The sequence below is a fragment of the Vulpes lagopus genome, chromosome 4 (assembly GCF_018345385.1).
Source record: "Vulpes lagopus strain Blue_001 chromosome 4, ASM1834538v1, whole genome shotgun sequence".
In the NCBI taxonomy this organism is placed as follows: Eukaryota; Metazoa; Chordata; class Mammalia; order Carnivora; family Canidae; genus Vulpes; species Vulpes lagopus.
Genome location: NC_054827.1, coordinates 50,861,142 through 51,092,443, shown reverse-complemented (window position 1 = coordinate 51,092,443; position 231,302 = coordinate 50,861,142). Strand labels below are relative to the sequence as shown.

Here is a 231,302-nt window from a genome sequence, read left to right as displayed (position 1 = left end):
GTCTCTGGCTCCCATCCCAAAAGTAGGGTGGCTTCATGGGCGCAGGTGCACAGGACCAGGACAGTGTGCGTGTGCTTGGTTTGATACTCTGCTGTCTTGAAACTCTTCAATTCTGAAGAAGGGGCCCACATTTTCATTTTGTACTGGGCTCTCCAAATTAGGTCGTCAGGCCTGTAGGGCAGAACCATTCATGTGGGCAGCTCCAACGCATGGCCTTGTGTTTTTATTTAATTAAAATGAAGACAAAGCTGAACGTACCTAGAGCACTTTATGTGTGTGAAACGATTTTACGAGCATCGCCTCATCTAAACCACCCGGCCTGCCTTGGGGGTGAGGATGCCGAATTCCAGCAAGAGCTGTGGGTCTTTAGGCATTTCTGAACCGATTGAAAGCATTTTTGGGTTTTCCTTTTAATTTTTTGTTCCTATTGTTTGTTCATCCCCAACTCTTCTTGCTCTGTCACATTTAAAATAATAAGTTGAGCTTAGCCTGAATGTTCACCATACTGGCACGGTTTCCTTGAGCTACTATAACACAGTACCACACACTGAGTGGCTTAAACACCAGAAATTTATTGCCTCGTTGTACTGAAGCCTAGAAGTCTGAAATCAAGGAGCCTGCAGAGCCACGCTCCCTCTGAAACCTGTAGAGGAATGCATCCTTGCACCTTCCTAGCTTCGGGAGGTTCTCTGGCCATCTCTAGCCTTCCTTGGCTTGTAGACACTTCTTGCCAATTCTCTGTCTTCACGTGGCATTCTCCTTGTGTCTCTGTCTTCACAAGCTGTCTTCTTAGATGCTAGTTTTATGGCATTAGTGTCCACTCTACTCCAGCAAGGCTTCACCTTTTTTTTTTTTAAGAAATTATTTATTAGAGAGAGAGAGAGGAAGGGGAGGGTGGAGGAAGAGGGAGACAAGTAGACACCCTACTGAGCATGGAGCCCAACGTGAGACTCAATCCCAGGACCCTGAGATCATGACCTGAGTTGGATGGTTAAATGACTGAGCACCCAAGTATACCTTCATCATAATTTAATGAATTACATCTACAATGGCCCAATTTCCAAATAAAGTTCTTTTGTAGTTTTGGGGGTTAGGATTTCAACATATCTCCTTTTGGGGGGGTGTGCACAATTTAACTCCTAACATCTCCTCCTCCTCCCCGCTCTGATGAGTCATTAAATCCTGCAGATTCCAACTCTGGAATGTGTCAGAAAGACAGTCATTCTCCTAACTGTTGCCATCCCCATGCCCAGGTCTCCGTATCTCCCAGTCTTATGGCCCTCCAGCATATTTCCACTCGGTGGCCAACAGGAGGAGCCTCTAAAACCTTGTGGTTTATACTCCACTTTCTTCAGGATGTCCACCATCCTGTGTGCTCCTCTGTCTGGGCAAAATTAGTGCAAAGGGAGCGTGCACAGCCCTGTCTCCTCTACTGTCTACCAAAGAGAATCCTGAAATAATCAGCCCTACCTGATATTCCTGGCCTACCCCTTGCTTCCACTCCAAAGGAAGTAAGAATTTAAGTCAATCTGCACAATGAAATTCTGGGGTGACTGGGAAAAGGAAATGAAGTCTGGGGTGGAATAAGGGAAGATTTAGTAATGTTTGTCATGTACTATGAACTTGAATTCCATTTCATGTTGTTTCAGAAATGCAAATACCAATGGAATTTGTTTGAAATTAGGTGGAGCTCATGAACTGTCCTTGACTATGGCAGTGCACTATGGCCACATTTCATGGGGTTCGAGATATGAAGAGTTACCCTCTTCTAGCATTTGTCCCTTTGCCCATCAGAGCACTTGTCATACCACTGTGTGTTTCCTCATCTCTCACCCCGTTAGACCACAAGGGCCTAGCACAAAGCCAGGCACATTGTAAGCCCTCTAACAATCAATTGATGAGTGGCCAAATGGTGTAAAAGAACTAAGTCACAGAGAGGTTAAGAGATTTGCCCATGGCTGAACAGAGGCAGACACTGAACTTGGGTTGGTGTAACTCCAAAGGCCATGTTCTTAGCCATTGCCCAGTGGATGATGAGCTCTAGGAGCCTCAAGTCTGGGTCTCTCTTGTCACAATGTATTCTCAGGAAATCCTTGTCAAATCTTGTCAAAATCCTTGTCAAATTTCTTTCTTTCTTTCTTTCTTTCTTCTTTCTTTCTTTCTTTCTTTCTTTCTTTCTTTCTTTCTTTCTTTCTTTCTTTCTTTCTTTCTTCTTTCTATAATTAATTAATTAATTAATTGTGAGGGGAGGGACACAGGAAGAGGGAGAGAGAGAGGATCTCAAGCAGACTCAGTGCTGAGCACAGAGCCTGATGTGGGGGTCAGTCTCACAACTCTGAGATCATGACCTGAACTGAAATCAGGAGTCAGATGCTCGGGGCACCTGGGTGACTCAGTGGTTGAACACCTGCCTTTGGCTCAGGTCGTGATTCCAGAGTCCTGGGATCGAGTCCTACATTATGCTCCTCACAGGGAGCCTGCTTCTCCCTCTGCCTGTGTCTCTGCCTCTCTGTGTGTGTCTCTCATGAATAAATAAAATCTTTAAAAAAAAAAATTAGAGTCAGACGCTTAACTGACCGAGCCACCCAAGTGCCCCTTTGTTGAATGAATTACTTGAATGAGAGAGAAATGGAAAGAAGCTAATAAGAAAGGGAAGGAAAGAGAGATAACACAGGTGAGAGAAAGAGGATGGAAAACAGAGAAGGAAGAGAGGAGAAAGAGAAATGAGAGACAAGAGAACTCTCTGCCACCCTGCCCAGACTCAGAAGTCAGTGCATTCTGGTCTTATTCATTGACCAGAATTGTATGAAGCTTCTGGTAAGTGTTGGGCACTATTTAAATACTTGGGACACATCAGTGAATAAAATAGACAAAGACTTCTGACTTCGTGGAAACTGCATTTTAATAGAATCAGACAATAAAAAGAAACGAACTTAAAGGATAAGTAAATAATATATGATGTTGAAAGATAAAAATACTATGCAAGAATAGCAGAACAGGAAAAGGACAGGGGTTCTATCCTAGAGCCCAAATCCACCAGGGGCCGGTGGATAGAATTGGGGGGGGGGGGGGTTCTGTGAACTTGAGTGGGAAAAAAAAAGACTTTTCTATTCTCATTAACCTTAAACCTTTGAATCTAACTGTAGGCAACCAAGCCACCTGAGGAAATGCGCAGCTATGATTCTGCTACCAGTGAAAGTCACAGGTATTTTTACATTATATTGACAGTCTTTACAGGTACCTTGAACTATTATTTATACTTATCGCTACTCTGTAGCTATTGGACCTGCAGTTACATCTAGTTATTTAATGTATCAATAAAGAAACATATTTGGTAACTGTATCTCCATGTCATTAGTTTCTTTGGTAACTTTTTGTATTTTTTAAATGCATTTAAGAACAGTGTAGCAGGAAGGGGCGTCCTCAGGCTCCCCCAGACTACTGAAGGAGTTTACAAACCAGAAAAGGTTAAGACCACCAGGCGAGGGGAAATGAGGTGCAGTGGAGGGCAGTGGGAGTTGGGGGATAGGTTCCCATACTAAATAGAGTGGGCAGGGTCAGTCTCTTACCTAATGCCCTGCTGAATCTCAGCCGTTCTCAGCGGACTTTGCCCTGAGCTCAGGCTCAGGCACCCAGCGATGCCAGCCTATTCGCTGATGAAAGGACTCTGGGCCTTCCCTGCTGCTCACCACCATCCTCTCTCGGTGGTTATGTCACATAGGATTTAACATTCAGAAGTTTGAAATCAACAAAATAATGTCAAAAGAGCACAAGGAAATTCAAAAATAAATATATTTAAATCTTTGTAGTTCTGCCTTCTATTTAAACATCCAACTCAACCAGACAAACTGGCTCAAATCAGCCAGGCACTATATGTCTCCTACAGAAAAGATAAGCAAATCAGCAGTTTCTGAATGTTGATTAAGTGTATCACCTAGGGCAAATGGAATGCGAGCTAAAGATACTGCCATATTTCTAGAGAAATTCTTTAAAAATTCAAATTCCTCTCACATGTACAGTGAAAATCCTCAGAATTGCATACCCAAGATCTTTTGTTTTGTTTTTTTTTTTTAATTACACTTTGAGGCTGTTAAAATATTTTTAAAAGATCTACACATGGACTATGATAAAACACTATCTGGAAATCACAGAATTAAATCCTTCCTCATATTAATTAAGATGCTGTTAGCTGTAAGTAACAGTCTGCCCAGCTAAAGGTGGCTTAATAAAGATCTTGCTTCTCTGACTTAACGAAAAGCCTGGGAGTCAGTGGCTCATCTCCAAGATGTCAGGATTCTGGGTTGGCACCTTTACCCCAGAGGAAACCACACAGCTCCTAAATGATTGGGTCTTTCTCTTCCAAGTTTTAGCCTTTTGCATCTTAACTTTTCCCACCAGTGGGTGGTCCATACTGGTGGCTGTTGGATACCTCTGTTATAACTGTCTCCCCTAGAGAGTAAATTTCAAATGCAGATTTTCAGGCACCCCTGCCAGAGATTCCTGAGTCAGTAGGACTGGGGTTCTTCTGCCTGAGGAATCCACATCTTTAGAGAGTCCCTTCAGGGTTTTGATGCAGGTGACCCAAAGACCACACTTTGAGAACTGACACCAAGTAACTTCTTCCTGTGTGATCTCCTCACTCCTATGGATTAGCCACCCATGATATACTGATGACTCAAAAACATTTCTCTCTCTTATTAAAAACTCTTGGCTGAGCTCCAGCCTCCCACACTCACTTGGCAAATGAGCATCCCTATGTGAATATCTCATAGGAACCTTAAACTCAACAGGTTCAAAACTGAACTCATTTTCTCCCCACACCTGGTGTATATAGAATAAAGTACAAGTTCCTTGTCTTGGCAACACAAGACTGCCTTTACTTCCAGCCACATTCCTGGTCACTGCCTGGACCTTGTTCTTGGTGGTTAGCAATATGCTGACTTCTTACAGATCCTTAACACACGTGGCTTTCTACACGCTTTCTCCTCACCAGAATTCATGCTCTTGGACACAGGCCAGCTCTTCCCACCCTGTAAACACCTCTTTTCCATTTGTTCCTCTGTGCTAGCTTTTGACTATGAACATCCTTTTACTGCTGCACCCGATATAATATATTATACTCTACCTGGTGGTTTTGAACTTGAGCTCCTTAAAAGCAGGGGCTGTGGCTTACTCCCTTTTATACTCCCAGCTCCTGGGGCACCTGGGTGGCTCAACGGTTGAGCGTCTACCTTTGGCTTAGGTTGTGATCCTGGGGTCCTGGGATCAAGGCCCTCATCAGGCTTCTTGCAGGTAGCCTGCTTCTCCCTCTGCCTATGTGTCTGCCTTTCTGTGTCTCTCATGAATAAATAAAAATAATAAATAAGAAATAATAAATAAAATCTATATCTCTATCTATCTATCTATCTATCTATCTATCTATCTATCTATCATCTATTCCCAGCTCCTGCTCTAGAATCTGACACATAGTAAGCAGTCACTGAACATTTGATGATTTGAATTTCTTGGTGGAAAAAGAGAGAGAGAGAGAAGGAATGGCTAGGGAAATTGAAAAGAAATTTTAAAAGTGCACTATTATGAGAAGTCAAGGGAGAGGATTGATTCTAGAAGGATGAAGGGATTAACAGTGTCTAACTAATGTTTGTTTAGAGATCAAGCAGGGGAGAGGCTGAGAAAGGGCACTGGATTTGGCATGGGAGAGGTCACTGGCAACCTCAGAGCACAGGCAGTCCTAACAGCCCGCTGCCATTATGGCCTTCCCCCCCTCCAGGGGTTGCCACATAGGGGCAGGCTCTTTCATGCCAGTGAGAGGGAACTTCACAATACAAAGTTGACACAGCACAGAAAATGCACGAGTCCACTGATTAATCAGTGAGTTAGGCTTAACTTGGCTTAACAGGATCCTCAGGCTTTTGAAAGAGCTCTCCTGCATCTACCTTCTTTTTTTAAAAAAAGATTTTATTTATTTGAAAGAGACAGAGAGAGTGAGAGTAAGATAGAGCATGAGCTGGGGAAGAAGCAGATGGAGAGAGAGAGGCTGACTCCCTGCTGAGCAGGGAGCCTGACGCAGGGCTCGATCCCAAGACACTGAGATCATGACCTGTGCCAGTCAGATGCTTAACTGACTGAGCCACCCAGGTGCCCCTTCCCTCTTTTCTTTTCTTTTTTAAAAAGACTTTATTTACTTATTCATAAGAGACATAGAGAGAGGCAGAGACACAGGCAGAGGGAGAGGCAGGCTCCATGCAGGGAGCCCAATGTGGGACTCGATCCCAGGACCCCAGGATCATGACCTAAGCCAAAGACAGACGCTCAACCACTGAGCCACCCAGGCGCCCCTCCCCTCTATTCTGTCTCCACTCAAGCTAGAGGCTTCTCTGGTGCCATTCCTGCCTAGTTTGTCCATGTTCAGCCTGGACTTGATATCAGGCAAACCGAGCTATTACACATCTCTCATCATCACGGAAATTTCTCTGCAAGGCGGGATTGCTTCTCTGAACTGCTTCTCAGGTGCAAATCTGTCCTAATCTGCCATTCCTGAGACCTCCAACAGAATCACTCCATCTTCCGTGCTTCTTTTACATTCACAGGCTGATTGCATTTATTCTTCTGGCTGTAACTCCTTTCTGTTGAATGCCATTCGGGCCTCTCCTTGCCTTTCCTTGTATCCGTGATCGGATGTCTGATCATTTTTTCTTCTAGGAGCAGAAGCAGAAAATGAATGATGTTTCTGTATTCCCCTGATTTTGCCAGTGCGATTTCTCCAAGACTGCCATTTCCACAGCTTCCCTTCACCTTGCCAAGCCTTGCTCTATCTACCCTTTGCCCTTAAAGCTGTAGCTCCTATTGTTCCTAATTTGAATGCAAAGTCTACTCTTTCACATCCCCTGTCAGCGTCCCTCCTGCCACTGAAGCCTTTGTTTGGGGAGTCCTGCAGTTATTAAACACCAGTCTCTTACAAAATGTGTCATTTAAGCCTATCAAAGGTTTAAGGCAGAAATATCAAGTAATTGTCTTTGGAATACCTAAAACAAGTGTAGGTTGATATTATGACTCGTTAGGACATGAATCACAAAAGAGAGGGAAGGAGAGAAAGAAGAAATCGTGTGTGGACGAGATAGGAAGATGCGTAGGAAAAGAAAACGAGGCAGATACATTCTCGAGAGAGAGAAAAACGGACACACATAGAGCCAGACACCAGAAGAGACGAGGGTGTCAAAAGCCAGATCCTGAGAAAGTGAACCGCCTCTCCCCAGGCATATCCTCCAAAGAAAAGACCAGAGGCTTCAACACAGAAAGAAGGACCACGCAGGAAAATGAGACCATTGCTCACCAAGTCCGGATAAGATACAACCTGCACAGATATCACTACAAACACCCCTTGGTGACAACAAGACACGAACGCCTGAATATAGATACCCCCCAAACAAATATCTCCGTCTTGTGGTCTTGGAGATATTGGGATGTTGTGCATTTTCACAACTATAGACATAAATAAGAAAAGGTGGTTTCTCATTTGCCCTATAAGCAAAACGAATTTGAAACCAGGTCAAAACTCCCCCACGTTTGGCCACTCCTGAGAAAGCTATTACTCATACCATTTGTAGAAAGAAAATTGAGAAGAGGTAACTGAGACAAATTGAGACGAGGTACCTGACACAGATGGCTACTAAATCCTCTCCAGTTCTCCTGTGTTGATTATATTTCTCAAAAGACACTGAAGTTACATGGTCTTAACGGCAACCTAGAGTCCCACGTAGTGCAAAAAAAATTTTTAAAGGGTTTATTAAATGGGTGAATATTTGCAAACTTGTTAGGACACTAAGTGCTAATGTGTTTATTAAGTAAGTGTAACCTGGTGCACACTAACCTAGCCAAATGAGATGGCCCCTGGAGCCAGCTCCTTGTCTCACCCTGTGACTTCTTTGGTTGCACTGTCTCTACCCAGAATACTCTCTAGTGCCCTCTTCTGGAATCTTGACAACCCTCCTCTTCTGGAGTCTTGTCAACCCTCTTCATCCTCTCATCTCCTATCATAAACCCTGCACGTTCTATTTCAGGCTAAATTTAAGAACCCTACATTTCCCCCATAAGTAGTCTCCCCAGAGTCACCCTGTTGCTAAATCCAGTGGATGCCTCCCCACTTGTGTCTCATGTGACCTCTCATGAGCACACAGCACTGCTGACCACAGCTCCCCTTGCAGTGGTCACTGCCCTGCGATGTCAAGGTACCATTCTCTTCAGGTTGTCCTTCTCCTTCCCTGTCCTCTCCTCCAACAGGGAGTTCTTCTTCCTCTTCCCTTACTTCAAGTACCGGTGCTCCCTGGGCCTGTGTCTCAGATTCTGTCCCCTTCCCGCTCTCATGCTCTCCTTCTGTGGCAGTTCACAGTTAGGTTTATATCCTGCTTCCACATGACTGTAGTCACAGGAGGGAAGGGAGACAAATAGGCGTATCAATCTGCCAATTCATGAGAAAAAAACAATCTGAATTCATTTAAATAACACTTCCCCACCTACATGACACCAAGTGTGCTAGCTCAATCGAATGTTCTTTGCTGCAGTTGGGCATCACATAGGTACCGGTTTAGTCCTAGTGGTCTGAAGAGAAGGTGGGCTTACCTGTCTGGCTCCGTCTTGTTTTCCTTTCATAGGACTCACTTTCCATGCCCAAGGTGGGCACATGGGAAAGGAGACCACCTTCAAGATGTTTTCAGGTGACACAAGTGACCTTTCTTCATTTTAATTCACCTTCCGTGAGGGTATCTTAGTTTCCTAGGGCTGTCATACCAAAGTACCACAGACCGTGTGCCTTTAACAACCAAAATTTATTTTTCTTGCAATCCTGGAGGACAGATGTCTGAGTTTGAAGTGTCAGTGGGATTGGTTTCTTTGAAGGCCTCTGCCCTCGGCTTCCTGATGGCTGCCTTCTCCCCGTGTCTCACATGGTCTTCCCTCTACATGTCTGCATATTGGATTAGGGCCTACCTGAATGATCTCATTTTAACTGCATTGCCTCTTTCAAGACCCTCTCTCTAAATACAGTCAAATTCTGAGGAACCAGGGGTCAGGACTTCAACATATGAATTTTGGGAAAACAGGGGATATTCCAAGGAGTACTACTGCCTAGAATCACTCATAGCTTGACACAACTGGGACAAAGTGAGAGGCAGTTACTAAATATGAATGAGGGACATCCAAACAAGTACGCCATGGACTTTGCCCCAAGATGCTCCCAGCCCAGTTGTGGAGATAGGCGACCTCCACAGGAGAGGGGAGTCAGACATCTAGGGTGGGGTACACCACATGACAGCACAGCGTATGTGAGAGGCACTGTTCTGGAAGCCTGGAAGAAGAGATAAAAACCAGTTAGATTCGGGACCTGGGTGAGTCAGTCGGTTAAGCATCAGGCTCTTGATTTCAGCTCAGGTCATGATCTCAGGCGCCAGGGATCAAGCCCCTCACTGGGCTCTGTGCTGGGCAGGGAGCCTGCTTGGGATCCTCTTTTTCCCTCTCTCTCCGCCTCTCCCCCTCTTCCTCTCTAAAAACAAAACAAAACAAAAAAACAATCAATTACATAGGTCACATGGAGTTTTTCATAGTAATAACAACCACCTTTTACTGAACTTCTACTCTCTGCCAATACTCTATACAAGCTCTATCTCCAATCTAATCCCACCTCAGGGGCCGTGGGGAGCCCCATACAAAATAACTCATACCGTGTTCTTAGTGTTGTGCTTGGTGCACACAATGAGCACACAACAAGTGGTGGCTATCATCACTCCATGGGTATTTGTGCAGTACCTACCCTGTACTCATCGCCGGGGATGTAATGTCAAGCAAGATCAACGTGATTTCTGCCCTTGCTGACCACGCAGCTTAGGGTTGCACCATCCAATATGGTAGCCGCCAACCACATGTGGCTGTGAAAATGAAAAATTCAGCTCCTCAGCCACATTAGTTGCGTTTCATATGCTCAACAGCCACAAATGGTTACATTTCCATCACTGCAGCAAATTCTATTAGGTGGCACTGGAAAGGGGAAGAGAGATAATACCTGTACAGCAAAGGTCATGAGAGACACAGGTACAAGGGAAGAACAGCGTAATCATTGCTACCTCACTGTGATGCAGATGCAGAAACTGAAGCTCAGAGAGGTTAAGCAATTTGATTACGTTCACACAGCTACGAAGTGGAAGAGCTGGGCTCTCAACCCAGGTCTAGCTTAATCTCACACTGCCTCTGGCTGTTTTGCGGAGGAACCAGGTTGGGCCCAGGTAGAAAATCTGGTTAAAGAGAAAAGATAGAGAAGGCACCCTTGGCGGTAAAGTAGCTGCTTGAGCAAAGGCTCAGATGGGCAAGGCTGGCGGAAGTCCACGGGTAAACCAGTCTCCCTGGAGAGGCAGTGACTTGCTGAACTCATGTACTGGGAATGGTAATTCAGGGCCTGCCTGCGTTGATTAAAAGCCAAGGAGAAAAAAAAAAAAAAAAAAAGCCAAGGAGCTAGGTACTTCAGCAGACGCTGGCTCCTTGGAGCTTACCACCGTCAGAACTGTGTGTTATGGAGGTGACGGTGCTTAGGGCTGACTGGACTGAGTCCACTGAAGGACAGCAGGTTAGATAGAAAGGAAGGGGAGAGCGAATGGTGCGAAGCAAAGAACCCCAAAGTGGGAGCCACACACACGAAAAAAAAAATGCAACCTTAAGATTTAATGGTGTGCAATACTGGGCAATCGGCTTCGCTTCCATGGGCCTCACTTTTTCAGTTCTAAAAGGGAAGGTTGGCCCAGATGGCGTCTGAGGCCCTTTTTAGCAAGGGGTGGTCTAGGATTCTGCAAATGTGAATTAACATCAGGCTGGAGTAGGAGTAGGAAGCAGTAGCCCTGGATATAGGGGCGATGAAGATGGCAGAGTCAAAGGTCACTATGGGCCACTAACAAAACCAGGTGTGTTTCGAGAAGGGCTTGTCTTTTTTTAGGGGGCTGTGGCGAGTGGGGGGAGCGTCACGGGGGTATGGAGGTTGTGAAGGATATAAAGTAGTGAGAAAATCGTGACTTTGTTTTCAAGAAAGTTCTACAGTGATCCGTTACTTTACCGCCCCCAAGGTATAGATTCTAAACTTTTTTTTTTGACCTTTGACCCACAGTAGAAAATACAATTTACATCATGGTCCGTACAGTTGTCCAGTGTGTATATATAACTGAAACAAAAGGATTCTGAAACCATAGTCACCCTCGCTGAGGACAATGGATCCTAATATTGTCTATTCCCTGACATTTCTTTCTTTTTTTCTTTTTAAGGTGGTCCCCATCCCCTGAACTAATTCTATGCTCAGTTCACGTGTCGCGACCCGCAGCTTCAAACCACTGCCTGGGGGCGGACTGGAGTCTTCTTACGTAGGAGGGGACGGCGGGGCATGGGGGGGTGGGCCCGGGGGTGGGCCCGGGGGGCTCCGCGCTGGGAGGGGGCGGAAGGAGGGTCGGGAGGCCGTCGGGTGGAGGCCCGGGCGGGGGGCGCGGGGCGCGGGGGGCGGCGGCGGCGCAGGTTCCCGCAGGGCTCCGAGGGCTCCGAGGGCTCCGAGGGCTCCGGCCCCCAGCGGCGCCGCCGCACCTCCGACCTCCAGGGGTCTCCAAAGCTGCTGCGCGGAGGAGGCGGCGAGCGCCCGCCCGGCCCCGGCTCCCCGCACACCTAGCAGCGGGCGAGGCCGCGCCCCCCGCCCCGGCGCCCCGCCCGCCCCGCCCGCCCGCGCGCGCACAAACTTCTGTCCGCCCCCCCGTCCGCGGCCGGGACGGCCCCGCGCGCACCTCGCCCGCGGGCCCCGCCCCCCCCCCCCCCCCCCCCGCCGCGCCTGCCCCGCGCTCGGCCTTCCCCGCCTCGCATCCGTGCCATCGGCGCTCGATTGCGCGCGGACTCCGCGCTCCGCGGCTCGCTCGCTCGCTCGCGCTCGGCCCCCGCCCCCGCCGCGGCCCCCGCCCCCGCCCCCGCCCCCGCCCCTCCTCCCGGCTCCGCCCGCCCCTCCTCCGCCTCCCGTGCAACTTTTGCCGAAGCCCCCGCGCACAGCCATGCTGAGCTGAGCTCCGGCCGGGCACTGGCCGCGCGCTGCCCGCCCCGGCTCCCGCCCCCCCGCGGACCCGCTCGGGGGCCGCGGCCGCCCGGCCCCTCGGCCTCGGCCGCTGCGCCCGCCCGGCCGCCCGGAGCCCCCGCGCAGGGCCCGACCGCGGCGGCGGCGGCGGCGGCGGCGGCGGCGGCGGCGGCGGCGCCCGGCCCCCTCCCCCGGCGCCGGCCAAGTGAGGCGGTGATGCGGGCGCTGGCGGCCCCGGCTGCGCCGAGAGCGGAGACACAGGCTCAAGATGGCAGATTCCGACTGAGGCTGGGGGGGCCGAGCTCGCGCGCCGCGTTCCCTTCTCCGTTGCCATGAATCGCGGACACCCCGGCCCCGATGGCCCCCGTGTACGAAGGTAAGGGGCGCCCGGGCCGCCGACCCCGCTCGCCCAGCGCCGCCCGCCCCGCGGCCCCCGCAGCTTTGTTCTGCCCGCGGCCCCTCGCCGGGCAGCCCCCGGCCCGCAGCCCCCGCGCCCCTCCCCGGGCTGCCCCGGCCGCGGCCCCGGCCCCCGCCCGCCCCTCCCCTCCCCGCCCCGCCCCTCCCCTCCCGCCGCCCCCGCCGCCCCCGCCGCCCCCGCCGCTGCCCACGGCGCGGCCGCGAGCCGGAATCCGGCAGGATCTTATTTCCAGGGTGGAGGGGAGAGGCGGCGGGGGTGCAGGGGTGCGGGCGCCAGGGTGGGCACTGCCCGAAGGAAAGAAACTGGGAGGGGGCGCCGGGGGGGCGCAGACCCGTGACGGTGCTTTTCATTTATTTGGCATAAATAAAGGTGATGCGGTTTAGCTCTCCCCCGGCTCCCCCTCCTCCCCCTCCCCCCTCCCCCCTCCCCCTCCCCTCCCCCCCGAAAATTCACCTTTAGGGTGATCCTTCTACCCTGTCCCCGGCTCCCCTCCGGTCCCTCCCCACACTCCTTTATTCTCCGCGAGCCTCTGATTTTTATTTATTTATTTATTTATTTATTATTTATTTATTTATTTATTTATTTATTTGGGGGGGTTTCTATGGAATCGGAATGTATGGGGCTGGGTGATGCGAGGAGGGTACGGAGGGAAAAGTCCATCTCAGACCCACAGGCAGAACAATGAAATTGGCTAAAATCTCCCCGCATTAGCGTGTGTAAGGGAAAATGTAGTTTAGGTTTTCGGGTCGGGGTTGGGGGGGGGAGGGCGCCGGGGGCGGGGGCTGAGGGGTTCCCCTCGGTGGGCCTGGGCAGGACCTGCGTGTGGCACCTTCACCTGGCCTGGGGTCATTTTTCGGATCTGTCTTTAGGAAGAAAGAAAAAGAAGGGAGGGCAAAAGCCCTATATACACTTCCCCTTGCCCTCCTCTCTCTCTCTCTCTCTCTTTCGTTTCTCTTCAGTCAGTTCTTGTCAGCTTCCAGCCAGAAATCAAACCAGAATCAACTAAGTTTTTTTTTTTTTTTTTTTTTACACTTCGCTGTGTTTTTGTGTGCTTGTAGTAGGAGGAATCTTAAACCAAAGGGTGCCCGAGTTTTTCAGTCATTTCATCGTGGAAATGTTTTTCTTATGAAATCATTGAAAGAGCAGGCTTTACATACTTTTTAGCGTCGGTCCATCTGGCTTTTCTTTCGGTTTTGTTCAGATATTCTGTGGACGAAACAGCAAATGAGAGGGGAAAGGGTTTGTGTGGAGTAGAGAGGAGGGGCGGGGAGAGGAGGGTTTAATCCTCCTATAAATCCCGGGAACAGTGCTGGCGAGTGAGACAGGGAACGCATTAATACTTTTATCTCTGTTACAAGAGGCAGATTAAAAAAAAAAAAAACTTATCTGAAAAGAAAATCTGTTATTAGTTCCAGGGCTCCAAATGAATTTGGTTTCTGGATGGAATAAAGTTACCAGTCAGGCCCTGGATAATGAGGCTGTAAATAACCTATGGACTGTAAATATTTTTTTTTCAGACTCTCTTAGAAACAAAGGGGCTGTTTAGAAGGCAACAGAGCGATGTTATTCCAGGGGCTTTCCTCTTTGATTCTGAAGAACACAAGGTCCATTTAACCATTCGACAAAACAAAACGCAATTTCTGATCACTCCACCACGCAGAATGGAACGAGCCGGTGGCTCCGTGAACCTGCTAGGAGAACCCATGTCGCGCATTCATTGTTCGTCTGTGTCTATGGGAGGGGGCTACAGTCAATGCTCCCACTGTCTATGGAGTGTTAAAATGAAACAATTTTCTCTTTATTAAGTACCTCCTTGAGACTCCCTCTGCTGGACACTCCGGGTGTGCATGAGGGAGGGAACTTGGCATTGAATTCAGAACTATAGTAGACGGCTGCTTTCTCTTTTGCAAGGGGCTGGGTCCGTGGGTTTGGGATGTGTTTTGTCAACTTTGTAGAAAGCCTGTCTCGGGAACTGTGCTGCTCACCTCCCATTCCTTTCGTTCTAAATCTATACGGAAGGTAGCCATACCCTCGAGGCTAAGACTTGGTTGGCACTCTCGTTCTGACTTCAGTGTTCTTTTAGTGCATTACAACAGATAAAGAATTGTGGGTGTGTAAGATGTTAAGGTTTAAGCATAATCGTGGATCTCAAAGGTCTCAGGAGCTCACTTATTTTTATTTGCAGGCTTCACTCCCTGTTCCAGCTGACCTACCTGGTCACCTCTTTCCACCCTGAGTTTCTCTCAGTCTTGTCTGTGCGCTGTCTTAACTGTCCCTACACTTTGTACCCTTTGCCTCTGCTGGAGTTTCTGGGCCTCTTTATCCTTCTTTCCCGAGCACCCCCCCTCCTCTCCCCAGCCTCACTGGGCACAAGCTCAGGCCTAGGTCTTTTTGAAGGAGCCTGTTGGTCATGCTCTAAAACAGACAGGTGACCTCCATAAAGGATTGTACTCCTGGAACCTACATTCACTTAGCTTGATGAGTGCTTCTAAGACTCCGGTGACCTCCTTTTTCCCTTCTTGGTGATATCCACTGGATTCAGTGAGCCGGATTTTTACCACATCCCAGTCAGAATGCATGGGCCCCCTGTGTGTATCCTGAAGGAGCAGGGCTTTTCCTGGGGAATTTGCCAAGAAGATTTCTAATCGTTTCCAAGCTGCTAAAAAATAAAAATAAAAAAAAATAATCGAACATGGGGTTCTTCTCAGGAGCAGTATAATGACAGGTGAGGCATTTCAGCTGGAATTCGGGCGCGCGCTCATTCGTTTAAGTGGGGCGCAGTTGCCCCAGGTTAGGCTGTGGGGTGAAAGGCCTGAATGCAACAGTGAGGCATCTGAACTGCCAGCTGTTTAGAGAGAAATTCAGTCTTTGAAAAAGGGTATGTTTGATAATACAAATTAATGGGTAGCAAAGTGTTGGCAGTCTCCCTCCCGCTACTTGCTTTTAATGTTAGATTTATAAATAGCACATTCGTTTTCAGGAACTTGGTACTGATTAAGTTAAACTTCTTTGAAAGGGTTTATTTTCTTTATAAAGTTAAACATTTGCCTTGCAATTGTGTTTACTCCATCAACTTGCTTAGTAAGGCTATTTTCAATATGTAGTGCAAAGGCCAGCGACATAGGTCTATATTGCCATGGGTTCTGAATTAGAGGGCCCTGAATTCCAAGTTAATTATGTTCCACCATCCCTGAGATGTGTCATGTCAATTAGTATTGGCTTACACAGACTTCCCAAAACTCTAATACTGAAATCTCTCATCAGATGGGTCTGAAGACACCTACCGAAATGCCTACCAAGAAATGGATTCTGAATCATCTTCCATTAAAAGAATTTGATGACACATGTTCTAAAATATCTTTTCCTGTGTTTGTGTTTTATATTTTTAAAATGAGTAAGTATAAATATTGTTTTCATTCTCACCGCTTTTGGGTAGTGAATCAAGGCTCATTAATTTTACCCTTGATTCCGGACAGTGTGGTAGAGTACTGGAATCAGAGAAACCTGGGTTCGACTCTAGCTGTGTGACTTTGGGCATGTTACTTAACTTCTTGGAGCTTTGTTTCATCTTAAGCCTCACTGGACTGTGTGAGGATTCCATTAGAATTGAGTACGTGTACAGTGCCTGGCTGTAGCGGGCATTTTGTTAGTATGTTTTAAATCCCTCTGTTTTGGGGGGCTGCTCACAGGCATGATGACTCCAGGGAAGGAAGAGCCCGCAAATAGTTTAGAAAACCAATAATAGCAACATTTCAATTATTAATCTCCTGCTATTCCTCTTCCAGTTTGGGCACCAGCAACAATAAACCCCCTATGGCCACAGAAGAAAGAGCCTTCTTAACCCCCTCTGTGACCTTTCTAGATGTCTATTCCCACTGAGTTGCTGCTGGTTTCAGGTAGAGTTTCTCATTCTATGCCACTTTAAGAATGAGGAAACAAACCGTTAGAGCCGAGTTTCAGGGGCTGCAGCTGCCTCTGTGAAAGTATCCCAAAGTATGAAAGATAACCTTCACCCCTGACCAGGATGCATCCCTACCCCAGGCAGGCCAGGAAAGGTTGCTGCCAGAGGTGGCTCACCAAGGACCTCCTGGGGGGCGGGGGGGGGACGTGACGCCCGCTTCACCCCTGGCCAGGGTCTGGCTCATCATGCATTCAACATAGTTTTCCTACCAAAAGACATTTGGTGCTTTATGCAAGTTATGGCTGCTTCTAGTCTTCACATTTAATTTTTTTAATGTTTCTTCATTTCTCTTCCTTCCTCCCATAGAGACTAATCTGGGGGAACCACCTTTGAGGTTTATATGAAACAAAGTCATGATGATCAAGAGGGTATGATATGTAACCATTTTTTATTGTTCTCTGAACAATGTAATTTGCCAGTGCTTTCTGGTAGTCTTATGATGACAATTCAGGCACTTCGGGTTGCTATCAAAGACCGGATTCAGAATAATGCCAGCCAACTTCATGGAACCATCGATAGAGTGTGAACTTGAAAGGCCCAAACTCGTAATAGTTCCATTTCATACAGCAATCCTCTGTGGGGGGAGGAAAAAAAGGAAAAATGAACAAAAACTGAAAAGCTGGAGTATAGGGAGGTCTTTATTTTTCCTCTAAAAGAAACGGAGATGCCTGAAGTTCATTGGCGCTAAGCGTGACTTAGGCTCTACTTAGTCTGTGCGGTGCACTCCACTCACATGAAGTCAGTCACTGTCCTTCCAGCCCCACCAGGGGGACGCTGTCACCCCGCTTTACAGACAGGGCACAGCTTTCATGAACTCATTAACAAGATCTAGGTAGGGTCCCTGTCCTCGAGGAGTCCGGGGGTATGGGAAGTGAAAGTCAGAAGTACACGTGGGCTCACTGGACCGTGGCCTGACTCAAGATAGAATGTGTGTGTGTGTGTGTGTGTGTGTGTGTGTGTGCGCGCGCGCGCACACGCATGCACGCGCCCTTGCAGTTTTTTAATTCTTAACTCACTGATCGTTCTCATGGTGTAAAGGGAAGACCCTATTTCCCTACTTTCTCTTGAAATATTTGCTTTTATTTGGATCAAACAAGTATCTCAGAATGTAGGAAATTCCTGTTACAAGTTTCCTTAGAAATTACCATCTCTAATTACCAACTCTTCCTCTTTCATTCCTTCTTTCATTACTTACATTTTGTATCCTTGTAAATGTAAATATGTTTTTAATTTGCACAGGTTGCTGGGAGATGTTCGGTTTTTGTTTTGTTTTGTTTTGTTTTGTTTGGTGTTTAGGGTTCTGGGTTTTGTTGTGAATGGACCCCCTGCATCATAGATGGCTGGAGAATTAACTCCTGGCTTTGCCACCTGCCTGAGCTCTCATATTCCAGGTGGTTTTGTGGTACCTATTCGTGGGGCTGTAGATGGGCTGGTCACTCAGCAGATGACTCCAGGAGTCATAGAAGGAGGAAAACCCAGCTACGTCCCTCAGGGGGCTTGGAACCCAGGGCAGGAGAGGACCTCGGGTGATGTGTAGTTCATCCTCCTGTCTTCAGGAACATGAATGTCCATAACTTGAAATCATCAGTTCATCAAAACAATTTTTTTTTCCAGGAAAAGGCCACACTAGGAACCCCCTCAGTAACCAGTTCCAGGTTACCCGAATGCCAAGAAATTCCTGAGTCCGCCTGAAATCTCACCTGCCTTCGTTCAAACCTGTTTTCTTTTGCTCCGTTCTTTTCTCTAAAACCTTCCATATATTTGAAGATAATAACTGGGTCTCTACAGCTCTTTCCACATAGAGCCTGTTCTGTGTCCTCACCCTCCTCTGAACTCTCTCTAGTTTCTCCACATTAAAAAAAAAAAAAAAAGATTGGTGGTGGTCGAAACCGAATACAGTTCTTTAATAATGGTCTCATTAGTACAGTGTACACAAGAAAAATGACTTCAAGGTTCTTGCATCATTGCGAACCCCTGGAGGGCAAGAACCAAATCTGATTCATCTCTGTATCCCCCACACAATAGCTGGGCAGTTGGTTAAACCTAGTAGGCACTTCATAAACAGTTGTTGAATTGACTCTTCCTTTAATATAGCTAAGTAATAACTTATATCACACCAGCCCTGGATTGGTAACTGATAGTTAGCTTGCTTTCACCTGGGTCCTGAGTCCTTATTTGCCTTCTGTGCACATCGAGCCATCCTTTACCCCAACTGTTCCACCTTCTGCTTGACTCTGAATCTGCTTGATTACTTTGAATTCACCCCTCTACTTCCAGCTCTTTAGAACTTTATCTTCCTACAGATCTGACAGACAGTATGCAGGGACCCAAGTGTATAAAGTTGAACTGCTCTTGAAAGAAGAGAAGAGAAGACACAGAAGAATCTGGATGATTCAGTGTAATATCAGTTCATCCAGGTTTAGAAAGGACAGTTTGTCAAATTCTTTACAGATTCTGAGTCAGCTAAAGCCATACCTGTTTTTCCAGGTTCTCTGTGAGGAGTAAGCTAAGTGTTCATGAGAGTGGCTACCAGTCAGCCTGGCAGCCGGGATTCCTTCCTGTCTTTGGTCTCAAGCCAACAGCAGAAAAGGCAAAAGATACTGATGGACAGGGCCATTCAACCTATGACTTTCTGATGAGCGACTTTACCATTACAAAGTAAGCTAGTAAAATAGTTGCCAGTGAAGAAAGAAAGAAAAAAAAAGAGCAAACCTTGAAAACGGCAAAATAATTTTGTGGTTTTTACAGCCACTTATTTCTACACATGGCATTGAAGAGATTTGTAGTGTTTTGAAAGCGGTCTGTTTTAGCAATTCTTGCCTAACTTCTTTTGCTCTAGTAGGTTCTGATTAATTAAATGCCACTGTGTTTAAGCAGAATTAAGATTGATTGACTCTTGCACGTGCTAATGCTGTAGACTTTATAAAACCTTCACTGTCACAAAAAGAATGCAGCCTAATATGTGAGCAAAAGGAGCGTTTCCTCCCAGGTTGTGCTGCCCGTCCTCAGGGAAAGATCACAGTGGAAGCTGCCATAACATTGGGTAGAAAAGTGCGTTTGGTTCACGCAGTTACAGATTGCATCCTGATGCAATAAGGTTTGTTTCTGTATTTTTACCATTTTCCTTCATATCAGTATTCCCTCATTGAGTTAACCGATGGAGTTGCTATTCACAATATAAGATGATTTTTCCAAGAGCTTATCATAAGCAAAGTGATCCATCATGCCAGTTCTGTGTAGAACTTCTAGTTTCAGAAGGTATTAAAGAAAAAATTTTAATGGTATGTGTGCCTGCAGTCCTGTTAAAAGTCCTATGACAAGGAGATTTGGAAAACCCTGGTTTATTGCTGGTTGTGGAAGTATATGCTCCCCCCCCCCTTTCTCTCTCTCTAATGAAGAATTTATGGAGCACTGACAAAAACCAGCATGTAAGTTCTTGAAATTGTGCAGAAAGGCAGCAAGTTACACTTTCCTGAGTTCTATGTGACTGCACCTACTCCCCAGAATCCAGGCTGATCGCAGCTTCTGCAGAAAACTAAATTTCAGGGGAGCTTGTTACAGTTAAGAGAGAGCAAGCACGCTTGCACATGCATTCAGCGTTACCCCCTGAACCATCTACACTCGCGGCTCCAGCACAGTATGATGACTGTTATTCATTAAGTATGAACTGCCCCATCAGGGAAAGATTAATCGATATTCATTATGTTCCGTTAACTGAGACTGGGAGGTTCTCTAATATATTATAGAAATGTTTCCTTTAGAAAACAGTTAAAATAAAGAAGCTCTCATTTCATTGTACCGTGACTTCAAAAACGGATTTAAGGCTGCCTAAAGGGTTAACTTTCTGGAAGATGGGTAGTTGATTTATGTTGATCAATTTTGTGGATCAGCTGATTTCAAGGATGTCGGATAAATGAGGTATTCCTATATGAAGAGATGACAAAAACAGCCAAAACTCTTGTGCTAGCTTAACAAGGTGAATAAGCAGAGTGCATAATGGAATTCATTTGCAAAGTAATTTTTGCTTGGCTACAGTGGTAAGCACAAAATAGACCAGCAGACGAGAACGGTAAGTGTTTGGGATCAGTTGTTGAAAGGTTTAAAAGGGGTTCTAATTCAAGAGACATTTTATGGTGTGGAGAAGGGGACCAATATAATCAAAATGATACTTGAACAAGGTAATTTTTCCTGGCCTGGATATAATAGTAGAATGAGGCAGCCAGAGGGTGAGCCATACTGGGAGGCCGTGTGCTGCAGGGGAAGGTGTGAGCACCGTGGAGATGGAACTGGGCCTTTTGTTGGGGTCACATAGGAGAATATGTGTAGAGCACTTATCAGCATGCCTGACCCAGGGGTTCAATACGTGTTCCCTTTCGCTTTCCTCCCCACACCTTATGGCCATCAGGAAGGCTTGCAGGGGTTGGCAATACCGTATTTATCCTGATTTTCTGATTTTCTGAAGAATCTCTTCTTTATATGGGCTCTCTCACAGTGAGGTCAGGGTATCTCAGGGATCTTATCGGGCACAGTATAAACCCAGTGGGATCTGCACACAGTAGTATCAACCTTTGACAGGAGGAAACAGGCCAAGAGCAGTGAAGAGGCTGCCCTGGTGTCAACCTAGAGAGAAGGGAGGAGGCAGGGCTAGCGTGTGCACAGAAGGCTCAGAACCCCGAACCCATGAGGCAGGGAGCTTCCCTGGGCTGCGCTAGCAGGTGGAGCTCCAGGGGTAGTGGTTGCAGTAAGGCTCTCAGAGCCACTAACCTCCCCCAGACCCACCTGTAAGGGAGCTGCTGAGGGGTGGTTCTCCTGGGTCCTGGCAGCCCACAGTGCCTCACTGAGCTCATTGGGAGGGAGTATCTCCCCCTTCCCCAAGGAAAGCAAGGTCCCATGCCTTCAGCTCCAGCGCTTAGTCTTCTCCTGGGAAGGTGTTCATCATGTTTCCCTGAGAAAGTTTGCAGCTTGTCATCATGAGCAACTTATTAACAAAAACAGAGAAGTCACAAAAGAGAAACCAGTACAACCATGGTGAGTTTCAGAGTACTGTCTAGCTATTAAGCAGCTTTTTTTAAAATTCTAATTCTCCAGGTACAGTTCAGAGTCTGAGTCGTGTCCCCCCCCCTTCCCCTCCCCCCCCCCTCCCGGCACTGACATAACCAGAACTTGCAGCCAGAGGCCCTGGGGAAGGCCTGGCTGGGACCCTTGGCATAAGGCCTCTCGGTCAGGGATTCCCTGGGTCCCAGGGACCTGGAGGATGGTCAGAAGAGCATGGGGCCCAGCCCATGAGATGAGCACGATGCGTCCCTCCCCCTGTCTGTGGGCAGTGCCGATAAGGGGACTTATTGCTGTAAAATCTGAGGCAACGAAAGCAACCTGAAATGTTTCCTGTTTATACAAGCCAGGGCTGGTGATTGCTTCATGGATATTTGGCTTTCCTTTTTCTCCCTCCTCAGCCTGGATCTTACATGCTGGTTGCTCCATAAAGCATAGTGGGTGAAACTGACCCATTTCCTGTTGCTTGCTAAGGTAGCTCAATAACCAGTATGTCCCTCCCACAGTGAAACTTGACAGAGAGCCTAGTAAATCCTACAGCTTTTCTGTTTCGTCTGTCTGAGCCCTTGAGGTGCACAGGCTCTCCTCTCCTTCCTTGATGTCATCTCACCTCTCTGCTTCCACCTACTTATTACTTCCCACTCATCTATCCACAGCCAGGCTCCTTTACCTACCTACCTGTTTGTTCTTTGTGTACCTTGGCTATGCATTCGCCTTGATATACTTGTTGGTGCGAGGGTCTAAGTGGAGGGACATGTGGAACCTCCTGGTCCACTTGTGTCGGGCACTGTTGGGAGAAGTGGCTCTCCGACTCTGGCATCCTCAGTCACCTGGAGGGCTTGTTAAAACTCATCAGTAGGCCCCACTCTCAGAGTTTCTGTTTCAGTAGGTCTGGGGTAGGGCTCGAGAATTTGCATTTCTAATTGAGAACCCCTGTTTTAGAATGAATGTATTCAGAATGAAAAATCAGGACCTGTTTAAAATAAGATGGTAGTTGTTTTGATGACAACTTCCCTTGAACAAGTGAGAGTCAGAGACCCGACATTAGCATTATTTTCAGTTCTACTGCCCTTTCGTGGCGGTAACTTCCTGAAGCCATAGGACAACATACAGATCCAGCCCCTTGGCCTTCCTGCCTCTGGCTGCAAGAGAAAAGAGGCCCCATTTTAAAACTCCAGGGTGTGACCTACTGTCTCTTGTTCTACAAGAGTTAGCCAGTCTGTAGTTCATCTAGTTTGGCCCTGGGGTCCCAGAGTAGACTGGACAGGCATCATTCTTGGGATGATAATATATTTCCATTCACTAACAGAGCTCTGTGATCTTCTTTGTTTGTACAAGAGGACATTGAGGCTTAGAGATGTTAAATAATGTGTCTCAGGTCTCATAAGCAACTGGTAGAGCCAGGGCTTGCACTCCACCTGATAACTAGAGTATGCTCTTGTCTTGACTGGCAGCCCAGCCTGCGCCTCACAGGTGATTTGAAGTGGCCCGTGCACCACACAATGAGATACACCATGAGGATCCCTGGAGAAGGGGTAGCCACGGTGGAGGCAGATGGTTCTAGAGTGTTAATGTCACACACACCTTCCCGAGACTCTGCTGTCCTATTTGCCTCCTCTTCATCAACCAGGATCATGTTAACATGATGATCTGGTGTTTAGTCTGCTGGTTGGCCTATAGGATGGATATAATAAAAGGCAGCCAAGACATGAACCCCCTTTGAGCAGCAAAACAGATAAAACATCTGAGAACAATCTTACTGAGACCTCTAAGAAAAAAGTGTGATGAAAAGATGAAAACAACAGCTAATGCCTGTCAAGCCCTAGCTGTTGCTGGTTCTGTTGTAAGGTTTCACATGTGTTAACTCGTTGAATCCTTGAAGCAGTGCTGTAGGGTAGGTTCTGCTACCACTGTGATGTTCAGAAGCACAGAAAGCTTCCATGGCTTGAGAATCCCACAGCTGACCCTGACCCCAGGCACTGTGGACCCAGAGCTCACACCCCTCACCACAAGGCAGGAAGTCCTCCCAACCCCTTCCTAGAAGAGGGAGTAAAATTTGGAAATACGGTCTTCTCTGGTTTTTCTCTAAATGTAGATGTTCTTTGTTTCACTCAAAAATCTACATATATGTCTTAAAATTTGAGAAACTGACTTCTGCTGGTCTTGAAGGATGAGGTGGTAGGCACAGAGCAGTCAGGCCTGAAAGAGAAGAGGAGCAAAGGGACTAGCTCTCCCATGTGTTAAAACCATAAAGCATCAAATTTGGCACGAAATTTGACAGACCCATCAGTGGGGCAGAATGCATGAGCCAGATTTAAGGCCCTGTTGTCTGTGAACATTTAATAGATGATGAAGGAGGTGCCACAAAGCAGTGGGCGAAAGGAAACCTGATTTAACAAATGGGAGTGGGACCATATGATAGCAATTTGAAAAATCTCAACGGAGATTCTCACCTCACATCATTATACCAACATAAATTCTATGTGATTAAAATGTTAAATTCAACAAAAATCTGTTGAGCACGTTCAACATGCCAGGTACTGTTCTAGATGCTGCTGGGTGTACTGCAATGCAAAAACAGGCCAAAAACCCCTACCTGAAGCAGTGTGCATTTGAGCAAGTAAGGGGAAGTAATCCTTTGTTTTGTTTTGTTTTTGTTTTTTAAAGCTTGAAAGAACTAGAAGCGGGTACTTATTAAACCTCTGAAGGAGTTGAAATTTCTAAGCTTAGAATGTGTGGAAGAAATTATAGAGGAAAACATCAATAGTTTTATCAGTGTAACATTCCCCAAATGTTAAGGTTATTTCTGGGTTTACTATCACAAGATACTAGAATTAGTAAGTCAAAGGGTATGAACATTTATTGGGCTCTAGATGATGTTCCTCCCAAAGTATTTATATATTAAATAAATCAAACCACCTAAAGCCTTAAGTTTACCTAGACCTTCATTCAGGAAGGAAACGTTCCTCACTGCTCTAGGGACTGGGTCCTCTCTCCTCATTTCCAAGGGCTTCGGTGCCATCTACATGTATCAGTAACTCCCAAACTTCTATCTCTACCTATAGTTATATTTTGAGTTCCAAAGTCGTAGAGCCAACAGTCTATTTGCCATCACTATTTGGATGTCCCACAGGTACCACATTTAACGTGTACAAAGAAAAACTCTTGGTCAACCCTCTGAAATACGTGCCTTTTCCACAATTCTTCATTTCCATAAGTGGCATCATCTTCCACCCAGTAGTTGACATCAGAAACCTGGGAGTCATTCTTGACTTCATTTTACTTCACATTTAATCCATCACCAAGTTTTATTGATTTTTACCTCCCAAATATAGCCATTCTTGTTTCTTGCCAGAGTTATGTTCTGTAAAGCTGCCACAAATACTGAATTAGCAAATACTGAACCAGTGCTCCTAGGTTAGCATCCTGCAAGCCTCTGGTCACTTTCGTCAGCCTATCAATACATAACCTTGTCTATGTGTGCTTCTCTTCAAAGACACCTTCTTTAATATATATTGTTAATTCAATAACATTGAACTCACAGGGTGGAACATTATTTGCTCATGCTTGAACGAAGCTTACCAGCACAAATAGTTTCTCTGTAAGGTACATCACAGCCTTTTTGCATTAAAAAAACCCTAGACAATCCTTTACCACTATGCTTGGGGGCCATTTTTAAATCTCCAATAAAAACCACAAAAAAATGCAAACAACATGGTACTAAAGAGTGAGTGGAAAGTATACTTGCATATAGTACAAGAACAGAACCCAGAAGGCAAGCATGGCCTCGTTTGACCTCAGCTGGGAACACATGCATCATGCATGTCTGGGAAGGACTGTGAGAGCACCCTCTGAGTACTGATTTTGGGATTACAAATAAATTCTAGTGAGTTGGTGAATTTGCAGATACGGAGTCCTTGGATCATGAGGAAGACCCACCTGTATATGGTAAACCTATCCATTTCTCCCTGTACTGTCATCCCCTGGCCCACTGGTCAGCAAACTCATTCTGAATAGGGCCAGATAGTAGGTACAGTTGACCCTCGAGCAACATGAGGTTAGGGACATTAAAACACAGAGTAGAAAATCCATGTATAGCTTTTGACTCCCCCCAAACTGTTAATAGCTTACTATTGACTGGAAGCTTACTTATAAACAGTTGATTAACATATTTTGTATATGTGTTATATGTTGTCTACTTACAATAGATAAGCTAGAGAAGAGAAAATTATTAAGATCATAAGGAAGAGGAAATACATTTTCAGGACGATGTAAAAAAACTCGCATACAAGTAAGTATGCGAGTAGGGTTCAAACCTGTGTTGCTCAAGGGTCAACTGTATCTTAGGCTTTGCCGGCCAGATGGTCTGTGTGACAGCTGCTCAGCTCTGCATTTGTGAAAGCAGCTGTAGACACATAAATGGGTGGGTGGGACTGTGTTCCAATAAAACTTTATTTACAAAACAGACTTTGGCTGGGTTGGCCCCCAGACCCTGCCAGCATCATCTAACCCACCACAGTGCCTTATCTGGACTGTCTTCCTGACCTGCCTATCACCCATGGCCATTCTTGAACCTCTTGCCAATATCCATATTAAGTGTAAGTTGGATCTGATTCCTCTCCCACTTCAGATGTCCAAACACTTCCATCACACTTCAGATAAAATCCAGAATCTTGACTCTCATGGCTATACCAGGGTCCCTTGCTGATTCGCCCAATCTCATTTTATGCCAGGCTTCCCCACTCTGCCCTGTCCGGGCCTCTTCTAGGTCTGTGACTGTTTGCTGCTTGGAATCCTCTCCTGCCTCTTGCCTGACTAACTGCTCCTCACTCTGCAGTCATACCCAAAATGTTGCTTCCTCCTGTGTGAATTAGAAGGGTATCCCTCTTCTGATTTCAAGGCACCCTGTTCTTTTCCTTCACAGAACTTAGAGTTTTCAGGTACCTGTTTATTCAGGTTTGTCTTCCACCTGTTTCCCCCGTTGGACTGCAGTCTTTGTGAGGGTAAGAACACATCTTGGTGTGTCTGTTCTCTGCTCAAGGGATCTTCACACCCATTGCACACACTTCCTAAGACTTGCTAAATCAATGAATGATTGTGTGTATGGCAGAGTTTCTGTTCGCACAGACTTTTGTTGAAGCTACAATATAGAGACCTAAAAAAGTCACCCTTTTTAGAGCATACAGTATATCTTCTAAGGTTGAGTGATGGTTGAAAAGTCACCCTGAGAAGTGGATTTGTAAATGGGTGTGAATGTGTCATTATTGTCCAAGGGTGTGTTCTGCCAACAGGTATATCCAGTCCCGTGTTTTCTCCCTGGGACTTGAGTGCTGTGTAAAGTCCTGCTGGGCTCCCTCTGCTCCTGGAGAGTTTTTTAATTCTGCTGGTAATGTTTTCTCACAGGGAAGTGGGGATCAAGTGTGCTTGAGGAGGCATTTGGCACTTTTTTTTAAAGACTATGTGGTATTAGTCTGGGGAAGAAATCTTTGATTTGTCAGAGAATCATTTTAGCAATGAAATTCCAAATTAAAGATTGTTCCCCAGTCATTCCAGGAATCCTGCATGCTAGAGATGGGCAGACAACATATTTTGGAAAGATAATACATCATTTCTTAGATGGCCTTTTGTAGATTAGCATGGTGAGATTTCAAGTCTATTTAACTTCTTTTTTTGTCTAAGATTTTATTTATTTGAGAGAGAGTGAGAAAGAGAGAACGAGAGAAAGCACAAGCAGGGGGAGGGCAGAGGGAGAAGCAGATTCCCCACTGAAGCAGGGAGCGCGAGGCAGAGCTCGATCCCAGAACCCCAAGATCATGACCTGACCTGAAGAGATGCCCAACTGCCGGAGTGACCCAGGCACCTGTAATTTTTTTTTTCAAATGTATTATAGAAATACTACTTGTGGAAAAAGAAAGCATAGGCAAGTAAAACACACACACTGAGATTACCACTGCTGTATCTTGCAGGTTTTTTCCTATGCATATACATGTATAAATACTTTTTTTAGAAAAGCCAAGGTTAGTTATATTAACTATTTTTTTCAGTGAATAGTTTCCAGCCTTGTATTTCAGTTAAGTTCATTTTATTTAATTCCTTGTCCATATTCAGATGTCCTTAGCTGGCCCCCAAATGTCCTTTGAAGCTGGTTTGTTGAAATCAGTATCTAATTGGGGCCCATGCAGTATGTCTGGTTATAACTTCCTTTTGGTCTCTGAATCTGGCATAGTCTCTCATTGAAGAAATGGGCAGTTACCTTCTTACTTTTCCATCTGTGGGTTGCTGCTTTTTTTTTTTTTTTTTTTTTTTTTTTTAGGATTGATTTATTTGAGATCTCAAGAGAGGGCAGGAGCAGGAGGGCTAGAGGAAGAATCTAAAGCAGACTCCCCACTGAGCATAGAGCCTGACACAGGGCTCGATCCCACCACCCTGAGATCATGACCTCAGCCAAAACCAAGAGTCGGATGCTTAACCGACTGTGCCACCCAGGCACCCCTGTGGACTTGTTTCTTTAGGACAGTGCTGGGCTTGCTTCTCCATCTCCCGTATTTGCTTTATCTAAAGGTTTCATGGGTTCAGGTTCACCATTTTATGCTAGAATCCCTGAAGGTGATTCTGTGCACTTTATTTACCTTCCACTGAACTACTATTAGTGAAGCTAAGATTGGCCCCCAGGGTTAGGTTTGTGATAACCCCAAAACCTTTACTGTCCAGTTCCATTTTTCCTTTTGATGCCAAAAGTGATCTATGTGGTGTAACTTTGGTATAGAGACTATTTATCAAATGGTTGTAGTACTGTATGAGTCTTGCCATCATCATACATTCATTAGGTTTTGTGAAATGATGTCTTTGTAATTCTTTCATTTCTTGTATAGAGCTCTCATCTTTGGGGGCTGTCCGGTTACCCTGAAATAATAGTTCCAATAGGAAAGGCAGGATCTTTGCTAATCTTCTTTCCTTAATTTTCAAGGAAAGGAGTTGTGTAGTAGCTTTTTCAAATGGTGAAGAAATTAGTTTTTTTCTGTCATTATCATTGTACAGGCATGGGTTTTTATTGATTTGGTGTGTTTTAATTGTTAATCTTTTTGTTATATCTTCAAGCAGTGAGGCCCCTTCTGGTAGCTACTATAATGTTTTGACAGGCCCTTCATAAGCCTGAAAAGCTTTCTTACTAAATGCAAGATGCCCCAGGCTCATCTTGGACTTTTCAGTGGTCTCAGACAGTGGTTTTAGAGACCACAGTTCAAGCATTAGGAGTGGTATTGCTATAGAGGTGACTTGTTTTGAAAATTTAGTTTCAGAAACTAGATTTTTTGGTTTCACAGAACTAAAAGATACATATTGTTAAAAGAGTTTCGATGGACATTTGCCTGTGCTTTCACTCAGTTTCCTCAATTTTGTCATTGTAAATCCTTTTTGTTCTACAGAAAAATCTTTATTTCTTGTTTAACTTATAAGAATAAAGTTCGGAATACCAATGCCTATATTATTAGAAACACCAAAAACTACAAAGGAGAATTTAACACATCTTTGTCATTTTTGTTGTCCTTAGAATGTGTCCACCTAAGGATGTGCAATTAAAAACTGTGTTCTAAAGTACCTAAAAATAAATTCTTCCTCGGGGTGATTGTGTCTTCGGTTTGACATATGTTAGATTCATTTCTTCTCATATCTTTTCAGTTTAAGAAATTTTTTAATTTAGCTTTATTGGGATAGGGAATGCATTTATATGACTGAAAGGTCAAAACTAAGTAGATATTAAATCTAGATGAAAGGTATATAGGGATTTATTATTTTCTCTATATTTCTTATGTTTGTAAGTTAAAATAATTAAACTACAGTAGTCTCCCCATATCTGCAGGTGATACGTTCCCAGTCCCCCAGTGGATGCCTGAAACTATAAATAGTGCTAAACCCTATATGTGCTACATTTTATGATATATCCCTATCATAAAGCTTAATTCATAAATTAAGCACAGCAAAAGAGTAACAGCAGTTATGACAGTTATAGCAATGTACTGTAATAAAAGTTATGTGAATGTGGTCTCTCTTTCCCAAAATATCTTATGTACTGTACTCACCTTGTGATGTGAGATGATAAAATGCCTGGGTGATGCGATGAAGGTGAGGTAAGTGACGTAGGCATGGCTACATAGCGTCAGGCTGTTTTTGACCTTCTGACATTACGTCAAAAGGAAGATTATCTGCTGCTTTACTGCAGTTGACCTTGGGTAACTAAAACCAGGGAAAGTGAAATCATGGATGGGGGAAGGAGGGGATAACTGTATATAGAAAGATATGCACAGTGAGCCCTTGCTTTGTTCCCTCATATAACCATCTTTGTCAATGTCTTGTTAATTAAGTCTTTCATTTTGTAGATTCAAACTATGTGTGTGTATACATATTCTTATTCTCCTTTGTTTATGCAAAAGGTGATGTACCTTATATATTCTACATCTTAACTTTTTTCTTTTAATAATGTATTCTAGCTTTCTCTCCCTATTAGTATGCAGAGATTATCTTCAGTCTTTTTTATGGTTACAAAGTACTCCATTTTATTGACATACTGTGGTTTATGGAATATTAACATAATCTTGGATTGTAACCACTCCTCTGCTAATGTAATGGATAAGCTTATATATGTGTCATTTGATATTCCTGTAGGTGTATCTCTGGCATATAATCCTATAAGTGGGATTGGATAGCCAATGGGGGAGTATGTCTTGTAATTCTTTTTAGAGATATTGATAAATACCTCCTGTTAAGATTAGTACTATATTTCACTCAAATAAACAATAAAAGAATGTGCCTGTTTCCCTAGAGTTTTTCCTACAGAATCTGTTGTCAGACTTTTGTGGATTTTTTCTGATAGGTGAGAAATGATATTTTGATGTAGTTTTAATTTACATTTCTTTTATAAGTAAGGTGGAGCATTTTTTCATTTATGTAAATGTCATCATATATATGTTATTTTGAACTGTGTTTTGAACTTTATCCATTTTCCTACTGTGTTGCTCGTCTTCTTTATTTCTAAGAGCTCTTTGTATGTTATATTGCCTGTGATATGAGTTGCAAATATTTTTTTCCAGTTGGCTGTGTGTGTTTTGATTCCTTATGGTGGTGACTTTACCCTTCATAAGTCTGTTTAATTGTAAGAAATGAAATTTATGTTTTTGTTTACAGCTTTTGTATTTTGAGTCAGAATCAGAAAGACATTTCCTATTTTAGGTTGTTAAGTTCCTTCTGGCACTTTTGTCATTTCATCTTTTCCACTTACATCTTGGTTCATGTTCTCTTTAAAAACTAGGGTATGTTCTGAGGTTTGGAGCCAACTTTGTTTTTTAATACTCAGTTATCCCAATACCATTTACTGAAAAGCTTGTATTTTTCCCATAGTACCCATAGTATTAAATTCCTGTAGGCATGGGGTCTGTTTCTAGACTATACTTTTCCATTGGTTGGTCTGTTGTCCATTATTGAGTGTATGCTTTTATTTAATATCTGAAGGATATGGAAGTTCTTCCCCATTACTCTTCCTTTTCAGAATTTTCCTGGCTCTCCTCCCTGATTTCTTTTTTCTTTCTTTTTTTTTTTTTTTCCATATGAATTTGAGAAATCCACAGGTCTTGATTCAGAAAAACCTGTTGGCATTTCTGTATGGGATCACATACAGATTATAAGATCGAGTCTTCTCATCTAAGATCAGGGTTTTCTTTCCATGTGTTCCTTTTGTTTGTACTTTCGTAATTTTTTTTTAAAGATTTTATTTATTCATGAGAGACACACAGAGAGAGAGGTAGAGACATAGCCAGAGGGAGAAGCAGGCTCCATGCAGGGAGCCCGATGTGGGACTCGATCCCAGGACTCCAGGATCCCAGGACTCCAGATGCTTAACTGCTGAGCCACCCAGGCATCCCCACACTATCCAATTTTATAACATTTTCACAACCCAGATGGAAATCCTGCACCCACTGATAATCATTCCCCTGTCCTACCTTCTCTTCATTCCCTGGAAACCACTAATCTCCTTTCTATTCTACAATTTCCTATAAATGGCGTCATGCAACATGGTTATTTACAATTGGCGGCTTTTACTTATTGTAATGTTTTCAAGGTTCAGCCATGTTGTGGCAGGTGTCTGTCTTTCTAATCATAGCCCTTCCTTGTGGATGTGAAGCAGTATCTTGTTGTGGCTCTGATTTGCTGGTTTCTTTATATGTTTAGTTTCCTTTTGCCAACACTACCCTCCCTTCCCCCACCAGTGAGACATCATGAGGACAGGGAGTAGTAGGCTTTCACTACTAAATCCCCAGTGTCTACCATAATGCCTGGCAAATATTTGAAATTTAGTAAAGTCTTATTTAATGAATGATTGGCTCTATTATATTTCTGGGCCACTTCTACTTTTTAAAGTTAAAATGTGATTTAGCACATATAAATTAAATTTTATTTTACCGTGGGCAAAATATAATTAGAGGGTGGTTTTTCCCCCTCTACGAAAGTCATGTGTTAATCCAACAGCCCAGTAAAGACAGTTTTGTATGATACATGGTTTGTGATGATGAGCATTAATTTTTCTTGCTTTAGAATGAATGAGAGTTGCTGGTACATATGTCTAAGAGGCTCATTATCTTTTCAGGAGGATGATTTTAAGCTGTAGATTCTGTTGTTATTGGATACTACTTAGCAACATATAAAAAATGAAGATAAGAACTTAGGTAAAGGTGTTCTGGGCCTGGGAACAGGGTATTTTGAATGAGACCAATCAGCTCACATATATTTGAGAAGTCCTAAGTTTACCAAGAGCTGTGTTTTAGAATTTCCTTTAGAAGGTGGCTACATAGACACAGATCACATTTAACAATAGAAAAAAGTGATATTGATTAAGATTAAGGTCTCAAGCTAGCCTTAGAGAATATTTAGCAGCATAGGGACTCTGGGGTAGCTCAGGCTGTTGTGCATCCATCTGACTCCTGGTTTCAGCTCAGGTCATGATCTCAGGGTTTTGCGATCAAGCTCTGCCTTGGGCGCCTCAGTCAGCAGGGAGTCTGCTGGAGATTCTTTTCCTCTTCATCTGCCCATCCCTCCCCACTCTCAAAATGAATCTTTAAAAAAAAATAAATACTTAACAGCATAGCTGATGAATGTGTAGGATAAGGGGTATAAGGGAAATCTCTGTACCTTCTCATTTTTGCTGTGAACCTAATGTCTATATTAATTTTTTTTAAAAGAGAAGATAACCAAAATAAATATTTTTTTAAAGGAAAAGGGAAATAATTAAATGACAGAAGAATAATCTTGAATAAGAAATGATTATTTTTTTCCTTAATGTCAGTGCATGAAGAAAGATATTTTAATTATAAAAATAGGTGTGAGAGAGAATGTATGTGTATGTGTATGCATATGTGTGTTTGCAGGAGACTTGGGGAGGCTGACAGTCCTGAATTTTTATATCACCATGATTTTGTTCAAAATATGTGACTTTGAGCATGATTGTTACCCTTAAATTAGGCATGTTTGGGTTGGGGGTAAGAGGGAGAGACAGATGGACTAATTCACTGATTCATTCCCTCATTCATTGACTGAGACAGATTGATTTTCCTCAAGTGTCTGGGCCTGAGATGGGGAAGGTAGAACAGGGGTCAGAAGCATGTGCATTTGCTGTAAGGAAACATTTGTCTGAAAGGAACTGAGAATTGAACTGTATGAGACAGAAGCAATATCTGAAGGGCAGATGGATTAAGGAAAAAAAAAAAAAGTAGCTGTGGATCCAACTTGAACCAGTGATTTGAAAGCCACAGGGAGTAGATTTAATCAGACTGTAAAGAACAACGTTATAATGCTGAAATCTCCCCACAAATGGCCAGTACTGGAGAACAGTGATTCCTTGCGAGGAATTCAAGATGAGCATCTCTTGCTGGGCCTGCTGGAGAGTAGGGTCCAGGATAAAATGGATGATTGATGAGATGACCTTTAAAATTCCTTCTGACAGAGAACATGGTTGTCCTGATGGGATAGAATGTGACTGAAGGATGTGGTCCCGGCTCTGTTCCTCGTGACCTCCATGCAAAAGGGTCTGATACACCCAGTTCTGTGTTCTAGCGATGCAAAATGAAGCTTCAGTCCAGGTGTTTCATTTACCCGAAACCAGGTGACGGCATTTCTTGAGCACCTAGAATCTGTGCTCCCTGTATGGTGGGAGAGACTTAGGTAAAAGAACTATTGTTGAAATGGTTCTGAAATTAATAGACCAGGGCCTGATGGGCCCTCTCTTCTCCCAGCCCTTCAGTTGGGGCCTGCCTGAGTGTTGAGCAGCTTTTCCCCCCACTTCCTAAGGGTGCCACCCAGGGAGAGGCCAGTTCAGATGATGGGCCTTGGAGCTCACTTAGGAACAGGTCACAGCCTGAGGCCTGGGCCCATCCTCTCTTCCCATTTCTGCCTCTGGCTCCCGTCTTTGAAGTCAGGTTGCAGCCCAACGGGCAGTGCTGTCGCCCTCCTGCTCCTTGGTTATTCAGCGCAACCTTTAGTCTAGGAAGAGTGCCAATCTTCATTTCCAAGAATCATATCTCCCTAAATGGGGCAATCTGCTTTAAATGCCTTCTCCACTGGCGCCTTCCCCATCTCACGATTGGCATCATTAAAGGAACAGGCTCACCCTTAACTGCTTGTACCTTGCTGGATTGGGGCGGGTGGCCGGGGCCCGTGTTGGGTGTGCGCATGCACACATGCACAAATACCCCGTCCTTTGGTCCTCCAAGTGATCGTTTGCAGAAGCGCTAGGAGTCATAGACAGGAGTGCCTGGCTGGCTCCGTCAGTAAGACACACGACTCTTGATTTCAGGGTTGTGATTTTGAGCCCCACGTTGGTGTAGAGATAACTTAAAAATAAAATCTTAAAACAGACATAAGTTTTACTTTTACAACTTTCCCTGTTGTGCTCAACCAGAAAAAAAAAAGTTTTTTAAAGCAGGCTTGCTACTATATGCACAAGCTTTTGATATCTTGCAGGAACAGATGCATGGTGAGCCAAGAGCTCCTCTCTGTGTGTTGCCCCAAGTCGGAATGTGCTTTAGCACTCACGACATTTGGTATCTTTCTCCACTGATCCTTCCCCTTTTCCTCTCGCACGTCCCAGCCTCAGGTGAGTGCCACGGCTGGGCTCCGAGAACAGTGTGAGATGCAGTGTGAGATGCGGCAAGTCTGCCCGAAATGGAATAGAAAACATGACCATGCCCCTGGGTCACTGTAAAGGCGAGCAGAGGATCCCTGGGACACATACCCCCCTGGGCCCTCCTGTGTGTAGGTAGAGACGCCCCCTTGTGGGACGTGCCCTTGGAGTTAGTTTCCGGGTTGTGAGGACACCCCTGTGCTCCTGTCTGCCTCATCTGTCACCCAGGCCCCCTTCGGGACAGAATCCGAGGTGCCGAAGTGCAGGCTTCAAGGGTGGTGTCAGACTAATTGGAAGCGGGGACGTTTGCAGTCCGGCTGGAGGGCTGGCGAGGGGATCCCCCCCATACGTCAGCAGAGCAGGTGCAGCCGCTCCTCCACGCGCATCGGCACAGTTGGTTGTTTTTGTTTCTGCTGCGAGGACATAGAGGTCAGTGAGAAACAGGCTTTGCTTTATAGGAGGGGACTTTGGAGAATGCTGTCCTCAAAAGCAAAAGAAGCCTACAGATGTGAGGACTGAGGGAATATTGAGTGTAGGGGTCCTAACCTCAAGAAATTAGCTTTGGGCGCTAAATCGGGAATATTTGGGGTTTTCAGCAGTTCAGAAGTGAGGTGGACGTGATCTGGTGCAGAAGGGAGAGAGGTGAGTGTGGAAGCAAGAGAGCACATGTGCAGAGACCCCGAGGAACGAGGGGCGCACCGGGAGGCCATGCAGAGCCAGGCCGTCGAGAGTTACTAGAGGATGAGAGAACATCCTTGTATTTTGCCACGTGCGAGATTTTTCGGAGAGTGGAGGAGAGTTGTGTGAGGGGTTACATTTCAGGTGTCTCCGGGATACCTCGGTGGGTGTCCTGGAGACGGTGAGGGGAGCAAGGCTTGCGCGGGACACCGCTGACCTCCGGGCGCAGTGGCAGCAGGGAGGCAGCGAGGAAAGAGACGGAACAGCACTTGGACTTCTTCCACCAGAAGATGCATCCATCGGGGGGAGGGGGCGGCCGAGCAGGTGGGTCGGAGAACATCTCAAATAGTTTCCAGGCGTGTGGGCAGGCCCACGTGTGTCTGGTGTCTCTAAGAGAAAAAGCAGATTGTTGGTGACCCGAGCACGGTTGCATTTTAATGTAGAAGCACCATTACCTGGTCTGGAGAAGACGCAAATGTCCTTTGAAACAGACTAGCAAGCTTTCTTGGGCTTCCTCCTCGCCTCCTTCCCTAGCTCCTCCAGGAGCTAGGCCTATGTAGTGGTGGAGAATTTGGTGTTTATGGGGAGTCTCTCAAAGCATTTATCTGACATTAACCTCCTGGCTTTCCTGAGGTTCAGGGGAGCCCCTGGAGAACTGCACTCGGAGGAGCCTTTCGAGGAGTGTTGTTCTTACGGCATCTACCTCCTCCAGCCCTTTGTCATTTCTCGTTTATCCGTGGACCTCCCAAAGTGTGCGGTTTAGTACCTAGCACTTAATGATGGTAAAAATTAGTGTGGTTGGCCCTGCAGAAATCCATGTTTGTCCATCCGTCCGTCCTTCCGTCCATCCAGCCATGCAAATAATCCACTCATCAAACAAGGAAGCCTTCCCTAAAGGCCCCCAGCTGTCTCTTCTCCCTTCTCTTGGGTAAAACTGCTAACAGCCCAGCCCAGATCAGTGCCTCTCAGTCACAGGAGTGCTTAAGCTTAGACCAATCAAGATGGGATCCTGAGCCACCAAGGGGGAAGATGGGAGGTGGTTGGCGGTGGCGGTGGCGGTGGTGGGGCTGGGGTTGGTGGTGACATTTGAATCTAATCAGCATTCTGCCAGAAGAGAAAGCAGGAATGGATGTTAGGAAGGCAACTTATGGTGTCAGCTTCAACATATTAATAATTTTCTCTGATTGTCTCATATTTTTAAACTATGGGCATTCTCTAAATTTGGGTCTATTTGCTATGGTAATTATTTTCATTGAGTTCTATCCAACTAAGTATTTATACCTCACCTTAGTCTATAAATTATGCTTTATTTTATAGTATAAACACATAAAATAACCATTACACTATAAAAAAGGATTTAAGAACAGGAACAGGAAAAATACAAATATGAAATTTCGTTCAAAAGCAGGAGGAAAAAGTATCATATATTTAGACAGTGAGAGACCTCTACCTTGCTCTAGCTTAGCCTCATGTCTCTGAGCTTCATTGGGTCAAAGAGAAGGGGAAAATGTGGTCAGTGCAGTAATTCTTGCTGCCAGACAAGGAAGACATCCTGAAACTGTAAGAGAAGCAAAGGGTGTTTGTTTATTAACTGTCCTTGTACTGTGGGGCTCAAACTCATGACCATGAGACCAAGAGTCTTCTCTACCAACTGAGCCAACCAGGAGCAGCCCACTACCACTTTTTTTTTTTGAGAGAAAGAGAGAGAATCTTAAGCAGGCTTCATGCCCAGTGCAGAGCCTGGCATGGGAGCTCAGTCCCACAACCCTGAAATCATGACAAGAGCTGAAATCAAGCAAGCTCTACCCACGGAGCTACCCAGGTGCCCTAGAGGCACCCCATTTTTAACCTAAATTTTGCATGTAGACTTTTTTCATCTAGGAAGAACCGAGTGATATCATGAACAGGGTGTAACATTCCCATAGCAGATGAACAGCTGGGTTCTTAGAGCTCTTTCTCACAGTTGTCCTGATTGGAAGCTCAAGGCAGAACGTCAAAATGCATCCTGGCAAAAGGAATTCTAGCCTCCAAAGGGTGCAGTTTGATGCAATGCTAGAACCCAAAACACCCGGCAGAGCTGCTCGTCTCCATATCCATCAGACAGTCTTCATAAGCGTTACTTCTGGTGTGTGTATATGAATGGATATATGTGTGTATCTGTATATGCTCTCATAATTCTCTCTCTCTCTCTATATATATATATATATATAAATATATATATATATACTTATATATATATGTATATATGTTCAGGGTTATATTCCATTGCTGACCATGCTGTATTCTTTCTTGCTCACTGATTGAGGCTTTAGGAATCGACCTGGTAAGGTTGACATCTTCTGTAGAAATTAAGGACTCTATTTGAAACATTCACAGAGGAGAGTTCTATTTTTGTAAATAGGATAATTGGGTGGAAAACTATGCTAATATCTATCTTTAACCACTCCCAGGGACAAAGCCTAACTGTTAAAACCATGAGTCCATAACCAAGAAACCACTATTTACCCAGGGACAGTGTCCTCTGTATACAGGCTAGCAGTTAAAAAGAGGAGGGGAGTCAAAAGCCAGACCATTCCATTGCATATTATTGTCTCAAGTGTATAAACAGAGAAAGAGAATGAGAAGGTAGACTGAGGCAGGGCAGTAGGGAAGAGGGGAGTGTTGTAAGTGACACCACAGACCGCTAGGAATGATATGTAGTATAAAGGGTATGAAAGAGGGTTTGGGGAAGTGTCACACGAGACAATAATTGTGTCCTGATAGAGGTGATAATTATTCCAAGTGACTTGTGATGATCTTGTGTCCTTGTGCAGATTTGAATGGCAGTACAACATGCATTGTTACACACTGTGCACGATGCCAGTGAAAGGGGTAGGTGGGAAGCAGAGAGAATGAGCATTTATAGTGCTCTTACTATGTACCAGGCATATCATAAAATGGTTAGGAGTGTGGCTTTGCAATTACGGGATCCAGCTCAGCTCTGGGCTCTAAGGCCAAGTTCCTTTATTCAAAAAAATTGGGGCAGATGGTGCTTTACCTCACCAACTGGATTGGGAGGGGTCATGAATACGTCACCAACACTCAGTAAAGGTTAGTTATTAGAAGGATGGCCACCACTAGATCTTTCTTTACATAGTAATGTGAGGTGGACCTCATGCTCCCCGTTTTACAGATGGGCAAACAGGCTTGAGGATGCTAGTTAACTACCTCGTCCAAGATTTGTCATCTAATAAGTGTCAAAGCTAGGATTCAAATCAGGTTTTCTAGCCCTGGAACGTGTTGGTTTTTTTCTCTGTTCCTTGCTACCGGCATTTATAGGTAGCTCTCATATCTCACCCTGAGATGTTTGGGCAGTGAACTCTGGCACATTTCTGGGTGCGCTGTGCTGATGCGTGCCTTCCTGCTCTTTATGCTCACGTCTGACCAGCTTGGGCAGGGGTTTTTGTGATGACTATGACAACCAAGCGCTCTGTTAAGGAGTCTGCCTCAGGAGACTTCTCCCACGTGTGTTTGCCGTGCCACCTGGAGAACGTCCTGTATGGTGAGGTAGTGCAGCCAGACGAACACGGCAGAGGTTATTTTGTGACCATGACAGTTGTCATACTTTTCCTTTTGCACTTCTGCCAAAAATCTGTGGTTTTGTCCTTGTGTTTTGGACCTCGTTAAATCGAGTACAGTGGGCTTGAGCTGACTTTATGTATAATGGAAATAGCCTCATGCAGTATAAGCCTCTGCCTGGGGTCACCACCTGCTCCCACCAAGCTGAGTAGCGAGGAACTTCTTATGGATCTTTTCATATTAATAGAATAATGGAAAACAGATGGTGTGCCAGGAGGAGTGCTTTTTCTTGGAGGCTTTGAGGGCCTGTTATGGGTTGAATTGTGTCCCCCTTCCCCTCCCCCCACCCAAATTTATATTTGAAGTCCTAACCCCCCAGTATCACAGAATGTGAGCTCATTTGGATATAGGGTCATTGCAGATGTAACTAGTTAGAGATGACTTCATACAGAAATGAACTAATCCTATATGACTGGTATCCTTAGAAACAAAGGGGAGATTTGGACACAGACACACTCATGAGAGCTGCATGAGAGCACAAAGGCAGAGATTGGGGTGATGCTTCTACAATCCAAGGGACACTGAAGATTGCCAGAAACCAGCAGGAGCTAGGGAAGAGGCCCGGAACAGATTCTCCCCCCACAGCCTCAGAAGGAACCAGCCGTGCCGATGTCTTGATCTTGAACTTCTAGCCTGCAGAGCTGTAAGAGGCAGATAAACTAGTGCTGGTTAAGCCAGTCAGTCTCTGGTTTTGGGTCCCAGCAGCCCTGGCAGATGAACACAGGGCCAGCCCATGAAGAGGTGGTGACTTCCTGACTCCGGAGAGAAACGAGAGTCACTCACATGCTTTGGTTATACTTTCCATAGGAGTGTGGAGTCAGATGGAAGAGTCACTCACATGCTTTGGTTATACTTTCCATAGGAGTGTGGAGTCAGATGGAAGGCAGAGAGGAAGTAGAAAGAAGACAAGCAGTACAGACAAGCAGACCAATGTCTGAAGAATGTGAGTGCTTGTTATACGAAGGACATTGCTCTGAGGTGAGCTTTTACCTCATGGGGTGTTTCAGATAAAGCAGTTTGCCCATTGGGGTTGGAAATATATTTTCTTCCAGACTACAAGGTGACAGGTTTTTTTGAAAACTGCCAGCCTACAAGTGTAAATGTCACTGTCTAGAACAGTTTTGTCTAATAGAAAACTTTCTGCACCGATGATAATGTTCTAGATCCATACTCACTAAAATGGTAGCCATTTGCCACATGTGGCTGTTAAATGCTTGAGACGTGGCTGGTGTGGCTGAGGAACTAAGTTTTAAATTCTATTTAATTTTAATCTAAATTGCCACAGTGATTGGGGCCCCTGTATTGGACAGTGTGGCTCTAGAGCAGAGGCATATATTGGGATAGGACCCAGAGAAGAAAACATTGTTGCCTGGTTTTTCACGAGGCTCATAGATCACCTTCACATCCTCAGCTAAAGGGGCTTTGGTGTGATTGAAAGTGAAGAACACAGGAGAATCTTCTAGAGATTTTACTGAAAGATGCTTAATACAGGGTTGTATTTCACTTCTCAGAATCCAAATTGTCTTACGCTATTTAGTGCTCAGGAGAGAAGCAGGGCAGAGTAAGGAATATGAGGAGGATGTGGGGAAGCTGGGTCTGTGGTCCAGGTCTGTTTTCAGGCTGTGTGTGCTGGCTCTGATGTACCTCGTGGGACCGGTGGTCCAGTGCTAGGACTGCAGAGATGTCCAGATTAGACTACCTTCTCTGAAGGCAGAAGGTTCTCCCTTGGAGTCTTTGGTATTAGGTTGGTTATATGCAGATGCCTGGTAAAGGGTACTGGGGCTCCCTTGCCCCGCCCCTTCACTGGCACCATTGCATGTGACATATTCCCAGAGGATGCTGTTTTGGAGAGAGCAGACAAGGGATATTTTGGAATCTAAAATGGAACCCCAACCCCAGCATTATTAGATGAAAAAGCACACACCCCTGTGAATGTTTTTGGCCAGCCCTAGACAAATGACTTGTCATTGTCTCACCACTGGCTTTGGCTCTGTGCCCAGTATAATTTAAAAATCCCTTCTTTTTCCAACTCTACTTCGTTTTCATTTTGATTTCACAGAGAAGTAAAAGGTTCGTCAGTCTTAGGTTTTTCTAGCCCCTGAGACAAATAATGGGTGTCATGCGGAGACACTGTATGGCGGAATGATGCCTGCTTCTCCCTGAGCCCCCCTGCGTTCTGGCGGACTGGACTCGAAGCAGTGGAACGGGATCTTGTAGAAGGAAAGGGCAGCATGCTTGATCAAATGGTGAGCGGATGGATGTTCAGCTGGACTCTCTGGGTCCTGGAGGGCAAGGGTTTCGCTTAAGACGCTGAGAAAAAAGTGCTTGTCAGCCTTCAACCTGTTTGGTAACTGGTGCCACTTGCCTGGGACCCGGGGGATGCCAGTAAGCAATGAAGGCTAATAGTACTAATGCTCATACAGTGCTACCCCATATTTGCCCACTTGACCACCAGCTCTCTCTTTTCCAAGAACTTCTAAACGCATTGCAGACGGGATTAAAGAAAGCAACTAAAGATACCAAGTGATGCAAGGTAATTTGTGATGAGTGCCATCAAGAGAAAACCCAGAGGACCCCAAGTGACCAGAGATGCCTTATTTGATCTGGTTTTTGAAGGATTGCCTTGATTTGGATGGGCAGCCAGGCAGCCCGATGTTGCTGCAGGCACGGATGCCCAAGGCACGGCTGGGGGACAGCGAGTGTCAAACCTGGTACGACAGGCAAGTCACAGGTCACAGGTTTTTCCGTTTGAATGTCCTTATTTGACTGTGGTTGCCATCAGCAGATGGAGAGTTCAGAGGGACCACGCTAGAAATCATTAATAATTTGCAGATGCAGTCAGCGACCCCGGTGTGCTGGTGTGCCGTTCCGTTCCAGCAGAATACATGCAAGGAGCAGCTCACGGCCCCATCTGCTCTGCTCTTCCTGGCTCTATCTTTTATTTAATAACCTCTCTGTGACCTGCTCATGTGAGGTCATCTATCTCTTCTTCTGTGTTTAAATAGTCTTGGCTGCTACTTGCTGTGAAGGACTTACCTAGTTAGTGGGCGGGATCGACCTCAGTGCAGGAAACATATGGCGCCTAGGACAGCACTTGCCATGAGCGTGCACAGGAGGCAGACTCCAGCCCTGGAGCCCAAGAGGAGTTAGAACGGGAAGAGGGGCAGGATGGGAAAGGCGAGCTAGGTATTTTGCCCAGGCCGCTGGGGGAACATAAGGATAGTATAGTCGTGGGAGAAAGGGAAACGAGGGAGGGGTAGCTTTGTGGGATGAGCCTAGGGTAATGACCTTGATTTGGGACATTTTAAGTATGAGACAGGACATCCCCGTGGAGACATTTCGCAGGCATTAAAAACCCCCAGTTGGGGAGTACTCAGGGCCCCATAATACAGTGGGAGTTCATTTGGCTCCAGCTCTCCTCTCCTTTCCTTGGCAAGTGGTTCCCCATAGAGTCACTTCGGATTGGCGGGGGGAATGTTGCTCAAGTCTCCCGAGCCTTTATCCTCACACTTGAATGCTAAATCCAGAACTCCCCGTTCCTGCTAAGTAGTTCAAAAGCTCTGAGGGATCCTTGGAACAGTCGCACCCTGGTGGGACTTTTCAGAGCACTCCTGGGGTTGGGAGAGAAATTTCAGGGTAACTGCAGAATAATGTGAGCTATAACCGGCCTGAGTGATCTTCTAGCTGGGATCTGGATGTGAGACTGGCGTGTTTGAAGGTTGCTGAATACCTGTTGACCTGCATGCCCCAACTGGGTGAACTCCATCTACCTTTTGATTCCTAACTAATCGCAGTGAACAATACACCAGCTTGTCTTCTGTAAAACGAGAGGGGTGAACATTCCCACCAGCCTTGCCGCCTTGGTTGGACAGGTCAGTTGACTGCCTTGAAGCTCTGCTTATTCATCTGTAAATTGAAGGGATTTGGCGAGGTGCCCTTTAACACGACTTCCCACACTAGCATTTTATGTCGGTCAGTGATTCTTTGTCCAGGGAGTGCTATTTTTTCCATAGGAACCGTCCTGCAGTTGCTAGTTAGCTTATCACCTTGACGAGAAGCAGCATGGAGAGGTGGGCAGAACGTGGGCTTTGGTGTCAGTGACCCGAGCTTAAACCCCCTCGGTCTCATGGCGACCTTTGCGACTCTTGGTGATGAGCCGTAGCTCACCGATCCTTGAGTTTCCTCACTTGTGAAAAGGGGATGTTAATACCCGTTTCAGGTTCATCGGATGATACTATGCATCAAGCATCTGTGTTTGTGCCCTGTTTTAGACAGTTTTATTGAGATATTATTCATATACCATATGGTTACCCCTTTTGAAATGCCTTGATTTGTACCCTGAACTCATTCGGTTTTAGTGTATTCTCACAGTTGTGTGTTGATCACTACTATCTAATTCCAGAACATTCTCACCCCAAAAAGAAAGTCTACACCCATTAGCAGTCTCTCCCCACCCTTCCCCCTACCTAGTCCCTGGCAACCACTAACTACATCCCGTCTCTATAGATTTGCCTGTCCAGGACATATTTCATATAAGCAAAATCCTATAGTATGTGGTCTTCTACGTCTGGCTTCTTTTGCTTGGCATAATGTTTTGCCACTTGTTTCATGTTATCAGCACTTCACTCCTATTCATTGCCAAGTAATACTCCCCTGTATGGACGTACCACATTTTGTTTGTCCATTAGTCACTCGATGGACATTTGTATTGTTTCCACTTTCTGGCTATTATGAATTATGCCATGAACATTTGTGTGCAAGTTTTTGTGTGGGCATATGCTTTCAGTTCTCTTGGTATCTCATTGTAGTTTTGATTGGCATTTTTCTAATGGCTAATAATGAGATTTTTCATGTGCTTGCTGGTATGTCTTTTCGAGAAAGGTCTATTCAAATTCTTTGCCCATTTCTTAAAAATGGGTATTTGTTTTTCCATTATTGAGTTCTAAGAGTTCTTAATATATTCTGGATACTGTGCCTGGCATGCAGTTTTAAATAGGCATGCAGTCATTGTACCTTCCTCTCTCCAGGTTTCTCACAGAAGTCTATAGCCTATGAGGTGACATCTGGAACTAACTGCTCAGACGTTGAATCCCCAGTATCCTGAGTCCTAAACCATTATGTCTTGACCAGAGCTCTTCTTAGCACAGAGCCATTCTGATGAGGCACTCTGATCCTGGAACCCAAATCTGGAACCTGAAACAGCAGGGGATAGTTGGCCTGGAAATGAGCTCCGAATGAATCTATGGGGGCAGTAGCTAGTTCTATTTCTAAGTCTTGGGCTTTTTTTCTAGATGGAGAGGACTTAGGGGGTAATTGTGCTTTGTTTTTTGGGTTTTTTGCTGCTACTGCACCAGGGTATCCTCCATTGTATGCTGTGGGCATCTGGAAGTTGGGGCTGAGGACCACATAAGGATATATCTGAGAACATCAGCTTCTTTCTTCGGTAGCACTGCCAAGATGAGTAGCATATTTTTCCAAGAGTGATCTGGCAATTTTAAGTCATATATAAAAATGTCCCAAGGAAAATCATGGGTCCGCTTTATTTTTTTTTTATTTAATAAATTAATTTTTATTGGTGTTCAATTTACCAACATACAGAAAAACACCCAGTGCTCATCCCGTCAAGTGTCCCCCTCAGTGCCTGTCACCCATTCCCCCCCACCCCCCGCCCTCCTCCCCTTCCCCCACCCCTAGTTCGTTTCCCAGAGTTAGGAGTCTTTATGTTCTGTCTCCCTTCCTGATATTTCCCACACATTTCTTCTCCCTTCCCTTATATTCCCTTTCACTATTATTTATATTCCCCAAATGAATGAGAACATACACTGTTTGTCCTTCTCCGATTGACTTACTGCACTCAGCATAATACCCTCCAGTTCCATCCACGTCGAAGCAAATGGTGGGTATTTGTCGTTTCTAATGGCTGAGTAATATTCCATTGTATACATAAACCACATCTTCTTTATCCATTCATCTTTCGATGGACACCGAGGCTCCTTCCGCTTTAAAAAGAAGGGAGTTTTATGGGAAACCTTTGAAGACCTGGAAATTATCCTCTGTTCTGAAAACTGTACTCTGTGTCCTGAGACATGTTTTATACTCTGCTGCCCCTTTACCTTTGCCCCCATTATCTTCCTTCTCCATCCCTCCAGCCTGGCATGTATAACCATCCCTCAAGGCCCAGTGGGGTCTCTATGGTTAGGATCTTTTCTTCCTACACACCAGGGGGAAAAGGTGCCTGTGGAGCAGTGGAGCCCTGGGTTGCCCCTTGCAGAGAGCCGTCTCCACCAATTTGCCAAACTGCCAACCCACAGATTTGCCCTAAAGACTAGATGTGGCTTTGAAGGGTCATGGACAGACAATATTGATTCCTCCTCTTAAGTATGTCAGGACAGGTGGAAATCTCTTTAATGCCCAGGAAATTTGCTTTGGGGGAACAAAGCCAGCCCAGTTTGCATTTGGATGTTGCTGACTTATTGTAAAACTAAGGAAAGGATAGGAGGTACCTCTTGGTATGCTAGTCCTTTGTAGGGAACAACCGTCCACAGGGGAGCTATCTCTGGCTCCCTTTGCTCCTCTGAACATTCGGACCTGCCTCCCACTCTCCCTGGCCATCCTCCCACTGTTTCACAGAGAAGCACACCCTGCCCTCAGAAAGTGTGCCATCTAGTCGGAAGGATAAGATGAATCATAAATTATTCATTGTTAGAGCTGGGAGGTTCCTTGGGGATTCTCCAATCCTGAATTTTCCAATCTCCTTTCTTGACCAAAATATTTTGTGTGGAGGAGAAAAAAAAGTTGTTCTCCTCTGGTAAAGAAATTTGGGTCAGAGTATGTTGTGTGACCCTCTCAGATACGCACAGTGTTCATCAGTGGATTGAAGGCAAAAGAAGCTCACTTGGATGGGACCCAGCGTTTCTTCAGCCATCTGAGTCTCACTTTTTCCCTCCTTTTTCCATAGTAAGTATTAATAGCTCACAGGACACTAAACGTGCTTCGGGAAACATTGCATCCTTTACAGAGATGGAAACCTGTGCTCAGAAATACTAAGTGACTTGCTTAAAGTCAACAACAAAGAGTCAGACTTAAAATCAGGTTTTCTCACTCCCAATCCATTGTCCTTTCTACAAATAATAATCCTGTCACGCTTGAATGAGGGTGTGTGGCATTGAAAATGTTGTCATTTATGCTAGTAATGAAAACAACGCAGGTTCCGGAGTCCCGCCGCCGAGCGTGGGAACCCCGGTTCTGCCATTTGACTGGCGCGTGGCCGTGGGCGGCTAAGCCTGTTCATGTCTCTGTCTCGCTGCTTCTGTAAAGTGAGGATGACAATAATGACCCCACGGGGAAGTCGTGAGAATTATTTGAGATAATATACATAAAGATCAAGTCCGTGTTTCTCTCCCTGTTCTCGTCACACCAGGCCCTGCTGCTTGCCTCGCCCCTGGCCCGCTCCCCCTCCGCCCCCCGATCTAGGACTTTTGAAAGGCAGAGCGTATTAAAAACGAAGAAGTGAATATAGATTATAACTGCTATTTATTGAATGATGACAGAAAGAATGAATGAGCAGGAGTTAGGAGCAATTACCTGGGAACACTCAGAGCTATAGTAAAGCGCTAAACATTCATGACATTGAGGAAGAGATGACGGAGGGATGGGCTAGAAGGTGTAGATCGACTGGGGCCCAGGGGACAGGCCGTGGCCAAGGTAGTACACACTTGGCATCTCAGGCCAGCTTCCGTCCATTCTGCATCCTCACAACATGAAACCGTGGTCGAGGTCCTTTTATTAAAGAAGCAGCAATTCGCCTTTGGAATACAATTTATTTTAAAAGATTTTGGGGACGTCTGGGTGGCTCAGCGGTTGAGCATCTGCCTTTGACTCAGGGCATAATCCCGGAGTCCTGGGATCGAGTCCCATAGAGGGCTCTGTGCATGGAGCCCTCTTCCCTTGTCTCTGCCTCTCTCTATGTGTCTCATGAATAAATAAATAAAATCTTTAAGATAAATAAATAAAATAAATAAAAGATTTTGGCAACAAGGTCTGTCCTGAGGCGGGAAAGGGGGCAGAAAGGTCGACCCCAGCAAGGGGGTGGGACGGTGCCAAGCATCTGGCTCCGAATGGCAGAGGGATCCCCAGGGGCTCCCCCAGTTGTCGGGGGAGCGGAGGGGAGAGCCGACCATCCCAGGACCTCTCTCTTTCCCTTCTCTGCCAAGGCCATCCTGCCTCCCAGCCCGTCGTCCAGCCTCAGAACTTGTGTAGCTCTGGAAGCCGCTCCTTCTTCCAAGGGGTCCGGTCCGGTGCCCTAACAGGGAGCCCGTGTGGCGTCTGTTCGGCAGCAGCGGGGAGGGCCCGCGGGCCCAATAGGGATCACCGGTTGCATCGGGGCCGGGCTCTGCCCTCGTTCGGGAACGTCTCCGGGCTAACGGGCCACAGGCCCCGCAGGCGTTTTCAGGAGCACGGTCCGTGGGCCACAGTAAATAACTCTAGCCGAGGCTTTGACCAGTGGCACAAGCAGCTTTGCCACGGCGAGGGGACAGTCAGAGGGTGCCAGGCCGCGTCCCGCCGCAGCGGGGCCGCACACACACAGCCCAGCCCCGTCCTCCGGCAGCCGCGCGGCGCCAGGCCTCGTCTGCCATGCCAGGTGCTGGCTCGTTCTCCGGGACGATGCGAGGCTAAGCACGCTGCTGGCACCGAGCGAGTCACAGCTTCCCCTCATTTATTTACCTCGAGTCAAACAAACCCTGACTCCTGCTTTGAATGCAGGCTGCGGTAGTTCCCAGATGACAGAAGGGCAGCCGTCTCTGGAGAGTCGCCTTCTGCGGGCGTTAACGGGCACCGCTGTGTGGCACAGCTCCTGGGGACGCCAGGAGGCCACTTCAGAGCACAGCGCAGCAGCTCCTCAGAAGGCTGACCCTGGAGTGCCCTCGCGACCCAGCCCGGGAGAGGTGCAAACATTTGTCCACACGGGCTCGTGCACAGGCTCACAGCAGTGTTGTTCAAAACAGGCAGAGAGCAGAAACCGCCCAGACGTCCTTCAGCTGATGGAGGGACTAACTAATGTGCTCTGTCCATTCAGTGCACTATTATTTGGCAAGAAAAAGGAATGAAATGCCGACACAGGCTATGACACAGATGAACCTTGAAAAAATTATGTTAAGTGAGAGAAAGCCGACACCTAAGGCCACTTGTACAGGGCTGTTTGTGCAAAATGTCCCAGATAGGCAAATCCGTAGAGACAGGGAGCAGATTAGAGATTGCTGGGGGCTGAGGAAGGGGAGAACGGGCAGTGGCTGCTGATGGGTGGGGGGGTTCATGATGAGAATGTTTTGGAGTCCGGTAGTGATGGTGGTCCCACAACTGAATGCACTTACAACCACTGAGCTGTGCGTTTTCACGAGGTGACTTTTATGATATGTGAATTATATGTCGGCAAAGCTATTAGGTAAAAACTGCCCTGAACTTGCCACTGTAGTCAAGTCCTCTGTGAACGTACATAGGCTAAGGGAAAGAGGTAGAAAGGCCCACAGCAAGAGAGGAGCAGTACGGATCCTGCCCCTGGGAAGAAGCACCAAATGATGGGTTTGAATGAGCAATGCTTTGTGCTTTGTCCCAAATTTTCTATGGGACCTATTGTGTTTGCTCAAAATTTTAGGATGCCTTGAACCTCCTGGCCCCAAACCCCTACCTAGAAGTAAGTTCCTGTTGGAACCTGTTAGAGTTCATTGATGAATGAATAAATGTTCACCCTCATACATTTAAAAACTATATTTTGTCTGGAAATAATTGTAAGCTTCCTGAAAATTTGCAAAAATAAAAGTAGCTTACAAAGGATAGCCCCATACCTTTTACCCAGATCGACCATTTTCATTTTACTCCATTTGCATGCTCGCAATGATGCACACTCACTTCCTCTTTGTTGTCACATGTGTGCTCACGTGTGTATATACACACATATATATTAACATATACATGTACTTTCAGTGAATGATTTGAAGGTAAGTTACAGGTGTCATGGCCCTTTATTTCTGCACCATCAAATCCATGAGTCACAAGCCCCACACGGCTACTTAAGTTAGAATGAAACCAAATGTAAAAGTGCGTTCCACAGTCCCACTGGCCACATTTTCCATTGCTCAGTAGCCCCCTGTGGCTAGTGGCTCCCATGCTGGTCCGCAGAGGTTAAAGAGCATTTCTAGTATCACATGGAGTTCAGGTGGACGGTGCTGCTTTGCCAAACCCAGCATGGTCTGCGTGCTTCCTGAGAGTAGGGTACCCGCCCCTCACCCCTGAATTACACAGCACGGTCACCAGCGTTAGAGAACGTGACACCAATGCAACAGTTTTATCTGACAGTTCGCATCCCAGTTCTGTCAGTTGACCCAGTAATGTTCTCACTCATTTTGGAATGAGGTCTTCAGTCTTGTGTGTGTCCCAAATCTGTGTGGTTTGCGCCCAGGGGAGGCGTTGGAGCTGAAGCCGTTGGTCAAGCTTTGATGCCAGGGTGTGCAGGGTCCTTTGCTCCCGCCCTTCTTTCCACCGCCTTGGCTTGTGTGCTGGAGGCAGCTTGCATCTCCCCTGCTCAGAATTGTTTTGGTGTCTGTGTCACCAGCTAAAGCAAGGTGCAGTTCCCCTCTCCTCCTGCACTGACATTCGGTCTCTGAGCTGGTGGGGCTCTCTCTTTAATCAGCAGGAAAGGTTTCCTGTAAGTAAAAGGAAACCGTCTTGCTAGCTAGCACAGTATTTTTCTTTGTTCTGATACCTTTTCCCAAATTTTAGCCTGCATCTAAAAAGAGGCTCATCTTGGTCCTCATTTGTTTTCTGTTCTGTGGCTGAGTTGTGATCCCATAGCTCTGAGTCATTTCATGTAGCCCAGGACCCAGGAGCTTCCTGCCCCAAATTCCTCCTGCTTGGAGGCCAGGTCTGTAGGCCCCGTGCTGTCCATCGCACATTCCTAAGTGCTCCCCCACCCCAGCCTTGGGCATCGCCGGCTCACTTTTTTCTGGCCTGAGGGAAAGGCTGAATCTTGATGATTTTCAGCTGCACTTTGGTTGAAGAGTGGGAGAAAAGAACAAATTGCAGTTGGTTTCTACTTTTAAGCTGACTGGTATTAGAGCTTATCCTCTCAGGGCTTCCTTGCGATTTAATGGGATTCAGTGTCATGAATAAGCATGGAAAACAGGTTCCCAGGCTGCTGACTTCACTTCCATAGAGGTCCCCACATGCCCCCAGTAATTCCTAGCATTTTGTGGGAGTCAGAACTGGGGAACAAGACATCAACAGGTTTATTCTCTTACTTTCTCGTCTTTGCCCCTTAGAATATTCTCATACTCTCTCCCACCTTTTATTTGGATTCAGCATTTCTTAGAAGAAAAGAATACTTAGCAAGGTAAGAGTCACTGAAGAACACGGTGGGAATCCTATATGAGCCATATAGTTTGAGCCAAGAAAGAAAAGGGAAAAGGATTCATGCAGAGAGAGTGGAAATGGAGCTGATGGTTCATTTTCTGCTTAACTAAAAAAGAATGAAAAGGGCTTGGCTGGCAGGGTCAAGACCACAAGGCGAGCAGTTGAGAGCCATGTGGTGCAGGATGGCGGTGTAGTTTCGGCCTTCACCACCTTTTGAGAACTGACATACGGAAGACTTTGAGCCCTGGGTCCACTTGGCTCCCTTGGTGGGGGACTCGGTGGAGTATATGTATTTGATGCTAGTGAAAGACCAGAGAGCTCTCGCTGCACCTGCCATCAGAAGGAACACAGAAATTTGGATGTTCTCCATTAATATCTTGTGTAACAAGAGGTACCCTCGTTGGCCAGATGGTTTTGATTGACCTGTGTGCATTTAGAAGTGTTGCTGAGTGTTTTCGCTCGAAGGTTGTAGGTCCCTGTCACTCCTGGACCCCTGGCCTAGGGATCATGGTTTCATGTTAGCTTCGAGTGCCCTTCCAGCTGTGGCTGGAGATCAGTGTCACAGGACAGTAACTCAGAGATGCAGTCCGAGAGCAGATTTCATTGTAGGTCAGCTCCGGCCTTAGAGACACGCTCTCGGGGAATCTGGGAGGCTGGAGGGGTCATTACCACAGCCATAACCCTCATTCTGGGGATTGAGAGAACCCCCAGGCCTGGCCACGAACACCAGGGTGTGCCTCCTTCTGCCGCTCCAAGCCAGCAAGTGCCCCTGGTCTGTCACCTGTCCCCATGGTTCCACAGTGTGCCGGATTCCTCCCCTGCTTCTCCCTTCCCCGCCAGTCACCATGCTTTAGATTGCTCTTTCCATCTCTTGTCTGTGGCCTTGCCTTACATTTCCACTAACTCCTCCCTTTGTTCAGGATGTTACCCCCTCACAGATGCTCCTCCACGGCGGGCTGGGAGCCTCTTGGCCCTGACCACTCAAGGCCATGTTCCATTCAGCTGCCTGACTGGTCCTCTCCTCCCTTGCAAGCACCTCTCACGGCTCCTCGCTGCCTCCAGGATAAAATTGAAACCACATCTGACTGCAGCTCATCTTTCCAAATGTATGTGCTGCTCCCTATGGGAGCCCTCCGCTACATACAGGCATTCTGATTCTTCCCGAGTTCCCCTCAGAGAGGGCTATCCCTGTTGTATCTTAAGTTATCTTATTTTTATATTGTATCTGCAAACTATTCCAGGTCCTGTGGGAAGTAGATGGCTTATAAATCTTAAATAAAAATGGGTTTAGTCTTATTCCCTAGCTGCAGTGCATGTCTTCTGATGTGCAGGTCTGTACGCTTCTATACCCCCCTGCTCCCTTTTGGGGTGCTCTGCCCTGTGCTCTGCACACCGTCCTCCCTCCGAACCCTGCAGCACAGTTACAGCAGCCCTGGGTGGTCAGTTATTTGTTCTCATGGCACCCGTGTCTTCGTGTTGTTTTCACAGCCCTCGGGTTGGTGCTCGAACATAGTAGGCTCTCAGCAGACATTTCCAGATGCTCACTGTGGCCTATTGAATCCTCAGCCGGGCAGATCTGGAGATCTGACTCCATAAATTCATTAAGGATTATGAGGTTCTGAAGGACTGACTTGTAGTAACTCATCTTCTAGAAGACTGATTAATCTGGATCATTACAGAGAGAGGCTGGGCGTGCCTAGGCATTTCCTCCTCAATTAGAGAGGCCTTTCTGGAACCCCAGCAAGTTATCAGATTGCTTATTGAGCATAGAATTTGAGCAAAAGGTATTATGTGTTTTTGCAGGTAACTATAAATTATGAAAATGCTCTCTAGGGATATTTCTCCCCAAAGAACCTGAATCAGGCATCTAAAATCAAATACCCTCTCTCTCCCTTAACAATGAAAAATCTCAGACTTCACTAAGATCGCTCAGATGACTGCCCCTTATCACTGTAACATCATCCCTCCTTATTTTGATACATTCAGCATGTTACAGTTCCCAAGTTTGCAGATATTCTCCTTAATTACATTTTAGGATGATGGTGTTTGAGTCACTAACACGACAGCATCTTAAATCCTGGACTTGTAATTTCTGTCTTTGGGGATCTGCAGACCTCTGTTCATAAGTTGGTATAGCATAGCACCTCTACTAGGGAGGGGACAGATGCTGTGTATTAGTTCTAGGAGTCTTAGTCTAAAACTCCATGTAAGTAAAGAGTCCAGAATGGTGTTTGTTCATCCATTAATGAATCAGTGGTACCCTGATGTGGGAGCAAATGCTATTTTTAAACCCATTGCTGACTTAAGTGATAAAGAGGGTACAGAATGTGCCTTGCCAGGCTTGTGAGCTTATCGTGAGTAATAACCATGGTTATTATGATGTCAGAACTTGAGGATTCTTTACCAAGAACATAAGCATTGCATCATGCAACTGGGGCAGGGCGTGAAACGACTGTTTTCCCCAGGAAAACAGCCGCAGAGGGCATAAGCTGATGCTCCCATTAGGCACAAAAGCCTGAATGCAGCCATGTCAAACTCCCATGGTCAATTTGAAGAGCACCTTCCCATTTTAGCGACTAGGATGTCATTTGTCTCCAAGCTTCCAAGCCAAATAAGGCATGTGTGACGGAGGATCCTATACCATCCCCGTGTTTTGAGACATTATTGGGTGGGGATTAGTGTGTGCACACCTGAAACCCCTAATGGCTCTGAGTATCATAGCTGTTCCATCATTTACACATTGATCTCACAAAGCTTTTTCACAGAGCACAGAAGTGATGCCTAAATGTGAAAGGTAGGGATTGAACACTTAGAATTTTTAAAGTTGTCTCTAAAAATGTGTGCTCTGCTTTTGATGTGTGAGCATGATGAGCATCAAAATATAATTACATTCAACCTCATTAATTCAGACTCATTTGGGAGCGCGGCATTAAGGAAGATTATAGTGCTAGTGAGGATGGGCTAAGTTATATGGTGGGTGGCAACAAACAACCCTCACATCTCAGGGACTTCAAATAGCGACGGTTTGTTTCACCACCACGCTGCCTTTGCACCTTGTGGGGACTTAGCTAGGGTCTCTGCTCCTTGTTCTCCATGTTCAGTTCTCAGGCTATGGAGCCTCTGCCCCTGGATCGTCACTGGCAGGCGGATCAAATAGGCACATCACACAGTGGCTCTGCAGAGCTTCTGCCCAGAAACAACACTTCACACTCAACTTTTTATTGGCTCAAGTTACCCATGTGGCCAAGGCTCCCTCTTCAGTTACTTGGTTTGGGATATCTGAGTCATAGCAAGGGATTTCAAAGTGAAGGGCTCAGGACAATTTATGGGGATACAGAAGAAAACATTGGAAATTTGTTTTATCTCATCCTTTTAAATTTTCTATTGTGTTTTTGGTAAACATACTATGGTAGTAAAATAGAATGTATATAATTTATTAAAAACAAATATCACATGTATTATAAATGTTTAGTTTAACCACATGCTTAATCAAAAAAAGATCACAGCTTATGTAATAGATACAAATCTGCAGTGAGTATGTTGTACTTAGAAACTGGGTTGTATCACCTCACACCTGTCTGAATGGCTAGTATCAAAGAGGCAAATTAATAAGTGCTGGCAGAGGATGTGGAGAAGTGGTAACCCTTGTGCCCTGTTGGTGAGAATGTACATTTAGGTGTAGCCACTATGGAAACTGTATGGAGATTCCTCAAAAAATAAAAAATACAGCCACAATATGATCCAGCATGGTGGGTGTCTATCCAAAGAAAATGAACACTAATTTGAAAGAATATATGCACCCTGTATTCATTGCAGCATTATTTACAAGAGCCAAGGTATGGAAATAACCCAAATGTCCATCAAGCAATTAATGGATTAAAAAAAAAAGATGTCACACACACACACACACACTATGGAGTACTACTCAGCCATAAAAAGGACAAATCTAAAAAAAAAAAAAAAAAAAAAAGGACAAATCTTGTCATTGTTACAAGATGAATGGACCTTGAAGGTATTATACTAAGTGAAATGAGTCAAACAGAGAAAGATAAATACCACATGAATTCACTTATATTTGGAATCGAAAAAACAAAAACCAACCACCAAAACAAAACCCAGACTCACAGATAGAACAGATTGGCATTTGTCAGAGGGGAGGGGGATGGGGAGATTGGTGAAGGGGATTAAGAGCCACAAACTTCTAGTTATAAAACAAGTCATGGGGATATAATGTACGGCAGGGGGAAGATGGTCAGTACTATTGTATTAACTCTGTGCGGTGACAGATGGTAACTAGACTCACTGTGGTGATCATTTCACAGTGTATACAGATGTTGAGTCGCCACGTTGTACACCAGACACTAATATAATACTACATGTCAGTTATACCTCAATAAATTGAAGAAAGACAAAGGAACTGGATCCTAGATATGACCAGGGTTGAACTTCTTTTTTTTCTTTTTAAGATTTTATTTATTTATTTGAAAGAGACAGACAGTAAGCACAAGCAGGGGCAAGGCAGAGGGAGAGGGAGAAGCAGACCTCTCGCTGAGCAGGGAGCCTGACACGGGGCTCGATCCCAAGACCTCGGGACCATGACTTGAGCCGAAGGCAGATACTTAACTGACGGAGCCCTCCAGGCACCCCGGGGTAGAACTTCTATAGAAAACATTCCAAGGAAAAGAATGCCTATGTTTTTTAGGTAAAATGGGTAAAATACAGGCTCTGTGTCTGAATCTTCTCAAGCTCTCGAAGTTTCCCAGGTATCCTCTCTGAGTCCTTGGAAGCTGCTTTCTTCTTGATCAAACCTGCCTTTCCTCACGGAATAGCATTTGAGATAAGTAACAAATGAGTCCTATTTCATTGCTCTTCTGTGTCCTTTGTCCGTTGGAAGATAGCATACTGGACCCGTTGTATGTGGCAGGCATTGTGCAGAGTAGTGGGAGCGCAAGTGTCCCTGCAGAGAGCCAGCGTGTCGGGCATGCTGTGTGTTAGCCCTTGGCGAGCCAGCTGACCTCACCGTCCTCCCCTTGCACTGAACACATAGTTAGGGCCGACTTCCCACCAGGCACTGCTCTGAGTGCTTTCCAGGGGACCCCCAGGGAAACTAATATTATCTGCATTTTACAGATGAAGACACTGAGGCATAAAGAGGCCATGTAACCTGCTAAGACCACACACCCAGCAAGGGGCAGAGCCCACAATTGCCATGGAGGCAGAGCCGATCTGGAATGAGCTCTCAGAACATGGACCATCCAGGGGCCTCCCTGTGTTATAAGGCAGGATGTAGGCACGCTGTCCTGTGTGTTAGCCCCACTGCAAGACCCGGTACGGTCAGAGCGGGCACCTTCCCTCAGTGCCGTATGCAGGTGGCCCAGCGCCGTGGGGTTGTTGGCTAATGACCACACCGGGACTGGTTTGATGACAGTGACTCATAGCATGAAAATGTCCTTGCGGCAGACCAAAGAGCCCACTTTAATCTGTACAGCTTAGGGGATCCCTGGGTGGTGCAGCGGTTTGGCGCCTGCCTTTGGCCCAGGGTGCGATCCTGGAGACCCGGGATCGAATCCCACATCGGGCTCCCGGTGCATGGAGCCTGCTTCTTCCTCTGCCTGTGTCTCTGCCTCTCTCTCTCTCTGTGACTATCATAAATAAATAAATAAAAAATTTAAAAAAAAAAATTAATCTGTACAGCTTAGAATCGGCTCCTTGCACTGCCAAGGGACCCTTTGACCAGCTTTCACCCCCACAACATCCACACACAAATACCTGTTTGAATGTTGCAAAGAAGACAGCATCGCATCCTTCTGGTGTGCCTATAGCGCACAGGGCACTTTGCCGCACTACTTTATTATTCCGAGTGTGCTTCTAGCACACTTTCACTTGCCAAGCATCTTCTCACTTTTCTCTCACCTTTTATTTTTCCTTTTCCTCCTCCCCTCCCTTCCTCCCAGCATCCCTTGCCTGCTTTCCACCCATTTCTCTGACTTCTTTTTCTTGCTGTCTCCCCACCTGCCTTCTTCTCTTCCCACCACGGGAGCGGTGCTTTCTCTGCCTTTGCCAACGTGATCTCTGATTGAGTTTCGTGAGATGTCAGTTAAGGCAAAGGAGAGGAATGAAAAAACTTACTAGGGAACAAAGGCATGGGGACGTAGAGTTACTGTCGTGAATGGCAGTTGAGCCGTTTACATCAAGGAAGAGGGGTGTGTTCCTGTGCCCTAAGAGGAGGGTGGGATGGATCCTGGATTTGAAGAGACCCTAAGAGAGAGGCTTTTGTGCACTTAGCATCATAGGCATCGCTGTGTGACTTCTTTCACAAAGTTTTCTTTGTGTGTAGATGATAGCCTACAAGAGAAATGATCAAAGAAATACATAAACATGAGCCCAAGAGGCAGCAGACAGGTGTTGCAGTGGGAGCAGATTGCAGGGGGTGGGCCTTTGTCCTGGTTGCTTTGTATAACAGCAAGGAGTGGAGGCTTCTACAGGGCAGGCCCCGGACTCCGTCACCACTGAGCACAGAATGAACTTTTCGCAGGCTTTTGATCCACATTCTGTAATTTTAAAGTTAAACATGGGTCATGATGGACAAACACATTTGCACGCAAAAAGATGTGTTGTACCCTGGCTGGTGAGAATGGTAAGCAAGACAAGGGAGTACAGCTGAGGATATTTCTAGTGCTTTTCAACCAGGAGGCAAAGACAGACTCTAAGGGCAATCTGCCATTTGGCCAGCGTGACCCTGTGGTTGTGATAGTTACTTTATCACAGCTTGCACACACCCGTATTTTTTCACTGAAGTACATCCCAAATTATATTAGAGTATATTAGTTTCCTAGCGCTACTGTCATATTAAAGTACCCTGAAGTGACTTCCTTGCCTCTTTGTAGCTTTGGGTGGCTCCCGGCAGTCCTCAACATGCCTCTGCTTGTGGCCGCATCTCTCTGATCTCTGCCTCAGTCACTATGTGGAATTAATTCTCTGTGTGTCTGTGTCTTTCCTCCTCCTCTTGTAAGGACACCAGTCATACTGGATTAGGAGTCACTTAATGGCCTCGCCTTAACCTTGATCACATCCACGAAGACCCTATTTCTAAAGGTTATCCTCACAGGCTTTGGGGGTTAGGACCCCAGCATATCTTTTGTGGGGACATATGGCAATAGAATTACATAGAGTAATGGAACTTACGTACTTTTTTGGTATAAAGGAGAGATGGCAGTGGCACAGTAGTAGAATACCAGATGGGAAGGAGTAAAGTAGGTTTCTAGTTCCGATTCTGAGTGTGCCAAGCATTTCTGAAGGTGAACCTAATAAGCTCAAAAAGACAAATCAGTTGTGGGCTGGGCATGAAATAAGTGAGAGTCAAGTAAGGAAAACACTTGATTTTACTTTACAATATGGTATCAAACATTTAAGAATAACGAATTATTTTTTGTGTAAAAGAGTAAAGAACCTACCAGATTTTTAGTCTTGAATTAGAGTTTATAAGACATTTCTAAAAGATAGAGAAATTGATAGGGCACCAGGTGGGTCAGTCAGTTACGTATCCAACTTGGGCTCAGGTCATGATCTCAGGGTCCTTGGATCGAGCCCCAAGTCAGGCTCCATGCTCAGCAGGGAGTCTACTTGTTTCTCCCTCTCCCTCTGGACCCTCTACCCTGCTCGTGCTCTCTCTCTTTCTCTCTCTCTCTCTCCCCCAAATAAAATCTTTAAAAAAAAATATTCTATTTATTATTCATGAGAGACACAGGGAGAGGCAGAGACATAGGCAGAAGGAGAAGCAGGCTCCCTGCAAGGAGCTGGATGTGGGACTCAATCCTGGACCCTGGGATCACACCCTAAGCTAAAGGCAGATGCTCAACTGCTGAGCCACCCAGGCGTCCCATAAAATCTTAAAAAAAAAATAAATAAATAAAAATAAAAATAAATATTGAATCTAAGGCTTACATAGCTTTGCCAGACATATACCTAGCCTCCCCAATACCTGTTCTAGTTCTGGTTCACTCGTGTCTTGAGGTGGTCAGTCATGATTTTGGTACAGTGAAGGAAGGGGGATGCAGCTGAAAGATTCAGGGACAAGGCTTTTGCAAAGATTTGTGACACAAACACTTGGAAACTAGTACCATTGAAAGTTTAACTGTCTTATTTAGAACGTTTCAGGAGCAAAAGGAGGATCCTTCTAGAGCTTTGAAAAATGTGTATTTGAATGGAATTCATCTATGTTAAAACCAGAAGTATATATAGCTCATTGAGTTTTATGATTTGTGGATGTTTACCCTTTCCATGCTGCCAAGTTTGTTTAGAAGGATTATTTTCTGGTGATCATTGGTTGGAAGGAAAATACAAAGTTGGGAAATGTAATAATAGCCTCTACAGGCTTTGCAGGGAAAGGACAATATGGGGGCACCTTGGTAGGGTAAGTGTCTAACTCTTGATTTCAGCTCAGGTCATGATCTCAGGATCCTGGGATCAGACCCCCCAATTAGCACATCTGTGCTAATTGCAGAGTTTGCTGGTCATTCCCCCTTTGCCCTCCCCCGTGTGCTCGCTTGCGCCGTTTATCTCTTTCTCTCTCAAATAAATAAATAAATAAAATTCTTAAAGAAAAATAAAAGGACAGTAGGGATAGCAGGAGAGAATTAGCACATGTGAGACAAGACTGACCCAAGGAGGAAGTGAAGAAGAAACTTCCATCCCCTGCCCAATCCACAAATGATTTCTCTTTTGTGCTTACTCATGTCCTACTTCAGAAATGTTGGATAAGCCCAGAATTAGAATTATAAACTTAGTTGACTCTGTCCCATTTTGGAGTTATTGATATATCATTGCCAACTCTCCTTTATACCAAAGTTGACTACAGTTACTCCTCACTATGCATTACAGGTACGTCCCTGCATGGCCTTTCCCAGAAGTGCTGTAACATACACTTCTGCAGAATTTAATTTAAAATAACCATATTGCTTGTGCTTGTTTCCATATGTAATATTTGACTAATTGAAATACCTTCATAGGTTCTTTGAGGCAAGATATAGAGAAATCACAAAATGAGACGTCTTCTCTCCAAGGAGGGAAGAACAAGGAGAGCTCTTTTGGAATATCCTGACTCTATATCCTAGGAAAGTTATACTCTACTAGAACGCTTTTGGATGCTTTAAAACTATTGTTATGGTGGAACTGTGCCTCCTCCCCCCATGCCCAAAAAATTGTCTTATTCCTAGCCCCCAGTACTTCAGAAAGTGGCCTTATTTGGAGATAGAATTTTTACAGAGCAAATCAAGTTAGAGTAAGGTCGTTAGGGTAGGTTCTAATCCAACATGATTGGTGTCCTTATAAAGGGGAAATTTAGATCCAGAGACATGCATAGAGAGAAGAGGGAGTGAAGACAGACACCTACAGACCTTGGAGAGCCTTGGTACAGATCCTGTGAACAAGTCCTCAGAGGGAACCAAACCTACCAACACCTTGATCTTGACTTCCAACCTCTAGAACTACAAGAGAACAAATTTCTGTTGTGCAAGCCACCCAGTCTGTGGTCCTGTGTTATTGCAGCCCTGGGAAACTAATGACTCTTAGGAGTAGAAGTTTGGGGTTTTTTTTAAATAATTAAGAGTTGGAATTAATGCAACTATTGTTTTGAAAAGGAGTTATTTTGTTTTTCCTTTCATCGATTCTACTGGTTTCCTGGAAAAAGAAACTGAAAAGTATGTGTGTCTTCCCTTCAGCCCAGCAATTGCACTACTAGGTATTTATCCAAAGGATATAAAAATAGTGATTTGAAGGGGCACCTGCACCCATGTCTATAGCAGCAGCAATACCCACAATAGCCAAATATGGAAAGAGCCCAGATGTCCATTGACAGATGAATGGATAAAGAAGATGTGATACACACATACACACAGATACACACATGCATGCGCACTCACACACACAAGTGCGCGCGCGCGCACACACACACACACAGGAATATTACTCAGCCATGAAAAAATGAAATCTTGCCATTTTCAACAATATAGATGCAACTAGAGGGTATCATGCTAGGCAAAATAAGTCAGTCAGAGAAAAGACAAATACTATATGATTTCACTCATACGTGGAATTTAAGAAACAAAAGAGATGAACTTTGGGGAAGGGAAGGAAAGATAAAATAAGATAAAAATAAAGAAGGGAAACAAAGAGACTCGTAACTCCAGGGAACAACCCTGAGGGTCACTGGAGGGGAGGTAACTGGGTCATGGGCATTAGGGAGGGTACTTGATGGACTGAGCACTGGGTGTTATATGCAACTAACTGATGAATTACTAAATTCTGCCCCTGAAACTAATAATACAGTAGATGTTAACGAAATTGAAATTGAATTTAAAAAAATTTTAAATGCGGGATACCTGGGTGGCGCAGCAGTTTGGCACCTGCCTTTGGCCCAGGGCACGATCCTGGAGACCCGGGATCGAATCCCATGTCGGGCTCCCAGTGCATGGAGCCTGCTTCTCCCTCTGCCTGTGTCTCTGCCTCTCTCTCTCTCTCTCTCTCTGTGACTATCATGAATAAATAAATAAAATCTTTTAAAAAAATTTTAAAAGCATGTATATCTTAGTAGTATCATTCTTTTTCTTCACTAGAATTATATTAGACTGGTGATTTTCAGATTGCCTGAGAAGAACTGGTAACATGGCCTCCATATAATCCATTTGCGGACTACATGTACTTTACCACTTCAGTGAAAGGCTGGTTCATCCATGATGGTTTATGGCTTAGTTCAGGCAATATGGCCAAACCACGGAAAGGTGAATTTGAGAGAGGCTCAAAGCTGTTATAGGTGAGGTTAGCAACTTTCAGAAAGAGAAGTAAGCCTGAAGAGTAGAAGAGTTGATATTGACACATAAGGAGCCAGTAGGTAGGTAGATACATGGAGAATTTGCAAATGTTGGGAAAAGGGTGTTTTCTCAATTGAAGGATTCCAGCCTGTGGTAGATTTTGTAGATTCAAGGAAAAGAACAAAAGATTTTGAAAGTCGTGAAGAGAATCACATTTCTTGGAAAAGCAAGGAGATAACATGGTGCATTTGGTTCTCTTCCCAGGAGGGCACCCCTTCTTTCTCTCCTCTTGACCCTGTGGAAAAAGAGAGCTATTGGCTTATTTCCAGGCAGGCCCAGTAGCTCTTTCTCTGTTTTCATTCTCCAGGATCAATCCTTTAATTGTGTTTATCATCATTTTATCCTTGACTTTTCCCTGTGACTCATACTTTCCTCCTCATACTATTTGACCATGTCTGTGCCCCCAAGGATTTCTTTATTTGCCATCTGCTCTACTTTCCACACCATTTCTCCTGGGAAACAGCTTTACCCACATGGATTCCATTTCCATCTAGGTGTTGATGACAGTCCTTAGGTCAATATCTCCAGGCACGACCTCTCTCTCGTCCATTCTCCTGTCCCAGGTTTTTGGTGGGTCGTTCCCTGGTACATATAGAACATTTCCTCTATGTTGTTTTAAATGCCTACAATAAAATCTATCCAAAATAGATCTCTTCCAGCTGGATTCTCTTCTCAAAATTGGCAACACCATTGCTTCTTAGTCTCTTTGGGATGTGAACTTTTGATTTCAGTCTTTTCCCCTTTTGGTATATTTGTCACTTTGTCCTGCTGCTCTTTGTTTAGCAATATTTTTGGCTACGTCCCTTTGTCTTTGGCATATGCATAAGCTGATTCAGGGTTACCCTTCCCTCTTCCTCTGATTAACCCTGTGCAAGGTTAGCGTACCCTACTGAAATCATTCTTTTTTCAAAATGGTTTATCCTCATTCAAGATTCAACTCAACAAATGGGAACTAGATGTCAGTGGCCCCTGACATCTTAACTTTGGTAAATTAAGCAACTTCTTGCCTCAGAGTTTCAGTATGAATAGTAGAACATTGAACATTTCAACTTGGATACCTTGTCAGTGCTTATAATTCAACTTGTGGAAAACCTATTCTGTTATCCCATCACCCCAGATAGATAGCTTTGCTTCCATTTCCCATCTTTCCATCATGGAACCCCACTCCTTTGAGTCCGCCAGACGTATTTGATCCCTCTCTCTCCTTTGCCCTTACATCCCACCTGTCAGTCAGTGTGTCTTGCCTTCTCTTCTCTACAAAGTTTTATGTTTCTGCTCCTTCTTTTGTATTTTCTCAAGCAGTTCCTTAGTCCAGATCCTCACTGCCTCACCCCTGGACTGCTGTGACAGCCCAGATCATTCTTACTCCAGACCAGTGCTCTGTCCGCTGTACCACTGTGCATCGTCTAAGTGAAGTTTACCTCTTTAATGAGGTAAATTGATTTTATTTGCACAATTTTGGTCGTATTTCTTGAATGTCATCAGAAATAGATGATGCAGAAATGGTAGATGATGTAGGATCACTGTTGGGGGTGCCCATCATTTTAGCAGGTGGTGCAGTTGGGTGTGCCCCATACTTTACATCTGTTGCACCTCACATGTCAGCTTCTATTTCTCTTTGGCTATTGCTGTACCCCGTCTCCTTGTTTGGTGCTCCTGGTCCAAGAACATAAAAAATGAAGAAGAATGGTTAATAGCACAGATTTGAGAGTCAGGCAGACCTCAGTTCAAATCCCAGCCCTGCTCCTAGTAGCAAAGTGACCTTGGACAAACGAGGTCATCTCCCAAAACTCCATTTACTCATCTGTAAAATAGAATGCACACCACCCTACAGTTGCGGTGTGTAAGCCTCTGGAGTCTGACACAGAGGGCAAAGTCAACGATAGTCCCTCTGCAGTGTGATTGTGTGTTAGAGGACAACCGGTAAGACCAGGTGAAGGCTGAAGGTTTGAAGTGAGTGGCAGTAGTAGCAGTACGGCTTCACCCCAGCTTTACTGAGTTTTCGAAACTTCTAGAATATTGAAGTTATCAGAAGAGGATAATTCTGGGTAAGTAGGTTATTGGTGCACATGGTTGTTTATTGGTTTAGCATTTGTTCATGTTTTGCTACTGTGTAAAATGTTCTTACATTGTTGTCTCCAAACAAAGCCTAAACTTTCTGAAGGCGTAGACCATAGGGCTAGCTGATCCCTGCAATTTGCTTACACTGGTTAGCAGGATCTGGAACAGAGTCCTTCTGCCTTTCAAAAGATACCCCATTTTTCTAGCCTCAGCTCAAGTCTTACTTAGCTCCTCTAAGCTCCTACCATGTTTACTTTGGCAGGTTGCTTATGTTGGTTAGAATTGCCGGTTTGTTCTTTTTAATTCGCAATGAACTTGGCAACGCCCATGAGATTTTAACCTCCTTTAGGATGATGCCGATGTGTTAGATTTCTTTGTGTTTCCTTTTGTGCCCAACCCCAGTCTTTTTTATATAGAGAGCTCTTAATGCAATCAGTAGTATTGTTATCATCATTATTGATGGAAGAATTCTGTAGAGCTTTGGTTGATCCTAAACTGTGCTCTGATGGAATACACTATATATTTAACATTACACAACTAGTGGATAAACAGACTTTGATTGAAAACGATATAAAAGCCCCATAGACATTTAATATACACTGTTTTAGAAATGTATCATTGAAAATTGTCTAATCTGAAATTATCTTTGCACTACTTGTGAAATATAAACTTGATAAGCAGGATGACTATCATTAAAATTTTATGAATATAGTTTTGCATGTCCATGAAGATCTTTTTTTCTAATACTTTTCAACCCCTGAGGCCTCAAATTACCGTGTTCTACAAGGTAGTCAAGAGGTTTTCAGATTAACTCTTTTCTAGATGTTTAAAAATGTCCATTCCAGTGCATATTTCTAACATTCGTATATTTTTGACATTCTTTTTGACTTATTCTATGACTTTGTAGTATCGTATGTGAGTAATGTGATCCCTAAGACAGACACAGCGTCCCGTTGAGTATGAGACTTAATCATTCGAGGTCTGATTGTTTCTATCAAATACTTATAATTCAACAGAGGATTTGGGGAAGTAGGGAAGTTTGTACCTCCTACTCTGAGGTGCTCACAATTGTGTTCTCTTTAATAATATAACTAGATTCTGCATGGTAATCTGTTTTACATCTGCCAAACCACAATTAAACTTTATCCACTGCTGAAAATGGTGCCATTATTTTACTTATAATTCCTTCTCTCAAGCTTTGGTAGAATTCAGTGAAGTTGAGTTGAGTGTAATTTCTTTTTAAATCATAGTTGAACCCTCACTCATCCCCGTGGTTTCACCAGAGTCTGATCTTCCAGTAGATAATTTTGGGGTGGTGAAATGGAAAGGAAATGTACTCAGATGTGAAGCAACTTTTCAGTTCATCTAGTTGTGAAATATAAAATTATGAAAAAACTAAGCAAATAAGTGGGGGAAAAAAGAACTAAACGAGCCAATCCTTTAATAAATGACATCTTAAAAAAATCTTAGGAGTTAAGACTTCAGGAAAATCAAGAAGATTTTTAACTATTCTTATAAGTAACTATTCTTATAACTATTCTTTTAACTATTCTTATAAGATTTTTAACTATTCTTATAACTATTCTTAACTATTCTTATAATTCTTTTCAGGTGGAAAAAAATTATCCTTAACCCTAGAAAACGAAATTTTTCATTAAGCTGTTAAGACAGAGACAAAGAGGTATATAGAATTACCTTGATTTCAACTTCTAGAATCAAGGTCTTATTTTTCCATTTATCCTAGAAACCTAAACCCATCAGCTGACTTCCTAACTTTCAAAATAGGATTCTTGCAAGATTGAATTGAAAAGGGTAACTCTGGACTGTCCTACAGAGTCTGGCTTGTGCTCACCCTTTCCATAAAACATCCAGCTCAGAGCCTAGTACATGCTAGGTGCTCAGGGTTTTAAAATCTGGAGAATTGTGATAACCCTGAGGAATAGTGTTTGAGTCTGAGGCAGCAGGCGTGGTGAAGGGCATTTCTAGCCATGCACATCTCCTCTCTGATTCTGGGCATCCATCACCAGAGGTAGCCAGCAATGATTTCCACAATTTTATGACCCTTGGCTGTCATCCCAATAACAAATAAGTCATAAGCCATCCTCTTTCCGTCTGTAAAATTCCACTTCAGCACCCTGGCCGTTCTACCAAAATGTTTTTGAAACAGTGAAAATAGAGAAAAGAGCCACTTCTCCTTTATGTAACATCAGCATATTTCCTCTGCTGCCACCCACTCTTTCCCTCCCCAAGTACTTGAGGATTGAGGAATGAGGAGTCAACTAGGTAGCAAAGGACAAAGGAGATGCTTATTTGCTTTGCCCCCAGTGGTTAAGTTACTATAAGTCAAGGGATTGGTGATTTCTTTCTTTCTTTCTTTTTTTTTTTTTTTTTTGGTTTGGTGATTTCTATATTGTATACAACATCTAAAACAATATGAATATTTAATACTGATAACTACAGGTAAAAACAGTGTTACTACAGAATTTGCGGGAGGTTGATGCACAAAAAGCAGCAGTAGGAAGAAATAGGTAAATTCTTTTTTTTAATTAATTAATTTTTAAAAAGATTTTATTTATTTATTGATGAGAGGCACAAACACACACACACAGAGGCAGAGACACAGGGAGAGGGAGAAGCAGGCTCCCCAACGGGGAGCCCGATGTGGGACTCAATCCCAGGACCCTGGGATCATGACCTGAGCCAAAGGCAGACACTCAACCACTGAGCCACCCAGGCGCCCCCAAAAAATAGGTAAATTCTGAATAAGCAAACCAAACAGTCTCATCGGGCAGAAGGATGTATATGGAGGTGTAGTCATTTTGCATAGGTAGGTATTGGGGTTTAAGATCCAAGCAAGAAGGCAAGCCTCTGTCAGGTCAATGGGATCCAGGTGAAGGTGGGGTTCAGAGCATGTGTTGAGTGTCAGGCTGAGGCTGCTTATAGGAAGGGCACATCCAGACTGATGTGCTCTTATAGGAAGACCACATCCAGACTGAAGTACAGACAGAATGGAAGCGCTGACACTAGGACAGGAGCTGCCTAGCCCCTGCCCTGTTTTGTTTTGTTTTTGTTTTAAGTCTTGGTTTTTGGCAGAAAAATATTAGCAGGTTTTTCTTTACTCTCCAGAAGAAGGCCAGGTTCTGTAGGTGCCTGTGACTGGTCATTGCTCTATAGCCAAAGAACTAAGCTCTCCAGGAGGCCTGGCCAGTTAGAGTGCTTTATTCCATTAACAGAGTACCTACCATGGATAACAAACTTAGCTTAATATTGGGAAAAACACAAATATGAGTTATAAAACATATCTCTTGGACTCAGAATATAGCCTGGTTATGGAAACATGACCTAAATGTGTAAAAAGTGAAATAGCACAAAAGGTAAGTAATTCAGTTCAACAAGATGAAAGAGATTTTGCAAGTCAAAAGTGCAATTTGTGGCCAAATGGATAGTATATATGTAAGTGCCATAGGGAAAGAGCTGTGGGAATGATCACTGTGTTTTGGAGAGGTCTGGGAAGAGAAGGGATCTGAATTGTCTTGTCTATGAATACTTTGAGAGAAATTGTGAAGGTATGCCAGATGAGGGAATGGTGTAAGAGTGTGGAGGTAGGACCTGTAAGAGACATTCTAGAAACAGTGAGTAAAACAGCTTAATTCTGTTCTAGTTGAAGTTGGAGAATGGTTACTAGTTGGAGATGAAGCCAACAAGGTAATTGAAATCAAATGTGATGGTTTTAAATGAAAGAGCCCTCCACTTGATCACATAGACACTATAGGGGTCATTGAATGTTTTTGGACAGCTGTACCTGGGTGGTGCAGGTGGTTGAGTATTCAACTCTTGGTTTTGAATCAGGTCATGATCTCAGGATGGAGAGATCAGTCCCCTCATCAGGCTCTGCACTCCCTGCAGAGTCTGCTTAAGATTCTCTCCCCTTTACTGTCTGTGCTCTGTCTCTGTCTCTCTAAAATAAATAAATCTTTAAAAAAATTCTTTTTGGGGGGAGCAGAGGAGTAACATGCTTAGATATATTCTAGGAAGATTAACCTGGTGGCTGAATATGGACAAATTAAAGGGTAAAAGACTGCTCAGGTAGACCAGATGTCTATGTTTGGTCTAGTCCTACCAGAAGGTGAGAAATGTTTTAACTATGGAAGTGGCAGCAAGAACACAAATAAAGAGATGGATACAAAAAGACATTTTGACAAGACTTAGCACATTCTTGTGCATGGATAAAAGAAGAATCATCAAAGGTAAATCCACATTTTTGGAACCAAGAGACAGAAGAGTATTCTGTGAACAGAAAGGGAGATGTTAGAAAGGGGTGTGAGATGGTTAAATTTTTAGGAGAAGATAAGGGAATTCAGCTTTGGAAGATAGTCTTTGATGTAGCAGGAGGCAGAAATATATTAATGGAAGGAAAGAGGGAGAGCCTGCCCATGATAAAGGCAGGAGTTGCCTGCATAGACATGACAGCTCAAACTGTTTGAATGAATGTCTTCCAGAGAGAACAGAATCAAAATGTTGGAAATGCCAACTATTTGAAGGAGGAAGAGGAAAAGGAACCACTGAGGCACACAGTGTGCAATCACACATTGGAGGAGGAGATTACAGATTCTCATAAGCACAGATAAGAACATCAAGAAGGAAGTTGTGGTCAGCATATCAGATGTTTCAGGAAGGTCAAGGGGAATAGGGGCTGAAAAAGGCCCTTGAGTTAGGCAATTAGGAAGTCGTTTACCTTTAAGAACACAGAACTATAGTGTGTGGATGTGCAGGGGTGGGAGGGAGCATAGATTAAGGAATGAGCCTGAAAGGGAAAGGGAGCATGACCACTGATTATAGGTGAGAAGAAGGAAAAAATTAAAGGGGAAGAGGATGGCTGTTACTCCTCTTGGCTTCTAAGTTGGGAGTGTGTGTGTGCACACACACATGAAGGCAGAAGAAAAAGATTAAGTCATTGATTCACTTGGCAAAACTTTATTAAGTACCTAGTCAGGACTTGGATCTAATTAACAGGCAGAAATTGAAAGCTGTAAGAGAAGGAGAGGACAGGGGAGGGAATCCAAAAGGAGGAATCATGAAAATGGGAGGATATCTTGGTGTTGGAAAGGAGAGACACAGCTTCCTCTGAGACCAGAGAGAAGGAAAAAAGGATGGGGGTGGATATAGATTCTGCAATGTTCTGAAATGAAGAGAATAAAGGTGGGAAGCAAGGTTGCTGACATTGAACTCCTGGACAAAGTGGAAGATGTCTGCTGGGAGAGGGAGGGTGGCCAGGGTGACAGGTGACAGGGTGGGAAGGAAAATGTTCAATGACCACTCCAGCTAATGTGAAGGAGTCAGAGACATGAACATAAGGGTGGCTAGATAGTAGTGATGCTTGACGGAAACCCAGCTGTCTTTGTGCTTCTATGAGAAATGTTTATCAGCTGCAGTTAGATGATGAGCAGTGTTTGTCTTTACTTTCATCTCTAAGAACTTACCTTCCTCACTGTCTTATTTTTTCTTGGTAGTTTTCTTGACTTTTGTTGTTGTTGTTGTTTCTAGAATCACCATAATTGTAAATCATACAACTATTCCAGAGTTATGGTCTTACAGATTTCTGAGGTTATCTCAATTGTGGCTGAGGTGTTGGTATGAAATAACAGTACTTTCTAGATAAACATATTAATAGATGAATTTAGCAGGAAAAGTTAGTGAGTGCCCATGAATGGTGCTACTTACTCCTCCCCCAAAATAAATAAATATTTTAATGTTATAAAACATATAAAATAAATGATCAGATGTTTTGTTTAGGCCACCTAAATGAAAATATCAGACCAAAAAAAAATTAAAAAAAAAAAAAAACCAGACCGACTGCTGATCTACTCAGCTCTACAGAATTCATTTAAGATGTCTAAGATCCCAGGGGGTACTTATGGTTCATCCAGAAGCTAGCACATCTTGAGTGGCTCCATGATTAGACCTATGTGGGAAGATGTTTCTTCAAATGAGCTAACCTGACAGGGTGTGTGACAAGGCGTAGTAGACCATTCGGGACAACTTCGTATATAACAGTTACCTGGGTCACCTAACACAGTTGGTTTTAGTAGGATTGCAGCCCAGTGAGAATTGAGGAAGAATCTGTTTCTATCATGAACAATATTTATAAAAAGATAAGTAATGAACAAAGTCCTGATACTCTAATTCTGTATCTGAATCTTGATTGTATTCCTGAGTGATTCCACAATTCCCCCATCCCCCTAATTGTGGCAAAGCTGAACACCAGAACTCCTTGGCCCCACCCAAACTTGAGTGGCCAGAATGAGCTTGGGGGGGGGGGGGGTAGGAGGGAATAGATTCTCTTTCCCAACCTTGCTTTGAAGTAGAGGGAAAGTATTCTGTAGGACCCAAGCCATTGGCCAGAACTGAGACAAATCGCTGAATTCATTCATTCAATGGTGACTAAAATATTGATTTTTCCCTTTCTTTTTCTTGTAGGTATGGCCTCACATGTGCAAGTCTTCTCCCCTCACACCCTTCAATCAAGTGCCTTCTGTAGTGTGAAGAAACTGAAAGTAGAGCCGAGTTCCACCTGGGACATGACTGGGTACGGCTCCCACAGCAAAGTGTATAGCCAGAGCAAGAACGTACCACCTTCTCAGCCAGCCACCACAACCGTCAGCACCTCCTTGCCGATCCCAAACCCAAGCCTACCTTACGAGCAGACCATCATCTTCCCAGGAAGCACCGGGCACATAGTTGTAACATCAGCAAGTAGCACTTCTGTCACTGGGCAAGTCCTTGGCGGACCACATAACCTAATGCGTCGAAGCACTGTGAGCCTTCTTGATACCTACCAAAAATGTGGACTCAAGCGTAAGAGTGAGGAGATTGAGAACACAAGCAGCGTGCAGATCATTGAAGAGCATCCACCCATGATTCAGAATAATGCAAGTGGGGCCACCGTAGCCACTGCCACCACATCGACTGCCACCTCCAAAAACAGTGGCTCTAACAGTGAAGGTGATTACCAGCTGGTCCAGCATGAGGTGCTGTGCTCCATGACCAACACTTACGAAGTTTTAGAATTCCTGGGCCGAGGGACGTTTGGGCAAGTGGTCAAGTGCTGGAAACGGGGCACCAACGAAATCGTGGCCATCAAGATCCTGAAGAACCACCCGTCATATGCCCGGCAAGGTCAGATTGAGGTGAGCATCCTGGCCCGCTTGAGCACAGAGAGCGCCGACGACTACAACTTTGTCCGCGCCTACGAATGCTTCCAGCACAAGAACCACACGTGCTTGGTCTTTGAGATGTTGGAGCAGAACCTCTATGACTTTCTGAAGCAGAACAAGTTTAGTCCCTTGCCCCTCAAATACATTCGCCCAGTCCTCCAGCAGGTAGCCACAGCCCTGATGAAACTGAAGAGCCTAGGTCTCATCCATGCCGACCTCAAACCAGAAAACATCATGCTGGTAGATCCTTCCCGACAGCCCTACAGAGTAAAGGTCATCGACTTCGGTTCGGCCAGTCATGTGTCCAAGGCTGTGTGTTCCACCTACCTGCAGTCCAGATACTACAGGTAAGAGCGCTTGCTCAGGGACAGGAGATGCTGAGCGCCCACTGGCGCTGCGCGGTGGTTGCTGGGGTGGGGGTGGGGTGTGAATGACACTTCTCCAGGGTTGCCCTCAAGGCATCATCGTTTAGTCAGACAATTAGGACATGTATATGGAAATGATGGTTAGAAGCCGCGTAAGAAGGGAGCCAGTGTGCTCCTTGGCATAGATGTTCAGAGTCCGAAGGGATGCCTAGAGGCTAGGGTGCAGGGTTTGGCAGGGGGAGTTAGGTCCCCCGACACATAGGGAGGATCCAGACCTGGGCAGACTGGGCCAGAGGGGCATGCATTACTGAAATCACTGCTGTAGGAACACCCAAGACTCACATGGAAGGTAAGGAGGACACCTGCCCCCCGTCAGTCCACAGCAGGGAATCTGTGGGTAGTGGCTGATGGGATTGAAAGAGTAGCTTGTAGCAGGGTGTCGGGGGGATCTTAAATATCACACTAAGGGGTTGCAACCATGGAGCACGCACTGAGGTGCCAGAACAGGTAGCAGGGTGAAAGTGATGTTGGGAAGATGGCTTTCGTAGACAGCTCCGGATTTGGATTTGGTCAGGACGGAGGGAGGCCTGTGGCCGCCCAGGCAGGGAGTGCAAAGCTTACGCTCCATCACTCACTCAGCAAGAACTCCAGCATGTGCTGGGCACCAGCATGCGGCACAACAGCCCTGGCCAGGCCCTCGCCATCCTGGAGTCTCCAGTGGACTGGTTCCCCACCTCGTCTGTGCGTCGGATGGGGGATGGGGTGGGGTGAGGGACGGGGTTGAAAACTAACCTGGCTTGGGTCCTAATCCCCACAAACTGAATCAACCCTTCTGGGTGTGGGGTCCTGCATGGGTGTTTTCTAATAGCTTTTCTGGGGATCCCAGTGCGCAGCTGGGGTTGGGAGCAGCAGCTCTGTGGGGACCCAGATGAGAGAACACTGGCTTTAGAGTCCGAGAGACCCAAAGCTGCCCTGAATCCCCACACTCAGTAAGCTGTGTGGTGTAGCCTTGTTGCCTTGTTTCTCTGTGCCTTCACTTCCTCACCCATAAGCTGGGGAAGTCCGGTCACCAGCCTCAGGGTTGCTGGGACAGTGGACTGCAGTGCCGCGGCCGGAGTGCTTCCCTCACTGGCCAGCTCATGGTCAGTGCGTGAGGAGTGGAGAGAAATGGGAAGCAGAAGAGTCTGTTCTGGGGAGACATTGATGGGCTGTGCTTGAGGGGATGTCGAGCAGTCCAGTGATTGTGGAGGTTAGCAGGAAACATCCTAAAACTCCCGTGAGAAGATAGCACTGGCACGCATTTAAGAGATTGCCACATAGGCCGTAAAACCAGAGTCCCAAGACTCATGTGCCTGAGCCCCTGTGCCCTGACACTCTGATCATAGGTGTGCTTTCTCCACCCTTCCCTCTAGGCCACAGAGAAACGCTGCAAAATGGGCTACGTCACGTGGGCCCAGCTGACTGGTCACCTGTCCCCATAGCTGACCCCTTTACCCATCCTCAGCCTGTGAGTCTCGGTGGATAACCTCACGCCCCCTTTCCTGAGAGATCCGAGCCACAGGTCGTGTCCCCCCATCCACGGGGACCCTGCTGTGCCTCTGCGCTGCCTCCCCTCCCCACCCCTACCCCTGCCATCTCCTGAGCTGCAGTGACCCTTCTAGCCTCTACTCCCATCTTTCCCCAGTGTTCCTTTCCCACTTTGTCCACCAGCCGCACCATCACCCCATCCCAGCTGAGGAGGAGCCTCTGCCGGCCTCTGCCGCCCAGCCTCCCTGCCTCCCTGCCAGCTCCAGGAGGGAAGGCTCTACTGCTCACCATTGCTGTCTGTCCCTCAGCTCTGGAAGCACATGGAGAGGGAAGCCAGGAGCCTGGTGCTGTGGCCACAGTGGGGTTGGGGGGAAGGCTTAGACATTGCAGGAGAGGGCCCTGTGTGAACCCTGGGGGAAGGGTTAAAGGAGGAGGATGTGCAGGGGTGAGACAGCCACACATGTTCTCTTTAGAAAGTGCCTTTCTTTGAAAGGTAGCTCTGGGCTGCAGCAGCACGGGTCATCTTCGTGGGTCACCAGCCCGGCTGCAGAGTAGCTGGTGCTCGGGCTTTTATTACTCAGTTACCCTCGGTTGCCATTTAGCAAACAGATACCAGTTTTATTCATCTCTACTAGAAACTAAGCATGGCAACTTGTAAAGAGACTTTCAAAAACTCTTTAAAAGGCAATGCACACTGAGGGCAAAACTTGATGTAAATTGACTTTGGGAGTCTTTCTGTCCTCGCATCCTCATCTTGTGCCCCAGTGACACTTCCCACCCTTCTCCCCCGAGATGATCTCTGCCCCTGTGCCTGGGACCCAGCCTCAGGGAGTCTGGTGGGTGTGGAAGGCTTGTTTGCAGATGGTCTCAGGGCACTCCTTAGCTCTCCTCTCCCTGTCTTCTACCTCTGGCCCCTGTACCCCCATTTCCCTCAAAGACCCTCCCTTTGGGTATGATGTCACCTCCTTCTTTAGATGACTGTTGCCTAAAATTCCGGGCAGGCTAACTTCTTCCGCCTCGTGGTCACCTTGGCCAAAAAAAAAGAGTGTCCTTTGGATCCCTATGATGGGCCTCCATGCCCAGCTCTGGTCTCAAGGACATGGTCAACATGAACGCCACATTCTGTACCCTCCCCAGGCCTCATCTGAACCCCGGAGCAGTGTGCTACCATAGCAAGCAAGACAGGTGCTTGAGGACGGTCATCAGCTCTGTCTGTGCCAGTCCTAGCTGTCTCTGAGGGACAGCCAACTCCAGACCATGTTTATCATGTTGATTTTCCCAATTGCTTTGCCTCTTATGCGGGCAGGGGACAGGACAGGAGAAAACCCTCCAACTGTCCATCGTTTATCTGAGAAGGAAGACATTTTTCAGCCACAACTTGAGACACTGTGCCTGTGTTTGAGCTGCCTGGGGTAGGGAAGTGAACACTCTGTGGATCTAGCTTTCCATGGGGCCTGGGGTCCCCAGGCACCCCCTCTGTCTGTACTGGATGCATCATCCACTGAGACCTCTCACATTCAAAGGGGAGGAAATTTACATGTCCCTCATTGTAAATGGGACAGTATTAAATGTCTTACCGTGCTCTCTTCCCCAACAAGTGACATGGAAACGGTATGACAGAGAAACGTTCCTGTCCTTGATCTGAGGTACATGGAAAAAAAGGTGGTGTCACAGGGAGGGAACTCCAGCATTTGGTTGGCCAAGATTGGGGGCATATTCCTGTAGACGCAAGCATGTGTTTTTCAGGAAACAGAGGCTCCTTTTTTAGTTTTTTACATATGATGCATGAGTATCCTCTTCCTACTTGACCTTCCAATCTGAAGGTCTTTTATGTAGTTAACTGCCAAATCGTGCCGTTTCTCAAACTGTATTGTGCATGAGAATCACCAGGAGGGCTTGTTAAGAACACATTTCCACCAAGATCCTGCCCCAGACCCACCAAATCAGAATTTCCAGAAGAGTGCCCCCAGAGAAAGTCTCCACCCTGTGTGTGTGCACGTGCACACGCCCACAGAGTTCAATGCAAGGAACTGGAAGTGAGCTTGTGCAGGTGGTCTTAGGCCCTTTCTGAGAAACACTGCTGGGGAGAAAGATTTCCTTAATGGTGTCACCTTTCACGTGCTCACACCCCCAGAAATGGAGTTGTAGGTAATCCTCAGTACTCCCGTTACCTCACCTTGGAAGTCCCTGCCATTTCCCTATGTGAGTCCACACTGATGCCAGTTTTTGTGGGGTTTTCTGTTGGTTTTTTTTCTTTCTTTCTGTTTCGGTGGAGGGACAGCAAGCAATAAATTGATGTGGGGGGTATTTCCACTATTGGCATGACCAGGAAACTAAAAACAAGACCAAATATTAAGCTCTACTCTCCGGGAAAACAAACAAAAAGACATACCATTCAGGCAAAGGATAGTCCGTGATTAAAATGTGTAGATTTTCTTGTTTCTGCTCTGGACTGTTCAAAATACCCTATCTAGACTTAATTTAGAACACTTAAGACCATTACTGAGACCTCAAAAAAAATGGGCATAAGATTTAGAACATCATAAATGTCCACTAGTCTCCATCTTCAGAATAATCTAACCTATTTTTGTCTGATTCTTTTGGTTGCAGAGATTATCTTCAGATTGGATACATGGTTGCTCGAGGGAGAGTGGAGATCTGTTTTAATCCAATTCATTAGTCATTCACTGGGGCCTACTGTGTGTCCTGTGGTAGATGTGCTGTTCACTGGCACCTACTGTGTGTCCTGTGGTAGATCTGCTAATGGGAAGGAAGTAAAGGAAGATCTCTAATCTTGAGTTTATGGTCTCTCTGAAGTGATCGAGGACACAAACAAATCCCCTAGAGTATAATTCTCATGCTATGATATTGCAAATGTTTGATCACTCTGTAGATATTCATTGAACCTGTAGGGGACAAATCATGAGAATAATCAGTTAGAGAAATTCAAAGTCAATGAAAAGACTTTGCCAGAAGGGTTAATAGGGAAGATTTATTGAAGGAATCTTGAGGTGGGTCTTACAGGCAGTGAGAGACAGTGGTGAGGGAGCCTGGGAGCCCCCAGGATTGACACAAATAAGGGAAGATGGTGATATCTGGAAAGAGTTGAAGTCTTGGGTCTGAAAGTAAGGGTTAGGGGAGTGAGGTCTAATAGGGGAGAATATTAATATAGGTGTTGGCTTGGATCTAACAAGAGTAATTTAATGAAGTTAAGGATGTTAAGGAAGTTTAAGCAAATGGAATGGGGAAAAAAAAAAGTTGGGGGAACCTAGAGACTAGGAGACAATAGTAGTTCAGTAATAAAAGGCAGAGGCCTTGGATTATAATGCCCATCCCAACAGTATAAATGTGAACACTTTCAGTGCTTTGAACTTTCCAGGTACTGTGACTGCGTAATTGGCCCAGAGGGGATAGTTTTCTGTGTTTGTTTTGCTCTCTTTTGTTTATTGACTTTGCTTTCTCTAAAGCACAATTCGGAAGCTCTGGTCTCTTTGGAACCTGGTGTCAAATTCCACCCCTGCTACTGAGTGATAGGTTCCAGAGGGGGAGTCGGGAGGCTCCACCCCAGTGCTCACCCTGTGTGTCCCCAGCTGACTGTGTTCCACTGAGTCATTGGTGAACGTCAGAGTGAGCCATCCACACTCCTGCATCTGGACCCCATTATGACCAAGGCCTGTTTTGGGACATGTGGTTGGTCAGAGCTGATGGTTTGCCCTGTGGTCACGGGACTGTTTTTTCTCCTGTGGGTTTAGCTTGGCCTCCTCAGCCCAAACTGGGAGCCCTCCATAATCTCTTCCCTATCAGTTGGGGACAAGGGGCATGGCACATGCCAAAATGCCATACTCTCACTTCAGAAAAGGGGCACAGCTTCATAAAGCCATAAGCATCAGTAGTTTCAAAAATTGTGTAACTTGTGCAGATAATAAAGTATAAAGGGAAGGGTGCCTGACTAGACGTTAGGTTTGATTGAAAAGAAGAGCCCTATAAGCAATCGCATTGGAGGCGTTAGCTTTTTCAATTAATTTACTTTTATTGCTAGCTGATAATAACAGGAAAAGGCTCTAGTTTACACTTTGAGGATATTCGGTGAAATATTCAACCCACTGACAATCTCATCCACCCAGGGAGACGGTGATAAACATGTGAAAGCTTTTCGGTTGCAGCTTTGCTTTTCCAAGGAGAAGTAACCAGTAAGTCATCTGGCTGTTAGATTATCTTCAGTTTCCCTTTACTTGTCTCTAGGACCTTGAACTGTAAGGTGAAATAATTTGAAATTAAAATTTTCTTTAGCGGGAAGCTAGAGTGGGAAGCTTTGCATGTACTTGAGTATATCTGCCCAGGTGCCCCCTTCCCTCCTGCACACACATGCATGCTCACACCCATATGCAAGTACTCACATTCACAAACACAGTAGCACAGCATAAGCCCATGCATGGCAAATGCAGATGTGAGTGTCCACCACAGCATCACATGGAAGGAGACACACAGACATGCAGCAGACATGCAGCAGACATGCGTGTACATGCAAGGACACACACACACCTTCCATTCAGAGACACAGAAGTAACCTGCACCCTCACAAACCATGTGAGCACACCTGAGCAACCTCACAGAAGCTGTGTCCATGCCCCAGAAAGTTGGCCCAGTTTCCTGCCTTGCAGCAAGGATACCTGCTATACGTCCAGGACAGTGGGCAGTGCGCCTGGAACCACTTTGGAGCCCAAGGTATAAACCAGTTGTTTCCAAAGTGTAATCCAAGGATCCTCCTACTACAGAACCACGCAGGTACTTCTCAAAAATGCAGAGTCCTTGGTTGCAAAACAAATCTAATGAGGCTCTCTGGCAGTGGGGCCAGGTGCCATGCATTTAAACAAACTCTACGGCTACCTCTGCTATTAAAACTACTTTACTGAGGTACGATTGGCAAACAGAAGGCTGTGTGTAGGTAATGTGTGCAACTTGATGGGTTTGAAGATAAGTATATACCATGAAACTATCACTACAGTCTATGCCATAAACCGATCCAGCAACTCCACAAGTTTCTCCCCACCCTTTTTATCCAACATCATTATCATCATCATCATGATTTTATCCTTTGAGAACTGTGGCTCTAGATGGTGGGGCTTGCAGAATCTGTCACCTTTCTGCCCCTTGGCAGGTGTACCATGTGCCCTGTCGAGATGGGAGAAGCAGAGCCTCCAGTGACACCTGGCTTTGAGCCATGGATCATTCACCTGAGTGGCTGACAACCCCTCTCTGGGGCACAGTTGGTACCTTGCTTGCAGTCAGACCCCTTTATGCCCCAGCAGTGGTGACAGTGAAGATCCCAAAATACTTGGTAAGATAGGAGAGGGTGTGTGTGTTGGTGAACTGGGAAGCAGGTGGTTAGGAAGAGGTGGGCTGCTTGGGTGGGGGGAGATAGCAGATGAGCAGCAGAGATGACATCGTATGTCACTCTTTGGGTGATTTCCAGTAGACATAGCACTTACTGCCGGGTGGCGACCAGGCTCTCCCTGTAGCCACAGCTGGGTTTGGAGCTATAATCCCCATTTATGCATCGAACAAGTAATTTTTTGAATTCCGAAGATGTGCCAGACACTGTGCTTTGTGCTGAGGTTTGAAGAAATGAGTAGTAGGAGTGCCTTCAACTATGCAGTTCTGCCCCCAAATCTGTAATGGAATGAGCTGTCCTAGGGGAGTCAGTGGTTGGGTGTGCCAGGCTCTGCTGTCCTTGCCCGCGCAGTGTAGACATCTCTCATTAAACCAAGAGGGTAGGGGATCCCTGGGTGGTTCAGCGGTTCGGCGCCTGCCTTTGGCCCAGGGCGTGATCCTGGAGACCCGGGATCGAGTCCCACATCGGGCTCCCTGCATGGAGCCTGCCTCTCCCTCTGCCTGTGCCTCTGCCTCTCTCTCTCTCTCTCTCTCTCTCTCTGACTATCATAAATAAATAATAAAAAAAATTTAAAAAAATAAATAAATAAATAAACCAAGAGGGGAGAGGGTACAAGATAAGCCTGGAGTCTCCTTTCTCCTTTCACCTTCAGCCCTTTGGGCTGCTGGCTGATCTTAAAGCTAGATGGAGGGTCAGGGCTCTTAGTCTTGGGTATTGGCCTGTGGCCCTCATTCCCAGGCAGAGACGGAGATGGTGGCTTTGTGGTAATGAAAGTCTTAGGTTGGGGATCCCCAAAGCCAAAATAGAGACAGAGCTTGGGTGCAGAGAGTCCTTTCGGGAGAAGATCTCAGAAAACAGGAGCAAGGGAATGGGGAAGTGATACCATAATTAGGGGGCTGCCCCATTCTACCTCCAAGGAGCCCACTGAAGGCCTTTGGGATTGGGCCCCAGAGGGTAAGAGGCTGGGGCTCTGGTCCCCGAGAGGTTGAGGTCTGTGGACCTTTGTGCGAGCCAAGCTGGTGTGAGGACTGGGTGGGCTAGGGCAGACTGAGAGGAGGCTGAAGCAGAAAAGCAAGGTACGTGGTGCATGACGGCGGCTGAAATCAGAGGGAACGCAATACACGCCCTGGGAGGGCCCAAGGTGTGTGCTGCAGCACTCTGCCCAGACCTCCAGGTCCTCCCCACCAATTACATGTGACCTGTTTTTAAATGGAAAGAGAATAAAAGGGAATACCTTTTCAAGCAAATTTAAGGAATATATAGGCCAAGAATTCAGAGTTGAACTCTAAACTTTGGTTGTTTGGAAGTTGAAGATCTGATAAAAGCTATTTTTTTTTAAACTAAAATTAATGAATCTTGCCAGCACCCCACCCATTTGTAGCTGGTGAAGTGCCAGCTGGAGGTGGGAGATGGGTTGGGCTCTGGAAAAGAATATCCGGGGGCCGTGGCTTGAGGACCTTGACATGGGAGCTTGTCAGAAGCAGGGGAGGGAGGTGGCAGGAGCTGCTCTTCATCCTGTGTTCTGCACTCACGGGCAGTAGGTGTGCTGGCACCATTCCCTATGGCTCCTTTGTTGAATGAGTGAATGGCACCAGTGTCCCCGTGTGTCTTAGCCCAGCTCACACTGCCACACGGCAGATGCCCTCATTTGCCTGATTTCTTGCGGTCTTTCACTGGTCACCTAAAACCCAGGCCCCTGGCATCCGGGAGCTCCGAACCCTGGACCATACGGGACCCCAGTCGCAGCCCCCTGGGAGTGTACACATCTCACCAGAAACATTCATTCCCATCTTGCCTTTCCACCTGTGAGATTTCAATTTAAAACCTGAAGACAGCTGACTCGGCTTTTAACAGATTAGTTCCCTGAAATCAGCCAACATCTGTCATGTCCCATTATACCTTTGCAGAAAATTAGAAGTGACTCCCCTAGCATGGAGCAGGGGCTGAGCACAGCACGATCCGACTGGAGAGCCTTGAGGGTGTGAAGATGGTGCCGTCCTCTGGGCCTCTAACCTCTTATCAGCCTCTCCATCTGGGGGACTTTACACCCATGCTAGACAGGACTCCCTTAACTTAGTCATCCTACCTGTGAGCTCGTGAACAAAGATTTCCTGCGGAGAACGGGGCTGCTCGTACACTGCTCCACATGTGCTCAGCACATGCGAAGTTCTCAGTAATTGTTAGCGGCTAATATTTTTACTGCTACTACTGTTATCATTGTCATTATTCTTCTCATCGTTACCATATGTGGCAACAGGCCTGGCTTTGAATTCCAGCTCTGCTACATTATAGCTGTGTGACTTTAGGCAAGTTCCCATGCCTCTCTGAGCCTCACTCTCTTCTCCAATAAGGGAAGAATCACAATGGCTGCAGAAGCTGTTATGGAGACTCGATGAGGGAGCAGCCTGTGTCTGATGCACCTGTGTGTACCTTGCCCCCCGGCCTGGGGCGCTTCTCATGACCATCATGCTCTCCCCCTTGGGCTCCCTTCACAACGTGCGTCAGGTGTAACATCTGTTTCATTTGGTCAGTGTGTCACTAGTGAGCAGCATCCCCAGTGTTCCCAAGCTTCCTGGGATCACGCACAATTTCTTTTTCATCTCTGTAGATGTGGAGGCCAAGCACGTGCTTTACTTTCAGTTGGTGCCAAATTGAAGGAGGGCCTGCGTGCTGGAGCATGGTTGGTGGGTTTCCTCCAGTGTCAGGAAGGGACAGTATCCAACTCAACAGTGAAGGCAGGAGTCAGCATTTGAGGAGAGGAGTGACATCTCCCCCTCTGAGTTGGGAAGGACAGGTGACAGAACTGTTTTGGCTTGGCAAGAAAGGCAGGGGTGCTGTTCCTGACTTGAGGGCACCGGCTGTTGCCATCCTGCTGCCGCCACTGGTGAACATGAGAACAGCCCTGAGGTCCTGCACTCTTCAGGCTGGACACAGAAGCCCCAGAGTGGGGAACGGCACGCTGGAAGCCTCATAAAGTTAGATTGCATCTGACACCTGCTGTGACTTCCTGCATCTCTACCCACATCACGAGGGTCAGGGAGCCAAGAATGGAGTGATGTTGAGAGACTGTTCAGAGACCCCCTGCAGGTGTGTGTGTATGTGTGTGTATTGGTATGTATGTACATGTGTTGGATGTGAGTAGTTTTGGTGTGGGTGTTGGATTTGTGAGTGTATGTTGGTGTGTGTTGAATGTGTGTCTAATGTGTGTGCATTGGATGTGTGTGTGTGTTGAATGTGTGTTTGGTATTGTGAGTACTGGTATGGGTGTTGGTGTGTTGGTATGTATAACTGTATTGTATGTGTGTTACATATGTGTGTGTTGGTGTGCTTATGTGTGGATACTGGATGTGTGAGTGTGTTGCTGTGGGTTTATTGTGTGTTGAATGTGTTTGGTGTATGTATTATATGAGTATTGGTGTGGTGTATGTTGGTGTGGATATGTGTTACTATGAGTGGGGATGTGTATGTGTGTTAGATGTGTGAGCGTGTGTTGGTAGTGGGTATATGTGGGTATTGGATATGTGAGTGTGTTGGTGTGGGTGTTGGGTGTATGAGTATGTTGGTGTGGGTGTGTGTTGTATTGGTGTGGGTATGTGTTGGCCTGTATGAGTATGTGTTGTGTGTATTGGTGTGTGTGTGTTCGATGTTTTGGAGTGTGTGCATTGGATATATGAGTATTGATGTGGGTATATATTGGTACAGGTGTGTGTTGGCATGTATGAGTGTGTGTTGGGTGTGTTGGATATGTGAGTGTGTGTTGGGTATGTGTGTGTGTGTTGGGTGTGTGAGTATTGGCATGAGTGTGTGTTGATGTGAGTGTGTGTTGGCCTATATGAGTGTGTGTTGGGTGTGTTGGTATGTTGGATATGTGAGTGTGTGTGTTGGATGTGTATTGGCATGTGTGTTGGTAGAGGTGCGTGGGGGGTGTGTGCTCAGTGGCAGCAGATAGACTGGTCCGTGGGATCCCCCGTATGTGGCGCCCCTTCTGGTCCTGTTCCTTGTGACTGGGGACGTGTACTCTTTAGTCTCACACAACCTCATTTATGTAAACGTGGACCGTAAAATAAAAGTTCTGTGGCCAGAACACCAGGGACGTTGTTCGTCCTCTATTGACCTCCAGTGAAGGAGTTCTAGCTCTCTTTTTTGTCAATTAGAACTTCTGTTGGCAAATAAAAATGCACCAAGTAGTGACCCCCTAGAATATAAATAGACTTGGCTCTGAGCTCAGATGTCCTCTCTTGTGAAAATGGACTATCCACCCTGAACAGCAGCAGGATGGTCTCGAGGCGATGGGAGAGCTCTGTGTCCTGCTCGTGGCAGTGGAGCTGCAAATCCACATGAGGACTAAGAACTCGGGCTACTTACATCAAAAAATTAAATTAAAATGTTAGAAATAAAACCTTTAAATCTGTTTACCCTTCAAGACCTCTTAAGGAAATTGTTGATGCCATTAAACCCTTAAACCTTATCTTGCCTGGTTTTTCTTCCTGTTTTTGTTGTGTTGTGTTGCGTTGGGGCAAAAGAGATAAATTTGTTCATCCTGTCACAGGATGGCCAGCAGGGTAACAGTCATTTCTGGCAATGGCCGGATGGGGGAACCCATGGAAACAGCTCCGGGGAATAAACAGCTGCCGGGGCCGGAAGCACTTCTATCAGGCTGTCTCTTTATTCTGTGCATTGCTTCGTGTATAGGTCATAGACTTGTCCTCTAAAACTTCAGGACAGTGACCGCCAGGAACAGAGAAGTGACACACTGTTCCTTCTGAAGTGTCAAGAGTCCAGAAAGAAGATTAAGTCTCTGTGGAGAGCGGTCATCCAGCTTTATTATGCCTACAGGGTCCTGCCTTTGGCTGTCCCATTATTGTGGCCACGACCAGCACACCCATGTGTGAACCAACCCGATTGTCCCCAAACCAGCTTTTCCGTGTGGTGGGCCTCCCGTTGTGAGGAGATGTTCATGCTTATTACAGGGTAGTAGCTGGTTTTGCAGGGATTTTCTTGTGTCCCCCACAGAGAGGGCGTGCCTGCGTGCCATCTTGGATGCAGAGGGTTGTCTCGCCTGTGTCTGAGTGTCAGACCTTGGAGAGGGGCCCCTGTCCCCAGCAGTCGTCCCAGGCATGACAAGGCCAGTTCTGGCAGCAGGACCCAGGTCATGCACCCCAATAACTGGGCCATGGCCCAAGGCCACATGCTGGGCACAGAGCCACATTCCTTCTTCTCCCTCCCCACTGACAGGAGCTTTTCACTTGCTCCTTTGGATGAAACGAGAGGGTCACCAGCATGTGAACGTCATGTCACTGTGTCCTCTGCAGCTCAGAGCAGCCAGTTTAAGACACAGGTCTTCTGCTGTGGCTCTCCTGGCAGTGAGAGGTCCACTGGTTTGCAGATTTGAGCTCGCGGCCACACTGCCCCTGTTTGCCTCGTCCCTGTTACACTACTCAGGCTGCTCTCTCTGCATTAGGTCCAAGGAGCAATGGGCTAGCCTTCCTTGCTCTTGAACATTCTCTTTTAAGATGCTCCCCACATCTCCTTCCTTAATTCCCTGCCCTTACTCCATTCCCTGCTCTGGCTCCCACATCCCGGGTCCTAACCTGGAATTCAAAGCCCTGAGTCCCAGGGCCCCAACCCTCCCCTCACCCCATGTGGCCTCAGTGTCTGCCAGGCACCTACACTGCCACCTTTGCTTAGACTTTTCCCCTGCCCTCCACACTACCCGGAGCCCCAAGCCCAGCCCTTGTGAAACTGCCATGACCAGAAGTGATCTCTCCCCTCCTCAAAACATTTGGATTTAGTGTAATCTGCCTTGTTAGTCATCCGTCCATCTGATCTTCAAGGAAATTGTACACTTCCTGGGGCTAGGGTCTGGCTCTTCAACCCCATGGAAGAATCAGGGCTGATGTTATCAACTGGTTTTATGGTGAGTTAACACCACTAGCCACCTCTGGCTCAATCTAGGGAGATGACAGGGGGATAGACCTGGGTCCCAGCATCCCACCAAATGCGGAACACAGGGTGAGTCTCTTAGCCATTTCCTCGGCTTCTGGATCCCATGATGTTCTGTGAAGGCATTGGAACCCATGAAGGTCTCTGTATGTGTGCGGTACTGTGTCGAAGCTTCACACAGCTCCCCTGAGGCTTGTGTGTGTAGGTTATTAATTCTGATGTTCCTGGCTCTTCCTTTTACTTCTCTTCCCTCTACGTGTGTTCCCAGGGTTCTCCCGAGCTAATCCAAGTGGACATACCAGCAGTGATGGAGGTCTTAGACACCATGTACTTAGGGCGGGAGAGGGGGGAGGAGACAGCTAAGCAAGAGCCCAGCTTTCTGAGTGTTGTCCATTGATTGCTTTTCTGTCCTGTGCCAGAGCTGCCCCTATAAGAAACGTCTCCATGGGTGACTCTCGACTTGGGGCCATGCAGATCCAAACAAGGTTTCTGCTGGTGCTAACAAGCTGTGAGATTGAAGATAGATTTTCTTTGAGAAATGGGCCATTTAAAGTTTTTTTCCCCAACTTCTCACGTTTATATTCCGTGTCATGGTTCAAATGGAAAGGCACCCATTTTCATCTCATTGCTTTTCTTTATAAGCTCCATTCAGCAAGTAATATGGAACACGGACTGTGTGCAAAATACAGTGGACACTAAGGGGACACTGCGCTTGGATCTGGGGAGGGTGCTGTGGCATCCTTGGAAAGAACATCTCTTCTGAGCATACACATTTAAATGACAGCCGCAGAAATGGAAGGCACCAAAGAAATTAGCCCAAGGGCCAAGTGGACCAGACTCTCTCTGGGACGGGAAAGTGACAATCTGTATTTGCCCAGGCCTATGGGTATGATGGTCATTCATGTTTTGAGTATTTCAGGAATGTGGCTTTGTGTGACCATTATCCTAACTCTGAAGGTGGTTCAGACAGCATGAGCATCCTTGTCTCACTGTGGGGTCAGTGACTTGTCTGGGGCCACACGTGTGTTGGTGACCAACCCACAAGTGCAGCCTATGTCCCACTCCATCCAGATAATTCCCCACCGAGGACCTCCAGGCTTGCATCTTGGAACGCCGAGGGATGCAGAGGGACAGCCTCTAGCTGCTGTAGGCAGGCCGGGGGCTTCTGGGTAGGCTGAGAAATGCGTTTGCTGTGAGCAGTCTCCTGTCTGTCATCCTGCCCTCCCCACCCTCCTACAGACAGGCGTCCCGTCCTCTAGAGAGTGCCGAGGAGCCACAATTCCTTGTCATGTTGGGAGTCCCGAGCAGAATGTGCGCTCTGCGTGGACACTGTGGATTTACATACCTCTTGGTGTTCTTTGTTGCTCCCTCCCTGTCCTAGTGGTAGTGAAACGTGGTGTCCTTGACCCTGGACAGGACGATGTCCGCACCCACTGTGAAATGAACACGCTCAGGTCAGAGGCCAGATGGCACGGGCACACAGCCACCATGCACACGCGCACCCGATCTGCCAGGGCGTGCCACACATCTGCAAATTACCCCACAGTGGACACGGGCATCGGATCAGCCTTGGCCCCAAGAGCCTACCCTAAAACTGAGGACAGGATGAGTGCGGCTAATCATGATGCTAAAGTTCAGGCCCTGCAGGCTCCTGCACTGGGAGGGATCACCCTGCACAGGACAGAGGGACCCGCACTACCCCACTCAGGGCCCGCCCTGCTCGCTGACAGCAGGGTGTGCTGAGCCTCACACCCCCCTGCTTTCCCGTAAAACTTCTCCCTGCACCAGACCTGACTTCTCGCTATGGAAGGCAGACACATACGGCTCAAGCGTGGTCGTGTTCTCCAGGTACCAAAGAGGAAGCAGGAGAGACTGTACATATTCACGTTATCCCTCTTTCCATCTAGCAGGCAAGACTCACCACCCTTAAATACTTTCAATTTTGCCTGCACAGCATGTAAATTGCTGGGTTTGTTTTGCCACGGAAATTGAACATTTCTAACGAAACATGACAACACTATCTTTCCTAGCAGGTAGGAGGGGAGCGCTTCTGCAGGAGATGTGCTCCCCACCGCCCTTGGGAAATGAGATGGTGCCCGGCGCTGGTGAAGGGAGGTGGAGGACTCCCAGCTCTCCGGTGTCTCCTAAACAGGCTGCTGGCCACCCCAGCTACCTTGCCTTAACAGACTGGACGCCCCCGTCCATGAGACAGGCCATTGGAGCGGATCGAGGAGGGCTGTGGTGCTGAGTGCTACGCGCAGTTATTGTTTTTCTTATTAATTATAACCGTCCTTCAAGGACTTAGGCTTCATTTCCCTATTCACCTTTCCCCGGCCACTCTGCTCTCCATGCATCTCTCCCTCGTCTGTTGTAAATTCTCTCTGCATTTAAAATTCGTATTTTATGCCTTCTTGCATTTGAGAGAACTTTTGGACTTACATTTGTTTTATAATTTGTCCTGGGTGTTAGTCTTGGGCAACCAGCTAGACTGTAAATGTCCTGGGTGTCCGTTCTGGTGATTAACATATTCTCCATACTTGATCGGGGGAGTTGAGGATTAGAGATTTCACAAGGCCGGTTAAAGGAAAGCTGTTCTATAAATCCCCTAAGCCTTTCATGAGCTGCAAAGGTCAGCAGTAATGAAAATCATTTCAGGAATTTTTTTTTAAATAATTTAGGTGTGTTTAAAAAGCTTTTTCAGGAACCTTCATATCTTGCTAGTGGGAATGCAAAACAGTGCAGCCACTGTGGAAAACAACTTGGTGCTTCCTCAGAAAAGTAGAATTTCTATACAGTCCCCACAATTCTACTTCCTAGGTCTGCACCTGAGAGGATTGAAAGCAGGGACTCAAACAAATAACTTATACGTTATGTTCGTAGCAGCATTATTCAATAGACAAAAGGTGGAAACAGCCCAGTTGTCCATCAGTGGGCATATGTAGGAACAAAATGTCCATCTAGGGACGCCTGGTGGTTCAGTGGTTGAGTGTCTGCCTTCGGCTCAGGGCGTGGTCCTGGAGTCCTGGGATCGAGTCCCACATTGGGCTCTCTGCAGGAAGCCTGCTTCTCCCTCTGCCTGTGTCTTTGCCTCTCTCTCTGTGTCTCTCATGAATAAATAAATAAATAAAATCTTTAAAAAAAAAAAAAGTCCATCTATACAACGGAGTATCATTCATTCAACCATAAAAAGGAGTACAGTTGACCATTTGAACAATGTGGAGTTAGAGGCACTGACCACCCCCTCAGTCAAATCCACATATAACTTTCAGCTCCCCCCAAAACTAAACTACCAAAAGCCTACTATTGGGGCACCTGGGTGGCTCAGCCAGTTAAGCATCCTACTCTTGATTTGTTGGCTCAGCTCTTGATCTTGGAGATCAAGCCCTAGGTTGGGCTTCATGCTGGGTATGGAGTCTGCTTGGGACTCCTTCTCTTTCCCTCTGCCCCCTGCCTCAAAGCCTACTGTTGACCAAAGCCTTACCAATAATATAAACAGTCAACACGTTTTGTATGGTACATGTATTATGTACTATATTCTCATGGTAAAGTGAGCTAGAGAAAAGAAAACGTCATTAAGCAAATCATAAAAAAGAGAAAATATATGTATAGTGCTATACTTTATTAAAAAAACAAAAAAAAAATCCACACGTAAATGGAGCCATACAGTTCAAACCTGTGTTGTTCAAGCCTGGGCTGTACTAATACGTGCTACATGTGGACAAACTTCCAAACTGGGCCGAAGAAGCCAGACACAACACATGTTGTTGATTCCCTTTATATGAAATGTCCAGAACAGATCAATTTATGCAGACAGAATGCAGATTGCTGGTTGCCAGGGCCTGAGGGAGGAGGGGGAACCACTGCTGGTGGAGAAGGGGTTTTACTTCTGAGCGGTAGGAATGTTCCAGAACTAGAGAGAGGTGATGGTTGCCTCGTGTTGTGAGGTTACTAGATGCCACCGGATGGCTTGCTGTAAAATGGTTCATTTTATGTTCTGTGGATTTCACTTCAATAAGTTAAATATTTAAAAAGAAGAAAGAACTTTTGTAGGCTGAGGATTTGGAATAGGATGGGATTTTACTGTGAACCGAGATTGAAGCCTTTTTGGATTTATTTGTACATTGGACCTAGAATTGTTAAAAAAATGCCAGCTAGAATAGGAGTGGTTTTGAGAGCTGTATTCGTGCACCAGCTATAGGAATGGATTGAAAAACCCTTACAAAAGCAGAATTTTGAGGATGATTTATACTTCTCTGGTGCTAGGCTGAAACACTAGAGTAAATTGGGGGTTTTCTTTTTTCATTGTCTTGGGAAGAAAAGAAACAGCTTTATCCTAGCTGTCTTTGTGGCCTCCAGGCACCCTGGCGTATGAAAGTGGAGGTTAGTGGTGCCCTGATGAACGCGAGATTACCTGAAGGCCGGGCTCCATCTGCACAGTGAGCCAGGAATTCCCAGCGTCTCTGAGGGGTGTGTGTGTGTGTCCTTTTCTCTCCCTCCCTCTCTCCCTCTCCCTCTGTCCATTTCTCTCTCTCTCTCTCTTTCTCTCTCTCTCTCTGACTCTCATTCTCCCTCTGTCTTCTAAAGAGAACTAATCCTGGTCTGGGGAAAAAAAAGACCTTTGTTTATGATATTTTAGTATTCCCAAAGTATACGGCAGAGCTGATTTTAGAGTTGGCAACCCTGAAATAAAGCTCCAGTCCTGCCCCTTCCTGACTCTGCGTTCGTGGGCAGGTTACAAAGCCATCCTGTGCCTAAGCTCTGTGGGTCCCTATGCTAGGGAGACTGACGCCCTCGTATGGACGTGAGGACCAAGTGAAGCACCCACGCAGGGCCTGTGGAAGCACCTGGAAAGCATAGCCTCTAAAGCAGGTGTCACCTGTGGAGTGCTGACTCCAGGGGGTCCCTTCAGTCTGGTGTCTGGTCCCCGGTGTCACATACTTCCTTTGCCCTGCCACGTTGGGGAGGTGCAGAGTACCTGGGTCTTGTTGGGTCTCTCATCAGCTGTCTTCCCCGGCCGATAAAGACTCCGGCCTTTCCACCTTCCCAGCCCTGGGTTCCGCAGAGATAGTGCTATTATTCTCTCCAGAATAATCTCCTGGGCCTTTCGATGAGAAAGAAATTGGCGTATTACCACATGTGGATCTGCATATTGTGTTCTTTCTCTGCTGCTATCGAGAAAACCAACCAAAGTTCAACAAACGTGACATTGTCAGTGGCTTTCCGGGCACCGTCTCCTTGCCTCCGCTGTTACTCTGCAGTACGCTGTCCCCTTCTGGCCGGTTCGCCCACGTCTTAACCAGTCACACGTCCACCCTTCTCCAGATCTTGATTTGTTGTTCCTTCTCCTTCCCCCTTCATCGGGAGGCAGTTCCTGGACACCCACTGTAGCAGGGCGGCGCGCTGTAATGAGCACGAGGAGGCCCTTTCCCTCGAGGACAGTGAGAAATCACTGTGATCACAGAAAAGCTCTATTAAGGGGGCTAAGATTTCATTAAACTCTGTTTCAGTAGCCATTTTTCCCCCAGTCTCGCTTCCCCATAATTTTGGGTAATTTGTCCAAAACATCTTTCACAGGGTGTATTTTGTGTCTATTTGTAAATCTCCCGTCCCTAAGTTTTTCTCTGGAGTGTGTGTGCCTCTTCTTCCTGGAAATCTGTACTGGTTGTACCAAACAGCTCCACTTTATTCTGGTGCCTCGCCTTCCTCTGGCCTCCTGGAAAACTTTTTTAGTGTCCCCCAGCTCAGATATATCCCTTTCTGTTTCATGGATACAGAACTTCCCTCCCTTGTGGCACAGATGTCACGTAATTGGGTTGGCATTATCAGCGCCATCGCACGGGTAGGTGGCCCCGGGAGGTGGTGTGGAGGATCCCCCGAGGCCGCCCAGCCAGCCGGCGATGAAAGGTAGCCCTGGACCTCTCAGTGGTCGTGCACTTATATTTAGGCCTTTCTCTCCGATTTGGGGCTGCCCACTGTGCTGGTCACTTTGATGACAAGGACTGCTGTTCACTGGAAACCAGGCTACAAGCAGCCTCCTCCTTAATGACCGAACACATGTGGCTGCTGGCAGTGGGAGACAGTATGAATATTAATAAACTATATTTCACTTTTATTGCTTTTTTATTAGGTTTTCATGGAGATGGTGTTTGTGAGTGAAGTCCAGGCGCTGAGCTAGAGACAGGCGTTTTGTTTTCTTGACAAAATGGCGAACCCTGCAGCCAGAGGCAAGGGTGTGCTAGGAGCAGCCAGGTAGGAGAAATGCCGGTCATATGGCAGGCCATATAGAAAGGGAGGAGCCTGTGAATTTTTATACTGTAACTGTCGTCTGAGGCAGAGAAGTACCACCGTTCAGCGGATCTGCAGGGGATTTCTCACGTGGCTCCAGCTGCACCCCTCCCCATAAGTGACTCTGACACCCGCCTCCCCTGGGGTTGTCATGGGAGTGTCCCCTCCATTGGACCCCACGGCCCTCATCCAACCACCCTCCCTCTGCTCACCTGACACCTTTCTGCCAAACCAGAGCAGTCACAACATCCCCCATCTCTCACGGCCTACCATCCATCTCTATTCTTGTGTGACCATGTCTGCGCTGGCCAGCAGAGAATGAGAGACCTGTCCCGACCCCTGAATCCAGGCTGGTGGCCCTTCGAGACCCAGGTAGAGCAGGACAGCGTTCCGGTGTGGCTCCAGAGACAGGAGGTGGTCGTGTGCTGGGACAAGAGCTATCCCTCAGCACGTGCCTTCAGTCTTGCCCTGCAGGAGGACACTCTCCAGAGCTCCGACCTGAGTGTGGCTGGGATGTGTCACTGTCATGCCACATCATCTTTGTGGTGGAGATGGGGATATTCCTCCTTGGGCCGGGTGACATACCTTGAGTCTGGGTCAGCTTGTGAGTGCGTGTCTCTCAAGCTGGGAGAGCTACAGGGGACAGTTGAGTGAACATACTTATTTCGTGAGTCAGGAAGATCAGATGCATTTCTGCTAACTTGAAATCAAATAGTCTGCTTCACCCAAAGTGCTGAGTAATGGAGAACACTTAGGTTTAACCGTTCTTGATTACTTATTGAATGGGGGGCTGGGAAGTATGTTCCTGCTTTTTCCATTGCAGACTCCATCTCCATTTAGAATTAATTACTCCCTAGAAAGACTGTACCCTTTGTGCACACAGAAGTTGCTCGTTTTTAGAATCGAGTTATTACGCCTTGCATGTCTTTAACTTGCAGCACCATTTATTGAGTGCCTACTGCATGCTGAATACTGTATTTTAATACTCTGATGAATGCAGGTATTTTTGGAAATGTTCACACAAGTCACAGGATTGGAGAGTAAAGAATGTCCTATGTGTATATGTTTTCCAAGTGATTGAAACCCATTTCAACACCATACTTAAAATGGTCTCATTTTTCTAGACAGAAATCTAAGCAAAAGACACCATAGCACCCATTGCCTTCTGATACAGAGTAGAGGACGAAGGGAGAACGGCACTGACATTTAGCAATCACCTGCTAAAGGCCACAGGCCTACATTTAATCCTCGTGACAATCATTATCAGCCCCACTTAGTAGATGAGAAAATTGAATCTCAAGAAACCAATTGCCAAGTGGCACAAGGCTAGTAGTAAGTAGCTGCTGGGATTTGAACCAGATGTGTCTGATTCCCACATACATGCTCCTTCTACCAAGGGGCTTTCTCTCTCCCATTGAGCCTTTTCCTAATCCCGCAGGGTTATCATTATGAGTGTGATAGATGTGCTCATCTATAGAGATGCACTTCGGCATTCTTTTTAGATATTTAATTCTCTTTGCTCCAAAGTTAAAAGGCCCTTGTTATCTCTGTTCAGTGAATTCTTAAAATAATAACTAGAGCTGCCATTTAAGTGCCTGTTATGTGCCAGGAACTTTATATATGCACATCATCTCTATTCTACATGACTCTTGCAGCTAAATATTTTGCCTGTTTCATCAATGGGGAGACAGACTCAGAGAGGTTAACGAAATTGCCCGCGATCACATAACCACTAAGTGATAGAGCTGGGTCTTTCTGCCTCCAGACCTGTCATGTTTTCCCAGAGCAGTCGGTCTCTGGTCTTCTCAGGCCTTAGCCGCCTCTGCTCACTGCTGTCAGTATGCCAACCCCTTCCCCCACCTCCCAATGCGATGTTCTAACCTGCTCATGACTGCAGAACAAGTCACCAAACTTGTTAGAGGTAATGAAAAAATAGTGCATAAGAGCCAGAGGATTTGGATCCTAGCTTCAGGCTGGACCTGTGACCTTGAACAAGTCATTAACTCCTGGAAGTTTTAGAAGTGTAAACCCCTAGTCCCTGCTTCCCTGCCTAGGCATTTACTGCACATGTAGGAGCATTTCTGTATGCTTCATCCACATAATGTGTGTAGGCTGAATTGTGTTTAGTACATATGCACACAGCTTTCTTTTCTGATGCATATAGATGCTATTTTGATTAATATATTGAAAAACATTATGTGGGTGCCACAGCTTTTTTGGCATTTTATATTTTCTGTTGGAACAAAATAAAAGTACAGTTGTTATCATATGGCTTTGACTGCCCCCCCCCACACACACACCCCTGATTTTAGAGATGAGGATGGGCTTCCACTTGATATCCAGGGTTGTAGTCCCCACCACAGAGAGAGCACCTGCCCTGCACACAGTAATAGGATTGCTGTGCATGTCCAGGATGTGGCAACACCATGCAGGGGGCACAGAGCCAGATCCATGGCTCCGCCCTCACAGAGTGGTGTTTGTATGAAGCAGGCTTCTGGAGGAGGCCTCTCCATGGCCATCGTGCATGAGCTTTGTGCATGGACTTTAGGATACCTGTTTGTGGTACTCAAAGGCCTTTTGGAGTTTACTTCCGGGTTCTGGTTTATGTCCTTATAGTTGTTGATGCCAAATAAATGAGCTCCAACCATTACTAAATTTATATATAATCTCTACTAAAAAGAGACTACTGTGTCAGATACTTTGTAGTTAGAAATTATACCAGATTGGTCAGTTCTCTGAATACTGGTTTACTGAAACTTTGAAAGCAACAACAGAGGCACCTGGGTGGCTCAGTGGGTTGAATCATGATCTTGGGGTCGTGAGATCGAGCCCTGTGTTGGGCTCTGTGCTCAGCAAGGAGTACGCTTGGGATTCTTTCGTGCTTTGCCCCTCCCTCTGTATGCATGAATGCTCACTCTCTCTAATAAATAAACTCTTCAAAAAATAAATAATTAAAAGAATCAGGGTGCCTGGGTGGCTCAGTGGTTGAGCGCCTGCCTTTAGCTCAGGTCATGTTCCCGGGGTCCCAGGATCGAGTCCCACATTGGGCTCCCTGCAGGGAGCCTGCTTCTCCCTTTGCCTGTGCCTCTGCCTCTCTCTGTGTGTCTCTCGTGAGTAAATAAATGTTTAAAATCTTAAAAAAAAAAAATTAAAAGACAACTGTCTATATGTAGAATGCATGTTGGTGCATTAAAATCCATTCACCTTTCATAAATTTTATTTGGGAAGATAGGAATTTTTTTCCCCTTTTTATACGAGCTGGGTGTGATAGATTCAATAGCTTCCCTGAAAGGAGAAATAAGTGTATGTCATAGTACATTTCCATTCCAAAAAATATCTGGGTTCGTTTCTTTAAGACACAGTTTTTAATTCATTATTTGTTTTTAATACCTAATTTGATACTTTACAGAGTACAATCATGTCTACTACTTCCTTTAATCATCAGAGCCCACTCCATTTCATCCCCACTTACACGTGTGGAAACTGAGAAACTGCTTTGCTGCAGGACACAAAGCCAGGTGGGAGTCACGCCAGCCCGGCCCCAGCCCCAGCCAGCTCTCCTGACACCGGGCTTCCAGTTTATTCCAGTTCCTCATGCATACATTGTGTTTCATACAGAAGTGCCAGGTCCGAGTTCAAATGATTCTAAACAATATAATACTGGTACGGAGGAAAAAACCCACAAAACCTCAGAAGAGCAAGCCTCAATGACATCGTCTCTCTCCTGTGCAGCCTTATTGTATAAAAAGAGAACATGAATTCATTGGCCTCCCCTCCACAGACATGGATGCTGAAGTTTATTAACTAGAATGGTAAAGGGCTCGTCTGAGTCTGAATTACCAGCAACTGCCACGTTATTGGATGCTGGGTTTGTCAGCAACAGTGCCAGGTGTTTGCACAATAGAAACGATCGGACTATAGGGACGTGCAAGCCAGGCTCTGCAGCTAACCACATATGTAGCCAGTCCAGGGCTGGGATAACAAGGAGGGGAGCTTTCCTTTTGTCTCAGGAGGACGGTTCCCACAGAACCCCAGCATCAGGGCACCAAAGCCATCTTGACAGTGACCTAATCCCCCCACCTCCTTCAAGCCGATCCTGTTCAACACCCTTATGTGGAACACATACTAGGTCTAAGCACTTGGCCAGGTGCTAAGGAAAAGGCCAGGTCCTCAGCAAAGGCGGACCAAAGGCCTGTGAGGCAGACTGGCCAGATTCAGACACCTGACTGGTAAGGGGCCTGCTGTGTGCCCCTCCTCTGTCCATTGGGCAGGACCAGCTCTAGGACTTTGGCCCAGTTCCCTGACTCCCTGTCTAGTGCTCATGACACCAAACATAGGCAGATGTGCTCTACAAGGGGACCGCGGGCTGGTGTGGGCTGACGTGGTCTCTATTCCTTCATGCCAGCTAACAGGTGCTCTGCAGTGCTCCGGAGGAACTTGCCCTGCCGTCCCTTTAAAATCTATCGTCTCTGCTGCTCCCTGTTTTTTGAGTACCTGGCATTGGGCCTCCCTGTGCCCCTGGGCCATCTCGGTCTCGGTCCTTGTCCCTGTCAGGGATGCTCTGTCTCCCAGGGTTACTAACTCATTTCTCTGGACTCTGTCCTTTTCCTGCTCCTTTTTTTCTTTTTTTCTTTTTTTTCCTCTTTTTCTAATTTCAGAGTTAGAAATCTCTAGACCCCAATTAGTCCTGACTCTTGTCTGGCAACATTCAAGCCGTAATTCTGGAGTTCTGAGCCACAAAACTAAACATGAGGTCAAATATTACCCTCAGGCCAGTGGGAAGCCGGTGACAGGCAGAGGTGGGCAGATGTGTGCAGGAGAGGAGTCCCATCAGGGCTCCATAGGTGAGAGTCACCTCTGAGCAGCTCCCCTGTAACAGGCAGAGCACCGGGCACCTCTGCCAGTTTCACTAATACGCATAAACGATGTGTGAAAATAATTCTGGGCTTTTCACATGAAATATTTATTTTCATTCCAAATTGGGGAGCAAGCTGATTCTTTCTCATAAGAGAGTGTATAACGTAAATAACTTCAATATGATGCTCTTAAACTAGCAAAATCTTAATGCTGAGAACTTCAGGGTTCTCTTTTGCCCATGAACTTTATTGTGGTGGCTGGATTAGGCTGTCCCATTAACACCAGCATAATGCAAACCACTTGTGTCTGATGGCGCGTGTCCGGCTTGGTAAGTGTGTCCGCTACCACCCCCCCTCGCCCCCCAGCAGAGCTTCCCTGACAGCTCTTGGGGAGGAGACCACAGGGCTCATAGCACTCACCGGGCACCTCCAAGCTGTAATGAGATTAATCTTTAGCTATTGCTCTGGGTCACCAGCTGGCAATTAGGAACATTCTCATTTTGAGAATTTCTCTTCCCATGCTTTGGGAATATTAGGGTTTGACTTGCGGTGATACCATAAGACATGAGCTCTTAATTAAACTGAAAATAAAATTGTGATATATTTTAGTATACATAAGCTCCTGAAAGTACCCCAAAGTCTTCTGAGTTAATGATCCTTTTCACAGACTTTTTTTTTCAGGTTCTGTGCTGGTAACATTAAATATACACATAGGCTGAATTCTCCTTGTAATGAACGTTAGTATTTTTAAGTTTGCTGTCTGGGTGTTGGTTGAGTGGGAGGTGGGAAGAGGGAAAGTAATTTTACATGGGAATTCATCTCTGATGTTAAAAATAGTAGTCACCAGAGACGTACGATAGATACACAAATATTATCCTGTACCATGTTATGCAGGGAAGCATTTGATGCTAAAATTGTAGGCCATAGTTGAAAATAAATAGGAGACCAGCCCTCTGAGATATTTACCTATAACTGGGATCAGACCCCTTCCCCCCTCACCACCCCAGGAAAGCCCTTGGAAGAGAACCAGACAGGAGCCATCAGCTTCTTCTTCGACCCTTCACATCTGACCCAGACTCTAGAGGTGAGAGTAAGAAGCCACTGCTTTCAGACCTTTCTGTGTCTTCCAGTCTGTGTTTGCCACTCGGCTGCTTCTGACATTCAGAGGCCAAGTTATCATTTACTTGACAGTCATTCCCAGTTAGAGGTAGTTATGAGGACAGGAGCTGGGAAGGATGGGTGTTGTAGAGAAGCGCAAGGAGCCTGCGAAACAAGAGAATGCAAAGGGGGAGCATCTTGATCATGAGAGAGTCATTAGTGGCAGACTCACACGGCCAAGGAGCAAGATTTCACTAGGCTGGGTCTGGCCAGACTTCTGGGGCAGTGAGAGGGGCAGAGTGTGTGTGTGTGTGTGTGTGTGTGTGTGTGTGTGTGTGTGTACACGCGTGCATGCACACTTGCACATGGTGGCCCACTGGATTCATCCTTCCAGGCCTCGTAGGCCATCTGTTTTTGCTGACCTGACCTTGGCAGCACCTCACAGTAGGTTGGGGGTGCTTAGGTATAAGGGTAGACTTTACCCCCTGGATGTACTCAGACTCTACTTCCCAGAGCTTGGCTGAGAAGGACACTAGACCTGGTTCTCCCCAGAGATCTTTGCCCTCTCTGTGGGAAATTTTGTTTCATCTCATATCTAGATTATTTTCATGCTCCCTCAGCCATCCACCAGCTCCAGAACTGTTATTAAGCACAAAGATGAATGGTTTTAGCCAGAATTTCATTCAGTTTAGGGCAAGAGGCGCTAATTATTAGAACCACCCTTACTCCTTGAGGTCTGCGAGTTTAAGGGTCCAGGGGACTAGTATTTCCTCCAGGTGCTGGTAAGGGGTGCCTGGCGATGGACTTGACACATGGATGGGGGAGTGAGACAGAATGGAGATGATTTACTACTCATACCCTTTGTTAAAATTAAAACCAGGGGCATCCCAGATGGCTCAGTGGTTTAGCGCCACCTTCAGCCCAGGACCTGGTCCTGGAGACCTCGGAACGAGTCCCACGTCAGGCTCCTTGCAGGGAGCCTGCTTCTCCCTCTGCCTGTGTCTCTGCCTCTCTCAGTGTGTATGTGTCTCTCATGAATGAATAAATAAAATCTTTAAAAATAAATACATAAATAAATAAATAAAAATTAAAACTGGAATTCTTAAGTAACATTAAGTGTTCTATGTTCAGCACATTGGCTATTGACTCTGATTCTAAGATTTACCATTAGGTGCATTCAAATCAATAATTAACATGCACAGAGCACTTGCTGTGTACAAGCCACTGTGCCATTAGCGACAGAGAGCACAAAGCTGAGCAAAAACACTGTTCCTGATCTCAAGGACTATTAATTCTTGTGGGGGCCATTGTGGAGCATATTCATTGCTGCCGTGCCCGCCCGAAGGACCCAGAAGAGGGGGCCAGGCAAGTATACAGCTGGGGGTGACTAAGGAAAGCTTCCTACAGGCGATGGCTGAGCCCTGGTGGAGGTAGAATCGACATCTCCCTCTTTGGTGCCCCAATCTTTATGCTGACTGTTTATTGAACATGTATGTTTATAGGTCCGGCCACCTCTACCCCTAGTTAGAGCCTCTGGTGCCAAGAACAGTGCTTGACTCACTGTAAGTCCTCAGGGGATGCCCCTAAATGAGTGGATGAATGAATGAAAGAACAAACCTATGGTGGTGATGGCTTAGCCTGGGGAGGTAAGTTGGACTGAATTACAAAGGTCTAGAATGCCATGTTACAGCTAATTGGCAGTAAGGGCATTTTTCTTCCAGTGCGGAAGCAATATGGCCTGGAGTCTACACCATATAAAGGGTGGAAGCTGGGGCATAGCCGATTTGGTCCCTGCCTCTGAGCCGAGCCCCAGCATGGCTTGGGATCTGTACCAAAGTGGGCCACTCACAGAGGTGGCAAACTAAGGGGAGGAACCAGACTCGAAGAATGCCATTATGATTCTTGGGCTAGAAAGAGCAGGGCCCACTCAGGCCAAACCACTGTGACCTGGGGCATTTCCAGGTCCCAGGAGAGATTGTCCTGGAAGCAGGGTCCCGGATCACAAAGAAATACAGGGATATACCAGCTCCGAGAACTTGTGGCCTTCTACTCCTTGGAGCGGTGGTGGCTGCAGTGCAGAGTCCAGGCTGCCTTCCAAGAACCGTTTCTTCTTGGAGTACCAGGGCTGGTACACAAGGATCTTTAGATGGGCTCCTGGTGGTTGCCACACATCCTTCATTGTCCTGTAAAGCAAACCAACTTAATTTAGATTCACAGAAAATGAGCCTTTTTTTCATACATGGTGTTTAGCAGCCATTGGAGATAATCCTTCACAGTCACCTCTTGCTTGTCCACACTAAGGCTGGGGTGCAATGGAAAGGTGGATGGAGCACCAGGCCTCAGTATGTAAAATGGCAGGTAATCCAGAAATCTTTCAGCTGTGGAAGTGGATATGTGCTTCTGTTTATTTATAGACGTGTCTGGCGTTCTGAAAATTCACCATCAAGTTTTGAGATCAGCTTTTAATAAAGACGACTGAATAGCAGGACTGCTTACCACCTCCTGCCCCATCCACCTCCAACCCATCCCCAGTCCTCATTTGGGATGGCAGCATGCTTCTAGTACAAAAGCAAGCCAAGGAAGAGAAGGCTTAAAAGCTAAAGCCAGAGAGAACTTTGCAAATTTCCTTTTCAAATTGGTTATGTGTTATAGTGGTGAAGGCATTGACCCAATTGAAACTTCTAGGCTCCATCAGAGAGCTGCATTTAATGGCCTCGCCTGTACATTTATATTAGGAAAGGTGTGTTACCAGCTCCCCCAAAGTGCAAAGTCTACCCAAAATAGAGACTGAAGAGTGGCTTTATCATATAGTGAGTCAGCTCAGCTTTATCATCTAGTGAGTCAACATCAGCCAAGAGGAAGGATGAATATAGCATCATGATATTCTGCACGGGAAATTCACGGGCAGGCACACTGGGGTGGGGGTGCCATGTAAGGCAGTGGCCGTGTGGTCCAACTGGGGCCCCGGGCCCCATGACACACCGAGACACAGCCTGTGGAAGCAAGCTTCAGAAGATACACAGGCCCACCGTCAGGCTGCCCGCTGAGCTTTGTCAGGTGGCTGTGTTCCAAAACAGAAGGGCTGCGCCCTCCCGTCCTGGTTGGGAAGTTCAGGAAGCACGTTTAAACATACACGTGCCCACAGACATGAAAAGGATTCCGTCTTCTGAAGACTCTTGGCTGATCTTAACGTGAAGTTAAAAATGGGTTGCCACGTTGGAGGCATTTCTTCAAGCCAGTTTTGGATAGAGTCCCTGATTATTCTGTTCCTGGGGACATTCAAGATACCCATGCGTGTCGTGGTCTGTCCTTTAAGAACCATCTCTTGGGATCCCTGGGTGGCGCAGCGGTTTGGCGCCTGCCTTTGGCCCAGGGCGCGATCCTGGAGACCCGGGATCGAATCCCACATCGGGCTCCCGGTGCATGGAGCCTGCTTCTCCCTCCGCCTGTGTCTCTGCCTCTCTCTCTCTGTGACTATCATAAATAAATAAATAAATAATTAAAAAAAAAAAAAGAACCATCTCTTGCCCCATAAAAGCCCTCATAGGACAGCTTCCCCTCAACACCCGAGGCACCTTGTGGGGCAGCGTTCCAAGTGAGCAACATAAGTTCAACATTGGGTACCTGATGTCAGAGTTTGCAGGTCCTAAGGAAGAGGCAGTGGAATCCACTGGAATCCAGCAGAATGGCCCTCCTTCCCAGAGTGATTTGGAATGACTGCCGCCAAACGCTGCTTCAGGAGTCTTTGGGGTGAGGGTGGAGCGTTCTTGGGAGATGGGCTCCCCCTTGCTTTCCCACCTTCTCATACCCACCCACACTCTTCTTTGTCATCATCTGCAGAAAGCTTTGCCTCCCGCCCTTTCTGCCTTTGGGGATGAGAGAGCCTAGGGTCCGTGTTGAAATGATTCTTGATAAAGGCGTCCTTGGTGCTAAATATTTATTTTAAGGTAAACCATCCTACTTCTGAGAGGTGAAAAAAAGAAATGTATTTTCATGCAGAGCCTTTTACTAGTCAACGCGTGTCTTTGGGCTTTTTTATTCGGCTCTGCAGCGGCCACCTAACAAACTGGAATCCTGAGATGAGCTGACAAGGATGCAGAAATGAAGAAATAAACAAAAAGCCATGTTAATTTCAAGCTTCAGTAGGAACACAAAAAGAAATATTAACAGTCGCTGAATGACAAATAATGAAACGGCTGGGATTTGTTAATGCTTCTAGAGAGTCCTAAGCTCTCCTAGGATTCCCCGCCCGTCAGGTGGAGCCCATTTATAACTAGCAGTGCCCCGTGAAGGTGGTTCAATAGGTGGTTTAATTTAAAGATTGGTACCTGAAAACATATGGTGTTCCTAAGACGGTTCCAGGGTTCCATTTACTCCTTTCTGATCTCCTCGGGGCAGTCCCATCTCCTTAGTGTAATCTTCATAATTGCGTTCCCCTGAATAAGAAGTCACTTCACCCGGCAAGGATGATCACAGAGTTGTTGTTGTATTGTTGTTGAATGTGTTTGGAAAGAAAGAAAGGAAAGAAAGAAAGAAGGAAGGAAGGAAGGAAGGAAGGTAGGGAGGAAGGGAGGAAGGGAGGGAAAGAAAGAAAGAAAGAAGAAAGAAAGAAAGAAAGAAAGAAAGAAAGAAAGAAAGAAAGAAAGAAAGAGAGAGAGAAAGAAAGAAAGAAAGAAAGAAAGAAAGAAAGAAAGAAAGAAAAAGAGAGAGAGAGAAAGAAAGAAAGGAGGAAGGGAGGAAGAAGGGAAGGAAGGAAGGAAGGAGAAAGAAAGAAAGAAAAGAAAGAAGAAAAAGAAAGAAAAGAAAAAAGAGGAGAGAGAGAGAGGGGAGGGGAGAGGGAGAGGGAGAGGGAGAGGAAAGAGATCAGCTTCTGGCTCCTGTTCGTTTCCTGTTTCTTCGATCGACATCCACGTTCTTTAGAAGTCTGTCCTCTCACCTTGACACAGTATTTTTACACACTGAGAAATATTAAGGTTCTAAAATTTGTGCTCGTGTGTCAGGTGGATGGAAGGCGCTGTCAATTTCAACTTACTTTAATTCGGTTTCGTAAGTGTTTTTGGCGTACCTCCTGTGTGCACGGATCCGTGTGAGTGGGCTGTATGCACAGAGGCGCGTGGTGTTTCATTGTGGACCCAAGGTGGTACAGCAAGTCAGGGGACGGGAAACTTCGTCTGACTTCTTCATTCTGTTGACATCATCTACTGCCTGTCCCTGCCTCTACTAGATTATAATGCTCACCCACAGCAGCCTGCCATTCACTTTGTATACTCAGCACTTAGCAAGGGTTTGGCACGCAGTGGGCAGCCGACAAATGTCCGATGAAGGAGCTGATTGGGACAGCAAGAAAGGAAAGGTGTCACGAGGCAGGGGCCTGTGAGGTGAACAGAAGACCGTGTCGGACCTTGACCTCGACAGGGAGTGTAAGAGTGCTCCAGGGAAGGAGACCAGGCTTTAGCCTGGACAGCCTGGAATGGGAACAGCCTAGAGTTCAGCATGGTTGAACCTTGGGATTCCTACAGAGTGGTCAGCAAACCATGGCCCGAGGGCCGGCCTCATCTGCTGTTCACCAGGTGTCTGCAGCAACTTTTGTGCTATGTCAGCAGAAATGAGTACAGTTGATCTTTGGATAATGCAAGCATTAGGAGCACCAATCCTATGCATGGTTGAAAATCTGTATACTTTAGACTCCCCAAAACACTTACCTACTAATAGTCCACTGTTGGCTGGAGGCCTTACCAGTAATTAAATAGTCATTTAACACATATTGTGTACGTCGTATATATTACATACTGTATTCTTACACTGAAATCAGCTATAGAAAAGAAAATGTTGTTAAGAAAATCATAAGGCAGGGGCACCTGGACGCCTCAGCGGTTGAGCATCTGCCTTTGGCTCAGGTTATGATCCCAGAGTCCTGGGATTGAGTCCCACATGGGGCTCCCCACAGGGAGCCGCTTCTCCCTCTGCCTATGTCTCTGCCTCTGTGTGTGTGTCTCATGAATAAATAAATAAAATCTTTTAAAAAAAGAAAATCATAAGTAAGAGAAATACATTTACAGTGCTGTATTAGAAAAAAATCCACATAGGGGGCATCTGGGGGACTCAGTCAGGCAAGCAGCCAACTCTTGGTTTCAGCTCAGGTCATGCTCTCAGAGTCCTGAGATCAAGCTCCAAATTGGGCTCCACGCTCAGTGTGAGTCTCTTTGTCCCTTTCCCCCTCCTCCCTGCTCCTCTCCTGTCCTTTCCTCTCCCCACCCCTAGCTCCCTTTCTCCCTCTGTCTCTCCCTTATAAACTCTTAATAAGTAAATAAACTCTTTTAATAAATAAATAAAAATTAAGAATCCATGTGTAAGTGGACTGGTGCAGTTCTAGCCTGTGCTGTTTAAGGGTGAACTGTAGTTGCCATATATAGTCTGCTAAGCCAAAAATATTTGTTATCTGTCCTTTACAGAAAGAATTTGCTGACCTCTGCTCTAGAGGAATAAATAACGAAGGGCACAGTTGCAGGGGGACCATATTGTAAAGTGACAGTGTGTACGTGGCTGTCTCTGACATGGTCAGAGGTGTTGTTTAGGAAAGTTAATATGGGAATGCTTCAGTGGGGTGGAGCTTCAGAGACGGTACTGGGTGCAGAAAAAACAGGAGGATAATACAGTAGCCATCTGTTCAGGTATCGTCGAAGAAAAGCATGGTTTGGAGTCTTACCTGAAAGTTGGCTTGCCACACTTTGTCCCCTGGACTAGAAACCTTCACCCTTTTCCCTGTTCCTGTCACTAGTTTGGGGGCTGACCCTGAAGCTCCTTCCAGAAAACTTAAGTCAACCCCACCTAACTGGTCACACTCTCACCTTTAGCGTTGCTTGTGTGTAGTTGTGTGTCCCATCTCACAACCTGTCCGTCCCCTGAGGCCAGAGGCCTTGGCCACACCTCTCTCAGTGATTAGCGAATATTTTGAACATAACTAGACCTTTCTAGATGTTTGTTGATGATACTGTCATTGAACAGGATGTGTTGTTGGAGGAAATATACCCTATCTCATTCCATAAATTAGTCAGAATCCAGCAGGCCAATAATTGTAAGAGCAAGCATCTGTCTGATGCACCAACATCCATCAGATAAAAGCAGTTAAACCCACGTCAGTCATTTTGGTACAATGAAACTAAAATTAGACGCAGCATCAAGACAGTCAAGATGATAGCGTTTATCCCAGTGTTCGTTTTAAGATTGATAGAGACAGAATGCTAAAGCATCTGGACTTTAGGGCAAGTTCAGTGAGATGGCTCCTATAGGGAGGAGCCTGGGGGATGAAGAGAAGGTGACGGCGGGTCTGGAGCCTCAAAGTCACCCCATCGTGACCCTAAGCCCTATCGAGGGTATGAAATGCAAAAGTTTGGAAATACAAATCGGGTTCTACTTAGTAATATTCATTAATGATCTAAATCAGGGGAGACTCTTCTACTTAACGAAGTAACTAATTCGCTCTGGGAATTGATGTTGGAAACAGGAGACTAATTGATTAATATGATCACTGTGTTCATTTTTCTTCCTTCTGTGGAAAGGAGCCAGTGTTTGGCCCAAGCCAGATTTGTGCTTGGGGCTAGACTAGATCATTCTGCCTGGAGTCAGTTTTGCTTTTTCCGTGTAGCTGGCCTAATCCCCGTCTCTGTGCTTTGGTTCCTGGTCCCTCCACAAAGGAAGGCCGTGTCTCTAGCACTTTCTCTCTAAATCCTCATGTATCCAGGCTCAGCCCACAGCTCATCCTTTGGGTGGATTTGGACTGTCTTGCCCTTACAGACTTTCTTTAGGTCATCATTTTACATAACCAATACCATACAGTTTAGCATTTAATTTTTCTTATTACTTTATGTATGGGATAATGGAAAGAGATTAACAGATTCAAAACAAAAATCCCCCCTTCCATTTTACATGATGTGAAATCTGACCTCACTGAGCTGATGAGCAGACCTCATCTGGGCTCTCAGGGTCAAACGAGACAGTGGAAGGGAACCTCTATAGACCAGAAAGTGTTGTGCACATTCTGGCTACTGGCGTCATTACGATCGTTGGCTACGAATATCTCAGCTTCTCTACTACACTGATCATGAAGATCTCCAAACCAGAAATCAGCAAGCTTTTAAACACCCTTTATGAGTGAGCTTTACCCTGGGCCAGTTTGCTGGCAATAAAAATATTTTTTTTAAGGATTTTATCTATTTACTTGGGAGAGAGAGAGAACAAGCAGGGGGCAAGGGGCAGAGGGAGAGGGAGAAGCAGACTCTCCATAGGGATCCCTACGTGGGGCTCGATCCCAGGACCCCAGGATCATGATCTGAGCTGGAGACAGATGCTTCACCCACAGAGCCACCCAGGCACCCCATGGCAATAAAAATTTTTTAAGCAGACTTCCTCAGGATGTCTCCTGCCACTATAAGTAGGAGGCCAGAGAAGACCCACCGGAAACAACCACGGGAGCTCAGAGGGCAAACCCTGCCCCCCTCCCCGGGGTCTGCCCAGGCGGATCTCCCTCCCTACGAGCATCAGCGAGGACCTCAGACCCCAGCCCCCGGGAGCCCTCACGCAGATGGCCTGCTAGACCTCATTCCCCGGGGGCTCCCCAGCCCTCATCCTCCTGCATTTAGTCCTACGATGAAAAGCAGAAGATGTCAGCGCTGCAGCTGAGGGGGGGCGGGGGGGGCGGATCTGGCTGACCAGACTGACTGGTCCTCTGAGGGAGGGAGAGAAACTTGACAGAGTATGAATGAGAACAAGGGTGCATCCCTGTCAAGGTCAGACGCCTGCACTACTGTCTTCATCTGTTGCTAGCCAGCACGCTCCTTCTGTTCGTTTCCCCTGGCAGTCTTAGCTCCCCCCACCGCGGGCCCCAGAGCAAGGTTTCAGATACTCTTGAGTGGCCATCCCCTCCCCAACACCCCCTCCTTTTATTTCTTCTCCATAAAAAAAATGTTCTAACCACTGCTTTTGTAATCACCACTGTTCTAACCACTAGGACTTTCTGTTCTGGACAGATTTATTGCTATTAAAATATTTGTCTTAATTGTTGCAGGTGGTAAATTCTGCCTTATGGGATTTGCTCCAACTTGCATTTTTTTTTTTTTTTGCAAGGAGGATACTGAATAGATTGTAAAAATATGAAGCCATGCCCTGACTGAGAGGAGTAAAAGTGTAAATTCTTTATAAATAATAATAGGAGTTAAAGATGAGGTAGGCATGTAACAGCCCACAATGAATAAATAAACTGTGATTCTGGGCTAATGATCTTAATTAATTCCCAAGATTAATAAAAATGTTACTTTTCATTATTGTTTTTGAAGTCCCCAGGTTGTGAAGTTGGGGCCTGAGCTGACCTTTTTACAGCAATTAATGGTTAGTTGATAAGACATATTTAGAACTTTCTTAGCTGTTCTTGTAAACTTGACTGGGCTTCCCACGTCAACGATATGTTATCATTTTTTACCAACTTAAAGAAATGTAACATTTCATTTTCACATCACTAAGTCAGAGGCTGATCCATGCTGTTAAGCATTTCACCTGTTCTGAGGAAGAATGTCCATTCCATGAGGGCAGGGATGTCTGGCGGGAGGAGTCTCTTTTATCCACTGTGTTGTCTCTAGTTTCAAAAACGGTGCCAACATACACCGTGGTCACTGGATAAATATTGAATGAGTGAGTGTATACGTGAAACTAAATCAATAAACATCTCTTTATAAAAATCCAGAACAGTATATTACAATGTTAAAATCTGAAGATGTACTTTTAAACAAGAACCATAAATACAGAACAAGTGGGAATGATCAAAAATTCTTTGCCCCTCTGAACTACAGGTTTCCATGCCTAGAGTCTGGCAATGCCCGTTTCTAATAAATGCATTGAAGTCACTTCATTAAAACTTTACTCCCAACTGAAAGTACTATCAGAGAGTCTAATCCACTTTGGCACACAGATCATATAAATAGTTCTTAATCGGCTTTAATTTTCTGATCCACATTCAACAGTGTTTATAGAGACTGGCGTCAGGATAGGTGCAGAGCAATGACAATATTAGAGAAAATGTCACGTTAGCAGTTCTTTTCAAGTAAGTCTATGAATACAAAGTTCACCAGTGTTGTTTTCTATAAACCTGTCTTTGGTATAATTACTATTTCTTTTCATTATTCTACCTTTTACTTGTATAATCTTCTATTATTGTTTGAGGTGCCAGTTTCACTCTACTGAATTCCAGATGTAATACTTTGTTTTTAAAGTATTATAAAAATATCTTAATGTTCTTTCTGTGGCAAATTATTCTTTTGGTTCCTTGTTTCAAATTGTGGGTTTTGGAAGTGTTATTTTTTCAAGTTGTAATCAAAACTAGGGGAGATTTCAACTTGGCTGCAAGAAATCCAAGGGGGGGCGGGCAGGGGGAAGGGAGAGAAAAAGAACCCCTTGTGACCATCAGGAAAACAGAGGTGCAGCTCGACCCTCTTCCTTTGCTGCCGGCAACAGGCATGATCAATAATTACATGATGTTGCTCCTGCCAGGTAAAGAGCTGGGCAGGGCATCCAGAGTTTTAATCGGGTGCAGACCTGTGGAGACCCTTTGACTCTGAACCCCTCCACCAGCCCCACGTTCACTTCTGGAAGAACAGCCTCCTTGTGTGATTTCTGAACCTTCTCTGGCCAGCCTCTCAAACCAGTAACAAGTTGAAAATGTTTAGTTTTTATTGTATCAATTCTCACTTGCCAAATGTCTGAAAGCAATTTGAGAATAATTTAAACCAAATTTTTTATTTTAGTAAATCCAGTGAAAATAAATTTAACCTATTAATTGTGCTGTGTTTTGCTGCGTCTTGGCATTCCCACAAATAGAAGGTTAAAATAATGGGCATTGCATGAAGTAAATAAAGCTTAATTATCCCAGTTTAAAATCCAGCCGGGGGCATGTCTGTGCCTGGCTGCAGTGTTGACCTCATTGCCATATGACTGCCATCAATAGCTCTTTATCCTTAATCCATTTCCTCTAAAAGCCATACTAACACATTTACAATGTTTGTGGTCCTTTTTTCCCCCCATCATAATTGATGTAGTTTAGTATTATTGAAGTTTTCATGAGATATACTCTATTTGGTTATACTAGGCTTTAGCACCTTTGTGTGTGTGGCTGTGGTAGTGTTGCTAATGCAACGTTCAGTGAGACCAAGGAATTTCCCACTGCATGTGTATGGCCTCATGGTCATCTCTCCATTTCCCAAATTTGTCTGTATAAGAACCATTCTCAACAGATAATTTTTGGAGAACCTATTACAGTCTTTTCTCCTTCACAAATGTCTCTCAAAAGGCTGATTTTAAAGAGACAATTTTAAGATCTTTCTCTGAATCTACAAAAGAACAAAATGGACTTATTAACATTCCCTCCATCTCAACTTATGAGTATAGCTATCTCCCCTCTTGAGTTTTATCTCCCCTACTACATCACCAGCAACTCCAAGTGAGAGCTCATGGCTCCTGTTTGTGGCTTATCCTTTTAAAGGACTTAAAATCAGGTTGAGTGCACAGTAACCCACTGGCCTGGGGAACAGGTTGTGGCCTGCTGGGTGGGAGGAAGACACCATGATTCTTCTGAAAAGGTCACTCTCTACCCAGGATGATAAGCCCTCAATTTTTTTGACACAGTTGTTAGCTAAAGGGATTGACCCAAAGCAAGGGATTCTAAGGCCGTGTCCTTGGTTTTGTTGTTTTTGATAAGAAAATTGAATTGGGCTTTCTGTAAATTCACTACCTTATATAAGAAGGCACAGGTTGATCCTGCCACTTGAATCCTTCTATGGTTATTTGATTATTTTCAAAATATCTTGACATTTGAAAGGCATATAGACAAAAGCCAATCAATGTAAATAGTTACATTTCAAGGAAAAAAAGACAGACATCAGCCCTTTTACACATCACTATTTTTAACCTCTTGGGTTCAGAGCTGGATTTTGTCTCAGCTAAATAGAACAGCTACTATTCAGTCTAATGTGCAATTTTAACATTAACCCAGACCATCCCAGAAAATCTGAATAACATTTGTAACTTTTTTTTTTAAGATTTTATTTATTTACTCCTGAGAGACAGAGAGAGAGAGGCAGAGACATAGGCAGAGGGAGAAGCAGGCTCCATCAGGAAGCCTGACGTGGGACTCGATCCTGGGTCTCCAGGATCACACCCTGGGCTGAAAGCAACGTTAAACATCTGAGCCACCCGGGTTGCCCATGTTTGTAACTTTTAATCACAAACTTAGTAGCTTTATATTCTTAACAGAATTGATTTCATTTGCTAATTTCTTCTAGTCAGTCTAGAAGAAATAAATATAATAAAGTACATTTAGCAGTGCTTTAAATGAGAGAGGTATTACCAGACACCCACAACAAAAGTAATTCATGTCTTTCCCAACATTTAACATTAATCAGACTTACTTGGTTAATACTAAGGTTTATCTCACTATTATTCCTTAAAGTATTATTGATTAACTGATGTGCATCATATGCACATACATGCAGTCTTCCCTCGTACCTAAAAGATAACCCAAAGTAGAATTATATTCATTACTTACTACTTACTACATATGAAACCAGATTGTTCTAAAGTGCAAAAGAAATTATGCTTTGTATATTATACAAATGTACAGATGTTTTCCTGGAAATGTGGCAATTTTTTTAAAGAGCTCATTCTTTCCCGTTGTTTCCCTATTATAAAAGCCAACAAGTCAGTGCCATTTGTGAAATGGCAGTCACTATTTTAGGATCCTGCAGCAGTGACTCAGCATAAGAGGTAGATCAAAAATTATAAAATTGAATTTAAAATTATATATTTATGTAGTCCTGCTACATAAGCAAATCCCACCAGCAGCCATAAATATTTTTATATCCTTTCACCTGATAACCTCATTTCTTAAAATTGTAAGTAGTCAATTCTAAAAAAACCGTATGTGTATGTATGATTATCTAACTGGTATTTATAAAAATTGAATATTAGAGACAACCAAAATCAGCAAATGAGCAATGAAAAATCAAAATTTGAAAAACTGGAGTATTAATAGTTGGTGGACTCTGGATTATAAGTATAAAGGCTAGAAATATGCAAGAGTAATTATAAACCAGCAAGTGACAAAAGAACAATAAAATGTATGTGCACTATGATTACAACTGGATATAAAAATTTAAATGAAACCCTATGGTGTTAGAGCAGGAATACAGATTTTTTATTTAGTTATCTTTCTTTCTTTTTTTTTTTTTTTTTTTAAGTAGGCTCCACACCCAGTGTGGCATCCCCTACGGGGCTTGAACTCATGGCTCTGAGATTATGACCTGAACTGAGCTCAGAAGGCGGATACTTAAGTGACCGAGTCACCAGGAACCCCTGATTTAGATTTTTTAATTTTGTTACAAAGTGGCTTAATGCATTTCTTAATGTGTTTCCATCATAGAGCCACTCACCATGAGGCAGAACCGAACAGATCAGCCAATACTTGCATGTCGCATCGGCAAAAATAAGGTGCCTCGTGGCATGACGGTGCCAATTAACACATCCACTCCTGCCATCCTGAAAGAGCAGCTGCATTTTCTGACAGTTGTTACCAACTCCCAGAAAGTCATTTACACACTGGGAGAATACTGGTGTGGTGTCCTGTCTGTCCGTTTAAACCCTCCAGGAAGAAGATGGTATTTGTCAGGGCGTAAACTGACATTTGGCCTCCTGACCTCTGACATTTTAAGAAGGTGCCAGAGGGTGCCTCACGGTTCCATGGGCCTCGGGTTCTCCGTGTGGCCATGGGGACAGTCCCTCCTGTGGAGGACACACCATGGCCAGCCCCCTTCTCCGCCAATCTCAGAATGCCTGAACCCACGATCGTTCGGTCACTGGCTAAAGAGCAGCTTGGCATTCGCACCCCATTTTAAAACTCTGATTTAATGAGTGTTCTTCTTGACCTTCTAATTAAAGGACAAAGGGCCCAAACAGGTAAAATACTTGCTCTTCATGTACACCAATAAATTATTTTGAAATACTCTGGTCTCCACAAACAGACTTATGGTGTCCTCTCCATCCTTTTTTTGATGTGTTTTAGATGGCATGTTACTGCCAGCCCTTACAGAGACTAGCTTCTGGCTCCCGACAGTCACTGCCCATCAGCGCGGCCTATTGAGTAATTGCTATATTGAAGGCACCATCTGGGCAGCTCGCTGTTTGAAAAAGTAGATCTGCTTACTGATTGTAAAGAGCTTACAGTCTAGTTGAAAACAGAATAACTAGAGAACATTCTCAAAGTTCAAGAAGAACAGGTCACATCTCAAGCATTTGCTGAACCGAAAGCTGGGTGATCTTGAACAAATGAGCAGCAGAGTCAGATTAGCTAAGCAGATGGCGCTGGGTGTCCCAGGCGGAGTGCGCACGCATGTCAGAGAAAGTTAAGTACCAGGTGCTAATTTAAAGCAGATGAGTTTGGTGATGTGACGAGAATAAAGAGCAGTTGTAGATGTTTGATAAGTGGGTAATGGAATAAAAATTGTGACTAAGTGATGGGCTGATTGATTAATGTGGCCAAGAGGCTGAAAACAGGAGGCCCCGTCAGGAGAACACGGCCGGAGCCTGCCCGGCTTGAACACCTGCTAGGAGAATGGGAAGACACAGCAAAGTCACACCTTTTACAGGAAAAGAATCTGCTTGGCTTCATAGAGCATCAAATGTGGCATTAAGGAGGAAGAAGGAGGGACTATAAGGGATAGAGCCAAAAGGAATTTTAAGCCTCCGGAAACTGTTGTTACGGTGGTGTGGATGACAAGCTGGGGACAGGGGACCGGCGATGACATCAGAGGAGGGATTCTGAGCTATTTCAGTAGGTTGTAAATATCCAGTATCCGTAGGATGTTCATGCGGACGATTAAGGCTTAGAATTGAGGAGCAGTTAGGGCCAGAGATTGATTTGTCAGTCTTCTGTGTTTTGGATAAGTTAAAATGCAGAAGGAGAAAGTAGTTGGAAGTCAAGGGGAGGAGTAGGTTAGTGGTGGAGGAGGGAAGGGACGGCACAGAACTCTAGGGCCGCAGCGTGGCCTCAGGCTCACTTCACTGGGGAAGCAGATTGGAGCAGAGGCGATGCCCAGTGTCCTCACAAGGGGACGTGGTAACACGGCAGGGAGGACAGAACCCACACGGTAGGAATGGAGAGGGTTGGGGAGAAAAGGCTTATCGGAGCAGTTGGGAAAGGAGAACAGGCAAAGCCACTGAGAGAGAAAAAGATGGAAGATGATTAAGGTGAGGACTTTTCTCAGTTGAAGGGGAGTCCGAGTGGCTGGCCATGAAGGAGGGACAGTGACCGAAAGAAGCCAGTGACCAAATGTGAGGAGGGTGGATCTTCAGGGAGCAAGGCCACCTGGAGGTCCCCGCACCACTTCCCCACCCCCACCCCACCCCCGCCTGCCTGCCACCTCTACTGGAGCGAGAACCCCAAAAAGCAGTCCCAAGCACTCGTGAAACAAGATACTGGGCTTCAGTGGGCTTGCGAGGACCTGGAAGGAGAATTGAGGAGGTTTCTGGGCTAGCTGGTTCTTACCAGTTACTGAGTCTCTAGGCTTCAAAGGTTCAGCACGTGGAGAATACTAATCGGAGTTAAATTTTACCCCAAAGCCTACTTGAATTTAACTTCTGCATGGTGTTTATACACGGTGTTGTATCCAGCACCTCATGAACCCAGTTTTACCAGAAACTGTTATTTGAAGTTTGCTTATTTGGTCCCAACTGCATATAAATAGCATTAGGATCAACCCTGCCTTAAAGCCCCCTCTTCACTCGTCACTCACTCTGTGGTTTCTATCCTCTAGCCAAGGCGTCCTAGTAATACTACCAGTAGCCTACAGCTGTGTGACTCCTCTCAGTTCCTAAAGAGCTTTGATTATAGTCTCTGCATCTGAACCTGAGGCATGGAGGAGCCCATGATGTTGTCCAGCTCCTGAGCGGCAGAGCTGTCTTTCAGACCCAGGCCCTGTGGCTCTGCAGGTGCCCCTTGCTGCCGCCTCTCTGGATGGAAAAAAAAGAGAGAGAGAGAGAGCTCCACTTGGTGACCCCCGCCCCAGTCTGGTATTGGAGGTTGCAAAGGCCACTATTCTGTGCATACATGACTGGAAGCATTTACATGAATACTGGATAAAGAAGTCAGAGCAGCCCAGGTGGCTCAGTGGTTTAGCACCACCTTCGGCCCGGGGCATGATCCTGGAGTCCCAGGATCAAGTCCCACATCGGGCTTCCTGCATGGAGCCTACTTCTCCCTCTGCCTGTGTCTTTGCCTCTGTGTGTGTGTGTGTGTGTGTGTGTGTGTGTGTGTCATTAATAAATAAATAAATAAAGTCTTAAAAAAAGAAAAAGAGGTCACTAGGGACCAGATTTGAGGGGGAGATGCTTCATGGAGGAAGAGGCTTGAGGTGTACCTTGAAGACAGGGTAGGAATTAGCAAGGCAGAAGGCAGGGGGAGAGTGTACGGGCTGAGGCAGGTGTAAGCAGAAATGTGCATCTCTAGTAGTGGTCACAAAGGAGGCTGTCAGAGATAGAGCCAAAGGAGTGTGGTGGGGCCAGATGACAGAGGGCCCTGAGAGTTGAGTTGGGGAGCACACTTAGGACCGCATAGAGGAGAGGGAGCTAGAGAAAGCCTTGCAGGAACGCAGGCAGGCACCTGAGTGGTAAGCTTGTCATTGATTCCCAGGAAGATCTAACAGGGATTATTTGGCAAGTGGTTTATAAGAAACTATGGAGCAATCATAAGATGCCCATGTGACTTCCCTGAGAAAAAAGCATGCAAAATGAAACCCATTTATTTTCTGCACAGCATTCTTGGAGGGATAGGTCTGCAGGGGGAGGGGCGGACAGTAGGCAAATCCTTACCTTTATGTGGTTCTTTCCGGCTAAAAGTACATTCTGAATTTCATCTCAGCACTTGAGAAGCGTTTGAGAATCTGTGAGCAGAGTGGACAAATACAGACTGGACAGGGGAAGAGTTGGGTGGCTTTTAGCTGGCCTCAGTCGAAGAGCGTGGATTAAAGATTTGTTTCACTCAGAGGAAAGTCTCCTAAAGCCACAGGATTCTGTCCATGTGAGTGAACTGAATGAAGACAGAAGAGGCTTGTTTGTCAAGTTTGTGGGTAACACAAACTTTGGAAGAACTCCTAAGTTCCTGAATGATAAAATCAAAATTGAAAAAGATCTCAATAAGACAGAAGCATGAGTCAAGTTAACCATATAACATGTAGTAAGACTCGTTTAGTCTTAGCATGTTTTTTTAAAATCAATTAATGGGGGAAACCTGAATTAATGGTAGAACATATTAAAAGATTTGGGGATGGGAAAGGCTCGGGGGGAGACAGTTATGAGGGTGGGCGGTCAGTATCCAATGGCTGTCCCGAGGGGCGATGCGGTCTTTGGACAGAGTAAGAAAGACAGTATTTAGAACAAGGGAGGCAATCGTCTTGTTTTATCATACTTTGATCACACTCTTATTGGGAGAGGGAGCAATTTTACTTTCGATGTGAAGGGTGGTGGTTAAGGAATCTGGGGCGTTTAACATGAAGGAGCAACACCTCAGGGTTCATGACAACGAGCTCCCAATATGCAGAACGGTGCCGTGTTGGCGACCCCACCGACCGGGAGACTTGTCGCACACTGGTCAGCGGTGGACGCAGGGAATTCCAGGGTGGGCAGATTCCGATCGGCGAGCAGCTCATCAGTGCAGGATTAGACAGAGGTTTGCTGAGTAGTTGTCAGGGATTCTGGAGAAGAGAGTTTTCATGTGGGTCTAAGGCTGTACTCCCATGGTTTCTAGCGTATGTCACCCAGCCGTGTGCTGGAGCTGGCCTGTACCGGCTTGCAGGAGCTGACTGTTAAATAATCAGGAATGTTGCAAGCTAGCAGTGAAACTGTTGGCAGCTTGAAGTCAGCCATGGGGGCAGCCTTTATGCCAAAGAAGTCCCCAAATGTTACAGATCTGCCCCCACCCCCCACCCCCAGCAGCAGTGTACCAGCACCCCACACCACCGATACGGCCCAGAATAAAGAGTGTCTGTTAGAAGCCGTGATCCCCTGGAATGTGAAAGAGCAGATCGGGGAAGGGAACGTTCGTGTTTATGTCCTTTGGACTTTTCCAGATTCTGTTTCTCTTCATTGTACGCCGCTCCCCTTGTTGGTTCCCAAACCGTTGCCTATCTTCTGCCGAGATCTGGGGCCTGTGAGTTTCTCTGTCACCAGATCTGCCGGAGAAACTCGAATGTCTCCTGTTTCTTGGCATAATTCTTTCCTTGTTATATAGCTAGACTGGCTAGCCCTATGCAAGAGGTGGTTCCCAGCCCATTCTCAGCCACTAGCCAAAAGGACTGAATCACAGATGAATTCAACCATTGAAATAGGATTCGGAAACACCTGGACTGTCGAGAACACGTGATTACAGGTGCAAGGTCCAACTCACGGATGTAACAGAGCCCTGCAAGCCATATGGCAGTACCTGTACAGATGATAGGGCTGTGTGGGTTGACCTCAGATCAGCCCCGGGCCCCCTGCCTTATGGCAGAGAGCAAATAGTGATTTTAATTCTATTGTTTATTTCTCATTTCTTTTTAAAGAAAAGATTTGAATAAAGTCTGAATCATCACGTAAAAGGAAAAAGCAAATGTCCTGTGGTAGACGTGCTAGGCAAATCATCCGTGGTCATGCAAATTCTGTTTGAGCTTATTGAGGCTCTAAGTTTAAAAAAAAAATTGTTCTTACTTTTCTGATATGTCTACTATGTACTATTTGAAACCCCAGAGGCTTTTCTGTTTTCCCCCATAATGCCTTGCTTCTGCTCCCTCCCCTTTTTGGTTTCCCAGGAGACAGACAATAGCACCCAGGAATGGTTGGGCCACAACCAGATATGAGCTTCTATAACTGTGAGAGGCCTTTCCAGCAAAGTTCATATTTGCAGCCAGGGAAGCTATTTGTATTTGATAAGCGTTTCTCTTGCCAAAATTACCCGTCCAGAGGTGATTTTAGAACCGGGGGAGCAAGCAACTCTGAATCTCAGTGTTCAAGTTATGAATAAGAGAGTGGAGGTATAGGTGTTGCTGTTAACGAGCAGTCAAGTATTGTAGAGCTGTGCCTACAGCCAAACCAAGTAAAGATGAGCCAGCTCCCTGTATGATGATGGGGGGTGAAGAGGGGTCAGGGAGAGCCGAATAAAAGAATGAGGACAAGGCAGGAAGAAAGGGCAGAAAAGAAAGGAGTTTACAGGCTGCAGACACACCCTTAGAAGGACGTCTGTGGTACAGGCCACGGACAGGGAATAAAGAGGAACGGCATTCCTACAGCAGAAGCTCTAGAATGACAGGAGGTGACATGACTATCACGCTAACCAGAGGCCTGACCTGGACGGCCAGGAACCCAGGGAAGAATCCCACTTCAGATGGAAAAAAAAAAAAAAAAAAAGGCTACAGCCGCAGCCTGGGATTGGAATTGGGTTTACCAACCAGAGTTCTGACCCCTGCAGGGGGCTCAGGGCCTGGAGAATCTAGCAACAGGATGGACTTGAGAAAGGCGGCTTATGACTTGAAAGAGTACAGAAGGAATTGAATGCCATTAAATTCAGCTGCATGAGCTGCGTACCTGGGCACACTCATGGAGCAGAGGGTTTGGTTTGAATGGCTTAATTGTGACATGCGGCAGGGAAGAGGTTAGGAAAAGAGATACTCCCAGGAAAGAAGTAGGGCAGTGAGGAACTGTGGACACCAGGGACATAGAAAAGCCGCTGAGCTCAGGAAGGTGTAGTGCTCTTTAGCCAAGAACGTCCCTCCCGACCCCTTTGCCCTTGGTGGCCACAGAGAAACAGGGACCCTATTGTTTTGGATCAGCCACGTGCTGTTGGCCTGAGTGAGAAATATGTCCACCAGTCAGCATCTTGCCTTCCCCGGCCAGGCTTCCGGGGAGAGTTAAGTCCTCCTGCCCCGAGGAATCCATTGTGTGAACTGAATCCACTTCTCTCCCAGATTCCTGATGCTGCATTAGAAGGTGATAGTTACTCAGATGATTCTCTGTGTTGACGGTTCAGATGAAGAACCCTCCTTGACAAAGACTGGCAGTGCCGTGACCCAAGACGGGCTTTCCAGTGTAAAATCAGCAAACGTGTTAGCAACCTACTGGGGTTCTGTCCGACGAAGATGGCAGGTAGAAGCTGTGATAGTGGACCCTTGGAATTAGGCCTGTGCGAAACAAGATCTTATCCCACCTTTGAAGCGCCTGCAGAATTTGCTCTGTCACAACTGTCTCCTGTCTCTACCCGGGATTAAATCTTTTCATTAATAAACCAAATCTGTGCTTCCAAAGGCTTTCCCATGTTGAAACTTCCAGGAGAGTTGGCATTAACTTTCGTTTCTATGAAGAAAATTTGGTTTCGCTTTCCCATTTCTCATGGATATTATTCCATGAAAATAATTTCGTGGAATTGAAAATGCTTGGCTCATTATCCCTTAATAGCCTGGTCATTTCTATAGCGTACATGGAATGATTGAGTGAATTAAGCTTATAATTAAATCTTTCTTATATATTGACACTCAGTTGATCTTTACCCCAATGTATGAAGTGATCAGTAAGAATTATTCTCACCATCTTAAGTTGAGTAAACATAGGTAATAGCAGTTAAGAGACTCAACCAGAAATGCGAGGTAGGTAGGTGGCAAAGTCTGATATAGAACCCAGGTCTCGGGACGCCTGGGTGGCTCAGTGGTTGAGCATCTGCCTTTGGCTCAGGTCATGATCCTGGGATCCAGGATCAAGTCCCACATCGGGCTCCCTGTCGGGAGCCTGCTTCTCCCTCTGCCTATGTCTCTGCCTCTCTCTCTCTCAGTCTGTGTCTCTCATGAATAAATAAATAAATCTTTAAAAAAAAAAAAAAAGGGGGATCCCTGGGTGGTGCAGCAGTTTGGCGCCTGCCTTTGACCCAGGGTGCGATCCTGAAGACCCGGGATCGAATCCCACGTCAGGCTCCTGGTGCATGGAGCCTGCTTCTCCCTCTGCCTGTGTCTCTGCCTCTCTCTCTCTCTCTCTCTCTCTCTGTGTGTGTGTGTGACTATCATAAATAAATAAAAATTAAAAAAAAAAAAAGAACCCAGGTCTCATACTTGATCTAGAAATCTTTTTTTTTTTTTAAGATTTTATTTATTTGAGAGGGCGGGGTGGAGAACGGGCAGAGGGAGGGGGCAGAGAAAGAGGAAAAAGCAAGGAGCCTGATGTAGGGCTCAATCCCAGGACCCTGGGATCACAGCCTGAGCCAAAAGCAGATGTTTAACTAACAGAGCCACCCAGGCACTCCCTGATCAAGAACTCTTAAAGGGCATCTAGAAGAATGGTGGCTAGTCACATGGTGTGAGAGGAAATAACTCAAGTACTCGTGTTTTGGTGAGCACATATCATATAATCACACTGTGTTCAGTGATGTGGATATCTAAGAAAAGAAGATGCCACAGTTTTGCATGGGGAAGCTTACAGCTAAATTGGAGAGACCAAACTGCTCTACCTACAAACAATTATATTTAATGGAAGGTGAGTGAAGGAAAAGAGAGTTCTGGGCTCTCTGCACTCAGAAAGTTCCTGGGAGAAGAATTGAAAGTGAATCTTGAGCAGAAATAGGCATGCATAACCAGACAGAGGCCAAGAGGAGTGCTGGTCTAGCAACCAGGGGCTTGTGGCCAGGGATCATCTGCTTGAAGGCAGAAGGTACAGGTCCTGTCTATGTGTCGAGGTGTGTAGAGATGAAAACGCCGAAGGTGAGATCTGAAAGCTCAGTATAGGTAAGGCCTGAGGATTAGGACCAGTGAAGTGAAAAATCAAATAGACAAGGTCTAAAGGGACATTTGGGTCATCTTGAGCCATTCTAACAGCACATTCTAACAGTGACCTGCAATGCCAAGGCAAACACTGTCCCACGGAAGACTCTGGGCTGGTGTGAAGCAGTAGCAGACAAGGTCGGGGGCTCTTGGTTACGGTGGAAGCCTGGATAAGCCTGGAAGGACAGCTCGTAGACGTGGCAGTCGAAGTGAGCTCTTAGGAGAGGGAACAGGGGAATGAGAAGAGGAAGTAAGGACTCGTACATAGAAACCCAGTGGGATAAAGAGATAGGAATGGCTGCTCTGCCGCCTGGGAAACCATTAGAATTTGGGTTTCACATGATAAGCAAATTGGTTCTTGAGGAAGGGAGTGAACTCCTGAGGGCCTTGCTTTGGAGATGAAGGAAAAGTGGTTCTGTCTCGATAAATGGGGTGGCTTAGAAAGGAACCCCGTTTTGGAGGAGGGGAGGTGATAGATCAATCTGAGGCATCCAAATAGGGACTAAGGCTTTGAGATTACAGACGAAGAGCCCAAGGAGAAAGTGGGGCCCGGCGTGCAGCTGGCTGGCTGTTGACCCCCGGCAGTGAACGGGTGGGTCCCAGATGGGGGCGGGGGGGAGCGCAGGGTAAGGAAGCAAGACAAGGCAGAGGAGCCAGAGCCAGCACCGGGAAGAGGAGGAGGGGAGAAATCATTTGAGGTCCAGGAAAACACATAGACCAAAGGGGATTTTGACAGTGGTTGGAGATCATCAGGGTCCGTCATCAAAGGGAGAGGAGGAAGCACAGGATGGGAACTGAGGAAGAAGAAGAGGAGGAGGAGAAGGAAGAGGAGGAGGAGGCCAGGGGAGCCGCTCGGTGGGAGGGCAGGTGCAGTGCATGAAAGCGGTTCCTCTCCTTCCCTTAGAGTGGGCCTCCTTGTCCGGAGAGCACCCCTTCTTTAGGATCATAATCAGTTACCAGTTGTGTTTCTAAAATACAAGTCTAAAGTACCTTTAGATTGGATTTGTGAGTTGCTTTGGAACTGAAGGAAGGGTGTGTAGACGTCGGGACAAGCGTCTGTCGGTGGGAGAGGAGAGAGCAGTAAGGAAGGGAAGGTGGGGCGGGCAGTGCCGTTTAAGAAGGAAAGAGGGGCAGCCGGGGTGGCTCAGCAGTTTAGCACCTGCCTTCAGCCCAAGGCGTGATCCTGGAGACGCGGGATCGAGTCCCACGTTGCGCTCCCTGCATGGAGCCTGCTTCTCCCTCTGCCTGTGTCTGTGCCTCTCATGAATAAATTTTTTAAAAATCTTTAAAAAAAAAAAAAAAAAAAAAGGAAGGAGAAAATGAGGAGGAGGGCAGGACTCCCCTGCAGTGTGGGTAAGACCTCCGCCCCGTGTCTTCAGCGCCCGGACCACTGCTGGCGGCCGCCTTCCCTCCAGCAGAAAGCTCTCACTTGGGGTCTCCCCACAATGTCCCCAGGAACCTCCTTTGCACTGCACTTATGGCTTAATCATTCCAAAGGAGAGGCCAAGATCGGTTTATGTATCATAAATTGCTTTGTTTGCTCGTGATTTGTTTCCCTTCTCAGTAGTTCCCTCCGAGTTCCCTGGTTTGCATCTCTCGTAACTCCCTTAGCTACGCCTGGTCAGTGCCATTCCCTGTGCCCCCATGGGCCCTTGGACTCGCCCCTGCGCACCTCGGTTCCGGGCTTAGGACCCTCGTTCCTGCAGGCACATCTTTATCCAAGGGACTTCCTCCCTGGTCATGACATCCCTTATGCAGATGAATTCGTTTCCATTGCTCTTTGTTGCCTGTGAATCCACGATTGCCTGGGATCAGAGGAAAACATTGCTAGAATCCTAGAATCACGGTGTTGGCAAGGACTTCAGAAATCACCCTATTCAGCCGCCCACTCACAGGAATTCCCTTCAACAGCTTTTGTTTAACTTATTAATAGCTTTTTTTCCTTGATTTAAGCTGTTCCCCAAAATAAATATCGGGTGGGTGATCTCAGGAGTGGTTGGAGAGTTGATATTACCAGGAACATCAGAAGGAGCAGGCTTTTTTAAAAAACCAGTCTTTTGCTGGCCTTGTAAGGATCGGCGGCGGCGGCGGCAGCGGCCTGGTCCTTCCTGCGTGGGCTCTCCGCCCTCGCCCACCACTCCCTCCTCCGGGAAGACAGCGCTGGGTGCTGTCACAGGGCAGGCCCAGGGGCCTGGCGACGGGCTCAGTGAAGCCTCGACTGCTGCAGAGGTGCGGCGAGGACGCCTCTGCTTCCTAAATGCAAAGGCCGTTCCAAAGATGTGTTTTTAATGTTGGACCTGGAGCACCTCATTTGTGCAGCAGCGTGTGTGTCCCATGCTATTAAACGCGTATGATTGTGGGCCCACTGGGTCCCTGCACCATCGGGACCCCGTTTTACTTTTTTTGCCATTCAACACACCAGGCGGCACATAGATAAAACTGTCTCTGTGTTAATAAAAATGCGGTGTTGGGGGCCAGGAGGCGTCGTTTGCTTCCCACCTGCCTTTGGAAAGGATGAAACATTGTACAGGTGGGGAGGCTTTGCTGAGGCAGCAGAGAAGTTGGAGACCCTGGGTCAGAGGTCCCGGACTGTGCTTCTTGAAGCTCTGGAAGCTTCTGTCCTTTGCTTGCCCGTCAGCTCCCAGTGGCCCATCTCCAGCGGGGGCCTCCCTCCCCTAGGTCTGTGTGTGGCGATGGGGAGGTGTGACTCGTCCCATAAAATCCCTAAACCCACTGACCATGTCACAGCACTTAACAGTTCCTAGCATTGCATTTTCCAGTTACTCATGTTGAGAGACAAATGCCCTTGTGTCTGCACTTTCTGAGCGAAAGAATCAAAGAATAGCTCATTGTCTTACCTCCAGGCCGGGGCACGGGAAGTACAGTAGTAGTATTTAATGCCCTGGTGGCCTCTGCCCCTTACTCATACAGGCTAAGCCTGTCATGTCCTTTTCTTGTTCTCTTGAACATTCCTGATGTTCTGTTTCTGTGCCTTTCCTGACACTGTCCCCCGGCCTGCAGGCCCTGGCCCTTCTCAGGACTCGCTAAAGTCTGCATATCCCCGATGGCCTTCTGAAGGCCTGCCTCCTGGAATTCTCCCCCTGTGGCATGGAGTCCACCACAGTCCACTAGAGTTTAAGCTCCAGGGGCACATGGGTGGCCCAGTCGGTGAAGCATCCGACTCTGGGTTTTGGCTCAGGTCATGATCGAAGGGTCATGAGATAGAGCCCTGCGTCAGGCTCCCCACTGGACATGGAGCCTGCTTAGGATTCTCTCTCCCTCTGCTCCTCTCCCCCTTTCTCTCTCCCTCTCTCTACCTCCCTCCCTCTTTAAAAAAAGAAAAAGAAAGAAAAGAAACAGAGTTTAAGCTCTGTGAGGACAGAAACCGTCTTTTTTGTTAATAACCAAATGCCAAGCGACCAGCATATAGTAGATGCTCAGTAAATATTTGTTGACAGAAAGGCAGAGATTGCTGTCCTATGTTACTTCCATCTGCAATCCTCTTCTATACGCCAACACCAGATGCTGAGCTTCTTGAGAACAGAAGCCATGGCTTTGTATCACCCTCTAGCAGAGTCTTGGACACACTAGAAGCTCAGTAAATACTGGGGATTAAGTTTATTACATAATCACTCAGTAATGGTCCCTGAGCGCTGGGTGGGGGTAAGGAAGCAGGCAGAGTGTCTTGCCCCTGCTCTCTCATCTGAAACCACCCAGGGCAGCATTTTCAGCAAGCAGAAGGGCCCCCCATCCTCCTCCCAACCAGCACTTGACTATTTAGGGAGGATATCAGGAACACGATGCTGTTAACATTACATTCCTCTTCTAAAAATTTGCAAAGGACCATATAGAATTGTTCAAGAATCCGTTATCCAGTGGTTGGCTAGTTAATTCCTGAGTAAGCCACTTTGAAAACTGATTATAATCCTGTTTCAAATGGAGAGTTGGGAGAAGGCCAAAAAGGGTATATTATTGTATCTCGTAGGAGGGGAGAATCCAGCAGATATTCACTGAGTTACGGCGCCAGAGCCTTCCTTTCTTCTGTTATTGTAAATTATTGTGAGAGTGGAAAGCCAGATCAGCAAAGTGGGACTCCGGCATTGCACTTCCTCTCCGCTGAGGTCTTCCATAATGAAGACCTTCATAAACAAACATTGCACAAACTTAATGTGGGATCTCTCCTATTAAAGTTCATGCTGTTTAATGTAAAGTGGAATTGTTTCACAGTCCTCACAAGTTCTAAGGTGTCCCTTGCTTCTGGGGTAGTTTAATAAGAGAAAACTAGTTTTTTTATCCCACAGAAGCCCCTAGGACACTGCTCAAACAGTAATTTTTGCCTCGCTCCTCCACTTGTCTTCCTGCCTCTGCCTCTCTGTTGGGCTCTCAAAATCAGGGGCCCATAGAGCCAGGAAGGTACCGGCAGTGAGCTGGCGAGGGGGTGGCAGGGGCAGCACTGGTCAGCCTGGGCAAATTGTTGCCAAGCACAAATGCGGAGCACAGAGTTCACCAGGGCTTTGGATTTTCAGGAGAAGCTGAGAATCCAGGCTTTTAGGAAACGTCACCTGATTTCTAAATGTTAATAACTAATTCAGAAAAAATGTTAAATCTTTTGCCGGCCAAACAGCTTCCAGCTTTCTGTTGGATACTTTTCCATGGGAGGGTCGTTTGGAAGCTTGGTCCCATCCCTTCCAGCCTTGCTGCCTGTGGGTACTTGAAAACCCCCCTCTCACATCACTTCTGTTATGCCACCAACCGTTTTAGGGGCCGTTTAATTAATTCCCATCCAGAGCCTCTGCTGCTGCAGGGAAGGGACCAAAGAGAGTATCTGCTACAATGTTGGGGGCCGGGCAGATGCTCAAGTAAGGCTTGAGGAGAGAATGAGTCCCCAACTTCCTTTCTGTGCCCTGTCCTCCCTTAGAGGTGCACCCACACTTGGGCATCACCTGTGGCTGTGCAACAAATGACCTCGAAACTCAGTGGCTTCACACAATAGACTCGTATTCCTTCACGGTTTCTATGGGCCAGGAACTCGGCAGCAACTTGGCTGGACAGTTCTGTTGAAGTTCTCCTGGGAGACGGTGGTTCACGCTCATGGCTCGCAGGCCGCGCTGGTAGCTGCCAGGAGGCCTCTGTTCCTTGCCATGTGGGCATCTGCATGGGAGTGCTTGAGTGAGTGTCCTTACAGCATGGCACTGGCTTCACCCAGAGCCAGTGATCCAAGAGAGACCAGGGTGTGCACAGCCGCCGCGTCCTTTATGACCTCATCTCACATGTCGCATGTCATCATTTCTGCAAATGTTCAGTGTTGGAGGAGACCACAGGAGGACGGTGAAAATACCAGAGGGTGAGCATCACTGGGAGCCATCGTGGAGGCTGGCTCCATACACTCTCCCCCCCAGTAGATCCTTTTTAAACAAATGATCCAACACTGAGAGTAGTTTTTCAGAAAACATAGGGGAATAACAATTATATCATAGTGATCCGTACCTCATAGTCATCCCATTCACTATCGTGTTCTTGAAATCAGCCTCAAAAATTAAATATCCTTTAAAAAAAAAAAAAGATTTTATTTATTTGAGAGAGAGAGTGCACGTTCTCGCCCAAGAGAGCATGAGCGGGGAGGATGGAGGAGGGACAGAGGGAGAGGGAGAAGCAGGCTCCCCCCCTGAGCAGGGAGCCGGATGTGGGGTTCTATCTGAGGACCCTGGGATCATGACCTGAGCCCATGGAAGACATTGAACCGACTGAGCTGTCCAGGGGCCCCTAAATATCCTATTTTTATAGCCCATCTTAGAATTGTCTTCTCTAAATATGTCATATCATTTTTTAAAAAATAATTCTCAAAACCTACCTGTATCACCTCTTAGAGTGATAGATTCAGGTGTACCAGCTGCTTTTCAAGGAAACCCTTTCAATTATTGCTTACCTCTGTCTGCTTCACGGGGTATTCCTTGTTCTCATATTCTCTCGGTTGCCTGAGATGACACTTCTCTACTGAACCTAATGTTTTTTAAGGATTTGAAAGGAAAATCCCCAAGAAATAGCATCCTGAATAAAGAGTAGGACCCCTTTGATATATTAATAGCATTTGTGAAGACAAATAGCCCCCAGAGATTCCCCGGGGCCCTCTGAATTAGTAGGAGGGGGCGCCAGTTAATCAGAAGCTGCAGACAGAGAGAGGGGTTACTCCAGTTCCTGTCGGGGGATCTATTTCTGGCACCTCCTTTCCAGCCTCCCACCCCAACTCAAACAGCAGGACTGAGTGGGCGCTGCTGGGACTTGCACACGTGCACACACACACACACACACACACACACACCAGGCTGCACGTTACCTTTGCCTTCTTCAAGAACCACCCTTAATATTCATTGTAACCAGATTTCACCTGAATGAAAATGTTATGGGGAAGGAAAGGTGCCCTGACATGATTTCCCCGAGGAAAATCCCCACTGGTAGCTAGTGCTTATTTGTTCAATAAACAAAACCTGAGGCTGGGAATTGAAGGTCAACACAGGCAAATCCAGGAGCGTGCCCGGGGGCTGCAGGGCTGTGCGGCATTGGCGTGTGCACCTGGGGAGGGGTCTGGCGTCACCGGCCCCCCCAAGCCCCACCCACTTCGCCTTGACAGTGGTCACCGAGTCGGGGCGTTGGCAAATGGAAATGAAATGTATAATTCATAAGGCCGAGGTGGTGTGCGATCTGCGCAAGGGGGGTAGTAATTACAGAATTGAGCAATGAGGCTGCAGCGTGCTAAGTAACCTTTCTAGGTTAGAGGCTGCCGTGATAGATGGCCGGCATTGTTCTCTTTCTGACCTTTTTCTGAACTTCCCCTTAGAAGAACAGAGGAAATACAGTTCTGCCTTTTTCCCATATTGTTTTTGAATAATACCTTCAGATGCCAGCTTTTGGCATTTCTGTTCTTCCGTTTGGAGCTTTGCTTCCCCCCACCCCCATGCTTTGCTGCTTCCCAAAGAATCGTCTAGCTGCTAATTACTTTGTCCCAGTATTAACGGTAAACACAGAGGCTACACAAATATTTGTCCATATTGAACACAGTGTGTACAGGGAAGGAAAATCGTCCTGCAGCATCCTTTCGCTCCCTCTGCCCCCACCCCTCCCCGGCCAAGCAGGACGCTCCTGAGAATGGTCTTTGCTAATGGTGCAGGTGGACTGGCAAGTGTGCAGCACATGGCTGTTTGGTAGGAAGATGACAGAGCCAGCAACGGACCGCAAGCTCCTACTTGCAGAATCGTCATTTTAACCAGATGTCAGCGAGCATGCAGGAATGATGCTCATTCGCATTTCAGCCATCAGTGCAATCCTAGGAGAAAAGGAATACCGGGCCTGGGGAATGTGTGTCATGCGTCCTTTTTTCCCTCTTTGCAGCCTGAAACCCTCGGCGTTGTGCCCTCCTCCCTTCCCTCTACCACCATCGATTTCCTGGTCTGCACTCTGAGTCCCGGTGATGTCCCGTAACTTTGGGCTCTAGGTTCAGCTGAACTCTGTCAGCCTCTGTGAAGTCAGAGAACCCCAGAAGAGAGAAAGAAGGACAATTTCTGTCTGATTTTCACACAAATAAGCATCGTTAAAGAGGCAGCAGAAGAGTTTCACTTAGCCTTGCACTTGAATTCTAGACTTGAATGTTTGGGGTATTTGCGGTTGTTTTGTTTCTTGAAAAAACAAATCTTTTGAGGCCAAATGAAAAGGAACTAGACAGTTCTGTGTCAGAGCCTTTCAAACTGGGGACAGAATTTGGTTAGGTCCGTTTAGTTGGTTAATACTGATTGCACACCTGCTGTGTGCAGAGGCACCACCCGCCTAAGGAGGCAAATATAGGTTCTTTCTCCTCAAGGAACTTCTGATCTCATGGGGGAATCCAGGGCAGGCCTAAATGCATACACACCTAGACCTACTTACAGAGCTGACGCTCCACAGAGGCGAGCATGACAAGCAGGCACTCACTCGGTGACTGTAAGTGATAGTTCAGAACTTCTGTTCTTCAGCAAAAAAGAAACTGCACTCTTCACACCCGTCATCACTGCCATTCTTTTCAAGCATCCACTTAATTGCCCGTGGGCTTTTTTAGTTGAATATTAAAAAAAAATCTCCCTAGCTACCCCCGTTCTTCCCATTTTCTCTGGCTATTTCTTTCTTCGTCTCCAGATAGATAGTTTCTCCTTTTCACCCACCACTCCTCCGCTTGTATGTATTTTAAAGATCCAAAACTTCCTATGCCAGGCTTCTCCCGTTAAAAACCAATAGAGCTTTATCGGTTTCTGTTCAGGTTTCCCCCACGGAAATCCCAGTTGTCAGAGAAGACCTCAAAAAAGCTGCTTGCTCCCTACCCCTTCTCCTACCTTAAAGCCCATACGTACATGAACGAACAGGCAAAGAGTAAGCATCCCTGTTTTCATTTCTGCCTCAGATAATCAGTCCAGGTCAGCAAGCATCGCATATTGAGCATTTACTTTGTTCTCACCTCGTGCTTGGCAGTAGGGGGTAAAAGCACGAAGCCACAACATCTTCCAGCTCCTGAGTGTAAAGCAAGACAGCCAGGACTCTGCTGGGTGCTGAGAGGCCCACAGAGATCAATAACACATCCACTGCTTCAGGATGCTTCCAGTCACATTGAGAAGCTGGTTTTAAAAAATCCCAGCAGTCGTGCAAGCTCGGGGTGGAAGAGCTGAACTGAACCGGCACCGGGGTGTGCCGTGGGAAGACAGAGCAGGACGGCTCCTGGAGGAGGCACATTCCAGCCGAGAGCCTGGAAGGCTTCCGAGAGGGTAGCCAGAACAGGTGCTTTCCAAAGAGGCAAAGTGGGAGCACCGGGGTGCGGGGGGGCCCCATCCTGACCCCTCTGAAGCATCTGGATGGTTCTACCTTAGCCCCTCCCTCCCTCCCTCCTTCCTTTCTTTTCACTCTGCGCCCTGAGTTCCACTTGCTCCCTCGGCATCTCCCCAATTCCAGGCGCTGGTTAGCCCATTTGGCTGGAGTAGTGTTTGGTGCGCAAGAGAGCAAAATGAACGTTTTAATCTCTTTGATTGAAGGGTGCTCCATTTCCCAGGCATGTAGGAGAGTCCCGGCTCCGGGGATTACAAAGAGGCCCTATTGTTAGGGTGAGAAGAGCAGTTTATGGGAAGATAGGGCAGTGCTGTCTTGGTCTGGGGGGATGCTCACTCCCCTTCCACCGACAGGAACATCTTCTGTACTCCACTCTACAGCTGGCTGTGCATTTCTGTGAGGTCCAGGGCCCACCCCGGGGGGTAGGGGGTGGAGTGGGTTCCATCCCTCCAGGGCCCCTGGGGTTGAAGGTTCCCCTGCCTTTCAGAGCATGTGTCTGCTGCGCTTCAGCACCCCCTAGTGTGAGCTGGAGCGAGCCAGCTTTGTGTTTTTTTCCTCGGTGACCCAAACACCAGAAAGCAAACTTGAGCTTTGTTTGGTTGGTTTTGTTTCAGCTCCCTTAGGAAAAGTTGAGTGTTGGAAGGTTTTTGCCCTTGGCTGGAGACCTAAAATTTATGCCCATTTCTTTTTGGCAAAAATCCTGCTGGAACAACCAGCCAGCCTCCATGGGAGCTCCCTCCCTTGTCCCGACAGTGGCAGGTCCTAACAGGCTGTGGTTAAGTCCACTGGTGTTTCCTGCCCTAGAATTAGGTGAAAGCTTCACCTCTGTCCTCCTCTGTGGGTTTGGTCTCCTGGCAAGGCGCTTCCCCTGGGAGCAAGGCCTGCCTCCTCCACCTGGCCCCTCTGGCCCCGCTCACACCTGCGTGCTTGCGGACAGGACACGTCCTGTACTCCCTGGGTTGGAACCTGCTGCATAGGCCAGAACGGCTCCTGCCCTTGTATGAAAACTGGCTTAGGCCAGCTGCGTTAGCAGGTGTCAGCTCCTCTTTCTCGGTAATCCTCTCCCCAAAGTGCTGCACCGGGAAGGAGGCCTCTTCTGACGTTATAGGAGTATCCCTGTTGGCATGGTGGAAATTGTCCCTCCAGGATGTGTTTGGCATCTTTACGCAGTGGATTCTCTCTCATATCTCAGGTCTCCAGCTTCTGCTCTCTGAATTGCTGTGTCTCAGTTGGTGACACTGAACACATCTCCCTTTCAGAGAAGGAGCAGGTCTCCCTCTTCAGTCCCTGTGTCTTCTCCTCGGCCATTAGCTGTAAAGAATGCCTTGTGATTTAGCCCCACGCACCACATGATCACATGGTGCGGTAAGGAAAGGAAATGTGCTAAGGATGAGCCTTGTCCTTGTTACATGCATTTCACTCGCTAAGAGTTGTGAACCCCTGGGCCTCTCTCATCCAGGCCCAGAGACCCCCTAGCAGGAAAGCATCAGGATTCTTCAGGCCCGTGTGGGTTCATTTGTTCATCCAATAAACATCTTGGAGGACTCACTATGAGCCAGCTGAAGCTAAATATTAACCAAATGTTTTCCTGACATTTAAATCAGTAAAGTTGCACATAAGTAAGTAATATTACCTTCTTTGTATGCTTTTATCTGGGGTAGAGGGAGAGCCTTGAATTGATTGATTAGTGTGAACGAGGCCAGCCTTTTACCCCCTGGCCTGACATCCTCGTTCTCACTCCACTGGTGGGTAACGTATCACCTCTCTGAATTAAGTGAAGGTGCTGCATTTACAATTGATCCACAGAAGTTGAAATTCCAAATTCCCTCCCAGTGCAGAGAAAAGAGGAGCAGCTTCCGGATGCTGAAAGGTGGCAGCAGGTGGCAGCGGGACTGGAGTATGGGCAGGCTCCCCAGGGAAGCTCTAAATGCACAGTGCAGCCCTCAGTTTTAGTCAACAGACGAGCAACAAAGCAGAAGAAAAACAATCAACAAAAGGAACTCTAAAGACCGTCTGAGGCTTTGTCTCCTTTCTCTCTGAGTCAGCTCTGTCATCTTCCCAGCTCTGGGTCTTTGTGCTGAGCCCTGGGAGCCTGAGCTGGAACTCCCCATAGCTGTTTGGGCACCAGCATCCTGAGGCCTGGGGGCCACGCTGCCCACCGATGCAGGGGCAGCATGGGGCCAGTGCAGGCGGAGAGGGGATGACGCATGGGAGGGAATACGCAGGGGCTTTGCAGTGTTGACCGTGCTCTGTGACTTCACCTGGCTGGTAGGGACACTAGTCATTGCTGTCTGATAAGTCGGTGAGCTATATGTTTTTGCCTTGTGCACTCCTTTGTATGTGTCTTATCTTACACAATAAAAAATAATTTAATAAAAAAGACTTGAAAAAAGAACCCAGAGCAGTATACGAGTGAAAAGATCGTTATATGTAGATACATGCAGAAACCTCTGATTCTCTTTCCCTGGCTGAGGGGCACTTACACAGACATTTACTGACCATATACTTTGGCAAAAAGGGAAAGCATAAAACCTGATGATGTTATAGTCCTGTAGGGTGTGGGATGCAAGACCAGGCCTCGTCCAGCGACCCTTGGCTTCACAGTCAAGGCACTACAGACCAGACTGGGGGTTACGGGCAAAAGAGACACAATGCCTGTCAGCAGGGTAAAGAATTACAAGGCAGTGTGAGTATCTTTGAAATGACCCATGGTGGGGTCCAAGCTGATTTCTTCCTAGGAACATTTCTCATTGAAATTTAGAAGGAATTTAGAGGCTGCCTTCAGAATATACTACAGACATCTGAGAACTGGTTTCGAATTTATTCCAACATCATTAGAAGCCTTTGGGGATTAAGTTCCAGATCCAACCTTTTCTTCTAGTATGTAAGCAAGAAAGTTAGATTTTGGTGCTGCACTTTGCAGGGATGAAGCAGTACCAGGACACAAGGATCAGTGTGGGAGGTGGAATGGGGTAGAGAACATAGTTGACCCTTGAATAACATGGGTTTGTACTGCATGGTCCTCTCATATGCAAGCTTTGGTTTTCGCTTTGTTTTGTTTTTTAATAAATACAATTCAGTACTGTGAATATATTTGCTTCTTCCTTATAATTTTCTTAATAACATTTTCTTTTCTCTAGCTTATTTTATTGTAAAAATACAGTATATACACATAACATACAAATGTTATCAACTCTATGTTATAAGGCTTCAGTCAACAATAGACTCTTAGTAGTTAAGTTTTGGGGGAGTCCAGTTATATGTGGATTTTCAACTGCTTGATGGAGCGGGAGTTGGTGCCCCGACCCCATTTTTTTCAAGGGTCAACTGTATATGTATGTATTTAGTGTACATCAGAAAAATCTCATTCCAAGCCAAGATGTTCATTGCCCGTACAGATCAAAAAACCATCACTCTGATTCCAACATTACACTGGAAATGGTCAGTTGAATCAAAGAAGCCAGCTTCCTTTGGGAGATTGTCCAAGTGTGGCACGAGAATGATGACAACATCTAGACCAAACCGTGGTTATTACAGTCAGCCTTCCATATGGATGTGATGAATCGTTCTAGTGTCTTGAGCATTTCTACTGATGATAGCTGGAGACATTCAATCAGAACAGAATCACTGGTGAGGGTCTTGAAATGATCTCCATCAGAACACAGTGTTATGGACATCAGCAGTTTCGCCTGAGGTCGAACTTCTAGAACATCTGTGTAGTGATTTTGCCGTATGTGTATCATTGAGCTGGACGTGCCCACAGGCATGATTGGGGCGTCTTTCCTAGCTCTCCTTTTAGAGTGAGAACCTTGCTCCCTCGGCAGCCCTCCACCACAGTGCCGTCCTCAGCTTATTACAGGGCAGAACTACTTCTGTGGAGTGTGTCTAGAAATCTTAAGGTCCCCTGTGTTTGGTCGGGCCACCACAAGGACAGAGTCCTCATCACCTTGGCTGAGTACAAGCTAACTCAACAGGTGAGCTTCTGGTCATCCTCACCCTGTGGCTCATCCCTGAAGCATCTTCCCTCAGTCCCTTTGTCTTTCTCACCCACCAGCACCCCAGTCAAAGACAAAGCTCTATCTTTCACATGTCCTATTCACCAAGGAAGCTGTATCTTTCTCAAAATCAAATCCCAGCTTGGCCCTAGATTCGCCAGGCCTCGATCACCAGTTAGCTCTCCACTGGACTTTCCTGGGTCCCCTGGGGACTGGTATGAAAGCATCTTTCAGGGGTGCTGCTCCCCATTTTCCTAGCGACCCACTGGTGACCAGAGGATATAATCTCCCTCCATCTGGCTGCCCTCGCGTGCTCCCCTGCACTCACCATGTTGGCTCTCTTGTGTGCAGATCCCTCGAGCTTTGTGATTCAATTTCTGTAAAATAGCCTTCTTCCAGTCCTCAGATTTCTGCTATTTCTCTGGTCCTGTGTTGCTTTGATGTGACCCCTTGCCTGCCACCTCGGGTCACCAGCACAAAATAGTAGCTCAGAGCTCATGTCAGCATTTCCGAGTCCCCTTATATTTGCAGTGGAAACATAAGATTGAACAACCCATCTGAAATACAATTTTACATTTTGATTGCTTCTGCCCCAGCCATACTGAGGTTACTTTCAATCTACATATATTTGTGGGAATGGGCTTTTTCACTGCAGTTCAATTCAAGTACACCTTATAATATCAGTGATTATAAAATACCATGGACTAATAGAGTGTCTTGGTTCCAAGGAGTTCAAACTGCTTTATAATTCTACCGACCATCATTTATCTTCATACGCTGCTGTAGAGACACGAGAGGAAAAAAAGAGAGATTAATAATCACACTTTATAGATGGTGAAATAAAAACTCTGAGAAATTGAGTAACATTTTTCCAGAAATGCACAGTTCTTTCTGTGCTCTCTGATTAGCATTGCAGATTTATTGCCCAAGTTGGGAGTGGCCGTGAACCTTGCACTTGTTTTCCTGGTGCAGCGTGAAAATGATCGAGACATCAACTCTGGTCATCCAGTTGGCCAGAGAGGCCAGGTGAGCGAGAGATTATACCGTGAAGGGGAATGAAGGCTTAGGAGAGCATCTCCCCATGCCAAGGGGAAGCAAGAAGCTTGTGGATAGGCAGTTTTCTTCCTAAAGCTAGGTGGTAGGTTTTTGGCTGTTGCTTGTATTAATCTTTGTCCTTTTATAGAAATAAATGAAACGAGAATATTTAATATATGTGCTTTAATATATTTAAACAGTTTTCCTAATATTTCACTTATAAGGAAGAAAGTGGGCTTTATTTTTTTTTTTTAAGATTTTATTTATTCATGAGAGACACAGAGAGAGGCAGAGACACAGGCAGAGGGAGAAGCAGGGTCCATGCAGGGAGCCTGATGCAGGTCTCGATCCTGCAACTCCAGGATCACGCCCTGCACCAAAGGCAGACGCAGAACCTCTGAGCCACCCCGGCATCCCAAAAGTGAGCTTTAAAAATGAGGGAAAAGGGCATCCCGGGTGGCTCAGCGGTTTAGTGCCGCCTTCGGCCCAGGACCTGATCCTGGAGACCCGGGATCGAGTCCCACGTCGGGCTCCCTGCATGAGGCCTGCTTCTCCCTCTGCCTGTGTCTCTGCCTCTCTCTCTCTGTGTATGTGTATCTCATGAATAAATAAATAAAATCTTTTTAAAAAATTAAAATGAGGGAAAAGGATGCTCTTTATTCGATTGCTAGGACACAGACTTATCACAGAGAAGTGATTTAATGTCTTGATTGCCTGCTCTATGCCAGGCCCTCTGCTAGATATGTCCCTTCTGGTGCTTTGTTTAATTTCAGCCTTCTACCAGCTTCAGGAAGTCGAGGCACACAGCTAGAACCCCGGGCACTGGACTTCCACTTGCAAGTGGGGGTCATTTCCCACTCAACTTGTGTGATCTCCACACCTCTGTTGGGGTCACTTCCCTCACCGGGTCCCATGGTCTGGACGTGATCTGGGAATACCCTATCAGCTCGCTGTGCTATTAGAAAAGCTAATGGAGTGAAATACCAAAGCTTCAATAATTGATTTGTCGAAAATGACAGTTGTTTATTCTCTTTCTATAGAAAAATAGAATTTTCTGTGTCTTGCCATGGGAATGTTGGAAAGGAACAATCTCCCTCTTTCTTAGGTGCAAATTTTGTCTGACACTTTGTGTATGTTTAAAGTATTTTTGATGTCCCAAAATAGCAATGAGGAGACTGTGTAAGATGATTCCGTGGGGTGGCAAACGAAGGATGAGTCAGTAACAGAACCTGGGTGATTTGGAGCCCAATGGGAAAAGCCCAGTTCCCAAGCCAGCAGTCTTACCTGCTATGGAACTGAAAACAGAAACAGCCCCCATGGAAGACACCAGAATGGGGTTTTTTTGTTGTTTTTAAGTATGTAAATTTTGAAAGGCCAAGTAGTGTGCCTCTTGTCATAGGGCATGTTGCCAAGGAGATGGTGCCAGCTTCAGGGGAAACTGCTGCCCACTAAGGGTGTGGGGTTGAAACAGAAAGGTTCCTTCCAAACGTGTAGGGAGCACCTACCACGCTCAGGCACTGTGCTCAGTGCTGCAGACACAGCGGTGACATGGGGACGGGGTGGAGGTGGGGCATGCACTCACCTGCCCTGTGCCCTGGAGCCCCCCACCCCCACCCCGCCTGTCCACACTTACCAAGACTCAGCTCAGACTTCTCCCAAGAAGCCCTCCCTACTTTGCCTCCCCACCCCCTGGCCATCCCCCCTTCATGCACTGGGCATGCACTTGGCACGTTGTATGTTAGCCGTTGGCATGCTCTCACCTGCAGCTAGACAGTGAACTCTTGGAGGAGCCATGGGGTCCGGTTTATTTATTTCTCCATCTTCAGCACAGTGCATGATACATAGCAGACACTTAGGAAATGGCAGTTTGGATCTTCGAGTAAGTGAGTGAATGAGTGGAGCTGGAGCCAGCTTCTTGCTCAGACTAACCACTGGTGAGAATGATTTTCACTTCAGTCAGGAGTAAATGAGCCTGAGCAATTGTCAGACGTGCCTCAGGTGTGCTGAACAAAAAGAAACAGATTTTAGGCTTGACTTTAAACTTGTCTGGGCTCAGAGCCTTATGGACCAGCAGAACAGGGAACAAGGCAGGTGCGAGATCACAGCAGAAGGGTCTCCAGTCCGCCGAGGATTACTAGAGCTGGGTAGGAAAGCACATTCCTTACCCGAGGGCTCATGGCCTGGGTGTCGAGCAGGCATTTATGGGGCACGTGAGACACAGACGAGACCCTGTCCCCAGAAGGCTTAATGGGGGCAGGTATGCAAACATGTGTTTAGAACAGTAGTTGCTTGGCTCATCTGTATTGGGATCAGGCTGGTTATTGGTGTTCATGAGTTCATCCCCTGGTGTGGCCAGGACAGGAGAAGGTGGGTAGCGTGTGTTTGAGGGGAAAGGAGGCCAGGACGGGACAGGCAATTGCAGAGATGGGATCAGGGTATCACGTGTGCAGGAGAATTCAGAAAGAGGGAGAGTTTGGGGGTCGTTTGGGAAAAGGTTGGAACCAAAGACAAGAGACCAGTATGGTGTTAGAGTAGAGGCCTGAGTTGAAGACGCACAAGTTTGCTGGGATCCCTGGTTGCTGAGGGCGGTGCCAGCTCCAAGAGAGTTAAGAAGAGATGGGCTCGGAGGACTTTACAGCCCCTTCAGGACCCTGGGGCCCCCTGCAAACCCCGGCCCTGGGGCCAGTCCTGCCGCCGGCACCCCACACACATGAGCCCTCTCCAGGCCCCCTGCTCCCACGCTTCCTGCTTTCCTTGGGTGGGATCCTGCCCCTTGGGCCAAGCTTCCATTCCCTCACAAAGATTTACCCCTTCTGCTCTCCTTGCTTTGGGCCACCTTAGAACTTTCCACCTGACTCACATATTTTAGCACTTTCTTATATTTAATAAAGGTTTATTCAATCACCAAATCCTGATTGATTGAATGGCTACTAAATGCCAGGCACTGTGCTGCCCTGTGGACGTAGCAGGGGAGACAGACAGTAAGCAGGTTATTGGGAAGTGCTGTAAAGTGACATTTATGGCACTGGAGATAGAGACTAACTGGTGTCAAGGGAGGCCTGTCTGTGGCGGTGACAATTAAGCTGGGGTTTGAAGGATGAGAGGGAGGCAGCCATCTGAGCACCAGCGGAGGGAGCATTCAAGGCAGAAGCACAACATGGCATGGAGGCTCTAGGTCCAGAAGGAGCTGGGGTCTTCTAGAAGTTGTCACTGAAATGACAGTGGAGAGCAGGGCAAGGTCCCGATCGCAGTGGCCCCGGGGGCCATGGAAGGAATTAGGTCTCACTCTGAGTGCAGCGGGGAGCCTCTGCAGGCCTGAGAGCAAAGGGAGAGAGAGGTGGCCCGGCCGTGCTGGCAGCCGTGCAGAGAGCGGCCAGGAGGAAGGGAAGACCCGAGAGGGGCTCCGGGTGAGACGGGGGGCGGGGGGGGGTTGGTCAGGGCCAGTGTGGTGGCACCAGAGTTGGGGAATCAAGGACCAGTCTGCGAGATACTCGGGGGCGGCCCCATGGATGGACGGGTGGTGGGGATGAAGGGACAGAAGGGAACCAGAAAGTGTCCCGGGTTCCAGCACAAGCAGCGGGCCATCGGGGCCATGAGTCGGTTCAGTGACACGAGCTGGACGGAGGGAGGAGCGCACTGGGAAGGGGAGGCTGACGAGAAGAGGCCCCTTGTAAACATACAAGTTTGAGGCGACCGTGGGTCATTCCCACAGAGGTGCTGGGCCATCAGCACGTAAACCTGGAGCCGAGGCGAGGCAGACGTGGAGAGGGCCGTTTGGAAATCTGAATGGAGTCTAGACCTGTGGCAGCAGACACGATTGCTGTCGGCTTCCTAGGGTGGTGGGAACCACCCCGCAGATCGCAGGACTCAGAACAGTAGCTATTGACTCTCCCACGGGCCTGGTGACTAGTCTAACATCGAGGTGTGAGCAGGGACACACTCCTTCTGGAGCCATTCGGGGAGGATCCTTCCATGCCTCTTCCAGCTTCCGTGGCCCCGAGCGCTCCTTGGCTGGTGGCAGCATCACTGCCCCCTCTGCCTCCGTCCCCACGTGGCCGTCCTCCCGCTGCTGCGTCTGTGTCCCCATTTCCCTCTTGTAAGGACACCTGTCCTGTTGGCTTCAGGGCTCACCCTACTCCAGCGTGACATAATCTTCACCGATTACATCTGCAGTAACCCCATCCCCAAACAGCGTCACACTCTCAGGTATCAGGGATTAGGACTTCAGCATGTCTGTTCTGGCATTTGACACCCTTCACCCCATAACAGTTACCTAGAACAAGGGCACAAAGAGAGGAGGCAAGGGGTCCTGGGCTTTGCCATCAGAGAGCAGTTGGCTGGAGGAGGACAGGCCAGCAGAAGAATCGGAGAGGCGGAACAGATGCGGGAGCATGTGGTGTCATGAAAAGCTCAGCCTTGTGTCTCAGAGTGGGGACAGGATCGGAGGGTCGCCCGTGGTCAAGATGTGTGGCTCTTGGGTCACAGAGCTGAGAAGTTGACCAGTGGCTGTGACGTGACCACGTGGCCGTGCTGGTCTGGAGAGGCACTGCCCTTGAGTGGGGCAGAGGGTGGGAGGAGGGCGAGAAGATGGGGGGCCAAGCGGAGGAACTGCAGGAGACAGCCCTGGAGATTGGGGGGTGCAGAGAAACAAGGCAACAGCCGCGGGGACGCAAAGAGATGGAGGAAGGGTTTGGTTTTGTGTTCGCTTTGCTTTGTTCTGGTCTTCTGTTTTGTTTTTAAATGAGAAAATCCAGAGCCTGTCTGTGCTTGAATGAGCTGTTTCTGTGTCTGCGTGTTTGTGTTGCACACCCCTGTAGCGTCCAGCCTTCCTTGCTGCCGTCCCAGCACTGGGACCCCTCGGGGACAGGACTGTGCCTCCTGTTCTTTGGTCCCCCGACCATCTAGCCTGATTCTTGAGCATTCTTCATTGTGGCCACACCTAGAAAAATATTCTGCTGTGTATATCCTGGTGCCATGAACGGCTGCCGCTTCATTTCTAATAGAAAACGGACCGAGAGCAGCCTTCACAGGCCCTATGTGCGTAACATCAGTTGACGAAACCCACATCTGGTGTTTCTTGCCAGAGAATGTCACTGAAGTGCCCTCTGCACCTGTCTTGTGTGTCCTCAGGGAACAGAATCTGGGAGTGGGTTTCCAGACTCCACACGACCTTTAGGAAGGTCAGCCCCATGGTCAAGTCCAGAGATGATCCCATGAGATGAGCCCTGCATGTTCCTAAGACCCAACCTGGAAGCTATGAGGGGCAAAAGCCCAGGTCGCAGGAGTATGGAGACAGGGGCGGAGATGCTGGATCCTGCAGCCGCAGCCTGCTGGGGGGAGCTTCACAGGAACCAGGACAGGAGCTCATCCCCCGAGGACAGACCTGAGTCTGCCCATGAGACGCTCTGGAACAGAGAGGACAGAAAAACAGACAGGCTCTGACCCCATTGCTAGAGGCAACCTGCAGTAATCTCATCAGTTTACGGCATCCCTCATTGCAACGCAGATGACTGGCAGGGGACTTCTGGGTGACTCTGGAAAGCCCTGGTGTGTGGTGGCAACCCTAGACACAGTGACCCAGGCCACTGTGGGATTGAAGGCCCCATGGCACAGGACAGTCCAGCAGGGACAGATCCTAAAAGAACCTCTGGCATCCCCAGTGCACCAGCGCCAGAGGGCAAGAGCAGCGTCCCATGTCAGCAAAACCTACGAGAGGCTGAAATGCCAGGCACAACCCTGGCAGCTGAAGATGCCAGCAGGGAGGGGACAGGGAAGACCATTTAAGTAGGGCCAATGGCAGCTTGCCCCCCCAACACACACACACACACACACACACACACACACATTAACTCCCTCCTACCACGCCTGGGAAGACCCACCCAGCCTTGGACTCTGGCAAAAGAATGTAGTGAGTGCAGACTGAGGACTGTGGCACTCTAGAAGCACCTGGCAGCAGTGCGGAGGAATCTCCAGCTCTAAGAAATGAGGAGACTCCCTTTTACTTCTGAAAAATCAAGACTTTGTTACAAAACATGTTGGGTTTTGTTTGTTTGTTTGTTTGTTTGTTTTTCAATGCTCTTACCTGGAGGAAAAAAGATTAGCCATGAGAGCAAATTTAAAAGAGCAAAGTGGGGAGATGCTTTTTAAGTGGGGAGAATCCAACTCGAAGCTCCGCAACAAGTGGAGATGTTTTGACCACACTCTTGCTCCCTCCTCCCGTGCTAGCTGGGTGAAGATAACCCAGACGGTGCAGTTGCCCAGCTCCCACTGCTCCCACTCCAGGCTCCGGAAAGGGGAGGAGAGTGGCGTCCTCTGGCATTGCTTAATCAAGTGGGAAATTTACAGAGAAAACAGAAGCTGGGCTAATGCATTTCATTATCAGCAGAGCGCCTTGAGCCACAGTTTTTAAAGCTGTGTTCATACCTCATACTTTGAACCTGGTTTTCTCCAAAATGTACCCCTCCTTAATCATGACACATTCTCAGAAAAGAAAATGCACTCTGTGGTCTCCTTGGTTTTCATTACTAACTACATGTGAAAATTTCTCTTTGAATTTAGGTGGTTTCCTTCCGAAGTTCCGGCATATAACCCTGCCTATCATTTGAAGGGACGTAGTCCTGCAGTTGGAAATGGGTTTAGAATGGAGTTCTGACTGGTATCCAGACTGGATTCATGAACAGGGTTCTATAATAACAATATTAGAGGACTTTTTAGGAGCCCAACTTTTTAGAAGCTGATGATAAAAAAAAAAAATAGCGTTTCCTTATAAAAGTGTGATTCAGACTCCTTAGAGGACGGATCATTGGCTTAATGGGTTTTGGATTGATCCCCTTGTTCTGGGTAGAAGCAACTTGTCTTCTGTATTACTGAAAGTAGAACGTCTGCATTTCAGAATTCCTTTGTAAAAACCAGGCACTCTCTAAAGATGGGTTTTCTGGGTTTTCAGTTACAAAAGATAACTCCTGGGTCTCTCTAAAGTGGTTATTAGCTCATCTGGTTGGAGTGTAATGGTAATGAAGTTGATGGATGTGACTCCCTGTTCTAGATCCACCCTTTATCTCAGCCTGCCGTCTGACCATACTCCCTGCTGATGGGGAGCACCAGGCCCAAGACCGGGGGGAATCACTCCCACACAGTGCAAGAACCATAGGTCCTCTAGAGGGAAACAGTAATGGCACCCTGGATTTGAAAGACAGGATTTTATGTAGAGTTCATATAGAAGTAGCTGTCCTCCCTTCCAAATTGCTAATGATTTCTCCCATTCTTCCTTTTCAGGGCTCCTGAGATCATCCTTGGTTTACCATTTTGCGAGGCAATTGATATGTGGTCCCTGGGCTGTGTCATTGCTGAGCTGTTCCTGGGCTGGCCGCTCTATCCAGGAGCTTCCGAGTACGATCAGGTGGGTCCAGGTAGCTCAGGCGTTCACAAGAAGCACTTCCTTTATAACATGACACGTGGATGGGGTAATAGGTGTTTCCTTGTCTCTCAAACCTTGCTTCTTGTAACAGTGCTTTTCTTTTTCCTTTCTTTCCCCTTTTTCTTCTCTTACTTCTATCTTTCCCTATAAAATTGTCATTTTTCTAAAAGGCGCTAGAGCCGTTAGTACACCATATGTACAGTGACAGGAAACACCCTGACCTCATTCTCATCTTTTCTTGCAGATTCGGTATATTTCACAAACACAGGGTTTGCCAGCTGAATATTTATTAAGCGCAGGGACAAAGACAACTAGGTTTTTCAACCGTGACACAGACTCACCGTATCCCTTGTGGAGGCTGAAGGTAGGAAGAACATCCCCTGCATTCCTCACCAACACCCGACACTTAGGGAGGAAGGGCACCGTCTGATTAATGGGGAGCTATTGCCATCAGCACGTCGATCCTGGATTTCACATTGATTCAGCCAGCATCGGAGAGGGGGTGATCGTTTTGATACATGGGATGGATGAATTTGAATGTTCAAAAGCCCCACTTTGTTTGGCCTGCTGCCCATAAAGCTCAAATCCCAAGTTCTGGTGGCTAAACTCCTGGGATTTAATCACAGTAAAAACCATGATGACTTCTTGGGTTTGTGCTGGAGAGAGAAATGAACCACCACCACCCCCCTTTAAGGAGCTCCTAACCCAAACTGAGCCTGGACACATGTGGTGAGCCCAAGTTCTCCCCCCAACCCACCCATTCCCACCTACCCCCTGCTGTCACAAGTCCCCGCATTCCTGGTAGGACAGAATGTGGGGCCTTGAATATTGCCTGTGGCAGAGGGTCAGGGAGGAACATTTGAGCTGGACCCTAAAGGATGAAGAGGGTCTTCCAAGCAAAGAAAACAGCCCCAACCACATGGCTCTAGGGAGGGATCTGTTTGTCCCAGCCGACAGGTGGTATAGCGCACCACTGCACACCGTAAATTCTTGGGTGGTTTTACTTTAACGGAAACATATTTTGCTTTCACTTTGATCTGTGCCTAATAATTAAAATCTATGTATTTTCCTGGGAAGGAGAAAATAATGCAAGTCTAAAGTTTGTTTGTGTTCATTTTAGGTGTTTCTTTTTTTGCCAGAGAGTGGGTGGGGTTTGTTTGTTGGGATTTTTTTTGTTTTTGTTTTGTTTTGCTTTGTTTTTTACATAAACCACAGATATGATTTAAAGATAAAGTGTGGCCAGTAGTTGCAGATCTAGAAAAGAGATTTGAGAGCTAAGCAAGCACTCCAAGGCTATTGATGAGAGGGCTGGCATTTGGCAACTATGAGAGTGAGCAGCTCTAGGTCAGGCCCAGTAAAAAAAAGAGTTCTGGGTGGAAGAGGGTGAGACCAGGCAGGGACAGGGTTCATTTTTATGACATAGGTGGTTTATGTTTACTTAGTTTATGCCTACTTGTCCAGCTCTTCCTGGGATAGCAGAGCCTGGAGACTAGTGACTCCAGGTATGCCATCCTTGAGTGAGATTTTGAGGATTAATTACCTATGATCCGTGGATGCGTCTAGAAACCTTGTAGTAATTGGAGATAGCAGCTTCCTAGACCAAGACCACCAAATGTACATGCCTCGGCCCCAGGCAGACACTGGGGCCAGCTGCTGCTCCCTGGTCATGCAGCCTTGACAAACTCCTTAAGCTTGCCATTCCTCTTTCTCCCTCTAGGATATGCATTGGTCATCATCCAACCTAGAATGGTTGTGAAGTATAGTGAATGAGCTCATGTGCTTTAGAATAGTGCCTGGCATGCAGTGAGAGCCATCTGCATGAGAGTTTGAGAAATAAAATAAAATTTAAATTTATAAAACCATGCAGAAAAGGCCTCTGCTTAAACTCAGGGAGAATGAAGGCTTATCAGGATGTGGCCTATCTTGTGGGAACTCTCTGGATCTGATTGAGAGTGGGCCTCTGACAGGTGTTTGTGGGAAGGAAAGAAGAGAGATGAGTTAGTGTGGAGGATGAACAAAGAAAGTAATTAGGGAGCAGGTCACTTTAAAAGGAATCAAAGTGTCCTCTGAAAGGTGGGGGGAAAGGACCCTTCATGAGAAGCAAAAGCTCCAGGGTTTTAGTCACAGTGACAAGGAAATGATTCACATGATCAATCAATCAGCTTTTGCCTCTTTTGACCAGACACCAGATGACCATGAAGCAGAGACGGGGATTAAGTCGAAAGAAGCAAGAAAGTACATATTCAACTGTTTAGATGACATGGCCCAGGTAAGCCCCATGGGTGAGTATGCAATGTTAGCCCTTTACAAACCAAGCACAGCAAGACTTCCCGCATAACATAAGATGGCGGGTAGAAATTCACATTACTCAACTGTGGTGCTTGACCTTGACCTTGAACAATGCTATGCACTCTTAGTAAGAATACTATTGGGTTGGTGGAACATTTTCAAAACTTTACACCAGCTCTTTCAAAATAGCTTCAGTTTATTGGTTCCCATTTGTTTAAAAAAAAAAAAAAAAGGTACTGGCCAATCTTAGTGATGTTTTCATAAGAATTCAAACTCATTAGCACATTTGAGTCTCATGTCCGTGACTCAGTGTATTAATTCCCTCTGGCTGCTGTAACAAACACTACAAACTGGGTGGCTTAAGACAGCATCTATTCTCTCACAGTGCAAGAAGCTAGAAGTTCGACATTCAAGTACCCTGGGCCATACTCCCTCTGAAGGCTCTAGAGAGAAACAGGCCCAGCCCCAGCCCCAGTGTCTGCTGGCCCCTGCCATCATGGGTGTTCCCCGACATGTAGCTACATCACCCTCCCTGACCTCTTTATCCTTCTTCATGTGGCCTTTATCCCTGAGTTTCATCCTATCTGGGCACCAAATCTCTCCTCTTTCTCTTGTAAAGATACCAGTCATTGGTTGCTCCAGTATGGCCTCATTTCCACTTGATTGACATCTGCAAAGGCCCTGTTTCCAAATAAGGTCACATTCACAGGTACCAAGGATTAGCACTTAAACGTATCTTTTGCTGCCACACTGTTCAACCCACTTCAGTCAGTCTCTCTCAGCTCACTGGAGGGACCACAGGCTTTCACCTTTGTGCCCAGAGAACATTCTAGAACTTTAGCTATTTTTAGTGTAAAGACTAGTCTAAAATCAGGGCAACCCAAAGAGAGTTTCTCTTAAAAGCGATGCAAAGTAAAGCTATCGACTCAGCACACTTCTTACTGAGGCGAGTGTAACCAAGTCATGATTCTGAGTAAAGGATACTTGTCAGTTGATTAGAAGCTTAGATTGTCTGAGAAAACTGAAATTGCTTTCCAGAGCATGCCTGGGAAAATAATAGAAAGCACCACAAAACAAGTCTTTCAAAAGCTGTCATAGGCTTGCTCTTGGAAGAAATATCCTGTGTTCAGGTACTCAGCTTGTCTTGGCCAGAGGTAAGCCCAGTGACACGGGGCCTAAATTAATTCTGGCCCTTACTCAGGGCACAGCCAGAGGACACATACACTGTGCATGTACAAAGAGGCCACATAGGCCTCTGCAGTTTAAATAAATAACCCTCTTGGCATTTCAGTTTTTACTACTTGGGTGTAGTTACTGTTTTTTGATTGTGGCAACATACGCATAGCATAAAACTGACCATTTTAACCATTCTTAAGTATCTAATTCAGCAGCTATCAAGTCCATTCACATTGTTATGCAACCAGGGTGAAGAAGTCTTTCCATCCTGTGGTTATTTTCAATGAGGTGTGATGTGAGGTACATTTCAACTTAGCTGATCGAAGCAGGAGCAGTGCACATCCTGTTACTTCTCTGTATTTGCGAGCGTCATCAGTGGCCCGCTGCCTTCCCCACGCATGGCCTCCCTCTGCCTTTCCTGGGGAGGGAGCAGCCACAGGCTGTAGGCAGTGACAGCCCACAGCAGTGGCTGCAGCAGGGCACTCACAGCCTGCTGGGGATGGGGAAGGGGCAACTGAGAGATAGGGACAGAGTCCTGGGCAGAGATAAAGGAAGTCCGGGGAGGGGGGCACAGCAGGGGTTTTGGTAACCTGTCCGGATTTCCCTCCAGGTGAACATGACAACAGATCTAGAAGGGAGTGACATGTTGGTGGAGAAGGCAGACCGGCGGGAGTTCATCGACCTGTTAAAGAAGATGCTGACCATAGATGCTGATAAGAGAATCACTCCCATCGAAACCCTGAACCACCCCTTTGTCACCATGACACACCTCCTCGATTTTCCCCACAGTACACAGTAGGTGTCTTGCTCAGTGCTTTTTACCAGAGTCAGCAAACTTCTTTAAAATATCAGATAGTAAATATCTTAGGCTTTGTGGCCATACAGCAGTCTCTGTCACAACCACTCAGCTCTGCCGTTAGAGCTGAAAAAAGCCGTAGACCATACGAAACCAGTGAGTGGGACTGCATTTCAATAAAACATTATTTGTAAAAACAGGTGGCAGTCAGCTTGAGTGGCCCTGGGCTGCACTGTGCTTTACACCAAAAAGGAGGGAATGCTGGAGCCTAGGAGAGCGCGAGGCGGGCTGAACCAGCCCCTGGGACCTGAGCATGAAAGGAGTGCCGTCCATAGACAGCAGCGTCGATGAGGCAAAGCCCTTCCAGTGCCAGAGGTCACTCCCAGAACCATTCTGGAGTGGACTCACTCTAGTTTGGATTTGGGTTTGTGCATTCAGCCAGCCAGCCAGCGGACTGCGAGCTGTGCCACATGTGGGTACCTTGTGGGGCAGAGCAGACGGGGCCCCTGCCCATTGGAGTTTCCAGCCTGTAGGTGAGAGAAAGGCACCTAACAGGTGATCTGCAGAGAAGCAGAGTTTTCCCAGGGAAAGTAGGCTGCAATCACGGCAGGGCAGCCAGCCCCTAACGAATGACTGCCAGAAAATGAGCAATAGGTAACCAGTGGAAAGGCCGGCAAAGGCAAGAAGGCCACTGCCAGGTGGGGACCCCCAAACATGAGCAGCAGAGGGGCTGGGGTCCCAGGGAAAGAGGAAATGGACAGGGCGCCCTGTTCATGGTTTGGGTGTTTATCCTAAGAGCAGTGGAAGTCACAGAGGACTTCTAAACGGGATACATTTAACAAAGACCTACCTGTGCTTCATCATCAAGTCAGAGGAGCTTGGAGACCACGTGCCCGTCGAGGTGGGCAATGTCAAAGTTGTGGGCGGCCTGAAAGCTGGGCCAGCAAGTTGCTGGGCTCAGGGTGGGTGGAGAGAGAACTGGGAGGGCCTAGAGGGGCCCAGGGGGGGTTCTTCTGATACAAAGAGACTGGAACAGGTCAAGGTGCTGGCAGGGAGTGTCTGCGGCGAGTGAAGGATTGCAGAGAAGGGCACAGAAGTTCCCTGAGACGTCGGGAGGGGCCAGGATTGCAAGGCCATTGTCGCCAGAAGGGCTGGACAAGGGGGGTCGAGGGTGTTCTTTAGGCAGCTCCTGTCTTTTGTTGAGAGCAAGGTGGCTGGGGGGCTGAAGGAGTGTAGGAAAGCCTGGGTAGTCAGGACAGGAAATGGAAGAGCAAGCCCAACAGAGCAATATGGGGCAGCGGAGCATGAAGGTTGGACGTGAATAGTGTAGAGGGTAACCGGACCCCGCAGGTGAGGGCCTGGAGACGACAGACAGTTAACTGGGGTCATCCAGGTGGGAACTTTGCCAGGCTGCTAAGAGGAGGAGACAAACTGACAGACTTAGGACGTTGGCACTAGAGTGCTGTAATCTAAATGATGGCTGTGGGAGGCTTAGCTGTGACAGGGAGAGGAAGCAAAGATGAAGGGGCCAGACGGGCTGAACGGTCTGATCACCTCAAAGATTGGTGGTTTTAGCGACAGCCAAAAGATCCAGAGGGGCCAAAGCGTGGCCGGGAGATGGGTGCTTGAATCTGCAGTGTGGGGAAGTGGAGTGGTTGCGGTTGCCCGGGAATGGGTGGCTGGAATCGACAGCAGGCCACTGGGATGAGAAGTAGCCGAGAGGCCAGAGCACCTGACCTCTGAAGCCTCCACCACCGAGCAGGGCATGGGGCACCGCAGAGGACCGAGGTGGAGGACCGAGGTGCCCCAGGCTTCAGTGACTGACAGGGAGCAGTGGTGCCAGAACGGGAGGAGCGTTGGTTTGCAGGGGCTGTGGTAACAAAGCACACGGAGGGGCTGACGGGCTTAAACAGCAGTTTATTTTCTCACCGTTCTAGAAGACCAAGACCAAACACCAAGATCAAGGTGTTTGGTGGCACTGGTTTTTTCTCAGGCTGCTCTGCTTGGCCTGTGAATGGCCATCCCCTCCCTACAGCCTCACAGGGTCCTTCTGTTTGCATCTGTGTCCTAATTTCCTCCTCCTCCTAGGGAATTGGATTAGGGCCCACCCTGCTGGCCTCATTTTACCCCTTTCAAGATCCCCTCTCCTGATGCAGTCACATTCTGAAGTCCTGGGGCCTGAGAACTTCAAGGTGTGAATTTGGGGGCACAGTCCAGCCTGTAACAGAGGGTAACAAGGGATCTCACCTTAGCCTCTCCACCCCCAGGGACCTAGGATGTTAAAGAATAAGTAGCCCCCTCCCTGGATGTCTGCAGGTAGGTGCTGTGTGCTCAAGGGAGCGCCAGGTTTTAGTTAGGGTTAGGAGAACACAGGGATGCATGAAGGGGCTGAGGATAAGAGATGTTTGCACGTCCTGGCCGGGCCTGCCATAGCCAAACTCCGATGGAGCCGAGTCTCAAGGCTGGACTTGACCTTATCCGAAGCTGCAAGAAATGAGTGGGTGGTGCCCTCATTACCTCCTCTGATTTCAATGCTGGTCCTTATCAGTTGATGCTGAGTAAGTGAGATCATATTGCAGCAACCACACGGTGCATCTTTAAATTAAAACCATGTTTGAAACAACTGATCTGCAGTACAAAGAAGGAACTCAGACCCCTCCCTGGCAAGCCCTCTTTACAGGATATGTCCTGTTTCTGGGGTGGCATGGGTAAATCAAGGAGTCAGTCTGCACAACAGAAGGAAGGTACACTTGGTGATTTACTGAATAGGATTCCCGTGAGACCGGTCCTTTTATATTCAGGGGCCAAGTGAGACATTTGTGAAACGGCATGGTAGGAGATGGAGTGGTGCTCTGTAGAGGGCTCCCGTTAGCCATCTGCATAGTCGATGAGACAGTCACCCACATAAAGTCAGGGGTGTAGTTGAATGACCTCAGAGCCCTGTCACATCTGGGTTCTGTTAAGGAAGCAGCAATAGAATGCTTCACTGTCCTTGGTGAAGACCAAGCGTGGAGACCATGGGCATCAGTTTCAAATTCAGAATTTGGTGTAGATCCAGGAGGATCATTAACAATTTAGAATTCAGAAAATGGGCCCCAGAAGGAAAGACAGGTCTCTGAGCACACCTAGGCTTACCTGAGAGTAGGCCTAACCTATAAGGGTCCCTAGAACTGGCTGGGAAGACTGTGAGAATTACAGGGCAAGGAGAAACCTCCAGCCCACACTGCTGAAGATCCTTGGGGCTGGGTCAGAGCTGCCCCAACATCTAGATTACCAAGGTGAAAGAGACCCCACCCATTTCTCCATACCAGGGTTCTAGAGCACAGATTCCTTAAAAACCATTCTCACAGAATTAACCCAAAGTGCAGGTTGCTTGCCTGTCTTCCTGAAACTCAAAACTCAGACCATTTCAATTAGAAAATTCTGAGTCTAAAAGCTTTGGGTTGAATTGTCACAAAACCATATAATGCTTTAAATACATTCCAATAAGAATACAAAATCCATCATTTTATTCTTTCAGCTTCCATGTGAAAGCACTTAGCAGTTTGCTTGGTACTTGGTAGATGCTCAAAACATGTTGGCATTACCAGCATTATTAGTAGTATTTTTAGCTCTTAGTTACCATAGAATAGGTTTTCCTTTCTCTCCAGGGTCACAGTCAGTAAGTGTTTATTTTGTGTGCATTGTGTGGCCATTCTAAGTAGTCATTAACTCAGAAAGAAAGGCTTCTCTGAGCATGTCTGAGTTCGGAACATCTTTCATGGAAAGGATGTTTAGGGATAGCCCACAAGCACCTGCTTGGCCCAAAATATAGATTACCCATAGTATACATTTGTAATCCTTTAATTTCTTAATTTAAAGATTTTTATTTGGGATCCCCGAGTGGCGCAGCGGTTTGGCGCCTGCCTTTGGCCCAGGGCGCGATCCTGGAGACCCGGGATCGAATCCCACATTGGGCTTCCAGTGCATGGAGCCTGCTTCTCCCTCTGCCTGTGTCTCTGCCTCTCTCTCTTTCTCTGTGACTATCATAAATTTAAAAAAATCAAAAAAAAATAAAGATTTTTATTTGCAAGAGAAAGAGCACACACAAGCAGGGGGAGGGACAGAGGGAGAAGCAAATTCCCCACTGAGCAGAGAGCCCGATGTAGGACTCGATCCCAGGACCCTGGGATCAGGCCCTGAGCCAAAGGCAGATGCTCAACCAACTGAGTCACCCAGGTACCTCTACATTTATAATCCTAAGTAGCAGAAAATTAATATTTTATTTATATTCACTTATTATATTATTTATAATTAAAGTAAGTAGTGAGAATTGAAGTTTAAATGCTGTTTCACTATCCTGAATATTATTAGCATTTAGGAAAAGTCAGTTTAATGAGAAGACAAGTGAATGAGAAACAATGTACAAATCCCAAAGGACACTCTGTGGTGGATTTTCAAGAACTCAGTGGTTGAGGCCACTGTGGTTTTCTTTTCCTTGAGGCCAGTGGCAGCAACATTTTTATACTTTACTTTCCTAACTAGGAAATCCTAATTTTGATTCACAAGTGCAATGAAGGAAGAAAAAGAGGGAGAGAAATTTTATTTCATGTAACTGGGCAAGAATGAGAAAAGCAAAAGGGAGGATGAATCAGGAGGCAAAAGAGGATGTATATGCACACGTGAGGAAACTGCTAGTAATTAACTCTTCAACTGGCTGATGACCTCTCTATCCTCTCTCAAACGTCATCCTTACTCGTAAAATAGGGGCAACAATCCTCTCTCCCTCTTGTGGTTGTTGTAGGACTGAGTGAAAGGGTGCCTGCAAACACACCTGCCACGGTTCTCAATAGATGGGAACCACTATTATTATTACTAGTATCACGTGCAATTCCAGTGCGGATGGACCAAGAGTGGCAACAGGGACATGGTAGTGGGTTGGCTGATTCCTTGGCCATCCCCTAGATGGCGCCGGTGCCCCAGAAGCACAAGGAGTTGTCTTCGGTAAGATCGAGGCTGGTCAGAAGCTACTGTTTCCTGTTCCCCCATCCGAGAAACCACCCTGAAAGCCTGGAAGGAACAGTGAGGTTGGCTCAGCAGATCAGGGATCTGAGGAAGAGACAGCGAGGGCCGACAAGTCCCGTCAAGTCAAGTCCGTTGTGCGATGGAGAACCTCCACCCATCCTGGATGGGGAAAGGGGGAGGAAGACAGCAGGGGAAATTCATCTGCATAACCTTAACTCTTGGAAATGCAGACTTTGCGTGAGAAATCCAGGAAGTTTAGACCTAAAGTTAAGTTTCCCTGGTTGTCTTGTTTATTACATTAACTGTTCTCTCCTTTTTCTCTCCATTTTCTCCCCTTTATCCCATGTATCCTCTTCTCTTTCCCCCACGCCTCTGCCTGTCGCATGAACAGCGTCAAATCATGTTTCCAGAACATGGAGATTTGCAAGCGTCGGGTGAATATGTATGACACGGTGAACCAGAGCAAAACCCCTTTCATTACACATGTGGCCCCCAGCACATCCACCAACCTGACCATGACCTTCAACAACCAGCTGAACACTGTCCACAACCAGGTAAATACGGAGCAGAGGGGGAAGGCGGGCAAGGGTGCCGGCGAGCAGCAAGAATTGTATTTTCCCTGCGAACCTAGTCAGGAGTCCAGAATTCTCCGATACCATATACAAGAGACAGTGTCATACACAAGGTTCCTCTACAGTCATATTTAACGATGTAAGCAAGTATTTCCTTCCAAGCTTATTTCTTTGGAGAGACCTACACTCTGGATGGACTGCTGGTCCCACGGAGATGGCACCTCTTACTGTTTCCCTCTATCCCGATGTGAGAGTGATGTAAAGCCTCCTCCTGTCATGTTTTTATGTCTGACATATGTGCCTGGGGAAGAATTCTAGCACTTGAGGGGACACTGGCGATCATGCAGTTTCAGACCCCTCCCCCTTGTCCCTGCACACATGGTCTCCTCTTGGGACAGATAAAACCTGTCCTTTCTCCAAGTTACAGGGAAAACCAATTCATTAGTCTGCCACTAGAACCCCAGCAGCTGGAACCAGAGGGGACCCGGAAAGTGAGGTTTTCTTCTCAAAGATTTCCATCTTCTTGCAAAAAAAAAAAAAAATGAGCAGAACCCCACACCTAACAGGCTTTTTAAAATATGAATTATAGGGGACCCCTGGGTGGCTTAGCGGCTTAGCGCCTGCCTTCAGCCCAGGGCGTGAGCCTGGAGACCCAGGATCGAGTCCCACATCGGGCTCCCTGCATGGAGCCTGCTTCTCCCTCTGCCTGTGTCTCTGCCTCTCTTCCTCTCTGTGTCTCTCATGAATAAATTTTTTTTAAAAACTTTAAAAAATATATGAATTATAGCCAGGAAATATTTACAGAGTGAATAACCTCCAAATCCTAGTCCAGGCTGCCTCCCTCTGACATCTAAGAGACTTTGACTTTTATTCCCAAATTCTAGTCTTAACCACTTCCCCAAAAGGCTGTCCCTAAATTTTTTTCAGCCTTACTATCAGTCTGCAATGGCCTCAACATTCCTGTGTGTGTGTGTGTGTGTGTGTGTGTGAACACACATGCACGTGCGCACACACCCCTGCGGAGGAAGGGAGTGTATATGTTCTAATCCTGAAATATGAATACCTCTGCCTGGCCCTCCACTCTCTACTCTCTTCTGACAGGTCCCCTACTGTCACTGTAGAGGCACTGACCCCAGCCTCCAGCACCACCGCATCTCCTTCTCCCCTCCCCTGCCTATTCTAGGCCAGTCCTGTAGCACCCCGAGTTGCTGAGACCAAGCTTTTCCTCTGTGGCCTCTCTCCCCCTGCCTATATCCAGGAGAGGCCACCTGGAATCTGCCCCCACCGGGGCCATTGGTATTCTTAAAACTCCCATTAGGGGGAAGAGCTAATGCTAAGACCCAGAGTCCAGAGGAACAAACGGTCTCTCCCAGTGCCTGGCCCAGCGCTCAGGCTAAGGTGTCCGTAGCCAGGCCTATGAGCTCCTTGACCAAATACCACCATGGTTTTGTCTTTCATCACCAAAACACCATTACATCAGCAGGCAGAAGGGTTTGTTTTGTTGTTTTGTTTTGTTTTTTATTTGAGAGAGAGGAGAATAGGGAGAGGGACAGGCCGACTCCATGCCGAGAGTGGACCCTGACACGAGGCTCCATTTCACGACCCTAAGATCACAACCTGAGCCAAAATCCAGAGTCAGACACTTAACTGACTGAGCCACCCACGCACCCCCAGATGGGTTAATATAACAGAGAAGTTCATTTAAATTGATAGTGTCAGGGAGAGTTTCAGTGTGGGGCACATGGGACCCAGGCGAGACCCTGAAGCACAGAGTCCTGGAGAGAATGCTGTGGGCCGGAGAATGCTTTGTGTGAGTCAGCAGGAACTGCACTCATGCTCTGCGAACAGTGAGTTGACTCTGGCTGGTGCCAGGAGCACAGAGTGCAGAAGGAGATAAATTTGGAAGGGAGGTTTGGCCAAACCATGGGAAAGGAGTGCCAGAGCAAAGTGCATTTATAGTGTTTATTAGACAGTAATTGGATATTTGGGGGCAGAGGTGGTGACATGCTCAAAGTAGTCTTTTGGAAAGAATGTTCTAGCCTCATTCCCCAAGAAGAATCGAAGGGAAAAAGTGGAGGCCAGAACTTCACTAAACAGAGTCCAGGCACCAGGGGAGAGACTTTCAGCTAAGGAAGTAGCAATTGAAGAGTGAGATTCCAGGGACAGTTCAGAGGAGGCAGCTGCAAGAGGTGGAACAGTCGAGTACCCATGTGGGAACCTGGAAGATACCAGTCCCCAACGAGAGAAGCCCAAGGGACGGTGGGAAATGTGTGGTGGGGAGCCTCCAGGACAAGTGGGGCTGCTGGGAGGACAGAGAGGAAACACAAGGCACATCATCAGTAACAAAACACACACCCCGCACACGTCACACGTGCATTCTCAGTCACACTACCTGGAGCCCCAGAAGAGCCACTTACTGTGACACTGTTTATTTTAAAATACAAGCACGTGCGTTACCTAACGGAGTGATTACTTCCAAACAAACCAATTTGCTTTGCACTAAAAATCAGTGTAAAGTCTAAGTATTAGTAAAAAATGTAAAATGAGACTTTATCCCTTTTATCAAATTTGACATGTAGACATACCCTTCCTAAAATTCTATTTCTGCATGTATCCAGGATACCCTTGCGGCTCTTTCCCCCCGTAGCCTTCAGTCTGGGTAACCTCTAATAGCAAGACTTGTAATAAACTGTTGAATTCGAAGATACTGGTGACCTCCACCTATCTTGCTGCAGGATCAGTGTGAAGAGGCTAAGATGGGGCAAAGCCAGAGAATTCCCAATTCAGAACTGAGATTCCTTGCTTCCCGTGGAAGTTCATTCCCAAATGTTGCCTCTTTCCAAGAGAGACAGGAGAGAGGACATAATTTCAGAGTTTATTTAACTCCTCTCCAGTTAAATTCTCCTGACCCTCCGGCATCTCTCCTTTCTGGCCTTCAGACTTTGTAGCTGAACACCAGCGTAAGAACGCACCAAACTCAAACAAGAAACTCCAGGCTCAGTGGGTCCCTCTCCCTGGTGCTCTATTTCTATGGTGTGTTGATTTTCAGTAATGTGCTCTGCAGCCATCTGAGGGTATCTGTAAACAGTACTCCCCCTTAGACCTGAGCAGGAGATCCCCTTCCAAGGCCTGTCTCAGGCTTCCTCTGTGTGTATGTGCTTCCATGCCAAGCTCTGGGGACCTGGGCCCCTGGGCCTACAGAGGCCTCTTCCTGGAGTCATCCTCCCAAGTGCGGACTGCACCAGCAGACCCAATGGAAGAGGAGCATGAACAGAGCTTGCACATGCAGGCTGGCAGGTCCAAATATGTGCCCCCAAAGCCCCCAATCTGTGGGACAGAGCTGGAGCAGGAGAAGGAAGGCAGGAGGTCACCTCTCACCACCACCAGCCCCCGCCCATCACCTTGTTCCAGTGTAGGACCCAAGGAATCCAAGAGTCCTCAATTCAAACCTGGCCTTCCAGGTTGCTTGCTGTCTTTAGAAGGACATTATGCAAGCTTCCAACTGCACTCCTGTCCAGGCCCCACAAATGTGAAGAAATGGCCTGGGTAGGAGCACCAGCGGTGACTCTCTCTATTGTGGCTGCAGGTGCCTGCTTTTCCCTGAGACTTCAGCTGTGTCTCCACTCCCCTCTGTCTTTGCTTTTTTGCTCTTGGTTTTTATTCATTTGCTCTTTTTTGAGTTCATTTATTTGATTTAGACTCGTGTCTCCCAACATACCACCTCCCTCATTTTTTATTTTTGTTTATTTTTGTTTAATCCCCATCATTCCTTTAGGCTCCCACCTCCACCAGTGCCACTATTTCCTTAGCCAATCCCGAAGTCTCCATACTAAACTACCAATCTGCACTCTACCAGCCTTCAGCAGCGTCCATGGCTGCAGTGGCTCAGCGGAGCATGCCCCTGCAGACGGGAACAGCCCAGATCTGTGCCCGGCCCGACCCCTTCCAGCAAGCTCTCATCGTGTGTCCGCCCGGCTTCCAAGGTAAGGCTGAGCAGACACAGCCCCTCACCTGCTTCTTACTGGGGGACCTCTGGGGCACCGGTCCCGGCAGTGACGTCCCTGGACTAAAGGCTTCCTCACTCTCCTGAGAGCACTGGCATCACTGAACTGAAGGGCCCGCCTCCTGCTCTGGCCAGCCTAGAAACAATAGGATTTATGCTTCTGCACCAAGTTGTTTTTCTCCCCACCTGCTGGTGCTTTTGTCCCAGGCCCAGCTATCTGTAAATAAGCGTGCTGTTTGTGCTCTTACTGTTACGCTGATGTCAGCTTACATTTCCTCCAGTGAGCTGTCCTCTGGACGGGTTATCTATAGGGAATTGCCACTCTGGACAGCCAGCCTCGCCTCGTTCTCATGAAAAATATCAATCTGTCTGAAAAGTATCTCCCAGGCCTGTCCCCCAGATGATTCTTTAGCCATGCACCCCAACACTCTTCTCTTGAAAGTTCTAAGAAGCAGGAGTTGACTGGGTATGAAGTTACAGTGTATACAGAAAGCTCAAGTAGTTGCTTCTGCAAAGCAAACCCTGCTGGTGTAAGCCTGTGTGTGGTTGCTCAGGTTTCGAATCCGTGCCTTTCCAGTGGATTCAGGCACTCTTCCCAACAGCCCTGGCTTTGACATACCACAAGTGTATTTTCATGTCAGCAGCCATTTTTCTGCTGTAATTTGCCAGCAGAGCTATTCCACTTTTGGTTTTCACAGACTCCCTAATTTGACCTTCTAGTCTTTGAAAACATTCAAAGTTGTTTTCTTGTGGCTTTTAAAATTTTAAGTTAGAAACTAAAGGGGAGATGAGACCTGCCCAGCTGGCTAGGAAGGTTCTCTGCATCCAGTGGTCTCTGACCACTCAACAACCCCTCTTCTCTCCCTCACCCGGGTCTGAAATAGGGTTGCAGGCCTCGCCCTCTAAGCACGCTGGCTATTCCGTGAGAATGGAGAATGCGGTGCCCATCGTCACTCAAGCCCCGGGAGCACAGCCTCTTCAGATCCAACCAGGTCTGCTTGCCCAGGTAATTCTTTCCTTATTATTACTGGTATTGCCATTATCCATGTTAATGTTCTCAAAAGAGATAGATCTCTGCTAATTCCCTCCTTGGTGATGAGTTAGGTGCTTCAACTCATTAGAATATATCAGTAATATTCTGAATGATCCCCAGGTGAATCACCTTCCTGGGTATCTTGCTTATAATTCCAAGAAGAAATTTAGACACAGGGAGAGTCTGGGGAAATTATTATTATTACTATTGTAGCTTTATAATGTAAATTAATATGGGAGACACAGGTTTTAATCCTAACTCTGCTAATAACTTTGCGACCTAAGGCAAGTCAGTTAATGTTTCTTTGCCTCAAATTTCTTTCTTATAAAATAGAAATGATTTTTTTTAGTGCCAAAAGGAGCCTTGGAGATTATCTCCTTATTTCATAATAGTCGAAAAACCAGGATCACAGAAGCTGTGAGCGGGAACCTTCCTTATCCGTTCACATAGGTACTCCAGTGGTAGAATGAGAACACAGAGGTGAAATTGGTTGAAAATGTGTCAAGTGTTGTGGAAACTTAAGGTGACAGAGTGACACAATGATACTAGTAATCAATCCTTAATGGCACTCGAACAAATACATCATCATTATGTCAGACACTTTATAGTTGTTAATTGATTTAATCCCCACAACAGCAAGATAAGTAAGGTATTTGTTTCCAGTTGACAAACAGGGGAAGTGCGCACAATCCCTGGCTCAGAGTCCCACGACAGTCAGGTGACAGAACCAGGACACCAACCCTGGAGTCTGATGCTGGCATCTGTGTTCAACCACCAGGCTATACTGTTTCTACATAATCATTTCCATCACTGGGCAGCAAGGACAGCTTAACCTAAATGTTGTTAGTTTGAAAGCACACTTATTTTAAAATAAGGTAGGTTCCCAAAGCCTTTTCTCAAAGTGTTCCTACAGACACTTTATTTATGGTATCTTATATTGAACCAGAAGTTTGGGGTTTTAATTTTAATAATGGAATTGCATAGGTCTGTCTGGGCTCTCTATTCCATTGGTCTTTCTAATGTCTTGCCGTCTTAACTATTACAACTAACACATGTTTTGTGGTCTGGTAGGGAAAGTCCTATTCCCACTTCATTCTTCAAAATTTCCCTGCTATCCTTGTCCCTTCATTTCCATATGAATTTAACCATCACTTTTTTTTTTTTTTAAGATTTTGTTAGAGAATGGGGGAGGAGGAGGGGCAGAGGGAAAGGGAGAAGCAGACTCCTCACTGAGCAAGGAGCCCAATGAGGGACTCGATCCTAGGACTCTGAGATCATGACTGAGCTGAAGGCAGACGCTTAACCAACTGAGCCACCCAGGTGCCTCTAACCGTCACTCTTACAAACAAAACAAGCACTGGCTCAGAATCACACAGCAGTTAGCAACTGTCTTCAAAACAAAAAGCCCTGATGTGTATTTGCCGGGCCTGGGATAAATTTATATTTACTTGAGAAAAAGCTGACATCCTTACAGTATTCTGTAATTTCATGCATGAACACAGCATAACTATATTTATCTTGTACTCTTTTCATTAAAGGTTTCTTTTGTTGGAATAGTTGTGAAATATTTTACAGGTTTTGTTGCTATTAATAATTTTATTAATTTTATTGTCCAATTATCTGTTTTTGGTTTCTAGGATGAAACCTGACTTCAGCCTATTGAGTTTGTTATTTAGTAGTCCTTTTACGGTTTTATTTAGGGGTGTGTCTGTGCTCAGTCGGTTAGGCATCTGCCTACAGCTCAGTCCTGATCTCTAGGTCCTGGGATCAAGCCCTGCATCTGGCTCGCTGCTCAGCCGGGAGTCTGCTTCTCCCTCTCCCTCTGCCCCTCCCCTTCTCAAATAAATATTTTTAAAAATAAAATACTTTGAGAGAGAGAGCACGAGCAGCAGGGAGGGGCAACAAAACAGGGAGACTTCCTGCTGAGCAGGAGTTCCCCACTTGGGGCATGAACTGAGTTGTATCACATGCTCTTTTTGCATCTATTAAAATACTCATCTGGTTTTTTTGTTCATTCATCTGTTAATGTGAAAAGTTACATTAACAGGTTTTTTAAAAATACCTTATTTTGTGAGATTTTATTTATTTCCTCATGAGAGGCACACAGAGAGAGGCTGAGACACAGGCAGAGGGAGAAGCAGGCTCCCTCCTGGGAGCCCAATGTGGGACTCGATCCTAGGACCCCGGGATCACGCCCTGAGCTGAAGACGCTCAACCACTGAGCCACCCAGGTGCCCCCATTAACAGATTTTTAATGTTAAACTATCCTTACATTTCTGAGATGAGCTTTATTTGATATTTGTTTGTTAGGCTTTTATGCTTTTCAATACTGGATTGTTGGTATATACCACGGTTAGTGTTTTTGCGTCTGTGTTCGGAAGTGAGAAATGGCATATAATTTCTCTCTCTTATAGAATCCTTATCTAATTTGAACATCGAGGTCACCCCAGTCTCATAAAATATGTTGGATATTTTTACCCTCTCCTTCTATGTTCTGGAACAGCTTGTTAAAGGTGGATATTAACTATTCTTTATCTCTGTTCTTAAGTCAAGAATGACACTCCAGTGACCACTGACACCAGCTTCTGATGGCACACAAAGTTGTGTTGCTGAAAGTTTATACGCAGAACCTTCTGTATTTAACGCAGACCCTCTACTTCTACCTGTCCCACTGGTCCTCATAGCTTCCTTTTGCTCACACAGTTTGGTAGTAGGAAGGTTGGAAAAAGCCAAGAAGGACCAAGAGAAAGAACTGCAAGCTCACTTCAGGGGCCAAGGAGCTTGTTCCTATTTTCTCTGAGTGGCAGAAATCCAGATGAGCCTCCCAGTGCTCCTCCTCTGTGAGCCAGAACCTATAGAATTCACACATACTTACAGATCTTTTTTGTTTGCCCACTTAATCCTGGCAGGCCAGAAATCAGTTCTGAAAGAAACAATAATTAACATTCTTCTTAGTTAACCTAGACATTCTTCATTATTCAGTTTGGTGAAAACCAGTAGGCTCAGCATTTCTGAATTTGTTTATCCTTTATTCATAGCAGGGAAGAGCTGTACCTTTTGCCTACTTGAAAAAGAGTCCCTAGAGTGCTGTAAATCTCCCGAGTGGATTTAATCTAAAGGTGTAATTGGGAGAGGGAACAAAAAAATACTTGTACAAAGAGTTTAGTCACTACAGTGTTTCTAACAGGGACCTACTAGAAGCAATTTGAATGTTCATCAGCAGGAGATTTGTTAGATAAATTGATGTGTGTGCATAAAATGGAACACCGTGTAGCTATTAAAAAGGGCATGGTAGACCAATGTGGCTTGACATGCAAAGATTTCTTATATTGGGTTAAAAGAACTTCCTGTGCTATCCAGTATCACCATGTCTTTCTGTCCATCGGTTGCTTTTTCGTTCTCTGTTTGTCACTTAATCTATGCCAGGATGTTAACCTGGAAGGGTGCAGCTTTCTCCTAGGTATTTTTAAGTGGTCCCTTCAAAGGACGAAAGTAAGCTAACTTCAATAACTAAACATTTAAACTAGTGCCTTCATTTTTCTCTGGGTAAATTTCTAGGTATCAGGCAAAGGCACTTCAAATGTTATTCTTTAAGTATATCCAAAAAGTGGGTATCACTCTTTTTACTAAAATTTAAAGCTCTCCAAGGATTTTACTTGTGAAGCTTTAGAGTCGGAGTCTTTTGAATCCATTCCTCATGTTCATTTTATTTGCTTTGCCTTTTCCTCCCCACCTTCCAGCAGCATCCCACATCCTTCAAAGGGAAACCATCTCTCTGGGGTGCCCCCAAGGATATGTGCATGTAAAGCTGGAGTGAAATCACACCCTCTTGTTTCAGTGATCTGGAAGTGAGCGTCACAGACTGTCCTTACGAGTACAGCCTTGTCGGTACTGTCCCCCCTGTCCTCCCAAGCCTCAAGCCAGAGCTCACATATTGACCACCATCAGGAATTGTGAATGAGTGGGTAAAGGTAGAGAGGTGGGAAATCCAGTTCTTGAATGAGGCAATACTGAATTTATCTCATTTTCCAAATGCCAGGATCCAAAACCCCCTTTGACTACTAGAAAGGCTGGAACAAAAATTCTGAGTGCCCTCCCACCTCCCAAAACGTGGAGATTCCTGTTTGCCATATCCTTGTAGACTGTAGCCTTCCACGATGGTTTTTGCCCTCTCCTAGCCAGTCCAGTCATAGCACCTGAATCCCTTTAAACATTTCCCTAAGGACAAACATTTGGCTGGAACTTCTTAAACTGTCCAAATTACAAAACTTCAATGCTTCTCATTCAAAACCTCCTCTGGTAACATTTTCAGCAACCAGTCTGTCCAACCATTCTGTCTTGCTCTCTGCTTCTGTCTTGCATGCTGCTTGAATTGTTACTGAATAAGGACTTTTCCATGCTACTTTTATGCATTTACCACGAGTCCCTGGTCCTCAACAGAGCCATCATTTCTGTGTATCCTCTCCATAAAGAGAGGCAGTATGCTAGCTGAGAGCATGGGCTCTAGAATTTGATTGCCTACAAGTCAGAGGCCAGTCCCACCACTTACCAGCTATAGGACTTTTGAATTTATCCAAAAGGAAGTTATTTTTGAATTTAATTTTTCTTTCAAAATAATACATATACCTAATTTTTAAAGTTACATGAGTCCACAAATTTACTAGAAAATAGTAGCTCTTGCTCTATCCCATTCCCACTTCCCAATCCCCCAAAATAACTTTTTAACTGTCTTGTTTTGTTATTTAACTCCCAAGTTTCTAAATAACATACTGACACTAATTTTTACTACTATTTCCATTTTGGGTATCAGTTGTCTTCCTGCTGTGGAAGATGAAGACTTAGCCACCCCATCCTCACAGTACCCACCTAGTCATGCACTCTGTCTCTCACTCTCTCTTCCTTTCTCCCATTCCTCCCATGGAAGTTTCTTATTCAACCATTTTGCATTATTTACATAATTATTATCGTTATTATATAATATTATTCTCAGCTGAGCCTCATAATATATTAGGATTCTGTTCCTTTCCTATGCAACTTGTTTTTTCTGGAGTTAATGGTGGTTTCATTTTTTCATTAGGTTAAGACTCTTAAGACTCTCGTTGTCCATGGTGGTCTGAAATTTCATGACTATATGCTTCCTCATGGGTCTTTTTTCACACATTGTCTTAGACACTGCCCTTTTAGTCTAGAAGTTTTTCTTTCTCTTTACCTTTAATTTTTTCCCTTCTACTTTCTCTGTTTCTCCTCCTTTTTTTCAATATGGAATGCTTCATGAATTTGTGTGTCATCCTTTGGCAGGGGCCATGCTTATTTTCTCCGTATTGTTCCAATTTTAGTATATGTGCTGCCCAAGCCAGCACTTTCTGTTTCCTCTATGTGATAATTAATTGGGTGTTGGTACTTCTGAATTAATCTAATGATTTTCATCTTTTTTTCCCATTTCTCTCTCTGTTCTATCTGCCTGTTCTTTCCAAGACATTTTCTCAACTTTTTTAAAAATACCTTCTATGGAGGGATGCCTGAGTGACTCAGTGGTTGAGCATCTGCATTTGGTCACATCGTAATCCCGGGGTCCTGAGATCGAGTCCCACATCAGGCTCCCCGCAAGGAGCCTGCTTCTCCCTCTGTCTATGTCTCTGCCTCTCTCTATCTCTCATGAATAAATAAGATCTTTAAAAAATTTTTAATTTACAAAAATTAAAACCTTCTATGGAATTAACTTGTTACAGTTCTCATTTCTAAGAATTCTTTCTTATTCTCTGAATATAGATATGGAGATATAGATATATATTCCTGTATATGATGTTTCATCTGTATGTATACACACACACACTTTTTTTTTTTTTTTTGACTCTGTGAGGACAGTTTAAGTTTTTGGAAAAAAATTTTTTTAAGATTTTTTATTTATTTATTCATGAGAGGCAGAGACACAGGCAGAGGGAGATGCAAGCCCCATGCCGGGAGCCCAATGTGAGACTTGATCCAAGGTCTCCAGGATCACACCCTGGGCTGAAGGCAGTGCTAAACCGCTGAGCCACTGGGGCTGCCCAGTTTTTGGAAATTTTCTTCTGATTTCTACACTGTTTTTGTTTTCTCTGAGTTTTTTTTGTTTGTTTGTTTTAGACTCTTCCATGTTAGAAGCTACCTTTATCTGGCTATTCATTCATTTCTAAGACTGAAGCACAAAAAACTAATTTGAAAGCTACAGGAGGGAAAGGACTATTGAATGAGGGCTTCTCTCTAGTCTGACAAGGAATGAGCCCCACATTTTCCTTTTTTTTTTTTTTTTTTAGATTTTATCTATTTATTCATGAGACACACACAGGGAGGGGCAGAGGCACAGGCAGGGGGAGAAGCAGGCTCCCTGTGGAGAGCCTGACCCCAGGACCCCAGGATCACAACCTGTGCCAAAGGCAGATGCTCAACTGCTGAGCCACCCGGGTGCCCCGAACCCAGCATTTTCATTGGCAAATTTCCTGATCCTCCAACGTATCTGTAGTTTTTCCTCTTGGACTCTCAGTTTTCCTAGAGAGAATCCTCCACCCACCAGGGTCTGCAAACTGAGGAATAAAGGAATGTCATGGTTTAATGTGCAGACTTGCCTGTAGATTTCCTAGTCTTCTAACTCAGTAATTGCCCTTCTGTTTTCCAGCTTCCAGGATTTTGTTAACTGTATTGTCTTTGTCCTTATGGATCTCTGTATTGTTTTATTCCTTTGCTATCATTTCAGTTGCTACAAAGAGCAATAAATATTTAATTTACTATATTTCTGGGAAGGTTATTTAGCCTCTCTGCAGTTCAGTTTACCCATCTAACAAATGGGGAGAAATAACAGCCCTTACCTCACAGAACTGGTGTTAAGATGAAGTCAGAGGGCAGCCCAGGTGGCTCAGCGGTTTAGTGCCGCCTTCAGCCCAGGGCGTGATCCTGGAGTCCCTGGATCAAGTCCCACGTTGGGCTCCCTGCATGGAGCCTGCTTCTCCCTCTGCCTGTGTCTCTGTCTCTCTCTCTGTGTCTCTCATGAATAAATAAATAGAATCTAAAAAAAAAAAAAAAAAGATGAAGTCAGAAACTTGGGGTACCTGTGTGGCTCCATTGGTTGAGCGTCCGACTCTTGATTTTGGCTCAGGTCATGATCTCAGGGTATGGGATTGAGCCCCGCGTCAGGCTCCCTGCTCAGCAGGGAGCCTGCTTCTCCCTCTCCCTCTGCCTCTCCCCTGCTTGTGCTTCCCTCTCTCTCTCTCTCAAATGAATAAATAGAATCTTTAAAAAAATGTATTGGCTCTAATCTTATCTAAAGTAGTAATAAATTATAAGTCTACATAAGCGTGTACAAGTAATTACACAAGTGTGAAGTATCATCTCACCTGAGTCGAACCTGTCATTCACTGAGAGGGTCAAAAATTAAAACAGCCTTTACACTTCTCTCTGAGGTAAAATGTTATCCATTTTAGGGAAGTAGAGGGAAAAAATGATGTCCTTGGCTTAATATCAAGATTTATTTTTTAAAAGTATAACAGTCAGAATACATGCTTTTCATGAAAGCTGAAGTGAGTCTCAAAGTCAATATAAATCTTATGCCAATGAAATTGTCACTCATTTAACTTTTTGAGCGCATAAACTGTTTTAATCAGTTATTTTTCTGCTGTGTCTGAATTCAGTAAACTTGAAATATAGTTAACTGTAATTAATTGCCTTGGTTGAATTGCTTCTTTCATTTTATCAACAAACATTTATTAATTAAGCACTTACTATATAAACTGGTCCCTGAGCTTTTTGCCTGTATCAAAACACAGCAATATGCAAACAGGAAAAAAAAAAAAAAAAAGCAAACAGGCAATGTGAAAAAGTATAAGAGATCTCACGGGGTCTCATCTGCCCCCTGAGAGGGCTGGACCAGGTGAACCCGCCACTCAGATCTAAAATGTCGTTGTATCATTTTATACACATCACTGTTTGTTAAGCTCTGACTCACGTTTGTGATTCATTTCCAGAAGTGCTTGTTAGTACATATGAGCCAAAACACACATATTAAAGATGCAGTTTGTGGAGCACTATATTAAATAAATTATCCAAGGTTAGTGATACCCAGCCCAATGCAAAGAACAAGTAACTGGATCTTTAAATTCTTGACCTGCCCAAGAAGTATTTTACCACAGTGGTATTCCTTTAAGTGTCCAAGTTTGGACAGCTGTGTTCAGTCTGAATCATCGAATAACCAGAGGCAAGCAGAAAAGTGACTGAAGATATAGAAAGCTTGGTACCCCAAACACCCTCCTGCCCCCAGTGACTCTATTCAAGGAAAAAAAATCAGTAAAGTTCATTTCAGAGTTCTTAGAAAAAGCTTAACATTTATGAAGAATCAATCTGACTTTCTAACTACATCTCATTTTTGCTCTGATGGATCAAGGTAATTCTTAATTAAGCTTAGGGTCCCAGCTAAGAATTTTACTTGATGCTTGCTCTCTGATGTGGGCAAGTATCTGGTGATCTCAGAATTATGTTACTTTATTTTTTTAAACTTTTATTTATTTATTTGACGGAGAGAGTACAAGCAGAGGGAGAGGGAGAAGCAGGCTCCCCTCTGAGCAAGGTGCCCAATGTAGGGCTTGATCCGAGGACCCTGGGATCATGACCTGAGCTAAAGGCAGACGCTTAACTGACTGAGCCACCCAGGCGCCCCATAATTATGTTAACTTTAGATTCAGATCACACAAGTTGGAGGTCTAGATTCTAATTAATAAAAAGGCAAAATATAAATAAAGGATATTAGATGGAAAATTTCTTGGCAAAAAGTTACCTTTGTGTGGCCCAATAAGTGAACTTTTGAAAACTTTGAGTGTTGTTCTTATAGCAAATTTATAAACAAATCATTCTTCCACACAAATAAGTCCCTTCCATACGACTCTTTGCTCATGTACTACTTTTTATCTTCTATGTAGGTAGGTCACAGATGTTAATTTTATCTCCCCGTAACTTAATTTTTGCGACCAGGTCTCCATTTTCACACTCATTACAGGGTCTACCACAACCCTGGGCACACAATAAGGACTTGACTCAGGCAGACAGATTATGTGATTAACACACATATTGATGGCATACATCCTCTGCTCTACAGCAGGCCTGGCCAAGTGGGACCCAGCAAATCCTGCTTCCCCCGGCATGGCAGCAGTTGACCGGAGTGGCCACCCACACATCCGTGCAGCACGCAACTGTGATTCCCGAGACAATGGCAGGCACCCAGCAGTTGGCTGACTGGAGGTAAGCAGCAAAGTAGGTATGTCTAGGATGGGAGGCATGTCCGCTGCTCATCCAGAGAGCTGCCAGGCTGGCCTGTACTGTGAATTCTGTGGTTTGTTGAGAACTTTTTAAATTAAAAAGATTATGTGGAATATAACTGCAGTGTAATGGGAGTTAATTTTTAAATAAATGTACCAGGATATTAAGAAAATCAGCATCATTACTTTATGGTCAGTTGCCATTTTCAACCATAAATTCAGTTACATCGTTTGATCACCAGTGTAATTCACGGACTTGCCTCTGGATGATTTTTGGTTTTTGTCTCAGAATTAAATTCCACTCCCAAAAAACAAAGATGTGTCAGCAGTTAAAGACTGCAGATGGGAGTTCCTGAGGCTCCTAAGCAATTCTAGAAGGTGTTCTCAAAGTGTTTTGAGACATGGGCACACTGGAGTTGTATCTGACCTGTCAGGGGAAAGCTTGACAGAATGGGGCTTACTTGGAAGGGTAAACTGTCGCATGTTTGCTGCATGTGTCTCTTCGGTGAATAGTCATATCTGAGAGCTCAAAGTCCTTTTTCCACAGACCCCAGAGGCCTGCAGCTGACAGCTACCAGTACACCACACCCCCTGTATCTGTTTCCAGCACCCCACCATCCTACTCACTGACTTTCTCACCAACACCTTGCTCTGTTGTTTCTATGGCCACTTTGCACTTTTCCTTGTACTCTCCACCATACCATTCCAGCACCATCACTGTGCCTCCTTCACCAGCTTCCCATGACCCTCCAGGCTCTCTCCATACAAACATCAGGGCATCCCCCCATCTTTTGACAGTCTCCATACCCAACCACGGAGCCTCCCTGAAGTTCTTTTTTTGTCTAGAAGGCTATTGTGAATGAAGAGCTCTCTGTAAAAACGAAGGGGGGGGTGGAGAGAGAAACCTTCCCAGTCAGGCCTCAAATGCAGCTCCCTCTAGTCCTCCATTTAATCTCCTGACTGGTAGGAACAGGAGAGGACACAGGCTCTCTCCTGCAGCACCACTCACTTCCCACTGACAATACCCACCACGTCCACCCCCACTCATTGGAAGCTCTTTCAAAGAAGGTAAAACTGGGTTCAATTCTGGCTCTGCATGACCTGGGTCAAGTTGCTTAATCTCTATGAATCACAGTATCTCCCTCAGTAAAGTGGGGAGAATCCTATCTCACAGAATTGCTGGGAGGTTTAAATAAAGATAGAATACAAAGCACATGACCTGTATCTCACCTGTATTATATTGGCACCTGGTACATGACAGGCAATAAATCATCAGTTCTCTTCCCTTCCCCCATTCACATGGGCTCATGCTGGGTGAGACTGCCTTTCCTCCCCAGCTCACTAGAACAGCAACCAAGTGGATACCTATCCGACCACTGTTTTTCTCACCCCATTTTCTCCTAAAAGACCACACATACATCCTATGCTACTTTTTCCCCTTGTCTTTCAGCATTTATATAGCTCACTTAATTCCAGCAAAACTCACCTACTCACAGATTTTCCTATTCCTCCTCCCTCCTCAGCTCTTACCTGGTTACCACAGGAGAAACGCTTAAAGCCGACTTTCTTTGCAGTCTCTTCTCCATTTCATGTGTGGGCCAAAGAACATCCATAATCATGGCTAATAAAGAAAAGAGAAGTACTGATGCTAGACTTACATCAAAAGAATGCCATGTCTGGAGAAGAAACAGCAACTGCAAAGCAGCTGTAACAACAGTTTCTAAATGCTAATGTCCAAAAGACACTATCAAAATCTTGACAAAAGTGGCGACCTACTTTTTTTTTTTCCTATTCATCTTTCCCTCAACTTGCAGTGATGAATTTCATAATATTTTCTAAATGCAAAGAAATTCTCCTTTAACTTTTTAATTTTATTATGTGCTCAGTGGGCTCTCACGGCCAAGTCTCTGAATTAATCGATTATCACTTTAAATATTTCTGTGGGAAAACAAGCCTTTGAGCTCCACCACAACCCAGATCCTAAAACTTGGAAAGAGAACCCACTTTGAGGATAATGGCTGCCAGTAGGACTTCTATCACCATGCGTCTCTTTATTAATTTTGACTTAGTACCAAATTCTATACACGTCTAGTCAACCTTCAGGTTAATGTGTCCATTCAGCAAGCATGTAATTAACTGATCAGCTGCTACATGCCTGAGCCTCGTGCGAGCCACGGAAAGAATTCAAAGGAATGTCAGCATTTCCAAACAGCAGAAACATTACAACGCCTAGATTTCAAGGGTTTGTTGTTTTTTGTTTTAAACATAAGCTGTGAATTTCTCACTTATAAAATGACATTGCCACAGACACCCTAGTCACAGAGCGCAAGAACCCATTAAAGGCACTTGTAGGTTTAAAATAAAATGCACAGGTCACCTGTTTGGGGACCTTGAAAGGTAGAGGGAGGAGTATTTGTCTCCTCTCCCCAGAACGTAAGCTGAACTCGCAGCTTGCATTCTTCCCAGTTGCAGTGCCCGCCTCATCACTCACCAACTGTGCTCCCGCGAACCCCTTCAGAGCAGCCCCTAAACCACCTGGCGAGCTCATCTCTTCAACCCCGTGAGCTCCTGAGGACCGGCTTTTTTTTTTTTAATGGCTTTTAATTGGGGCGGGGCGGGGGGGGACTTTCATCTTAAAAAAAGCCGCATATGCTTCAAACCAATAAAAGAGCCTTGTTTTCCCGCCTCCCACTCAGGAACACGCACGCTCACGGCAGCCATTACAATCCCATCATGCAGCAGCCCGCGCTGTTGACTGGTCATGTGACCCTCCCCGCCGCCCAGCCCTTGAATGTGGGCGTGGCCCACGTGATGCGGCAGCAGCCAACCAGCACCACCTCCTCCCGGAAGAGCAAGCAGCACCAGTCCTCTGCCAGGTGGGTGGTGAGCGGCGGCCTCCTCTGGGGCGCGAAGCCCCGGCGCTCGGGAGCCTCCGCATGGCCGCTGCGTCCCAGGCACGAGACAGGCAGCGGCCCGCAGAATGTGCCCGGCCGCCGCCGACGGGCTGGGGCTCGAAGGAGGCCCTCACCTCGCTCCGCTGCCCTGCCCTGCCGCACCCCCGGGGAGGGCCGGGACTGCGGGCTCAGCGCCTGGCTCTGAAACCGTTCCTGCCTTTTCTTTTCTTTCTTTTTTTTCTTTTTTAAGATTTTTATTTATTTATTCATGAGAGACACAGAGAGAGAGAGAGAGGCAGAGACACAGGCAGAGGGAGAAGCAGGCTCCATGCAGGGGGCCCGAAGTGGGACCGGATCCCGGGACTCCAGAGTCACGCCCTGGGCCGAAGGTGGCGCTAAACCACTGAGCCACCCGGGCCGCCCGTTTGTGTCCTTTCACTTCTGTAAGAGAAAAAAAAAAAAAAACCCAGACTCGCCTCTGAAGTTGCACTTTGGAAATCATAATGTTCTTTTTTAAAACGGGAGAGAAATAGGCTTTCTTTGAAATCGAAGGTCAGAAATATGACTCATTTAGCTGCTTCTTCAAGTAGACGCAATAATTGCGGTTAATCCAAGACATTACCTCCGGAATAATCTCTCTGGTTCCATTTCAATTCAGTCTCATCACAATGAACTCTTAAAAATCAAGACCGAGGGATGCCTTGAGGGGCTCAGCAGGTGAGCGGCTGCCTTTGGCCCAGGGCGTGATCCCCACAGGGACCCCCACAGGATCTCCCTCTGCCTGTGTCTCTGCCTCTCTCTCTCTCTGTGTGTGTCTTTCATGAATAAATAAATAAAATCTTTTTTTAAAAAAATCAAGACAAGAAAAAGGCCACATGCTGCATGAGCCCATTTATATGGCATTTTGGAAAAGGCAAGACTAGATCAGGAGTTGCCAGGGACTATGGGGATGGGGGGGAAACAGTGGAAGGGAAGGAGCATCAGGGATCTCTCAGGGTGATGACAAAGTTCTCTGGATTGTCAGGAGCTACAAGTACATTTGTCAAAACTCATCAAACATTTCCAAAGGGCGACTTTTATTATGTGTGAATTATACCTCAATAAGCTTGATTATTACAAAAAACAAGAGAGCTCCAAATTAAAAAAAAAAAAAATTGCGATCAAGATTGTGTAGCTGCAGAATTGCTCCTCTGTTTTTCTCCAGAGTCACTGACCTGAAAGCACTTAATTGCTTATTTGGAATAGGTTAATCAAGGTAAAAAAGTCCAGGATATAAACTGTCTAGTGATTTTTGGTTTCCTACTTCCTCGTCCAACCCAGTGCCAGAAACAAGGCTTGCCCTTTTTTTTTTTTTTTTTTCATTCTCTTTTGAAGATTAACCCAAGAGTTGACTTCCTTTGAGTTGTCATTCTTCTTCAAGATTCTTTATTTGGGTATTTCTGACAACTCAGGGAAATTCATCTCAGATCTGTGGCAGCCCTGTGACAACACACCCATGTCATTATTAGATTGGGTGGTGACAGAGGCCACCATCTTAACCCTTTGCTCTGTCCTGGCCAACTGTGTGGGTGATCACACAATACCAGTCTGACCGTGGGCTGAGCTTCGGCATCCTCATGGCTCACTTTGTCAAGTAGGGGCAGTAAGAACGCTTAGCCTCCCAACCTGTTGACAAGTCCCTCCCTCTTGCCTGCTCACCGCCCCCCCACCCCACCCCAGCTGGCTTTATGAAGGCTTATTGCCAGTGCATTTCAAGATCAATATAATTATACGGAAAGTTTTGTATTTGCCTATTTTTAAGACCAATGCCTTGGGATCCCTGGGTGGCGCAGCGGTTTGGTGCCTGCCTTTGGCCCAGGGCGCGATCCTGGAGACCCGGGATCGAATCCCACGTCGGGCTCCCGGTGCATGGAGCCTGCTTCTCCCCCTGCCTGTGTCTCTGCCTCTTTCTCTCTCTCTCTGTGACTATCATAAATAAATAAAAATTTAAAAAAAATTATTAAAAAAAAAAAAAAGACCAATGCCTTAAGGAAAACAGAAGGCTCTCCCTTGTTGGGTGGTGCACCCAGGCACACTTTGCTTTAACAACAGCAAGTGGAGATACTTTAACTGCTGAAGTGGTGAAAACATCATCTCAAAGTTGCAACATAGTAACAATAATAAATTTATAGGTTTATGCTAAGTGCAAACAGTGGAACAGTCTTATCAGTAAAACTTATTGTGGGGTGCCTCGGTGGCCCAGTTGTGTGGGGCATCTGCCTTGGGCTCGGGTGGTTGTCCTGAGATCGAGCCCCACATCGGGCTCCCTGCTCAATGGGGAGCCTGCTCCTTCCTCTCACTTGTCCTCTCTCTCGTTCTTTCTCTCTCTCCCTTAAATGAATAAATAAAATCTTAAGAAAAAAATCTTGCCAGCCCCCAGAAAGGCACAAGCAACATATCTGACACCAGCTAGATAGAGAATTAAATAAAGCTACAGAATTATTCTCATCTTCCTGCTTTCCTTTTAGCTAGAAAGTGCTAGAATCTCCAAGGACACATAAGAGTCTTAAAAGTTTTGTTGGGCTCTCACGGTACAGATACAACCAAGGTCAGCAAGAGTTGGTGGGGAGGGATAAAGGTAGGTATTTTTTTCCCTTAAGTTACCAGAAACTACGTTTACTAATTTGATAAGGGGTCTCGAGTCGATCAAAATCAAGATTAAAAGTTCCCTGTTTACGCCTTTTCCTCTTGCATTTTGCCCACTTTTCCCGTTACAGTTCAGACAGACTGGTAAACTTCCTATGAGGCTCAGATGTCAAAGACATGAGTGTTGTAGTTTCATAAGTGGCAGAACAGCCATCAGCAAGGAAACCAAAGCTTTATGTGGCAAATAACACTTCCTTCTTTCAAGTCCCTTCAAAACAAGACCCATGTACTTTTGGAGAATGACAGGACAGAGCTCAGGAAGTCAGACCTTGACCCTGAGAGTGGGGGGCGGGGGGCCGGCAACCCTGAGACCCTGTGCACTGCACCTGCTCCCACAGCCCAATCCTGGATACACGTCCTCTCTCTCTCCCGAGACCCCTGGCTGCTCCCTTTCTCCTGCTGGGAATAGGCACATGGCATAGACCTGAGGCCAGGGGAAGCCAGGTCGCTGTCTCCATCTGTGTAGCAAGTAGCTGAAAGAAAGAGCTCAAGAGGCAGTTACAGAAAACATCTGAATGTTCTGAACTTCTAACTTTTTTTAAGATTTTATTTATTTGAGAGACAGCGCAAGAGAGAAAGCGCACAAGCAGGTGGAGGGGCAAAGGGAGAGGGAGAAGCAGACCCCCCCCCCGCCCCCCAAGCAGAGAGCCCAAAGCAGGGCTGCATCCCAGTTCCCCAGGATCATGACCTGAGCCAAAGGTAGACGCTGAACCTACCAAGCCCCCCCCACCAGGCACCCCCTGAACTTCTAACTTTTTAATGGAGATTTGGCAAAGCTGGTGTTTCTAGACAGTTGGGCTCCTTGGGAGGAGGTGCGGGCCTCCACGAGCGTGTGTGCCTGTGTCGTTACAGAAACGTCTCCACCTGTGAGGTGTCCTCCTCACAGGCCATCAGCTCCCCTCAGCGGTCCAAGCGCGTCAAGGAGAACACACCTCCCCGCTGCGCCCTGGTGCACAGCAGCCCGGCCTGCAGCTCCTCAGTCACGTGCGGGTGGGGCGACGGGGCCTCCAGCACCACCAGGGAGAGGCAGCGGCAGACAATTGTCATTCCTGACACCCCCAGCCCCACGGTCAGCGTCATCACCATCAGCAGCGACACGGACGAGGAGGAGGAACAGAAGCATGCCCCCACCAGGTGAGGCCGTGCCACCTTGAGACTGCAGGAAGGGGCAGGACAGGGGGGCGCACTGTGTGCCGCTGGCTCACACACGCAGTGTGCCATGGACCTGGACACGATGATCTCTCTCCCTCTCTCCTGGCCTCTACTTTTTGGTTTTGCCATGTCCTAGAGTCCTAGAGTGATTTCAAGAGAATGTCAGACCGATTTCCGTAATTGTTCAATGCCGAAATAATTTTGAATCACTTTGGTTTTGAAAAACACTTATAGTCTCTATACATTTGGGGGACTTGAGACCAGTTGTATGCAGTGCCAATGTATCTCAACTCCTGTAAGCTTAAAAATCTCTGCCCTGGGCTGTTGAATTTTTTCCCAGTTGGTCAGGATATTTCTCTAGCATTGCCTTGGCTCTCAGAATTTGAAATAATTGTCCAATTAATCAGAAATTTCTCTGTGTCTGATTAACCCAATCTTTCAAACTGCCAGTTGGCTCTTCACTCAGAGAGCATTACTGTCTATTCCAAAGTAGCAAGAACTCATTTTATGCTGTGTATGCTTCCTGGGAAGAGGAAAGGAATATTTATTGTATTTGCAAGACTATTAACCCTGGCACCAAAGCCTGTTGTCCTGCATTTCCCAGCCAGACCTGAATAGAGTGCGGTTTGTACTTGGGCTGCCTGATGAGCCCCTGGACCATGCCCTTCTGGAACAGTCAGTCCCCTGGCCTTCTGCACCCCGAGGGACCCTTGTAGATCCCAAAGCCTCAGAACCCCATCTCCAGCCTGCTGGCCTCTCTGACTGGGACCAAGAGTCAGGGAAGGTGGGGGAGGCCCACCACTGCTGAGCCCAGCACTAGCGGCCTGCACACAGACCACGACTAGGCATAGCATTACCATTCACAATTAGGCCTCAATGATTAATTCCTGATTGGATACAATGTCACTAATTAGTAATCACAAATCTTCTTGATTAAATAATAAATTCTCACACTTGAAATCATTACTCAATGTACAGATAGGCTAATTAAAACACTTTCCCTATAGCTATTCCTGCCTGGGCTATCCCCTCCCCATCTTTATTGAACTCAGTATTTTGCTTATTTTCCATGAGAGAACTAGTATATGTCTCATTCCAGTGTCCCTTGTCCTTGTTTGATGTCTCAGCCCTGGTCCTCAGTGCATCTCAGAAGAGGATGTTTTAGAGCCCTTCTGGTCCTGCCATCATTCATGCCAGAGGGGCCATGGCACTGGGGACACCAGACACAGTTCCTCACTCCCCACCTACCTGTGCTGGGACTGGCATCTCCGTTTCCTTTTTTTGATAACAACCCGATGTTGAGTGAATACTCCGTCCTCACCATCATGCCATGCTCCCCAGCCCAGGAATATTGTGGGCTCGGGTGGTCCCATCCCAAAGAGAAAGGCTTCTCTAAGCCCAGAGCAGCCGGTCCACATGTTTGTAGCACTAGCCATAAAACAGGCCGGGCAGCCCCACACAGCCCTTTGCTACAGCTGTGGAAAAGAAAAAGCAATTTAAAAATCTGACAATCAACTAGATTGGCCCTAGCATTTTTTAAGTATGAGATTTGAATTGACACAGAACCTCAACATATGTGCTCAGAAGAGAACTGAATACTGTGTCTGAGGAAGAAGAAAGAGGATGAGAGAGTGATCTCTCCACCAGGCACACGGCTGCCAGGGCCGAACACACACTCTTTCTGCGGCCATCCCCACAGCCCCAGAGAGAAACCAAACTGAAATTCTTAGCAGCAGGGGAGGGCAGGGAGCAAGTCAAGGGGCAGGTGCACATTGAGGAACCACCACCAGTAGTGACACGGGCTGCTGAGGACCAAGCTTCATAAGATGAAAAATGCAGAGGCCCACCTGAGATGTTACACCGAACAGGAGAACTGTAAATTGAAGCCAGAGAGTAATCATGAAGGGCTCCAGCTGTCTGGTTGTGACGGGAAACTCACAGAAAGAGATGGTCACGTTTTCTGGAGAGATCGAATGACTGTTGCCTTAAAAAATGTTTTAAGATACAAGAAGACAGGAAAGCGTATTTGAGTCTGAGCAGGATAAAACAGAACCCCGTAGCTGTTTTATTTGTAGAGAAACCACTGTATAATGTGATCATGTTATCGTGACTACATTTTGGAGAGAAAAACAGGGAGGAAATATAATTGCTTGTTCTTAAAAATCAGAATTATAAAATTCAACACAGTAAATATTTACTGGACCTGTGAGTGTGAGATAGGATGCTAGGAATGCAAGTGTTACATAAATAAGGTAGACAGTCTCCGTCCTCGGGAGGTTTGCAGGGTAGTAAGTGAGATACAACACATACAAATCATCACCCAAAATGGAATATCAGCCCCGTAATAACTAGCAGAGTACTGTGGATTTTCAAAGGGAAAGTAGCTTAAGGAAAGAGAAGGGAAAAAGGGATTTTCTAAGGTCAAAGGGCCAAAGGGTGTGGATAAGTAAGCAAGGGGGTGAAACTGCTGATTCCAGTGAGGCAGGTGGTGGAGCTGGAGCCTCAGAGGTAGGCTGGTAGGACCAGGAGCACAGATGGGCAGCTGATCAAAGTGAGAGTGGGAGGCAAGGCTGACAGGGATTCCAGAATAGAAAGAGGATCTGAGGGTCTCCCCTTCAGTGCAGATGGTCAGCTTCAGGAGATACTGAGAAGCTCACAGGAAAGCATCCATCCTGGGAAAACAAGGATGTACCCCCAAGTGCAGCCTATCGGGGAGCCGCTGGACCCCCATCCAGCTGGAAGCTTTTCTAGCCTGTCAGTGTTGCCATTTGAACAAGCAAGACTTCCCTGCTTGTCCCAAACCTGATTTCTCCTGCACTGTGACCATCTTGATTCTGATCTGCTGTGTTCCCAACCTCATTTCCTATTTGCTCTTCACCTCAGGACTAGCACCCTGACTCTGTCGAAAATGCTGTTTGCCCTAACATGACGCAGCCTCAGCACAGCAAGTCAAGAGTGAAGGGGCCGATGACACTACAGGGATAGTGATCGTGGCATCACATAGCAGTGCCTGCGCGCCAATATCTTTTAGAGCCAGCGTGAGATAAATTATGGCATCCTCACAATGTTAGACCTGATTGAGGGTGTCACTAAATCTCTGGGACCAGATGACAGTGCCTAGAATTTTTAGACGAATGCCAAAGCAAAATTATTTCTCCTGACCCCCAATACTTGGCACTGTTAGTTGCCAGAGCAGAAGGATGGTCAGCAGTTCCTACTTACGAGGAAGACCCCAAAGCAAGAGAGGCCAGGCTGGGAGAGAGCAGATGAAAGGGGACCCCTCCCCTTTAGAACACTAAGTGTTCTCATTTGCACTGTCCCATGCATCATTTGATGGGATGTACAAGGCAAGTGGTTCCACTCCCATTTGATAGGTGAGGAAGCTAAGACCCAGGAAAAGTGAGTGACTCGCCCTAATTGATGAAGGTTCTAAATAGGAGAATCGGGAATCCGCTCCCATGCTGTTGAAAACACAGCAGTCTCGATTATTAGCAAAAACAACTGATTTCTCTTCAGTCATTAATTCGACAGATGTAAACTGTGGCCTGCCCCCTCCTCCAACCACCTCCATGTTCCCCCACGGTCACGCCCACTGTGTGCAGGGCACCAGGCCAAGGCTGTGGGGAATCCACAGTATGTTCACGAGTCCTGACCAGGTGCCATGCGTTGGTCAGAGTGCCGAAGCTCTAGCAGCAAGAAGGGCAGAGGTCAGCTCTTCTGATTCTTCGAGAAAGTATTTTAAAATGAGGAGGCCAACACAGCCCAGCAACCTGCTTTTTCTCAGTGAGTTGCTGTTGGAATAGGGGACCCTGTGGCTATGGTTAGAGAATTCTTCTAAAGATGGAAAACCCAAACTGGTATTTTTCTGGGTCCCCCAGGATGAAGTAGTAGAACCAGTCTGATTTTAAATATTTATAAATGATTTTGATGAGAGGAGCATCCGAGTGTCTATATGTGCTGAATAAGCCATCTTCTCTCCCTTGAAATCTCTGTGGACAAAGTTTATTGGTGCGTGTCTTATTCAGACCCTCTGCTAACCTTGCCTTGGTCTGAAACTGTCCTTTCAAGGCCGTACCACACAACCTCCGGTCATGAGGGTAATTTTTAAAGTGTGTCGCTAAAGTGGCTCACTTCAGCCAATCAACTAGAAACTGTTTCGTCCAGTCTCCTTATTCGCTCATTTGTTCATTCATTTAATTATCTGGATATTTCTGGTAGCCAGGTTTTCTTTTCCTGTGGTCTTCGGGGCACTGTTCCTTTCAGCATCACTTTGTGTGTGTGAGCAGCAGCTCCAGAGTACGACAACCAATGTTACCAAGACAAAAACTTGAAGAAAGTTGATGCATTCACATCCCCCAGTATTTTTTTCCCCCAGTATTTTGAAGAGGGATCATTCTTAAAATGGTTTTACAAAAACTAGTTGACCCAAAATGTTGTTCTTTATACTAAATTGAACATCTAGAGCAATTACTCTATTTAAAAGGCACAGTCGGAAAACTGATAAACTGCTCCACAAAAGACTTTGGCCTGGAAAACTAACATCTGCTTAACAGAGAGCAACACACACACTCATTTATTATTACACAGGCAGAGTCAACTCAAAGCGGACCCCGTGTCCATGGCCACCTGCAACCCACTGTATCACTCCTTTCCTCCTCCTCCTGCTTCATAAGCTGGAGTGAAGAAACAGGAACCCAACACACAGTACCACTTGAAGGCTTTGTCATTTTGCAGTGTTGACTTGTCAGATATCCCAAGGTTGAAGGAGAGAGTTCAATCATCTGACTCCTCTCAGGAGATGGGAGGATGTTTTGTCAAAGTGGACTTCACTGCATCCTCTTCACCTCCTCTTGTTCCTTCAAAACACCCCTGCGGGTTGAGTAGTGTGGTTAAGGGCCGCATTTTACGAAAGGGCTGCATTTTGAAGAAGCAACACCACACCTGACTATCCCCAGCAGCCTGTCCTGACACTTCAGCACATTACAGAGCCCTCACTGACACGTCGCAACTTCCCTAGGGCAGGGGGAGGAGGCAGAGGGCAAATGGCTAGCTACCACAGGTCAGAGCCATGCTCAGTAGCCAGATCACTGAAGGAAGTGGAAGGACATTGAATACCTACTCCTGCTGTGTGTAGGGGACTGGGCCCATGGCTCCTTCCACTCCTTGCTTCTGATTTCTCTAGAAGATGGTCATGTGCGATAATCTTCCCAGTGATATGTACATGTGTGCACGTGCATTGAGAGAGGCATACACATAGATATCAATGTGTGGATAATATAACTTGAATATATGCACCAAATTTAAATTGTAGATTTTTTTTTTCTCCCTAATGACTCTAAATTGAGAGCTGTGTGATACATGGGAAGGAGCACATTGGCCTGGAGACATTGGCTTCTGGCCCCTCTGCTCACAAAGTTAAGTGCACTCAGCCACGTATCTCTAATTGGGTGGAGGGGGATGGGAACAGGACAGCAAGCCATACACATCCCCTTGAAGGTGGCTGGGTCAGCAGCTCTCATCTCCATCAGCTGAGATAGCTGCCCCTGCGAACAGCCCCATGCCCCATGCTTAGAAAAGACCACTGTCATCGGGACCAGAGGAGGAGCACAGTTGATATACATTTTCAGTGCTTGTGAGTAGGAGGGGGGAGGATAAAAGATAAAGTATGGCATAGTGACTAAGTGAGTGCAAGCCCAGGTTAATTTAACAGCAAAAAACCTAATAACCTGACTACAAAGTGGGCTAGGGACCTAAATAGATATTTCTTAAAAGAAGACTCTAAGTGGCCAACAGCTATATGAAAAAATGTTCAGCATCACTAATGATCGGGGAAACACAAATCAAAACCACAATATCCCCTTACACCTGTCAGAATGGCTGTTAGCAAAAGAACAAAAGAAGGTGTGGATGAGAATACAGGGAGGTTCAAGTCCTTGCACACTCTTGGTGGAAAGGGAATGCAAACTGGTGCAGCTACTCTGGGAAACAGTATGGAGTTTCCTCAGAAAAATTAAATATAGAGCTACCATTGATCCAGCAATTCACTTCTGAGAATTTATCCAAAAGAGCAAAATCAGGACCTCGAGGCTATAACTATACATCCATGTTCATCACAGCATTATTCACAATAGCCAAGATGTGGAAACAACCTACGTGTCCATCAAAGGAGTGCACAGACAAATGGGTAAAGAAAATGCAGCATGTACACACGGTGGAATTCTAGTCAGCCTTAAAAAAAAGAGGGAAATTCTGCAATATGCAAAAAAAAACCTCTTAACAAGAGGCTTCTAAAATAGTTAAGTTCATAGAATCAAGCAGAGGGATCTCCCTTGCCATCTGCTTGAATTAGGCAATACTTAGACCCTAGTCAACAGCACTGTATTGTATGCTGAAAATTTTGTTAAGAGGGTAGATCTCCAGTTAAGTACTCATGCAGTCAGTATATTACCACACTCTTTACAGTTTTGCAGTGGGGAGCAGGGGGACAGTGCAGAGCCCTTCGACCAGTAGTCGTACATCCAACAAATGTTACCTGCGGTTATTAATCAGTGTTTGCAGTAAGAGAAGAGTGGTGTTTCTCATTCACAGCATTGACTGGAAATCAGGGCAGTGAAGTAAGTCATGTAAAGTTTATTGGTGGAGATGAGTTTTGACCCTGGTCTCGAAGGTTGGAGCTGACTGAGATTGACAACTAGAAATCAGTGACACGTTCCAGGTAGGGCCCCACAGGGCAGGAGTCACAGGCTTGTGTCCGCTGCTCCGGCAGGGCTTCCTCCACTGGGGCTGATTTCTCTACTTCCAAGCTCCTTATTTCTTTCCATCATTTTAAAATGATGAAAATCAGCTATCGCCATGACAACACAAAGCAATTTGTGAACTCTGGAAGCTTTGTTCTTTATTCAGAAGTGATGTTCTGGCCGAGGACACTTGAGGAAATATTTCTCATTCTGCTCCTCTCTCTCAGTTCCATTAACCAATTATTAATGAGATTGATAAACTATCAATAATAATTAGACACTGTAGTGGAATGAATCCCAGTAGAATCAGTACATATGAGCCTAAAGAACCCATAGCGGTAATGTCAAATGTATGCTCATTTTCAAAGTGACTTATTTAACAGCTTCCCATTTGTTCTCGAATCTGCATAGTATATTCGGGTAGAGCACAGAGATGTTTTTAACAGCAGAAGAGATTAAAAACAGAGCTATCAGATTAATTGACCTTTTCCAAGCCTGTCACGGGCAAATCCAAAGAGGTAGGTAAATTAGCCCTGGACTGTGTTATACCTATTTGCTCATTAGGTATAATGAGCTCTGAAAACAAAGAAATGGGACCCATGAGCTGTTTTATAGAGATTTTATCCCACACTCGTTGATAGATATTAAGATACTGACATGCAGGATCCTCAGCCTCTGTAGAAAGGCTCACTACCTGTTGGGTTTCCAGCAGGAGATGGCCCTAAATTCTCACAGGTCATCCAAACTAAACTATCAACTCTTGAAAGATTCTTGCCAACAAGCCATCCTTTGGTGACAAGAAGCTCACTGGTTCATGAAGCGGCCCCATTGTGTGTTTAAATTCTTACTCCTACTGAGCTAAAGCTTCTCCACAATTTCCAAATTTGAATTTTATTACAGCTTGGCTATGTGTCCGTGTGTCTGTTTAATTTGCTCATTTTCGAAACAACTTGGAACACAAGGAAGATCTGGCCAGCAGGAACTGGCCAGGTCTGGGTCTACATGTAAGGCACACTTACTATAGACATCTATTTCCTCTCCAAATTAGGAGTAAACCAAATCTTATTTTAAATGTCTTTAATAGTGAGTCTTTAGGGGACCCTCGCAGTGGATCCTTTCATGCCACTCTTCCCCAATGGATGTCAGAGCAGGTTGGAAGTGGAGGGACGTTTAGGGTCACACTAATATCTAGGCCACTGGCCAGGGTCACACCAGTGAATGGATAGTAGAGCCAGGACCAGAACACCAGCTCCCAGGACTGGGGTTGGAAGCCAGCCTCTGTTCTTCATGTGGGATCCACCACCCACAGACTGTGTGCCTGCAGCAGAACACACCTGTGTTTGGTAAGATGACCTGCTAAGCCACTGTGTATGTGGGTTAATTATGCAGACCTGGCTATGACCTATGATGGAAGCCGAGAGTGAAGGACAGGCATCACATCTCCCTGCAGCCCCTACAGAACTGGACACCATACAGAGTTACGGCCTCCGGGGCCTTTTCCCCAGGTCCTGGGACCACTTTGATGGTGTATGCATGGAGGGAGAAGGGGCCCTCGGTAGCATCTTTTTTTTTTTTTTTAATTTTTGTGATAGTCACACAGAGAGAGAGAGAGAGAGGCAGAGACATAGGCAGAGGGAGAAGCAGGCTCCATGCACCAGGAGCCCAATGTGGGATTCGATCCCGGGTCTCCAGGATCGTGCCCTGGGCCAAAGGCGGGCGCCAAACCGCTGCACCACCCAGGGATCCCCCTCGGTAGCATCTTAGTACACAGCAGACCATACACAGAGAGGTCGGTTCTGTCATCCGGCCCCATCGCCCCAGAAAGCGGCCCCACGTCCTCCTGCCACAGCTTTCCACATCCTCTTGCTTCTCTTGGACTCCTCCTCCCTACTTTCCAGGTTCAGGGACTTTCTCCTTGTGCCCCATGTCCCAGTTCTTATGCCAGATCTCCATGCCCCCCACCCACTTCCACCCCCCACAGATCCCATCTGCTTTTCTGATTCTCAAGTATACGTTTCAGTGACATGAAGTACGCTCACAGCATGTACAACCATCACCACTTATTTCCAGAAGTTTGTCATCACTCCAAACAGGGACTCTGTACCCATTAAGTAATCACTCCCCATGCCCCACCCTCCCCAGCTCCTGGTAACCTTGAATCTACCTTCTCTAGGAGGTTGGTTATTCTAGATACCTTATGTAAGTGGAATCACACAGTGTTTGTCCTTTTTGTGTCTGGCTTCTTTCACTTAGCACGTTTTCAAGGTATATCCATGCTGTAGCACATATCAGAACTCTATTCGTTTTTATGGCTAAAATTCCATTGTGTGGATAGACCACGTTTTGCTTACGTATTTGTCTGTTGATGGACACCTATGTTAATTCCACCTTTACACTCTTATGCATGATGTAGCTGTGAACACCGGCACACAAGGATCTGATTGGGTCCTTGCTTTCCCCTCCTCTGCATGAATACCTCCAGTGGCATTGCTGGGTCATATGGTAATTATGTGGCTTTTTGAGAAACAAGCATATATTTTTTGCATTCCAACTGTTTTAAGTGGGAAGCATAGGTCTTTACTAATTAAAATGTATCTGTTTTATCGAAGTTAATATGAAGAGCTGTAAATATATGCAGTCACTTCATTCCTCATCTGCCTTTGAGTTCCTAGCAATTGTCACCGGTACAACTCATTTGACAGTTCATCACAGAAGGCTTTGTGACATCCATTATTCTCTTTAACCGATTATTTTAAAGCTTTTACTATTTAACTTGTCATGTTTTTATACAGTCCCCCACTGAAATTTTAATCACCTCCAGGGCAGAGGCATGTATTATAGCTCTTTGTACAGGAATCCCCCGTGGCACCTACCACAGATCTCCAAGATATCTAACTAATGAGTTTTCATTTCTTTCATATCAATCTTCTGGTTTATTCGTAGACTAAAAACTTCTCCATCCAATCCATGCCTTGATAGAATCCCCTTTGCCTGGATCTATTTTTGCAATCCTGTTTTCACATGTTAAATGAGGTAGCACAACCAGTAACAGTGATAATAGCCACAAACTTTCATATGTACACTATTCAGAGCACTTCCCTGTATGTTCTCACTTCTCAAAATAAGCCTATACACGTAGGTAGTGTCATTATCCACGTTTGATCGATGAGACAGACAATCACTCAGAGGTTGCATAGCTAGCTGCCCAAGGCCATACAACCAGCAACTGCGAAGTAGTTGCTGCAGGGCCTGTGTTCTGACCCACGGACACAGTTAGGGAGGGACTCTTCTACCTTGAACCGGGAAGGACAAAATGTGCAGCCACTGGAAGAATATTTCAGCCTAGATGTCAGTAGTGCCAGGCTTCAGGGAGCAGGGGCTCAGACCTTCTGTGGGTTCACCTCCCAGCCCCTCTAGCCTTTAGCAGCCTGGATGAACTTCCACTTACCTTCTGCCCGGCTGCCTGGGGCTCTCGAGTTTGCCCACTTCTCTGCTGCCCTTAGGGTGGCAGAGATCTATCTTGGAAAGAGTCTGGCCTGTGACTGGCCACGTGACCTTGGGCAAGACACCTGGAGGTGGGGGTGGTGGTTCCATTAGGCCCTCCATAAATAGCAGCTGCTTCTCTTAGCAAATTATTTGGAAACTAACCCTGTCTTACCTAGGCAATCAATATTTCTTAAAAATAGATGATCAATATATAAAAATAGATGTAGATCTTTTTTTAAAACCCTCACAATAAGCAACAAATTCCCTATCCATCATCCCACCCACCTGCCCTGGAGGCAGCCAGAATGGGTTCCCAAAGTAGCCACACCAACATAAATATCTCAAGAAAGAAAATGTGCTGGCCAGGAGCCATCCAAAGCTGGTTCCTCCCTATCAGCATAGAACAAAGTTTCCGATACAGGAGGAAAACCACAGCTGCTGAGCAACACTCTCGTAGGCGTCATCCCCAAGGGAGCCCTTCTGACCTCACCTACACACCGTGCTGTCCCCTCCCTGATCCTTGGCTCCCGCTCTAGGGAGGCTGCAGAGGGGCCAGGCCTCCCCCTCGAGAAGAGGACCCTCAGATGTCCTGGCAGCCTGCACCACCCACTCATTCCACATGACGTCCTAGCAAAGAGGTGGCAAAGGGTGTGGTGTCCAGCTCCCAGTTTTTCTCTCCCAGTGTCTCTGAACTGTGTTGTGTGTGGTCAGCCTCCTGAGACCCCGCTCTTCATGCACGCCTCTCTCTGCATCCTGCTTCCCCTTGGACATTTCGCTCCCTCGCACCCAAGTTCAGTGGATCTCCCAGGCCCTGAACCTAAGCTGACGATGGCTCTCCTCTCAGAGGTGTCCTTCTGCAAACCGGGGCCTTAAGTTGCCAAGGTCTTCTTGGGCTTTCTCTACATGCTAGGATGTCCCCTTGTGGTGGCTCAGAAGGTCCTGCCACACAGCTGTGAGCTATAGGCACCTCCCCTGCAGTTCTCCTGCTGGGGGAGAACCCAGGGCCATTTGGAAGCTTCTCCCGTTTCCAGAAGTGCCGGGGCCCCAGCTCCAGCCCTTCTCGTGTCTTCACACATCCCCCTGCTGGTTGGATGGGCAACACTTGTTTTCCCTAGTCTCCACATTAGAGTCCGGAGAGTAGACGTCACGTTCCTACACACACACACACACACACATACACACACACGTGTCCCAGAGCACCGAGGGGCTTCTCACATGGCTGGTTCTGGAATGCTGGTTGGTGTCTCACCTCACAGCTGCCTCACAATCCTGATTTCTCCCTTTCTGTTTTCAGCACTGTCTCCAAGCAGAGAAAAAACGTCATCAGCTGTGTCACAGTCCACGACTCTCCGTACTCCGACTCCTCCAGCAACACCAGCCCCTACTCCGTGCAGCACCGCGCTGGGCACCACGGCAACGCCTGTGACGCCAAGGGGAGCCTGGAGAACCACTGCACTGGGAACCCCCGAACTATCATCGTGCCCCCCCTGAAAACCCAGGCCAGCGAAGTGCTGGTGGAATGTGATAGCCTGGTGCCAGGTAACTTGGGGCCGGGGCAGGCCAGGAGCACCTGTCTGCAGGCTGGTGTTTTTGGGTTCTGCCAACAAGCGGCCGTGTTGTAGGAGAACTAGTGAGCCCCAGTTACTGTAGCTCCTTACCCAAAGGATTACACTCAAGCAGCCAGGGTAGGGTTCTGTTTAATGTCACCTTGTAGAAGCGGTGTTTTCACTTTTTCACTCTATAATTAATCCCTCGCTGCCTTTACAGTGGATCTCCCACTGATTAGGTGCATAAATATGAAATAAAAGCTACCCAGCTCCCTCCTGGCTTAGGCTGCTCCTGACCGACTGAGCATGAAGAAGCCCTAGTGGTAGAGCAGCTTCCTGTGTGGGAAGAACCTTCTCTGAGTCCTGCCGGGTGAGGGTGACACATAGGCTCACTTTGGTATCCCCTCAGAGCTCGCTGTTGGGAGGACAGGTCGTAGTGACAAGTGTGCTTATCTCCTAACACGCTGCTTGAGTAAAAGGAACCCTTCTATCCCACGAAGGCCTGAAAATTGGACTAGAATAAAGGCTGAGAGCGTAACCTTCCAAATAAGCTTAGTGGCTCCCCTCAGCTTTGGTAGTATCTCACCAGTGGAAGAATTTAGGGAATAAACTAGAAGCCATCTGCTTTTCTGCCATGAACTGTCATCAGGCCATTCAAGGCAGGCAGCACCTTCACAATAGCACTCTTTAGAAGGAAAGAGGTATGACCGGGCAAAAAAGATTTTGTTTAGATTCAGGGAGCTAGTCATCAGGAAGGACCCCCGTCTATGTCACCTTAGATCCTTCTTGGGGTGGTCACCACCATGTAAGACCCGCTGGGCATGGGCCATTCAGGTTCTGCCACTGAGAGTGATGTGAAAGTGAAGAGCAGAATTCAGGATGGGGTCTTTCTCGGGGCTTTTCCAGCCCAGTACCATAGGCCAGTCCACATAGTGCGGGACACATGGACATCTCTTTCCAGAACCCTCTATCTCTACCCAGGCAAGGGTTTTAGTAGAAACCTTGGCAGGAAGAACACTCTCTAGAACCAAAGGAATCTGTAAGGCAAACAAAGTTGTTCACCCAGGAGACAGGACTCCTTAGAGCAGTGGCCCTCAGACTTTTCTACTCATTTGTCCCTGAAATAATTGTTTCAAACTATATATGTCGCACATTTTTAAGTTTCGATATGGTAAAGGATATCATTTCCGTCATATGTTGTGTCACTGTTGAAGTATTAAATATGTTTGTCAAAACCTCGGAGCTACAGATTCAACTTACCCAATACAGGGGGACACAGCCCTGTTGCCTTAGAAGCAGCCACTCCTTGTCATCAGCCAGGTGGCTACACTGATTCACCCCTGTCAGAAGTGGCTTCCCTCTGACAGCCACCTCACCTCTGAATTTTGTTTCATGAATGGATGAATAGAGTAGAGAGTTTCCAAAGAGCCTGTAGCCTGAATAAAATGAGACTGGACTGTCTTCAGTGTTTCTTACCAAAGACGGCTTGACTTTGCTAAAAAGGGACTGTCCGTCCCTCAGGAGCTGGTCAGGGTTTTCACACCTGGAGGCAGTACACCGTAGTAACTTCCCAGAGAGAGAAGCAATGGGAGACACGTGGATGTGAGGGAGAAGGTAGGAAAGGAAAACCAATGGATGTTAGTGCTGGTGAATCAGTTGAGGAAAAGATAACATTTGCTAACTCAAAATATGGAAATTGACCCTTTAAGTCTTTATTACCAAATACCCTCGAGTCCTCAAGAAGCCCTACATGTGCTGGCTTATCATTGTAGCCCTTGAGGGGCCATCTGGCCGGCTCACTTAGAAGACTGTATGACTCTTGAACTCAGAGTTGTGAGTTCGAGCCCCACGCTGGGTGTAGAGATTACTTAAAAAAATAAAATCTTAAAAAAAAAAAATTAGATTGCAACCTGCAATGCATACACAGCTTGGTGTGAAGGGCTCTCCTACTTCATTAACAGTAAACATCTCAAGACCATGTTGTAGGAAGCCTGACCCTTTTATTGAGCAGGAAGAGGATATATAGTCCTTCTTCATCTGCCTTCCGAAAACCAGGGCACCTGGGTGGCTCAGTAGGTTAAGTTTAAGCATCTGCCTTCAGTTCAGGTCATGATCCCTTGGGGCTCCCTACTTAGTGGGCAGCCTGCTTTTCCCTCTGCCCCTCCCCTTACTCCTATATTCTCTCTCTCAAATAAATAAATATTTTTTTAAGTTTAAAAAAACCTCTCCAAAAAACAAATTTTAAGTTTATAGCAAACTCATTAGTGGTGAAGCCCAACCCAGATTAGCAAGGAGCTGTTCACAGTCTCTTCCTCATAGTCATTTGTGCCGCTTAGTAAAATATCCCTGGGTTTTGGAGCAGAAACCTTCCTGTCTTTGATTACAGGGTGGTGCCCAAGACTCTGTGGGGCATAACCTAATATATTGAACCTTTCTAAAATCTGAAATTCTGAATTTCAAAAATGTGTGACCTCAGGGATTTTAGATCACAGATTGAGACCTACAGCACAAGTCCGTGAGTTTTGTTCCATTGAGAATGCCCCTGTTCTGAGACACCTTGGGGGAACTGTAACATTCGCTTTAAAATATGGGTAATGGTTTATAAGAATTGGCTCAAGACAGATCTTCTTGAGGTCATCTACAAATTAATTGTTTTTAAGGGTGGCTGGTGCTAAATTTTTCTTGGCCTCTTAAATCAGCATGAGAGAGTGGCCAGATTTCCACATGTTAGAAATCCTCCAGCTTGGAGTTTTGTCCGCCTTTGGTCCTGGTGCCATTCTGTGGAAGGTGACACAATTCTGAGGAGAATTACTGAAACTTTTAGACCACCTCATCCAACCCCTAGTGAAGACAGGCGATGAGACTGAGGACCGGCTGGCTTTGTCAGCATCACAGCAGTTTTGTGTCTGGAAACCACAAAGGCAGGAGAAGACAGCTTTGTGGAGCTCACATTTCACGCCTTTCAAGTTACATTAACCACTTCCATCATCAGCCCACTGCTCGTGGGCAGGGGGCGGCTCTGAGCGCTTACCCCCACTGCCTTTCCACAAGAACTGCGTGATATCTGAACAGCTGAGAGTCTCGGAGGGATGTTTCTGACCGAAAAGAATAAAGGGGGGGGGGGTCATTCTCTGTGGTAAGGCTACTGATTCTAAAGCAGCCAGTGCTGCTGTCTCTGGGGAGCCCCGTGGTATAACTTTCCCTGTAAAGAGAGATTTCTTTTCCCCTGTGAAGACATGCTGCACAGTCCTTCTGGTGACAAGTAAAAAGCAGGAACTTCATGCTGGTGCCTACTCATCCCCAGCCTGTGGTGTTTCTCAACACGAATATATACCGTTCATTACAAAGTCATCCAAGGCTCAGAACCATCAGGAAAGCAGCCTTCCTCAGCATCTCAGTGCCCAGTTGGCCCAGAGAGGTCCCGGTGTGACCAGGTCATAGCCCCTCCTACCCCCCACCACCACAACTGGAGCTCCCAGGTGTTGTCTGGGTTCAAGTCAGGACAAATGCTGTGCAGGCAAGTTTTCTCCCAGAACTCACCCCTCCTTTGGTTCTCAGCTTGGGAAGGAGCCTTGGGGATTGCTCACATAACCTTCTTGGGTCCCTTAGGTGAGTTGAGGTTCTTTTGGAAGGCAACAGAATGAACTCTGTGCTGCCTTAAGACACATAATTCATTGGAAGGAATCAAGAAGGCTGAAGGAAATTTCAACAACCACATCCCAGGCTGAGCAGGACCCAGAATTCCCAGGACCTAGACCACTAGAAGCCACACACTGCTTTCTGGAGCACCACTTCACCCTGACCCAGAGATTCCCAGGCTCCCAGTTTCCCAGTTCCAGGAGACAGGATTTGGTTGCCTCAGCTTGGAGTGGACATCTGTTCCTTGAGCACCACCTTTAGCCAGGAGACAGAGCTCAATAATCAAGATGTTAACAATAGCTGACACAGGTAACGCTTTTAAGAGCTCAACATGTGACAGATAACTAGGCAATCCGTAATCATTAATTGACATAAACCTCATGACGACCCTGTTTGTAGTTACCATTATTCTCCCAGTTTCCCAGATGTGACAATGGAAGTACAGAGGTTAACTCGATCAAGACCATGTGGCTGGACCTCACAGGCATCTGGCTCCCCAGCCCACCCATACTCCGAAGCACACTCCCACTCACCTAGCACAGACAGGACCACTAGAACTGTTTCCAGGGTGGTGGATCTTTGAGGGCAGCTGGGCAAGACTGACCAGAGTTCTGTAATGTCCCTCATGGCTGCAAGCCGTACCTCAGGAGCTTTACCTTCAGCACCTGTCTTCTGGCACACTTGTCACTTTATTCATCTCAGCAGGAGGAAATGATTCTTTTAATGTCTTGGTCCCCTGCAGGACCTCGTCCCTTATTTGGGGGTTCACTGCTCTGACCCAGTCCCCATTCCCTGTTCCCGCAATGGTGGTAGCAGGCACGTGCCCAGCTCTGTCACGCCATTTCACCTAAAACTCCTCTAAGCTCTTCACTTCCAGACTCAAGCTGTGCATACCTGGAGCTCAGGCTTTCTCCCTCACAATAATTACCACAGAATGCCCAGAGAGCTGAACTAGGAGCAGAGAGGCAGCATCCGTAGCTAGGGCCCAAGCACAGTTTGTGACCTGCTATAGAACAGCAAGGACTCTGACTCCAGCAAGGTGGCACCGTGGCTGAGTGAAGAGGAGACACCAAAGCTCTGCTGCTAGCCAGCATTCGCAGCTCTCCAGCTCTTACCGGGCAAGGAATCCCCCAAGCCACCACCCCCTCCCCATCCTCCAGGCTTTGGAGGGCCTTTGAGAGTTGAACTGGGTTTGGCTTTTTTTTTTTTTTTTTAAGATTTTATTTATTTATTTGAAAGAGAGAGAATGCGTGCAGGAGTGGGGAAGAGGGAGAGGGAGAGGGAGGCTCCCTGCTGAGCAGGGAGCCCAACAGGAGCCTCGATTCCAGGACCCTGAGATCATGACCTGAGCTGAAGGCAGACACCTAACCGACTGAGCCACTCAGGCCCTCTACAGGTTTGGCTTTTGCACAGCTCCGTACACCAGGGCCTGGCTGGTTCCTCTCATGGGGCATGTGTTGTTAATTCAGGTCCCCAAGCACCCCCCACCATGGGGTTCTAATTTAGTGGGTGGGATGGGAGGACCCTCAAGTGCCAATGCACGGTCAGATTGGGGTCTCTGTTAGGACTCACTGCTTCCCTCCCCAGTGGGGCAGTTCTCTGTTTCCTACAGCTGCTGCCTGTAGGGTAGGGAGGTTTCTCTTGGGCTTCAGTGTGCACCCCAGTCTCCCATCTCCTCCCCAAGTTTCTGGTTTCCCAAACTTTTGCTCTTCATGTTTCTCTCCCTGAGCAATTAATCAGTGTTCTCTCTCACCGGCCCCAGCCATCTCCTCTTTGACTTTGATTTCATCACCCTGGGATTTGTAATAGAATTGATCCAACACAGTTACATCAAGGGCCTGCTCATTGTGATGTATGCCTCATTCATACTTAGCATCCTCTACCCCAGCCTTGCCCGTTTTACACTTGCAGCCATGGGTGATTTTTTTCCTCAGTTCGTGTGTGGTTCTTTTTCTGAGGCCCCATTATCCATACTCTGCTTATGTGTCACTGTGTCTCTGGATCGCAGCAGACAACCCCACTGCAGCCCTGGATGGGGCACGAAGAGCTACAGAGAGAGACCTTTCCTCCTTTCCTCTGTTAGCGCCTCCTTGTGCTTTTCAGTGTCACCAGACAGGAATTCTAAAGTCCAACAAGCTGGCACTTGCTCCCAATCAGTGAGACAAGCCAAAGCCCAGTGGCCAGTCCAGAGTCAGAGCCGACTCTTAGCTGGATCTGGGGAGACGAGGCTAATTTGATTGGCTGGTCTTGGGAACACACTCCTTCCTAGGAGACCACCGTTGTTTCCCCTAGGGGCAGGGTCTTCTGGGCAGCGGGGGGACCTCTGAGCCAGCTGTAACCCCTTATTCTTTCCCACACAGTCAACGCCAGTCAGCACTCGTCCTACAAGTCCAAGTCCTCCAGCAACGTGACCTCCACCAGCGGTCACTCTTCAGGGAGCTCGTCCGGAGCCATCGCCTACCGGCAGCAGCGGCCAGGACCGCATTTCCAGCAGCAGCAGCCTCTCAATCTCAGCCAGGTGAGTGCCGCCCGACCTGGCCTCAGCGGCCTGCAAACCACACACATCACCGAGGCCCCTCCATGCCTCCACTTCCCAGCGGGCGGCTGTAGGTGGGCCCACACCCAGCTCACAGGGCCTGGGACCTCTGAGTTCTTCCCACTGTGGGTAAAACACTGTGTCCTGGCCCCATCAGACCAGGACGCTAGCAGAGTACTGGCAGGCTGACAGAGTTGGGCTAGTGGGTCTTTGTGATGAGGGAGGCCAGGCCACACACGGGGAACCCCAAACCCAGGGCAAGCGAGGATTTGGAGCAGGTGGGTGGCGTTTCGGTAGAATTATAAATGAAGGCAGAGTCTCCTCGGTAGAGCTGGCCTGTGTGTAAAGTGTCTACGTCAGGTCCGAACTGCAGAGTGGACTCAGGGGCCTGTTTCCTCAGAAGCCATAGCGGGGACATCAGTGGGGAGCTTATGTTCAGAAACCCCTCGTCTGAAGTGGTGCACTTGGTAAACTGAGGCCGCATCTCTGTGTCGTCACAACTCTGGTTCTTGGGAAGAGAGGGCTCTTTCATTTGTACCAATATAACTTCAAACAGCAAAGTGTCCAAGAGCCTAGGATTTTAGAGAACAAGATCTCACAGTGAGGGAGAAAGCAGTTGTCACTCAAAGAGTGGCTCCTCTGACACTTCATAGCTGCAGTAGGCCGTTTGGAGACATCCTGTTACCTCCTCAAACTGGCTTAATCTGTGTGTCATCCAGCTGGAGGCTCGGGACAGGGTTCCTTCTTCAGTCCAGGCTAATGTTGCTTTCCCAGCCTATAGGGGAGGCATCTTCCCTCACTCCTGTGGCTTCTGGCCTCCTCCTCTCCTCCCCTCCCCCTCCTCCCCCTCCTCCCCACTCCCCTGGCCCTCCTCCCCCCACCCCCAACCCCACCTTCCTCTTACCCCTTCTCACTTCTCTCTTTCCCTCCTCCCCCTCCTCCCTCCTACCCCTTACCCCCCTCACTGTCCTCCCCCTCCTTACTTCTCTCTCTTCTCCTCCTCTCCCTCCTCCCTCACCCTTCTCCCTCCTTCCTCACCTCTCCTCTTCCTCCCTTTCCTCTCCTCCCACGTGTCTGGCCCCCAATGCAGCCCTCTCCTGGTGCTTCTCCTTCTCCAGGCTCAGCAGCACATCACCGCAGAGCGCGCCGGGAGCCACCGCCGGCAGCAGGCCTACATCACTCCCACGATGGCTCAGGCCCCGTACTCCTTCCCGCACAACAGCCCCAGCCACGGCACTGTGCACCCCCACCTGGCCGCCGCTGCTGCAGCAGCCCACCTCCCCGCCCAGCCCCACCTCTACACCTACACGGCGCCCGCAGCCTTGGGCTCCACCGGCACCGTGGCCCACCTGGTGGCCTCCCAAGGCTCAGCGCGTCACACCGTGCAGCACACTGCCTACCCGGCCAGCATCGTCCACCAGGTCCCCGTGAGCATGGGCCCCCGGGTCCTGCCCTCACCCACCATCCACCCGAGTCAGTATCCAGCCCAGTTTGCCCACCAGACCTACATCAGCGCCTCTCCAGCCTCCACCGTCTACACTGGATACCCACTGAGCCCCGCCAAGGTCAACCAGTACCCTTACATATAAACACTGGAAGGGGAGGGGAGGGGAGGGAGGAGGGGCAGCAGGGAGGAGGGTGGAGGGGTGAGGTGGGAGCCGAGCTTTTTATACTGAAGATGCGGCACACAAACAATGCAATGGGGCAGGGTGGGCAGGGAGCAGGGGGCAGGGACGGACACCAAGAAAACTTGAACCAGGAGGTGGGGGGACCTTAGAGCAGAGAAGACATTTTAAAAAAGAAGGGATTGAGGAGGGGGAAATCTATGCTTTTTATTTTAAAAAAGAAAAAGGAAAAAAAAAGAAAACGCCGGTAAACAAAAAACACAGCTCACGAACCCATTCTGCACCAAACTGGAAAGGAGAAGAAGAGAGCGACAGAAGATTCCTGGAAGTTGGGGGGGGGCCCCAGTTTTTGAAGAACTTTATCTATGAACTTCTCAAAGATTATTTTCATATGGCGGCAAGTGACATTTAAGAATTTGCTGTCGGGGACACCTGATGTGGAAATCCAATAGATTTTTAATTATGGAACATAAGAATTAGGGATTTTTCCAGAACTCTAAAGGGTCAGCAGCCCTCTAGAAGGTCAGGCCGTGGCCTGAGGAGGGTGATATTTGGGGGTTGGTATGGGGTTGGCCAAACCCAGTTCTGGCTCACGTGTCAGGGCTGATGGAGGGGAGTGGCCAGGCTGAAGGAAGCCCCTGCCAGCAGAGGGCACAGCTTCTCTTCCTGAGCACTCTGGAGAAATCCCTACAAAGCAATGTCACTCCTCCAGTGTCATTAATAATGTGTGTTGCAAACTTTAGGTTTTTTTTTTCCTTTCCTGAAGATTTCTTTTCTCTTTGAATCAATCCCTAGTCACGTAGCATAGGGCTAGCGGTCGTCACCGACATCCTAGTAGAATGTAGCGGTCAGCACCCCTGTTTTCTACTTTGTGTTCAACTCCAATGATACCAATAGACTATTCCTCAATGTAATTGCACAAAAAAAAAAAAAAGAAAAAAAAAGCGATAGAACATAGGCATATAACCAGTGTGGTGGTCCAGGTGTGCGAGCGTGAACGAATGTGTATGGGTGTGAGCGCGGATGCCACCCTCCCTGCGTGTCCCTCGGTGCCGCCATCCCGGCTCTCGCATCCTTGATTTTACACCGGTCCCTCCTAGTGCCTTACCGACTGACAGACGCGGTGTGAGGGTTTACTTCCATGGTACTCCAAGAAGCTGACTGAGGCGAGTCACATCATCTCAGCTCTTCTTTTGTGCTGTTGTGACATTTTACTCTGGTCTTTCCTTGTTTCCTTTTTTTTTTTTTTTTTATTTGAATTTGAATTTGATTTTAATACCTGTTGTCTTTTTTGAGCTGTCTGCCAACAAAGGGGCATCAGGGAGCTGGCAGGAGCAGGGTGGGGGGAGCCCATGGATCTTGAGAGAGAGGTAGCAGATGGATGACTCTGAGAACAAGAGGGACTCCCCACCCTGCACCCTCACCCCACTCTGCATCCAGTTCTGCCTGATGGGGGGGCGGGGGAGGGCTGGCTCTACCATTTGTGAGAGCAGAGGTCCCATCTGTGTTGTGGGGAGAGGAGACCACCTGCAGCCTCCAGGCCTGGCACAGCCTTCCTGCTGTCCCCAAGGTGGGGAGGAGGCCTGGGACGCAGCACCAGGCCCTCACACCCACCCCACACTCACGCACAGCCCCGCCCATCTCTCATTCCACCTCTGTATGTTGCTCTCAGTTTTGCCAGATCCTTCCCTCTATAGACAACCATCCACCTTTGTTTGCTACTGCATCTTTCTTCACATTACCAGGCCAACTCAAGACTCGACTTTGTTTTTGGTTTTAGAGGGGTCTGGTGGGCAGAAGGTCGGAGGGACATTGATGAGGGTAACCAGGGGGTCTTAACACTGCACTTTGGAACACTCCCTTGGGCACTTAACGTTTCCAAAGAAATTTGCCCTTCGCCCGCTTTGCCCCATTGATCCATTCTGGAAGTTTTCTCAGGCTTTGAACACTGCTGGGGGTGGGGTGGACTAGGGATATCTCCATTCATAGCAGAATTACTCTTAAATACATGAATGTTAGGAGACTCTATCTGGTCATAGATGAGGCTTAGAAGGGGGGTCCTAATCGCTTGATTCTCATTGCTGAGCCTGAGCTGATCCCAAAGCCAAGTTTCCAAGGTGCAGAGAGATGGCTCCCAGTCTTGGCAGTTTGTCCTCATGCCCCTCACCCCCCTGTAGTTTCCCTTAACCATCTACTGTGAACAGTGGTGGTATAGTGATATCCCACCTAACTCAGTAACGAAGCCAAGCCGTTACCTTAGCTGTTAGCTGTGAAATGTGAAAATAACTCTGGAAATCCCCTCCCCAACCATCAGTTCTACTCATCTTACAGAGAAATAGGTCCCCAAACTGGAACCAGCTTAGTCCAGGCCTGAGGCTGGAAGGAAGGACACCATGACCCACTAGAGGCACACACTCAGGCAGCCCGTGGGTCCCCAGCAGATGACTTTTGAGAGGTTCACTCTGCTTGTGAAGCCACCAACTGATCGATTGATCGATACTCTTTTTCCCAGGACAAGGGGAGGTGCCACCTCTCCGTGACCACGGGAAAATGGCCAGTCCAGAGAGAGTGGGGGAGAAAAGCCTTTGGAGGACATGTGAGCCAGAGCCCTCTCAGAGCCATGCCAGCCAGGAAAATCCACCTGTTCCTGACTTGGCAGCGCCAGATGGCAGCAGAGCCCCATCACATCTCCTGACCAGTGACCGAAGTCTTGGCTGTAAATGAGACCACATTGGCCTTGCATCCCAATCCCCTTGCACAGTTGACTCCCAGCCCTTCCTAGATATGCTGTCCTATGGGAAAAGACAACATAGCCTTCCATTTATAAAAAAATCACTTTGTCTACTTAAGTTGGAAGTCTCTTATTCTTTCACCTGATGTTTTCTTTATTTTCTTCCAGATCAGGAATGAAAGTTCATGCTGCTCATAAAAATAATATTATTGTACTAATTATTTTGGTTCTTATCATTGTAATTATTATCATCTTCATCATGTTGATATTTTAGCTGGGGTTTTAAATGCACATTTCTTCCCAGTATCTTTGTGTTTTCTCTTTAGTAATTAAACTTATTTTATTATAAATGTGAGTCTCTGAGTAGGCAGGAAGGACATGCAGATGTCCCGTTTTGTTAGACAAAAAGAAAAAAAAGGAAAGACCCAGGAATTAGAAAAATTCTTTCTACCATCTCTAGTTCACAAAGAACCGTCAAGAAAGATCCACCACAGACCAAAAGCTTGAAGAAAAATCCAGGCCTTTTCTGTTTGCAGGCCAGATTAGACTCTTGATGACATGGTCATCATCAGTATTGTATTTTCCTAGATTCTCAGTGGCCTGGGAAGAGTTCTGAGGTGGCAATCCCGGGGCCCAACCCTTAGCTGTGGTTCTTTCCCACAATCCCTGTGCTCTCCTGTGCTTCTGGAATCTGCTAACTAGATTCTCGGCCTGCCTCCCATCTGATACTTACCTGTCATGGAAAAAGAAAGCCCTTCTTCCCAGAGCTGACCCAGATGTCCATCCTTTTCCCATAACTGCACCAGGAGTGTGGCTTATCTTCTTCAGTGCAGAGACGGATGTCCCCTCCTGGAAGCCACTGGGTGGCATGAACTGACATAAGGGTGCTAGATAGGGTGGTACCACCCCCTGGGAAACTTCAGCCTTAGTTCCCCTCCTTCTACTCACTAACAACACTGCTCACTTATCCAGTCTCTCCCTATTCCACCCCCCCCCCCCCCAAGTACCTCTTCTCACCATAGAATTCTAGGGACGGAACTAGGAGCCAAAAGAAGGTAGAGGGGGATGGTAAGAGGCCAGAGGAACACTGACAAGGTCAAGCAGCTCCTCCAACCTTGCAGGCAGGGTCCCCCCTGAAAGCACTGGCCAACAGAGGAGCACAGCAGGGCCTCGAAGCCATCCCCTCAGTGTACTCTGCCTTATGCATGATGGGCTTCTTGAAATCGGCTTGAGGTGCCCACGTGCTGCCCGCCAAAACCAGAAACTATGGGCCTTAGGTTGAAAAGGTGGTTTTGCTGAAGCCTACCAAGAGCAATGTCAGGTAGTGCTCAGCCCCGGTGGTGCTCAGCAAACATGAGTGCATCCTCCCTTCGTCCCCACCTGCCTTCCTTTTCTAGTCCCTGGCACAGAGCTGCAAGATCAGAAGACCCCAGTGGGAGAGGAGAGGCCAGGCTCCTTGTGTGCTCCTCAGCACTTGCCCAGATCTCCCATCTCTTCCTCCGGCTCTGAGTCACCCTGGCAAACCGGATGAATCAAAGCCTACCCATCCCCAGGACCAAGCTCTCAAGTAGAGGGATGCCAGCCTTGTCTTTGTTTAGACCACAAATAACCTAGAGCATCCTCTGTTCTTTACCTGCCTCTAGACGCAGAAGTATAGCAGAGTTGAGGAGGGGAGGATTTACAAGGACAGGTCAAGGAGAACCATGTACTTGTAGCCTCAGGAAGTCCGGGTGGAGGTGCTTCTGCTTGGTGGGTTATTTCTGGACCCATCTGGCTGTGCACACCCATGTCTCTGCACTTAGTACCTCGTTCAGGACGTTTTGGCTGTTTCCAAGGGAAGGGGTGAGCAGGCCAACGGGTGGGAGAGTCTGAGGCTCGGTGCCGATTAATACTGTGAAGTGGTGCATGTGGCTGATCGAGTTCGGAGGGCAGGGAAGGGTTGAGGCAAACCGACGGTTGTCTCCTGGACTGTATTTGCATTCTGGCCTTACTGGCGGTGAGTGGCTTGCAGGCTGGGGGAGCCAGCTGGCCTCGCCCTCTTCACCCTGGAAGACTCAACCCGCCCAAACACCAGATTGTCGGATGTAAGGAAGGGAAGGTGAGATTAGCACAGCTGCTAACAGGCTGATTTCTCTTGACCAGATCTCTGGAAGTGCAAACACTCATTTTTGAACAAGCTTGTGGTGGAGGATTTGGGTTGTGTGAGTGTGTGTGAGTGAGCGGAGCAGACTTTCTTGGAAACTGGAGAAAGGAGATGAGGAGGCTTAAGGAGCTACTGCTGACGGGCTGTGGTTGGTGAATCGAGGTGTGTCGGTGAGCTGGTCCCCGCTCTCACCCCATGCCCTCTCGGGTGCGGAGGCCGGGGTGGGGGCCGGGGCCCCTGCTGGCCTGCCCGGGAGCTGCTAGGACAGAACACAGAAGATAACGAGGTGCCCTCACGGAGCAGAGGGAATTCAGCAGGGAGGCGAGGACTCTTTCCGCAGGCCTGGCCTGGGATCTCACGATGCCGGCCTGAGCCGTTTTGCCAGGAAACATTCCAGCCCCGCAAGCACTTTTGCATGCTGCTGTCGTTCTGACGCGTCTCGCAGATTTCAGACGGGGAGGCCCCAACACTGAGCAGGCCGGAGACGTCCTTACCAAATTGGAAAGGAAGCTGTTAACTGTTCCTTTCTTTAGCCAAAGAACCCTTCTCAAAGACACCTCCAGATAGGGACAAGATGGCGTTCCTTCCTCTCTTTCCTTTCCGGGCAATAATGACATCGTGAGCGATGCATTTCCGTTCGTCTCTCTCTTTCCTCCCTCCTGGCATGTATTTTTTTTTTTTTTTTTTTAGTATTATTGTTCTTGTGTTGATTTCCAGCTGTATTCATCTTTGAAGAGGCGAGGAGATTAGGACCCCTAAACGCTGCTGCCGTTAGGAAGCTGGAGGCACGGCACGAACGCCGGGCTTCACGGAGCTCAGGGCCCGCGGGCGCTGACCGGAAGCTGACCGGGAGCGGCCCCTTCGCCCGGAAGTTCAACTGCGTGGGGGGCGGGGGCGGCGCACGCGGGGGCGAGGCCCTAGGACTCGCTCGTAGTCTCCACAGACCGCCCGGTCAGACCCCGGTCGGGCTCCGGGAGACTTGAAGGTGGTGAAAGACCTGGAAACGCCGTAGAAGGTTCTGGGCGCCCCTGCGCGCTGGAGTGGCCCAGGCTAGGAGAAGTCTCCCCCGTGTTTCCCGCGCCTCCCAGAAGCTCAGGAGAGCCAGCTCCGCGCCCCCTGCTCCTTGCAGACGCCCGGGAAGGGGCCCTGCTGCAGAGCTCGCTTCCTCAGAGATGTCCTCGGCCCCCAGCTCGACGCCCGCCAGGAAGTCCTTGAGGGCCGGGCCCAGCCCGCTGCGTCAGAGCAGCACGTTGGCCGCGGCCCATCTGTTAGACCCTCCCCCCAGGAAGCAAGGGGCAGCGTTTGCTGCTCGCCCGCCCCGCGCCGAGCCGAGCCCGTGCGGGCCCATCTCGCGGGGCCCTGGTCGCGGCCGACTCGCCCGCAGGAGAGCACGAGGGAGAGGAAGGAAAGGCAGTGGTGCGCCCAGATCTCCCGATTCCGGTGAGCTTGTGGTGAATCAGGACTTCACCGAGATAACCAGGTCGTCTCGCTTTTATTGATTAACAGCAAAGAGTGGCTTCACGTTTTCTAACAAACCATCTAAAGATCCTCGTATTTACTATGTGCCAAACACTGTGCTAAAAGTTAGGCCTTGGTTATCTCGTTTCACGTAGTCATAACAGCCGTAACAACCCCGTTGAGGGGGCGGGGGGGCCGCTCGTCCCTTTCCCGACGAGGCAGCGGGCTCTGGAAGCTCGGTGACGTGCCCGGGGTCACACGGCTAGCGAGGGAGCCGGGTCTTGAACCTGGGTCTGCCCAGCTGCAGAACCGAGCTCGCAGCCTCCAGCCTCAGCCACCTTCTGTGTTTGTGTGCAAAGAACAGCCCTGACGGAACGGCCCCCCCGCGCCATCCCAGCCCCTGGCGTGCAGCCCAGCAGAAGGTCTGAATGAAGAGGGAGCCCTCAATTGGATGCAAGCAAAAGGGGCAGAATTCGTTTGACTTCTAGAGCAAACCTTAAGGGAGTTTCTTTTGATTCATAGTAGAATTCATTTCAGATTCCTTTCCAGTGTACCAACTAGCTTTAGTAGTGCTGCTACAACAAACTTTCGAGTGAAGAAAAAGAGTGTTCTTTTCTTCTTTTAAAAAAGAAAAATGAATTTTTCTTGCTTATAGTTAATTCTAGAAAGGCAATACTAAAGGTATATATTTTTTTTAAGATGCTATTTTTTACTGCACTGATAAATATCATGACAACTCTGGTCTCTATAATCGATCCACTCTTCAGCTCTGGGTAGAACCAGATGCGAGATTCACACCAAATTTGTAAATACCGTGTGTGGGTCTGGTGTCCAGGAACTTTTTTCTTTGTGTATTTAAAAAAAAAAAAAAGGAAAAGGAGAAAAAAACAAGATGACTCTTAGAAAGAGGAACGAAATAAGGGTTTTGTTTTGTTTTGTTCTGAGATAGTTTTCTCAAAGAAATGGAAAGAACGGTTGTATAAACAGAAAAATCAGCCAACTTTTAGGGTATAAGGAAGGAGAGTCTCTTGCCGCAGTATGAGATTAATAGAAATACAGAAGCATTTTTAATTTGGTTGAAAGGTGACAAGAATTTACCAATGCTTTAGGACGAGATTTTTAATTTTTTAGAAAACTATTATCATGTGTTATGAAACATCTCCTCAGTTGTTTTGGGTGGGTTTTTTGGTTTCTTTTTTATTTAAAAAAAAAGAAAAAAAAAAAGCTTCTTTATTGACTGGCTCCAGGCTTGTTTGCCTAAATTCTTAGGTAGTTTACACGAGTTCTAGAACCTTCTAGAACTTTAACTCCATTGGAAGCAAACCCAACTAATCAGAATTTGAGATCCTGGTTGGTTTCAATAGGTATTCTGGAATTCTAACAGAATGCCTAAAGATTTTTTTAAAGAAGGTTTTAGATACATTATCTTACACAAACTGTGACCTAATGGCAATAATTACCTCAAATGTGGGCATTCATCCTGGTTTTAGCCTTTTTTGAAATCATGTAGCCAGCTTAATCTTGGGATTTAAAAGACTATGAACTCTGTGTGGGCTAAAAATAATGATTAATGCACACCCTGGTCATTGTTGCTTAAGTGAATTCTGAAAATAGTTGATCTTTACAACAAAAACTAAACCAAGGAAGAGATTATTCTTTGTGTGTTGTAATGAAATGTGATATTCAAATGCACATGTTAAGTATATATGTTTTTAGCTACTGTAAAATGCTGTTAGCCTTCTAAGATACCGAGAGAGCCACATTTTAAATGCGTAATCTAAGCGATTGACTGTGGATACTTAAGCATATTTCTGGCTACATTTTATAGTTAAAGTGTTTTATAGTTTACATTTAAACTGGTACTTTTTAAAGAAAATTTCTGTTTATAACTGACACCTTCAAACCCCAGCAATTGCCTCTTTAGTTGGAGGCCACCACCACCCCCCCCAAGCCAGGTGTTTTCCACCACACTGTTGTGTAGCCCAACACGAGCATTTCCCTCCATGTTACTGGTCTCCATGTGAACACGAGAGAATGTGAAAGGATTTCTGGATTGAATGGGAAGGGGTGAGTCCATAGCCTGGGCCAGATGTGAAGACCTTATGCCATGTTGTATCAACACTCGTCTCCAAAGAGGCCTTCTCTTTGAGATCCTGGAAGAGGCAGAGAGAACAGATATCTGGTTCATTGATTTTATCTTGATTTGAATGTTTAATTTCTATCAATCCACTGACTTCTGGTCACCAGGCAGTAGAAGACACTGGGATTCAGGTGGTCCTGAACATACAGCTGCTATTCTGGGCCCCCGGCAATATTCTGATTGGTGTTTGGCAATGGGGAGTCATATACCCCGTGCGCCCATATTCATTGGCTGGGTTTTCCATATATCTGCTGTCACTAATTCCTATTCTCCTTCAAAACAAAATAAATGCAAAAGGATATGTTTACTCTCTACTCTTTGTCAAACTTAGATTTGAATCCTAGGTGGGTGGAAAGGGGGGCAGCTAAATTCCTTCCTAGAAATTGTAAGTGCTGCTGAGCAGGAATGGGGCTAGGGAACCTAGGGACAGCTGGGAGAGGGGCATGGGGCATCGAGAACCCCTCAAAGTACAGATGGGCGCTGTAACGCTGCAGAGAGTAGGCTCCACTGTCTTGCAGGAACAGGCTAGAAAATGCTGGTTCCCCTACAAGTTTTGGTTGGTTTCTTGTTTTCTCTTGTGCCACAACCGAAGCCCAGAGGATCTGCTGTGATAAAGGGCTTTCCGTTTGCAGATAAGACTTTGCAGACTGCGGAACACCTGGGACCAGGAACTGCTTGCGTGTGTTCCTTCTAATGCATTCACCTTTTCCCTGTGACCTCTGTGGACAGTATGTCCTCATTACAGGTTCTTGGAAGAAACATTAGGGTAGACTATTTTTTATCTTGCCCTTCCTAATAATAGTACTCCTGTTTTCCTCTGTTTGGACTTTTCCGCAGCTTTAAACTAACCAAATTAATTTTATGTCATTGTCTTCGGGGCTTAACCATACGTTGAAAAACTGGAAGCATAGAAATTAGCTTCAAAAAAAGTGAATACTCTGTATTTGAAACTCAGCCTCCTCAGTTTCCTTGCAACCGCTCCACACAGAACTCTATTTGCGCGGCCTCCCCACTTGTCCAAGTCAGTGTCTCTGTGGCCACCTCTGCCTCCCCCCACTGCCACCACAGCCCCATACACAGGCAACTGGGACTCCCAGAATGCTCTCCAGAACCAGGAAGAAGGACCCATGTGGCCTTGTGAGCAGTGGTCTTGCCTCCCCATTAGATACTCACCTGCTTGGTTGAAGAGGCAATGGATTTATCATTATTATTATCATTATTATTATTAATTATTATTATTATTATTTTAATAGTTTTTGGCTCAGGTTATAAGGAAGAACTTGGGAAGTGGAAAGTGACTTGACCATGCCCATCCTTTGTAGCTTTCTGTGACTTCTGAATGGAACATGAAGCGTCCCCCACCCCACTTGCCTCTCCTCACTTCCAAGCAGACCACCCCAGTGGGCGTTGCCTCTGCCTCGGGGTCCCCCCATGCCCCCTTTCATGCTCCCTCTCTCCCTCTTGCTTTTGTGTTACTGCTCATTTTGAAGCTGTCTTCCGTGGCTTTTCCAGGGCACAATCATTTCTGGCCCCCAAAGCATCTCCTCATCCTCTTTGTGTGCATTTTTTAACCAAATGAAGTAGACCAGGAAGTCCTACTTTGGGGCAGCAGACTTTCTAGTTGAGTAGAATCACTGTATAGATATAGATGTTGATATATATGTTAGTGTATATATATATATCAAACCAAATTTCTGATAGGAAAAGTATAGCTTTACGGATGAGGAGGAAGAGGAGCTTTGAGAAGTCAGGCAGCGTTGGCGTCGTAGCCGAGCCCGGGCCGGCCCCAGGGCTGCACCTTCTCCGTGCAGGCCTGAGGCTTGGCGCTGGGTTCTTGTCACCACCTCACCACAGTGGAGGCAGGTGGCCCGGAGAGGGGGCCGCCGCTCTCTCTGGGTCCCCAGCTTCAAGGGCATAGATGAGTGAGGGGGGCAGCAAATCAGAATGACTGAAATTTTCCATCCCATTTTGCTTTGACCACATGTATTGAGCTGCAGCCTCTGATACTATATCACATTTCCAAAACTGGGATCCATTAAGATGGAAAGAGAACAGATCTGTAGAAATGTTTACCTTTCAACTGCCCATGAATTCCGGACACTGGATAGAAAGACTCACTCCCCAGAATGAGAGCCGGGAGAGGAGGAGACTGGTGATTGGTCACCAGTCCAAGGAACATGGCTTCCTCCCCAAGGTCACCTTGCCCACATCTTCCTCCACCAGGTCATCTCAGCTCAATAGCCCTATGAAAGCCCCGGTCTGTTGTGTTCCTTCACTGTACGGTTTCTGTAATGAAAAGTGTTAATCCATGTTAATCCTTGTGAAAATTATTGCGTGCAACAGTATTTTCTCGTGTACCTCTTTTTCCTATGTGAATTGTCCCTCTTTTCTTTTTTATTTATAAATGTCTACTTTTTTTAAAAAACAAACCAATGTGTTGTAGACCTATATGTAACCTATTCCTTAGTCTCATATTATAGGTATGTTATAAGAATGGATATTTTACTTGGCTTTAGAATGTTTTACAAGAAAAATAATTCTTAACTGATCAAGTCCTTGCTACTAAAATGCTTGTGTTTTTCATCATGATGTCGTGTGCTTCTAAATTAATAATCATTTTCGTTGTAGAAAAATGGAGTGAATTTATATTAGTCTTGGAAACTAATAATAGCATTGTAAATTTATGAGATGATTTTAACAGAAAAAAATTATAGAAGAATATAGTTATTTTAATTGTAATATTACTAACTGTAGGGTGAGAAAGGGGGGTCCCGTTGTGGTGAACTATGTTATAGCTTGTTACTCACAGTTTCTTTTTGATCATTTTTTCGGTCTCTGAGGTGAAACGAGTTATTAATTAAAATTTGTAAACTCACATATGCATATTGTATATGTGTAGAAATGTAATCACACTTTGTCTTGGAATTACATTAAACTGTTTGGAATCACTGTACCCTTGGCCTGCCATGCTTATTTCTCCTAGAACCAAACTAGTCATAAGACTAAAGAGGTTACTGCTACAAGTAACGCCCTTGAGGAGTTATCTGACCCTTCAGAAATCGTTTAATGCCCCCGAATGCTTTCATAACCGCACCTACAGTCTACTGAGATGACAGCGAATGGCTGTAGAGGGAGGGCCTTGAGCCCTTTCCGCCTCGTGTGTTGAGCAGTCATCATCACCAGCTATTTCTAGAACTTTCATCATCTCAGACAGAAGCTCTGTACCAGTTAAACGATAATTCCCAGTTCTCCGCCCCAGCCCTTGACACCCACCCTTCTCTTTTCTGTCTCTAGATATCTTATGGAAGTGGAATCCTACAATATTTGCCCTTTACTTGTTTTGGCTTATTTCATGTTAACAGTGTTCTCAAAGGTCATCTATGTTATAGCAGATGATGTCAGAATCTCCTTCCTTTTAAGACTGAATGACATCCCATTATATGTAAATACCACATTTTGTTTATCCATTCATCTGCTGTCTCCATCTTTTGGATTTTGTGAATAATGCTGTCATGGACCTTGGTACATAAATATGAATCCCTGCTTTCAGTTCTTTTGGATACATACCTAGGAATGGAATTGCTGCGTTATCTGGAAATTCCTAACTTTGTAAGGAACCGCCAGAGGAATCCACAGTGATCACACCATTTCATGTTCCCACCAGCAATGCGCTGGGACCCAGTGTCCTCACCTGGCACTCTTAGCCTGTCTTCCATTGCCAGGGTTCTGGGTATTCAGGACTGACCAGCTTCTTACCCTCCTGTTATCTGCACGTCCTGGTTCCACAAACTCACAACCAGCCGAAACTGCACCCACCTTACCTGTACCCAAAGCTTTCTGCCACACCTACTTGCTGTGGCCCATCCATCCACCCATGCCTCTGCTCCCACACCCACCCAAGCTCCTGAGCTGCCAGAGAAGACCCCCTAGCCCTGCAGACCTCGGCCAGCCTTCTGTGCTCATCAGCTCCCTCTGTGGCTAATTGGAAACTTCTCATTCTCCCTGTGCCCTTGACTACGAGACCCTCTACTGGGCAGAGTAACCCAAAGAAATCCAGGTCTACAGAGCCCTTCAACCCCACCTCTCCCACAATCCCATCTGCCTCCATCTCCATGCTTTCTCCCTGTGCAGAGCTCTTTCCTGCCAAGCATCCCTGCTTTGGATCTTCATGCTTTCCACACGGGTTGCCAAACCCTTATGTGTAGTTCTCATCATGCTGTACTGTCAACATATCTTTCCTGATGTCCCTTCCCGCAAAACCACAAAACCTTTGCAGGTAAGGCTACCTTTCATCTCTGTTCCTAGGGCATCTATTACAATGCCAGGCACAGAGTGGGTCATCAAATATTTGGCTAAATCAGCAAATTAGCCCAGTTTCTCACCCCCCATTAACCTACCCTTCCTTGGGATCCCAGGTCTCCCAGACTTCAGATAATACCAACAACCCCCTAAATGCAGCCAATGGGTGAACTTGGTTCGGTTCAACTCAGCCAAAATTCAAATTATATAAAAAATCCATGCAAAAGGGACACCTGTGTGGCTCAGGGGTTGAGCATCTGCCTTTGGCTCAGGATGTGATCCAGGAGTCCGGGATCAAGTTCCACATCGGGCTCCTTGCAGGGAGCCTGCTTCTCCCTCTTCCTGTGTCTCTGCCTCTCTTTCTCTCTCTCTCTCTCTCTCTTATGAATAAATAAATAAAATCTTTTTAAAAATCCCTGCAAAAGATTTTGACAATTTGAGAACTCCTCCAGCATATCTATTTCTTAAATTATAAATGCACTACCAGGGGTCACAGCCCATGGAGGTCATGCCCAGGAGCCTGTTCCAAACAACCAGGTATTTGTGGGGTTTTTTGTGAGTCTGGCTTACATATTTCCTAACTATTTCCTAGAATATTTAAGCCTAAGCAAATATTAAATATGTGTAAAAGAGAATACACTAAAAGCAAAGTATAATGACCTCATGTCCTCTGAACTTATCTATTCACTTCCTCCTTTCTGTTAGTACTGAGCTTTAAAGCAGGCTCCTAAGATCCTCCATCCCCTACCTTGCACCTTGTCCCGTGTGGGCCATGCAAATCTTCTCTTGGGAGATCTGTCTCCTCCAGCAGATCTCCCTTAGAAGATCTAATTCCATTACCCAGATGGTACTGCTTGAAGATAGAAAAAACCCACTGCCCAGCAACAACCCTGATCCCGGCTCCATAGGGAAGAAACAGCTAGGAGCTAGACATTCTGTATTGTGAGACCGTCTAATTCCAGTTTTTACTAGTTCTACACATGCCGATCTATAGGAGGTATACAATCCTTTATCCTAAGACCCTTGGCATTTGACAGTGCCTCTAAAACAACACTGGAGTTTAGGGATCTTGTAAAGAAACTACTTGACATCGACTTTTATGTCTTTTTATGTTCTCTTTAAATGTCTTCTCTTTTATTGCAGTGGCTCTCAGGATCCTTAGGCATTGCAGACTAAGCCTGTGGACGGGGCTGCTTGTGAAAGCACGAAGTACCCACTGATAGATCAAAGGCCAGAGCCAGAAGAAAAACACGTGAATGTTTGGAGGAAGCCCTGCTAGGAGAGAAAAAAACATCACAGGTCTTAAGATAGCAAGGCCTTGAGCTCTGGATGTTGTATGTAAGTGATGCATTACTAAATTCTACACCTGAAACTAATATTACACTGTACATTAACTAACTGGAACTTAAATAAAAACTTGAGGAAAAATAAAACTAATAACTTTTTTATGATTTTATTTATTTATTCATGAGAGAGAGAGAGAGAGAGTAAGGCAGAGGGAGAAGCAGGCTCCCTGCAAAGCAGTGAGCCCAGTGTGGAGCTCAATCCCAGGACTCTGGGATCATGACCTGAGCTGATGTTTAACCGACTGAGGCACCCAGGCATCCCAATAATAATATTTTTTAAAAGGGAAAAAAAAAAAAAGAAAGCTAGCACAAGTGCCAGGGCAGGAAGCAATAAGAGAAAAAAGGTAGCATAGTGATTCAGAGCACATCTTGAGATGCTATCATATTCGAGGTCAGTTCTAGGCACTGTTGTTCATGACGTTAGTTGGGAAGATGGGACGCTTGGGTGGCTCAGCAGTTGAGTGTCTGCCTTCGGCTCAGGGCGTGATCCCAGAGTTCTGGGATCAAGTCCCACACTGGGCTCCCCATGAGGAGCCTGCTTTTCCCTCTGCCTATGTCTCTGCCTCTCTCTCTGTGTCTCTCATGAATAAATAAATAAAATCTTTAAAAAAAAAAAAAAAAGCTAGAAAGTCACTCAATCTCTCGAGCCTCAGCTTTCTTATCAGTACAATGGGGATGATACTACATGTGGCAAAGACTGGCCGCATATTCATTTCCTCCTCTTGTTGAGCACACAGCTAGATTATATGTCCTAGCTTGCTTTGTAGATAAATATGACCAGAATGGGGCCCTAAAAAACTCACACATTTATCCACACTCTCTTCCCTCAATTTCTGGCCAGATGTGGAAGATCCAGTGAAGGACTTTGAGGGCTTAGAGTACAGTGGGCCCACCAGACAGAAGAAGCCCAGAACACTGAATCACTTGGTGGCCTCCTAATAAAACCACACTGGACAAAACCACAAGAGAGCGAGAAATAAGTATTTTTGTTATATATATATTTTATATGGACTTATAGAGTTATTTTTCTTGTTTTATTTAAATTCAAGTTGATTAACATATATTATTAGTTTGGGGGTAGAATTTAGTGATCAGTTGCATATAATACTCAGTGCTCATTCCATGACATGCCCTCTTTCACACCCATCACCCAGTTACCCCATCCGCCCATCCCTTCCCCTCTAGCAAATCTCAGTTTGTTCCCTAGAGTTAAGAGTATTATTATTATATTTGAGTCTCTGAAATTTTAGGGTTGTTTACTATAGCAATTAAGTTATCCTGACTAATACAGACATTGGTTCCTGAAAGTGAGGTACTGCTGTAACAAACATCTAAACTAGCAGCTGGACAGAAAAATATGAAAATTGACTTCAAGAGTTGGAAAGATGATGGCCTGTGTAATGCTTTGAGAAAATATGCCATAATCATGCAGTTAAAAACCCTAAGCAGTCTACAAAAACATCTACTCAAGGTAACAAGTCAATCTGGCAAGATTGTAGGATAAAAGGTCAATATGCAAAAACTGATTCTACTTCTTTATACTAGCAACAAACAGTTGGAATATGAAATTTTAAAAAAAATTGTAGGAGCACAAAAATAAATATTTGAGGATAAATGGGTTTTTCTTTTTTGATTGGGAACATAACTTTATTTTCTTTGGGGGTATAGGCAGACATCTAGCCTCAGAACTTCTAGAATTGCTGCTTTGTGCCAGCAGCCTTCGTGACTTTGGGCACATTGAAACACACAGCCTTGGGATCCCTGGGTGGCGCAGCGGTTTGGCGCCTGCCTTTGGCCCAGGGCGCGATCCTGGAGACCCGGGATCGAATCCCACATCGGGCTCCTGGTGCATGGAGCCTGCTTCTCCCTCTGCCTGTGTCTCTGCCTCTCTCTCTCTCTCTCTGTGTGACTATCATAAATAAACAAAAATTAAAAAAAAAAAAAAAAAGAAACACACAGCCTTGCTCAAGAGCTGGCACTCGCCCACTGCGATGAGGTCGCCAGTCTGGACATCCCTGCAGCAGGGGGCAGACAGATGCATGGACATGTTCGTATGGTACTTCTTAAAGAAGTTGTACTCTCAACATAATGGAAGTAGTCTCCAAGGATGACAGTGCATCTTCATCTCAGTCACCACGTCAGATAGAATCCACCCTCAGATGGACCCATTACCAGTAAACAGGTCATCTCTTATCAGTACAGGTCCCCTCAATGGCCTCCTTGGGCATCTTGAAGCCCAAGCCAATGTCTTTATGGTATCATGGGAACTTGTCCTTGCCAGTTTCTCCAAGTGGGACCCTCTTCTTATTTTGAAAGCTGGTTGGCTGCCCTTTATAGGCAGGTTCAGGCTGAATGTCCACCATCTTCTGGCCATCTGACAAATCTTGAGGATAATTTTTTGTTTTAATACGGGCAAAACTCTACCCTTAAAACTTGTAACAAGTTGCAGAAATTTTCAAAAACTTTTTAAAAATGGAGAGAGCTAAATTGTTGAATGGAATAGTCAAATTATTAAAATGGCATGGCTCTTCACATTGACTTACAGATCCAATGCAATCCCAGTCAAAATCCCAGTAGACTTTTTTTTGTACGATGGACAAAAACAAACAAAAACTAGAACATTAGAGACCTGTGTGATAATATCAAACAGCCTTCACTGGAGTCCTGGGTGGAGAGAAGAAAAGAAGGGTGAGGCAGAAGATTTATTTAAAGAGATAAAAGTGAAGAATTTTCCAGACTTGATCAATGACATCAATGCATAGAATCAAGAATCTCAGTGCATACAGGCATACAACCAGACTACACTTCTCAGGCATCCACGACTGTCCTGGCCAGTGGACTGTGGGCCAAGTGCAGGCCACCTCTAGGCTGGCCCCTTCTATACGCTATGATCACCACAAATCTCAGAGGCTTGATTTCTCACTCGCACAGGTTGCTGCACAGCCAGACAAGTGTCCAGGAAACCTGTCCCCTACATAGCAACTTAGCATTCCAGGATGGGATGTCTCACCTTTATGAAACTTCCAAACCAACAAATCACAGTTGGGAAGAGGAGGGAATATATGAAGACGTGTGCATTGGCTCTTAAATGCTTCTACCTAGAAATGACATGTGTCTTTTTTTTTCTTTTTTTTTTTTTTTTTTTGGTTAAAGCAAGTCACTAGCTTCAAAGAGCCTGAGAAATATGATCTTTCCATGCACCCAGAAGGGAAGTGAAAAGGCTTGCACGGCAGTCACGTCTACCACATCTTCTGAAACACATCCTTTGTGAACAGCTACATCCAAAGGCCCTGGATGGAGCAAAGCTGTTCCTTTCCCTGACCTGCTTAGTCTATGGTATGAGCAAAGAAAAAAAAGATCTTTACTTTGTTAGCCTCTGAAATTTGGGCATTACTGCTGAAGCTAGCATACTCTAGTGTACTACTCAACTTACATTATAATTTAAAAAGATAGTAATACCTTTTTTTTTTTTAAGTGGCCTCCATGCCCAGTGGGGAGCCCAACACAGGGCCCGAACTCATGACTCTGGATCAAGACCCTGAGATCAAGATCCAAGCCAAGATAGGAGTTCAAGGCTTAATTAAGCCACCCATGGGCCCCAATAACATCTTTTTTTAAGCACTTACCTTGAGCCTGGTACTTCATGTGTAAAGTGCTTAGCACAGTGCCAGGCCCAAATCAACTCTTAATTAGTATTAGTTGTCATTGTTATCCCAGTTTGTCTTAGATGTGTATGTATTTGCTTAGATAGGTTCTGTGCTATAAACTACAGGACCCTAATGGGAATTGTGAGGCCGTTGAGCATCTTGCTTATCTTTTTCTCTAAAACATGTGCAATTTTTCATACTTTGTGGGAAGCTGAGCTGGAAGCAGAGGTTTCCAGGATCAGAGATAGCATGGTGTAGAGGAAAGAGCATTGGAACTAGTGGTCAGGGTTAGTTTAGTTCAACACATAATATTTATTGAGCACCGTCTATATGTACCAGATGCTGGAGAAACAAAGAAGTGTGAGGATCCTTTGTTCGCCATCCTTATACTTCTGCTGCAAGGCTGGTGAACAAGTAAACAAAGCATGACACATGCAATAATAAGAGTATAAACAGGGAACAAGAGTGCCACAAGACCTGAGTTTTAGCTCTACCACTAGCTTTGTGACCCTGAACATGTTACTTAAACTCTCTGGGCCTCATGAATCACGAGACTGGGGTAGATAATTTCCAACCCCTGAAATTCTAAACCCTACAATTCTCAAATATGTGTGAGGCAGACAGGGCAGGCATAATTTCTGCTTTAGAGAGGTGAAGCCTGGGGTTGGAGAGGTTTAGCACAGTGGCCTGAGCTCCGTGGCTGCTTGTCACCAGAGCTAGCCCCAGACTACTCTCCAGCAGGTCTTTGGAGCCACACCTCATCTGTCTCCACTCCGGAGTGCCCTGACAGAGAGCAGGGATCTCTGATGGAGATTGCAGGAGGCTTTCCAGATGCCCCCAGTTTGAGTCCCATACTTACAACCTGGAGCTGTTTGCAGACCAAGAAGAGAAAGGAGGCAGGTGCCGCACCCACCTCCACCCCCTCCTCGTGTAAGCATTCAGCAGGCCTTTCTGGAAAACCAGGTCTCCTTCTACAGAATGACACGGTGACGTTAGCACGGTTATCATGGTGAACACCAGAGCCGTCAGCAGCCAAGCCCAGTCAGCGATGCCTGGTTTCCATTCACAACCACATCCTCATTAGTAGGGCTCTGGGCAGGATGCAGAGGACATTCCGGGGCTGAGGCAGCTCTCTCCTGCTATATCTCTGGGCCACCGCCACTCAGCCCACCTGGTATGTGCACACTTAAGGAATGTGAGTGAGCTCATTTAATTGAAGCAAAACACATGAAAGATTCATCTTTGCTGTGCCTCTAAAACCATGCCATGGCCACCAGAACCTGAAAGACAAAGCTGACCATAGCAGCCTCTGCTATCTCCCGCTGGGGCACACAGTTCACAGCGCTGTGGGCAATCCAACTGTCATGGGAACCATCTTTTGAGCTATGTGTGCTACAAAGAGACCCACAACACAATCCCTACCATCCGGGGGTTTGTAACTGGGTGATGGAGTGGTCAGATGAAGTGAAGAGAGCAGTCACAGATGACAAGGTGGGAGACTCCAGCCACATGAGAGGCTCAAAGTGTGGGAAGTTTGGGGGGGGAGGAAGTGGTCCCCAAGAGACCCTGCTGTCCTGGAAGGTGGGAGGGAGGCTCTAGGCAGACCTTGAGGGAAGAAAAGGATAGAAGGCATTATATGCATTACCCCCACTTTTGGTGGGTGATCCATATGAAAATCATCTGGAGACAAAAGTGTCCAGAAAAAGAATTGCCTGGGGGCATCTAACTTGTTTTCCCAGGGTGGCCCCACACCTGCACATACATACATGCACCCTCCCAACCATCCCTCCTCAGAGCTGGCTAGGCAAGGGACATGTTGCCACATAAGTGGCTTCCCAAGGGCCCTGTGCGGTGGGTGCGGGTGCAAATCCCGCCTCCGCCACCTGCTAGCTATGTGATATGCAGCCAGTCCCTTAACCTCCCTGAATCTGTTCCTCACCTGTAAGCGTGGGCAGGCAATGCTGACCTTGCAGGAAGGAGGGAGACTAAGCAGACACCGGCTGACCTGGCAGCAGAGCACCGCAGGCCTACACAGTCCTCCCTATCGTCCTCCACCTGCACAGAGACCATCTGAGTAGGCCCTGGGGTGCGTGCTTAGCCTTCTACCGGAGCCCTGCCCGTTCCAGCGGTTCACTGAGGATGGGCCTGGTATCTGGGATCTGGGTTCCAATCCACCCAGGGAGCAGCAGCCCGGGCTCCCAAGGTAAGCACACTCAACGCCAGGGGGGACGCCTCGGCAGGGCAAAGTCTTCCGACGGGACTAAGGAGTGGGGCCCCGGGAAGGGTGCTCCCTTGGGCCCTCCAGGTGGAGGGAGAGGCGCGCTGCAGTGCCGAGCAGTGGGGCGGGGTGCCTACCCTCGGGGCGGCTGCCATGGGCACTGCAGCTGGCCGGCCGGGCTCAGCCCACGTGGGAGCACGAGGCTCCTAGCCAGTTCTCACCTGGGGAAGAATCGCCTACATTTCTGAAGTCTGGCGGCCAGTGTCTCGTTCCTATCCTGTGCTTGGTATGGTCCCTCCTTGGTATGAACCAGGTAGGAAAACCGAAAAGCATCGGCGACCCCGAGTCAGGGTTCCTTTAGCTGCTAAACTGATTTAGCCTTGTGGTGTGTTCCCCGGAGGAACCCAAGGTCAGGAGAGCTTATTGGCCAGTGTGCACCTGGAAGCCGCAGGTGGCAGGCTTTGGATACCTGAGTAAGAGGTGAGATCCGAATGCATGGGTCCATCGTCCCTTGCCTTGTCACGCTGCTGCCTTCCTGCCCCCTCCTTGCCCGTTCTCCCCATCTGAACCACCTGGCAGGACTGGAGCACAGCTCACCGCTCAGAAGCCCCTGGCCGGGTGCTACTCTCCCCCGGGCCTCGGGACCTGCCAGGCACAGTTTCACTGCCTGCGGCAGCACTTCTTGCCTCGGACATTTCTGTGGGTACCACATGCGAGGCTTTTGAGCCTCACCGTCCTTGATGGGGAGATCCTGGTGAGGACCACGGGCCTGTGCCCGACGTAATAGGTGGGAAGGAGACACCTTGGTCCTTCCCCCCATCCCCCAAGTAGTATTTGTGCAGCCGACCGCCTGCTACCTCAGTCCTCAGCGGCTCCACCAGCGCCCCCACCCGCACTAGGAAGGTGCCGAGCTTCCTGTCACCCCCACCAGCGCCACCGCAGCACTGAATGACTATCACCTCTTTATTGGTCTCTCTGGTTCCTCACTGGCTTCCCACCAAAGACAAAATAGGAAATCACAAAATTGCCTGTATTTTACTGGATATTTGGGAAGCATGTGGAAACTTCAGCAAAACCCAGCTGACAGTTTTGTCCACAAACCAACAGTAAAAGGACTGAGCAGAGCAAAGCAGGACCTGGTTTCCCTCTGATCTACTTTCTGAAAATGGGCCATGACCCAGATTCCCCTACACCCTGCTCACAGGCAGGCTGCCCGCATCTCAGCCAGAGCCAGCTGCAGAGAGGAGGCTGGGGAGGCCCGAGCCCCACCGGGGCGAGTTCTGGGGCTCCAGGTGTATTGTGCTGGGGGGCAGCACTTGGAGCCTCCACAGGCCCAGGAAGCGGCCAGACACCCAACTCCTCCCTAGGCCGACCAAGGAAGAAAAGGCCATAGGACCTGCATGCACTCTTATCCCACTCACCATGAACATCAGCTTTTCTGCTGGGCTAATCCTCCCGCTCACTGCACTGCCTTCTCCCCTAAGGCAGACGAAATCATCCCTCAACTGTGTTCCAGAACATTCTGGCACTTCCTAAGTTGTTGCCTCTGCTCCCTGTGTGCTCCCTGGGGGATAAAACTGTTGATCCCCATGCCTGGCATGGTGTCTGGTACGTGGTAGGTGTGATGTGAATAAACGTTTGTCATATTGAGTTGAATAGTAATGAAGGAACCAGATGGAGCACACCATCAGACATCTAAGAATAACTCAGTAGCCCAGTAGAATTAAATGGTGCCCTGAGGCCACAGAACGTGTTTTTGTCCTCAGTGCCACCTTGGTGGTGGCTCCTCCCAGACAGGCACCCAGAGATGTGGCCCTCTGTCCCTCCCCCAAGCCATAACCCCAGAACAAATGGCAGCAGGTTTTTCTAGATGCCAGTCATCTCTTTATTCCATCAGTGACCAACACAACAGCACCACAGACACAGCAGGGGCCTGCCTGAGAACCCTGGGCAAGGCCAAGAGGGTGGCTGTAGGGGGCCCCATGTGGGGCAGCCCACCCTCCCTGCCTCCCCAGCACCCAGAAGAGAAATGATTGTGCAGACAGTAATGCAATCTGTGTCAGTGCCCATCCTTCCTCCAAGCACCAGGGATACATGGGGAAGAAATATTACAGCGTGGGACCAGGAAGGGACTTGGGGTGACTAAGGCTGGACTCTGAACTCCAGAAGAGACTGTGTGCATGCCTGTGCATGCGTGCATGTGTGTGTTTGGGAGATGCCTACGCTACTGAGCATGTGGGATTTGACTGCTAAGCCACAGGACCTGCCTGGGGCCGAGGAGACCAGGAACCAGGGCTGTGTGGCCTGGAGCAGAGGCCGAGGCAGAGGCCCCCCTTCCTCACTGCTTCGCCTGGGAGAGGAACCTAGGGCAGGCAGGTCTCAGAGCCTGACTGGAGGGCCACTGCTGGCCTGACCCACGTCATGTGTAGGCCATCTTGCTGCACACCCAGGGCCGGGTCATCAGACACTCCGTTGACACCAGCCTGGTGGGCTCCACGAAGACACACTCTCCCAGGCCTGAGATGGGGAACCTGTGGCCAGAAGACAAGAGAGCAGGCACTTACAACCTGTCATACATAGTCCATCACTGGACTGCCCTGACCTGTCCCTCCCTCTGGAGCCACCTTCCAGTACTTTTAGCCCCTTATAGAACTTTCTAGTGTGGGCCCTCCCCATTGTCTATGTACTATGGTCACCATGGTTCCAGCCACCCACCCTGGGGATGCCCACAGACATCTCCTGAACACACCCTGCACTTTTCCATCCTTCCAGAGTCAACTCTCTTGTGCCATGAGCCAGTATCGTGTTCAGGACCACCCTCTGCCCACCCTTCTGCCCCGCAGCACCTGCCTGAGCCAGGGGGCACCACTCGTCACAGCTTCATGGAAGCCTGTGTCTGTCTGTCCCCACCAGTCCCCTGGGCGGTCACTCCTGAGCAGTGGGCTCCAGGCCTCTCTTGTCTTGGCTCCCCTACAGCACAGAGCATCTAGCATAGGAATTGCTCAGCAGAGATGAGCTGAATGAAACTACATCACAGGGGTGGACCTGATTAACCCCAGCCTTTGCTACCCATGCTGTGTTGCCCACGAACTCACTGCCATCTTCGGTAGATGTAGGGGATGAGGGTCCTTTCTAGCTAAAATCATTCCATGGAATTTCAAGATTTCTTCTTAATCTCACTTGGTCAGCCTGATATGAGGCCCCTGCCGAGGCTGGAGCTGGGGTCTCACAAGAAAGGGCACCAGAAGGACCTCAAGAGGGAGTGCCGGGCAGGACCACCTCAGAGCCAGGGAGACACAGCCCAAAGGCCCTTTGGTTGGCCGATGGTCAGCATGTTGGGAACCCCAGCCTCCAGGGTTCTCCCAGGTTCTGGGAGCAGGAAGCTATCAGAAGGGAAGAGAAAGGGGCAGAAAGTGCAAGACATCTCAGCAGCTCTAAGGATAGATCTGGGATGAAGGCAGGAAAAGGAAAGAGAAGAAAAGGAAGAGAAAATGAAGACAAAGAGAGGTGCAAAATGAAGGGCACAGGAGCCGGGGCAAAGGAGGGAAGAGGCTGACTGGATGCTCACCCCCCGGAGTCACAGGGACTAATATAGCCCTGAGCCAGCCTCAAATGGGAAGGTAGCTGATCACCAGCTTCCAGCCATGGTGGAGGGTCAGGGGTTCTTGGGTGCCCTCCCACTTCTTATACCTTGTGGACCCTCCTCCATCATCATCATCATGTGAGCAGATGTGCCCCCACCAGGCTCCTCAGGGCCTATTAGGGTCTGGACTAGGAATTTGGGTTCTTATTCCCCTATATGCCCTCCTCTGTGTTCCCCTAAGCCTGGATCACCCCCCCCACACACACACACACTATCACTACCTCCACTGCCTCAGCCAGACACTCCCACCCCCACCACCCATGACCACTGCCCCCAGCGCCCCTGCAAACCAGTCCCTGATATCACACACCTGCCACCTCATCACACTCTCATGTCGTGTGAGCACTGCACACACTACCAGCATACTCCAGCGGTGTTTTCTCTAAGAGAGGACTCACAGTGCCCAGGGGCCTGAGCCCCTTTCTTCCATAGGAAAGATGTTTAGGCAACACACAGCTGCCCAGAATAGAGGCCCCATCCCCCCTCCCTTGAAGGCAGCTATGGTCATGTGGCTACGTTCTGGCCAACACAGAAGAGGGACATCTAGGGCATGTCTTCCCCTTCCTCTGAGCCACACTGAGCCATGCAGATGAGCATCTACATGGGTGGGGAGCCACAAGATGGCAGGAACCTGGGCCCCATCAGCAGGAAGCTCTGATGACCACATACAGGAGAGCTGCCGAACCAGGCTGGGCATTAGGGGATAGAGAGCGAGAAGTAAAGCCATCTTCATTATCATGATCTCGGCCACATGCTGCTGAGCCCTGAGGTCACTAGCTCTAGCGAGCACAGAACCGACTGGTTCTCTCTCCCTAGGGAGGTGCTGTCTGGGGAGCTAGGCCCTTCCCAGTCTTAGTGGCCAGAAGATGAAGCCTCAGCTCACGTGTCTGGGTCGAACGGGTCCCCGTTGACCCAGTGGAATTCATCCCCGACTCTGCGCAGACCAATCCAGGGCTCCCTCCGTGTGAACTTGAACATAAACTCCTGTACCAAGGAAAGAGAAAAGCCCGAGTTTTCTGCAGTCTCCCAACTTTTCATATATCCCAGGACTAACTTCAGATCAGAAGACGGGCTCCCAGATACACAGACACTGAAAAGGGAATCCCTCACTGCACCCTGAAAGTAAGGAGCTGGGGTCAGAGAGGGCCCTGCACTCACACTGACCTCCCTCTCCGCAGCTGTTAGGCCGTGGGCCCTGGGAGCATGCCCACCAGAGCAGGGCACCTGGAACAAGATTTGTCCTCCTAGCTCAGCGGTCCAGCCTGCCAGTCAGCATTCCTGATTTGCAGGAAGCCTGGAATTGCCCATTTGATGGATTATCTGGGACAAAGCACAACGTTCAATTTGGTTGTCCTCCTACGCACATACTGCTGGGCCTCTCTCTGCAGCAGGGAGACATTATACTGTTTATCAGAGACAAACGGAAGTGACTGTGAGATTACCTGCTATTTCGGATCGCCACTGTTACGCTCAGAATCCAAAGTGAGCAACAGTCATTCACTGTGTGTCTTTCCCATTTCTACTGATAAAACTGTTTCGGGTGTTCAGTGGGTGCTCATGTCCTGATTTGGACCAGTAGAAGGTGCCAGTGTGTTCTTTATTCACGAGCCCATTTATGATTTATAATCCTCACACTTTATGATGCTGAGTTGAGCTCAGCAAACCAGCCTTGGATTGAGATCACTGGCTTTCACAACAGCAGTGGAACAGGAGCCCCTCGGAAATGTGCTTGGACCCTACAGGGCCCACCAGCACACCCCAGGCACACGTGCTCTGGAAACATGTCACAGGGGATGCCAGATCCCAGCAGCGGGGTTCTCCCCGAAGGACACCCCCGGCCCAGCGCTCACCAGCTCCTTCTGGCTCTGAATCACAGCCAGCGCGGCCTCATGAGTATGGCAGTACTGCCTGCCTGTGTTCCAGTCTCTTGGCTCCTCAGAAAAGAAGTAGCATTTCCTTCCATAGAGCAGCCAGTCCTCCGGGCAGGGCGCTTCACACTTGATACAGCCCTTGGAAGCTGCAGGGGAGATGGAGGGGACTCAGTGTCCACAGCACACCTGGCCCCTGCCCGGGCCTGAAGAATCCCGCTCAGCGACCCAAAGCTCCCTCCACCTGCCTGACTTTGGTGCCCTCCAGTGATGACCCAGGTGGCTGTCTTCCCAGATGAGCACCTCTCAAAGTGCCTGGCAGGTAAGAGGTTGGTGACCAAATACATAAGGAAGGAAAGGGCACCTGGGTGGCTCAGCGGGTTATGGTCTGCCTTCAGGCTCAGGTCATGATCTCAGCGGCCTGGGATTGAGTTCCTCATCAGGCTCCCGGCTCAGTGGGGAGTCTGCTTCTCCCTCTCCCTCTGATCCTCCTCCCTGTTTGTGCGCTCTCCCTGCCCACCCACCCCCCCACCCCCCCAACCCCGTCTTGAAAAAGTCTTTTAAAAAATAAACAAGGAAGGGAAATTTAGAGGCTGGTTTGGAGGCAGTATCACCCCCAGGGGAAGTGACAGCAGATTAGCCCCTGGGTTAAGATCTCCTCTCTCTCCCCAAACTCCCCAAGGCATGGAAGTGCAGAAACACAGATCTAGAAATCAGGACCTGGAGACCACACGTCCATGCTTTCCAACCAGGGTGGGAACCATCTGCAGGCTTGGTGGGCCTGATCTCATTGGCCATGCCCTCATTAGTAACAGCTCAACCTGTTCCACTGCTGAACTGCTGTCAAGTTCATTTTCAGCTGAGTCCCAACCTGCCTGGCCCTACAGGTCTAGGATCTGGCCTTGGAGTGACTCAGAGCAAGCCCAGTTCACCTTCTACCGCCTATTCGAAGAAGGATGCCAGCCTTCTCACATCCAGGTTTCAGTGGGCACCATCTCTTCCACAGCTTCTTGGAGAGGATGCTGTCCACACCCTTCTCCATCCTGCCTGGCTCACTGCGGTGTGTCCACATTGTCACCAAAATGCTGCCACCAGAACAGACCGGAACACACCAGATGTGGTCTTACCCCCAACAACAGTGATTGCCACACTCCTTCCAGTTGCTATGGGCTCCTTCCAGGCTACAGACCATGTCCATGAAAAGAAACAGTGGGTATGTGCATGCGTGCTTTTCTGGGTGGGCAGAAAATACTCTTCGATTGTTTCCATGTGATCTATTTCCAAGCCAGGTCTCCCCCCACATCCAGAACATGTAGAAATCACTTTTTCAATCCTTTTGAAGATTTTATTCTTATTTCTTCCACCTTTATCTCATTCACACTGGCTCATCTGAGTTTTGAAAGATTAATTTTGATCTTGATTTTTTCCACCCTGTCATATTAAACATCCTTCATCTGTCATCCTGAGCATCTTCGTATCACCTACAAATTCCATACGCATCTTTTTGTTTTCATGCAAGTGATTGATTAAAATATAGACAAAGACAGAGCCAAGGACAGGCCCACAGTACTCCAGCCTCTAGGGATCTAGGGCCACTCGACACCAATTAACTCATCGACACTCTGGCATATCTGCTCAGTGAGCCGCAGGACCACTTGGGAAGTATTGAGCATGGTGTGGCCACATTTCAACTACTTTCCACAAGGACCTCCAAAGAGACTCTATTGTCCTTTACTACAATCACAACACACTATGTCTTCGCATGGCTCTGACCTTCCCAAGCTAGCACGAGGACAAAAGGAAACCAACTTAGTTTGTAGTAATTATTCTAGGTGAATCTAAGCTGGCACCAATGGTCACCATATTCTTTTCCAAACACCCACAAAGCCCCTGATTATCATGCACGTCCAAAGGTGAGGATTTCATGGGAGCTAATGCTGTCAATGGACCTTCCTCCCCTTTGCAGGCGCCTGCCTCTGGTCTTATGGTGCTCCTCAAAGATTAAAGACAGAGGCACTGAAATCACTTTGCAAACCCATCAGAGCCCACAACACACTTTGACTTGAATCCGTTGAAAGCAGCCCAATCTCCTGGTCATACAGCCTTGCCTGTTCTTAGAGGACTTCCTCCCTTTTATTCCTTTCTCCCTTTCATCCCACATAAGAAGCCCCCACCCCCACCACCGGGGCAGTGATGCCTCCGTAACTGGACAGAGGAGATGATGTCATAACTCATCCTTTTTTTTTTTTAATCCTCAGCATTTAGGGGGCCTAACACACAGCAGTGCTCCCTAAATGTGTGTTAAATGAATGAATGTGATCTGTAAAGGCTCTCATCCCAAAACCCTCTCCTCCAAGAAGCAGTGTCTAACTCACCTCAAGCTGGCTCTGCATCCTCGTGGCATGTACGGAATAGTACCGGAGTCTCCTCACTACCTCCCCGTGTGGCTCCGTAAAGGGGACGTGTGGAGTCAACGTGTGCATATATTATTTTAGGCTAAACTCTCACCTAGAAACAGCAGCAGTGTGTTTCCTAAGCTTCGTGCCCCACAGAATACGTGGTGCATCTGGAACCTTTCTTTACCTAATTAGACGTGATACTGACAAGGTGTGTACACACTGACTCCCCTAAATGTCTGACATCCATGCTCACCCAGGATGCTCATCACCACCAGGATGGCGAACAGAAGGACCGCGATGGCCCCCAGCAGGAGACGTGTGGTGGTGTCTGAGGAGAGAAGAAAGCGGGTCAGTACCCAGCCATCCACCCCGCTGCCAAGCCCCACCGCCAGCCCCGAGTCCTGATCCTGGGATAACCCTGGCCTGGACCCGGCAACCTGAGTTTTTCCAAGCCCTCGGCAGGAACCTGATGCGCGCTGAAGCCTGAGAGCCTCTGTTCCAGAGCCCGTTTCCGGATCTGTGACACTGCTGCCCCGAACCCCTCCCTCCAAGGCTCTGCCCTTGCCCCTCCCGCAGCGGTCAGAGCTTTCAGTCCTCCTCTCCTGCTGCTTCCCTACCTCCTCCCCAGGGTCAGCCACGTGGACTCCTTGAAAGAACCCAGCCCGTGCTCACAGCCCTGGGGTTGGGTCCTTCCCCCCAGAGCTCTTCTCCACCGCTGCTACCTCTGGAATCCTGCCCAGCTTCACACCGTCCACCCTCTTCACCAAACCTCCCCTGACCCGCTGCCTTCCCCCGCCTTCTGATTTTTATTAATTTTTTTGGCATCACTGAAAATTTTTATTTTATTTTATTTTATTTTAAATTTTTTTTTTTTATTTATTTATGATAGTCACAGAGAGAGAGAGGCAGAGACACAGGCGGAGGGAGAAGCAGGCTCCATGCACTGGGAGCCTGATGTGGGATTCGATCCCGGGTCTCCAGGATCGCGCCCTGGGCCAAAGGCAGGCACCAAACCGCTGCGCCACCCAGGGATCCCCTTTTATTTTATTTTTAATGGAAGAACCCTTTTCCACTTTAGACACAGACTCTATTTAAGTTTCTCTTACTGTCATAAAATAGAACATAAAAGTTGCCATTTTAACCATTTTTAAGTGCACAGTGGCATCAATTACATTCATGCTGTTGTGCAACTATCCCCACTGTCTATTTGCAAAACTTTTTCACCCCCCAAACAGAAACTCGGTACTATTAAAGCATCCACTCCCAGTTCCCACCTCCCACAGCCCCTGGTGACCTCTAATCTACTTCCTGTCTCTATGAATATGCCTATTCTAGAGATTTCATAGAAGGGGAATCATACATTATCTGTCCTTTTGTGTCTGACTTATTTCACTTAAGTTAGTGTTTTCAAGGTTCATCCATGTTGTACGATGTGTCAGAATGGCATTCCTTTTTATGGCTGAATAGTATTCCATTGTATGAATATATATATACACATATATATATATTTGTTGTATATGTATATATTTGTTGTTGATTAGCCATTCATCTGTTGATTGACAAACACCCAGTCCCTAATAATGCTCTTGAAGTAGTGTCCCTCAGAACCTTCTGAGCTGTTCCAATCTGATTTTACCTTCTTTTTAAAATTTTTTAAAAAGATGTTATTTATTTATTTGAGAGAGACAGCACAAGAGCACAAGTGGGGTGGGGCAGAGGGCACAGCAGACTCCCCGCTGAGTAGGGAGCCTGAGGTGGGGCTATCCCAGGACCCTGGGATTATGACCTGAGCCAAAGGCAGCTGCTTAACCAGCTCAGCCACCCAGGCACCCCTGATTTTGCCTTCTAAGCCCACCTGCCACCCTGGAAGCTCCCCTGGCCAGCAGCCTGAGGACCTCTCTGCCTCCCTCGTGTGCGGCCTCTCCCGCACCTTCTGTCCTACAATATCTTTTTTCTTGGTTGACTCCCTTGCTTTGGTGGAGCACATCTTCCAACAGGTGCCTGAGATAGGGCAGAGCAGGACCACTGCACATCCCCCAGCAGCAAACTTTCACCATGTCCTGCCTCTAGAGTTGTGAACCCAGAGCCCTGAAGACTATAGGTTGGAAAGAATTCTCCTTCAGAATATTGAAGGCATGACTTGTCTTCTAGCTCCAGTGTTGCTCTTGAAAAATGGCTCCAGAGCCATTCTCATCCATGATCGTTTTAATATCAATTGCTTCTGCCCCCACTCCCCATGCCCTGGGAAGCTTTTAGGATCTTTTCTTTATCACATAATCTTCTAAAATTTCATCATGCGTGGGGCACCTGGGTGGCTCAGTCAGTTAAGCATCTGCCTTCGCCTCAGGTCATGATTCCAGGGTCCTGGTATCAGAGTCCTTGTCAGGCTCCCTGCTCAAGGAGCCTGCTTCTCCCTCTCCCCTGCCTGCCACTCCCCTGCTTGTGCTTGCTCACTCTCTCTCACTCTCTCTCTGTCAAATGAATAAAGAAAAAAATAAAAAGAATTTAACAATAAAAATTCGGAGCACCTGGGTGGCTCAGTGGCTGAGCATCTGCCCTTGGCTCAGGTCGGGATCCCAGGGTCATGGGATCCAGTCCCACATCGGGCTCCCTGCAGGGAGCCTGCTTCTCCCTCTGCCTGTGTCTCTGCCTCTCTCTCTGTGTCTCTCATGAATAAATAAAAAACAAACAAGTAAATAAATTAAAATTTTTAAAAAATTTCATCACACATGCCATGCTTAGTTTGAGTCCATTTTCACCCACTAGAATAGGCAATCAGTGGGCCCATTCAATCTGAAAGTTCATGTCCTTCAGTTCCAGGAAATTTTCTTTAATTATATCATCAGTGGTTTCCTCTCACCCACTTTCTCTGTCTGCTTTCTGGAGGTCATATTCTTCAGATGTTGAATCACTTGAATTGGTCCTCTGAGTTTCTTTCCTTTTTTCTTTCTTTCCCATTACCTTTTTTGCCTTTTTGCTCTATTCCTGGAAAGTTTTTCTCAGCTTTATCTTCCTACTCTCTCCTGAATTTTCCATTTCTGCAATTATGTTTAATTTCCAGGGTTTTTTGTTTTGTTTTGTTGTGGTTTGCCACTGTTCTCTGAAGATCCCCTCTCAGAGCATCCTGTTTGTAATGATGCCATATGGGAGTTGCCTTGGTGGTACAGTCAGTTGAGTGTCTGACTCTTGGTTTTGGCTTGAGTCTTGATCTCAGCCTGGCCTCCAGGGTCCGCATTTGTGCTCCACACGGAGTCTGCTTGGGACTCTCCCTGCCCCGTCCCTACCTAAAATACATAAATAAATATTTTTTTAAAAATGATGCCATATTTTCTCTGCTCTCTTTGAGGATATGACTGATAGTTTTTTGGAGGGGGCGGGGGAAGAAAGGAGAGGTGGATAGAAAGTTTATTTCTCCCTCTATAGTCTATGTTTCCCCCAAATTGCTTTTTTTCTTTTCTGATCATTTGGTCTCTAGTTTCCATGTCATAGAATTTCCTCAGATATCTGGAGATCCTTGGTTATTTGTTTCTGATTAAAGCAAGAAGAAAGAGTCCATTGGAGCCTCTGAGCCCAAGGAGGGACTTATCAGCTGTGGGGTCCCAGCAGAGTGACCAGGCTGGGGTGGTCCTCGGGGTGCTCTGAATGCTAACTTCCCCGGGTTTTTCCCCTAGGGCGGGCCAGTTCCTGTAGAAGGCTCTTCTGTTCCCTCCTGAAGGGTGTAGGCTTGACCAGGAGGAGAGGCTGGGAAGCCATCCTAAGCATTCATTATGTAAATGTCCCACTAATTGCTTGCTCCCAAATGTACTGCCCTCTCAGCCCTCTCTCAGATTTAGCCTCAGGCTCCTGCCAGGGCAGGGAAGAGGACCTGGGCAACTAAATCCTTTCTAAAATGTTCAACCAGCCCTCCTGTTTGAGCTCTGTCTTCACTCAGTGCCATTATGACTGGTGCCCCCCTCTCCATACTTTGGGGGTCCTGCATGTGACTCAGGCTGCTTCTCTGCTCCCTGCAGGCCTCTAGGATCAGTTGCCACTCATCATTGATCCCTAGCTCCCAACTGTATTGTTATTGTCTTCTCTCTCATTCTCCTTGTCCTTATGGCCTTTTAAAAAATCCCTTTACTGTTGTTTTCATGGGCTTCTGGAAGGAAAGAGGAAAACTGCATGCATTCAGTCTGCCATCTTTACCTGCAAGGGCAGGCAACATTTTGAAATCCTTCCTACGAGCAAGGTCTGTGCTGGCAAGTGACCAGGAGTCCAGGAACAGGTGGCTGCAGACACGGTAAGAGCAGAGACTCATGCCTGCCCTCACCCACTGCTTGGTTGTCCTCAATGACAGCTTGTCGCAGGGCTGATCCCCCCTGAGCTGTCTCATGAGTGTGTGTACGGATCCTTCCTCTCTCCTCTCTCCGCCCCCTTCCAGGCCTGCACACACTGGCACTGTAAGTCTGTGCATGGAAGATGCACAGGTCCAAATTCCAGCTCCATCTCTTTCTAGATGCCACTTTTCATGGCAGAGTTACTTCACTTCTATTTTATTTCATTTTCTTCATCTTTAAAATGAAAGAGTAGTAGTATCTGCCTCTTAAATTTTTTACAAGAAGCTAATGTTCAGTGCTTAGCACGGTGTCCAGCATAGCAAGCTCTGATTCAATGTTAGCAATTGCCATCAGGATGATGATGATGATGATGATGATGAGCCACAGGCTCCTTTAGGGAAAGGGCTATGCTTTCCTCCCCTTTGGATTCCCTAGAGTAGCCTTGCCTTGCATGTTAACAGAGCACCCACTGGCACTCAAAATCCTGAGGGGGATTTGGCTACACTGAATGACAATGTCCTTAGCCTTAAACCCGGATGAGTTGGTGGGAAAGGCCACACAGATACACACCTGCTCTCTGGGGGTGGGGCACCCGCGCATGTTTCTCCAATATCACCAGAACCCGGGACCCCTTCATTCTTGCACGGGGACGACTGCTCTGGACACGGCACTGTGGGCAGCAAAAGGACGCTCCAGGGAGTCCTGCTTCCTTGTTCCAGCTGCACCCACGGGAGCCGGCTATGGGGCCTGATGATCCAAATCAATGTTGTGTTGTTTCCTAGGGTGGCGGTAACAAAGCCCCACACACAAGATGGCTTCAAACACCGCAAGTTTATTGTCTCACAGTTCTGGAGGCCAGAAGTCCACGGTCAAGGTGCCAAGGGGGCCGCACTCCCCCTGAAATCTGGGGGAGTCCTTGCTCGCTTCTTCCTGGCTTCTGAGGGTTTGCTGGCGACCTTCCTCCTCCGGCTTGCAGTCCTCTCATTCCAGGCTCTGCCTTCTACTCACATGACCTTCTTCCTGTGGCTCTGACTTTATGTGACCATTGTCTTGTGAGGACACCAGTCACCTTGGATTAGGAGCCCACCCGCTCCAGGATGTGCCTATCTTAACTCATCACACTTGCAATGACCACATTTGTAAATAAGATCCCATCCTGAGGAGCTGGTGGTTAGGGCTTCAACACATTTCTTTGGGGGGGCGCAGGGGGAGATACAATTCAAGCCATAAGAAATGTCTAACTCGGGGCCCCTGGGTGCCTCAGTCGGTTAAGCGTCTGCCCTCGGCTCAGGTCATGATCCCGGGGTCCTGGGATGGAGCCCTGCGTCGGGCTCCCTGCTCAGTGAAGAGCCTGCTTCTCCCTCTCCCTCCACTGCTTCCCATGTGCTTGCTTACTCTCACTCTCTCTGTGTCAACTAAATAAATAAAATCTTAGAAAAAAAATTGTCTAACTCTACAATCATTCCTTCTATGCAATGGTCCATAATAGATGGACTTTGCAAGTACAGTTATTTGTGTTTATAAATGTGTATGACTGAGCCTCATGCCGGAAGGGACAGCTGAAAATCTGTCTCCCAACTCGGACAGATGTCTCATTGGCCTCACACCCAGAACCCAGAAGAGACTCACCACTGATCTCTCTGAGTTGTCAGGGCCAGAGTCTGGTGAGCATAGTCTTGACTCTTTGAAACTATCAAATGTAGAGTTTGGTAATTTTTAAATTTTAAAAGGCTTTGCTAAATGCATGTGTGTGGTTTTGATCAGGAAGTTGTGGGCTGGTGCCTAATCAAGAAACTTTCAACATTAAAAATTCAGAATCGGTGAGCTCTGAAAAATCTATAGCCTGGTGATATGCAGAATCACTCTGTCCCCCGCTGTACCCCCAGGCCACTCTTCCCCATCCCCACCCCCGATGCCAGAAATATCCCCGTCTCCAATCACCCCCAGTCTTTCTAGAACCCAGGCTGAAGCTCTGGGTCACCTTCCCCAGCCCCTCCCGCAAGGCTAGGGGGTGGGGGAAGGGTAGAAGGAAAAGGTAATAGCCACAGGAAGAGAAGAAGGCTTGATCAGGAGAACTTCTGTTTGGCTTTCTATTTATAAAGTTAATTGTTCATCGGAGGAAAGTCGCGAAGTCCTAAGCTCTAATCCTGATTTACATTTAAGAAATTCTCCATTTCACTTAAGCCGTGAGAAGGAAAAAAATGTCCATGCCGGAGGCGGCAGGGTTGTCTGAGGAGCATGGGCAGGAGAGGTACACGCATCACAAATACAATTCAGTTCGGACCAATGAGCTTCATGAAGCCCAACGTCCTTGGTCCATGCCCGACGACACAAGAACTCTCACGTCAGAGGGTCCTTGTGGCAAACATGCGTTGGCAAGCAGCGTGTGTCCCTGGGCAAGACACTTAGCCCTTCTGAGTCTGGTCCCCCATCTGTAAAACAGATATAGTGTTCACCGGTCCCTGGAGGGTATGTGCAAGGAGTAAGTGGGACAGTACTGTGAAAGCCCCCGGCATGGGGTCCAGCACATGGCAGGCGCTTCAGAAACGTCTGGCACGTGGTAATAAAGGAGCATAGGCCCCCCTGAGTGTTTAGCATGATCCAGTCAAAAAGTCTCCCACTTGTCTCAAGACAGGTACTAGGCTGCTAAGGGCTGCATGGCCCTTGGTCCCCAGACCTGGGCGACCCATCATCCCATCATGGGTAGTGTCTTGGGTCAGGCAACTGGGCTCGTCATGTGGACTTCAGTTGGGGAGGGGAAGCAGACTCAAGGTAGGCAGGCCAGCAGTCAAAAAGGGTTTCAGCTGAGCTCCCCAATCAGGGATGCAGGATGCCAAGGGGCAGAGCTAGGGAGAGGAGTCACCTGCACAGCGTACCCCTCTACACCTTTATCTGGGTGGCCCTGAGAGGTGGAAATCATTATCTAGCTTATATGTAAGGAAAGTGAGACTCAAGTTTGAAAACCCGCCAGTCCATAGTGGCGGAAGGCTCTGGCCTAGGTTTACCTGACTCCAGAGTTTGTGTTCCTTGAATCTCACCACCTGCCTCAGCCCGTCCTGTGATTCTGCCTGCACAGCAACACCCTGGAGAGACCAGCCCTAGTCCCTGTGCTCCCCTCCTCTGACAGGAGATGGGGGTGCCCAGGGAACACTCAGTAGGCCCTCAGAGCATCGGTGGAGGAAAACCCCCTGGACTCAGACCCAGATACTAAAACTACTGTATAAAAGGTTCATAGGGGAGTGCCTGGGTGGTCAATCAGTTGAGTGACCAACTCTTGATCTCAGCTCAGGTCTTGATCTCAGGGTGGTGAGTTTGAGCCCCATGCTGGGCTCTGGGCTAGGTGTGGAGCCTACTTAAAACAAAACAAAACAAAACAAAACAAAACAAAAAAAAAAACAAAACAAAACAAAACAAAACAAAAAACAGTCCATAGGCCTCAGCTGCTGAGCCTCTGAGGCTCACAGGCATTAAGGGTGGGCTGCTTCCGAGTGGACCATGGGGAGAAACAGAGGTGGCATGAGACGCAGAGCCACACCGGGACAGGCAAGACAAGGCGGGACCACACGTCGGCACTGAGTACGGATCGGCTGGATTCTGCAGGGGCCGAAGGGCCAGTGTCCCACTGGGCTGCCTTCCTGCAGGTGGTCGGCCCAGCCCAGGTTGGGAGCAGGAAGCAGAACGGGTCAAAGTTGGGGGCAGGAGGTAAAATAGGAACCAGCAAGCCGGAGAGGCATTGAAAGAGGCCACATCACCCCTGAGGCAGCCCTAACCATCAGGGGGCTGGAGTTAGGTTAGGGCCGCTCCTGCAGGACCGCTTCTGTCTGAATGAAGACACACAGGCAAAAGGCGGGAGCCACTTCAAGAACTAGCTTGGGCGGGAGGGAAGCAGGGATCACAGGCAGATCTGACAATGCCGGGCAGGGAGAGGGGTTTGTCCACCTTTATTCAACTCAGCTCTCCCCAGCCCGCAGTGGCTCTTCTACTCTGTGACCCAACACCTTTGCTTCCTTCGTCCCAAATCCCCATCCAGGCATCAGTCCACCCTCCCTCCCGAGTTTTCAGAGCCCCCTCCCCTCCCCAGAGCAGTCCACGTCCTGCCTCACTAGCCTCCAGGTCAGATGCTAACATTACTGCCCTCACCTTTCCCTCCTTGGCGAGGCACCTGCCCAGGCAGGTGCGGGTCAGGTCCCGCCGCCGACCACCACTCTACCCTCCTCACTGACCTGGCCACTCTCCCCAGGGCAAACCCACCGTCTCATTCTATATGTAAAACCTCTCAACAGCTCCTGCAGAACCAGGTCCCAACTCTCTGGCGAGGCCTGGGTGGCCACTCACGGTCTGGGCCCTCCAGGATCCTGTCTTCCCATCCCTTCCCTCAGCCTGGTACTGCAGGGTCCAGTTTGCCACAAGAGCCGGGCTAGTTCTGGCCACCTGGCCCCGGAACGTGACGCTCCTTGAGCCTGGTGCACCCTGCCCTTCTCCACACCCAGGAGGTCACCCACTCCAGAAAGCCTTCCTTCTCTAATAATACTTGGTCCCTACGGGTTGGGTGACCACAGCTCTGGGCTTCCCTAGCTAATACCGCTGCCCAGATCCCCAGGTTCTGCCAGCAGCACCCAGAAGTCCAGAGGGCCAGCCCCCTCCCTTGCCAACTGGAGCATCTCCCACACCACCCACCACCTGGAGCCACAAAGTTTCCCCACAGAACTCGGGAACCTGAGATCTATTTTTCAGTGGGTTACTGCCCCCTTGGCTAGCAGGGGTCCCTCCCCGAGCCCACCTGCCTGGGAGGGGTGGGTGGCCCGCGTGACCTTGCAAGGAAGAGCCGGGCACGGTCTCCACATCTCCCCCCCTCCCCGTGCCCCTTGGCCACCGGCCCTACAGCCCCCACCCCCTTCCCGCGGGCGCCCGCACGTCTCCGGGCTCTACACCTCCTGTCGCTCTGCCCAAGCCGCTTGCGCTGCTGCAGATTTCAGCCGCCGCCTCTCCTCGCCCATCGCCGGCCCCAGCCCCGTCCCCGCGCCCGCCGCGAGCAGCGCTGCCCTCCGGGAGCTCGGCCAAGGTGACCCCGACCGCCTCGGGCCGCGCGCCGCCGCCGCGCGCTTACCCTCCAGGGCCGCCTTCCAGCTGGTGCTGCCCTCGTAGCCCGACCCCGACCGCCGCAGCAGCGCCTCGGGGCCGCGGGCCTCCGCCTCCGCCTCCGCCTCCGCGGGCGAGCGCGGCCGGGGCGCGGCGGGCGCGGGGCGGGCGGCGGCGGGCGGCGGCGGCCGGGTCCGCGCGGGGGCCTCCCGGGCCGGCTCCATGGCCCGCTCCGCCGCGCCGGGCGCTCTGTGCCGCGGGAGCCCGGCGCCTCCGCCCGCCGAGCCGCAGCCTCCGCGGGAGCCGGCGCGGGCGGGGCGGGAGGGGCACGCGAGGGAGGCGCGGGGCGGCGGCAGGTTCGGCCCCCGCCGGCCCCCCCTCCCCGGGCGGGGCGCCAGGGGCTGCGGAGCGAGCGGCGCGGCTCCCTGCGGCGGCACCTCCCAGCCCCCAGGGCGCGAGCGAGGTCGCGGGGCTGATGCCGGGACGATGCGGGGCCCCTCCGCTGTCCCGGAGCCAGGGCGCGGGCCGGGGAAGGGGGGGGGGGAGGGGCGGGGGTGCCCGCGGCCCGGACTGCACCGGAGGACACCAGCGAGGCAGCAGCGGTCCCAGGGCAGCAAGGCCAGGGACACCGGACAGCCAGGCGAGCATCCACCAAGGCGGGCATCCACTAAGGCGGCCATCCACTAAGGCGGGCATCCACCAAGGCGGCCATCCACTAAGGCGGGCATCCACTAAGGCGAGCATCCACTAAGGCGAGCATCCACCAAGGCGGGCATCCACTAAGGCGGGCATCCACCAAGGCGGGGCATCCACCAAGGCGGGCATCCACCAAGGCGGGCATCCACCAAGGCGGGCATCCACTAAGGCGGGCATCCACTAAGGCGAGCATCCACTAAGGCGAGCATCCACCAAGGCGGGCATCCACTAAGGCGGGCATCCACCAAGGCGGGCATCCACCAAGGGGCGGGCATCCACCAAGGCGGGCATCCACCAAGGCGGGCACCAGGCGAGCATCCACTAAGGCGAGCATCCACAAGGCGGGCATCCACCAAGGCGGAGCATCCACCAAGGCGGGCATCCACAAGGCGGGCATCCACTAAGGCGAGCCATCCACTAAGGCGAGCATCCACCAAGGCGGGCATCCACTAAGGCGGGCATCCACCAAGGCGAGGCATCCACCAAGGCGGGCATCCACCAAGGCGGGCCATCCACCAAGGCGGGCATCCCATCCACTAAGGCGGGCATCCACTAAGGCGAGCATCCACTAAGGCGGCATCCACCAAGGCGGGCATCCACTAAGGCGGGCATCCACCAAGGCGGGCATCCACCAAGGCGGGCATCCACCAAGGCGGGCATCCACCAAGGCGGGCATCCACTAAGGCGGGCATCCACTAAGGCGAGCATCCACTAAGGCGAGCATCCACCAAGGCGGGCATCCACTAAGGCGGGCATCCACCAAGGCGGGCATCCACCAAGGCGGGCATCCACCAAGGCGGGCATCCACCAAGGCGGGCATCCACCAAGGCGAGCATCCACCAAGGCGGGCATCCACCAAGGCGGCCATCCACCAAGGCGGGCATCCACCAAGGCGGGCATCCACCAAGGCGGGCATCCACTAAGGCGGCCATCCACTAAGGCGGCCATCCACTAAGGCGGGCATCCACCAAGGCGGGCATCCACTAAGGCGAGCATCCACTAAGGCGGCCATCCACCAAGGCGGCCATCCACTAAGGCGGGCATCCACTAAGGCGGGCATCCACTAAGGCGAGCATCCACTAAGGCGGCATCCACTAAGGCGGGCATCCACTAAGGCGGGCATCCACTAAGGCGGGCATCCACTAAGGCGGGCATCCACTAAGGCGGGCATCCACTAAGGCGAGCATCCACTAAGGCGAGCATCCACTAAGGCGGCCATCCACTAAGGCGAGCATCCACTAAGGTGACCATCCACTAAGCGCCAGGGACTTCCACACACAGGAGCTGACACACAGCCCCAGTTTATTATTTTTATTTTAAGATTTTATTCATTTATTTATTTTTATATACTCATGAGAGACACACAGAGAGAGAGAGAGGCAGAGACACAGGCAGAGGGAGAAGCAGGCTCCACGCAGGAAGCCCGATGTGGGACTCGATCCCTGGGCCCCAGGATCACACCCTGGGCTGAAGGCAGGTGCTAAACCGCTGAGCCACCCGGGCTGCCCACATCCCCAGTTTAGGTTGAAAATTGGTCAAGAGCCACTTACTGAAGGCTGCACCCCGTAAGTGAGTGGTTGGTGGGTTTTCTGATTCCAGGCCAGGGCTTCTCAATGGCTTTCACCCAGCCTGTACTCCCTCCCTGGCTGACGCACAGTCACCTGAGGCTCTCCCCCTGAATTTTCCCTCTCACATCTCCATCCCGCATCTGTTCCCTCATGTATGGTCCCTCGTCCTCAACAAATCCTGTGTCTCCATATGGTTGAGGGCCTAACCTGCACACACATTGCAGGTTTCTAGGCCTCTTCCTTTGGATGGGGCTTGAAAGTCAGTTTGCCTTCCCACCATACTAGTGTACGCCCAGAAGTCAACAAAGGCACCTAGGATGTGCAACCAGAAGGCACATTACCGTGGGACACCAGGGAGATCTTCACTCTTGGCAGAAAGAGGGCTAGGAACAGATCATTTATAATCACTTCACTTTACCAAAGTAAATAAAGTGAAAAATTGAAAAACAACCCAAAAAGAAGAAAAACTAAGTACTGGTTGTAGAACATATTTTATTACATGGTTATGTTTTGGCATAGTCTCCTTCACAGCAGCTATTCTTGGCTGTCAACAATCAAATTCTCATTGCCAAGTCCATGTGAGTATTGCTGTATGATTCACTACTACTCCGCTCAAACCACAGGGTCTTCTAGGTCCTTCTCTCTTGGGTTCAGGAAGACAAAGGGACCAAAGGAGGCATTGGTAGGCATCTTTCTATTGAAGAAATGCTTCTCTGCTGGGGCAGAGGCTCCCTCTGTCAAGTATTTCTCTGTGGCCCAGGGCTCATCTTGCTGACACAAGCCTCCTCTGTCCTGCCCCCCTTTTTTTGTACCAACAGGTTCCCAGTGATGTGTGGGGTTCATCCTCTTCTATCAGCCCCTTTGCAGGCCATATAGTCACTTAGAATCTTCTTTATCCTCAACCTCGCCCTTATATGTAGCTCATATTTGCGACCCCAAGTGGAGCACACAAATAGAATGTTGGAAGTGGAAATAGTGGGGCTCGTCAAAAGACTTTGGCCAAGAGATTTCTCAATCTCAGAGCCAAATGTGAGACACACTGCCAGTGATACGGAGGCCCAGGAAATGAGCATGGGCTTGGTTCATTCCTCGGCCTGCACATCAAACGATGATTGTGGTGAATAAATCTTTGAAGCAGCGAAGAATTTGGCCCAGCCTGGGGTTTCCCTAAGCTGCTCCAAAGATTGTCCTCAGGAGAGTCCATGAGAGTTACAGGATTTGACTGTGGCGATAAAGGTGGGTGAAGTGGCAGCTGGTAAATCCCCACATCACCTTTTCTGCACCCGGGTTGAGCACAGCCTGCTTCTCATCAGCACAGCGGGGCCTGGAGATGGCCCTGGGGATGAGCCAACACCAGCCTTTGTGACTTGCCAGTGTCCCTGATAACACAATTCCCTTGGGATTTCAGAGGCCTTCTAATGCAGTGAAGTGGCTGCAAAGCCAGGACATGGTCCAGTCTCTATCCCTGACTTCTCTTTCCTTAATGGTTCAAATAAAGCCATGGCCACGATTGGCATTGCCCCAGCCAGGGTCATGTGTCCATCACCGACTCAGTCATTGCAGTGGGGTCCAGGCTATTTGTCCAAGCCTGGTGATGGGGTCATGGTCATCAGCACTCAAATTGCGGGATTGCCGGGGAGGAAGATGTGATTCCCCAAAGGAAATGCAGGCTGCTATTCCTGGAAGGAAGTGGAAAGGCTGCTGGTGAGGAAAAAAAACAACAAATTCTGTGCCATGTATTTGGAATAGTATGTAGCTGTTTAAAAGCAATAAGGTAGGGGCACCAGGTGGCTCAGTTGGTTAGCATTTGCTTTCAGCTCAGGTCATGATCTTGGGGTCCTGGGACTGAGTCCTGCATCGGGCTCTCTGCTGGGTGGGGAGCCTGCTTCTCCCTCTCCCTCTGCCTGCCACTCCCCCTGCTTGTGCTCTCTCTCTGTCAATAAATAAAATCTTAAAAAAAAAAAAAAGAATAAGGTAAATTAGCATATGCTGGTTTGGAACAATCTCTCAAGATAAATTAAGTTAGAAGAAAGCAATATGCAGAGGAATGTATGTAGCGTGTACTCATTTGTGTCACCCAAGATGTGCGTGAACATTTTTGCAAGAATCCACAAGAAACTGTTGAAGGGTGTTTATCTCTGTACAGTGGATCTGGGAGT

The 231,302-nt window shown here is 47.2% G+C and overlaps 2 protein-coding genes, 1 non-coding gene and 1 pseudogene across 11 annotated transcripts; 1 reads left to right on the top strand and 3 right to left on the bottom strand.

Moving 5' to 3' along the window:
• The first annotated feature begins 12,210 nt into the window (after positions 1 to 12,210).
• Positions 12,211 to 204,686, top strand: HIPK2 (homeodomain interacting protein kinase 2). Of its 9 annotated transcripts, none has more exons than XR_005987280.1 (17): positions 12,211 to 12,455; positions 69,784 to 70,867; positions 138,999 to 139,122; positions 139,385 to 139,504; positions 141,323 to 141,409; positions 143,216 to 143,400; positions 148,797 to 148,959; positions 152,753 to 152,960; positions 153,865 to 153,986; positions 163,132 to 163,274; positions 165,988 to 166,167; positions 169,723 to 170,004; positions 181,540 to 181,784; positions 187,792 to 187,949; positions 189,086 to 189,532; positions 203,507 to 203,701; positions 204,551 to 204,686. XR_005987280.1 is itself a non-coding variant. In XM_041751672.1 (17 exons), exons 3-17 carry the CDS (start codon positions 69,786 to 69,788, stop codon positions 192,285 to 192,287), a joined length of 3,729 nt encoding a protein of 1,242 aa, XP_041607606.1. In that variant the 5' UTR covers positions 12,211 to 12,455; positions 39,834 to 39,949; positions 69,784 to 69,785; the 3' UTR covers positions 192,288 to 201,017. The 9 variants fall into 9 exon arrangements, 8 of the variants coding, with proteins under 8 accessions (XP_041607606.1, XP_041607608.1, XP_041607607.1 ...); XM_041751672.1 differs by lacking the exons at positions 203,507 to 203,701; positions 204,551 to 204,686 and adding exons at positions 39,834 to 39,949; positions 192,105 to 201,017; XM_041751674.1 differs by lacking the exon at positions 204,551 to 204,686 and having other exon boundaries at positions 203,507 to 203,799.
• On the bottom strand, positions 159,267 to 159,373 carry LOC121490198. Its single transcript, XR_005987531.1, has one exon. It is a non-coding gene; the product is annotated as a U6 spliceosomal RNA (small nuclear RNA).
• Positions 204,687 to 205,307: 621 nt separating the features above from the next.
• On the bottom strand, positions 205,308 to 206,327 carry LOC121489130 (annotated as a pseudogene).
• Positions 206,328 to 211,435: 5,108 nt separating this feature from the next.
• Positions 211,436 to 227,103, bottom strand: CLEC2L (C-type lectin domain family 2 member L). The gene is made up of 5 exons (XM_041751361.1): positions 226,908 to 227,103; positions 217,738 to 217,812; positions 215,068 to 215,234; positions 214,101 to 214,201; positions 211,436 to 212,105 (listed from the first exon to the last, which is right to left on the bottom strand). Exons 1-5 carry the CDS (start codon positions 227,101 to 227,103, stop codon positions 211,994 to 211,996), a joined length of 651 nt encoding a protein of 216 aa, XP_041607295.1. The 3' UTR covers positions 211,436 to 211,993.
• Positions 227,104 to 231,302: the final 4,199 nt, after the last annotated feature.

Coding starts and splice junctions, on each gene's coding strand:
- HIPK2 (XM_041751671.1), top strand. Junction 143,401..148,796: donor GATTTTCCCCACAGTACACA/GTAGGTGTCTTG, acceptor TCGCATGAACAG/CGTCAAATCATGTTTCCAGA. Junction 152,961..153,864: donor GTGTCCGCCCGGCTTCCAAG/GTAAGGCTGAGC, acceptor GGTCTGAAATAG/GGTTGCAGGCCTCGCCCTCT.
- CLEC2L (XM_041751361.1), bottom strand. CDS start 227,103: ATGGAGCCGGCCCGGGAGGCCCCCGCGCGGACCCGGCCGCCGCCGCCC. Junction 217,813..226,907: donor CTGGAAGGCGGCCCTGGAGG/GTAAGCGCGCGG, acceptor TTCTCTCCTCAG/ACACCACCACACGTCTCCTG. Junction 215,235..217,737: donor GGTGGTGATGAGCATCCTGG/GTGAGCATGGAT, acceptor TCTCCCCTGCAG/CTTCCAAGGGCTGTATCAAG.